The 248,549-nt window shown below is 38.8% G+C and overlaps 7 protein-coding genes and 1 long non-coding RNA gene across 13 annotated transcripts in view; 7 read left to right on the top strand and 1 right to left on the bottom strand.

The window, feature by feature from the left end:
• The first annotated feature begins 71,872 nt into the window (after positions 1 to 71,872).
• On the top strand, positions 71,873 to 130,952 carry Syt1 (Synaptotagmin 1). Of its 5 annotated transcripts, none has more exons than XM_074093147.1 (10): positions 71,873 to 71,994; positions 112,159 to 112,284; positions 114,860 to 114,988; positions 118,751 to 118,899; positions 120,214 to 120,312; positions 121,094 to 121,288; positions 121,475 to 121,651; positions 125,567 to 125,684; positions 126,236 to 126,369; positions 130,672 to 130,951. In XM_074093147.1, the coding sequence occupies exons 2-10, from the start codon at positions 112,161 to 112,163 to the stop codon at positions 130,864 to 130,866; spliced, it is 1,320 nt and encodes a 439-aa protein (XP_073949248.1). In that variant the 5' UTR covers positions 71,873 to 71,994; positions 112,159 to 112,160; the 3' UTR covers positions 130,867 to 130,951. The 5 variants fall into 5 exon arrangements, with proteins under 5 accessions (XP_073949248.1, XP_073949251.1, XP_073949249.1 ...); XM_074093150.1 differs by lacking the exon at positions 71,873 to 71,994 and adding an exon at positions 100,394 to 100,536 and having other exon boundaries at positions 120,220 to 120,312; positions 125,576 to 125,684; positions 130,672 to 130,952; XM_074093148.1 differs by lacking the exon at positions 71,873 to 71,994 and adding an exon at positions 100,394 to 100,536 and having other exon boundaries at positions 120,220 to 120,312.
• A 252-nt stretch (positions 130,953 to 131,204) lies between these two features.
• On the top strand, positions 131,205 to 135,741 carry LOC141431867 (uncharacterized). Its single transcript, XR_012451765.1, has 2 exons — positions 131,205 to 131,293; positions 132,173 to 135,741. It is a non-coding gene; the product is annotated as an uncharacterized lncRNA (long non-coding RNA).
• A 499-nt stretch (positions 135,742 to 136,240) lies between these two features.
• On the bottom strand, positions 136,241 to 137,273 carry osi (electron transfer flavoprotein regulatory factor orsai). The gene is made up of 2 exons (XM_074093144.1): positions 137,128 to 137,273; positions 136,241 to 137,012 (listed from the first exon to the last, which is right to left on the bottom strand). The coding sequence occupies exons 1-2, from the start codon at positions 137,170 to 137,172 to the stop codon at positions 136,800 to 136,802; spliced, it is 258 nt and encodes an 85-aa protein (XP_073949245.1). The 5' UTR covers positions 137,173 to 137,273; the 3' UTR covers positions 136,241 to 136,799.
• A 972-nt stretch (positions 137,274 to 138,245) lies between these two features.
• LOC141431865 (cilia- and flagella-associated protein 44-like) lies at positions 138,246 to 192,154 on the top strand. Its single transcript, XM_074093143.1, is given in 42 exon segments — positions 138,246 to 138,415; positions 139,486 to 139,642; positions 140,404 to 140,566; positions 141,647 to 141,801; positions 142,133 to 142,296; positions 143,442 to 143,572; positions 144,656 to 144,760; positions 145,545 to 145,694; positions 146,218 to 146,277; positions 146,377 to 146,619; positions 146,989 to 147,165; positions 147,446 to 147,637; positions 148,032 to 148,174; positions 148,359 to 148,486; positions 148,690 to 148,870; positions 149,616 to 149,781; positions 150,147 to 150,250; positions 150,580 to 150,685; positions 151,113 to 151,285; positions 151,611 to 151,820; positions 152,094 to 152,204; positions 152,805 to 152,973; positions 153,611 to 153,784; positions 154,306 to 154,503; positions 154,806 to 154,947; positions 155,183 to 155,282; positions 155,842 to 155,873; positions 155,876 to 156,042; positions 157,510 to 157,708; positions 177,585 to 177,744; positions 178,424 to 178,562; positions 179,076 to 179,278; positions 180,819 to 181,047; positions 181,823 to 181,927; positions 182,591 to 182,699; positions 187,707 to 187,860; positions 188,497 to 188,646; positions 189,085 to 189,226; positions 189,732 to 189,882; positions 190,202 to 190,315; positions 190,489 to 190,628; positions 191,469 to 192,154. Coding segments are annotated over 42 exon segments (6,294 nt in total). The 5' UTR covers positions 138,246 to 138,390; the 3' UTR covers positions 191,742 to 192,154.
• LOC141431864 (digestive cysteine proteinase 1-like) lies at positions 159,826 to 174,954 on the top strand. Its single transcript, XM_074093142.1, has 14 exons — positions 159,826 to 159,919; positions 161,540 to 161,627; positions 161,733 to 161,832; positions 162,288 to 162,417; positions 165,683 to 165,827; positions 166,673 to 166,782; positions 168,378 to 168,489; positions 169,201 to 169,281; positions 169,378 to 169,586; positions 171,336 to 171,468; positions 172,863 to 172,974; positions 173,270 to 173,353; positions 174,257 to 174,351; positions 174,673 to 174,954. Exons 1-14 carry the CDS (start codon positions 159,871 to 159,873, stop codon positions 174,857 to 174,859), a joined length of 1,635 nt encoding a protein of 544 aa, XP_073949243.1. The 5' UTR covers positions 159,826 to 159,870; the 3' UTR covers positions 174,860 to 174,954.
• Positions 192,155 to 194,966: 2,812 nt separating the features above from the next.
• On the top strand, positions 194,967 to 224,021 carry LOC141431863 (signal-induced proliferation-associated 1-like protein 2). 2 transcript variants are annotated; one of them, XM_074093141.1, is made up of 15 exons: positions 194,967 to 195,901; positions 199,990 to 200,223; positions 201,615 to 201,900; positions 202,475 to 203,075; positions 203,342 to 203,477; positions 204,395 to 204,507; positions 205,553 to 205,685; positions 206,343 to 206,507; positions 206,963 to 207,132; positions 208,012 to 208,174; positions 210,363 to 210,481; positions 211,459 to 211,665; positions 212,358 to 212,456; positions 212,835 to 212,963; positions 213,420 to 224,021. In XM_074093141.1, the coding sequence occupies exons 1-15, from the start codon at positions 195,304 to 195,306 to the stop codon at positions 213,528 to 213,530; spliced, it is 3,264 nt and encodes a 1,087-aa protein (XP_073949242.1). In that variant the 5' UTR covers positions 194,967 to 195,303; the 3' UTR covers positions 213,531 to 224,021. The 2 variants fall into 2 exon arrangements, with proteins under 2 accessions (XP_073949242.1, XP_073949241.1); XM_074093140.1 differs by lacking the exons at positions 210,363 to 210,481; positions 211,459 to 211,665; positions 212,358 to 212,456; positions 212,835 to 212,963; positions 213,420 to 224,021 and having other exon boundaries at positions 204,383 to 204,507; positions 208,012 to 208,592.
• A 2,228-nt stretch (positions 224,022 to 226,249) lies between these two features.
• LOC141431861 (trypsin CFT-1-like) lies at positions 226,250 to 231,306 on the top strand. Its single transcript, XM_074093138.1, has 5 exons — positions 226,250 to 226,355; positions 226,923 to 227,091; positions 228,457 to 228,712; positions 229,189 to 229,368; positions 231,107 to 231,306. Exons 1-5 carry the CDS (start codon positions 226,313 to 226,315, stop codon positions 231,248 to 231,250), a joined length of 792 nt encoding a protein of 263 aa, XP_073949239.1. The 5' UTR covers positions 226,250 to 226,312; the 3' UTR covers positions 231,251 to 231,306.
• Positions 231,307 to 232,960: 1,654 nt separating this feature from the next.
• Positions 232,961 to 248,549, top strand: part of LOC141431559 (uncharacterized) — a 21,483-nt gene continuing 5,894 nt past the window's right edge. The window contains exons 1-16 of the mRNA XM_074092732.1: positions 232,961 to 233,056; positions 233,156 to 233,295; positions 233,835 to 233,904; positions 234,703 to 234,981; positions 236,236 to 236,364; positions 237,177 to 237,305; positions 237,699 to 237,896; positions 238,292 to 238,395; positions 239,757 to 239,827; positions 241,493 to 241,579; positions 242,031 to 242,316; positions 242,687 to 242,775; positions 243,443 to 243,569; positions 243,948 to 244,007; positions 244,683 to 244,842; positions 248,087 to 248,217. Coding sequence (XP_073948833.1) covers positions 233,038 to 233,056; positions 233,156 to 233,295; positions 233,835 to 233,904; positions 234,703 to 234,981; positions 236,236 to 236,364; positions 237,177 to 237,305; positions 237,699 to 237,896; positions 238,292 to 238,395; positions 239,757 to 239,827; positions 241,493 to 241,579; positions 242,031 to 242,316; positions 242,687 to 242,775; positions 243,443 to 243,569; positions 243,948 to 244,007; positions 244,683 to 244,842; positions 248,087 to 248,217 — 2,079 coding nt within the window. The 5' untranslated portion in view covers positions 232,961 to 233,037. The remainder of the gene's footprint in view (positions 233,057 to 233,155; positions 233,296 to 233,834; positions 233,905 to 234,702; positions 234,982 to 236,235; positions 236,365 to 237,176; positions 237,306 to 237,698; positions 237,897 to 238,291; positions 238,396 to 239,756; positions 239,828 to 241,492; positions 241,580 to 242,030; positions 242,317 to 242,686; positions 242,776 to 243,442; positions 243,570 to 243,947; positions 244,008 to 244,682; positions 244,843 to 248,086; positions 248,218 to 248,549) is intronic.

The raw sequence follows: 248,549 nt of genomic DNA, 5'->3' as shown, positions 1-248,549 counted from the left end.
AAGACCGGCAGCATGTCTACTGAAAACACTGGCACATTCTGCCCGTTTTTCACTATTTCGCACACTTTTAGCTGGAAAATATGAATTCTCGTTACGTACACTATCACGACTTAATGTCCGCATGGAGTGGTGTATAAATCGGTCTTATCGCTTGAGTACAATGAGAGCCACATACATTTAAGCTGACGTCGCTCGTGTTCTCACACAGCGGTTAGCAAACCAAATCACGCGATATGAGGCCACTTATTAATTCGTCCGTACATCCAAGAATATTATGACTTTATGACTATAGCTATGTAACCGCTACTTTATGACCTTTCAATGATATTACGATCATCATCCCAGCCTATATACGTCCCACTGCTGGGCACAGCCTCCTCTCAGAACAAGAGGGCTTGGGCCATAGTTCCCACGCGGCCCAGTGCGATTGGAACTTCGCACGCACCATTGAATCGCTCGCAGGTTTGTGCAGGTTTCCTCACGATGTTTTCCTTCACCGCAAAGCTCATGGTAAATTTCAAATGTAATTCCGCACATGAATACATACTCGCATAATAATACATACTCGCATATATTTGCCAACAGGTCGTTAACCCGCGGATCTTTGTACGATATTCTTTGTGTTTGATCTTCGTAATAGCATTAAGAAAATTACATGGTGAATTAGGGCAATTTCCATTAAATTTTAGACTAAAAGTAATTTTAAATTAAATATTTGTAACGTAGAGGTTATTTTAGATATTTCTGTTCTCTCTGTATTTTAGATATGCGTGTTCATGCAGTTCCTCCGCCTCCACACTGTAAGAACACACACAAATTACACAAACCCATTTTTCACCACCACCACACTACACTGACGCGTTTCGAACTCAACCAGAGCTCATCTTCAGAGCAACACAACCGTACACCATGCTACCAGATGATACTAATAAACCACAACAAACGTTTAATTTGTCACTGTAACTCCGACACTAGTACCCACCTATATTTTTTCTCAAACAAAACTATCTACAAAATATTAATAAATTTTAATCGTCATATTAAACTACCTTGAATTTTTATTTATTTACTGTTAAGGCGTGTTTTCTTAATCCTAACTGTAATTGCTGAAATTAGACCCAAGCCGTAGTATGGGAAAAGATACTGAATTTACCTGTTCATTAATAATAGACCGCATACTGTTGTACTTAATTATTTACATGCATTGTTATTAATTCAAGGTAGTTTTATATGACAATTAAAATGTATTATTATTTTGTGGGTAGTTTTGTTTGAGAAAAAAATATAGGTGGGTACTTAGGGAGTTACAGAGAGAAATTAAAACGTTAGTGTGCTACGAAACTAACATAGTTTTAGTCTAGATGACAAAATAAACTATACCTAGCTGTGATTATTTTCTAGTTATAATTATACCTGCTTATATATACGGACCGACAGATTTACTTGCTTTATATTTTATTAGTATCTAAGGATAATAAGGATGAATTATTTGATGTAAATTTTCAAAAGTGTTTCATTTGATTATTATATTTTAATTGCAATGAGATCCAGCAGGCAGAACTTTTGAGGTTCGAATCTTACGAAGGTTGTGTTCATAATTAAAACAATTTTACTGTGAGTAAGGTCAGTCAAGGGTTGACTATTCGTCAGAGCATTGCCGCCTTGCGTTACATTACAACCAGCTACTTGGCATCGATTTAAGGCCATATGTGCGTATTACTAGGCAAATTAACAATAAATGAAAAAATAAACTAAATAAAAATAATAAAATTACCATTAATTGCCGGTGAAATTACTGGCACTTGAGGTATCCCATCTTAGGCCTCTAGGTTGGCAACGCATCTGCAATAACTCTGGTGTTGCAGATGTTTATGGGCGGTGGTAATCTCTCACCATTAGGAGACTCACTTGCTCGTTTGCGAACCAGTCGAATAAAAAAAAAGGTAATAATCTAAGCAATTATTACTAGTTCCGTCAATTGTATATATATATAATATATACACTCGCGCTGCTAAGCAAACGTGATGTTACCCCACACCACGACCACTGCAATGTAGCGTGGTTTTACATTTTATTAAAGAAAAATGCTTATTAATATATAGCATGGTTTGTAATTTCAAGACTGTAGTATTCTTACAAACAATAAATAAATATTACATACCGCCCGGATCAAATTGCCAGCTACATTTCTAGCTCAAACAACAAGACCCCGTAGGGTTTAATCGAACTAGCTCTAATGTCTACAAGTGTTCTTCGTTTTATTTCCCACAAACTTGATTAAACCGGAGACCGCTGAATTCCAACGAAACGACGGAGCCAAAGCCCATTTTTGTAACAAAATGAGCATACTTGGAGTCCGCTCCCCGTGACCGTGCTCCCAAGTGTATCAGACCGCGTGCATGGACTTGACAGCAAAGAGGTTCAATCTTTTGAAGGAAATGACGCCAGTGGATGCGAGTGCTCGATTCTGCAAGCCTTTGTTAGTTTTCGAATCGAAGCGATTCGCCCGAGAATAAATCCATCTCCCTATGGAAATTGCTTGAGTTACGAAGTGGTGAAGGGTTTGGCTTGATACTTTATTAAATATCGCAATTGCTTTGTCTTATTTGGTTTTCCGATTGAGCTTTCGTCGAGGACATGTGAATGTTTGTAATCGTGGGATATTTGTAATGTACTTTTCAGGGTCCCAGTTTGACTGACAAAAATAAAGAAATAGAAATGGAAAAGTTAATTCGCTTTTTCGCGAAATAAAAATTACACATACTTACAATTAAAAGAGAAATATATTTTTTTTTTATTCGACTAACACCAGGGGTACTGCAGATGCATTGCCAACCTAGAGGCCTAAGATGGGATAGGTACCTCAAGTGCCAGTAATTTCACCGGCTGTCTTACACTCCACGCCGAAACACAACAGTGCAAGCACTGCTGCTTCACGGCGGGATTAAGAAGTTTTTGCAAACTCGCGACTAAAGAGACTTGAATGGTTAGAAGAGACTTTAGGTAAATGTCAATCTTCAATTTCAATTACCATGTCCATCTGTATAACGGTCTTAGGTACGTATTAAGTAACTTAGTTGTTAAGTTTTAAGTGTTTTTTGGAGTTGCTTTTATTTTTTTGGCTATTCTTTTTCTTTATGTACTATTATTTGAAACTACTTCCAGCGTTTTTTTAGCGACAAGTACTTGAAACTACACCAAAAATGCCAGTATTTTGTTATTTTTAGTATAGATTTCGGCGTGCTAAAACACATTATCTTATCTCGCATAAAATCCCTTACTTCAACCGTGAAAATGTCCGAAATCAATCGATCCATCAATTTCTTTATATGATGTTTATCTCAAAACGATTATTAGCTTCATTTTAACCCCCGACGCAAAAAGAGAGGTGTTATAAGTTTGATCGCTATGTGTGTCTGTGTCTGAATATCTGTGTGTCTGTGTGTGTCTGTCTGCGGCACCGTAGCTCTTAAACGGGTGGACCGATTTGAATACGGTTTTTTTTTATTTGAAAGCTTTTCTAGCAATGGTTCTTAGATATGTTTCATTAAAATCGATTTATTGAACTTTGAAGTGACAAAGTCGGGGGTTCTCCAAGTTTTTATTTTGTTTTCTATTTACCTACAAAATTAACATGAAATATTCCTTAAATACCTAAGTGAAAAAAACAAGAGCTTCTCTTGCTTGTGTGCTAATATTTTAGTACACCCTAACACGTCAATGCTACTTCATGTTAGTTGAGACGTTATTTCAATCTGATTAAGTGACGCTAGAGGGTAAGAGCACCGAGTACCTTCAAGTTAATTTATACTTTAGTTTAAGCTGATTAGCTGACACTGGAGCGTCTAGAGTACCGCGGAGAGTCATTGAATTAAATCAGTAGCCGTAAGCATGTAAGGGGGGGTTACAACCCATAACTCAGAAGTGGAGAGCTCCTCGCGGCCCATAACATTCAATCGTCCGGACGAGGGGCGAATTTCGATGACCTCAAGGAAAAGTTTGCGTCTCGAACACTCTGTATAAATCCGGGGAGTCATGTCGGGATTTCGTAAATCGCCTTTTTTATTTATTGCGCGGCTACCACATTGGGCAGCCGTTTAGGAGTGACGTCGTGTTACTTGTACGTGATACTTTTTCCCAGGTCAGATGGAATTATTATGGCCGGGGCTATAAATCTCGCAGGAGTTGCCTCTATCTTCCTTTACAAAGGTATAGAATGAAATCCTTGCGATGTCTTTGTTTGTGCTATTGGACGATAAATTAGAAAATGTACAAAACAACGTTTTTTTTTAAACTGCCCAAATTATTCAATGTTCTTTTTATTTTATCAAATATGTGTAAATAAATATTTCTCTCTCTTTCTCACTCTCACTTTCTCAAATAGAGTTAGGGATCTCAATGGACCTCAACAAAGTCCTACTCATAGGCTATTCCTACTAATATCATAAATGTGAAAGTGTGCGTACCTATCTGCGTGCGTGTGTTTGTTACATGTTTACGTTAAAACTACTGGACGGATTTGGATGAAATTCGGTATCTAAATCGACACTGCAGTTATCTCGGCCACATTATGGGTCCGTTTCACTACTTGATTGACACAATTTATGTGCGTCGTAGGAAGCCGTGGTGGCCTAGTGGTTTGACCTATCGCCTCTCAAACAGAGCCCCTCTGAACCCTCTGGACCCTCTGGTCGTGGGTTCAAACCCCGGCTCGCACCTCTGAGTTTTTCCAAATTCATGTGCGGAATTACATTTGAAATTTACCACGAGCTTTGCGGTGAAGGAAAACATCGTGAGGAAACCTGCACAAACCTGCGAAGCAATTCAATGGTGCGTGTGAAGTTCCTAATCCGCACTGGGCCCGCGTGGGAACTATGGCCCAAGCCCTCTTGTTCTGAGAGGAGGCCTGTGCCCAGCAGTGGGACGTATATAGGCTGGGATGATGATGATGTGCGTAGTGTCTACGGAATTTGAAAATCGAAGTTCGTGTCGTTCTGTCCCTCTGACACTTATACTATTTAATACGAGTGTGAGACGGACGGTACGATACCAACTTCGATTTTCAAATTTCGGAGTAAGCCCTCTGTTAACATAAAATCACACCATTGTCCACAAACATACATTTTAAAATTGTTTTTCACGGCATTGCTGTATTTTATTTAGAAGTATCATCGAACTATGAAACCTTTTAAAACTTCACTTTGTTCACACTATTCTCCATTTGTAAGAAAACTGTATTAAACAGTAAAAACTCCAGTAAAAACTGTATTAAACATTCCCAAACCTTCAAAATGGAAACCATATTCGCTGAATATGTTTCCATTAACGCAATACGAATCCCCAGTTGCAATTTCACTAAATCATGCCCCTAACAGACGTACTCAAATATCGTGAATGAAACAGCCGAGCTATCCTTCCTGTCATCACTGTCTATTCAATCTTTATCATCTAGATTGAATAGATGTAAAATTCTGTAGGCCGGAGTAATATACTAATGCCCCTTTTAGTTCGTGGGTTTATTGAAGACTAGGCTGAATACGCACGAGTCAGATCTCTACATCGTATAAAATTTTTCCTCATCTGTCTGTCTGTATATTCGCTACGCCACGCATTGGATTTCAATGTAATTATCACTATAAATTACATTAACTATAAATAATTTGCTTTGCTCACCCGCGACCATAAACTACAAAACACATTGCACTATGCAACAAAATGAGTGTTCACGCAGCTCCGCCACCTGTACTGTTCCGCTTTAAGAACACACACACATCACATTAACCCAACTATCACCACCACGAACGCGTTTCGAACTCAATCAGAGTTTAACATCAGAGCAACAGAACTGTTCACCAATGCTACCAAATGTTAGACTACGTCTGTTTAACATCTGGTAGCGTGGTGAATGGAAAAATATCTTTCAGAAAACATCTTTCAGATGTTGTCTAATATCTGTTGTAATATTAGTAAAGCCTGATTCAATTGATTATTTATAAAATGTAATTAATTTATTGACTAAAGGATAATACATTCTTCATACAAAAAAGGAAACAAAACAAATAAAAACTACATAAATATGCCCCTCCTGCGGCATAGACCACCACACACTGGCGGCATTGCCTCTCTGTACAGTCAGAGAAATTCGCTGGCAGAGGTAAGCGCCAGCTCTGGGGTCTCCTGAGGTCTCTATCAGCCGGGACAACAAAATACATATTTTTTTCACTACAAATTTATAAGTTCAACAAATTTAAGTTATATCTTTAGCCATTCAGCGGGATAGAGCGGTAAATATTTTCTAGGTTGCATAGGTACGGGGATAGCTTTGGGGTTTAGATTTAAATAACGAAGCTTGACGAATCTTGAATTTGTTTTTTTGGCGAGCCCTGTTAATTTATTTAGATTCGACGAAACTTGTTGTGGATATATTGTTCCCCTGATGAAACCTGTGCTGTTTAGAAAGCAGAAAAAAATAATAATTTTGGAACCAAGTCGCGGAAAAATATACTTAGGTAAGTACTTAGTCTTCGTAAACTAAAACCTTAAAGAATGCTTAGATTTTTTTTATAATGTTTTAAACTTTCGTGATTCTCACTCATAATCATAACTATTACCACAACTTACTACTATGTCTCCTCTATGTCTGCCGTAGTGTTTACTCGTAAACACGACCACTGCAAAGTGGCCGAAACGTCGAGGCAATTACTCGTTTGCTAGCGAAATAAAACTTTTTTTTTTAAATCGCACTAGTTGAAGCTAGCGCGCTTCGCTAGTCCTTAATATAATTGCTGAGAGTTCGTGTAAGATTTTACTGGCGTTAAAATAATTCCCAACAGTACGGCGGATGCGACGATGGGGGCCGGCGCCGGAAGCGGGCTCCGGCATTACGTCACTTCCTTCCGGCTTCTCTGCCGGGTCCCTCGAGCCCCTTACAGCCTTTAGATACCTAGACATTTTACATAAACCACAACTTAGGCTAATTTTACGTATCGCTGCGGACACTAACTATAGCAATGGATTTAGTCTTCTTTGAAGTCTTAGGTTCCGTTTCCATCGCAGATGTGCGAGGATGTGTAGCGAGGAATGTTTTTTATTTAAATTTGTCTAGCGGCTAGACAAATAAAGTGGCTAGACTCTAGCCACTCCGCTCAGCTGTTTCCACTAGAGATGTGCTGTACGAGTATAGGTAAATGAAGCGTTCTCTTGGTTCATAGCCTTAGGGGCTGTTTCACCATCCATTGATTAGTGTTAACCGACGGTTAAATGTGATGCCGTCTCTGTCTATTCGAACAAAACTAATCAATGGATGGTGAAACAGCCCCTTAGAGTGGGTTTTTAAAAGCAGTTACTAAACGTTGAGATATTAGGTATGTGCCATGTCTTTTAGTAACGTACTTATCGTAAAATGTTCGCTATATTTAGGTACTTGGCTTTTAGGATTCCGTACCTCGATGAGAGAGGCATATGTCTGACAGTGGACGTCCTACGGCTGATATGATGAAAAAAAAATAGCAATAACCTCACCAACAAAAAGTTGGAATAAGCCCGACCTTGTCACTTTAAAGTTCAATATCTCAAAAACGGTTGAACCGATTTTGATAAAACATCTCTAAAAACCATCGCTAGAAACCCTGCTATCAAATAAAAAAATAGTTGTGTGGGCTAGAGAGTGACATAGGCTACTTTTATCCCGGAAAAATGCACAGTTCCCGAGGGAATAACTGATTCCGCGCGATAACTGAATCCCACGCGGGCGAAGTCGCGGGTAAAAGCTAGTAATTTCATTAATTAAACTGATAGACTAATCAGATTTTTTAGGTACCTAGCCCAACAAGTGAGGCAGAGTTACTTTTTATATACAAATACTAGTGTTTACCCGCGCCTTCGCACGCGTAAATCATTAGATACAGCAGTTGAATTGAAATTCCGCGATTTTACAAAATCCCCCAAAATTAGATCGTGGTTTTCATTGCATATTGCATTATAAATAACAATTCCAAATTTTATGAATGACTCTAAGCCCGACAGTGATTTTATCCCTATCCTATATGTATTTTTTTATTCTTTCCCTCTCTCTCTCTCTCTCTCTCTCTCTCTCTCTCTCTCGCTCTCTCTCTGTGGGAGTAGGTAGATTATCGAAATAAAAAGTAGCCTATTTATGTATTATTCCAGATGTTCAACTATATATATCTACATACCAAATTTCATCCAAATCTAACTGTTTTAGCGTAAAGGAGTTACAAACATACACACACAAACTTTCGCATTTATAATATTAGTAGAAAGTAGGATAAGAAAGAAGTAGGATTAGTATAGAAATTTGCCGGGCAAGAAGTGTCAAGCCAACCGGTTACCTTTACTTGCTCGAATTTCACTTGCTATACCAACGTTTGCCATAAAATATATAGAACCGTGCTATTTTCAGGATTTTTTATATGTCATCATATAGAATGCAGTAGGTTAGGTTAGGTTACTTTAATATCAACTCTGAAGAAATTACTATTTCAGAAATAAATTACTTTATGGCAAATGAAAATTCTACAAAACGATACATTCGGGCACATGAAATTCGGGCAAATGATAGAGAACCCAAGCCAACTCCTGATCTTTTACCACGAAGTTTTCGCGCGGGATAGTCAAACGAGCGTCTTTTGTTTCTTAATATTTAGAAAATTTCACAGTAATCTGCTTAACATAAAGACAATCGCCGTTTCAATTCTCTTTGATAATTGGTCATTAAGATAACCGTAGCTTACTGATAAAGCAGCGAGATATAAAGTTCGCTCAATTGAATCAGGCCATTTAGTGAATTTAAATTGGCTTTTCGACGCTGGAGTGAGAGGTTCTGATAAAAAAGCATACCTAGCGGGCCAGATGAATAATTTCTAACTAACTTCATGATTGTTTATTTCGAACCGTGGGCCGTAGCGTAACGTTGTGATTTGATGCAATCATTTCAAAAAATAAATAAGTACTTAGGTATTCTGGTTTTAGTGCGGTGTAAAGTGCAGTGCCTGTGGGAGAGAATGAGTTCGGAAACTGACCAAATTGTCCCTTGTGTGGACTCCAAGTGTATGTCTGTAAAATTTTATCTAGTAATAGCATGCCTTCAGTGCGCTTTGGCAAGCTTGTCCAAACTGAAGATTGTAGTTTACGGCAACAAGATGGATGTAGGTACATTAAATTATAAAAAATACTAAAACATATCTCTCGGCTTGCCATAGTCTGATACCCTAGGCTCGCCACTGTTTATGACGTTGACTGTACCTTGTGGTTTTACAGCCATGTACTTAACTTGACAAATGTGCCAATGCGACAGAGTAAGAAACTAATATGCTACTTTTCATCTATGTACTATGTGTAACAAACAAGTACAAACCTAACGCCGATCTAATAAGTATAAAAAATGAGATAAAATAAAGGATTTTTTCCCGCAAACATCGTAAAATCCTGAGTGTAATCGGTATAGTAAACACCTGTACAGCGATCTTCGAGATGAAGATAGAAATTTCATCAGTCCGGGTCAAATATTCAATCAATGCCGGGTAAAATACTCCGTGGGCCTTCTTACCTGGACGGCTATGAGTTTAACTACTGCCCAGTTTTATCTCTTTCCACCCAGGCTAGAAAGATAAAGACGCCTATATCGAGCAAGGCAGTCGCGGGTAGGATGCTAGGTGATCTGAACGATTGGATGACTAATTTCTCCCAGAATGTTGCAAATTGACTGCCGAGATTGAAAGCGATCGTAATTGCAGGCACCTGTTTATGCGATTATTTCTCCCCCTTTATAAAGTCTCGAAAAGGTTAAACGGTTCAGGGATCACAAAGAGCAAAGTTTTGCGTAATTTCTGTTATGAAGATGCATTGCGGTAGAGAGCGACAATGTTTCATACAATATTATTGCAACTTTCAAGCACTTAAAGTGAAAAAAATTCTTACAAAGAAAATGGTGTCCTCACTTCATTTCTTATCCTAATTTTAACCGACTTCAAAAAAAGGAGGAGGTTATCAATTCGGTTGTATTTTTTTTATGTTGTTACCTCAGAACTCCGTTATTTATGAACCGATTTGAAAATGTTTTTTTCGTTCGTCTAGGAATGCTTTCAATTAGGTCCCATAAGCACCAAATCAGGATCTGATTATTGGATCCTAAGGAAATCGAGGGAACTCTTCAAATATTGTAGAAACGCCTATGGTAATTTCGATATATTTAGGTATAACTCGTGCATTTGCTCTTGCAAATCATCATTTGGTGAAGTGGACCTGATGATGAAGACCAAATTTGACCAATGGAGCGACTACTCAATAACAAGTACTTCACGGGTTGAGTTTTAATTAGTTTAACGCAGTTGCTAAGCAATTTAAGCTCATCGTAATTCATATGGTGAAATGGAACGGGTGATGAAGCACCAGGACTCCTCAATAATGAACGTCTCTGCATCGGAAAAAGCAATTTTTCGTCAAAGGTGACGAGCAGTTGACATTAACCTATTGTATCTTAGATCTTTTCCACTAAAAAGGGTGAAAGAAACATATTTTATAACAAAAAATAGAACCGACTACAAAAAACCATGAAAATAATTTTCTACCAGTCTCAAGGCGGTGCGTCAGCACGAGCCAGCAGGAGCGATTGAAGCAATATACTCGTATAGCTTGTAGGTGAGGTAGACGATTATAGTTCCACTCCTGCTGGCTCGTTTTGAGGTACCGGCTTCAGACTGGTAGAAAATTATTTTCATGGTTTTTTATAGTCGGTTCTATTTTTTGTTATAAAATAGTTTTTTTTCGTACTCTATGATGGACGACTAATTTTTTAACTAGGGGCAAAAGTAAGTAAAAATCTTTATTTGTAAACAGGAGAATGCTACACATACAACAAATACACGACGTTGTTACACTGTACTTAGGGTATTATATACAATCTAAAGTTTAGATTGTATATGAAGTGAAGTGAAGTTTGGGGCAACCAAAACCGGTTTAGATTCTAAATCGGTTTTGGTTTTTGCCCCAAACTTCATTGACAACTGTCAAAAAAGACAAAGCACTAAAATCCCAGTGTAAAGCAAATTTAAATATGATCTATTTTCTACTTTTCTCATGTTGATATATTATTTTATCTTTATGCATTTATATGTACATCGAAATAAATTATCGGCGTCCATAAAAATGTCTCTGCATACACCTGAGTACCTACAACACTATTTCATTCTGCTCACTTCCTTTTAATGTTATGATAATATCGTCGTCGTAATATTTTACTATAACTAATAGAAAAAGATACTTACTAATATTATAAATACGAAAATTTGTGAGCATGTGTGTATGGGTGTTAGTGTGATAATAGCCGCGAATTTGAATGAAATTTGTATAGTTTAGTATAGTAGTTAGTATTAATTATTTATTTGCCAGAATTATGCTACATGTATGGTATGTCTTGGTATTTTTTTAATATCTAAATGAAGAATGTTTATTTTTGGTATGTAGTTACGTACTTAAATTTATTTCAACAAACATAATATAGTATTATTAATTTAAAATTTATGACGGTGGAAGCATTCTACACTTCCACTGAACGTAGATATAGTTTAGATATAGTTAGTGTTTAGTATTGTAACTAAGGGACCCCTTACATCCCTGTATTTCTATTATTATTATGTTTTGTATTTTTTTTTCTTTAATTCTATAATATAGTTTTAAGTATTTTATTTGTAATTATATTATTATGAAAAAATGACTTTCTGCCAAGTTTCTTGCGGCGCATTCTTCTTGGCAATGATGGTCTTTCCGAAAGCGCTGGTAGTTTAAAAAATGACGTGTAAAAGTGCCCATTTCGGCCTATTTACTGAATAAATCATTTGAATTTAAACTTATTGAATTTGAATATAAAAAGAAACGATAACAATTATATAGATAAAAAATATCTAAACCCTGTATCTCTCCTACCCGGGGCATCGTGCCTAGCATGCTTGCGGCATTCCCTCGCTGCACGCTAAGCTCAGCCTCTGGGCGAAAAAAGACCCGGCCCTGGGGTCGCCAGAGACGCCAACTAGTGTATCCGACACCTCGCGAACAAATTTTTACTCGTAGTTGAATATATGGACACATACACCTATGTAGGTACACACGGGCCATTTTTTATTCCGATATTTCCACGGAATTAGTATAAAATCTCGAAATCTCTACCACTGGTTTTAGAATCATGAAATTTGGCACGTTTGTTTTAATACAATGTAAATGAAAATCATGTTTTAATTTTTGGGAACTCTCATAACAATTTAGTTAATCCCTGAATTTTGCCATGCAGGTATTCATTACGGATTATAATAATTAAGGATTATAATAACACGATTGTGAGTAGCATAACCGCGTAAGGCCGAGAACATAAAGATGTCGCACGAAACCAATTAGTCTTGCAGTAACGACTTCATTTGTATGCATCCTACGTTTTCATAATCCAAACAAAGAATCAGATGAGTTTCACGAGAGCGTTCCACCCGCCGAAAAATCGACTTTTGTTTCCAAACTTTGGGGCACCCCTGAAAAATATTCAGAGGCTTTCGTTCAGTACCGGCGAAGCTGTTTTCGAATAATGATGAAACATTTGAGTGCACATTGCTGCGGTGACCTTTAGTCCGATTGCTTTTAACGGAGTCACTGTTTTTTGATCGGAATCGGATGAACGTTTATACCTGCTGAGCTGGCAACGTTGCATTTTTGTTAGTTTTACTCGATTATTCCATAAAAATTGAATGAAAATTAAAAATGTGGTCTGTTAGAACTGTTCTTAATATATAAGTTAATGTGTATGTATGTATGTAAACTCTTTATTGTAAAAAAGAAAATTAACAAAACACATTGACAAACTTTGACATACTTGTACAAAGGCGGACTTATACTACTCTACTGCAATAATTTTTCGAGATAGACTTTTATATTCTTTAAAAACAAACAAATGTTTATTAGTGGTTTTTAAAGAAAATAAAAGTCTATCACGATAATTATAGCAGTAGACAAATTAACATATATTAAGAACAGTTCTAACAGACCACATTGTTAGTTTTCATACAATTTTTATGGAATAATGAGAAAAACTAACAAAAATGCAACGTTGCCAGCTCAGCAGGTATAAACGCTCTTAATATTCCTTCTGATCTAAAAACAGTGACTCCGCCAAAATTGGTTTAATACTTATTTTAGACTAGTTTTGAGACAAAATAAATTGTCAAAAATTATGTTAGATTACAGTATAAATTTATACATAAATGTGTTGCGTCTCTCTCTCTTTATGCGTTCTTTACTTAGTGTTCTGCCTGTAGGTGCCGACCTTTGTTGGCAAAAACAGAACCCTGATACGGTATTTGACAACTCCTGAATTTGCCATGTCTGTACAGACAGTGTTTAGCGAAGAGTAAACTTAAATCTGTTGAAAATTGGATTTGTAGTGATTTTTTGAAAAATCGATATGCCTGTCTCTTTTTCAAACGTTTTTCTTTATGCAGCAAGTATGGCGCTACTTGCGTATGATGTCACATGCAAGTAGTCTTTCTCTGTCTAATCTTGAATTTTAAACCTTTATAACTTTGTTATTTGTAAAGGTAGCTTAAAATTGTTTCTCTATTCGATAACAGACATTGTGAAGTTTTAATTTATAAAACATAAAAAATAGTCAAATACCGTATAGGATCAATTCGTTGTCTCTCTCTCTCTGTCTGTCTGTCCGTCCGTCGGATCATCTGTCTTTTTTCTATTTCTCAGGAACGCGTGGAGATATCATGCAGAAAAAATATCAATTACTCTGATCTGCTACCCCTTGAAGATAAAAATCCCTTCGAGAAAAAAAACTTCTAAGTCCACGCAATCAAATGATATTTTCATACAAAATTGCCGTAACCGATACTTAATCCCATAGAATACAGCCAGTTGGTTCAGAAACTTGAAATCCATAGTAACATTCTAAATGCGAAAGTGTGTATGTTTGTGTGTTTATATGTTTGACCGTCTTTCACGTCGAAACGGAGCGACGGGTCGAAGTGTTTTTTGGCATAGAGATAGTTTATGGGCCAGAGAGTGACATAGGCTACTTTTTATCCCGGAAAAATGCACAGTGCTCAAGAAAACAGCGCATGGTAACCTAATCCCACGCGGGCAAAAGCTAGTTTGAAATGAAGGTGAGCTCTAATAGCACAACCAAAAGAGAGGTTTGATTATCTATATTTCTTATGTCTGTTTGTCTATGTAATGTAAATGTACTACAAACTCTTCTAGGAAATAAAACTACCGCGATCTTTTTTTAGCAAGTAGGCGAAAAATATTCCCAAACACCATAACCCACATTTGCTACAGTGGTAGAAAACATGTTAAAGAGAAGCTATAAACTCTAACTTACTAGTGATGTAAAAGTTAGCGATAAAAAAATTACTAAAAAACCAGTCAAGTGTGAGTAAGTCTTGCACTTAGGTTCCGTACAAATTTGTAGTTAATATGAATATCCAGTGGCAGAGCTTTGCTCCTATGCAACATGTACGTTGTGTGGGGTCATTTCAGATTGGTTAGTGAATAAGATAGACAAAACCAAACAGACAATACTTTTTTTAGACTTATCTTATTGTTCTATTTTATATATATTAGAGACCAAATGAGCAGAAGGGTCACAAAAGCAATCACCGCCGCCCAGGGATATCCTAGGTTACACTAGGAAAACATGGGTTGAATTACGGATACGTTGCCGGCCCTTTGAGAAAAGAATAGGGTCGTTTTTTGAAGATTTCCTAAAAGATTCCTGAGAAAAAGGGTTTTGACAGACGTACGAACAATAAAGTGATGCTATATGACGACCAGATATTAGCCGAGTAGTTAGAGAACCTGGCTACGAAGCCTGAGGTCCCGGGTTCGATCCCCGGTCGGGGCAGATATTTGTATGAATAATACGAATTTTGTTCTAGAATTTTGGGTGTTAAATATGCGTTTAATTATGTTTATTCGTTGCCCACCTACTTTACGTTACCTACCCATAGTACAAGCTTTGCTTGGTTCAGGACTAGCTCAATTGTCGATTGTCCTATGATATTTATTTATTATTTAAGGGTCTTCGCCGTCTGAGGTACAGAACCCTAAAAACAAGTAGCGTCAAACAAAGCTTCAACTTTGAAGACGGTGAAGGTGCAATGCTCCCCCGACTTGGCATCCGAAGATAAGTGTGACGCCGGATCGGAGTTAAAAGGGCGAATAAGATTGTTCGATCTTTGAAATCGCGTAATGGATGAAAACGACATCGCGAGTACAAACGCCAGTTTGTCACATCACTAATGGCGTAGAAAATCGGGAAAGTTCCGCTCCCGACAACGGTGACTCGTACCGATAGATTGCACCCGAATAACGCATATTATGCTATGGATGAGCACGTACCGTATCACCGTCTTTATGGCGATGCTGTAAAATATTTTGATAATACGTTTTAGTTGTAACCTTATCCTTAGTGTGGCCACTCTTTAGAATAACTCAGAATATTTGAGTAAAAAAAAAGTTTGTTTTATTGAAACGCTTTTTTGCCTGACTGTATATGACATATTCATATATGGTATGTTATAATGCAAGTACAGTCAGGCAAAAAGCGTTCATACGAATGAATAATAATGTCAGGTCATTGAGTTTCTTGTCAGGCGAGATATCTCTAGATGACGTTTTAGTATTGTGAGATCCATGCCGTCACAGCCTGCTTGCGATTGGCTCAATTAGTTATTTAAAAAAAATGTATGGCTCTGTCCATTGGAGAACAATTGTGCCAGTTTTTAGTGATGATACATTTTTCACACTGGATAAGTAAATAATCTGTGTCACATTTTGTGTAGAACAGAGGGGCTACTACAAAATTCCAAAATCGACCGTCCCTCACTCTCGTATTAATAAATAATATAAGTATAAGCGGGACGGCATGCTACGAAGTTCGAATTTTGCACTTCGCAGTATAGGCTCAGGCTTAGACCAAAGACAAGATATAATGAAGCAATAGAGTATAAACTCGTAAGCCAGATCTGCTCTGAACTTGGGCACAAAGAGTTAGAAGTAGCAAGATAAGGCATTCAAAACAAAACTGACGTAAGGAAATATCGCTTCAACTTGCGTTTAATCCAGCTTTTGGTACAGATAAAGACATGTATTATCTGCTTTTCTTGCCATGCCTTAACCCTGTCCACCACCATGAGTTTCATCCGCAAAATTGATGTTCCTAAGGACTAAGAACGACTTACCATTCTGCCCTCATAAGGCAAAAGCTGGTATCTCCAAATAAATCAATTTTGAGCTTTTATACCTCTGTTGCTGAATGTCTTAAGCTACACAATGGTATAAATAACTCAAAAGTGATTTTTTGAGATACTACCTTTTGCCATAAGAGGGCAGCATGAGAGGGGTAGTATGAGGCGCGGCGGGAAAAGCAAAGGGCAGTAAGCGATCAGTGAAGTAGGTAACGTGATATCTCGACACGTCTTTTTCCTATGCTCTCAATTTAGTTATAGCCATAGAACGATCAATAGAGGGATATGGATGGGGCATGTGCATTCTGCGTAGGGTTGCCAACTTTTTTTACAAGAAATAAAGTATATTTACATCTGAGAAGGGAAATAAATAGTATTTTAGAACAATTAACAGTATTTTCTTCTTTATTTAAAGGCAAATATTTGGGTGCTTCTCGCACAACTTATCAATTTAGTTTCATTTTTAAAAGCCTCATTGACCTCATCAGAATCAAAACTAAAATTAAGATAATTAAGGAAGTAAATGTTTATTAAATTCGTTCGGAACCACCACTATTGTGACTATGCCTTACTGACTTAGCGTGTGCTTAGTGATAGGCAATGTTGATGCTGAAAACAGTATTTTACATACTTTATTTCAGTTCAACAGTAAAAAGTATAATGTAGTGAAAAACAGTATAATACTGTTTTTAACAGTATAGTTGGCAACCCTAATTATGCGGTACATTAATGCATACGTCATACCCAAAAACTAATTCTGTGAGACTTCGATTTCTGGAAATGTCACCAGGGAAAAATGCTGTTTCAGAAATAAAACACTTTACAAATTATAATTATGTATGACAAGCATTCTATAACTTCTTGGAACTTAATACTGCTACTATAAAATGGCGGGGGGCGAGGGCCATGATTACGAGTCAACTTACAAAAATAAGATACACAATACGTAAGTACCCACTTACGATACCCATCGATAATGCCTGAAAGAGCTTCTGGCACATGAAGACGCCTATGAAGGGCAACCTAGCGAAGAAAGGACTGTGAGTGCAAACTCGTCGACATGTGTATTCTTCCCTTCTTAACCTACAGCGCCTAGACTTGGTCATTAACTAAAACTCAGAAGTCCAGGCTCAAGGTTTGCCAACGAAGAATGGAGCGCAGTATTCTGGGTGTTCGATGGACTGATCGAATCAGAAACACGGCGGTGCGCTCTAAAACCCATATAAATCAATGTGGGTGTCAAGACCGCCAAGCTGAAGTGGGACTGGGCTGGACATGTCTGCCGCATGCATCCGGACCGATGGTCACGAATCGTTACCGAATGGGTTACGAAGGATGGCCAAAGGAGCAGAGGCAGACCCAAGAGGAGATGCCGGGACGACCTGATCGCATTTCAGCTCGATTGGCAGGTGCATGCTCAGGATATGAATGGCGGAAGAAAGGGGAAGGCTTTGCCCAGCTGTGGGACATATAAAAAAAACCGGGCAAGTGCGAGTCAGACTCGCGCAACGAGGGTTCGGTACACATTTATAGGTGTGTAAACGGGAATCGTGTGTTGAAGATATTTCCCGCTTTTTCCGAGTGATTTAAAACATCCAGTGTAACCTGCTCCTAAGCAAAACGTACACAGTGTGGGGTCAGATTATATTGGACATTGATATTTACAGACACACATACAAAATCAAGATTTCCCGACTTTTCTAGTTGGTGTTGTTATAATAAGATTGGTTTTTTGGAATCTTTTTGTATTTTTTATTTCAATTCCAAATTTTTGCCGAAAGTTTCTCGATGAGGGCTACGGTATAGATGTCGCTAGCGTCACTGCTTAAGTGGCTAAATAAATATCACGGGACAATTCACACCAATTGACCTAGTCCCAAAGTAATTCGCCGCTAGAGGCGCTAGTGTAGCGTGAGGTCTCCGATAATATCAAATACTCATAGTTATTAAACAGCTACGCGGGTTTATTTATAATAAGATTTTTCATGCATATTTTGCATAACGAAAATAATTATGGCAATTATGCGTAACCACTAGGCCATCTGGTCGTCTATGTTATAATAAGAAACAAACAAGCTGGGATATGTGGTGCATAGGGGAAACTTTTGTCCTCCCTTTTTTTAGCGAACAAAACGGGACTACGCAACACTGTGGTTGCTGGATATTTTTATGGTACGGTTTTAAGGTGTTTTTAAATACGATTTTAATCTAAATTTTGTTTTAACGCCCTAAGTACCAGACTTTTCAAGCCACAATTTATGTACCTCACGTACAGTGCGCCAATTTAGTGAGACAAAAACGATAGCCCTCATGGACCTAGTCCAAAGTTTCAGCTTAGCACGCTTATGTTATGGGTCTAAGCAACGGATAAATATAATTATATAGATATAGATACATATTAAATACATATTAACACCCAAGACCCGAGAACAACATTCGTGTTTTTCATACAAATATCTGCCCCGACAGGTAATCGAACCGGGACTCAAGCTTCGTAGTCAGGTTCTCTAACCATAGGCCATCTGATCGTCTAAAGATATAATAAGAACACAACAGTATTTAGCGAAGAGAAAATTTAAATCGGTTGAAAATTGGATTTATAGTGATTTTTTGAAAAATCTATATACCTGTCTCATTCTCAAACGCTTTTCTCTATGCAGCAAGTATGGCGGTACTGGCGTGTGACGTCACATGCCAGTATTTCTTTCTCTGTCTAATCTTGAATTTCAAACCTTTATAACTTTGTCATTTGTAAAGGTAGCCTAAAAATTGTTTTTCTATTCGATAACAGGCATTGTGTAGTTTTAATTTATAAAACATATACAAAATAGTCAAATACCGTATTATTTATGATAAGTACGGGAACTCATCGTAAGATTAATGTTTTGTCCAAATATTTCAAAGCGTTGTTACATCCACGGTAGAATGTGTACACAAACATGAGAAATACCCAAGTATTTATTTTTGCAGAGCTTATCGTATTTCTTATTTCAAATCCATCATTTATCCCACTATGCCTACATAATAAAGCCGTGTACGCGTATTTACGCACACACCCACGCCGCAAAGCTTATATAACGCTAAGATTTTACGCCTGATTAAATATTTTCGCTCGAATGCAAATAAAGGTTGTTGGAATAAACGGTAGAGGGAAAATCCTCTCGCGAACATTTCGATTCTACTTGTATTTTTGCATCGTGTGATATATATTCGGCGAGTACGTTGCTGATTTATACCAGGGCTAACCCCTTGTTAGAATATTTTTAAAGGTTAACGTTATTTTATATGGGTAGCGAAATACGTTCCATGTATCGCACACCTAAATCGAACCTATATTTTTTCCTTGTTTCGGTCCTATATTTTTCATTTATTCTTAGAGATATAAATTAAAATAATGCATTATATTGAGTAGATACGCTCTTTATCCAGTTGAATGATATTTTCGAACTAGCATTCATCCGCGGCTCACATGAACCATTAACTCTGGCAGTTGAATTGTACTGTGTAATATTGGTACGTTATTTGAAGAAAGAGAAATTATGGAAAACGATGGGATACATACTGTCCATCTATACACGTAGTTAAATATTCCTTTGCCTGATATATTTTAACTATAAACTATTTGTACTACCTGCGGATGAGACCTATAATAATATTATGCTGAAGCCGCCTCGAGTTGAGTGGGGACGCAAGTGACGACTCGAACGTTTAGAAGCAAACATTTGTCATATTGTTTGTCGACGTCCTGTGTTGTGAGATCTTTGGCGCATTGAAGCTATTATTCGGACGGTATACCGGTCTTTGTATAAGAGGATTGTGTAGTCATGGCTATTACTCATGGTGATGATGGTTTTCACCCTCAAATGTTAATAGATTTTTCATCACACTTGCTCGTAAACAGTGTCGTAACATGCAGGCTACCTTGGTTGCAACCCCCAAATAAAATCCTCGGACTTAATGTGCCTGTCATGAAACCCGTGGTTATACAATTTTACTCGCAAATGTGATGAAAAACATTGTATGTCGCACGGGCGGTACTAGAATTACGAACATCGACTCATCAAAGCCCCTCAGTCTTCGACTACGGGCTTCTAATAGACTCTCGTTCGTAATTCCTTATTTACCGCCCTTAAGACACAATGTACTATTGTCAAATTTCTGATATCAATAATATCAATAACCAAAATGATACCAAAAACAATTAATTTGCTCACCCGCGGCCTTACGATGGCTACGTCTAATGCAACAAATGTGTGCCTTCACACTGTAAGAACACACGTCATACAATACAATACAATACAATACAAAGACTCTTTATTGTACACCAGACATAGTAAGCGATACAGAAAACAGATACACAGAAAAAAATATTACAAGGTGAGCAATAGGCGGCCTCAAACCCCTATCATACAAACTCAACTATCACTACCACCACAACATTATACATTGACGCGTTTTAAACTCAATCAGAATTTATCATCTGAGCAACACAATTCAACCGTTTCACCATGCAGATGTTGAGTCTAAAGCCCAGTTTAGACCTGCAAGAAAAATCGTGCAAGTTGCATTACATTGCGGCGCTCGATTGACCACTTCAAACTCGTTGCCTTTACGGCCTCGCAATGTATTGCTACTTGCAGGATTTTTCTTGCTAGTAAACCCGGCTTAAGAGTCTACATCGCCCAGATTCTATAAAAATTATGCAAGCAAATAAATGTTAATCAATCCCATTTTGAAACCAAATAAAAAAAACGTTGGAATAACATCGCACTGTTTGTTTACGAAATGTTAGGTTCTCGGGGATACTGAGGCCTTGCATTATGTTATTACGCAGTTTTCTTTTACCTTCGGCCTTAGCAATGCTAAAAGGTTTTGTTTTCATTATAAATGAGCTTACTTTGACCTCGATCACAACACGGTGTGAGGAATGACCGCCACGTTTTGCTTCTTCAGCTTTTAGCTTGCGTAATAGAAAATTCCTTATCCTGTGGGAATTTAACCGATTCTTATTCCTGCTTAGTTGAAGTTGTACCTAGAGGAAACTTCTATGTAAATTTTCAACTTTAGCGCGGGCAGCGCGTTGATGAGTCAGTCAGCCAGTTTGGATTTTTATTCATAGGTATCACTATTGGTATTATTTTTATAGAGATACTAGAGTTTACCCGCTGCTTCGCATGCGTAAGCTATCTGGTATAATCGAAATTACGGGATTTTATAAAATTCCCCTGGGAATTCCCAAAATTTATATCACACACTCACACATACACCTTAGGTTTTTATCTATGTCTATTGTTGCCAAAATCTATTTAAATTGTTTTGATTAAACAATTCGTTAGACACGATGTACCCATTTTTGTACAATACAATACAATTACTCTTTATTGTACACCAGAAATAGTAAGCGATACAGAAAACAGGTACACAGAGAAAATTACAAGGTAAGCAATAGGCGACCTTATCGCTAAAATAAGGAGTAAGTACTAATTGGTAACAATTTTCTTAAAATAGCTAGGTACCAGTTAATGCTGCATAGAATTGATGTGAGACTTAAATATTTTTTTGGATATGGAATGTCGACTTATCTATACGGGCACGTCCCTACTACACACAACAGGTAATTTACTAAACTTTTTCGCCTGTAGTAATAGGTACTGAAAATACACTTAATGCGAGGTCCTATGCCATTATTTTGATGTCATAACTAATACTCATAGCTGCATTGCCGGGATCTTACTGCGTCTTTTGTTTGCAATCCGCAGGAAAGTCTCCGTTAATTTATTTAACCAAAAACGAGGTGAGCACGAACAATTGTACACATTGGCAAACGAATAGCGGCCTAAATACGTACGTGACGACCGCGGCCGGCAAAAAGGGTCGCCCAGGCTTATTAATGTCACATTATTTTTGCACAAAAAACCGTTGGCGCAACTTTAGGCCCTTCCCTCTGTCTGGATGTCAAAATTAATCCATTAAACGGGAAATTTCGCATTAGTTCAAAGCAGGGTAATGCGCGCGTGAAGTAGGGTACTATTGATTAACGGGATGTACATTTTATCTAATCCATTTACTCGCGCACGTGAATATGCTACCAATTTTGTGGTATGCTGAACTTCTGGGCGCACAGCTGGCCGCATAAAAAAGAAAATTTTAAAATTCCAAATTTTTGATTCGCTTTTGTTTCTTTCCTGCGACTTGCTCTACTATTTGGCATACACAAACCGATATTATATTTCTTTTGGAAATAAATGTGTACTTCTTGATTTTAATAAGGATTGCCACTAATGCATCTTTTTCTTTTCAGCTTCATCGTTTAACTCCTCTTATGTTTCTACATCGCTCTGCTACGTGCTGCTTTAGGATAGAAGTGAAAGACTGAAACCCCTAATCAACGCTCCGAGGCTACCTTACCCTACCAGTTTATCTATTTGCCAAGTCTAAAGCCAGTTAAGTTATGGATTTTGGGTTTCATCGTTTGCTTTTCATACTAAATTGTTAGTAAAAATGCAATAATAAAACACAAAAGTGAAAGTACGTAATAATAAAAATATGATAAGGTAGTATGGTGTCATCATCATCCTCATCCCAGCTTATATAAAGTCCCGGTGTTTAATTTCAAATGTAATTTCGCACATGAATTTCAAAAAAATCAGAGATGCGAGGCGGAGTTTGAACCCACGATCCTCTGCTTGAGAGGCCACAGGTCAAACCACTAGGCCACCACGGCTTTTTATATGGTGGTTTATATTTTTGTATGGTAGGTATGGTATGGTAATATAATGGGTATGTTCTGTAGTTGCTCACATTTTAACATTTTAGCATGTTCGTTTTAAGGATGTTCTAAATTTGTGTGCTCAAAACAAATAGTTGAACAGCACTGTGCACAGGACCTCGGCCAAAATAAAACGTACTTTTTAAGCATGTTACTAATGAGCGTCTCTAAAGCATAAAAAAATAAAATGAGACGTGCTCATAGCACGGATCCTCCGATCGCAACAAAAGATAAAACTCGCTTGAAAATCACACAAAAAATATTTTTGAATGTGCGTAAATATTTCAGGCATTGTTATTTCGATTAGATATCAATACCTAGTTCATTCGTGGCGTAGGCATACTTCTGTGCTACTAATGAGCACGTTTACAGCTATCTTTACACGTTTTTTCTTATATATGTATACTTATCCAAGTAATAATAACAATTTGTAAAGCACGTTTCTTATTAGCAGATGGGGCTTCGTAGCTCAGGTGGTTAACGCGATAGACTCGAGATCTAGAGATTATGTATGTGGGCTATCCCAGTGAAGTAGGTCATTAAAAGATTTATTTTTCCTGTAACAATCTACCGCGATGGAGTTATAAATCAGTCATTGTGTTGGAAGGAGTGAACTGCGCTTTCCTCTCGGCTCTATCAAATATTTAAAACGCTGCGACTGACAATTTATTATTTGGATGTAAAATTTCAGACGTCATTATGGCGTAGGTACCTACAACGTGTAGTTTGTATTTCTGTTGGGTTTGGACTTGAGGGAATATTAAACAGGTCAAATGAAGTTAATTTCGACTAGTGGCCTAATTCTTACTGTTCAAAAGATAATCAAGAATTAAGAAATCTAATTAGATATACTCAGTAGAACAGTGTAAATGTTCTTAATAACGAATAAGTCCATCACTAAAGTGTTTTTAATTCACACATAATATATTTTAGCAAAAGAAGTTAGAAAAAAGTTCTTTATTTATGTCTTTCTTTAACGATGCGATAAATGATTAATGGTATTTTTTCTTATATTAATTAATAAATAATAATTATTATTATGTGTATAGTAAAGGAGATGAGGGAATTCAGTTTTTTATTGTACAGTAATCCCAGAACTTCTGAAGCGATTTGAAATATTCTTTCACTGATAAAATCTGCACAATCCTGATAAAGAATAAAACAGAATAAATAAATCTAAATTATTTATTCTTTATCACGGAAAGTCGTAGTGAAGTTGCGGACAACCAGTAGTAGGTATTTAATATGCGTCCGATGAAAAATAATGTTGAATGTTTATCTTTTTGAATTCCGTACGCAAATGTATCAACTTGCCTTCGAAATGCAAAAGTTTAAGGGGCTGTTTCACCATCCGTTGATTAGTGTTAACTGACGGTTACATGTGATGCCGTCTATTTATTTATTTATTTTGTTCGAATAGATGGAGACGGCATCACATTTAACTGTCAAATAATTAAAACATAGAACGTAGTCGTCAAACTGAACAACATTAGTTCAGCGACTTTTAAAAATAATGTCTTTAGATTTTCCCTTTTTCGTACTAATTAAATACTGTTATAAATGTACTCCATCCTAGAACCCAACTGACGTCGCCTGTCACGCTACAAACATCAAGCATTTTGTTTTACATTACTTCTTCGAATAAACTTTAAAATAAAAAAAAATATATTTTTGAAAGTCGCTGAAAATTAATGTGGTTCAGTTTGATGAGTGCGATATATGTTTTAATTATTTGCTCGTATTACAGGCCACACCCGGTATTAAACTTCGGAATTATGGGCTTTCGGTCAAAAATACTTTCGGTATTTTGAACTTTCGGTCAAACAAATATTCGACGTTTTAATATGCGTACTTCGGTACTTTGAACGTTGGTATTATGACGTGTACCCGTGCCTAGAGTAAGCTTAACTTTTACAATGAATAAAGCACGATAAAACAAAGAAAATGATATGGAACTATTCATAAACACACGACAGCAAACTGGCGTGATTAAAAAAAAGTGACGTCACTGCGTGTCTTCATGTCAGTGGAAATACGAGCGTGGAAAAAAAGCCCTGTTTTTGCTTCACATGTTTTAATTTAAATGTGTGTGCGTGACGTGGAGCGATTTTATTTAAATCGCAGGAAACCGCCCTAATTTGATTTGAATTTGTATACAGGAACCATATTTTGTTACTTAGACAAGATGCAAATTAAAACTAAACATATGGTAACTATTTCATTTAGAAATATTATTTAAAAATTATCCTCGCTTTACCTAGCTGTGGCAGTTTTCTTTTTAAATTTGTTTCATATAATTATTAGGTACTAGGTATTGTTTCCGATTTCATCGGGAAAGAATTAGTTTATCTCTATCCCGCGGACTTTATGCAATACAATGACAAACACTCATGACAAACTTTTTCACTAATCATTTTATTTGGATTCACAAAAAGTAAAATAGACCTCGGTAGACTTAGTGGTTTGAATTATAGCCGTATTATCTCTGAGTATTTCAGAATATATATGAGAAATTAAATAAAAAAAATTACTATGAGCTTTTCCTGAAACCTGAATACACCTGGGAAGCAGTTTAATGTCTGTGAAGCTCGCGATCTGCATTGAACCCGCATGGGAACTACTGTTACAGCCGTAGTCGTCATCTCTCATTCTGAGGATACTGTACCTACTGTGCCCACCATAGGGACGTAAACAGATGTCAATTATTCATTAGTACAGGTATATTTTTATCAATTTCGTTTGCCTTTTTATTTTTTGTCCAACATGTCCTCCTAAAGCGGCTACTAGGCGGGAATAGTTCTACGAAATACCCTATAATACTCTATATTACATCGTGTGACAGCATGAACTGAATCAAGCGCCGCCATTTCTCCGAACAGCGAACAGGATAAAAAATATAGATGAGGATCCGATTTAAGAGTAACCGTCGCCAGCCCTAGCCCTTGCTGATATTACGTCATAAATCCGACGTCGCTGTCGCCTGTCGATTATCGCGCGGCATCCGCGAGGAGCGATTCTAGTGACGAGTGGGCGTCAAACTATAAGCGGTTAGCGGTATTGAAAAAATGTTTTTTTTTTTGTATAGCAGGTGTTTATTTATTTATCGCAAGGAAAAACAATACAGCTAAAAATTCAACTGAAATAATAAAATAAAAAGAAACATGGAAAATATAACTGAGCTACGGAATGAGGAGTGAAGAAATCGGATGCTATACGAGTACGTTTTCTGACTGCAGCAGGTTTTATATCGAGACAATGAGGGTTATCGTTTTTTGTCTTACTAGATGGCGCCACTGTTGCGTGAGGTTTTTAAGTGTGGCTTTTAAAGTCTGTTATTAAGGGCGTGAAAACAAAGTTTAGATTAAAATCATATTTATTACATCTTAAAACCGTACCATAAAAACAGTCTTGCGTAGTCCCGTTTTGTTCGGAAAAAAAGGGAGGATGAAAGTTTTTGAAAGACAAAACTGTCTCAAAACACAGACATTCAATGCCCCTTATCGCATAATTGCCACAATTAATTTCAGGTAATGCAAAATATTCACAAAATTATTCTAATTATATAAATAAACCCGCGTAGCTCGCCCAAAAACTATGAGATTTGACATTTCGGAGACCTCACGCTACACTAGCGCCTCTAGCGGCGAATTCATACGCGATAGCCCTCATTGACCCCGTCTCAATTAGCAAAGGTTGTGTTATGGGTAGTAACTGAACATGAAAAATCCGCACTATTTGTCAAAAGGAATAAGATAAGGGTTGAAGTCGGGGTGAATGCGATTGCGAGTGCATGTGCGTTATGACCTCAGATTGCCATGACAAAATGATAGGTAACTGAAATGACGTTGGATAAATAGAAATCAAATAAGTAGGTACTGTACACTAAGATTGAGAAGCCGAAACGAAACTGAAGGCTGAATTGACTGAGTTTATGCGATGTTTATTTATAGTTCAATATTTATATGTGTAATGATACTCAGAATAGAGTGAGAAATTTCAAAGATCTGGCAGAAAGTATATATTTATAATGTTCTAGTGGCATGCAAAAACCGTGTACGAAACAATCAGGTTCTGCACTTTAACATCCTAACTTCACTGGTAACATCCTGGTTTTACCTTTAACTTTTTTTTACTTCTGATTGCTCATTTATAACTAAGTCATTTATAAGCAATTTAATTGAGTTAAGCTTGAGAGACCAATTTAATTGAGCCAACCTTGAGAATGACAGATGAGAAGCTGCAAACTACATGTGTACATGGTGTGTGTGTGTTGTTGTTTGCGTATGTATGTTGTGTGTATTTTGTCTCTGTTCTTTTATACAATAAAGAGTTTACATATAAATACTATAGTATTTAAAAATACACAACGAGGAAAGCATTAAATTTAATGTCATTTTATTCTAAAGATTGAAAATAAATACCTTCAAAAGCATTTGAGTTTGCTAGCCATAGAACCTTGATAGATCGTGACCTACTTTAGAATTTTTTACAAAAAATGTCTAAGCAAGTGACATCTCATCGTAACACTGTCTACGGTGGATCGAGAATGAAATAACTCGACTGAACGTCAAATCCCAAAAATATGAAACGCGTGAGCTCGTAACTTGCACCCTCGCAATACGCGTTCAGAATATATCCCGTAAGTAATCGGATACGGGCTTTCAGCGAAATTTTTGTCTCTCGACCTAAATTGATGGTGAGTTTATGAAACTCCGGTAGCGTGATGAGATTGCCTTCTTAATTTTATTTATCATAGATCGATCATCTAGCATGTAAGTTAGCGACACATAACAATTGTTTTGTAACTTGTTTGATGAGTTTTGGAAAATATCGCGGCCGTGGCTTGATTTTTGATCCTTGTTTTCCGTATTTATCTAACTAACTACTTATTTTGCTGCATTTGACAATCGGATAACCCAGTGCTTAGATAATCTGTCTACGAAGTTTAAGGTCCCTGGTTCGATTCGGTCGAAGCTGACATTTATGTAAAAAATTTGAATGTTTGGCTTAAGAGCGTCGACCTGCTGAGCTGGCAACGATGCATTTTTGTTAGCTTTTCTCGATTATTCCATAAAAATTAAATGAAAGTTAAAAATGTTTTCTGATAGAACACTTCTTAATATATAAGTTAATGTGTCTACTCCAATAATTATTCGTGATAGACTTTTATATTCCTTAAAAACAAATTAATGTTTATGACCTGTTTTTAAAGAAAACAAAAGTCTATAACGAATAATTATTGGAGTAAACACATTAACTTATATATTAAGAAGTGTTCTATTAGACACTATTATTAATTTTCATTCAATTTTTATGGAATAATCGAGAAAAACTAACAAAAATGCAACGTTGCCAGCTCAGCAGGGATAAACGCTCTTAACTGATCTTCTCGTATGTAAACATTTTCAGCGCATAATACGAGCACATTATCACTGAAATCGGGTACCAAGGCCCTGGTGTCGGAACATGGCCCAAGGGAAGCTGCTCCCCTGCACTGGAGCGAAAAAGGCTAAACCAGGAAAAGGCTATGCGCGAGTGACGGCATGGTGAGCGCTTTCCCTGTACATTGCGCGGCCAATACTCTATCTATTTCGATATTTACTTAAAGTTCTGTGCTCGCATACAATGTATAAACCGGCCAACTGCGCGTCGGACTTACGCAACGAACATATATAAATACCCCTACAGTACCTATCTTGCAGTGACTTCTTATTTCATAAAATATCTATATTTTGATGTGATACGCGTACCTATGAGTATCACTGTTACTATTTTTCTTTTTTCAGCTGTTTGAGCACCTAAGTAGGATGTTGCACTTCATAGCCCGCTGACAAACCTTGAATTTGGACTTCTGAGGTAGTAAAAAAATATATATATCTGAATAAGAATAGGAATAAGAATAATTTTATTTAGTAATAAAGTTACACTGTCCACAAAAAATTACAAAAATACACAGTTGAATAAAAACAATACATTTGACGGGTCTGTATCGCGAGTGCCAGAAGGATGTCATAAATTACAAAATTAGAACATTACAAAATACGGTAAGAGTAAATACTCTAGAAGTTACTTGAAGTGTGTGTGTGTGTGTGTGTGTGTGTGTGTGTGTGTGTGTGTGTGTGTGTGTGTGTACGCGTGTGTGTGTTCTTTTTTACAGGCGTTTAATTGCAGGCTTTAAGAAGATCTTCCGTATCTTGGTAATTCAGTTTGGCTAGATGCCCTTCTATAGCATTCTTTAGTTTGGTAGCAGATAAGTCTTTGGGGTTTTTAATTTTTTTGCATATTTTGTTGTAAGCATTTACATGGGAGTAAGGAGGCATATGTCTAGCGAAGCTAGATCTGATTGATGGCAGAGGTATGCTAAATACGCGGCGTAAGGAAAGGGTAGGAAAGTCATGTCTAGAAATTACTTTCCGATGAGTAGCCACGGCTACTTTTGAAATATATAATTGTCTTACCCTTAACACCTTACACTCCTTATACAGGCCATCAGTGGGAAACCTATAAGGCTTCCTGAGCATATCTTTCAGTACAGCACGTTGAGCGAACTCCAAACTTTTTATGTTGGATTTTACTATACCACCCCAAGCTGAAAGGCAGTATAGTAGTACCGACTGGCAGAATGCTTTGTAAACTAGTATTAAGATGTCTTTTGGTGCTGAATTTCTAAATGACTTCATTAAATATATAGTTTTTCTAATTTTTTTCGAAACACAGGAGACTTGTTCTTTAAATGAGAGGTGTCTATCAAATTGGATGCCTAAGTATTTTATAGTGTCAGTTTGATCGATTGGAGAACATTTACATGGGGTCTGCATGGGATAATCTGAAATTTTAGTCTAACATTAATGAATGGTGTGTTTGTAAGTTGTGCTGGGTCTTGTTGCGCGTGTTTTATGAAAGTTATGTATTTTGTTTTATTATTATTTAATGTTAGTAGATTTTTATATAGCCAGGTAGATATTTTAGCCATTCCTGTCTCGGCAATTTGATATACATTTTCCCAGGAGTTGCCGTGAAACAGAAAAACAGTATCATCTGCATAACAAATTAAGTCAGCTCCATATATAGGTACTTTTAGAATATCATTGATGTAAATTAAGAATAAAGTGGGGCCTAATATACTGCCCTGAGGCACTCCGTATTGCACTGGCAGATGTTCGCTTAGAAAAGATCCCACCCAGACACAATGGCGACGATTAGTTAGATAACTATGGAACCAATTGTAGGAAACACCTCTTATACCCATTTTTTCTAGCTTTTGCATTAGTAAAGGAATCGAAACGGTATCGAAGGCTTTAGCAAGATCTAAAAATACTCCGAGGCAATTTTTATTCGTATCTAAGTAGTCCACAATTAATGATGTTAGGAGAGAAACAGCATCTTCGGTTGATCTATTCTGCCTAAATCCGAATTGCGACTCAGAGATGAGATTATGATGTTCAAGGAATTTTATTAAACGATTACTAACAATTTTTTTAGAGGCCTGTAATTGGATAGCGATGACTTATCACCGTCTTTGTGGATAGGTGATATGACACCAAGTTTCCAATCGGTTGGAAATATGCCGGAAGCAAGACTTAGATTAAAAATGTGTGTTAAGGGTTCGGCAATCTGGAAACATATCTGGAAACTTTTACATATTAATGCACGAGCAGGCAATGAACAGAGAACAAGTTTTCCGCGTTGCACGTTGCCAATCGCGCGCACTCGTTGTAGGGCCTTAACTTTAACGATATAACGTCATTGATCAAATATAAATTGTAGGGAACTTTCTACGGAGAACCTGTTTTTTTTCTTTGTTGAAAGTTTGCCTGGGAGAGATCGAGCGCTATTACCTACCTTGTAGTCGATGTGTTTTTCCGTATTGTTTATTATGTGAAATCTAATAAAAAATATTGTATTTATTATATTGTACTAGCTTTTGCACGCGGCTTCGCCCGCGTGGAATTCGGTTTCGGCGTGGGAACTATGCATTTTTTCGGGATCAAAAGTAGCCTTTATCACTCTCTGGCCCATAAACTATCTCTAAGTATGCCAAAAATCACGTTGATCCGTCTCTCCGTTTCGACGTGAAAGACAAATATACAAACACACACACTTTCGCATTTATAATATGAGTATGGATTATAGTATATTTTAAACTTTTGTGATTTATTATTTTTGACTCATAATTGAATGCCGCATCCTGGACTTAGGCTACGTATGCACTATGTGGCTAACCGCGCGGTGTTAGCGCTGTCCCTCTTTGAACTATCGCTTGAGAAAGAGACGGCGCGCTAAAACCGCGCGATTAGCCGCACTATTGCGTACGTAGCCTTAATCACAACATATTGCTTAAATTACCTATCGACCACATTGCAGCGGTCGTGGTCACACAGACTAAATAATCTAGTACTGCAATATATGGGGTACCAGAACTCATGTTGTCATTTACGTCATCGTTGATAAGTTCATGAATAGGGATACACAGTCGAACTTGTGACATTGTCAGTATGTTTGTACTAGGGTGATAGATAGCACCGATCATGGACATCTTAAGCACAGTATCCATTAATGGACAACAAGCATTCAATGTCTTATAGTTTACCATTCATGAACTTTACCAGTTATGATCATCTTATTTGTATAAAAAAGTATGGTTCGTTTCTTAAAATTTAAGTTAACGGAACAAATGCCTAGGATAGGAAGGAAACATGTAAAATTTAACAGTCCCATATATCTTGACACCTACTAAACTAAGCTTAACACTACCTAAATCGTATTTTGTTTTCCCTAGCATCGGCCATAACTCTCGCTTAAAACCCCCTCATGAAATAATTCGTAGCCTGATTTGGAATACCAGCTATTTTCCAAGACGGCTAAATTAAACGGTTGAATATAACGAACGAAACGATAGCTACCTTCACCGTTTTTAAATTTTCATCAATCAAACTGTCAAAACAGAAAAATATGCAAATCCTTAGAGCCTATAAATTCTTCCAGTTGTGCTACAAATAAGGCGATTTAAATACAAAACCATACTGCTGAGACTAAAGTATGAAGATTAATTGTAATCCCAGTTCTCTGGTAGGGGACCAAAACTTAATTTTGTTTCTTCAACTTGCTTCCAGTTAAGCATGGGATTAAACCTCTAAACTCTGAGAGAGATTAAAATAATAAGCGCTAAGAACTACTTAGCTGTTTGATTAATTTATCGGGATCAAATCTTCTGTACTGAGTTGAGCAAACGTTTGTTTATTTTGTAGCTACTTTTAATTAGTTTTCTCATAAGAACTCGGACAAAATTGTGATGATATAACAGGATATCTCTGACTACAAGTTTGACGAAAACGGTACAATAGTGACAGGTTGCTAGCCTGACACCTACGGTATCCCTTAAGCTATATCCTTTGTTGCCTTTTACGACATCCACGGAAAAAATGGAGAGGTGTAATTCTACTGAATCAGGCGTTACTTTGCGGAGGTCCATATCAATGAAGTAAAAGAATTTCTTTGCTCAGTGCTCACCCGCGACCTTATGATAGCTAAGTTTATGCTAGATATGCGTGTTCATGCAGTTCTTCTACCTCCAAACTGTAAGAACACACACAAACCCATCTATCACCACCACCACAATACACTGACGCGTTTCGAACTCAATCAGAGCTCATCTTCAGAGCAACACCATACTACCAGATGTTAGACTCCAACATCATTCCATCATCATCAACATTATACCTTAATCAAGAGCTAAAGCCGGCTAAGATAGCTCTGGTCGAGCCTTTACTCTAACTTAGGTTATTTCCTAACACCTTCGCTTAGACGCGGTCGCAAATTCAAATTAAACAGACTCAAACTCAGGACATCAATCTTGTGATACGGGGTAGTTAACCACACGCCGTGGGACTTGTTTTCCCGCTGAAAATAACTGAATTTTAATTAACAGGGAATAGTTAGAGGTGTCCTAGAGTTGCGTGTTAGTTGGAATAGTTCAGTGGATTCCGCTTTATGCAAGCACGTTATGGCTCGCTAAAATGCAGCGAAAGTGTTGCCAGATCATTTTTTTATTAGACTGCATGGCAAACAAGCAAGTGGGTCTCCTGATGGTAAGAGATCACCACCGCCCATAGACACCTGAAACACCATTGCAGATGCGTTGCCAACATAGACGCCTAAGATGGGATAGCTCAAGTGCCAGTAATTTCACCTTCAGGGGCCGGGAAAATACCATAAAAATTTAATAGTATGTGTGAAGTTCCCAATTCGCACTAGGCCCGCGTGGGAACTACGGCCCAAGTATTCTCATTCTGAGAGGAGGACTGTGCCCAGCAGTGGGACGTGTATAGGCTGGGATGATGATGATAATTCCATAACAAAAAAATGACACACCTAAGATTCGGACCGATTAGAATGAGTACCCTAAATAAGAGGGCTGCAAATTTTATTCCGCCCCGGGCGGCTGGGATGATGATATTGATGGATTATATGATATGGGAAATGACAAAAAAGCTATTAAAATATATAAAACGCTTGAAAAAACTGATATAGTGCCAGAAGTCGCTACATTTGGTAATTAAGTCTTTATGTTGTGCGAAGCGGATCGTGGAAAAAAAACATTAAAAGGTAGGTATACGATCAACAAATACTGGAAAGGTAGCTGTTGTTGATTCAAATAATAACTTGCAGGACATTTACTGCACGGAAAACAGTAACTTTTTAGGGTTTCCTAGCCGAAGGGCGACTAACGGATACTAACGGAATCTTATTAATGTCACTACTTTCTCCAATATTAGTTGGTTCCAACGCGCCTTGCTTTTTGCAATCTCCTTCTAGTTTTGAGTAATTTTTTTACAATAACTTTTGTAAACAGGGATCTTGGAAACGACTCTAACAATTTAGACAAAATTTTCTATGTGAGGAGCTTTCGGGGATGAAAAATCGACCTAGCTTAGTCTTATCTCTGGGAAAACGCGTATTTTCGAATTATTATAATAATTTTTGTTTTAGAAAATTTCACGCTTGGTGGGTACATACTTATAATCGGTAATTTCGATAGCTTTACCGTCAGCGTGGTAATTCTGCGGTTTACTGTTGGACTTGTAAACTAGAAGTCTATAGCAATGCGACTTAGTATTGTTATTTTTTCTTTGATTATTATTTATATAGCTTCTTTTTATTTTTAGAACTTATTTAAATACCTAATTAATCCTTTTCTCCAAGCTAACATGATGAGTAAATCTCGGTCGCCCATATTCTTTAGTTTCAAAAGCTAGAACAAGAAAATATTTATGAGCATGCACAAAAGGCCTGTCACGTAAAATATTAAGTCAAAGAGCCACTACACTCATAAAGTTTGCCTCGTTCTACTCCACATATTTGTTACGAAAGTTAGCTGTGTCTCGTCTCAGTCTCTTTGTACTCTTGTAGTTCAAGAGCCACTCAACCAATTTGCAGTTTAATAAGTTTGTTGTCTTAACAAGTTAAAAGTTTTACTAAGAAATGCACTGGGGCACGAATGAGTTACATAATAATTTTACTTTTGAGAAATGTGTTAGTTTATTTCTCAAAGAGTCAATCCTATCCAGATGTATACTGTTCTAGGTTAATATATTGTTAATTTAAATGATTATCGTCGTTTAACTTTATAAAACTTTAAAATTGGGCTTTGGGATTGGGCTAATTGTAAACTTTCATTTGACCCGCCATATTCTTTTCGTGGACGTCATTTTGAAATATTATATACCTACCCTAAGTATGTCACTCCGACAGTTTTGACGAGTCTAATGATTCCTCATATCTTGAAAACTATCCAGCCATTCAGACCACAGAGAAGAGCAAATAAATAGATAAACATGCACACACAACATAGGTACAGGTCGATTCACAAGAGCTGGCACGAATGGAATGAACAAAAGTAATGTCACTTCATCATCATCATCAGCCCACAGCAGTTCACTGCTGGACATAGGCCTCTTCCATGGCGCGCCACAACACTCTCTCTTCAGCCCCTCGCTTTCATCCGCTGTCAGCGACTCTCTTATGGCCGTCCGTCCACCGTGCCTCAGGACGCCTTACACTACGTTTTCCCGTCCGTGGTCTCCATTCGAGGACTCGTCTGTTCCACCGTTCATCGGTCACTTAGATATAAAAAAAGAACTTTAAAAAATATTAAGTCTTGAGAAGTCGTGTACGTTGACACTCGGTAGAACCCTGTTGCAGTCAGCATTTGTCGCACTTATCATTAACATTTTTTTGTTGTGCAGATCTAAAATCTGAAAATCCAATTCTGAAAACAACAATATTTCGTGCCAACGACTTCTTGTAAGGCCTATATCTTGTTATCTCCCGAGTTTCAGAGTTGGTGAACTGTAAAATGAGCTGGTGATACGTGTTTGCCCCATAGTTCCTAAGCCCGCAGATAATACCCATGTTTGCAGCCAGTAAACAGTGTAAATTGTTTGACAACGGAACGCGTGTGATTTGTTACTCCCACCAGTGTTGCCAAAGGCATGTTGAAAATTCCGCAGAATGAAAACGCGCCGAATTCCGTTGGTGGCCTGAAGAGAAAATAAATATTCAGATCAAACCATTTTTAACTTTGTAGGTAACTGATGAAACTGATTATGTTTAGAATAACTATAAAGTATGTATAAATACCAGTCATAACTAATATCTATCGGGACTTAATTACGAACTATTAAAGGTAAACGTACGATTGCTTCTCATTATACAAATAGTTGGCATAATATTTAACCCTTTACCAGGCCCCTTAGAACTAGCGTGTCTTCATACGTACTTTATATACTGTTACAACCGTATTTAACGCCTTGTAAAAAATGTATTTACGAAAGTCGGAGATGTTCCTTTAAACCAGGAATAAAAATGTGGGTTACGGTTATCCCATCGCCTGTCTAAGTAATTAACTGTCATACTCGATTTTGTCTTATTATATTCTTGATCAGGCAAAGGGATATATTCCTCCCACATCTTATTGAATTCGCTCTAGGTTGAACAGAAAAACAGTTTTATTACTTACGCGAGTTTTTATGATACGACAACACAATTTACCGGGCCATGGGAAGAATAGCTCCCGCACAGTTAAACTCTAATAAGGCCGTGGGATAATGTCAACCCACATCCTAATTTTGGTCATACACAAAAATGCATGAATATTTAACAATGTTTAAGACTACATTACCTTTCAACACTCAAAATCTATAAAATATCAAAAAATTGTTCGATCTATGTACTTCTGTTTCATAGAAATTAAGGAGAGTGTTCCAATTTCTCCGTAGTTTACTGAAATTAAAGTTCAAGTGAATCTAAACGGCTGCCAAAGATATATTACGCGATTTAGAAGCGTGTAGTGAATGAAGATAATAAAATACTATTTTTAGGGATCGACAAAATATTTTGTAGGAGGTTTGGAGTTAAAACCTGACTACGGTAACCGATATAAGATGTGGGAGGAATATATCCCTTCGCCTGGTAAAGGGTTAATCTTATGTCATTAGCAATAGATCAGCAGGGAGTTGCCTTTTGCGCAATAGCGTGTAAAGCACTCCGACGTTTACCTTATTGCTAAAATTATCTCAACATTTCGACCACATTGTAGCGGCTGTGACCACGAGTCGACTGAAGTGTATATGAACGTTACTGCTACAGCATTCAGCGATTGAAATAAAGAAATATAGAACAATTTACCGGGATGATGGATATAAGCTCTCTTCTGCATCGAATCCGGTGATTGGAAAATATAGAAGTTGAGATATATCTTCGGATAAACCGCGGGATCCTGTGGAATATTGTGACACGTGATTTTATGTACAAGAAATTAAGTGCAGGTAGTTAGAAAAATTCGCGCGCCTAAACGAATTGGATACTGATTATTCAGTCAACTAGTGACCGCAGCCGCTACATTGTAGCCAAAAGGTAATTTTAACAATAAATAGTTCGATATTCTCGATAAATATGAGTTATGAGTAAAATAGAAAGAAAGAAATAAGACATTTATTCACATTCACAAAGACACACAAACACAACAAATTTTAAAAATAAGATAAACAACAAAAATAAAAGAACAAAAAAAACAAAGATGAAAATACATACACGATTTCGTGTGTCCCCGCAAAAGTGAAACGGCCGCTGACTCAGCATTATGCTGAGGCGATAGACGCCTGCAGCGCTGATTTTCTGTCAGAACCGTCTGTGACTTGGAATGATACACAAATATACTAAACTTATACATACGTAAATAAAATTAACAAATAAATAGAATACAATAAATAATAAGTAAAAAGAAGGAAAAAATAAGTTTTAAAAACAACAGGCTGGCGTATCCAAAGTGCTGGTTTAGTGAAAGGATTACGTAAAATTTTAAAATATTTTATCTATAAGTTCTGTAACCGGCGTAAATTATTACAAGCTTTTATTTAACTAGATTGGTTTTGTATGAATAACAGTTTAAGTAGTTACAATCAGTGAAAACATTGGTGTTAGACATTTATTTCCCATAAAAAAAAATATTTTATGTAGAATAAAATGAATTATAAATTACAGCCAAGTCAAACTTTTAAACTAACACAGGAAACCATGTAAATTTGTGACAAATTAAATCTCAGTGTCCAAAAATATTTAAAGGTCAAAACCGTGAAATAATATCTACATTTCCATTACAATGTACTTAATAGATCCCCCATTTAGGCAAATTGGTAGGTTTGTTATAGTGAAAGTGCGGCGAGCGAGCCATAACCAACTAAGGTCAATTGGGGGTTGACCTCAATTGTAAGGTTCTATACCGCTACCATCGACAACCCGTACAACCCAGCATTGATATTCGACAATTTGTGCGACTTGGAATTGATCTTCAGTAATAATAATAGACTAGTTATGTTTCTTTAAAATAATTAGCTCAAATAGTAGATTGTATAACAAGAGCATAAAACGAGCTATTTTACCCGAGACGTTCATATAGCCACCCGAGCTGGTACGGTGAGGCTGGATAGACACGTCGAGGAGAAAATGAGTTTAATGCTCTGAGTCTGTTTTTTACTTCGATGGCGAGGAAATTAAATAGCAACAGTGGAAGCAATTGTTCACCTACTATGTACCTTTATTGTTCACGCATTACTATTATAAATTGATTTTTAGTTTTATTAATTATTTTGATTGTAGCTTAATTGATTTTTGGTTTTACAAATTATTGCCTATTTAGAAAAAATATGTAGAAACTAGTAATTTTATGTCGCCTAGATCCGGCGTAAACACGAACTTTACGAGCATGAGAAGTGAAAAATATTTTTTGTTTAAATAAGTGAACCATCAAATTGAGCTAACATTGCATTGTCGCTTTATCATTTCTTTTTTTTAAGACTTATTTTTTTTAACGAACTGGGTTACTGGGGGTTGGGGTGGGTAAGCCTCCTACTCTCTCCGTTTTTTCCGGTTCTAGGCAGTGACGGTCCATTTCTATTTCCTACCAACCACTTTTGCCCGTAGAGTAGCTTCCCGCAACTTTTACGATATCATGTAGCATCTTTCCACAGCATTTAAATATGGACTTACCCGTGGCGTCTTATGGTTGCCAATCTAGTAGTGTTTGCATCAAGGGATGTGCTTTCAATGTGGCCACCTCATTCTTATTTGAGTCTTGCCACCCTAAGACTGACACTGACATTGAACTTTACTCCGTTTCCTAAACCGCTTGTTCGTCTTTCGGTCTCTCAGAGTGACACCTGCCAACTTTCTCTCCATTGCACTTTGTGCTGTCCTCTATTTCCATTACATTCTGGATGGTAGCCCAAGTTTCGGCATCATATTCAAAAACGAGGAAAATACACAGATCAAACATTTGAGCTTCCTTGTAGGCAGTCTGTTTCCTTTTGAAGACAAAATCAAGTTTTGAGAAAAATAGGTTTGGTAGTAAACTTCCTCTTCTCAGGATTTCATTACACTGATTTGCTTTTCATGGCTTCTTCTCCTGGTTTATGTAAGCACATATAGTTTAAACCCATTCATTTTATTATAAACCAATTCAAATGTACAAAATTTCCTTCAGTCTAGCAACACCACCACCCACCCACATACAAATCACACAATACGTATTTTGATTAGTTATTCAGTAAGCGGTCGAGACTTGTGCAGTCGCGCGCAAATGTAACAGTTGGCGATTCCACGAAGGGCATGCAATCAAGCCCGCTTTGGCCCATGAATGGGCCCCAACGAGCCCGCCTATGCACAACGAGCATTCTCACTATGATTTAATTTCACACTGTTTACGGCTTAGTGAATGCCCATAATACCACTGTAATTAATTACTAGAGTTTCACGCCACAAAATGCCCGCGTATTAAACGATTTGCATTTTTGACGCTTTGATTTAATAATTATTCGGATTTATTTGATTTCAGTGAAATGACGAGACTAATTATTCCTTTACTATTGTTTTGACAATTTTGGTTGCCGTCTATATTAACATTACTTTTTATGAGTTTTGTTTCATTTTTTATATTTAACTTACGATATTATCGCGAATTTTTTGTGTTTCATGTAGGTATACCTTACATAAATGTTACTTACTTGTAGACCTAGTGCTGTAGTTCACGTTTGGTAGTTCAAAATATGATTAGTTTTGACCAATCGAGCGAAACGTTTCCGCTTCAGCTTGGGCAAAAATGCTTTCGTATCTCTGCCCAGCGAATGTCCGACTGTTCTCTTCTACAGGTCGCATTTATCAACCAATTTCTTTCGTTGGTTCAGTTATTGGATTTTTTACGAGAGCCATGTTGCTGTTAAAAAACTGTTAAAAAGTTGGAAACGTAAAAGACAGGTTTACAGCTTACAGGGTCACTAGTTTATAGTGTAACTTAATTTACAAAAAAAAAGCTCTATATCTAGGCAGAATAGACTTTTTTACGTATGATATACTAGAAGTCTGTGATATAAGCAGTTTAAATCCAGTATTTCTACATCTTCTTCAGGGAAACCGACTGGCAAAATACCTCCTAGCTGCACTGGTAAGTGTACCTCTACAAGAACAAACCGATTCTAATACGATGCGCCGTGAAAACACAAATCAACTGAAGTACTAGTGCTATTGTTAGACGTCAGGTAGGATGCGGTAATTTCCGCTATTTATTAAGAACCCCGAGGCTTCTAAATGCGTACTATTCGGGAGAAACAATTTGATAAATTGCAACTCGTGAATTCGGTATCATTCCTACTAATGTTATAAATGTGAAAGTTTTGTGATTGTGTGCGTTGCGTGCGTGTTTATGTTACTCTTTCACGCTAAAACGACTGGTCGAATTTGAATCACATTTGGTGTCTAAGTAGCTGAATCTCTCGATAACCCACATGCTACTTTTTATCCGGTATTCTAACGGAATTTTAACAAAAACTCGAAATTTCAACCGCTAGATTTAGGGACATGACATTTGGCACGAGTACTTTTTATTTTATGCAACGTTAAAGAAGAGCGTGATTTTTGAGAAAAGCCGCGGGGAATTTTTGTGAAATCTTGGAAGCCGGATTTTAAAGTTAGCTGCGAGCGAAGCTACGCGTAAAGGCTAGTAGAAATATACTTAGTTACAAGGTGTTATAAAGGTAATCTGAAAAATTTATGTAGATGATTAGTTTGGGTGCAAAACACCTCTGTAAAGATTTTTCAAGGGAATTATGGATTCAGAATGTAGTCCCGCCTTTGACGTAGTATGCCTACTTTGAACATCGATCAATGTATGACAACATTTATCATCAATAATAAAAATAAAAATCTTTGTCAGGGGTATTTAGTCAAACTGAACTTACTATTCAAAATAGGTTGAAAAACACTTTATATCAAAGGTTGTATTTTTTCTGTACCTATAAATTCAGTTTGTGTAAAAAATTTTGCTCTAAATATGTCACCATGTGTCACAAATTCAATCGCGCCAGATAAATTAAACGATGCAATTGAATGATCATTTATTACGTTGGCAACGTCAAACCTCAATAAGACTTTCTTGATTCTTCATATTAATAAAAATACAGCGTGGTTTCTTTGATACTACCTCAAACTTTAAGGGCAGTTAGTAAAGGCCCTAATAATCACATTTTATTATGTTTTTGTTTAAAAATTATACTTTTTATTTTCCTTACAAAATTAATTAGCACGCAATGTATCACTACGCGATACTACTTTGTTTTTATTCAAATGTCGCACTTCTTGTTGACGTGACAGCTGTCACAGAACGCTTCTCTCTCGTATCAAATTATTGTACGCATTGCATTGCTGCTCGAAAATATTTCAAATATTAATTACGCTCTGGTAGTTAATTCTAAATTAACAATTTGTTTTGGTATCGGTTCACAGCACTTCGTCTGGTTACAGTTTGAGGTAGTATCAAAAATACACGCTGTTTATAAAATATTTCTCTCTTGAATTTATATTTGTTTGGATAAAGCTTAGATGCGCAGCTCCTAGAAATAGTAGACGTGGTCAATAATTGAATCTTGACCTGATGGTTCAGGTCTATTCCCGCGGTCGTTAATCTACTCGCTTAACTGCAAATACACGTCTTGGCACAAACCTTGGCTTCGAACCGCAGATTTAACTAACTAGGACAAGCTATAAAGCACAAGGATTGGATAAGTGAAGCCACATTATTAACCTAATTAGTAATTAGCTTTGGTCCGCTTTGCCCGTATGAAGTTTTAGTTTCGTCTGTTTTGAGATGTTGAACTCATAAGAGGTACTGTTTGAAATGCGTAAATATATTTGTCAAAACACCTAAAATCATAGTAGAGTTGACCTATTGTATACTATGTAAGACTATTACTATGCAATAAATGAATTATGAATTGTGGTAGTCTTATGGTTCCACTTATGACCTCTCAAGTAGAGGATCTTGGGTTCAAATCCGGGCTCGGACCTCTGAGTTTTTAGTATTAAAACACCCCCTTTACGTCACGCCCTTTATATTATTTTCATCAAACCATAATAGCACAAATTATTTTCATTGTAATACCATAAGCATTGAGAGCTGATTACAATTCATTACCGTAGAGAGGTAGAAAGGTCCAACGTACTTGGGATAACAACTACTTCTTTCTGTCGCACGTTATAGGACGAGCGTAGAAAGAGATAGGGAATGCGATCGCAAACGTCAGGTCGTTGGACAATACAGCCTCTGGTTCTGCTCATCGGAGCTTCCTCCAGGCTCACATTGATTTTATGGAACAATGTTGTCGTTTTCTAAGAACGTGCCGATTTTAATTTCGCTTCAGTGGTTTCATTATTATAAATTACGATGTTCACTCGTCCATACAATCTAGCCGTACAGGAAAATAACTTTTATTTGCGCATAATAACATTTTTGTTAGGCGATAATTTTCATTGTTTCATTGAATTGTTGGTTCAAATGCTCTTGAGGTCGTCATTACCATCAGCTGAAAGACTTCAACAGAGACGTTGCCGTCAAAGCGCCACATGAACAACAGCTGCATCCATCGGTTGTCTGCGATTCTCGTGATATCATTGGTCCACCAAGAGGGAGCCAACACTGCGTCTTTCCCCCTACGATTATCTGACGTTCACGTGAAATTTGCCTGTTCATTGCCACTTCAACTTATATTCTTCGAGTTATATCGATGACTATTCCTTCGGTAAATTTCTTTTTTTTCGAGGAATGGAATTATAATGAAAAACCGGCCAAGAGCGTGTCGGACTCGCCCAAAAAAGGGTCCGTAGCCATTACGAAAAAATTAAGTAATATTTTTCTAAGGATTTAGTATTTTATACGGAATCTTCCAAGTTTAGGTATATTTTATACTTTAGGCTGCTATTTAAGAGTAAAACTACTAATAATTCTCAAGCAAACTTAGTCGTTTTAGTTTTCCTTGAAATTTTGATATACTTACTACCATCCTGTTTTTTTTTTCATTTTTCCGCCTACCGGTTTAGATTTTAGAGGGGGGAGACGCTCGATTTTAATGAAAATTTGCACTTTAAAGATAAATATTTCGCAAAAAAATCAATGAATCGAAAAATCGTCTTAGCAAACCCCTACTGGTTTTAAAAAACCTATCCAACGATACCCCACACTATAAGGTTGGATGAGAAAAAAAAATCACCACCACTTTGTCTATGCGAGGTACCCTAAAAAAAAATTATTAATTAATTTATTTTTCATTTTTTTATTGTACCGTTTTGTCGGCATAGTTTACATATTTATTCGTGCAAAATTACAGCTTTCTATCATTGATAGTCCCTGAGCAAAGCCGCGAACAGACGGACAGAGACAGACAGACATAGCGAAACTATAACGGTTCCGTTTTTGCCATTTTGGCTCCGGAACCTTAATTAGATTATGAATCAGGCGTTAATTTGAAGAGGTCCATCTCAATGAACTACGAGTTTAAGCAATTACTTGCTCACCCGCGACTTAAGGTTTATAGTTCATCTAAAAAATAATATAAATTAATAAGGTAAACATGGGGGAGGTGTTGCTAGTTCGCGGGGTATTTGCCTACCCTAGAAATAACACAGTTACGAACTTTTAGGGAGCGAACAAAATCTAATTGGCAAATGCGACTGCCTAATAACCTTCAGCTTAAGCTACTTAACAAGTTAACAAGACACAATTACGTTATAATGACGGAAAGCATTGTTTTAGAAAGATAATTGTTTCTCCGTGCAGTATTTTGTAAGGAATTAAATTATTAATGAATTGCAATTATTAGAGATTAATTATAGAAAATAGAAATAGAAATAGAAATAGAAGACATTTATTCACGTTCACAAAGACACACAAATACAACCAAACTAAAAAACAACAACAGCAAACACAAATAAAACAAAAAAAAAGAAATACAAAAATTAAAATATATGATTTTGTGTGTCCTCGCAAAAGTGAAACGGCCGCTGACTCAGCATAATGCTGAGGCGTTAAACGCCTGCAGCGCTGATATTCTGTCAGAACCGTCTGTGACTCGCGGAATGATACACAAATATACTCACATATATAAAATTAAGATATATAAATATATTTTATTGTAAGTAAACAAGAAATAAAAAACTACAATAAACATATAAGTAACAAAAAACAAGGGACAAATAAGTTGTTCAAAAACATCAGGCTGGCGTACTCAAAGTGCTGGTTTAGTGAAGGGATTTTTGGAGCGTCAATAAGTATTCCTTCAGCTTGCGCTTGAAGGTGTACCCACTAGACGCCCCTTGGATAGGAGGAGGAATATCATTCCAGCACTTGGACGCCGCGAACTTAAAACTTCCGCGGAATGCCGCGGTCCGGTGTTTAGGCACAAGAGCCATTGCACTCCTGCGCTCACTCCTCGACCAAACTATTTTGTTGTGGAGGTATAATGGGGTCCTATAGCGTCTCACACCGAACAGCAGAGTGGCGAGGTGCATGCGCCTGCGTGCAGGCATGTTCAGCAGGTTAGCGGCGTTCAAATACGGAGTGATGTGGGAGCGGGAAGGGACACGGAAACAAAAACGAGCGCATGCGTTCTGCACTCGCTGTAAAAGTCTCTTAGAACGGCCAACAATGCAGCCGTCATAAACAACATCACAATAGTTTAATCTGGACAATATAAGCGATTCACAAAGGTCAACACGCAAATTGACACTAAGGTAATCGCGTATATTGTACAGAACTTTGAGGCGGTAGAAGCAGTTACTCACAACTTTTACAATGTGGTTTTCAAAGCTCAGCTTGCCATCCATAAGGAGGCCAAGGTTGTTAGCTTCTACCACCCGTTCTATTGGTTTACCCATGACGGCAACATCCCCGACCGTCAGAGCATCAGTAGTATTACGAATTTGATGTCTCGAGCCAAAAACAATGTACTTCGACTTGACAGGATTGAGAACTAAACAGTTCCTCTCCGACCACGCCGAAACACGATCGAGATCTGCGTTTATGGCGTTCACGGCGATGGATGTTTCCGATGGCGTGCAGGAGACGTACAATTGCAGATCATCCGCGTAAAGATGGTATCCACTGCTCTTTATACTGTATACAATATCAGAACTGTACAATATAAAGAGCAGAGGACCCAGTATCGAACCCTGCGGCACTCCTCGTGTCACAGGGCACAGAGAAGACCGCAGAGCACGACCACCCGGCCCCCGCAATTCCACAGTCTGCGCACGGTCAGTCAAGTAACTGCTAAACCACTTTATTGTCGTGACGTCAAACCCGTAATACGACATCTTAGATAACAGCAAGGGAATGCTAATGCAATCAAAAGCCCTGGAGAAATCTAAAAGCACTAAAATCGTACTTTTACCAGCATCCTGAGCCTGCAAAATATTATCGACTACATCAAGTAACGCAGTAACTGTCGAACGACCCTTGCGAAAACCAGATTGTAGTTCAGGTAGGATGCTGTATTTCTCCAAGTATTCCGACAGCTGGTCGCAAACCACCCTTTCTATTATCTTCGATGCACAGGGAAGAATACTAATAGGACGGAGATCGGACAGGTTAGCAGGGTTAGGTTTTTTGGGTAACGGGGTCACTTGAGCGATTTTCCAATCAGTTGGGAAAGTCATAGTTTCAATACTCCTATTAATAATGAATGTCAGTATCTTAGCGGTCACCGGAAGAGTCATAAGTAGCATGTCAATGGCAATCAAATCATGTCCCTTTGCGGTCGTTTTAATAGCGGTCATAATTTTTGTCACAGTTCCAGTAGTTGTTGGTGAAAGAGTAAATGTTTTGTCACTGTGTCTGTCAAATTCAAACCGTGTCAGATCAGATATGGATGCGGCTGGTTTACCGGGTATATTTAAGAAATGGCGGTTTATTAAGTCGGGGTCGTTAAAGTGTGTCGGGAGGTCAGTCTGCGTCTGCGAGTCTGGAAGGACAGTGCGCTTTAAGTTTTTCCAGAGAGTCTTCGAGTCGGTAACGTCATTAATGTGGTGTTCGAAGTAGGCACGTTTCTCGCAATGGATGGCTGCGATCACTAGGTGTTTCAGGTCCAGGTAGTATTGCTTATGAGCAACGGCCTTGGATCGCTTGTATTTGGCGTGGGCTTTGTCCCTGAGACGCATCATAAGCTTCACATTGCTCGTTAGCCATGGTTTGAATGCCTCCTTCACCACGATTGTTTTTAACGGGGCGTGTTTGTCGAACAGTTGGAGTATAAGTATGTTAAATTGTCTAACCATGTCATTCACGTCATTAAGTAAAAATATTTGGTCCCAATTTATAGTCTCAAGGTCATTGTCGAAGTCACTTAAGTTAATGTCCTTAAGAGGTCGGTAAGTAATACGTCTCGGCGTCGGTTTTTGTTTTTTTATGTCCAACTCGGCCGTAATGAATGCATGTCTGCCTAGGTCGGGAATGTGCTTCACATCCACATTCACAAAGTGAGCATCAGTGCAAATTAGGTCTATGGTCGTCTCGCTGTGTTCGGTAAAATGCGTCGGGTCGCGTACGTGTTGAGTCAAGTTAACTGAAGTTAAAAAATTCATCAGACATACAAACTTAGTGTCGGTTTTGTCCGTAAAATTTATGTTAAAGTCACCAAGTAAAATCAAACGGTCGTAATTAACAAAAGAAGTAATTGAGTTTGTAATGGCGTCAAAAAAAGTGTCAACGTCAAGCCAAGGAGGTCGGTAAGCGGTTCCAATTATTAATCGTTTGCAGTTTATATTTAATTTTATCCACATTTGTTCTACGAGTGCAGCCGGCGGGTGCGGAAGAGTGCGGGCGGCAAGATCACGACGTATAAAAAAACCAACGCCTCCCCCGCGCCCCGCGCGGACATCGGTCGGTCTAGCTACATTTCTTAGTCGGTATTGAGCGATGGTAGGAGCTCGTCCCTCCTCGCCGGCGCGCAACCAGGTCTCATTGATAGCAACGACGTCGGGTTTTATCTCGGTCATAATGGCAATCAACTCGTCATGTCCCGTACCAAGTGATCCAGCATTAAATAAACCAACCTTGAAGTTTTTAAAACGAGGCATGGCAAGAACAGAAATACGTTACATAAAAACAATTACAAAGAAGAGGCTGTAAGTAGGTAAATATGATAGTTATATATAGTGTAGCGAGAGCGGTGTGAAATATGTGCATATAATACGTGTTAAATAAATATATAGCTTTGTTTATAGGCAAATCACAGAACGGGACAAAAATAATCAGTTGTTTCACTTTCGCGACGACACAACACAATGAAAACAATACGTTTGAAACACACGGCAAGGCCACAAAATGAAGGTAATTTAGTTTGCATGATAATAATATATAAATAGACACTTTTAAACAAGACTTATACAAACGGAAATAATAACAAAACCCTTTTTTTTCAGGACTCCACAACAGAAAACAAACAATAAACAATGACTACACATTTGATTGGAAAACGGTGACCGGAGTAAAAATACTCAAGTCGGCCAAGCTGCGCAAGCGATGGCCCGGCTGGCCATCAGCTTTACGGGCAAAGATCCTCCCGCCCCGGGTCCACACGAAGCGCCAAGCGGCGGGGCCCGCAGCCTGTCGGGCGCGCTGGAACAGCCGGCGGTTGGCGGGCGTCAGCCGCTCGTTGGCGTAGAACCGCTGCGGTGCGGCGGCCAGGCCCAGGCCCTCGGTGGTGGCGCCGCGGCGCACGCGCGCCTGCCGCAGCAGCTCGTCGCGGACGGCGCGCCGCGCCAGGCGCACCACCAGGGGGCGCGGCCGGCTCGCCGCGTGCTCACGGCCCACGCGGTGCGCGAACACCACGTCCCGCGCGTCCAGCTCCACGCCTAACTTGGCGCAGACCCGCATGACCAGCCCAATCGGGCTCTCGCTCGGCTCCTCCGGCACGCCGGACAGCTGCACGTCGTTCGCCAGCAGCTCCTGGTCCCGCTCGTTCAGCTCCGTTTGGAGGGTCGCGATAGCCTCCTCCATCGCCTTGGTGGCTACCGACGCTGCGCTATCGACGACCGCTTTTTCTACAGCGTCGACGCGACCCTCCAGAGCATCGACCTTCGCGCTGATGTCCGCCATGCAGGCCCTGACATCCTGGAACTCTTGGCGGAACTCCCTAAGCTCGTGTCTCAGGGCCTGGAGCTCCCGCCGAAACAGATGGATCTCATCACCAAGAGACAGCGAGTCCACCATCCCTGCATCCGACGAGACCTTCATAGCGGCGGAAGCTTCAGACTCAGGAGGCGAAGCGCTGGCAGCACGCGAAGCCGTGTCCCGAGCAGTGGCGGGCTTTGCGGTCGCGCGCATAGCGGCAGCGGTGGCGGCAGCGGCGGCAGGCTGGGTGATTAAGTCCTTCTCCGGCGTGTCGGCGTGGCCGTCTCGTGGCCGGACCCGCTTGCACGTCGGGCAGCTCCACTCCCGGGGGACCACCGTACCGGCAGGAACCCCCACGCAAGCGCAGTGGTAGTGGCCGCTGCATTTTGGGCACACGACGATTCCAATACGCCCGGTAAACTTGGCACAAGCCGCACATTTTGTGGACATTATAGACTAGTTTTTTATTTTATTTTTTTACTGTGGGTACTTTTGAGCTCTAACCGGGTCAATATAATTTCTCACTGGTTTTTCTTTTTATACACTGCACTAAAAACTCCTCGAGCAATGAATGTTACTTATTAGGTTTCGACTGCAAAATATAATAAACAAACAGTGACTGAAATGCTTATTTGTTTTTTTATAATGACTTATGTATTTTGGCGCGTACTCTGTGTAACGTTCCGAGGGTAGTCGTGATTAGAAGAAATACTTCGTTTAATTAATATTTTCTTGAAAAAAGGTAGCTTAGTGGTTTGGTCTATGGCTGGTCGCACCCCGAGAGTTTTCGGCATTCAGCTTTACGGTAAATAAGGCACACGCTACGGCTAAGCAATACAATTTTGTGTGTGAAGTTTCTAATGCATAGGTACTGGGCCCACTTTAGAATAAGTAAATATTATATATATTATAGTATTGGGAGGGTGCGAAGTACTAGACGGGGGTAATGAAATCTATCGCAGCGCTCATAGTGGTCAAAAGAAGAAATAATCTAGGCTCTGTCTGTCATACTCATATGAATCTGTCATTAACAAAGCAATTTGTATAGACTTTAAACTACCTAATTTTAGTAATAGATGTTTGTGTTATGATGCGAGCTTGAATTATTGAACGCTGTCCCTGTTTTGTTCCTTATGAAAAAAATTGTGGTTGATATTCTAAATTGAGTGATATTCACAAAACCGGTCTTCAAAATGATGATGATGAATGATGATGAATGATGATGATGTGTATGATGAATAATGAATGATGAGATGATGATGATTGACAATACTCATTTTGATCTGAAAACGATATTTAATTTATTACTAGCGATATAAGAACAATTATATAATTTTAGTATTATTCAAAGAAACCAATAAGATAGCTATATCTTTTCGTACAGTAAAAGTACAACTAAACATGAAGTAAACAAACCCTGACAACGAAAATAAAACATACTTTTTGAATAAATTTTACTTACCTAAGCTCATTTAATTTTAATGACCAAAACTTAATTCACAACCTTTTGTCCACCCAAATCACGGTATCACAGTATTTTTGTATTATAAATTAATACGTTATAGGTTTGATTTTTGTCACAATGTCGCGATGAAATTTCAAAACGTCAGAGCATCAGAGCCAAAAAAGTTGCGGACGCTAGATGGCGCTGATGTCGTGCACAGAGCCAATACATTATATGTCGAGATCCCATATTTCTTTAACTTTAAATGATATTGTACCGGATAACTCTCGTCTTAAATCGAGTTTAGCTCTAGAGCTAATAAGCAATATCATTTAATATGAATGAGTCTCACGGTGGTTCATGTTTCTTTATCATTGTTTAAATTTTATTGTTACAATTTATTATGAAAATTAAAACCTTAACCCAATAAACATTATGTAAAGACATGTCTTACAAACTAGGATAATTTATTACTAGTAGTTTGCGACATACGTTGCTAACGTGATGTCAAAGTTGCACCGCCCTTCACTGGGAGCTAGTAAATAATGATAGTGCGGTACATCCCAAGTGCCAACATTATGCATTCATTATATGAAGTGAACGTATTGCAAGATAACCCGTTTCTTCTTGAGAAGACTAATAAAACTTGTCTTGAAGCGATAAGGTGTCTTTTTCCACAACTCGATTAAAAAAAAACCTATTTTTCAATCTAATCAACGTGTTATAGTATCTCTTCAAAATTTTTAACAACGGAGAAAAATTTAAGTCGGTTGGTACGCCTCGCTTAAATTTCACTTCAGCTTTGTGTTTAAATGATTCAACTTCACATATAAGTCAGTTAATGAAGATCTACTACTCATGAAACTAGCATATCTAAGAACATGTTAATAATTATCACTAATTATCACTTGATTAATTGAAACTAGTATTTGTGTCCCTTATCTAGATGAATACATCTAAAGAAACCACGTAAAAATCTGTTTAATTAATATGGGTCAATAGTGTACCTATTCCTCAAGGCACTAAAATCAAGATATTACTTACCTTATTTTATCTAAAACTATCATAATCTAAAATAAACTGAACAACTCAAAAATTGCTTCATCATCATCACCATCCCAGCCTGTATACGTCCCACTGCTGGGCTCAGCAAAAATTGCTTAAATTAGTTAAAATTATTTAGTTTATGACTCGCGTTTGTCCCTTATTTCCTGCTAATATTCATTCACAAAGGCTCCTGCGGTTATCCCCCGGGAACTTTATATTTCTCTGTAAAGCGAATTTTGTGCAAATTTTCAAACAAAACCAACATCCGACACCGACGGTGGAAGCTAAATCATTAAACCGTGAAATTAATTTATTTGTGTCGTGATAAACATATTCCTGTGCTGGTACTGTTTTTTATGGCATTATTTGCAGGTAAATTAGGTGCTGCGAGGGGTTGAAGACAGAGTGATGTGGCGCGCCATGGAAGAGGCCTATGTCCAGCAGTGGACTGCTGTAGGCTGATGATGATGATGAAATTAGGTCAAATCTTAGTTAATAATTTAAGGCACAAGGGCTGGAAAGCCATAAAAATGTGATCTCGATAAGATTGACATCATAAGGCAGCGGCATGCTTTTGTCATTACCGACTGTTTTCATCTTGCTCATTTTTTTGTTTGACTTGAATCTATTCCAAGAGTCCCATATTAAAACTTTTCACTAAAACGAGAAACTTCAAAATATTTGTAAAAAACATAAACCCCCTTGCAAAAAAAACGGGCACCTATGGTTTTTGTATTTTATGTGCATGAAAGCTTACTTTCTAAGCTTCAATGCCTAAAAATCTGAAAAACCATAGGTGCCCGTTTTTTTAGCAAGGGGGTTTAGTGCTTATTTGTCAGTGTCAATTTTATTCCATCGCCACGGGTGCAACTCTCAAATTTGATGTGAATGATTATGATGAAAAGCTCCTGCTACGTCGTGGCAGCTATGAGTATAAAAACGTACCAGCCTTTTAACTTATTTAATTCTTTAGAGTATATTGATGGCAAAAAGCGGAAACGTAGTAACCGCCAAAATGAAAACTTTACACCAGAGCTACAAAACTTTTCGATTTTAAGAAAATAAATCATAACTTCTTCATTTACCTACGGAAACACTTGAAATTTGGAATAAATACATAACTTATAGATTACTTTCAATTCCCATTCTCAAAACCTAATGAAAATCACTAGTTTTCCTTTTAGTGTCGCTTACGCCAATGGCACTTTTATTTTCGTTACGATGAAACGCTGTAAATGAAAAAGGTAATGTATGGAAATTATACGCCCAGTAAGAATTCCATAAAGCATAAATGCTGTAACCAGTTGCATACTTATTTCAACAGGGAAATTGTTATGACGTGAATACCATCACATTCGATAAAATAACTGACTGAAAAAAAATCAGTGAAATTAAAAATGTTACTTAGGTTAACATAAAGGTTTCTTATCCATTAAATACCCAGTAGGAATAGTTATAATCTAACAATTTCATCTACTGACTAGTCTTCATGTCACTCTATAAAAATATTGCAAAACGTTAGGTACTTTGAACTTCGTAGTAAAACTTTAACAGGCTTCCATATTAATAAACTGAAAACAATTAGGTATTTCGCTTACCAGCGACCTTATTATAGCTACATCTATGCAACAAATGTGTGTTCATGTAGCACCTTCACCTCTACACCACGCGATGCGTTTCGAACTCAGTCAGAGTTCATCCTCAAAGGAACACATACCTAATGTCGTGTTGAATTCACTATGCTACCTAATGTGTTAGATACAAACACATACACTCACTCACACATACACATTAGGTCAAATGGAATCACGGAGAATGTAGACCGCTTTCAACCGAAGTATATGTAGGAGGCATATGTCCAACAGTGGAAAAGTCTTAAGGCTGATATGATGATAAATAGCTTATTACCAACAATAAACAATAAAAATAACGATTAAAAATTTGCAAAAACACTTTATAACTATACCTAATACTCAGACACTGCACGCACAAAATTCGCACTACGCACGACCTATTGCTCGGCGATCACCAGCGCCCGATTCGTAGGCAGTAAGCGACCACTAAATCCCCGTGAGCGCATATTTTAATTGCGGTAAAGTGAAGTCGTGCCTAATTCACGATGTGTTTCAAATGCTGTAACTATTACTTGTTTATTAAATCACTTTCACGTTAAATGCAGTAAACATCGACCATAAATAATATATTATACGATAAAATGCAGTAAATGCCCTGATTTAATTTTTCACTATATGCATAAACGCTAAAAAGAATTTCGGCAACGCTGCAACCACCATACTCGTTGAAATATGCAAAATCAAAATTAGTGTAAGCTTACTTAGTTAAAAACTGATTTTTTGGTTATTACTTCAATTAGATATAGCAATGGTCAAAAAGTAGATTCATTTTGAATTGGTGTTCAGTTTTTTTCTAAGCGTCACGGAGCTATGAAACCCATACCATTCGACGCAGAAAAATTCGTTGATTCCGAATATGCAATAAAAAAAATTTGACCAGGTGGCGGTTACCTACTACGTTTCCGCTTTTTGCCATCGATATAAATTGTACTGAAGTGTAATCCGAAACTAATCACAATAAGAAGTACGAGTAAGAAGAGCACCTATGTTTAGATAAAAAAAAAACTCCACCGATAATTAGAAAAGTGATCAAGGTATGCTAGCATTATCTGCTTCAATATCGAACACTATCTAAAGAGCAAAGTGAGAATCAAAATCCTTTGTCTATTCCCGCCTTAAAATCAGGCCATAAAACATATTAGTAATAAAGACTTGGAAGGAACAATGTCATAAAATAATATCCATTCCCGCGAGCAGCACGAGCCGTACATTATTAACGACAGCAAAGTGGTGAAGATGTTAACGACATCATGGTAGAAGTTCATGCACGTTTTAGTCGTCGAACTCCGTTTTGGTGGGGGTTTGTACCTGTTTCCTTGACATGCAATTAAATTATGACGCCTTAGGTTAGGTTGAGGCGATGATGTTACCTAGCAAACCTACTTAGCAAAGTAAGGTTGTCGGTATAATTGGTTAGCAATGATAAGCTCCGCGCCTGCGTGGGAACTATGGCCCAAGCCTTCTTGTTCTGAGAGGCTGTTGTTGTTCAAGTGTAAAGGGCTGGGCTGTAAATCAGCGCTGTGTGCATGCGCACTTTGTGTGCGTCCACAGCATACGCTGAGCCCAATCCATTTATCACACTTAGTTAGCACTTAGTTATGTTATAAGTAGTTATAAGTTTAATGTGGAAAATATCTTCCGTTTAATGTAATGTTTATGTTGCTCTAAGTGTGTTAATAAACGCTTATTCTATTCTATTCTATTCTATTCTATTCTGTTCTCATCAGTGGGATGCATATAGACTGGGATGGAATGATAAGCTCCGAATAAAGTAAAATTTGAATGTGAGCACTCGTGTTAGTTGAATAGGTACCTTAGGCTGCGTTCAGACACGGCGGGAATCGTGCGGTTTTGAGCGCACCGTCTCTTTTCAGAGTATTGCTTGAGAAAGAGACGGTGTGCTAAAACCGCGCGATTCCCGCCGTGTCTGAACGCAGCCTAAGTAATAATAAAAATTATCTCTGTTGTGGCGTATACAAGATGCCCCTTCTATGCAAGATATTTAGTAATATTAAGAAATGAGGCTTATCTATAAGGGCTGTGGTAGCTTACTGGATTGACCATATGGGTCCCTCATGCAAGCCTCTGGTTATGCGGGATCGAGTCCAGGCTCGCTCTGGTATTAGAAGTCCGCCTTACCCTTGATTTTTTTTTATTAGGTTGTACCCATTCTCTGTTTTGCTTAATCAATTATGATCTTATTATGATCAATAAAGAATCATCATAGTAAATATTGTACCTTTACGTAATGGTAAAATAATTTCATCGATTTGCAATTTTTAACGTAGAATAAAATAACTGGCGAAAAATGTTTGTGCCATTAATGTGCCTTTACAGGAACTTATGGACCTACAATGTGAAATGCGATAAAAATTTGGACTTAAATTTAAATTCGAAAATTAGGTATGAAAAGAGCAAAAGAGGAGAGAGAGAGCCTAGAGCAAACTGCCCGTTATGAACTAACTTTTAGAAAAAAACATTGAAATAGTTATAATTAAAAACACTTGCACATTATTTATACTCTTTGAGTTTTCAAACGGCAGAATAATTTGAATCTTGCCGTTTGGTGTCTAGATAACAATGGAAATACGTTTTCCGCTACAAAGGATAACTGTTGCATAACCTCCTCCTTTTTTGAAGTCGTTTAAAAAGCCTGAAATCATTTTGTTTCGTTGAAGAGTGGAACAATAAAATTTTGTCGCGAACTTGTCTTAATTGGACCCTTTTACTCTCTTAAGACTCGGCTAAATGGTTCTCGAAGATGAAACTATCCATTGGATCACAAAGGGCAAATAAATTGGTGCCATTTCGCTAACAAATGTGGGTAGGGGATGGACCAATTTTGTATCGATAAGAATGCCTAATATGTCAAAACAAAGGCTTTGCTTTCTTCGAATTTTCGTCCTTTGGTGGAATCGTTTAGATTCATTTTAGCAATAGGTTACGATTCATCTTAAATCACAGACTCTATTCATTTTATTCGCGCGATGGCTTATCCAGGTAAATAATCACTTATTTTCCGATGTTATAAACTACATTAGCATAATGTTTTAATTACTGTCACCTTGGTCTTGCAGGTAGATATAATATATCAACTACAATATCTAATCAATACCATTTTTTTGTATGAGAATGGACGTAATGGGGACAAACTTTTCGTTTGATAGCTGACTATATTCTAGTGAAGACAATACCTTATTATTGTTTTGCCATCAAACAAAGCTAGAGATTTAAGTTAAGACGTCTTATTTGTTATTTCAAGTCAATGCAATCACAGGGACTGGCTCAAAATTCATTTACATAATTTAAAGCAAACATTAATAAACAGACAAAATAAAAATAAAACTTATTAGGTAGATAGAAAAATCGAAATCGTAATTAGATGTTGCTAAAATATTATTTGAGAAGTAAGTAAATTGTTGTTTGGGAAATCCTAATAGATTAAATTAATTTCTGAACGTGAAAAATCTGATCACAGCGATTTTTTTTTTTAAGTTATCTGTCAGTAGAATGGTTTTGGGGCGCTGAAAAAAGTAAACAAATACAGTCAAGGAAACTTAATCACGTACTAGCGTGGAACCTTTGTGCTACTGTCATGTTGACACCCATCTACCTATGAAGTCATAACGAAATTGATAATGAAAAGGTTCCACCCTGGTACGTGATTTAGTTTACTCAACTGTACAAAAAGAACCCTGTAATAAAGCAAAATAAATCACTCGATTTAGAGACCTCCTTTGTAGTTTGAATCTTTTAATACTGTCTTATTATCAATGTGCAGGTTTTAGGACCTTGTGCAAGGTCCGCCCGGATTGCTACCACCATCTTGCTCGCTAATCCTGCCGTGAAGCAGCAGTGCTTTCACTGTTGTGTTTCGGCGTGGAGAGTAAGACAGCCGGTGAAATTACTGGCACTTGAGGTATCCCATCTTAGACCTCTAGGTTGACAACGCATCTGCAATACCCCTGGTGTTGCAGATGTCTATGGGCGGTGGTGATCTCTTACCACCAGGATACCCACTTGCTCGTTTGCCATCCAGTCGAATAAAAAAAAATCACAATAACAATTTATTATAGTCGAAATCAAATCACACAGCAGTACGTGTAATGTAAGTAATATCACATTACACACTGTAATGCTCAGAGGTAATCGGAGATAGGTACGTTGGTATTTGATGATCATTATTGTTTGTTACCATGAGGCAGGATCCTCTGTGTATACTTAGTTTGTTATTGACTGACTAGATTACGCCCGAAGCTTTTCCCACGTGGTAAACTAAACAAAAAAAGCCAAGTGCGAGCCGGACTCACGCACCGAAGATTTCGTATAGGGGGTTACTACGAAATTCTAAAATCGCACCGTCCCTCTCACGCTCGTATTAAATAATATAAGCGTCAGCGGGATGGCAATATATGAAGTTCAAAATTTGCAATTCGTGTATACTTGGCCAGATTTGTAGTATGTCAAAATATACGCTATGAAAGGCCGTGTGTATAAAAATCCAGTGTTAGCAGATTCTACGTCCGCAGTATTGGAAAAATTTTATTGGTTTCCTGGAGCTATTCCATCTTGCACGCTAATCCTGCCGTGAAGCAGCAGTGCTTGCACTGTTGTGTTTCGGCGTGGAGAGTAAGACAGCCGGTGAAATTACTGGCACTTGAGGTATCCCATCTGGGCCTCTAGGTTGGCAACGCATCTGCAATACCCTTGGTGTTGCAGATGTTTATGGGCGGTGGTGATCTCTACCATCATTTAGACCCACTAGCTCGTTTGCCTTCCAGTCGAATAAAAAATAAATAAAACAACTTAATTCATTTTTAACCCCCAGCGCAAAAAGAGGGGTGTTATAAGTTTAACTGCTATTTGTGTCTGTGTATGCGTGTCTGTGTGTCTGTCTGTCTGTGGCAGCGTAGCTCTTAAACGGGTGGACCGATTTGAATGCGTTTTTTTTATTTGAAAGCAAGTTTTCTATCGATGATTTATAGGCATGTTTTATTCAAAATCGGTTTAGCTGTTTTTGAGATATTTAACTTTGAAGTGACAAAGTCGGGGTTTTCTAATTTTTGTTGGTTAGGTTGGGTTATATTATTTGTTGTTATAGTATAGTGGCAATAAAAATGCACCGATCACATTTTCGTACCAGTCAGGTACATGTTGAAAAAAAGTTTTAATAGGTATTCATCATCATCATCCCAGCCTATATACGTCCCACTGCTGGCCACAGGCCTCCTCTCAGAACAAGAGGGCTTGGGCCATAGTTCCCACGCGGGCCAAGTGCGGATTGGGAACTTCACACGCACCATTGAATTGCTTCGCAGATTTTTGCAGGTTTCCTCACGATGTTTTCCTTCACCGCAAAGCTCGTGGTAAATTTCAAATGTAATTCCGCACATGAATTTCGAAAAAGTCAGAGGTGCGAGCCGGGGTTTGAACCCACGACCCTCTGCTTGAGGGGCGATAGGTCAAACCACTAGGCCACCACGGCTTTTACAAATTGCATGCTTAGTATTAATTATATACCTAGTAAATACCAATGAACGCATGAATATAACTAATTAGATGTAAGACACAAGTGTATCAAGAATTCAAGAGAATTCGAACTGCCAACAAACTGCTACGCAGTTTGGCAGTTTAATTTACTTTGTAATAATCTATGTGTCATTATGAAATAAACGATTAATAATAATAATAATATAGATACATATCCTGTTTGATTGTGTCAAAATTGTCAATAGTAACTTGAAAAGGGAATTCTTAATTAAAATTACATTGATTTTTTATGAACTCATAAGGTATCAAATTAACCCATTGCACCAACTGATCTACAAGTTTAAGCCCTCTTAGTTTTGGTATTCACTTTGACTTTATTTTAAACAGCGTTTAAAGAGGCTAGTACTTTACTCAGGCTTTATAGTTCTCGGTTAGGCCAATTCTGGAATATTCATGTTATAGTATTTATATTATTTCTTTAGAGAAAATTCAGTCTAAGCTCCTTAAGCACATAAATTATAAACAACCTGGAATTGATACAAGCACGATGGTTTCGCTTGAGTGCCGGCGCGCATTATGAGATCAGATATTTCTGTATAAAATTGTAGGAAACTATATAGACTTCCCTTATCGGTTGAATAGAATAGGTTTTAAAGCTTCCCGTTTGAAAACACGAACTGTCAGTAAATTGTTACATGTGTTATGTTAACAGAGCCTGTAAAGCCCGTAATTCTTACTAAATTCTGTCAAGCAGACATTTTTCATTTATCCTTAGTAAGTTTAAAAGTAGCATTCTGACCGTTATGGACTAATAGCGTTATTTTTCAATTTCATCTTGAAATAGGTATTTTTTTTTTCAATTAAGCACCTTTAAAGAGTATTTGTGTTTAGCCAACTAACTGTTTCCGGTTTGTTTCCTGTTCATTTACTTTTACTTAAATGAATCAGTACGTGGTGGCAGCTTCATTGGTTAATGTAAATTGTAATTTGTTTATTTTTTAAAACCATGTACCGTTTGTGCCCAAATAAACATTAAACATTAAAACCTATCTTTGATGCTGTACTTTAATGTTTATTTTAGAGGTATACCTAAACGTGAATATACGCGTGAAGTTTTTTTAATATCACCACTCAATTTCAAGTAATTTTCTGGCGCTTGTAACTCAAAAATTGCTTCGTCGAAACTGTATCAAAGAAATCACTCAAAAACCATGTCCGCGGCAATTCACGCCTTCACAGACCAACCCGCGGCGTAATCTACCCTAAAGTTTGGGCAGTGTCCTTGCCTAATGAATAGCCCTCAAAGAAACTTTCCAGCGCTGAGCCTTATATTACGAAGTGGAAAATTTGAACTTCGTCTCTTGCCGTCCTGCTGACGCTTATTTCATTTAATACGAGAGTGAGTGGGACGGTACGATACGAACTTCGATTTTTGAGTTTCGTGGTAGCTCCCCTGATTTAGAGCATGATCCTTCCGAACCATTAATCAGACAAAATGAGGAAAAGGGTTAAAAATATTTATCAATAAAGTCAGTGCTGTGACGGCGGCTCCGTTTCTTTGTCGTCGAACCCCTGACCTAGTTAGGGTCCGAGATTTTTCACACGCGAATTTTACGTGATTTAAAAGTGGAAATAAGCTGTGATATACCGAACTTGAGACCTGCAAAACGCTCCTAAAATTAGGCAGTCTCTTGGATAAAAAAATATAATTCTACTAGCTTTTGCCTGCGGCTTCATACATACTTACAAAAAATACACACACACTTTCGCATTTATAATATTAGTATGAATTATTTCCGGTATTTATGCTGGATCGAGGCGACATAAAATTACTTTTTATGCTCTAGTGCATAAAGTAAAATCTTCGTCGAAGACCAAGGTAATCAGGTATCAACAAATAAAAAAGTTTATGTATATTTTTTAATAAATTTTATTTTATTTAAAACTATTATCAATCAAATCAATCAAAATAAATCAAACAAACTAAAAATTTATAATGATAAAGCAATTCATGAAAAATAAAAGTTACCTAGAAAGTTAACAATTGTTTGCACTGTTGCTATTTAAGTTCCTCGCAATCGAAGTAAAAATCAGAGTTTAACTCCAGCATTAAACACATTTCCCCCTCGACGTGAGTATCCACCCTCGCCGTACTGACTTGGGTGGCTATATGATCGTTTTATTTAGAAAAGCCGTGGTGGCCTTGTGGTTTGACCTATCGCCTCTCAAGCAGAGGTTCGTGGGTTCAAACCCCGGCCCGCACCTTGAATTTTTAGAAATTTATATGGCATTTGGAATTTACCACGAGCTAAACGGTGAAAGAAAACATCGTGAGGAAGCCTGCACACACTTGTGAACAAATTCAATGGTATGTGTGAAGTTCCCAATCCGCACCGGGCCCGCGTGGGAACTACGGCACAAGCCCTCTCATTCCTCTCATTCTGAGAGGAGGCCTGTTTCCAGCAGTGGGACGTAAATAAGCTGGGATGATGAAGATGATGACCCACTTTTCCGATTTTTAAAACACTAGCCTGTTACTTTGCCATCCTTGGATTCTAATCCTACTCGTAAGTAGATACTAATTAAGACCGAGGTTTTATGTTACAAAATGCTGAAAAAGAAAAAACATAACATAAAAAACATACCTGAGTGGTTAATCTACATTCCTCATGTCTGATTTTTTTTTATGTATTAGTATTATGTATAGCTTTTACGCGAATAAACTTGTATGTACAGTCAAGGAATTTAATTCACGGGCCAACATAGAACCTTCTCCAAGAAAAAGTCATTACGACTTTCCTTCTTAATTAATGCGATGTTACTATGACGTTTACTCTGTGAAATGGTCCCATGATGGCCAATGAATTAAACTCCTTGATCGTACTTTTACTGTACATTAAAAAATGGAGTTCATTGATGTGTTTTATGTACATACAAGAGTTTATAAAGAATACAACGTCTTAAGATATTGTATAACTCCTCGTCATTTCAGGGTAGGTAATAATTTTTTAATCACGGCACTCGAAAATATTATACTTCAATTAACTAAATATTTGACTAGTTAATCCAATGCGAAAGTGTGTGTGTTTGTGTGTATGTTTGTCCGTCTTTCACGTTAAAACGGAGCGACGGATCGACGTGATTTTTGGCATGGAGATAGTTTATGGGCCAGAGAGTGACAAAGGCTACTTTTTATCCCGAAAAAAAGCACAGTTCCCGAGGGAACAGCGCGCGATAACCGAATTCTACGTGGGCGAAGCCGCGAGCAAAAGCTAGTAGAGTTATAATTTTAATTCAGCCTTTTTTATCATCCATCACAGATACGGTTTAGGCCGTTCTAAGACATATTTACATATCATCGCATATTTTCGTATCTTGCCTTTAACATTCATGAGGAAATAAACAAGATAAAATAAGCCGCTGTTGCCATTTTATCGCATCACATCGTCCGCGCGGAGCAAATATCTTCAGGTGAAATTAGATCAGTGTCCTAATTCTGCGTTTGATTCCTTGACTCAATTCCATCGATGCTATATGATGCTATACAATAAACTGATACAATAATCAAACATAAGAGAAAATAGTACATTGTGTCTTAAGGGCGGTAAATAAGGAGTTACGAACGAGAGTCTATAAGAAGCCCGAAGTCGAAGACTGAGGGCTTTAATGAGTCGATGTTTGTAATTCTAGTACCGCGCGTGCGACATACAATGTTTTTCATCACATTTGCGAGTAAAATTTTATATTTCTAAAAGAAAAAATATAATTGTTCCAAATATTGGCGATAACTTAGGCTGCGCTCTTGGTAGCGCCAATCTCCCCCTCCTCCTCCTGCAGCAGGAGCGCGCGCAGCAGCTTCAGTACGGGCACTGACTCATTTACCGACCTTGGGCTTCATGACAAGAAAATTAGTACGCGCAATGACTCATTTACCGACCTTGGGCTTCATGACAAGAAAATTAGTACGCGCAATGACTCATTTACCGACCACGGGTTTCATGACAAGCACATTAAGGTCGAGGGTTTTATTTGGGGGGTTGCAACCAAGCTAGCCTGCATGTTTCGACACTGTTTACGAGCAAGTGTGATGAAAACAAATATGCGGATCGGCAAGCGCAACGTAGGACGTCCAACAACGAGATGGACGGATGACTTGGTTAATGCAGGCCGCTACCAACCAAAATTTTACTAAACGTCATTCAAATTTATTTACACTCAACATATTAATACGTACTATATAACATACTATAGGTACAAAAAATAACAAATACGTTACTTCAAAAAAGCAAAGAAAAATAAAACTAAAACTAACTTGTTCTAAGCCTAAATTGTAGATTGTACAACAAGAGCATAAAACGAGCCATTTTACCCGAGACGTTCATATAGCCGCCCGTGCCGGTACGGCGAGAGTGGATAGACACGTCGAGGGGAAAATGAGCTTGATGCTTGAGTTTTACACTCTGCTTTTCAAATTGTTTACTTGTTAGATACCTTTTCGTCATCATCAGGAGACCCATTTGATCGTTTGCCATCCAGTCGATTAAAAAAAAATCATCATCATCTCAGCCTCTACATATACGTTCCACTGCTGGGCAGAGATGAGAGGACTTGGCCCGTAGTTCCCACGCGGGCCCAGTGCGGATTGAGAACTTCACGCACACCCTTGAATTACTTCGCAGGTTTGTGAAGGTTTGCTCACGATTTTTTTCTTCACCATAAAGCTCGTGGCAAATTTCAAATGTAATTTCGCATATAAATTTCTTAAAATTCAGAGGTGCGGGCCGGGGTTTGAACCCACGAACCTCTGCTTGAGAGGCGATAGGTCAAACCACTAGGCCACCATGGTTTTTCTAAATAAAACGATCATATATAGCCACCCGAGTCAGTACGGCGAGGGTGTATACTCACGTCGAGGGGAAAATGTGTTTAATGCTGGAGTTACACTCTGATTGAATTACTTCGCAGGTTTGTGCAGGTTTCCTCACGGTGTTTTCCTTCACCGCAAAACTCGTGATAAATTTCAAATGTAAATTCGCACATGAATTTCTAAAAACTGATGTGCGAGCCGTAATTTGAATGATGATCCTCTACTTGAGAGGTCACAGGGCAAAGTATTAGGTCACCACGGCTTTTAAGATACCATTAGCCAAATAAGTGGTCTATCAATTTTTAAACAAGTTCCTATCAAGTGAATATGTCGCTAAAGTCGAACTTTCAAGTTGACAGAGTCTATTGGCATTATTATTTTATGACATGCAAACGATTATCAACTTTAGGGTGGTAGATCACATATTTGGCTGATAGTACCTACCTTTTATTTATTTATTATTTAGTTTTGTTGATTTATTAATATAAATTAGGTATTATAAAAAAAATAGTATAAACTTTTTCTCTGTGTGGCAGTTTGCATCTGATTGCCTTGGGCCTTGGGCTCGGGCATTATGTCTAGATCCAGCATAAATACGAACTTTACTTTTTACTTTACTTGTGAAAACCTAGATTTACATTTTACTTGATATTTCGGAAAATGATCCACTTGTCGTGTAACGCCATCTGGCGGAAAAGCCAACATTTTCTGTAACTTGACGCAACGCGGCACTTTGTCGTACCATATCAAACGCTACGATTGCGACATCTAACGGGTTCTGGATGCGACGCGACGTCGAGTCCTCCGTGAATTTTAGGTGGCAAATATGCTCTACGTAAAGCTTAGTGTTATTGCACACTTGCGTTAGAGGGAGCTGTGTACGTACGTTGTCCAGGCTAAGGTAATACGTATACTAGAGCATATGAAGGGTCCACGGAAAGAACATGCCTAGTCACCTTTTTTTGAAATTGAGATTTTAATCTCAAAATGTAGAGCTCACAAAGTACTATGACTTACCATTGAATTAAATAATCTGAAAACAAAAAAATCTATTTTTTGATCTTTTAAATAAATGGTAACCATATTAGGTAGGTAATTGTTCGTGATGACTAACTTTCAACCCGCTATAACTCAAAAAGTTGCTTAGGTGACTAGACACGTTCTTTCCGTGGACCCTTCATATACATATTATATGTAGCAGAACATCAATCATTCGTGGAACTCCCGAACTTAGGTCCAATTTTATAAATCACGTGTGTAGAAATACCACTCAAGAGTAGGAGAAATCTGTGAATGTCACTGATGTATTAAACTGTTTAATACATCAGTGGTAAATGTGTACAAAAATATCGCTCTAATAACATTTTGGACCATTTGTCAAAATTAGCGCCAAATCAGCTGTTATTTGCTGTTTAACCTAAGTACCTACTGGTATTTAAAATTTCGTATGAATGTATTTTCACAGATGCGATGTAAAAAATCGCTCCCCTGGACAACGTATCGTTGGTACAGCCAACGTCATAAATAAGTGATAACTTTTGTACCTTGTCATTTTAACGTCGTGTTTGAAAAGCCATACGAAATTGTGCAACGACTGAAAGTGACAAGGTACAGAAATGATCACTTATTTATGACGTTGACTGTAAATACAAAAAACTAACATTTTCGCGATCGTTCCAACGTTGTTGCAAGTGCTTGTCATTTTGGAGAAGTTTTAATTTTAACAGAAGTTTTCTTTAGTCACGCCGTAACTTGAGAAGATGTTACGGATTTCATTATTTTTTTAAAGTTTTCTAATACTTTGTAGAATGTTTTTTCAGAAATAAATAAGAAAATTGCGTTGAAAATTAGAAAATGTAAGGAAACTTAACGAAATATAGTCCATAAAAATTTTCTTATGCTACCTTAGGTCGTTTAAATTATAACAGCTAGGATTGGAGACATGAAATTTGCCACGATTTTTTATGCCACGCTATTGAAGTTCACGATGTAATTTTCGAGAATTCCCAGTGTTGGTAATTTTTGGCACATCCGAATTTGGGACAAAAGGTGTACATTATGTAGATGGACATTTTGCAGGTGGTAGGACCTTGTGCAAGGTCCGCCCGGATTGCTACCACCATCTAGCTCGCTAATCCTGCCGTGAAGCAGCAGTGCTTGTACTGTTGTGTTTCGGCGTGGAGAGTAAGACAGCCGGTGAAATTACTGGCACTTGAGGTATCCCATCTTAGGCCTCTAGGTTGACAACGCATCTGCAATCCCCTGGTGTTGCAGGTGTCTATGGGCGATGGTGATCTCTTACCATCGGGAGACCCACTTGCTCCTTTGCCATCCAGTAGAATAAAAAAAAGAGCAAGAATTCTGAAATAATCATAGTTTTTCCTAATCCCAAAATTACCACCGGATTGGGATAAAATCCCAAAGTTTCAACATCCCGAAATTCAGCGCGGGCTTTTTATGCAATCTTAACAAAGTTCACGCTGTTACTTTTAATAATTTCCACGGGACTTTTCAGGAAATGCCAGAATTACAATTCAATTCCTAGACTAGGTTTACGCGTACGAATCCGCGGGGAAGAGTAGTATCAACATAATGACGACCGGATATCTAAGTTGTTAGTGACCATGACAACGAAGCTAGCGGTTGCGCGTTCGATCCCGTAGCGGGGAAATATTTGTATGATGAATACGTATGTTTGTACTAGAGAGTTGGCTGTTTGTATGCATTTAAGTATATATTTATCTATATATAAGTATGTCTATCCGTTGTTTAGCACCCGTAGTACAAGCTTCGCTTCATTTGGGGCTAGCTCAATTGGTGTAATTTGTGTTATTATGTATGAATTTACTTGACAAAGCTTCCAATTATCTAGAATAGGTATTTAGCAGTTTGATTAGAATCGCCCTCACGTATTTCATGTGGGTGAAGGTTTGTTGTTTGCCAGCGGTCGTGAAACAGTTAAAACTGAGTCAAGTTCACTGGGCCATCCCTATTCGGTGCTAATACGAGTTGATTTGATATTCACCGTGCAACCTCATTTACTACGTTTCGAACTAAATACTCCTTCGTTCCAAATTAGTTGGAAAGGCGTGAGAAAATTAAATGATGCACCACTTCTATATTTCTAATATTATTTGTAACTTATGTTTCTCGCGACTTCGCACTCATAATTTAAGATCCAGCAATTTAATAGAAATTCCGGGATTTCATTAAATTCTTGTAGCAATTCCCAAAAACGACATCGTTGACGTTGAATTATAAACCACGACTGCACCCAGCGGGTGAGATTTGAAAAGAAGTAAAAAATAGTAAGTATGTTATCCCAGATGTTCTACATACTAAATTTCATCTAAATCCATCCAGCCGTTTTAACGTGATGGAGTATCAAACATACACACACACTCACTCACAAACTTTCGCATTTATAATAGGTATTTTAGTACGAATGTGCCTGTGCGTGTTTTTAATCCAGAATGCCACTATTGAATCTTTGAATGAATGAATGAAAAAGTATTTATTTGTCATTATTTTTTACATAGGTTTTTTGCATATAGCCCTGCAAAACTGTTTACACAGTTTGTCTGCAGGATACAGTCTCTATAAAATATAAAATAATGTAATGTATAATTTATTCTTACATAAACTATTATAATTATTGTTACAACTATGTCTTATGGAAGAGTTTCTACTAAATACTTTTTAAGGATCTTTTTAAATTTATTTTTATCAGTTTCTAGGCTAGGTTAATACGGTAGACTTTTGTTTAATGTTCTATCACCGAAGTAGTTGGTCACTCGGGGCACTTCATATTTACCTGAGGACACCGACCTAGTACTATGACTATGGTTGATCAATACTAAACTACGCTCCAGATTGCTATGATTATTTATGGCTACTAGGTATTTATGTTTTAGTCGAACAGGAAGTATTTTAAGGATTTTAAATAATTTGTAATAATCGCCATTACAGCTCTGCTTAGTTTTATTGTTTACAAGTAATTTTAAAAATCGTAATTGCAATGCCTCTAGTTTATCGATGTAGGATTTAAATGTTAGGCCATAGGAATCGAGAGCATAGCTCAATATTGAGTCTACTAAGGAAAAGTAAAGTTGTTTGAGAATGTTTTGTGGTGATTTACCGTGGTGATTATTATTTTTTAAGTTCGATTTGTGTATTTCCTTTTCTCTTAATCTCCTATTGATCTATCGGCAAAAATTTAAAAGTCATGGAAATTCAAAACGCTCAAAGCCCGAACATTATTTCCCGATCGCGGTTACACAACTTTTGGGTAAACCTCTGAATAACGTAATCAGGTTTCAGTAGCAGTTCGAGACAAGCGGTAGGCGAAGGAAATCGATGATATTTGGCTGCACGGTGGTGAACGCGATCGCACAGCGGCTGAAGCGCTTCAGAGTGAGTTCTACATAAGCCCAGTTTAGACCTGCAAGAAAAATCGTGCAAGTTGCATTACATTGCGGCGCTCGATTGACCACTTCAATAATATATAATCACGCCTCTTTCCCGTAGGGGTAGGCAGAGACCACTTCTTTCCACTTGCTACGATCCTTACATACTTGTTTCGCTTCGTCCAATTTCATTATCCCCTTCATACATGCTCTTCGGTTTAGGGTAGGTACTCTTGTCACGTCCCTGATTTGGTCTCGAAACGTCCGCCTAGGTCTACCCCTTCCAACACTTTCACTCACACTCGCCTCATACACTTTTTACAAACATAATATAAATAATACATAACAATACAATAAACAAAAAAAAAATGTTTTCAAAATTTAAGAAGGTGTGAGCCACATTTTAATCAAACCCTCCCTGAACGATCCTACGGTGCGAGATTGCCTGATGGAGGTCGGTAACCGATTCCACAGCATTGTAGATTGCACCGTGAATGATTTAGAGTAGGTTTTTGTTAGAGGTAGAAGGACAGGCTAAGAGGAGGTTGGCGGTCGACCTTAAACGATGCTGACTACCAGCAGCCAGGTAACTGAAAGCTCGGAGAGAGGTATATGGGAGCAGAAGGATTGAAAAGAGTGTTGAAAAGTAATGACAGTACATGAATATTCCTACGATCCCTGATAGGCAACTAGTTCAACTGTGCGCGGAAGTCAGACACGTGGTCATAATTACGGAAGCCAAAAATGTAACGGATACACACATTCTGTTGACGGTCAAGCTTGTCAAGCAACCCCTCACTCAGATCCAGATAACCAATATCACCATAGTCTAGAAGCGCAAGCAAAAGGCCTGACCTAGAGTAATTTTTTTTTTGAGAGGCAGAAAGTTTTGCAAGCACCTAAGCGAGTGATGCAAAAAGCAAGATAATAATTGAGAAATATAACTTGTAAATTTTGTTGCTAGTAAATCCTTAAAAATTGCTAAAATATTGTTTGAGTAAAACCTTCACTCGTCTTGCAAAATCCCGAGATTACATTTTGTTTAGTGTATCCAGGCGTCACAAATAAATCAAAAGCTACCGCACTATCAAACGAATTTTAATCGAACTTGCTTGCTTCACTTTAAAAGAAAGAAAGAAATAAAGAAAAATAGAAAACATTTATTCGTGACATGACATGACGTGACGTGACATGGATAAGAATAATAATATAGAAACGAGAAAATACTTCGTCTTCTTCAAATTCTTCATCCATAGGACATCCACTGTTAAACAAAAACCTTCCCTATACCTATAGAGCTTCAGTTGCTTCGGTTGAATACGGCATGCATCCACCGTGATCCGTTGCTTTAACACACTGCTTATTATCGAAAACACTTGGAATCGCAATCGTTTACACTACTCCTTTCTGTCACACGGTATAGGATGATGATAGAAAGAGACGGAAATGCGATCGCGAACGTCAGCCAGTTAGACAATACGGCGGCTGATCTCAGCAACTGGCGTTTAAAAATAAGGAGCATACAGAATACAATACAATACCTACGATAAATCTTTATTGAACACCAACACAGTAAGCAGTACAAAAACAGGTATACAATGTAGATATTAAATTAAGTGTGCCTATGATAATTTCTACGTAACTAGAAAAAGGCAGCTTTTTAAAACGAGGTTAAGAAGAAGCACTTGAAGCTTTCTAGCGGACGTGTGATAAAGCGTATTAAGTTCCTTTAGGTAATATGTTATTTTAAGAGATAATTTTAAAGTTAGAATTATCTTTAGCAACAATAGATCGACACCTCCTAAGTATACTGGTACAAGTGCATAATCATAAATTTACAGGAGAGCTGTTCAAAGGTTCCAAAACCTGTAACTTTCTCATTTGATGATATAATTTTTTCAAAATTTTGCATTGGTTCCAAAGAAAATATTTGCTTTCTACCTGTATTCATGGAATTTTGAATTTTTTTATAGTTTTTGAGAAAATTGCAGATACACTACTATACGCGTATTTTACATCTTGTAGTTGTGCGGTATACTGAGCTAACTACCACTTGCTCCAGTATACGGCGTAATGCGTAGATTACTGATCTAACGATATTTTTATATTGTATATGAATTTTTAGATGAAATACTTATATGGCTTGCAATGAACAATAAAACAGATGCTCTTTTACCTTCATCTATTGATTTATAAACGTTTTAATCACTTGCATCAATATACGCTAACATTAGCATGCCACTTGTACAATATACCGCTAGTAATGTTTTAAACGTGCTATACAAAATACAGAAATATACCTTTATAAAAACCTCACTTGAAATATAAATGGTTTTATTAAGAAAAGTAATTGTATTAAGTGCTTTAAATTAATGGAAGCACATTCAATGGATTCGTATTCCTGTTCAAATGTGTACTCGTATTTTATTGTGAAAGGTTCTCATGTGATACATATATCGCATCGCACCCATTTGTATCCACATAACGGTTTAGCTTTTTGTGCCTCTTCAGGGTTCCGTATCCAAAGGGTATAAACGGAAACCCTACTACTTTATACTACTTCGCTGTCCATCCGTCTGTCACCAGGCTGTATCTCATGAACCATGATAGTTAGACAGTTGAAATTTTCACAGATTATGTATAACTGTAGTCGATATAATATATATACAACAAAAAATAGATCAGAATAAATATTTAAGGGGCCCCATACAACAAATGTATTTTTTTTTTTGCAATTTTTTTGCTAATCCTAATGAAGTAGTATAGATGGTACGGAACCCTTCGTGCGCGAGTCTGATTGGCACTTTGCTTAAGACAAGCTTTGACATGGAATATTGAGTCAAAGTCAAAATATCTTTATTCAATTTAGATTGTAACAAGCACTTATGAATGTCAAAAAATTTACCACCGGTTCGTAAAAACCTCTGTTGAGAAGAGTCTGGCAATAAACCTAGGTATATTTTGTAAACAGATTTACAATCATATTTTAGTGATATCTATACATCACAAGTATTTAACACAACTACATATTTAAAACAGTTCTCAATTCGCTATTTGGAGTAAGCACTCGCCAATGCGGATCGGAATTATTTCCAAATTTCCCTATCCATGATATAATCATTAATTTTAATAATACGCCTTATATATTAATGTCTTCTTGACAATAGATTTAAATTTTGTGTCTGTTTCTGAGTCTTGGGAAACTTCTATAACTTCATACGGTTTACCCGTTTTCGCCATATACATAGCCAGGTACCATTTCTTAGGTGTGTATAAAAAATGTGTATAGGGTGTTATTAAAAACCTGTACTATACTTTAAACCACATTAGGGCTACTAATTACTAATATGATCCAAGTAGAAAAATACTGTGATTCGAAAAAAAAAGAGTTTTGTATGGAAGTGGAGTCGCAAGAAGACTTTCTAATTTCGATGTTTTCCCACTTATATCGTATTAGTAATCAGTAGCCCTAATATGGGTTACAGTATAGTACAGGATTTTTTTTATCAACCTGTAGGTATATTGAAATTTACTGTTCTCATTTTAATTAAAGCATGCATGCCTTCGCCTTCTTTTTGGGGATGCTCAACTACCAAAATGCAATGTAATACTGCAATGTTATATTTCTAGCACGAGTACATGTAGGTATAGCCGAGGAAACTGAATCACGTACTGGTACTGGGGTGGAACCGTTGTACTACCAATGTTATGTTGACATCCCATACATTTGCCAAAGAAATCATAGCGAAATAGATCACGAAAAGGTTTCACATTGGATTTAGTTTCCATGGCTGTCTATGAGAAATACGGCTATTGTGGTCTTGCCAAACCAAAACATGTTTTTTTTTATATATACTATCAAATTATGTGCTCGTAGAACAGTTTAAGCGGTCCGCACGCAGCGACGGCTAGCGCGTACACTGAGGCAACTGCCAGTTACACTCGACTTCCCCGGCCCCGCGACAATATCGGTGCCGCGTATAGTGGTGCATGTCGGTTGCCTCAGTATACGTTGTACCGATTAGCAAAACGGTGTTAGATGCATTCATATACGTCACTTTATTTCCAAAACTAATAGGAATATCCGTCCAAATTTTTTGTGGTAGGTAAATAAGGAAATATTAATCACAAAAATGCAAAAAACTAAAAATCAGAAATTTGTCACTTGTACCAGTATACGTAGGAGGTATCGAGATACGAGTTTTAGGAGTGATTAACGTTTATATATAATTGTTTTATTTCTAGTATGAATAAGTTTTTTAATCACTTTTAGTGCTAAGTTTAAGTTTAAACTGTAGGTAAGTATACCTAATATAAAAAAATCGACATCATAAGGTTTTCAGCTTTTTGCGATTTTACCTCATAATTTATACTATACTTGGGACAACGATGATGATGATGATGAACGACGATATTGCACCTATCTATTGTTAATATTTCTGCGATGTTTTGATCATTGCTTTCCTAGAGCATTTAATTCTAAACGAGTTTAAATATTGTAATTTACTTTGTGTAGACACGTTCGCAATCCATATTAGTGTAAGCCATAATGTAATGTTTCTCAAAATGATCATTTCCATAACTCTTTTTTCTCTTAATCCATAAAATTTTTAGGAAATTTAAAAGTATAACTGTAGAACTTTACAGGTTAGGTTAGGTTTATTTTATAACAATCAGGAATTATTTACAGTTTTCAAGGTAAAACGAGTTATGGCAAATGATCATTTATGTGTATGAATTCCAAGACCACATTGAGTTGATACGCATTCGATCTAGTAGTGCACTTTTCCCTCGAACTAAACGAAGATTTGAAAATACAAAGTTGATCCCTTTATTTCAGATAACCTGTCCTCAAACATGTATCCTTCAGGAATGTCTACGCGCTGAAACGGGATTAAAATGAGTTGTGGCCTTCCGCCGCGCGGCCTTGCACGGAGGGCGTAATACCGCGACTGCAGCGCTCCGCCGCCAGTTCGACTCCAACTCTCGCGACAACACACTGTGCCCACCGTGCACACTGAAAACAAAACAAACACACAACGTGATGGGATGTGAAAAGTGAATTTGGCTGTATTTAGTGCGCGAAACAAACGGTAAGAATGTTAACCTTGTTAATAAGCCTGGTTTGTAATGTGACCTTTGGTGATATCGAGCTGATTGGGGTGAAACGATTCCGTTTTACAAGTAAAATGGGTTACGGAAGTGAAAAATGGCTTTATTAACATAGTATGCAGTAGAATAATATAATACTTATTTTGACTAGTTTTATTGAATATGTAATGTTTGTTAAGGTTAAACCTTGCAAATTTAATTTTATCCCCTACCAGTATAATAGTATTGACTTGAAATTAGTTTGGATGACAATATAATTGTAATGTATAGATATCATTTAATAATATTGTAAATCTATTTAAAAAAAATCGTTGAGTTTCTTGCCGGATTCTTCTCAACAGAGGTTTTTCCGAACCGGTGGAAGATTTTTTTGACATTCATAAGTGCTTGTTATAGCCTCAATTGAATAAAGATATTTTGACTTTTACTTTGAGTCAAGAAAAAGTACAAAAGTTTGTTAGGGTTCCGTACCTCAAAAGGGAAAAAAAGAACCCTAATAGGATCCTAATAGGATAATAGGTGTTGGTCTTTTTCTCAGGTAAACAAGTGAATACCTAACTACCAAAAGTCCCAAAGTCAGCAAAGCTTGTGTTATAGGTTTATGGGTACCCTAGGCAACAGATAAATATTTTTAAATAGATACCTAAATACATATTAAACACCGAGAACACTCAAGAACAAACATCCGCATATTTCATACAAATATCTGCCCTGACCTTGGATCGAACCCGGGCAAGCTTCATAGTCAGGTCGGTTATATTGTCAATTTGTGACCCATTTTGGTAAAAACATGTGTACTTTAAATGGTTGCCAGACCATTAACCTCTTCACCGCCACAAAACAAACGAAGTGACGTGCTTTGTACGCCACAGAAAAACCAGAAGGATTCATTTCGAGTTGAATGTTAGTCATGTCTAGATGACCAAAGCATTCCATTGGCTGTCACGACTGGATGGCTGTGGCGGTTAAGAGGTTAAACATTAGGTAGGTGTATCTTATTCCCAGATTAAAGTTCGTGACATACTCAAACCTACAGTGTTGCCACACGCAGAGTAATTTGGCGGGTAAACATGTTGACAGTTTACCTACCACGTTCCCGACTAAACTTTTAATTAACCCTTTCGTACTAGCTTAAGCTCGCGGATACGCTTTCTTAAAAAAAAATAGGCGAATTATCCCTTTGGATTTATTCCTTTTTCTGCTTTCCTTTCATCATCCCAGCCTATATACGTCCCACTGTTGGGCACAGGCCTCCTCTCAGAACAAGAGGGCTTGGGCCGTAGTTCCCACGCGGGCCCAGTGCGGATTGGGATCTTCACACGCACCATTAAATTGCTTCGCAGGTTTGTGCAGGTTTTCTCACGATGTTTTCCTTCACCGCAAAGCTCGTGGTAAATTTCAAATGTAATTCCGCACATGAATTTCGAAAAACTCAGAGGTGCGAGCCGGGGTTTGAACCCACGACCCTCTGCTTGAGAGGCAATAGGTCAAACCACTAGGCCACCACGGCTTTCCTTTATTTACAAGTAATTACGAAAAAATACAGTACTTCTATTATAAGTTACAATATGTATATCTATGTATGACAACCGTGGTAGCCGAGTGGTTTGACCTACTGTCTCTCAAGCACAGGATCGCGGGTTCAAATCCAGGATCGTACCTCTGATTATTTCAAAATTCGTTTCCTAATTTATATTTGTTTAACATGAGCTCTACGTCGAAGGAAAATATAACTGCGAAGCAATTCAATAAATAAATAAATATCACGGGACAATTCACACCAATTGACCTAGTCCCAAAGTAAGCTTAGCAAAGCTTGTGTTATGGGTACTTAGCAACGGATAAATATAATTATATAGATATAGATACATAATTAAATACACATTAAACACCCAAGACCCGAGAACAAACATTCGTATTTTTCATACAAATATCTGCCCCGACACGGGAATCGAACCCGGGACCTCAAGCTTCGTAGTCAGGTTCTCTAACCACTAGGCCATCTGGTCGTCAATGGGGTGTGTGATGTTCCCAATTCGCAGTAGGTCCGCGTGATCCCGAGAGAAGGCCTGTGCCCAGCAGTGGGAAGTATATAGGCTGGGGTGGAGGATAAACTAAGCATGCTACAAGCTTAAAATATATATTAATTAGTCGGTCAACTCTCAATAAAAGCGTCGTATTAACAAATTATACGAGCAATCAAATACTTTATCAAGTACCAACTAGTACCGTAATCCGGATGCAACAGCGATATGATAACTTTATTTAGCTATTCTATAATTGAAACAAACACGAAAAATGTACTTATTATTTATAGATAATAAATATAATAAATAAAAGCAAACAAGCAAGTTGTAGTTTAGGTCTTAGATTGTAGGTTATATTATAGGTTTAGGTTGATTTTATTTTGTTTATTTTGGTTGACATGTAATTTAATTATTTGCAAATTAAACAATAGTATAAATAAAATATATAATTATTATTATTGATACAATGAACTAAAAGAATTTCCTTGCTCACCCGCGACCTTACGATAGGAAATTCTTTTAGTTCATTGATATGGACCTCCGCAAAGTAACGCCTGATTCAATAAATTATTATTGATACAGATTTCCGATTACAGGCCCATGGACACCCGAGGCCGTATTGTCTTACGTTTCTGACGCTCGCAATCGCAATCAAATGACAGATGACTAGACATGTTTTCTCCGTGGACCCTTCATTTAAAGTTGTATACCGTAAAACAGCAGACACATCGTGCACTGCATGCAATGATAGGTCAATCCCTTGGATACACGTCCAAAGCCGCTATCTCCTTTTGTTTACTTACTTTTAATTCAAGTTCACTTTATTTATAGTGTAGGCAGATAATGGTGCTTCTCAATTTATTACCATTGGATATCATATGACAGCGGATATACGACGTAAACTTGAAACCGCCGGTGACGTCATAAGCCGTATCCTCACTAACGAAGAGCTCGCCTCTGCAGTGCCCTTAGTGTAAATTTTCGGTTGCAAAATACGTCTCGATCGCGTTCGCGTTAAAACCTCAATTTGTATGCAAACACGAACAGCGCCTCTAGCGGAAAGTTTGCGATGTTCGTGTTTCCATACAAATTGAGATTTTAACGCGAACGCGATCGAGACGTATTTTGTAACCGAAAACTTACACTAAGGGTACAGGGCTACTAAGAAACTCGAAACTCGAAGTTCGTATCGTACCGTCACTCTCACTCTCGTCTTAAATAGTATAAGTGTCAGAGGGATCGCACGACACGAACTTGGAGTTTCGTAGTAGCCCTGATGTCCCCAGTATATACGCCGCTAGCTTTTCTAGTATATATTGCAGCATTACAACGCTGCATGCGAGTTGCTTGTTGCATACTTTTTGTTCATTTTCCAAGCATTTTTACTGGCCGGTTGTGTGCTGGCAGTTAACTCTTTTATATTACACATTTGGTTTCTGATTTGAAATTTGAAATTTGAATTCTTTGTTTCGTTGGTTCGACTGATGTTTTTGTTTTTGGCCTCTATTCTTTGATCACATGTTGGATAGCGCAGAGCTCTCGCCTGAGTTGGAATTTTGATTTAAAAAATATTCTGCAACCAGTTTTTCCTTTGGTGTAGTGATTGATAAAAGTCAGTACAAGTGATTTTACCAATTGTGTGTGGCCGGCTTGTGCCGCAAGATGTTAAACGGTTGACCGCTGCTTTTCTGCTGCACGCCCATGTGACTGGGCGTTTTAACGATTTCTCCGATACTGCCGATTTTCATCGGGTAAGTTTTGATTCCGTGGTTGTCTAGGGACGTGTTAGTTTGGGTCTTTTCCTTGTTGTGGGCTAATTAAAATTCTCTTTTCAGTCCTACCTATACCCCTACTAACATCCTGATCTACCACCTACTCGTGATGGGTGTCGCCATGTGGTTATTATCCGCACGTTTAATCTCGGGAGACTGGAGCGTGTGACGTCTACTGCTCCGTGGGATCCGTTAGCGTGGAGGTTCAGAAGAGCGTACCGTTTCGTGGTGAACTGTTTAAAAAGAGTTTAAATAACCTAATCACCCCTATTAAATAATGCTAATAATGTTTTGCTAATATCATATATGAAAGACAAACGTATAATAGTTTTTTTCGCTCTCATAGATTTTAGGTTGGTCACCCGGTGAATACATGCATGTAGTCATTAGTACTAGCTTACATCATTTCAGGGATTACCTAAGTTTTTAATATTGTCTTTTGTATAGGTTTTTAGGGGATGATTTCCTTTTCAAATTCAAAAAAGGTCTTTACAAAGGCGCATTTCTGTTTTGATGTTGGATTTATTTGGCTTGCGGCTGATTAACTTTTTTCCATAACCGTACCAATTATAATGTTCTTACGTACCTAATTCACTAACAGCTCTGTCTAACAACATGTGATACCAAAATCTGTTCCTTTTTTGTGTTTATTTTTTATATATATTTTTTGGTTAATTTTTTATAACAATTTGTTTATTTTTTGTGTTTTTTATAGTTATTTGTGTGTTTTTCTTTTAAAGTGCGGCTGTTTAATTTTTAAATAAAAAGTGTTTTCTGCAAAATTCTACGTGTTTTGATTTATGTCAGCTTGCTTAGGGTTCACGAGCACCTTATGAGCTCGTGGACGTTTAAGTAATGCTGCAATATATACAGCGTGTATTGGTGATATAGCCTCATACTGTAACCAGACGTAGATTAAGTGCCGGAGAAATTGTTAATTTAGAATTACCTACCAGAGCGTAACTAATTAATTTTTGATTTTTTATTCGAGCAGCAATGTAATGCGTACAGTAATTTGATACGAGAAAGAAGCTTTCTGTGACAGCTGTCACGTCATTAGTACGACGTTTTGAATAAAACAAAATAGTATCACGTAGTGATACAGTGCGTGCTAATTTATTTTATAAAGAAAATAATAAGTATTTTTTTACAAAAATATAATAAAATGTGATTATTAGGGCCTTCGCTAACTACCCTTAAAATAGGAGGTTGTATCAAAAATACACGCAGTAGTTGTATACAGTTTAGGATTTTTTTTTATTTAATACTAGTGTTTTTTACTGATCGTACTTCGAACTAAAAACTAGTAAATTGGTCACCTGCGATCTTATGATAGCTACGTCCATGGCAAGGCTGCGTAATTGTTTTTATTTCATTGATATTGGTCCTCCGCAAGGTAACGCCTGATTTAATAAATTATTTGATTGTACTTTTGCTTAACTTTTGTTACTGTATTTGTAACATTTGATGCTGGCATTCAACATTATATTTTTTGTAAGAGGTAGTTTGTAAAATATGGGGGGCATTTTTGGGGATAAATTAGAAATTAAAAAAAACTTTTTGCAAACTATATTGCATTATATTTTTTAACAGTCGCATTTGGAATTATTGTTTTTTTTTCATTCATACAATTTTAAGATAGGCCAATAGAAATAAAATTAAAATCGAAAGTAATTTCTACAAAAGGTTTTATTGTTTTACCATTCAAACATTCATTTGTTGATCCGCTTTGATGTTTTCTTTCGTTTGTTCCTACCGATTTTATAATATTTCCACTTTATTAAGACGAAAAGCCCTCTTGTTCTGAGAGGAGGCCTGTGCCCAGCAGTGGGACGTATATAGGCTGGGATGATGATGATGATGATTAAGACGAAAATTGCCTAGACACAACGTTAACCACTTTGGGCTCACAACTTATACATTCGTAGTCACAGTCACTACCCACTGGACTATCCGTTCGTCATAAATATTAAATATCGCAAGATAACGGCAATACCGCAAAGCTTGAACCGTACTGCATTAATTATGAATGGGCGAAGTCCTCTAATGGACGTCCCACCCTCGGTATCTGTTCAACCATACACGACAATGCCAATCTACCGTTTATTTCCGTCCTACGTTTAGCTCTCATGTTCCTTAGCAAGTGTATTGGCAAATATGACGTCAACGTGCCTACGTCAGAACCTGAAAGTTGCTGGGCAAAGTTGTACATAACTTAAGGAGCTCGCAACAGTATAATCGCTTTTTGAACAAATTTTTGTGACACTGAAAAGATTTGACAATAATCATAATCGCAATCCCTACTTCTCGTCCTTTTGCAAACGAGGAATAGCGTCGTTTCGTGACAATATTTGTCTGGATTTCCGTTTTCTTTTTCTTGGTTTTGTAAAATGTCAGGAATAAATGTTTTCTTTCCTTCTTTTCTTTCTTTCTCCCTTTCATTGCCTAAAGCTCGTACCTCAAATTTTCCGGATAATCTTTATGACAATTATTTCAAGGGACAATTTAACGATTTTTTTTTTTCAAAGTATAAATGATAATGATGGGATCCGAGGGATGGGCATAGGAGCAGAGGCAGACCCAAGAGGAGATGGCGGACGACCTGAGCGCTTTTCAGCTCGATTGGCGGGTGCATGCCCAGGACAGGGAAGAGTGGCGGAGAAAAAGGGGAGGCCTTTGCCCAGCAGTGGGACATAATACAGGCTACATAAAAAAAAAAAAAAAAAAAATGATAGGCAAAGTTGACACAAAAAGTATGTCGATTGAAAAGGGTAGTGTCAAATAATCTATTCTTAACTCGGAACTGCAGACCGCCCTGTTTGTTAAGGCTTTGAACAGCCTAAACATTAATTTTCCGTGACTTTATGATACAATAGCATCTGTCGCGCAGTTACTATTATTCGCCATGACATTGTGCTTATCTACGTTAGCAAATAGTGTTATCATCCAGCAAATAAATCTTTATGGCTTTATAGTGTATAGTTTGCATAGGAGATGAAAACATTGAAACCAAAAAGAACTCCGTATCGCACACATAATTTTAAGCCGAAAATCAACGTATTTAGCCATAATTTTTATGAGAAAAAACTTGTTCAAAGTTATAGTATAACTACAATAAGTAGCTTTTGCCCCCGACGTTGTCTGATAAAACTATATATCCTATGCCTTTCTAAAGGTCTCAAACTACACTCGAGAGCAAAAGTTTCGGGTCACTAACATTTACTTCAATATCTTGAAAACGAATAAAGCTATCGTATTGAAATAAATTGAACCTTATAGACAATTTAATAATCCTTCATTACACGTATAAAAACTTATTGGTTGACGTGAAGTAATGCCATTAAAGAAGTTATAAACAAAATGATCGCTTTTTTCTCAAATTAGAACTTCTAATTTTCGCAACTGTCTTTGCTTTTGTTTTTGTTCTGTCATAAAATGTGTTTATAAGAAGTGCCCCAAGTATCCAATAGTCATTATCAAAGAAGTAATTATGTCACTCACACCCGAGGAATGTACGAGAATCCTCACGCTGCTGGAAATTGGGACAAGTCAGCGAAAAACTGCAAGAATAGTCGGTGTATCGTTGTCTACAGTCCAGCGTGATCGCCAGCGGTTTCTAGAAACTGGTTTGAACCTACGTAGACCAATACCAGGCAGACCCAGGTGTACAACGGAACGGGAAGATCGATATACAGTTAACACTATGCTGCGAAATCGATTTCTTACGGGAACAGCACTGACTCAACATTTTTTAGGGCTTGGTGGAAGCAACCCTAGTACTTGGACTGTAAGACGGCGACTTGCTGAAGGTAATTTGAAACGATTTAGACCCGCGAATGGTCCGAAACTATCGTATCGTATCGTAACTATGGTATCGTATAGCAAGACAAATTTATGCACGCGAACATTCAGATTGGGCGATTGAAAATTGGTCAAATGTCATGTTCTCGGACGAATCAAAATTTATGCTGTATAAAAACGACGGAAGGGCAAAGGTATACAGAAGAACAGGAAAAAGATTAATGCAAGCCTGTATTGAAGAAAAGGTGGCATAAGGTGGTGGTTCGGTACTCGTCTGGGCTGGAATTTCTGCAGAAAGCCGAACAAAGCTAGTACTGATCGAAAACGGTACTCTTAATGGCGTAAGATACGTGGATGAAATCCTTACCGAGCACGTCGGTCCATTTATGGCAAGACTCGGTGAAAATGCTATCTTTATGCACGGTAACGCCCATCCCCAAACTGCTCGTGTAGTGCAAACCTACCTCGATGAGGTGAATATTCGTCCCATGGAGTGGCCAGCACGTAGCCCCGACCTTAACCCGATCGAGCACGCCTGGGACGAGCTCGGACGACGTGTGAGACAGCGAGATCCTCCTTCAATTACGCTTCGTGACTTGAAACATGCTTTGGTAGAGGAATGGGAGAACATTCCCCAACAGTGTTTCAGAAACTTGGTGTACAGCATGCCGAATCGCATTGCAGCAGTGCAGACAGCACGTGGGGGTAACACCAAGTACTAAACTGCGTTAAAACTACTTGTAAATATAAAATCTTAAATGTTTTCAGTTTTGGTTTTGCAAGCAAATTGACGACATTTTTAGTTTGTCGTTTTAAACAAAATAAAACAAATGATCAGTAATAAATGTTATGCATTTTATTTTAATAACATTAAATTGTCTATAAGGTTCAATTTATTTCAATACAATAGCTTTATTCGTTTTCAAGATATTGAAGTAAATGTTAGTGACACGAAACTTTTGCTCTCGAGTGTAGATAGTTTGAGACCCATTCCACACTATTCATTCCATACGATCGGTTGAGCATTTAAACGTAAAATTTTAACCAACACACAAACAATTATTATTATTCACATTTAACTGTAATAATAATTGCTATTTAAGTATAATAATAAATTATACTTAAATGTGAATGTGCTTGTTTATTTGTTAGGATTTATGAACAAACATAATGTGTGTGTGATTAAAATAAAAATCACGTACTTAAGTTGTTATGGTTATACAGATAAAGTTCAGTAATCTATCTCATAATCAGAGCCCGTACTTTTCATGATGATGATGTACTCGTATATTGACATGTATCTACACTTAGTGAAGTATTATTTAAATACAAGTGTTTACCCGCGGCTTCGCACTTTATTCGCAATTAAAATCCCGGGATTTTGTAAAATTCGCGTGGGAATTTCCGAAAATCACTTATGGGACAGGTCGATAAAGTTTTAATTATGACGAAACACTAATTGGATTCAATCAATCAATCACTATATGCAGCGTGACATCAAATTCATGTCATCGGCATCAAAAGTATGGGCTCTGCTCATAACAAATTGCCATGCTCGAAACTAGGTGTACCTAAGTATTACTCACAAAATAAGAAAATGTGATATTGGTTCACCAAATATTTCAATAGATGGCGTTCTAAGGCTGATAAGTATGTTTTTATTAGTAGCATAACATCTCGTAATAAAATAAGGTAGATACATCGAATTTTATAACTTATTGGGTAACCCGACTCAAACAGCTAAATTGGAACCCTTTTTCATTCATCATTGTCAGTCCATGCGACAGCCTAAAAATAAAAGTATGTAGCTTATTTATTTAAAGTTTTAATATGAATGCGGTCTCAATAGGGGTTAATTTTGTCCCTTTGGCATTTATAATTCAATGTTGGGTTAAGCGCGTAGGGATAAATGCTCATATCTTATAAACAGGTTACTCCTACGCAATGATGCGGTCCTAGTACCTACTTCATACCATCATTTTAGGAGTAAGTGTAATGTTATGTTCTAAACTTCATAGTAGAATGTATGCTTTGTCTGTTACTTGCAAAGGCTAATGTCAAAGCGATAGATAAAGACAAACTACTGATAAGTTAACATAAGCTTAATTATCAAACGTTTTTATGAATGAGAGAGCAAGTAAATAGAAAAAAAAAACTCATAAACAAATTCGTAAACAAATAAAAGGAAGCTTTCAAAATGAATGCGAAACGAATAAAACTAACTGAAATAAACTACGTAATACTCAGAACATCTACCTGTTTGCGAGGGAAGTAGGTACATTTTACGTAAAACATTCAGGCTTATTCCCTTATGTATTCCCTGTTGAAGATTAAACGCTTTGGTGTGGAACTGTACAGGGCTCATTTGTCTCACTGCTTTGTATTTACCTGAGAGACGAATCTACGTAATTATAATGAATAAACATTTAGCATTATGTGGTAAACGTATATAAGTATGTAAACTCTTTACTGTCCAGAAAAAATAAACAAAAACAGTCGACAAATAAACGTTGAGATACATGTACAAAAGCGGACATATCCCTATAGGGATCTCTACCGGTCAACCTTTGAGTGAATGAGTGAAGCATTCAGTTAGGAAACGACAAGTTTAAAAGTCTAAAACAGTGGAAGCTGGAACACAATGCTTTAAATAAGTAAATAATGTAAGTTTGTATGTATGTATGTTTGCATTTTATTCTGGATATGGCTGTAGAATATTGTATTTTTCAAATTTTTATTTAACCAGCAATCGTTGTTTATTCAATTTATCGTATCAGGCGTTAGGTAATTTGCGGAGATCCACATTAATGAACTATTACCAAAACTACGCGACTAATATGTGTTCATGCAGCTCCTCCACGTCCACATAGTAAAACCACACACAAATCACACAAACCCAACTATCACCACCACCCATTGACATCCACACAGCCTGTTTTTTGAGACTACCTCAAACTGTAACTAGACGAAGATTTAAGTGCTGTGAACCGATATCAAAACAAATTTTTAATTTAGAATTAACTACCAGAGCGTAATTAATTTTTGAAATATTTTCGAGCAGCAATGTAATGCGTACAATAATTTGATACGAGAGAGAAGCGTTCCGTGACAGCTGTCAAGTCAACAAGTGCGACGTTTTGAACAAAAACAAAGTATTATCACTTATATTGCGTGCTAATTATAAGGAAAATAATAAGTCTAATTTTTTTACTAAAACATAATAAAAAATGATAATTAGGGTCTTCACTAAATACCCTTAAAGTTTTAGGTAGTATCACAAATACATGCTGTATACGTATATGTACCTTACGGCACTAGACTGGCTATTTAGAACAAAAAGCGCGGCGCATCAATCATTAATATTACTTTGACACAACAAGGACACAACCACTGTCACGAACGTCAACAAACTATAGTGAAAGGTTCACAAATCGGCGCTGTGAACAAATTTCGTGCGCCGTTTTGATGTGAGAAATATGCAGTCTGTATGTACATAGATGTTGATGCCACCACCAACTACACTAACGCCAATCGAACTCAACCAGAACTCAAGCAATACACCCGTACACCGTTCTAGTTCATTCAGGTGGTGGTGTCTAACATCTGGTAGTAGGTAGTAAGTAGGTATGGTATCCCTACATTACAATATTTGAAGAGTTCCCTCGATTTCTATAGGATCCACTCATAGATCCTGCCTAAGTAACAATGGAACCTAATTGGGATAATTCTCTTACCAATAAAAAATATATCAAATCGAGAATATAAATGAAGAAGTTTTGACGTAACATTTAAAAAAAAACGAATTGACAACCTGCTCCTTTTTTGCAGTTTTTAAAAGTAGGTTTCATGACTTGTTCGAGTAAGATTTTGTTGCGCTTATTTATTATAGAAACATACTTCAGGAGATGTTTATTGAAAAAACTAGGGGATCTAGGCCCGAGGCCGTCATCTGAAGGCCAGCCGCCGTCTAATATATCGATACCTGTGGGCTCAAAGGGCGTATAGACCAAAAGTCAACTTTTCAGGAGAGGTGAAAAACTAAAAAGAAAACTAAAATTTTTTTTTAACTTTTTTGTTTTAACTGTTATAAAAAAACTTACTTAGGCAAAAGTTCTTAGAATTATTGATTACTTAATGTGGATTAATAATATTTATGAATAACCCTGTAACAAAAGAAATAGGTGCCTTATACGCCATGGAAAACAAAAACAGCATGTCGTGTACGCCCAAAAAAATTGTTATTTTACATAGAACTTAGGGCGTTAAAGTTAGTTTTTTTTTATTTTACAAAAAAAAAGGTTTTATCTAATGCTGATTCGGTTTTTCGTTAGGTATTTCACCGTAAGAAAATAAATCTCGTAATAACGCCCTAAACCTACTTTACAATGATAATGAAGTAAAGGTAGGTATAAACCAAATTGTTTCACTTTATGGGTCGTATTAAACTTTAAAAGTGTATTGTATTATTATAGAATCTATAATGTTAATAAGATTTGGGATATTTTTGTAGTTTTCTGGTAAGTACAATTTAGTACTTTTCTTCCGGCTGTAGAGGGAGGGCATAACAGGCAGTTGCTCTATAAATGATTTGACATACTGCTTTGCTGCATCTAATGTATTGGCGTAACATTTGGTTTTCGCGAGTCTTTCTTGACCATGTCTTCTCTTGCATTTTGTATTGTGTAGATTAAATACTTTTGAGTAATGTCTAATGTGTTTAACAAGAACTTTCGACAGACTGGCCTGTGGCTTTCTCCCTCATTGATGAAATATTCATAGGTAACGTTTCGTCGACTTACTGGAGAATCTGTTCGTTTCCTTTTACAAGGCACGCAACGCAAACACTAGTATCCAGTCACGTCTGCGCTGAGAATCCAAGCCCCAAAAGTGATTGAAAAGGGAGGTTCTTCTTTCTTCTGTGATTGCATAACATTTTTTTAAGCATTTGCCTTCCATACACGGATTTTCTTTCAGTGTTTTATCGTCAGTTTGTATACCTTTTTTTGGTTTCAAAAGACTTTCCGGCATCCTTTAGTTTCTTACGTTGTTTTCGCTTATTTTCACGTTGTTCTTTTTTCTTTATCATGTTTTGGGCTTCTTTGTCGTCACATTTTGTGACTCTTCACTTTTTTCTTTTGTTTTAATGATATATATTCTTCGCTCAAACTATCTGTTTCATTAGAAGACCATAAATCTGAACTTCCCACTGGAAGTCTTGCTCTTCATCCGATAAAAAATCAATATATTCTTCATCACTTTGTTAATTCGTCTTTTTCGGCTTGGAGTAATTTCATTGGTCGTGTCGGCTACAGTGTTCGTCATGTGCAGTAATTTCTGGTATATTCAAAGCGGTTGAAGATGACGTAGACGGCAGATAACTAATGTCATTACAAGCGCGTCTCGGTGTTTTATTTTCCGTGTATATCTCGGTATTGATGGAATTAAATGGCGCGCAGGCGTTTTTTTCAAATGTTTCAGGAGGATCATGCAGTTCAACATTTGTGATAACACTTATGGCAGTCAAAGGACGTTCTGGAAAGGCGACAGCATCTGAGGCAACTTGTTGCACATCGGCGTTATCGGGTTCGGACATTAAAACAGGAAAGAAGGTGGCATTATTGTTTGACTCAGAAGAGACGCAGATGTCCAGGTGATCATCGGTGTTAGTAGGTATGTATGTCGCAGCAGGTAAGCTCGTAGTGATTTCAATTATTTTAGAAGGGGACTGCATATTGACATCATCGTAAGATGTTGGCGCAAGCGAAGGTTGGGAAGTGGTGTCCGTGACTAAGTACTGTGGGTGGTTTAGTATTACATTGGCGGAGGCTGACAGTGGCGTAAATGATGAATTAGATGGGTTACAGCTACTTCGTCCATCTGCTTTAAGAGAAGTGTGCCGTTCGATATCAGTGTGTGTTAGTTCGTTCGGAGCATCTGAGCAGCCTGGTATATTATTTTTCGCAATAAACAAGGCATTTGTATCAAGATCAAAAACTGCGAACGTCGACGCAGGTTCGGCGAGTGTGGTATTTGAAATCTCTGAAGAGACGTTACATTCCAAGGCAGGATGTCGTAAAATAGTAAGTTTATCCTCTTTATTGACGGCTTTCATACCCAGTATAGCTTGCTGGCTGGTTGAATTTGTGTTTATGTAAATTCGTGTGAAGCTGAGAATTTGTAACCAGTCTTATTATTTCATTAGCAATAATCAACGGTTTTTCTGATGGCTTGTTTTCAATTGGTTTTGGAGGAGTTCGAAGACAATCATATTGATATTGTGACAGCGAAGTAGATGAAGTATTTAAATCATCAATGGTGTCGCTACTTGAGTAAATAACTAAATTTTGTGGCTTAACTTGTAGATTTGACTCTGTGTCGCTGTTATCAATAAAGTCTTTACTGTTCAAGAAATAATCACTTTCATTGCCACTCTTTGTGTCTCCTAAATTTTCAGATTCTGATGTACTCGTATCTTTCCATTTTGAAATCTCCACGTTTTTCGGGGGTGGTCTGAAAAATAATGAAGACTATTATAGTACAATTATTTATCATGAGCTTATCGGTAAAGGAAAACATTGTGAGGAAACCTACACACTCCTGCGAAGCAATTTAATGGCGTGTGTGAAGTTCCCAATCCGCACTGGGCCCGCGTGGGAACTTAAAGCCCAAAAACCCTCTCCTTGTGAGAGGAGGCCTGTGCCCAGCAGTGGGACGTAAATAGGCTGATGATGAATCATGTCATTACAATTGTACACAAAAATCGATTAATGAACGTTAAGTAGTTGATAGTGTTAGTTGAAATTTATATCAGTATTTTTTGAATGCATTACAATATTTTTAATTTATTGAACTAATGATGAGCTTCTATTCAATACAAGAGCTTTATTGAACACCACAAATACCTTAAAAATACTTTCAAAACCTTAAAATACATTGTGTTCCATTTTTGTTTCATGCATTAATAATAGTAATTAAACAAAAATACTCCTAGATTTTCAAGGAGTACAAGTCATCCGATTCACTTTTATCCAAAAAAATTGGGCGTAAACGTCAATGTACGAGCTAGATCAAAAATAAAAAAGTAGTAAGTATCGGTATCGTAGGTATTCACTGACATGTAAACCGATAAACTCATATTATTTTCCTTGGATCACTGACGAAAATTGCACCACTTAACTGTAATTATCAAATAAGTTAGCTTATTAATCTGTAATTCTAGGTCGCAATGTTATTTTTGACTTATAATAACCTACCTGACAATGTGCTTAATTTATGTAAAAAATACTGTACTTACCTCAAACTTCGGTTTTGACGCTCACGTAATTTACACAGCACCTCACGTCGTTTTAATAAGGCATTTAAGTTTTTTTGATCCATTTTAAGGACAAATCACCTTTCATGGCAATACCACTAATGTTCACTTCACAATTAGAAATACTAAAGCACAGCACAGCCGAAAATTGGGCTCTCAGAACATGTTTGTTTTGGTCGAAGCCGGCTGGCAACAATAACAAACATTTATCAGTAAGCGGGCGCGTCTCGATGCGCCCCCACTTCAGGTTTCTTCAACGACGTTGTTTTCTTTTTCTAGCTTAATAACGCTGCTCGCCTTAGAAAGAGAACAAGCAAAGACATACCAATAATAATTTTGTGTGTATGACTCGCACCAAAGTAAATCGTATTATGCAAACTGTTGATGCCTATTCGTTCAAATTGAAAGGGATTTAAAGTACAGTTTTGCTTAAAATTAACAAAGACAGTCGGTGATAAAGCAAAAAATATTCTATTTTCTTAAAAAGTAAAGGTGGTACACACCAAATTTTATCTATGTCAACCTATGTTGCCTTCATATGAAATGCTACTGCAGGTCACACAACAAACTTTATTTTGTTTTCGCAAGTAGTTATGGTCGTATCCTTTTTATTTTATTTGCGGTGGCATATACAGCCTTAAAACGAAACGTCGTTGCAGGTCATATAGCAAACTTAATTTAATTTTCAGAAATTGTCAAGGTGGTATACGCCAAATCTGATAAACGTAGTCTTATATGACCATGCTGGATTTTGAAATAACGTCTATAGCACCTTTGCAATTTTCACATTCTGAATAGCTTGCGTTTACGCCTGTTTTTTTTTGTAATTCTTGTCTAAACCACCAGAAAATAGAGGTCGTATATCTATTTTTTGTGTGATTTTCAGTATTTTAAATATACAGAAAGATAGAGGGGAAAAAACTGAGTAAGACTGCATTAAAATCTCATTTTCGTCAAAATGGTCTATACGCCCTTTGAGCCCACAGGTATCGATATGAGGCATTTGGAATGATTCCAGACATCTCGAATTTACGTAGTTACCTAATACACGAATCAATAGAAGCGTAGATAAAAACGTAATAAACGTGTGGTGGCGTGTTTTTTACTTTGAATAATGACGTTTGCCACTCTTAAATATTATTAGTTAATATTGATTTAAACCTTAGGTACGAAATACATTTGTTAGTAATAGCATAGGTAAGTTTTTGGTGTGGTAGCCGTAGCGTAGGTACTGTCACCGCTTGCTGGCTGCCTTACCACAATCCCAAAGAATACCGGCGTGAAATGGTAGTATTACCTACTGTGTTTCGTACGGTGAGTGGGAGATTTGTTTTTACAAATGGCGAATAAATGATTCTTATTCTTTATTATTTTATTCTTTATTCAACTCTTCATCAGGGCTACCAACGCAACACGGGTTGACCTAATATTTTAACGGCAATCAACGTCATGAATGTATTGTTAGGAATTAGAAGGTTAAGGTGGAACGATTTCCATACTAATTTATTTTTCCAACCATGTGCACTTGAAAGATTATTTGAAACTAAAATCACATCTCTTAACGTTTATTTCGTTCTTTAATTGCGGCATTCTTTAATTATGTAAAGAAAGCTTTTGATTAATAGCTTAATCTAGATGATAATTTTAGTTCATATTTGTCAATATGTGAGTGGACGGCGACAGTATCGTACGCCAAAGGCTCGGTAGTAGTGTGCGTTGCGGCTAATTCGCCAAGTCGCCGTCAATTCGAAGCTAGGCGCCACTGTCAGTTTTCGTTTGATTTGTCTGATCAAAATCAAATAATAATTAATAACCATTTTGAAGCACGTGCCCTTTTTTAAATATTTTTGCTGGCCATCGGTACAAATCCCTTCGATCAAAAGACTGAAGCGAAAAGAACAAATGCGTTGCCAATTTTTTTAATTTCCGTAAGAATTATTTCTTTCGAAAAGAAAAAATTGCGTTGCACGTACGGTCAAGGACTTAAATTTATGAATGAACTAAAATAATTTCCTTGCTCACCCGCGACCTTACGATAGCTAAGCTTATGAAAATATGCGTGTTCATGCAGTTCCTCCACCTCCACACTGTAAGAACACACACAAATCACAGAAACCCATCTATCACCACCACCACACTACACTGACGCGTTTCGAACTCAACCAGAACTCATCTTCAGAGTGACACAACCGTACACCATGCTACCAGTTGTTAGACTCACAACAACACCATGCGACACCATGTCACCGCCAGGAAGTATGACACTTGCGAAGTAAAGAAAGAAAGAAGAAAGAAAATAATTTATTTATAACAGCAATGACACATAAGTACATTTTGTCAAACTACATATTATGTAAATAAACAGTGGAATGATGGCCAAAATTGGGTCAAGGTACCATGGATAAACCTTCGGACCGTTAGTTGTATGACATAGGTATTGTTATTTGGCAGTCGGCTGGTAAGCTGTGTAGAGGTATGAGGCTGGCGTGAAATTGCAAGGGCCTGCAGTGGGTGGGAGTAGGCTGATTTTATTCATATACTTATAGATGTAAATAAATAAATAAAAACCTGACGTAATAATAAACTGTTTTTAATTTGTAGTTCAATAAAACCTTCAATTAAAAACATCGTGAGGAAATGTTCATACGCCTGCTGCGAAGTTTCCTAATCCGCACTAGGTCAGTGTGGAAAATAATACTCAAGTCCTCATTGTGCGAGGAAACCTGTGTGTGTCCAGCAGTGAGACGTGTGCGGATCTGGAAGATGATAATGACAAAATTTTCCGCTCGTGCTGAAAATATCACTTTCCCGAAACGCCTATTTTTTCAAAATACTTCATTAGATTTTTATTACATTCCCATTTTACCTGATGTCCAAAATAAGAAATTCCACAAAAATTACTTCCTCGAGTAATCTTCGATTTTGTAATTATTAGTATTTTGAAAAGTGTTATTCTGGTAACGTGGTATTTTAGGCACCAGCTAAATTTTCCATACACATAGTAGTTTTTGATATTATGACAGGGATAAAATTAGCTGAAAAAAAAATTTGTTTACAAATTAGGTCAGACATTTTTAGCTACATGTTTAAAAAATAATTAGGTAGTAGTTACCTCATACATTCACATCATTAATTGAGATCCCAAAAAAAAAACAAAAAGATATAAACCACACACCAGGTTTGATCCCGAAGATTCTAACCCGTACCTAGCATGAATAGACGCCAATGCAACTAGTCCAATCTGCAGTTTGAACGAGACGTCGAAATTAGCAATCACTTTTGTTGACGACAAGTTATAAGCATGTGTGCGTAAATATTTCAGTCACCGCTGCCGCGTTGTTATAAGTAAAAGTGAAACTATTTTTAAATTAAAATATATCTGAAATTTAGTAGGATACATTACAAATTTCACGCTATTGGCGGCATGTACATTATTTTTTAAAAATATCCATATTTTCATTGCTAAAAAAAATAAAATACGTGGAATTTGCACACTAACGTCATCTACTGGCGCTGTAGTGCCTAGCTGACCGTGACAAACGACCTTAAACTATCCAAGGTGGCACGAATATTGTAATCGTAGAAAATGGCGCCCCGATAGCGCATGTCCAGTATGTTTCCAATCCGTCTAAAAGGCTTTAGGTTCAAAGGCACTGTTTTTTTTTTCAACGCTTTGTAACATGCATTTTATTAAAAAGAGCCGTGGTGGCCTACTTTTGACTTATAGCCTTTCAAGCAGAGGATCGTGGGCTCAAACCCGGGCTTACATTTCCGAATTTTTCAAAATTAATGTCATCATCATCATGTCAGCCGAAAGACGTCCACTGCTGGACATGCCTCCCCCAAAACTCTCCACTCAGCCCGGAAATAAAAAAAAAATTGCGAATGCGCTCAAAATTTATCTGGCGAAGGAGGGCGAAGGTATATTACAAATTTACCACGAGCTTTATAGTGAAGGAAAACGTTGTAAGGAAACCTGCAACTTGCGAAAAAAATCAATGGTGTATGTGAAGTTCCCGCTCATGTTCCAAAGCTCATAGCCAGTTTCTATGGGCGTCTACATGAAAAACAGGGTCGGTATTTCCATGTCAGTATTATTCGGCCCGGTAAAGAGTGTCACCTGTCAAAACGATCGAGTCAAAGACACATTTTTAAATTCTTTTTTAATGTTTTTTATTCTGGACTATGGAACAACCCGTAACCGACTGGACTATCGTAATTTGGCGGTAAAGAAAACTTTCAATTTTTTTAATTAATTGACGCTACTTAATAATCTGATATTTTTTTCTGTTAATTACAAAGGTTATTCCTATTGATATAAAAAGTTTCAAGCGTTTCTAAAATCGTTCAGATCATATTGTAGTTTTTAAGTGTTGTTTTATGACAATACCCTCAATTATTACGACCTAGTCACAACTACGCATGGCCAGCGACACAAAAACCAATTCTTCGTTCATTGCGTCGTCGAGAAACTTACCATACAACGGTATGTTGGTAAAAATACAATGTATCAGGAAACTGCGGGTCGGTCGCATATGGCTATAGTCGTGTTGTTAAGGTCACTCGATAGGTATGGTCGGAGGCGTCTGCGATGCGTGGGCGGCGGCGACGTCGTGGCGAAACCTCCCGAGACACGGACACGCTTTCTGGAACCTTCTATTTATAGAATTTAGTTAATGCAACTCGAATAAGCAGGCTCGAAAGACCGCCGCTGGAAAATCTAACAACTGAACATCGCTATAACTATGGGGTTTCCATATTCATAGTAAATTATATATAGGTTGGTAGGATGGATCTCCTCAGAGATATTCTTTCATATCGCCGGTTGAAAGGCTAATTTGATCGAAGCTTCATTTTTGTAACCGTCGTTTTTGAAACATACCGTAAACTGCTTCAACTTTGCCCTCTGGCCCCAACATTGCCTGATTCGATTTAGAGTCGATGACTAGCACCCTTCTAGGTTTTTAAACTTTGACCCCCCCGTAATAATAATTCCCGTGTAGATAAAAGTTTAAAACCTATAAGAGTGCTAAGTTATCGACTCTAAATCGAATCAGGCAATGTTGGAGCTTAAAAGATAGAGAAAAATTCACTGATTCCAAACATGTAGGTATAATGTATAACTCAATATCTCAAAAATGACGCTTTATGGAATTTACAATGTTCGCAATGTACTTACCAGGACGTAGTTTAGCAAAAATGATCCAACCCTCAAATAGTAGATTGTACAACAAGAGCATAAAACGATCCATTTTACCCATGACGTTCATATAGCCACCCGAGCCGGTATGGAGAGGGTGGATAGACACGTCGAGGGGAAAATGGGTTTAATGCTCGAGTTTTACACTCTGCTTTTCACTTCGATGGCGAGGAAACGAAATAGCAACAGTGGAAACAATTGTTCACTTACTATGTACATTTTATTTTTCATGAATTACTATTTAATTATATTTTTTTAGTTTTATTGGTTCTTTTTTATTGCTTTGATTGATTTTTAATTTTATATAAATTAAAAACTACGAAAAAAAATATATGTAAACTTCTTTGTTTGTGGCTGTTGACACCTGATAACCTTGGTCTTAGACGAAGATTTTATTTTATGCACTAGTGCATAAAAAGTCATTTTATGTCACCTAGATCCAGCATAAACACGAACTTTACGAGCATGAGAAGTGTTTTTTTTTTAATTTTGGATCTACTTTCAGTAGCAATAAAATTTTAACAATAACATGACAGTGCCTTGAATCCTTTTTGCTAAACTACGTCCCAATGTAAGCTGTCTTTGAAACTTGAAAATTATATTTAGTTACTTAATCCACTAATAATATCCGAAAGTGGACCGGCATCGCTTCCGTCGAACAGCTGTTCCGGCTGGCACCTGATAGAGACGAGTACATAAAGCTAACGGCTAACCTTCAGGAATGAAGAGGCCCTGACAGAAGAAGAAGAACTAATAATCGGATCCACATGAAATTTGGTGCTAATTATAGCTTCAATGACAGTACAGTCAGAAATAAGCTTATATTAGTTAAGAAATGTGTAATTAAGTAGGTACTTAAATATACAGATGCAAGTCTAGCATAGTCTAGTCTAGCATAGCGAACGGTTGTATTGCTCGGATGATGAACTCTGGTTGATTTCGAAACGCGTCAGTGTATTGTGGTGGTGGGAATAGTTGGGTTTGTGTGATTTATGTGTGTTCTAACATTGTGGAGTCGGAGGAGCTGCATGAACTCCCATTTGTTGCATATACCTAGGTAAATAAGTTATAGATCGTAAGGTCGCGTGTGAGCAAAGTAATTGTTTATAGTTCAAAATATATTATGAGTTTTCGGTATTATGTACGACAATCAACTTACAAATAAAGGCGGACTGTCCCAGTGTAGCGTATTTTATATTTTCTCGTCAACCTGCCCTCAATTCTATTGCAGATTGTCGAACATTTCTCGAAGACATTCTGAAGATAATTTCACAAGCATTGTCTTAAACATCGTGGTGTACTTGTTTCCTTTCGCGACCGTTCCAATGTAAAACAATAAGATATTATTTTATGTTGTCTTTACGAAGAACGGAAACGAACCCTTGGCAACATGTAACGCATTCTGTGCCTTATTAAAACCTTATTTGATCTTTGAGGGACTTGAATGTGTTTGTACGAATTACGATCTATTTACTGACATAGCTTAAAGCAACTTACGATTTGTCTTTTTGTTTCGGCTCTATCCCTATGAGTACATCATAAATGGAATCTCCATGCAAAATGTTGCTTGCTAAATCCAAAGATTAGCTTGGTTTTGAAATACAAGCACATAATAGTTACAGAAGTGTTGACGCTTTATGAACTTCTCTTCAACGTGACACTAAATGTTTAATTTTGCAGCTCTGTTTACGTTACCTTTGCATTAAATAACGTTTTTATCTAGCTAAGTATGCTTTATTCACACACTGCAGAATCTGCAGCGAGAACTTACATAATAAACACACAAACGTTGATAACAGTCGAAGTGCTCTTAAGCACTTGTAATCGTATTTTTTGTTTGTTCTTAAAAACACGTGCTACCTGTACTCGTAATAATAATTGTTTTTATAATTAACTCAACAGCGTTATAATTTACTTTTACCCGTAATTAACCGAAACGTGCGGGAGCGCTATGTATCTGTCTTCCTCACTCTTTCACGTCAAAACGGGTGGACAATTTTCAATTAAATTAGAACTGTTCAGCTGCCAAAGCATTTCCCTACGCCTACTTTGTGCCCACGCGAACCGCTAATAAAAACTAAGTACTAAGTATATATATATGGTATATTTTCTTCTTTTTAAGTGAAAATTCTAATAAATATAACTCAAATAAAAAAACAAAAGAAGTACAGATTGAATAAAATAAAATAATGCTAATAAGAAGAAGACAAAGAAAACTTACCTAAGAAACCTTAACTAAATATATCTAAGATGTTACTATAAAAATAAAAATTATAAAAAGAAAACCCCGTCCAAAAGATCTGCCTGTGGCAGAGTTCCCATTCGGAAACGGCTTCAACGGCTCCAACGTTTTCGGGGATGACAAATCGATCTAGCTTGGTCTTATCTCTGGGAAAACGCTTATTATCGAGTTTTAGCCCGAGCAAAGCTCGGTCGCTCAGGTACTAAACGTACATGTCGAGCAATGATGATTTCTTGACAGGCGAAATATCACTAGATAGTGCTTGCTTGCGATTGGCTCACTTGGCTATTTAACCAACATGTCGCATGTCAAAGTTGATAAACAGACCTCACGATTCTAGTACCAACTAATCTTTGGCCAACTACTTTTCATGGAACCCTCAATAAAGTTCATCATCATCAGCTTACAGCAGTCCACAGCTGGACATAGGCCTCTTCCATGGCGCGCCACAGCACTCTGTCTTCAGCCCCTCGCATCCATCCGCTGCCAGCGACTCTCTTAAGGTCATCCGTCCACCGTGCCTAAGGACGCCCTACACTACGTTTTCCTGTCCGTCGTCTCCATTAGAGGAATTCGTCTGCTCCACGGATAAAGTTGTAGAGACGAAACTATCGGATTTGATAATATTAAGCCGGCCCAATATTATTTCTCTTTTTGCCGTGAGTCTTCGTTTTAATGATATCCGATCTATCGGATTTACTCGTATCTTGTTATCTTCAATAACAAAATCCGCTCACAAGCTCCTAGTTACTTGTTTTTCTACCAATGAAGCCAATTTACCGTAATTATACTGTAACAAAGTTGTTTTCCAATATTAATCATAATTAGTCTTTTTGTTGAGTTTCAGACTTTTAGGTAGGTATCGAATTGCTATAATGTTATTGGATCCTACTAATATTATGAATATGAAAGTTTGTATGTGTTTGTATGTTTTTGGTACTTTTTCAGACTACAAGAGCTGAACAAATTTGAACGAAGGTTGTAAATATACTCAGCTGTACCTTTGCAATTACAATTACTATTTTTTTGTTAAAATATTCCCACGGGAACATGCCAAATTGCAACAATTTAACCGCTTAGACTAGAATCGCGAAATTTTGCACGAGTGTCGTTCAGAACACGTAATAGTTATTTATGATACAAGTGCGGAAAGTAGGCAATTCCCAACGAGTGGCGGAGAACTTGAAACACGAGCGAAGCGAGTGTTTTGAGCCGGCACGAGTTGGGAATTTCCTACTTTCGACACGTATATCATACAACGTTTTACAATGCATTAAGCGAGGAAAAAAATCGAGGCAGTGACTACATCATTTATTTGCCATACTCGTTTTACTACAGTAGCAGGCAGTATATATACATACCGACATGCACGCCAAACCAAATTCGTTAACGTATACACTTTATTAAACCAACTTTCATAACAATCATTGACTCAGAAGATTAGAACAGCTACAGCTAGCTACTAATGATAGGTAAAGGAGACTTTGTTTTAGTATCGTGATTTTTTATGATTAATTATTTTCCCTTGTTGCTTGACATTTTCCACACTTATATTGGCTAGTCCTTATCTCCTGCACGCTCCTATAACGCTAAATATCAGTGCAACCCGTGAATAAATCCGAGTAATAGTTAACTATCATCAAGTATATTTTTTATATTATGTATCTAATCTACCTTAACAAAAAGTTACCGTAAATCTGAGATTGTTTAGCTTTGGAACTGTAAATAACTCAAAATTGGTTCACTAATTCTAATAGATAAAAGCAAATAAATAAGAATAAGACGTACCGGTAGATGTTATAATATCCATGTGTGTAGAAGTAAATTATTCTATCAATTTACGATGTTTATTAACTTAGGTATGTATATGTATTATAGTTCACGTATTTCAGCATTGAGTTTGTCACTGGCAATATGTGCTTCGTGGAGGACGTAAGGCGGTGTAAAGTCAGATATAAATTCATCATTTGAACTTTTCATTTCAATTTACTTATCAATTATCAAAAATTAATTCACCGGACTGAACTGATGAACATAACTTTGGCGGGGTTTCATGACAGGCGCGAACGGGTAACCATGATTGGTTCGTGCGACGTCGTGCGCGCGCACTGGAAGCTCATTGGTTAACTTTCGAGTGCGCGCGCTTGACGTCGCACGGTCCGAATTGGACTCAAGAATTTATTTCCTTTTTTTTCATAACTTTAGACGGAATTATAATACGAGTTTACGTGAAAAAAAAATTATTAATGTTCTATTTTCTGTCCCTTTTAATCTGTATTATCTTATCAGTAAATATTCAGTTGGTTGCATCAAACGTTTTATTATTTGTTCAAAGCTAACTATAACGACTATTTAGACTTATTTTTTTAACAATAGTTTGGACATAATTGGCAATTTAAAAAGTTACTTTACCGCACAAGTGCGGTAAGTTAAATCCATACAACTTTACAGCACACTTGTGGATGCGTGCAGGAATCACTAATTTTCTATGGATATGTTGACCCACGTCAAGAGGCACTTTCCGAGCACGTGCATTGTAAATGTATTTTTGGGACATCCTAAGGGATTGAGTTAAATTCCGGAGCAAGGTGACGTCATTATGACGTGAAGTCACAATATGTCTTAAAGGATGTTGCACAAAATGACAACAGTGCAATGATTCTTAATAATTTAGTGTTGGTGTAAATTTAAAATACGATGTGAATAAAATATTACTGGGTAATTTAATTGTAAAAAAAATATTATTGCTAGAGTAAATGAAACAACACAACCAATGTTTCGTTAGATGACAAAGTATGCAGAACGCTTAAGGTTGCAACATAATATCGCATTATCGTTTTTATTTACATAAATAAATTTCACATGTACACTCAGGGCAATATAACTCTCGAATCTCCCGCCAGTTACAATACTGGCCATAATCCTCATAACCGAACCTGGAGAAACATATTGTTGAAGGTCAAAACCTTTCTTCATGTAAATCAAATACATGTTGTGTAGGTACAACAAATACATTTTTGTTGACAATGACTTTAAAAATAGTTCTTATTCTTAAAACTTCTGGCAATCCCAAACCCCAAAACCATCCATGAAAATTGACGACGTCCTATCTAGCATTGATTATATCAGTAAACTTATGAGGTCTGGATAAAAACACTCTGTGTTTAGCTTGACGTCATACGTCTGGCCATCGGCACCAAAGTTACGCTCCCTGTTCCGGAGTTTTTATTCAACTACCAGACGTTAGGGATCAAGCAAGAAAAGCCGCGGATAAAAGCTAGTTGATCATAATTAATCTTTTTGTTGAGTTTCTCGAGTCTGTTGGGGACTAAATTGACGTAAAGTTATTAGATTGGAGAATAAAGCGAACATTGGTGTCCTGCGGCGAGTATTTAATTTCTCCTGTGGAGTAATTTGTTCACGTTTGTCGACACTTTACGTCGTTGAGGAAAACGTAGAAACTTTTGCGCCGTCTCTATTTGTGTGGGGTATGTTGGTATTATTTTGTTACTTACTTTTGTTCATTTTAGCAAACTATGTTTTTCAGGAGGTCATTATGCTTAGCATTTTCGTCCGCGTAGATGAGATCCTCTTCATAATTTGATAGTATATATGTTAGTTTAGTTAGCTATTAACAATTCCAAATAAAAATCCAAAGCTACTGATTGCCCTGTTTGTTTGTTTTTTTGGAACATAAAAGCTTGTACCAATGATGTTTTTTTTAACACAAACTTATTTTGCGTACATTAGGTATAAGTTAATAGGTACGAAACGAAACAAGTACTAAGACTCTCACATCAATCGATTGTAAAGGTTTATTCCGATATTGGTGACAGCAACTTTCTCTAATTTATCTGTCCTTTTTGTAACTACATTCTAAAAAAACTTAGAACTAAATTTAAACATACGGAGATCATTGTGTGGCTGTTCCGCATTCGAACGTCTTTTAATGACACGCAAATACATACCAATAACTAATAACAAGTGACGATTTAACTGAGTCAAAAATATTGTCACTAAACCTGATTAGTACCTACACGACCAATTTACGAAGTTACGAACAGTCGCAAGTGGCTGAGTTCCGCGTTGTGACTGTACATAGCCGATAATTTTGTCGCACTGTCGCAAAGCGTAGAAAATTGGGCAAGTCTGAAATAACGAGTTAGCGGGAATGCCCTGAGAGACCGTAAATTTAATAAAAACCCGTGTAACATGACCGCGGCCCTTTTGGGAGTTAGAACTTTAGCTTAAACACCCACTTAAGCGCCTACGTGCAGCTCGGAAAGGATTTTCTCTGTTGCTATGACTTACCTTCAACCTTCACGGGATTATCTCGACTTAAGAAAAAAAAAGCAGGTAAAGAACCATTAGGTATGGCAGTTGAATTAAAATTCCGAAATTTCCTCAAATACAGTATTAGACAACTTCTGAATTCACCATATCTTATAAATTACTGGCTGTTGCCCGCGTCTCCGTCCGCGTAGAATTCGTTCATCGCTATCCCGCGAGAACTGTGTAATTTTCCAGGATAAAAACTGTTTTATGTCCTTTCTGGAACTCAAACTATCTGTGTACCGAATTTCATCTAAATCAGTTCAGTGGTTAAGACGTGCAGAGGTAACAAACAAGCTTGCAAACTTTTGCATTTATAATATTAGTGGGAATAAGAAAATTTAAATATACAATGTTTAGCGAAAAAAATACCGACACCACACACACACACACACACACACACACACACACACACACACACACACACACACACACACACACACACACACACACACACACTTAAAGCGAATAAATGAATATGAATATGAAGGTTTTTAGAGTTCCGTAGCCAAAATGGCAAAAACGGAACCCTTATAGTTTCGCCATGTCTGTCTGTCTGTCTGTCTGTCCGTCCGCGGCTTTACTCAGGGACTATCAATGCTAGAAAGCTGTAATTTTGCACAAATATATATGTAAACTATGCCGACAATATGGTACAATCAAATAAAAAAAAATTAAGGTAACTCCAATAGACGTAAAGTGGGGGTAATTTTTTTTCTCATCCGACCCTATAGTGTGGGATATTGTTGGATAGGTCTTTTAAAACCATTAGGAAAATATTCAACTTTAAAGTGCAAATTTTCATTAAAATCGAGCATCCCCCCCCCTCTAAAATCTAAACCGGTGGGTAGAAAAATTTGAAAAAATTAGGATGGTAGTAAGTATATCAAACTTTCAAGGAAAACTATAACGGCTAAGTTTGTTAGAGAATTATTAGTAGTTTATGAGTAAATAGCAGCCTAAGGTATAAAATATACCTAAACTTGGAAGATTCCGTATAAAATACGAAATTCTTAGAAAAATACTACTTGATTTTTTCGTAATGGCTACGGAACCCATTTTGGGCGTGTCCGACACGCTCTTGGCTGGTTTTTTTATTGTTTGTAAATTCTGAGTGAAGATTTATTGTAAAAAGAAGGCAAATAATTCTGAGCGTTATAAGGAATCTGATGTAATGTAAGAGTAACAAGATTATAGTACCTACCTAGTGAGGGAGCGTAAGTAACTTAAAAAAACTTTCTTAATAATGAAAACATAAAAGGCGACGACTTAGTACAAAATCAAGGCCTTTTCTGTCCAGAATCTCGTTCCGTCCTAATTTCCGAGCATACACCCACCGTTCCTACATCTTTTTATTTACAAGGGCTGTACCGAAGGTTGATATTTGGCGCGTTGTTTATAAAATAAGGCTTGGATCAGCGTCGAGTCAGCGGCGAGGACCATTCAGCGGCTAACACACTCTTCAATGTACGCATTGAATGACGCAAACGTCGCGAGCGAGCTCCGGCCGCACTGGCCTATACTACAAAGTACAAAACTCGAACTTCGTATCTTACCGTTCCGCTGACGCTTATATTATTTAATACGAGAGCAAGAGGGATGGTACGATACGAACGAACTTCGATTTTCGAATTTCGTAGTAGCCTTCTGGCCGTCGTTTCGCGCAGCGCCATCGATCGCGTGCGCGCGCAACTCCGCCATTCTCCCTTCAGTACCGACCAGGGCCTCCAGTTGAATACCAAATTCGACAGAAATGTACCAAACCCGTGTTAACAGTGGCTGCTCGAGTAGGAATTGATCACTAGAAACAGGACTGAAGCGGGGATCGAAAACGAAGGTCAGTAGCCCGCAACTTTAATCGGTGTAGCCAGTTGAATTCCCCCTAGTAATGCTAATCTTCAACGGCAGTCACTTATTATGGAGATTAAATTTCCATTGACACAAAGTATTTGGTACCCTAAATTTGATCAAAGTACATACAGCTAATCTAAACAGTCTCATCACTTCTTCGAAAGCCTATTAAAATCCGAAGGATTGTGAATACCTAGTTGTACATATATGGGTTGACATAGCGTTAAATTAAATTTCGACCATTTCACACTCCGTGGCTTGTTCATTGGTGCAGAAGCTTACTGTTTATTTACTATCACATTCACATAGCGTATAACCTACTATAAAATCTTTACGATCAATGTTCGTAAAACCGTGAAGGATAAAATTAAACCATCTCGGGAATATTAGCTTTGGTGAGCTAATAATGAAATATTATAGACCCGAACAAACTCTTTGACATTTCCCGCAGCTTTTCTTGTTTTTTTTTTTACTATATTTTAAAACAAAACAGCGTTTTGTTAACATGAAAAAGCAACGACCTAAAGTGAGAACGTATCAACTTTTGCAATCTTGAATACGGGACGAATTTGGAGTTACATGCATTCAATAAATCGTATAATATAATAATGTGTAATCGTATGATTATGATTATGCATGAAAAGATTGATGAAACATGTGGGAAAGAGGCGGAGTTTTATGTATGTATTGTATTATGGAAAAAACAGTAGCTTTATCACTATCGCTCTATTAAATATATATATCCTATCAATTGATACTTTGATAACAGGGCATCCGTTTAATTAAGTTTGGAACTAAATAGAAATATTCGAACTTTGTAGCCTGTCAAAGCTTCCTTGGTAATGTAACATAATTTATTTATATTTATGTAACTAACCTATATTCTTCATAAAATACTTTCAACTTGTATCACTGCCTCCAAGCGTAATACTTACAAATGAAATACTTCACTGACTTATCAACGCGCAGCCCATGGAGCTATAAAGCTGAAAATTTACGTAGCTTTATGGTGTAGACAAAGAATTAGAATGGATTTTGTAAAGTTCCCACAGTACAGGGAATATTGTGAGAGCGATGCCTCCAGCTGATCGTTCGTTCATATCAAAGCTACCTACTAGGCTGAGGAATGTTTTTCTAATTTCTTCGCGTAAAAGTTTATCAAAAGCGGCTATTATTTTGTGGATTTTTTATCGGCTCTCGATTTATAATGATGACGCGGCTTTCTTTCCCAGACGCTTCTTATAAGACAAATCTTTAGAAAATTAAGTCTAAATTTTGGCATATACTATTGAACGCGCAATATTTGTACAGGGAGCAAAAAATTTATCCAGCCTTAGCCAGGTCCTAACGTATCTTCGGGAAACGTGATAAATCTAGGTAGGTACGTTTATTTGTAGGTGTTATTGTGTGCAATGTTTGATGCAATATTTCTTTGTACTAAATATATTTAATATCAGTTATGATCACGAAAACGCGTGGGTGTTAATACACGAAGTATGCGTGGGTACAAATAATAATGGATCACCTTTATAAATAATCTATGTATGTTTTATATCAACCGTTTTAGCCTTAGCTGAACCGTTAAAAAACCACAAGTATTGCGCGTTGAAGCCAGCCAAAGGGGTAAAGGAATCCGATACTTAGACATAAATTGGGAATTAAATGAAAATTTAACGGACGATCGACTTGACTGCGCAATGTAAAGAGAAAATGCTGACTGCGCTGCCGACAACTGGAAGAAAATTCCATGTTACGTATACAATGCAATTTCAGGGTAAATATTCAAAATTCGTTTACCAACAATTTAAGAAAAAGGAAGAATATATTTATTTGTGAAAATTCAGCACAACAGGAAAAATAACTTGCAAATTAAAACCTTACACAATGTTGGAACTTATATTACAGTAAATATAATTTAAAAATTGAATTGCCACGGTCTTTACATTAAAAATAATAGTTAGATGGAGGGACGACTTAGATGCCTATAATGTGGCATGGCGGGAGCTCGCCTTTGATAGGCAGGAGTGGAGCAAGAGAGGAGAGGCCCTTGCCCAGCAGTGGGACACAAAAATAGGCTAATAAAAAAAATGAAAAAAAAAATAGTTATCACAGGTGTACTCTTTGTCGTGTGTAACGGGCGTCAGCCGGTTATATAATCTATTTGGGTCATCTGTCTACCTTTGATGTGGGTAAGAAAATGTGTATTTATGAAGATTTGGTGTGTATAAACTGTTCAAAAACATTTTTAATATGGAAAAGGTAAATGTAAATAGATGGAAACGGGACTTAAACCCGTTAAAATTATGAATTTATTGCAGGGGTGTTTCCAAATCCTGGTTTTTGCATGAATTAAAACGAACACATATATACTAATACTGACGGCCAAAATAACAGGTCATTGTCCATACAAAAGTGTTAATTGCTCCTATTATTTGCTCGTCGGTATATAGTTGTATGACGTCACAGCTAAATCAGATATCGTTACTACTTAAAAAAAACTCGTAACTCAAAATAGATAATTTTTCCAAGTGAACTTTATGCACATTAGGTCAAGGTTCAATTTTGTTGACATGTTGATTTTAGATACGAGATTTTTTCAAAGTATTGACAAAATATCACATACGTAAGTCAAAGAGAGACATTGATATTATTATCTTCGTAAAAAAATAAAATTACAAGTAGGTACAGTCGAGTTCATAAGCTTGTGTTAACGACAGACGTAGAAGCGTGTTCAGATATTTTTGAACTCGACTGTACTTACTAGTAAAAATCAACTTACCATCGATGTTATTACTTATGGACTTACAGAGCAATTTCTAATCCGGGATTTTAGTAGTTTAACATAAGTTTGTTTGCCGAAAATGAATTTTCCAATTTTTTTATACTTCATGAACATCAGTAGTCAGCAGTACTTATACTCGCTACATTTAACTTTGTGAGTAGATTGGTAAAAGTTTCATATTACTGAAATTTAAGAGTTTTTGAAACTCTTACAAAATCGTGTTTGTTAGACAAGATCGCGCCGCCTTTACGTATTCAAACGTGACCTTTAACGTGACAAGTCACGTTGCTTAGAGCAAAAATTGGACCAAGAAACGCAAAGATAGTCCGTACTGTGACGAACTCTACTCACTACCGATTGGAAAGCGATTCATGGCTCTACATTCAAACAGCTGATCAGGCTGAGAAATGTTCTAAAATGTTACAGATCCATAACCGGTATTGTCTAGAGCCGAGTTTAGACTTGCAAGAAAAATCGTGCAAGTTGCATTACATTGTAGCGCTCGATTGACCACTACAAACTCGTTGGCTTTACGGCCTCGCAATGTATGGAACTTGCACGATTTTTCTTAATAAATTCAGCCTTAAACACACATTGATTATTATAATTGATTGCACATCGGTCTTTCGAAAGAGACTCTGCTATTTTCAGCTTCGTAGAGCGTTGTCACAGACTACTTATGTGACGTTTATCAGTCTGTGTACAGTACCACTCTACCATGAGTTTACAGTGACCGTACTCGATAGCGACGGCGTAAATTATTTGTATGGAGAATTGTACAGCGCCTCTACAAATAATTTACGCCGTCGCTATCGAGTATGGTCACTGTAAACTCATGGTAGTGGTACAGGTGCAATAGAGTACGGACGCATTTAGATGAAAATGTATAATAAAGAGTGGGTGAAACCCCCCAAAACTTTAAATTGTATGTACTTTGGCATCTTTCGGAAAAAGAGGGAACTATCCTTTTTCTAGTAGTTGCAACAACTCTCTATAGATAGCCGATGTTTACATGTCATCAATTTGACGTAAACTAATTTAATCCATAAAGCTGCAGTATTTATTTGATATAAAACGTCACTTAATAAATAGATAAGATGATTGATGGACGGTTGCCTGTGTTCGGAAATCGTCGTGAACAGCCAATTGTCTTTTTCCGAAGTCGGATGTGCAATCTTTATCGCCGGGTACTGTACAGGCGCTAACTATCGCATTCAGTATCTCTTTCTATCTTTATCCTATACCGTTTGACAGAAATAAGTGGTGAAAACGTTTACAAATCAAAGTGCATTAGACAATAAAACAAGGGTGATCGGCCGAAGACAGGGAGAAGCAAAATATTTTTACATAAATTTACTTCGCAAGGTTAAAAGAAAGATTTGTGGTAATGCCGTCAATATAAATATTATCTGTTTATATTTTTATTTGCGTTTGTTCAAAATAGTACGTAGACTACGACTTGTCTGATTATAATAAATAAAGTGTCAATCCATGCGTATTAAGGTCTGGGTGATGACTTCATTACTTATTAACCGTCTTCAAAAAAAGGAGGAGGCTATCTAATTCGGTTGTATTTTTTTTAATGTTTTTTACCTCAGAAATCCATCATTCTTGAAGAAATAATTATCAAACACAATAAACTTCGTAGATTAAAGATAGTAATAAACCATATTTCGAACAGTAAAAAAAAAAAATATGAACAGATTTCTCTGCTGAGGCTCGTGCTGAGGCACCGATTTCAGACTGGTAGAAAATTATTTTCATGGTTTTTTGTATTCGGTTCTATTTTTTGTTATATTTTTTTTCACGTTTTTTAGTGTAAAAGATACAATAGTTTAATGACAGGCTGCTTGTCACCTTTTACGAAAAATTGCTTTTTCCGATGCAGAGACGTTCATTATTGAGGAGTCCTGGTGCTTCATCACCCGTTCCATTTCACCATATGAATTACGATGAGCTTAAATACCTTAGAGACTGCGTTAAATGTTAATTAAAATTCAACCCGTGAAGTACTTTTTATTGAGTAGTCGCTCCATTGGTCAAATTTGGTCTTCATCACCAGCTGCACTTCACCAAATGATGACTTTCAAGAGCAAATGCACCAGTTACTCCTAAATATATCGAAATTACTATAGGCGTTCCTACAATATTTGAAGAGCTCCCCCGATTTCCTTAGGATCCAATTATCAGATCCTGATTTGGTGCTTATGGGCCTAATTGAAAGTATTCCTAGACGAACAAATAAAATTTTTTTTTGGTTTACTTGTACAAAGGCGGACTTATCCCTTTAAGGAATCTCTACCAGTCAACCTTTGAGTAGATGAGAGGAGTAACCAGTTAGGTTCCGACAAAGAGTGAGTTTAAGAGTAAAAAAAAACTTGGTTCCAACGTTGGCTGTAAACCCTGTAGTTCAGTACAATTAGCTGAAAATTTGGCAAAAATTAATGCAAGACTTTTATCTATCAGGATATGTAGGTTATAGAGCAAAGTTAAATTTTATCCACTCTCCCCTCCTCCGGGGTGAGCTTCACCCCCACCCCCTCGAATATGTCCCGGACCGCGGTATTTTCCATTTTAAAAGAAAACCGTACACAATACATAAAAAGTGTGTAGGAACGAAATAATCCTTGATAAATTTACTATAAACCTTTCATACATTTAAAAGCGATATTACTTATAGTTTCAGCGCAATATGATACCAAATACTAACTTTTTTTATAATTAATCGATTTTTTCTGCTAAAAGGTTAGTTTTCTCAAAAACTTCACTCTTAACTGCCAAGATATGTATGACAGAAGTAAAGAATAGAACATTTTCGTTATAAAAGGATTATTTATTTCTAAACTCTTTCATTTACCGTTGCTATGCTATTTTTTAAATTTAATTCATTTGGCCATTTAGCGAAATGTAAATATTCATACTGGTTAAACGGTGTTACTTTAAATACCATTAGATTCTCATATGTTTTCCTGTAATCTATAGTATGGACCTATTTCTGTATTTTTTTAAAATTTTTAGGCCCTACTGGGCTTTTAGGAGATAAGGGGCGAGGAAATGGTCAATTTTCACCTATTTTCTTAAATAACTTGAAAACGGATTAATTAAAAATAAATAAAAATATATATTGAGATTTTCATAATGTACCCTTTCATTTGATATGTCACACGATATAGTTTATACATAGTTTTTTTTTTTTTTTCTAATTGACCCCCAAACTGGCCCCCGTGTTTAAAATTAATTTATTTACACTACACGTCCGTGTTTGGGTCATCAATTTACATAGGTGAACCAAATTTCAATTCAATCGGTCAAGTAGTTTCGGAGCAAATTGGCTATGACATACGGACGCACAGACACAGATACACGAGTGATCCTATAATGGTTCAGTTTTTATTTTTGAGGTACGGAACCTTAAAAAAGCTCCAAAAATGTACCCCAAAATGGAACTAAGTATGATACGTGGTGAATGGTGTGTCCAAGTGTGGTCTGGAGAGTTCTTTGATGAATTTATTGTTTAGATTACTTCTTTCCTATTGAAAATTCGCTACCTACAGCTACTGGGCCTGAGAGAGATTGCCAATTGCAAATAAAACCAGCTTTTAAACTTACGTTTATTTTTTAGAAGTATTTACTAACAATATTATTATTTATTTATTAACTATTATAAAATTTACTTCAAAAAACAGCATTATTCTAATCTTCTTCAATGTCGCATTCAAATACGTCCACTCAACTCTGGCCTCTACAATTTTTGCACATCGTGGAAGATCGTAAAATCAAAAAACTCCAAAAAAATCACGTTTGTTGTATGGGAGCCTCCCTTAAATATTTTTTTATTCTATTTTAGTATTTGTTGTTAAAATAGTGGCCACAGTAATACATAATTTCTGAAAATTTTAAGTGCCTAGCTATTAAGGCTCAAGAGATAGAGCCCTGTGACAGACGGACGGACAGACAGACAGACAGACAGACAGACAGACAGACAGCGGAGTCTCAGTAATAGGGTTCCGTTGGCACTCTTTGTGTACGGAACCCTAAAATACGTAAGTACGAGTACGCGAACGTAAAAGGTGATCATCTCGCGAAGCGCACACATTTAAGCAACGCGATATACTTTTGTTCGTAGTTAACCTACTTGGTCTCTTTTACTGTGGCCGTGCAGAGCGGGCGGGGTAGGGGTGGGGAAGTGGGGAACAAGGGAACAAGCGCACTGACCGCGCGGCGGCGACCACCGCCAGCTCTTTTCAAAGTTCAAATTAATCGACGAGAGTAGCTGATGATGGTGAATTTTCAAAATAGCATAGCAGCGTCAAATGAATGAGTGTAGAAATGAATTATACCTTTTTATAAAGAGCATATCCTATTCTTTACTTTAGTCATACATATCTTGGCGGTAAAGTGTGAAATAATTGAAAAAACTATACGATTAACAAAAAAAACTGGATAAATTAATAAAAATGTTCGTATTTGGTGCCAGATTGCGCTGAAACTGTAAGTGATATCGCTTTTGTATGTATGAAAGGTTGTAGTAAATTTATCTAGGATTATTTCGTTTATACACATTTTTATGTATCGTGTACGGTTTTCTTTTAAAATAGAAAATACCGCGGTCCGGGACATATTCGAAGGGGGTGGGGGGTGAAGCTCACCCCGAGAGGGGGAGAGTGGATAAAATTTAACTTGGCTCTATAACCTACACATCCTGATAGATAAAAGTCTTGCATTAATTTTGCCAAATTTTCCATACATTTGAATTTAGTTTCTTAACTATAACGTTTCTGGCGCTCGCTATCGCAATCAAATGACAGTTTTTGCATGCGAAATCTGTCATTTGATTGCGATCACGAGCGTCAGAAACGTTAGGCAGTACGGCCTCTGGTCTAATTCTGTCGGTTCTAAAAATAACAAGTTTGTATGGAAAATCGTAAATTCCATTTTAAACACGTAAAATCTTTATGCTCGATTACCCACTGAACTAGTTTCTGCAACACTGCATTTGTAGTGTCGTAATTCTGAAGCTCAGTTTACTCCTGCACCTCACTTCAAAGTTAGGGGTTCATCGCACAACTTTGTACGTTTATGTTAAATATTTTTCAATATTTTTTGAGTTTACAATCCTAGCTGGAGTCACTGGCGTAGCTAGCATGGATGGCACCCGGGACGGATATCGTAGGTGTCACCCCAAAACTCGAATGAAAAAAACGTAGGTAGGTACTATGCAAGTAGGCACCTAAGTAGGTACTTATTATTGTTACACATATTATTTTACTAGTGGTGGTAATGCGACCCCCCCTATTGTTACGATATTATTTTACTAGTGGATGCGACACTTAGTGGCGTTTTTCTTGTTTCAATGGATGCCCAAATCATAACGCCATTCATGACTAGTGAGAGCGGAGTGTTGAGGGGGACCGCTAAGGTTAATACTTTAAAAAATACAACATAATGTACTTTAGTTTCCTGTTAACCTTAGCAGTCCCCCGACACCGACGACGCTTAGATAAAAAAATATTACTAGGTGCTTATACTAAATTAACTTAGGCTAATTTTGCGGGAAACCAGCATAGTCCCAGCGGGATAGAGATAAACGAATTGTTCGCAGATGAAGTCGCGGGCAACAGCTAGGTAGTGCATAATAATTTTTTACTTTTTAGTTCTTTTTTTGGCGGCTTTTTTTTTCGGACGTTTTTTTTTTTTTTTGCAAAAAGACGTCACGTTATGGGCCATGGTTAAAAACGGGGCGGGCGTCTGATGGCGAAGCAAACCTCACCCAAACCTCACTCAAATCATACGCTCGAAAAACATAACCCTTCTTCGGGCAGTCGGGTACAAAATCTCTATTGACAGTATTATAACTGAGGTAGGACTTTGTAAGTATGTACGACGTAGCAATAGTAGCTCGTAGCAGCCCACGACTGCTACGAACCTACGACGTAGCAGTATCGAATCAACAGACAAACTAAAGCTACGACAAAAATTAAGCGAACTATCAAATGGAACGAACAAGGACGTTCAGAGTACAAGGAAGTGTCGTCCCTCTCACACTTCTGTTTATTCAAATTTATTTTGTTTCCTAGTAGCTTGAAAGTACCTCATATTCGCACCACAATTTCGCTACGCGTCTCGCTAGTAGTAGCAGCGTTTTCCGCTTTGTAGCAAAAACTTCCTACGAATAGAAAACTCGACTGGCATGTTCTTGGCACTGATTGTGAAGAGAATCGTAGAACATGCACAATTTGAGTGCCTTTAAAACACGAGTAAAACGTTTCTTGCAAAGCCGGTAGCGCCTCAGCAGTGCCATGGATGACGATGATCTACTATCTGGTAAAACAATAGCTGTTGGGCAGTACAAAGTAAAGCTTGCGGTTGAATATTTACAATAGCGGCAAACTCTTTTAACAATTTCACCTTCATGCTTCGTTAACTCTCGTCTCAAAACTAAGCTACATCAGAGACAGGTTTCTTGGGTACATACATAAATTTTCAGTCACTTGCAGTCTGAAGGCCAACATCTGACCTGGAATCCAGCTGCCGATATTATTAGATGCACTATATTTTGCTGCAACGCCCGAGATAGGTCAATGAGATACTCATATAATTCATACACCCTCGTTAAGTTTTTGTTATTATGACTTTCTTTTGTTTTTCTATCACTTTAAGATTTGCCTTCACCGAACACAAAAGGATTATTTATTCAGTTTATTCAAGTATTTTTTTTATTTGTTACAAGCAACAGGGCCCATGGAATTTACAAATGAATACCATAATAATCGAAAGATATAGTAAAATATATATGTACTTCTCGCGGTGTCGGAAAAATTATCCCACTTCCTGCAAATGCTCAAAAATATTATTAATACGAAAGTTTGCAAGCGTGTGGAGTGTGTGTATGTATATGTAGGTATGTGTCCTTGATATTCTTTCACGTTAAAATGGCTGGACCTCTGCTTTACCTATCTGATATTATTGCACAAAACGCAGATATTTACGGCACTGTCTAAGTATAAGAACTACTTCTTACTTGTTTTGCGTAATGTAATAAGTATTACTGAATAAATTCAGTGCCAAATAGAGAATATAACGGACTTTATGTTCCCATTAAATGAAAGACAATTGGCAAACCCCCTCGCAACCCCGTTTAACCTGGCATTAGCTCGAGCTCAAAAGTGCTTATTTTAAACCAACAAAGTCCTTATAATATAGGTAGACAATAAGGTTGGTTTACAGTCTACTCAAAAATTATAATCATAATCTAATCACATTTGTCGATAATAAACGAGTTTATTTTTGTGTGCGTGTTTCGCATTTGACAGTCTTGTTTTGATATCAGTTTGTACGAAAAGCTTAAATTAAAACATTCCACGTACTAAGTCCAAAGATTGAAAAGGAGTCGATGAGTCTGTCATTTAGAACTCTTCTTTTTGTTTTCGAACTGACAAACATCTATAAGAAGAACTAAAATCAAAAATATAATCAAAATTGTTTATGCATGTCACATTACAGGCGTTAGCACAGAGTACTTTATACATATACTGAAAGGCGTTAGGATAGAAAATTATAAACTAGGTATACATGTTAACTATTGTAAGTAACGTTAGTTTATAATAACATAAATTTAAGCTTCGAAGTGAAAGATTCCAACTGGGTGCGGAGATTAAAGTAAAGTTGCGGACATTTGTCGTTTGATCCACTTTAGAACAATGCCAATCGCTGATAAAATGTTTCAACACAATCAATTACCAATAATCAATAATCTGTGCAGCCGCACAGAAGTGCCAGACACTGCCACTGTCACCAAATATCTATAAGATTATAGTCAAGTTATAGTCGTCAATATTATTATATCAAGGTTCTGGAATGGTCGCTTTATAGTGTTGACCACTGAACCTGATCACCTCGCCTCGTAAGTGATGGCGGCTTCGTATCAAAGCCTGTTGTTAGTCGGGCACATACTGTATCACACAGCTGCAAAACTCCAGAAACAAACAGGAGTATTCGTAGACAATAAAGAGTATAAACAAACAAACAAACGATATATGGCGCACACGTAGGAGTGACATTTTACTACCACTTTTTTTTCGTTGTCACTAAGTGACAATGATCGGATAAATACTGAAGAGTTCAATGATTTTTATCTCAAACCTCAGTATCACCGTATCAGCCTGGAGACGACCACTGCTGCGCATGGCTTTTCGTAAAGGATTTCCACGACAATAGGTTTTGTGAAGCTACATGATCTCAACAGATCATCTATCCACCTTGGATACCCATCTTTCGCCCTCTGATACACTTTCGTCACCCCAGAACCTCATGACCCCAATGGCTACCAGTTCTATGAGTAAATTCGCTCTACCGCTACTCTACTAGGTACTACTTTTAAGAGTGAATTTGCTGAGCTATGTCGGTAACTTCAGTTCTACGGATCTTCTCATTTCTGAGTTGATCGTGCAGGACCATGTACTCAAAGCTTGTTCTTTCCTTTCCCTTTGTGACCTTGAGCCTTTTTATAACGCCCTGTAAATGCCACGTCTTGGTGCCACGTTATCACTGGTGTGATCAAGTGCGATGTCACTGGACAAAGAATTTTGTTTTGAGACACTGCCGTAGTTCACATGAAAATAAATATCATCTTCGTAGCCTTTTTCAAGTAGTTATATTTGTAAAGGTCTTCTTCAGATTCCTCTATTTTTGTTTCCGGCGCTTCTTGCCTCCAATAAATACGTTTCTGAAACCTTGACGTCATCTTTTCACTGAATTTGTAGTTTCCCTTAGGTCTCCCCAAACCGTTTACGCTCATTATACAATTAATGACGTCCTTTGTTGCAGGAATGTCGCCTCCCCTGGAGCTAGCGCTGCGAAGGCGCCGCGAGGTACCGGCGCCGGTGGACAAAGACCCGATGGAATCCACCACGATAGGTGGCGGAGTCTCCACTGGATCACCCGAGATAACAAGTGAGTATTTTTTTTATTCTGTTACCCACTTATGAAAACGAGCAAGCATACCTACTGCATGTTAGAATACTCGTAGGGTCGACAGATATGTACTATATTATCATTGTAACTTGTTATGATCAGAAGAATGCCGTAACCATCACTGAGCGACACGTGGTGTGCAAAAGGCACACGCATGCAACACTAACTAAATCTGTAAAGAGATCTTGTAATCTTATTTGTTCGCCTTGTAGTAATACATACAATGGCTCATTTAGTCATGTAGGTACTTATATGTGAGTGTTTCTCGAAAGACTTCGAAATGTATATGTCGGCGGGCGATCGTAAAATCCGCCAAATCATGAAATTCTTAGGCATATCATGAAACACCGCCATTTCATGATTTGGCCAGTTTAGGCAGATCATGAAATTCCTAGGCACATGAAACGCCGCCATATCGGTTCTGTGGCACTTCGCCGGCCGCTGCTGCGACTGCGCTGCTGCGGCTCGTGTGTGTGGTCACAATTCTTACTAACGACTTCTCGCTTCGTTCGTCTCACCAAAATTTTTCTCTTTTTCGGCATATCACGATGTGATCGGTATAGAGCTAGGAATATCGACGAATGCGTTGCTCTAATCGATCTGCCGTATTGTTTCTCAGGCATATCGTGATCTGCCTGGACAACTTTTATGCATACTTATCATGAAATACCCAGGAATTTCGTGGTCTGGCGGATTTTACGATCGGCCGCCGACACATACAAAATAAAGATCAGCTTGTGCTGAAAGCCATTTTTTGATTCAGGGATTCGCTCGCGATTGGTATAAAATACGGTATTTGACAACTCCTGAATTTGCCATGTCTTAATATTATTATGAAAATATAAATATACAGACAGTGTTTAGCGAAGAGAAAACTTAAATCGGTTAAAAATTGGATTTACAGTGTTTTTTTGAAAAATCTATATACTTACCTGTCTCTTTCTCAAATACTTTTCTCTGTGCAGCAAGTGACGTCACACGCTAGTATGTCTTTCTCTGTCTAACCTTGAATTTCAAAGCTTTATATTAACTTTGTTATTTGTAGGTAAAGGTAGTTTAAAAATTGTTTCTCTATTCGATAACAGGCATTGTATAGTTTTAATTTATAAAACATATACAAAATGGTCAAATACCGTATTGTAATATTAGTTTGTGCTAAGTCAAGTGCAAAAATAAGTATCCATTCAAACTACTCAAAAATATGTTACTACGGCCTAATTGCGTCGGAATAGGAGTATGTCGTACATATTTTTGAAACTTTGAATAAGTACCTTCATATTTTTACACTTGACTGTACCTACCTAGGTACCAACTCCTAATATTGATCGAAACTTAATATAAAATATTTACCGCACAAAACCGAACATTGCGCGTGATCCGACACGCGCTTAGCCGATTTTTAGAGTTTGATTGTAGTGTCGTCGTTCGTGCTTCATTTCATCGAAAACTATTCCAAGAATTTCATTACCTTTTTTTTCTCATATCTTCAATTCATTACTTTTTATATGATCGAACTACTTTTCATCGTAAATCGTTTCGTATCTGTCTCAAGTCGTAGCGTAACGATTCATCGAATTTACCTGTCATAGAATTATCAGTTGTTAATAGTATCAAATTATCGAAACATGATTCACAGACTTTTAGGGCCATTATACACGAACTGCAGCCCATTTAATCAGCAACATTAATACTTTATTATGTAAATTAAATTGTAATTTGACGTAAAACGCGTCGGTAATATTTATATATTTACATATAGAATATTCATAGTCCTGTGAATTTATTTAGTAACTAATAAATGTACCATAGAAATTCAGATTATTAATTTCAAGTCGTGTATAATGGCCTTTATCGTGGATATTTCACGTTTTGCATTGAAACAAAAGACTGTTGTCTTGCAGGCCTAGGCCTGCAACAGTATATTTTGAAGCCTGTTTTATGGAACACAACATAAACATTACATAGCATGTTTAAGAAAAGATCATTTGTGAAGCAATATTATCCGGGCGGCTATAAAAAAATACCTAACATCGAAGGCTAAGGCTCAACCTTCTAAACCCAACCTATCCGAGTCGCTTCTGCACCGAACCGTCTTGCTCGCTCGCTTCGCTCGCTGGCACAAATCATTCTTTTTTTAATTTGGCACGCATGATATTATATACTTACCATGTAATATTAAATTAGAGTGTTTCGATGAAACGTATTATCTAGTGTAGTAACAATGGTAAAACGATTTTCTATGTTATAAGAATTTTAGGAACTGAAAATTACGATAAACCAAAATTATATATAGTAAAAGCGATTCGACGAATGACTATGACGATATACAAATAAAATGATGAAGTAAAATTCGATGAGCTGATTCTTGTGTAAAAGGTAATTCGAGCAATTATTTGAGCGATGAAACGAAGTTCGATAAATGATCACTAAGTGATAACAAATTTCTGCGTATAGTGTTATGTGAAACAATAATCGATGAAACAATTTTCGGTACAATGATGGATTACCACCGCTGTCAAGTAGTCATCGAACTAACATTAACTCTGTTTCACAGCATCGGGCGCTACGGGCGAGCCAACTCTGCCACCCACCACCACCACCGCGGAGACAATAGCCGCGGGAACCGCGGCTTTCGCGGGCAAGCTCAACATCCAGCCATGGCAACTGGTCGCCATTCTCGTCGGTGAGTATCTCCATAAATACAGTACTAAATAATCACTGGCACAAAAGGCATGCCTCTCGTAAGTCCTCGCGTACTTTATTAAGAAAAAATCAACAAGTCAAGTATATTGACTGTGCCGTTTCCGGTTTTAGAATAGGACGCATCCAACGCTTCCCGCGAGCATCGCAAAAGGCAAATTTCAAATTTAGAATTTCAAATCTCAAATCATTTAAATAATTTATTGAATCAGGCGTTACTCTGCGGAGGTCCATATCAATGACACAACAACAACTAACAACTGGTAGCATGGTGTACGGTTGTGTCACTCTGAAGATGAGCTCTGGTTGAGTTCGAAACGCGTCAATGTAGTGTGGTGGTGGTGATGGATGGGTTTGTGTGATTTGTGTGTGTTCTTACAGTGTGGAGGTGGAGGAACTGCATGAACACGCATATTTTGCATAAGCTTAGCTATCGTAAGGTCGCGGGTGAGCAAGGAAATTATTTTAGTTCAAATCATTTATTCAGTAAAAAGGCTGCAATGGGCACTTTTACACGTCATTTTTTTAACTATCAACGCTTTCGAAAATGAGGGGCTTGATGGTCTAAGATCCGAACTTGAAAAGATCTTCACCGGTCTGATAACAGAATTAAATGTATGGATCAGCCCCCCTTCAGTTGAAAAACTCACCAATCCAACGAGTATTCATTTTTGCTGCAGCAGAGTAACGAAGCAGCTGGTCGTTGGTTACAGTACGAAGGGATCGGATCGATTTCTGTAGCACCATTCCCTACAGAGTGTGCAATAACCATTGTTAAGTACCTAACAGGTATCTTTGCCTTTCGTTTAGCTGGTCAAAGAAAGCTCCGGCCTGTAATGTTTTCCCCCTTTGCAGTAAAATGTATTAAGGAGTAGGTACTGCAGTTTATTGACGTAGTTGTTAGGGCTTTGTACTCAAAGGGTCCAAACGAAACCCTATTTCTATCTCCCACGTGTCCGTCCGTTCCTTTGTTACACAGGATTTATAGCCAAACGGCTACAGTCTTAAAATTTTCACGGTAAGTATTGTGAAAATTATAAACATCTTGTTGACTCAAAGCCATACAAATTGATAAAAAATATTTTGAATACCTAGTTATAGTGGGGGATCCCATACATCAAAGAGGAGACACGAAAACAAATTATCAGTATTTTGGTATTACCAGCAAATACAAAAATAATGTTAAATCAGAGTTTTTGATATAACAACCAATTTAACTTTGCGTTCAAATGCGTAGCACAGAACTGCCATTTCAGTCTGACTCTTACTTAGCCAGTTTTTATGATTAGGTAAGTAAACGAAAACGTAAACTTGAAGGAACATTTTATAGTCAAAAAGATTGTTTTGGTCGTTTGAATCAAAATCTATCCACGAGTTTTCCCGAATATACATAGTTGTCTTTACAAATGAAATAAAAAAGTGTGAGGGTGACTTTCGAAAAATATGGGGCAAAATTAACATGTGGCTAGGACGGGTCAAAGGTAATGTAGACGATACAATAATAAAATACTTGGGGAAAACCGATAATATGCAAAGTATTTGTAATCAGTTTTCAGCCACTTTTACACAAGAAATTTTAGATATTAAACATAATTGCGGCCATAAGTTTTTGAAAAGAAGTTCTTATGTCGAACCGAGTAATGTATCTTTTAGATTTGTAAAAGTGAGTCCAAGTGAGGTGGAAAAAATTATTGACAAATTAAGTGACAAAAAAGCACCCGGTATTGATCAAATTAGAGTTCAAGATATTAAATTTGTAAAAACGGATTTAAGTGTTGTTTTGGCCAAGTTTGTTAATATGTGTCTATCAACAGGTTTATATCCGGATAAATTGAAAAAATCCATAATTAGACCTATATTTAAGCAGGGCTGCCATTTAAATTATACAAATTACAGGCCAATTGCTATATTGTCAGTAATAAATAAAATTGTGGAAAAGGTTGTTGTGGGACAAGTAAGCACTTTCTTGGAACATAGCAATATAATTTCGCAGTCGCAGCACGGTTTCAGGAGGGGGCGCAGCACTGCCACGGCCTTGACCCAGTTCGCTGACCACGTAAACCGGAGCCTCGGCGACGGACAGCAGGTGCTCGCCATGTTCATAGACTACAAAAAAGCATTCGACACTCTGGACCATGAACAGCTGCTGCAGGCGATGGACGAGTGTGGCATCCGCGGGCCCACGAACCGGTGGTTCCGCGAGTACCTAGCCAACCGCGCCCTGCGCACGGTCATCGACGGCACGGAGGGCGAGGAGGCGCGCGCCACTCTCGGCGTGCCGACCGGCTCCGTGTTCGGTCCGGTCGGCTACATCATGCATGTGAACAGCGTGTCGAATGTAGTCCAGAACAGCGCGGTGTACATGTACGCGGATGATATGTGCTTGCTGTTCGCCGGCGAGGACGTCGCGGACATGGTAAACAAATTGCAGTCAGACTTCGAGAATGTTACCAAGTGGGCCCATGACAATGGCATAATTTTGAATGTTAGTAAAACAAAATGTATACATATTTTTTCACCGTATAATAAAAGAGCTAAAAATGTACCTAATATTAATATCGTAGGACACTCTTATGAATGCTTACATATGTATAAAAATAATTGTAATTGTAGAAAGATAGAAGTAGTAGAGGAATTTAGGTATTTGGGATTATTGATCGATAAACATTTTAATTGGAAAAATCACGTAATTCAGGTTTGTAATAGGCTTAGGTCGGTTTTAGGACAGTTTTACCACCTTAAGCGAGCAGTCAATAAGGGCACACTGCGCATTGTTTACCATGCACTCGCTGACGCATTAATAAGCTATGGACTTAATTGTTACGGGCTTACATTCAAGACTTACTTAGACAAAATAAAAACCCTACAGATTAGATTAATTAAATATATTGTTAGCAACGAGACAAGGAGAAGGCACAAACATAACTATAATAAACTTTTTTCTACTTGTAAGATTCTCCCTGTGCATTGTAAGGTTGTATACTTAAATGTATTGCATAGCTATTACACAGATTGTTTTAAAAAAATAGTGATACGTAAACGTGTCACGAGGTCTAGTAAAATAAGAAAATTGTTCCAACCAACAGCAAATAACTACTATGGACGAAGAACAAAGCAATACTTGATTCCTAAAATTTATAATGAATACCCTCTTTTACTTGAAACACCGAAACTTGCTATAGGTAGTCTGAAAACTAAATTTAAGCAAGTACTACTGGATAAATTTGAAGAGTGTACCTAACTTCTGATTTTATTACTTGTCCAATGGTAGAAATAATGAATGAAGGTATAATGGGTTTGTTTACATTGTCTTGTCTGCAATTTCTATTGAACCAAAATATACATAAAAGTTTGTAGTTATCGTATGCCGTATTGGTATTATTTTTTGTTATGTTTATTTGTTTGTTTATACTCTTTATTGTACAAAAAGGAAAAACAAAAAGGTTACATAAATAAAATTTGTGTTAAGTACAAAGGCGGACTTATCCCTGCAGGGATCTCTGCCAGTCAACCTTGTTATCTTAGTGTAAAGTACCTAACTTGTCGTAGTTTAAGATTTGATTGAGCGCAACGCCAACAAACTGTCTCACAGTTTGGCGAACATTTAATTTAAGGCACAATGTATTTGCATTTTTTATTTAAATAAATTGAAAAAAAAAAAAAAAAAACATATAGTTACCACTAGTTAGTTGTCCTCGTGGTAAGACAATTTACAGCAAGCCTTAAATGTTAAAATATGAAACAGGAGTGGCAGTGGTGGTACTCGGAGTGTGCTTCTGCTGCATTCGACGATGCTTCCGCAAACGGCGCTCCAATAAGGACAAGACTAAGGGAATGAAGGGCGTAGTCGGCCTGAAAGACGTTCAGCTGCTTGGCTCAGCGTACAAAGAGAAGGTAAACGCCATCTGTTCTAGTTATTTATCTCGACATTACTTAGATGAAACTATTTGAAGTATTTTAAAGAGACTAAAGAGTCCCGAACCGAACAGTCAACTCGACTATGCAGTAACCCAAGGCCCTGGGGCAAAAAATAAACTAGGGCCCCAACTAAACTATTTAAAATCGAATTCAGCGACCGCACGATTCGTTACCACCGGTTATTATAATAATTTGATCTCCCATTTATTTACTGTGTATGGTGTAACTTAGTTAAAAAAATACATCTCATACTTTTTCGAGAAGAAATTTACAAAATTATAAAGATTTATACAAGTACACTTAAAAAAAAAGGTTAGACTAATGACGAAGCATTTGCGGATCTACAATTTGTTTTGCTGACGAAGCCTGTTGCTTATATTAAAAAAAAATAGTCTTTACAGTCTATAATAATTCAATAAATGTTATTCATCATATGTCGCTAAAGTCGAAGTTGACAGACACGTCTATTGGCATTATTGTGTTATGACATCCAAACTATTAGGGTGGTAGACCACATATTATTTGGCTGATGGTACTTTAATTGGTACATTTTCACGTCAACATTTTTGAAGATCTACAAAGAGATTTCAGGCTCTTCTCTTAGAATTGAAATATTTTATGCAGATTTCACACTGCCAAGGCTGAAGTTGAGTGCGCTGAACTAATAATTCATAAGGAGCTGTGAAACGGTGGGCGTGGAGCGAACTGCGTTGCAAAGTATCTTGGCATTTGGCTTTATATTATAGATTACTCTATAGTATTCAACCCCACAATACATACACTATATTGTACTGTGTTAGGGATTTTGAATTAATTGTTTTGATGATGTACTGTTCCTTACAAAATTAAGTCTATACGTGTTGTACGTTTGCTGCGAAATTACTTATATATTTTTTCTGAAATTATAAGGTTTTGCGCAGATATATTTTGAGTACCTAGTTAACTAGAAATTTACTGACCTACTAGAGAGGTAGTATTAAAACTTACCAAATATTTTAGTCATCTTCATCAAATATAATAAAGAAATGTAGATGGGTATAAAACAAAAAAAATACAGTAGGTACACCAAAATTGATTTCTGATTCAACTTAACTGGCGAACAAAGTAGAAACCAGGTTATTAACGACTGGTTACATATATGCAAGATCAAAGTTTGTGAAGTTTGTTGTTCGCACTGAATAGGTGCTCGTAATCTCCAGAACCTACGCAACGCAGCTCCTCAACAAAGGTTCATGTTATTTATAAGAAATGTGATTTTCATGTGAAATTTGCCGCGGGACGTGCATGTAGGTTCAGCCGGACATGGAGGAGCTGACCGAAAACGCCGAGGAGCCTGACGACGGGGATTCCAAGAAGGAGGAGCAGAAGCTAGGAAAACTACTCTATAAGGTGCGTGATTAGCAGGCCAGGCGCTAGGATCGAGGTCTGTCTGCAGCGTGGTATGTTGCTACCTTTATTTGATACATACCATGCCATTAGAGTAAACGTATTTAGGTTCGCGCAAGACTTAGTCTTTTAGTTTGAAAATGTTAACATCAAAGTTTGCCAGGATTCAAGATTGGTAAGAAGACAAAGATCTAATGCTTGGAAACAAATATCGCCTCTATACTTTCATTTTCTAAACTTTAAATATTTTTATGCACGCTAGCTCTAATTTTCGAGTACCAATCTATTATTTAGCTTTTCAGCATACGTTGACATTTTGTTTGATAAACATTCAACAAAGACTACGTCAACGGACTTGCCCAATTTATAAACAATTTGAGGTGCAATTATAAACATGATGTAGGTTTACATGTGTTTTTCTAATCAGTCATCTAGTGCATTAGCATCCTCACAATTGACGTTTTTCACATTTGTATAAATTATTACCCATGCTTGTATACAATGACACATTTTATTGTATCATTACAGATTTCAACCGCATCTTTTGTTACTAATTTTGACAGTAAACAGTAGGCTGTAGGTGTAGAGCCATTTATCGTTACGTTACAATATTAGCCCATTATCAAGCATATTCCACGTTTTAAATGAATATTCCATGTCATATTGTTAATACAGGTCTTTTTAAGTAGAAAAAGCATTAGTTACTCTGACTGTACCTAGTTCATTTTTTAGGAAACGCGATTATGGAAGTATAATATTCGTAACTGAGTTAACTATTTTTCAGCTGGAATACGATTTTAACAGCAACAGTCTTTCCGTGACTGTTATCAAAGCGGAAGACCTGCCAGCACTGGATATGGGAGGCACCTCTGATCCCTACGTGAAGGTGTACCTCCTACCTGACAAAAAGAAGAAATTCGAGACAAAGGTCCATCGGAAAACACTGAGCCCCGTTTTCAACGAAACATTCGTCTTTAAGGTACGATTATCAAGAAAAACATGGTAGCCTTTTTTACTGTAAAAATTTAAGGCGACATAAAAATGTAAGAGCACAATTATATCCAAGTCACGTGCGTAGGCGGCCACGGATGACAACGCCCTTAAGCCGTTGATAACGAGACCGTTCGCCTCATATTTTGCTTGTAACCATTCTATTTCTATCCAGAGCGTGCCCTATGCAGACGCGATGAACAAAACCCTAGTGTTCGCAATCTTCGACTTCGATCGGTTCTCCAAACATGACCAAATCGGCGAGGTGAAGGTACCGCTGTGTCAGGTGGACTTGGCTCAGACCATCGAGGAGTGGCGCGAGCTGCAGAGCGTGGAAGGCGAAGGGGGGCAGGTGCGAACACGACACACACACACAAAAAACATACTTATACGATATATGATCGTCCGTGACACCTGTATCAATAACACATGTCACCGACTCAGGAATGTAAACAGTCCAACAATCAGATTACTTAAAGATCAATAATAATACTGCTTGATCTAACAAATATTGTTTCATCTCTACTTTACAGATAGGTATTTTAGGTTTTTTAATACTGAGTCTTGTCATTGTGAATATTATTTCAGCATTCACCTGAACCACAGGGAAACTTGTTCTTCTTTCATTTGAGCTTTTAGAATCTATTAGATGGTTGAATAACGCAGACACGTGTGCTTTCTACTTCCTATGAGTGTTACTTTCAAAGGGCCATAAAGATATTTCTGAAGTCATGATTTCAAATGTTTTAATAGGAACATTGTTTCATTATACCTACCTAATAAGCAAAAATCGTGATTGGTCAAGTTAACGACGTTAACTGCTACACCCAGGTCACATCAACAGCCAATTCTGACGTAGGGACGTACACAAACAATAGAAACATTATATAGCACACTTAACTCAGCCAGGTTTCTACGATACATGAAATAGCAAGGTTGTCATAACAAGGTACACGAGTATACGGAAAGCTAAGGAGACTATTTTATATTTTTTTCTTAGCTTAGGCTAGGCTGCCAAAACACACTAGATCATTGCGTTTTGACAGAACGGCAATATTTTTAATTATTCCAGCCTTTTAACGTGTATGGTACCATTTTAATATTATTTATTTATTAACTTTCGTTATACAGAATAATTATTTTGATAAGGTGTGCCATAGTCGTTGATAGGCCGATTTACATTTTTTGAAATCTTACTGCACTTTTTGATAAGAGGAACCTTGACAGAGAAATCCTACTTCATCAAGTAATTCTGACTTGATTTCGATACGAAAACAAAATATTTTTGCTTAACACCATTACTGCATTGAAGAGTCAAGGCACCTCGATGTGGATTGATTCGTCATTTATTTTTCTGATAAAATTAATTTCGACAGCAGAAATGTATTTACTTGGTTTTTCTCTTTTTCTCCATATTTTCTCTGCTCTGCTTGGCTGTGTTTGATTGTGTCCTGAACAATCTTGCATGCCGCTTCAAAACCGAAATGATCATTCACGTAAGTATTATTTTGAGACACATCAAGATATATATTTGGATTTGTATTTTAAACACATTGCTACTCGGACGATATAAATACACAAGTTACTATACATTAATGTTGTACAAATTCGCTCGGTTGAAGTTGCAGCCAGTACACAGCTGGCTCTAGGGTCATGCCAGGTCGGTAGGGAGCATCGTTACCAACATTCGATCCACACCTCTAATTCTATAAGAGTCACCTTATACCTGATATCACCTGTCGTACCATTTTTATTTCAAATTTTCATTTATTTCATCCAACACTTTGTTTTGTTTTTTTCTTTTAATGCGGCTGGGGAATGCTGCATGTCCGTCATATTTGTTAAATTATTGTGCTCGTGGTTGTCTTCCTTGCCGATTTACGTGACAACATGTTGCAGTTCATTTTGTTCTTTACTTTCAAAAATAACATTATGATTATGTGAAATTTGTTTTCAAAATTTGACGCCAAACAAGTTGACACAAAATGGCAAGATATAGGTGTATTTTATGTAGATGATATAATTGGTGATATAGTGGGCACAGAATTTATTATATTGGCTAATTATTAAGTACTAACATATTGCTTTATCACATCACATCCTAAAACATCATCAGTTGTAATTAAAAATGTTAAGAGCTTAATTTTGTGGTCTGAATCTTGATAGGTAGGGGCCAGTCATTGGATTAACTTTGTTTTAAATAATCCAAGAACAAGCGCTTTGTACGCTTGTATTTGTCTTTAATTACAAAGACAAATAATGATTTGTTTTATTGTAATTTTAACGATTATGCGAATATGTTACAGGTCCATACTAACCGATGAAAGAAGAATCATGCCTAACACAATGCTACTGACTTATATAAGTACTGATATGCATGAAAACGACGAAGGGACGAATTTAAATAAAATAAACAATTGCTAGTTATTTTTCAACATATTAATAATACCCACATCGAAAATCTTGCAACGTTGTAACTGAAATTACTAACTTAACTAATACTTTTATACTTAAACCTGAAAAGTACTTAATTGCTAACAAGCCGGCAATGGTTTGTTTGGAAATTTATCAATTACTAGTTAATTGCACATTTTAACTTCGATCCTTCATCTCACGTAGTAAACAATTAAAAGCTACGCGTGTTTGAGAATACTGAATTAACAAAATTAGTAAGCGATTTTTTAAGTTCGTTACCTACTAAAAAAAAAAAAAAAGTATTACCCAAGCTGCAACCACCACGCGTAGCTAGTAGATTACACAAACACTCCTGGCTGTTATAAATCGTCTGCTTTTTAGAATAATCTACTTATTTGTACCCAGAATTCAAACCAATATGTGTGTGGCTAATATCTATTTCTACTAAAGAATGTAACATACATAACTCCTTGCGCTCTTACATCTAAAAATTTAAAACATGATAAATTTATGTGCCTATGCCGAACCGTTACATTCTTTAGTTTGAATATTGTTAGTATTGTATGTATTTATTTATGTTTTGTATAAGATAATTGCGATCTGTTTCTAAAATGACTAGTCTTTATCACAGATTAGTCGAATTGGATATGAAGTAGTCTGACATATTCTATAGGGTTTTAGTGGTTATAGGTTTAAAAGCGAGTTAGGTTATACTTTGATCTGAGCTGGGTGTTACCAAAACAACAAATTGGCTTCATTTCGGTAACAGATCGTAATACAGATCCTTACGTGTTACAAATATTATATGTATTATTCAAGCGGATACCCTGCTTCATGTACTGCTCTGAACGTTGGTGTTACTTTGTGTTTTTTCTAGAGAACCGAGTATGTTAATATATGTATCATGTTTATTTTTATATTACCTTAGATGAAGTTATATTTATGTGCCAAAACGTTATTATGTAACGCAATGAAAGTGTTCGTCAAGTACATGTCCGTATGACTAGCTGCAATCTCCACTCTGCCGAGACTACATCTCGACTCCGTAGGCGTCCCGCGCACGTCTAGTCGATACAGACTTTCAGCGCTAATATACTTACCTCTAATAACATCTTAAGATACCACATAGGCTTTGCTTTAATTCAGCGTATGAACATTACGTTACCGTAACACATGCAGCTACACTTGCCTATTCACACGTACGACAAATATTTCAAGCATACAACCTCTTTCAAATTGAATAGTGTGCGTGTATGTGACTCGAACGTAGCGCAATTATATAAACAGAAACACAATTTCCTACCTGATTTATAAAGAATTAAAGCAAGATTCATATATACTGAAAATCTGTATCGATAAACCAAAAACCATAATCAATGATATGCTTCTAGGTGATGACACGAAGCTATTGTTATGTTCCGTTTGTTTTGGTTGAGTGTAAGGCCCAGCCCCGCCCTATGCCGTGTTTTTATGGCCCGTATATTGTTGAGTTTTATCAAACAGCTTTTCAAACCCGATCTCTGGACGCTATATATCCCTAACACAACTATTCCTCCGTCTATTTTCCATACTTTCACATCCAATTTATCAAATAGTTTCGACTTAGATAATTTACAATGCAATAACTGATTATATTTAGCTATAATGCGACGTTATGGGTGAACAACCGCTCATATCTAACTTTACAATTAGGTGCATTATCATACATCGCTAACTACCTAATTATTACAGTGAACATAAATAACCTAAGTGGCTACGCGTGTTTTTGTGATATTAATTACTTTCAAATCAATAAATAATAAATGGTATGTGCTTAATCGGGACGGTCCATTACCAATGGTTAATTTTGCAGGACAACAAGTTGGGAGACATTTGTTTCTCGTTGCGATACGTGCCGACAGCCGGAAAACTGACGGTGGTTATTTTGGAAGCGAAGAACTTAAAGAAAATGGACGTCGGTGGCCTATCAGGTAATGCCTTCGTGTTGTACAAGTCAGTAATCTATATATACATAACTAAAACCTAAACAAACCAACACTGATAATATTACTATCTAATTCCACAGGAGTTTTAGGATAAAAAGTCTATACTGCGTGTATTTCAAATTCATTTTAGAATCATGTTGTGTTTACCTTGATAAGGTAGATACTTACTAAATAAATAAATTGTTTTACATCGAAGCATGTTTCATGACTTATCATAATTTATATTTAATTTATTTACATATTTGTACATGCGTTCTGTTAAGTAGATACATAGATAGTAACACTATTTATACCCACTATTTAAAACCTATTTAACGCTTCTATGTAAATTTGGTAACTAACTATGTATACCCACTAAGCATCAGCATTCATTAAACACTTATCATAACGATTTTAATTTATTCTTGTTGCCACAAAACCACTAGTACATTATTTAATATTTTAGCCATACTGTTACGCAATGAGTTGTTTAATATTTAAAATGCTAATAATAATATTTCTTTTCCATATTCTGCATCGTTGGCCGGCTGCAACAGATCCGTACGTAAAGATAGCACTCATGCAAAACGGCAAGCGTCTCAAGAAGAAGAAAACGAGCATCAAGAAATGCACACTGAATCCCTATTACAACGAGTCATTTACTTTTGAAGTACCATTCGAACAAATACAGGTGCGAGCCGAGATTGGAACAAAATTCGATGTCGTAGCGCTTATGGCTTAGACATTTTTTAATACAAGCATTTACAAGACACTACCGTCCCAGACTGCTTTATTGAAAAACTGTCTAAGTATAATGTGCGCAATTTGATGTTGTGTAATTGTTGTGAGACTATGGACACACACACCACTTGCATCCAGCCGATCCTACTCCTTACATGGACTAAACAAAATTTGCTTTCGATGTTATGTTTCGTTTCTTTGCGAAGTATTGTGACCAGTATTATCAACATTATCCACTTTACAAGCGAAAGCCAAACTAACTTGGGAAAACATTGGAAATGGGGGTGAAGTCGTCAAATTACTTTTAAATATGAATGATTCATTTCTACAAATATACCTACAGTCAGGTATATTCATTCAAACCTCGTAAGCCAGAACAAAAGATAACTGAGACAATTAATAAGATAGTTACAGCCTTTGTTTACCAACATCGCGCGAAGAGTCTCAACGCACAGTTCAAAACAAATTGAATGTATGAAGTGCATTTTTGTTTCGTTTACGTCATTGTTGTTTGTGATGCTAGCTAGATTGGAAGTAGTAACCTCTACATGTTCTGTGTCTATATCCTGTTATGCGGTCATGAATTGTCTATGGTCCTCTCTAATTTCCAGCTTTCCTTCATCCTTTATCCTTCTTTCAAAGTCAAGTTTTTTAAAATCAGTACGTGCTTAATGGCCACCTTTATCTGTAACAAATTGTCTCAGATAAAGGTATTATTGAGACTATGATTGTAATCAAATTGGCTTTGAATAGTAACCTCTATTATCTATACTGAACCTAAAAAGTGGTGTAAATAATCTCCCCTCGTAACTGCATTACAATTTGGTGACTTCAAATTGTAATTACTTATGGTTTAAGGAATCCAGTCCCTCGTTCTTCTTCTGCATCTACTTTACAGCTTTACACTTTTACCCTTTCTAATATTTAACTACCTATACTATAATAAGTTACGGTAAGTTCTCTCACGTAAATATGACCAGGTAGATAGAATTGGGCATGGCTTGCTTACCTACATTAAGTTAATCGTCTTCTTTTGTAATTTATGTATGAAATATGTACCTATTATAAGCTATCACTGGTTTCAATGTTGAATCGAAATCATTTTATACACATAGTTAAAGTTATCGGTTGGAAGAAGTAAAATATCAATAGCAAAATTAATGCGCTAGAACATAATTCTAACATAAATCATGCAACTTTAGCGCAGCATTGCGTGACCGCTTAACGAGATTTTGCTGATTTGATACTTTATTTTCGTACACGATAATGATCACTAAATACCTAAACTTCAATAGTAATTCTTTATACTTCATTTTATTTCTCACGTTACCTATAATTTCATAATAATTCGTAACGTGTTACAACAATGTCACATAGTTTCTCGCTCGAATCTCACTGCTTTGTTTTAATTCAAACAGTTTTGTTTTAAATCACTAAGGTTTTTTTTTAATATAACTCGATTAGACGGAATACGTAGAAGAGTCCGAATATATTAATTTTTAAATTGTTTTGATTTAATTTAATTAAAGGTTACGCTCAAAAATAGAAATAAACAGTTAGTAGTAAATATGGGTGAAAGAAAATTGTGTACCTACCTACTGTTTCTTTTGGATTCTTATGTCCTGTTTATTGTTGAACTATTCTGGTTACAATAATAATAATAATATCATGGGACACTAGACGCCAATTGACCTAGTCCCAAACTAAGCAAAGCTTGTACTTTGGATACTAGGCAACGGATAAACATACTTATATAGATAAATATAACACCATATTTTGCATAAGCTTAGCTATCGTAAGGTCGCGGGTGAGCAAGGAAATTATTTTAGTTCATTGATAAATACATACTTAGATACATATTAAACATCCAAGACCCGAGAACAAACATTCGTATTATTCATACAAATATCTGCCCCGACCGGGAATCGAACCCGGGACCTCAAGCTTCGTAGTCAGGTTCTCTAACCACTTGGCCATCCGGTCGTCATTAATCTTTTACTTAGCTATTTTAGTAGTTTTCCGCGCATGCTTTTAAAAAAAAAGCTTTTTTAGTAGATCCAGTCCAAGAAACTAAACTGACTGGAACATTTTAATCATAAATTTAATTCTTACCTACAAACGTCTGCCAAGAAAGTAAGTGTAAAATTAACATGAAACGTGTTTTTAAAATGAAATGTTAAGTGAGTAAGAGAGGAGTTTAAACATCATAATCTTTTGACCGGGAATGTTGCAAGCCAGATAGGTAACCAGATCTTGTTTATTTTTTTGCTATCCGTAGTTTTCCACTTTTAACTACAAATTTATATAATTCGAAAATCGGCATATTCACAAAAGTTATCATGCACTTGTAGTTATTTTGTTCCGTAGACCTACGCAGTTTGTCTTTAATTTTTCAAAGCCCATTGTTTACCAGGCGACTTGATAATAATATTATCACGACATGGACGCGACAATACCCGGCAATAGTTCCAATTTTCTTTTGATTAAAAAAAACAGTTTGTGTAACAAATGTCAAAATAATGGGTGCGGTTAGTATACGACCCCGTATTTGTTACCCTTAATCACATATTTTCACATAGAATTTAATCTTAATAGTAATAGAAAAATATTATATAATTTTGATCTACATTTTTTTTTAGAATAGGCGCAATCATTCGGTAGAGTTGGGAAAAACAGCCCGCTACTACCTACTATACCTATACTTGGTTTGAATAGGAATTTAATTAAATGTAAACAAAACAACGTCAATTGGTGTCTTAAATATTGAAATTCTCCCATTAAACTAGCTAAATATTTACATTTCTGTAGTGAAATACGCTAGTCTAGTTTCTATTACAATGATAGATAAGTAAAATGTTAAAAATCCTTGAATGTAAGTACCAAATCTGGCAGCTGAAGTTTGTTTACATTTAGTTAATCACCTAAACGTTTCAAGTACAAGCAAATACATAAGGGTCCCTAAAAAACGGAATATTGCCGCGTCCGAGATCTAGAACATACTTAAGTACCTATCTGTGGTCTCAAGCCATACTAAACAATGGACCGATTTACTATAATTTCAAAAATGAATCGTTTCACAAAAACTTCATTTAACAACCCGTTATTTGCATAAATAACCTTTTGAAAAACTTGTAAAAGTAATTTAGTCTAATACAGAGGATAGGATATATAATAGGATAGGATAGGATTTGTCTATGGTTTAGGGATTCGCAGAAAAAGTTTAGCTACAACTCCAGAACTGAATAACAATATTTTTTGTGCCGAAACGTCCTGTTTTAAAAATATTTCCCGTGATTAAGTTTCGGGAGCGGTAGTAACTGGGTAGTTTTCCGGGTAAAAAAACTATTAAGCTATTTAGTCCATCAGTTACACTATCAAACAATATTGGACAGGTACTTTTTTTCTTTTGACAATCAAACAAAAAATTACAATGAAGAAGCGCGTCAAAGTTTGGGAATGGGGGACAGCGCATAAGAACGGCGTGACGTACCGCTGAACTTACCTGGGTATATCTTCATATGTTGTTTTTAACTAGCGTTTACCCGCGGCTTCGCACGCGTAAATCATTAGATGCAGCAGTGGAATTTAAATTCCGGGATTTTATTAAAAATTACATCGTGGTTTCATTGACGTTAAATTAATACACCCACGCCAAATTTCATGACTCTAAGCCCAGCGGTTGTTATTTCGAGATTATATCCCTATCCCGTGGGAATATCGGAATAAAAAGTAGCCTTTGCGGTTATTCCAAATGTCCAGCTACCTACATACCAAATTTCATGACTCTAAGCCTAGCGGTTGGTATTTAGAGATTTTATCGCTATCCCCTGGGAATATCGGGATATAAAGTATCCTATGTCTTACGCCAGGTTATAAACTAACTTTTTGCTAAATTTCATCTAATTCCGTCTAGCCGTTTCAGCGTGAAGAAGTAACAAACATACTCACTCGCACACAAACTCACTCACTCACAAACTTTCATATTTATAATATATAATTTATAACATATATTATAGTAGGATTTTGTTAAAATAAATACGTGTCGAATATTTTCTTATATTGTCTTTAATCTAACAGCTAATTTGTTAGATTCTAACTGATATACAAATAGCACAATATTTTTTCAACCTAATTTTATTTATTAGCCTATTATGTGATAACAAAGGGTTGTCAAATGAAGTGTTTGTGAAACGATGCATTGGTCAAACGATTGTCTTTGAAATGATGTACCCTGTTATTAACGAATCTGCAGAAAGTGAATCTAGTAGTAACGGTGGTGGACTACGATCGCATCGGCACGTCGGAGCCCATCGGGAAGGTGGTGCTCGGCTACAACGCTTCGGGCACGGAGCTGCGCCACTGGTCGGACATGCTGGCCAGCCCGCGGCGCCCTATCGCGCAGTGGCACACGCTGAAGGACCCCGACGATGGAGAGAAGAAGGACTAAGGTGTCTCAGGTGAGAACTTAGTACCTAGGTACCTATAAGACACGGAGCTGCAACGTTGGTCGGAAATTCTGGCTAGCCCGCGGCTCCCTATCGCGCAGTGGCACACGCTGAAGGATCCCGACGATTTAGAGAAGAACTAAGGTGTCTCAGGTGAGAACTTAGTACCTAGGTACCTATAAGACACGGAGCTGCAACGTTGGTCGGAAATTCTGGCTAGCCCGCGGCTCCCTATCGCGCAGTGGCACACGCTGAAGGACCCCGACGATGGAGAGAAGAAGGACTAAGGTGTCTCAGGTGAGAACTTAGGTACCTACACGGAGCTGCAACGTTGGTCGGAAATTCTGGCTAGCCCGCGGCTCCCTATCGCGCAGTGGCACACGCTGAAGGACCCCGACGATGGAGAGAAGAAGGACTAAGGTGTCTCAGGTGAGAACTTAGTACATAAGACATGCAAAATTCTGTAGCCTATCGCGCAGTGGCACACGCTGAAGGATCCCGACGATTTAGAGAAGAACTAAGGTGTCTCAGGTGAGACATACATAAGTACCTAAAAGACACGGAGCGGTGCTGCTGGGCGGATATTCTGGCGGTATACGAGGTGGAGCACTAACCGCACCCTTGCAGGTGTCCATAGTTAGTCCAAAGAAATTCGATTAGAATCGAATTTGTTGCCGTCCAATCACGTGAAAATAGCAGTTCTAAGGTTGAACATGCCAAAATTTGGGCAAACAGAAATTTATAAAATATAATAATTATAACAATAAATAATTACATTATGCTCTCCATCCGTCAAATTTAATGAACATTAATATAACATTTCGTATTTTAGTTACTACACACACAGTAACACATGTATCGAACTTTCCTACGCACGCGGCACATAAGACTTTGCTTCTCATTAGGAAACCTTTTTGCAGCCCAGGTCCATATTTATATTTTCATCATTTTTTTTCTTCAAACTGTAGATTGTGGAAATTTCAATCTTTTCGCGATATCTCTGTAGCTAAGCATTTGATTTTCTACATGCTCGGGCAAGATACGTTTACCCTGTTGGTGTTGTTTGCTCGAAATTTTGCCAACGAAAATACTGTCATCTTATTATAGGCTCGTTTTTTGTGAATAAAAATAGTTAACAAAATTTGTAATATCTCCATTTTTGCATAAAAATAGCCATTTTTGTATGCCCAAGTTTTGGCGTGTTCAACCTTTAGACACTAATAAAACACATGGAACACGTCTAATTATCTAATTATTAAGTTAAAAGTTCATTGTGAAAGATAACGTGCACATTCTTTGGTATTTCAGGATTTCATCGGTTTTTCGAACCAGTGCTATGAAGAATAACTACGACTTCCGAAAGAAGACATTAACATCTTTTAAAATCGAAGAATACTTAAGTTCGTATATTACAATAAGTTCAATACTTTGATATAGTTACTCTAGGATAATCCTAAGAACTAGAAACTATATCAGAGACGGTTTATAAAATTAGATTCGTCATTGTTTCTGCAGCTTTCAAATTGGATGTTTGATAACTTCGTTCATTTGTTTGAGTGTAACAGTGGAATGGCTTAAATATTTTAATTCCGCTAACCTAGATACGGCAACTGCAACAGTTAAAAAACTAAACGTAACAGTCCTAAAGTTGCAGCTACAATCTAGTTGGTAGTAGCTAAAAGTCTACCTACGTTTAAAAATAACTAAATGTGCTCAGTCAGACCAATAAGGACAAAGGCAGAGAGTAGCTAGACGCAATAAGCTCGTGAATCCGGGAATTTCAATTAAATTAGGTACCTACACTTGAAATATTCAATAGTTGATGAGTGACTTTCGGTGTATCGTATTTCGTATTGAGATTTACTTTTAAACGTCCAATCATCAGCATTTTGAAATTGATTCATGAAGTTATTAGAAAGCAAAATAGACAAACGTATGGCTTGCACCTCTCTGATTGTTGAATGCTAGGCAAAGCCATAATAGATATAATGATAAACAACAGCGAAAGTCCGTTAAAAATAAGTGGTTAATCTAGATTTAGAAAACGATGGATAATTTTTAAATTATTGTTAAGGTCAACTTATAGCACACTAGTTACAGTATACTTGTGCAAATCAACTAAACTTGCGTAGATAAATCGCTACTTACATAATGAAGCTACTCAGGAATCGCAGAACGATACCAAAAGTAAACAAAACAAAATATTAAAATAGATACACAACACAGCACAGATCACTCACGTATGAGTTCCGTCAATCTTTTGGAAATATTCGAACACAGCACACAAATTAAACACAAATACGTGAGTGACCATATACCATATCTAATTTAATAATTATGTCTGTGTTTCGCGACACGACAGATTTCATTCGGAAAAAAAACAATATTTTCGGTATTAATTAGGTATCATTAAAATCACCCGGATTCACTCTTCTTGCAAGCCGCTAAGACCTTATCAATAATAGTTAATATCCTGTCAACTAAAATAATACTCGTACCTAAGTAAATTGTTGTGAACATGGGGAGGAAGTGTGGTGTGTAGGGTTTGTAGAAGGTAGGTTCCCCTTGCTTCCTTACAAATATAGAGAAATGTTTTCAAAACAGTTGTAATAACTGCAAACGGAGGTAAGGGCTTACGCAAGCTAGCGCGTGCACACGGAGCGGCCGCACGCCTGCAGACGCGGGTACCGACAGGTAAAATCCGTCGCACTGCACGCAACGCGTGCACCGTGCAGTTAGCGCCGCTGGTACTATTTTCCAACAGACGTCCTCCCGCTCCGTGCAAACCGCGTCAGCTAGCGTAGGCCCTAATTCTACAAGGAAGCGGAGTTCACGATTGACACGTAGTTGTAAGACGGAAAGATTCACTTGATAAGCCTACTTTGTATATTTCTTTGGTGTAATTTAAATCGTCGGGTTGGGGGACGAAGGACCATCGATTACTTTCTCTGGCTTAGTAGCAGAAATAAGCTTTTACATCCTAGTTTTTAGCTACAGAAAAGATGTCTTAAAATTAAAGATAATGAGTTAATAAACTAGCGAAATAGCCTGAATAGAGGAAATTTATACAGCAAAATTGATGCAAAAAGCCGAATATTGAGGCAAAATTAGGGCCTACATAAAAATCTGTCGGTAATTTAAAGCGACATGTTGAAAATAAATCATGAGAAGTTGCTTCGCCGTATATTTTCGAACTTTGGGATATAACTAGGTATTCTTCTTACCGCACGAACATTTGTTACTGACATGAAGTCTGTACGCACAAGATCTTGTATTTGAAAGGATGTGCCTGCAACAAATTCTAGCGCCTACGGCTACAAAAAAAAAGTTAAGGCCATTTACTAAATGCCACATCACCACATTTCCACGCAGGATGAGTGAGAGGTAAACAATGGTCACAACTGTAATATGGAAAGCTATAGAAGAGGCTTCCCATCGATATGGTCTCAGGCCCACTTCCTGGCGAAAACCTAAATCTTTATGACGTACTATGTAAATAAGTTACATCGTGTTAAATTTACAACATTCTATTTTACTATCGTAAGTGTTATAGTATTGATACCCTTTTATTGTAAAGTTCCTCTACGGACGAGAAAGTGAATCATTCCAAATTGTGACAAAATATTTTTTTTCACAGATCGACTTATTTATTTTAGTGAAATTTATTTGTAACTTTCTCTTTCAGCGAGGAACAATTAGGCCTATTGAATTATATTATAATTTTTAAGTCATGACACCATCCGGCTACAATTTGAAATTTGTGTCCATCACTTGCCTTATCAATTCATAAAATTTATTTTCTTGCAATGGCAAGTATAATCAAATTATTTATAATTCAAAAAATGTTCGAAACACATTTAAAATAATTTTGCAATTTGGTAGATATGGCAAAGGACACTTAACTCACAAATCCGTGGTATCATCGAAACTAGTCAAACTTATTATAGACCACAATAATAAACGTATAATGTATTGTTAAATAGTTAGAATATTATATATTGACTCCTTACGATAATTATAAACGCGATTAGACTGGATTATCTTATCAGAAGTTCATTTCAATTCATTTCAACCCTGAAATTTGCGTTATTTATTCAATTTTGGACTTAATTTAAGATAATATCCTCTCTGATTTTTAAGTGAATCAAAAATATACTATACTTAGCTAAAGCTTGACTGTTGTTGATCTCAAACCTATGTGTTATCGTGTATATAATGTAATCACATGTTAAATTTCACAATCACTTTATATCTATGTATAGGAGTAATGAGACGGGCTTCAAGTACATTAGCGATGCACCAACACGAAACAAGTAGGGATAGACTCGAGGTTCCGAAGCGAACAATAAATTTAACTATTGTTAATATAGATTATACAGTTGGCTACAACAGATCCACAGTCCACGCACTGCAAGACAAGCCTCCTTATTGACACTTGTCCCTGCAGTTCATGTGTCACTTTTATTTTTGTTAAATTTGAAAGCAAAAATGCAGCAGTGAAGTGTGGATCTGTCGGAGCCATTCTTATTTAAATATCAAGCCCAGTCCAGCAGTGGGCCTCAGTAGTATTGACAATATGGACATTCCGCGCTATTTAATAATGAAATTTTGTAATCATATGGCAAATTGCCACACAATATGTGAATAATCGCTAGAATACGTAAAATGACACTTTGAAACTATAGAGACAAGACTAAGTATTTTCATGCTGTTTATGTCCGTGGTATCTTCTAATATAAATGGAGACAATTATATCTGTCTGCATAATTTCGAGTAGGTGTACTATTCTCAATACCTTTAAATTAAATATTGTACACGTTGGTATTGGTGTGTTGGGCAGTTGTAATAATTAATTGCTGTTTGTTACAAAATTAAAATTTTGCTGAACTAGAATTGTATAAATGTAACCAAAAATTAAGAATATTGATTTACTTTGATGTTTAGTTGGATCTAAATTAAAGCAGGGTTTACCTTATATTCATTAACAAGTCATCTTTGCACTGCACATAAAAATATATTTTTTTTCTAATATGTTGTCATCTCATCAGTATTGTTATCGTAGCTCTAATGAGATATATATATATAGAAATTGATAAACTTGTCATATCACTTGCCACTTATATGAAAATCATAATTTATTGATTTAAGTTGCATTTGGTTACTGTTATGTAGAAATAATAGTTTTGTTTAAAAACAGATTATAATTTAAATTAGAGTTTATATTAGTAATGAATTATGTAAGCTACAAAGAATGTCTATAATACATAATTACATAGAGTTGTAGTTTTATTTAAAAAAAATATAAATCATACAAAATGTGTTTATATACATTACCTACTGGTGTTATTCTAAGGAGAAAATAATGAAACTTTAAAATCAATAACATTGACTTTAATTAAGTAACTGAAAATCAATCATTTCCACTGTTTGCAGATATTGGAGTTGCCAGAATGAATGATTAGTTGCCTACACTAGCTTAATTGTATCTTTACATAACTACATCCCCATTAAAAAAAAAATGTCGCAATTTTATTTCATATATAGTACTATACAAACATAGTCTTTAAATCTTATTTTTCATAGATCCCAAATATTAGCTTTACTTAATTATATCATGAAACATATGGGTATAGGCAAGACAGTTCAGAATACAAGAATGTTTCAGCTAAACAACAACTTTGTAACTTTATAACATGATGAAGGAATTTTGTAAAAAAAATATTTCTGTATCTACAAAGGAATGGTCCCTAGAAACTTACATACAACAATACAATACAAAATTACATTTATGTTATATAAAAATATACTTATCTGTATCTACGAACATTGAGTATAGGTAGGTAATATATACAAGATATCATCAACAGTGTACTTACTAAAACATGATTCATTTTTATAAGAAAGTATAATACTAACTAAGTAGCTTACCACAATATTATTTGTTGTCATCATAATATCTTCGCTTCATCGTTCGATACTTTTTTAGTTTATATAGGGCTTCTATTTCTTTTACAACATACCCTCCGTGCTTGAGCATCGTCGCTATTTTCTCTGGATCTGTTTCCCCACTATTCTTAGTGAATACTTTGTGCAGGCGTTTTCTAAATAGATCATAACCTTGAGGCCATTCGCGCCCTAGGAATAACAGCTGCAACAAAACACCATTTAAAGTGCAAATATTTGTTATCTAATCAAAACACTAATAAAGTTCTAAAAAACTAACTTCCATTTGTAATAAAAACTAGATCGTAACAATGGCATACCGTTTTATAAAGATTTAACACAGCTGCTCTATGCGGTTGAGACATTTCTTGGTAATTTTAAATGATACAAACAAACAGTGAAAAATACTAGCAAAAGTTCATAGTCCACAACTTACGCGTATGACGCAAATTGTTATTATATCACTGTCACATGTCATGTCAAGTGTCAAATCGACGTGTTGAGTTTGACAGTTCAAGAACCAAGGAATGAAGACCCACAGGAGGCGGCACATCGTTGTATATTCAATTACTTAATTACACAAAAAATAACATCTACCTACCACCTACCCTTGAGTAGGTACCTTTGTGCTTTTCTCCAGTTTATTTAATCATAGACTATTTTTTGCAAAAAATATGGAATACACTGTCTCCATCCGTAATTATTTTGATCGCTATACTTAATCATATTTTTTTTTCTATGCCAGGAAAACAAAAACAACAAAAATTGTTTAAAATTTATTTTTTAATACAAGGTACTTTTAGGTACTTGTTTTTAACTGTGTTTGCATTGTAAACTTTAACTACATTTCCATACTTACCAAATTTCAAGTCGATGCCATTAACCATTGAGGAATTCCGAATTGCAGAGACGGTCCTGGCTGGGCTATCAAAATGTCTTAGCCAGATTATTGTATTGTCATTACACAAATATGTAAAATTTTAATTAAATCTGGCCACAACATTTGACCCGTACATATAAACATACAAACATAGCAAGTTAAATAAAAGCTTATAAAAATACCCGCTATTTCATTTAATCTCTCAACGAGCTTCACAGTTTTAAGTTAAATACCTCCTTGGGTTTCTTTACTCTTTGAAACAAAATGACAGACATACAATGGTGCCAAAACGACGCAATGAGACGTATTTTCCTACCAAAAAAGTGTTTTTCTAAACCAACACTTTTTAAGATTATACACTATATTTTTTATATTTATTACGATAGCGTGATTTATGTCAACCAAAATAAATATTAGATAAAATTACGTGATCAGCCGTGTTGTAACTATACTTAGATACAGAATGAATTGAATTTCAAAGGCAACACTCGAAATTGAGCGCCAAAATTAAAATTCACCACAAAGAATCCATATCCATACCACGGTAACCAAGCAACAGTAGGTTCATGTTAATTTGATGTTAATATGGAATGAATATTGCGTTGTATTGTATTGTATCGTATGATGTATTGTATCCAAAGAGTATTAGTACCTATAAAGAAAGATTAATCTTTGAAGTCTCACAATAAGCAAATAGATAACCATGGATGATGAACTTTCTGCATTCGGTAAGTACCTACCTAAATAGAAAGAATACCTACTTACCTGTTTTTAATTAACCCCCGACGCAAAAAGAGGGGTGTTATAAGTTTGACCGCTATGTGTGTCTGTGTGTCTGTGTCTGTATGTCTGTGTGTCGGTCTGTGGCACCGCGTAGCTCGTAAAAGGGGGGACCGATTTGAATGCGGTTTTCTTATTGAAAGCAGGTTTTCTAGCGATGGTTCTTAGACATGTTTTATCAAAATCGGTTCAGCCGTTTCAAGATCATCAGCTCTTTTGTTCGCTGCGGTAGGAATCTAAGACGCATAATGGGTATTTACTTTACTTTCAAACATATTTGGGACCTAAAATTTGAAACACCCATGTATGCTATATAGCTATGCAAGATTATGAAATTCTCGACCTGATGCTGCAGCCAAGATATTCAGAACACTAGTAGGTACACTTTTGATAAAAGCATAGCAGATATATCGTGTTTGGATTCGTTTCGATTAGTATTTGATTGTACATACAATGCAATGGTGGCAACACGATGAGCTGATGCTGCAGCCAGGATATCCAACACACTAGTACACTTTAAAAAATAATATACCAAAGTTTAAAAAAACATGAAATAAAAAAACTTAAATTAAAATTTAAAAAAACCCCCGACAAAAAAACGCCAGCAAAAATAAAAAAAAACGCCCGATAAAAAGCCGCCAAAAAAATAACTAAAAAGTAAAAAATAATTATGCACTACCTAGCTGTTGCCCGCGACTTCATCTGCGAAGAATTCGTTTATCCCTATCCCGCGGGGACTATGCTGATTTCCCGCAAAATTAGCCTAAGTTAATTTAGTATAAGCCTAGTAATATTTTTTTATTTAAGCGTCGTCGGTGTCGGGGCTAAGGTTAACAGGAAACTAAAGTACATATGTTGTATTTTTTAAAGTATTAACCTTAGCGGTCCCCCGACACCCACACACGGCTAGATTCTTTATAAATAACACTAATTAATTTTTTTGGTAATTCAAGTAGGTCCTATCAACGCTAAACACGTGAGGTAAAAATTACTCGTCACATTCAATTGTTCATTTTAGAAGGAGAAGAAGAACAGGAAATAGAGCCGGAGCTCTTGCCAGAAGAGGAGCACGTAGAAGAAGAGTCCATACTAACAGAATACGACCCTGATGAGTTTCTCTCGGGTGCCGTCAATACCTTAGACTCTACCCTACCTTTAGACTTATTTGAATTCGAGTATCCTTTAACAATTCAAAGCTTGATTGTTAATTATTTATTACAAAATCTCAGACCAAAAAAATGACGTAGGAGATCTGCGAAAGGGAAAATGAAGCCAATAATTTTGTATGAATGCAATTGCTACGTGCAAGGTGCAACTAAACTTCACCAATTATAAAGTGGTTGAGGAGGCACTAAACATTCAAGTTGGATTATCTACTTTGCTAAGACCCGTGTGGTGTCGAGTTAGAATTACACCTCTCCATTTCTTCCGTGGCGTAAGAGGCGACTGAGGATATAGGTTAAGGTATAACTTAGGCGACAGGCTAGCAAACTGTCACTATTGTACCATTTTTGTCAAACTTAAAACCTGAAATTGCTAAAAGTGGCTCCGAAGCAGTAACGTTTCGAGTGCTCTGCCTACCCCATTTGGGAATACAGGCGTGATGTTTGTGTGTGTGCGAGGCCCTAAGAGCTTGTGCACACTAGCGATTTTGCCGGCGCCGCATATGGCGTGCACGCGACGAGCACGCTGCGGTATCTCTTATAACCGCCGCGTCCACGTGACGGCTCGCATGCGGCACGCTCGCGGCATATAATCGCGGAGATGCCGCAGCGTGCGCGCCGTGTTCCTGCTCCGCCGAGAAACCGCTAGTGTTTACAAGCTCTTAATTGAATGAAAGTGATTAGTATGGTCCATCACGCGACGCAATGCACCTAATGCCACTTGTAAACCATTAGTCCTAAAAATAAGCCAGTATCTCTTAACTCTAACCCAGACACTCGTATGGCTATAACTGCCAGAAATACTTCAATCTGTGCGCGTGCGACGATACTGTGGTGTGCTGGGCATCGGGCAGCATTATCACGTTCATGGACGTCAACACCAAGCAGACTTGGTTCCGTAGGAGCACCACGGGAGGCTCTGTTGGACATATTACTGTGAGGCCGATCCACAATATGTCTTGGCCCCTTAGGGGATATCTCTAGCTTTTAGGACCGCCTCATACAGTCGGAATTCCGTTTCGGAATTTCGATTCATCACACAAATACCTACTTCGTTTATTTCAATTCTGTACGCACAGGCCACCGTACGGAATTCCGAATCAGAAAAAACTTCGGACGGAAAACTACTGTTTCTATGTGGTAGGTCCATAGATTGGTATGGATTTACTGCATTCTGGATTCCGATTCGAAATTTCGAATGTATGTGGCGGCGCCCTTAATCTCTAACAGATAAATGCAAGTGCTACCGGCGCGTGTATTTTATTGCAGACACTTGAGACAGATGTTCAATAAGTACTCCGGTCTACATTGACGTAGGACGTCCACCGACGAGATAGATGTGAGGGGGGTGGCTCCAATAGAGATGCTCTCTCCAGGCAGGTGTTATGCCTGGGGACCGAAGTCCGAAGGATGAGCATCGGTAGTTGTATATATGCGTCCGAGTTGTGAAACTTCGATAGCGCGATGTAGAATATGGTTGGAGTTTCTATATGTGCTCACTAGATGGCGCTAGGAGTCGCTACAGACGGACCTGGTTAAAGCCGCGGGATCACGGTGGATACAGCTCGCTTCCAACCGAAGCAACTGGACTATGGGGGAGGCCTATGTCAACTGTGGACGGCCTACGGCTGATATGATGACGATGATGATTGATTGCTACTTACACTTCCCAGCCACTTGCTGAAATATTCCTCTTTCATTTTCAAATATTTTGTATAATATGAAATTCGCCACCATTTTAGATACTACTTGCTTTTAACCTTTTTTGTAATAGGTACGGTCAAGGACTTCAATTCATGAGCCAACATGGAACCATTTCACAGTAAACGTCATAGTAACATCGCATTAATTAACAATGAAAATTGTGATGACTTTTCCTTTGAAAAGCTACCTTGGAGGCACATGGATTAAAATCCTTGACCGTACCTATTACAAAAAAGATTAAAAGCAAGTAGTGCCAAAGGTTATAAGGGTACTTATACCTACTTACCAATTAAATCTTCGTAAACATGCCAGTCTTACAGACAAGATCCAAACTACCGCATTGCGATTGCTGAAGGTAGAGAAGGATACAGAGATCCGGTGATAATTCTCTACACTTGGCCCCAAATGGAAATGGACGCTGTCCTTCGAGACGGCACTACCAATGCCTACTCCATTCTTGATTTCAGGTATCTTGAAAACAACTTAGCTTTTCATATAGTACTTTTAGGGTATCGTTCAGCAAAAGGAAAAACGGAACCCTTATTATAATGATCACTTGGGTGTCTGCCAGGCATTTTTCTCCGAAAGTACTGAAGTAATTGTAAAAAATAAAAAGACCACTACCTAGACTTGTTTTCTTATTTTTAGTTTTTTTTAAAAGGAGTTGGGTTTTTGATTTTTTTAATTTTAACGTTTAACTGTGCAAGCGCCTCTTATATGACTTAATGACTCCGAAGCTAGGTAAGTATTAAGGATATTTGTAATTTCCCATCCCTATAATACTTATTCGCTCAACAGTCCAGATGGGGAGCTGCTAGCATCGGTGGGGAAAGAGCCAGATTACAATCTCACCATCTGGACTTGGAAACGTCACAAGATTCTACTTCGTACGAGTGCCTTCACCTTTGACGTCAACGCAGTTATGTTCTCACCTTATTGCCCTGGACAGCTAACAACAGCTGGTGAGTACAAAGCCTTGCGTACGTCTCTAGCAGCGGAGCGGAGCGGACATGTACAGTCAAGGAAAAAAGTTAAAAAAAAACAAGCGAATTGATAGCCTCCTCGTTTTTTTTGAAGTTGGTTAAAAGGAAAGAAGAAAGGACAAATTTATTTATGTGGAAGTGGAAGGGTTTCTGAATGAAAATATGTGTCGCATAGATGTAACTGGGTTAATTAAACATGTGTTTGCTCAGAGACTATGTAAAACAAAAACAAAATCAAAACGCTTATTACAAGCTTTTATTTAGTTTCACCTGCCCCGTTGTCTGTCTGTCTGTAATCAAATCTTGTAAGTTAAATTTGACCAACTTCCAGTAGTCAGATTGACTTGAAATATGGAATATGTAAATCGCGTGACAGTACAATAATTAAGTAGTGACATTCCGGTAGTCCAGCCAGGATCGTCTCCGCAGGACTGAACTCTTCAACCGTTAATAGCATCGACTTGATATTTGATATGCAAATGTTTATTGTAGTTTAGGTGACAATGCAATTACAGTCAACAAAAAGTACAGTCAGCAAAAAAAGCTTGTATTAAAAACGATTTTTTTATGGATAGGTTATTCTCTAAGTAGGGTAGTAGGGAGTAAATAGGTCTTCATATACATGGAGTATCTCATATCTTGGAGTATGGGGTATCTCTACATATATACATGTGTTTTCTGTACTGCTTACTATACATGTGTTGATGTTCATGTTGGTGTTCAATAAAGATTTATTGTATTGTAGACCGCAAAGGACTCTTTTTACCCCACTTCTTTTTCGAGCGTATGTTCCTAGCTTAAAAAACTTTAAAAAATATTTTAATTGGCAAAAGAAATAAAAACCGGCCAAGAGCGTGACTGATATGTATATTCATGTCAAATTATAACTCTCTAGTACTAATGGTATCTGAGCTTACCCGCGGACAGACAGACAGACAGACGGACAGACATGGCGAAACTATAAGGGTTAAATTCCTAGTTGACTACGGAACCCTAATACGGTCCAAAAGTTTCTAATAGGTAATCTGTTTCACGGACTTATTAGATTTTTTTAAGGACACTATAGCCTTATCCTAGCGTCTTGGTCAAATGAAGTTATAAAATACGTATAATCATTTTATTAGGTGCCGCTCACATAAAGTTTTGGAAAATGGCCCAAACCTTCACTGGTCTCAAGCTGAAGGGAGAACTGGGCAGGTTTGGCAAGACGGAGATCTGCGATGTTCTCGGCGTTTACCCGATGCCTGATGAAAAGGTACGTTAAACAATTTTATGATTTACTAGCTGTTGCCGGTGACTCCGTCCGCGTAGAATTTCTTTATCACTATCCCGCGGGAATTATGAAATTTTCCGGGATAAAAACTATACTATGTCCTTCCCCGGGACTTAAACTACCTCATCATCATCATCATCATCAGCCGGAAGACGTCCACTGCTGGACAAAGGCCCTCCCTTACTGGTCACAATGAAGGGACAACTGGGCACTTGGCATCCACCGGTTTCCCGCAACTCTCACGATGTCGTCAACCTGGTGGGTGCCCGCTTCGTCTTCCGGTTCGTGGTCGCCACTCGAGGACTTTTCTTTTAAACTACCTATATACCGAATTTCAACTGAGTAAATCGGTTTAGAGGTTTAGATGTAAATGAGGTAACAAAAAAGAAAAAGTTGTAAGTGTGTTTCTTTGTTTGTTAGCTCATATATACCTTCATATATAATAATTAGTGGGAAGTGAAAATTTTAATCACAGTGGTCTGGGTCTGCAGCGTTTCAACCGCTATTTCTTATAAGTAGGTATATTAGGAAAATCTAAGGAATAAATGAACTAAAACTATAATTATCAAATTAAACACGGGTCACTTGCCTATTATTAAAGCGTACAGTCGAGTTCATAAACTTGTGAGCAAAATTTTGATCAAAAATATCTAAACACGACTCTATTGACAATAGATAAGTACATAAAATATCTGATAACACTCTGTTTTAGGGGCGGTAGAACGTGTCAGATATTTTTGCACGCTCTGCTGTGGCAGTTAAATGCAAGTTTGTTTGTTTATACTTATACTCTTTATTGTACAAAAAGGAAATACAAAAAATGATAGAAAAAATATTGCCAAGTACAAAGGCGGACTTATCCCTGAAGCGATAGTAAAACATTGTGTAGAGAAGAGCAATCAAAAATAACAAGTCACCAGCACCAATATCTGAGACAACAATCGTGCATAAATATCTGATACGACTCTATTTCTAGGGCCGGAAGGACGTGTCAGATATTTTTGCACGCTCCGCTGTGGCAGATAATAATGCTGGTGACTGTACTTTATAGGTTGTCAATTGCAGGTTCTCACAGGTTGTGAGTGGGGCAACGTGCTGGTGTGGGAAGCAGGGCTGGTCAAGATCGAAGTGACGCAACGCGGCAGGAAGACTTGCCACAAGGCGCCAGTGGTGAGTGGCTGATTTAGCTAAATTTCTGCCTTCTTAGCCCATGTGAAATGACCAGGGTTTTGTAAAATGCGAGCAAAATACATTGAAGTACCTATCAATAGATTTTGCTCGCATTTTACGATCCCTGGAAATGACCTCCTTGATTTGATTTTATCAAAAATTTCAAAATTTCAGTCTGGTTATAATTATGTACAGTCAGCGTCATATGTCGGCTTGAACGTTACCAAGTATTTTGCGATACACGATGGATGCCTCGAAAAATTTGACCGCTTTGACTGGGTCACTGTTAGTGACTATTTTGTATGTTTCCAAGTATTTGATGATCTTGACTGCTATGTATTATAATGATGCTGACTGTAGTATATGAGCGAGATTTTTTATACATAACTATGTACCATGTTTAAACCGTGAATAACATAACTTTCTTACTAGAAATAGATACCAAGTAAATATTTACTAGACATGTTTCGTGATATACAAGTAGCTTCATCACTTGTTATAACGCCCTAGCCTTTAATAGTTATTTCATTAGAATAGTCTAGTAAGATAGGTAAATGTTACTGAATAATGTTCATATCATCATATCTTTATACGATACAGAAGTAGTACTTAACTAGGTTATATCCCCCTAGCGTACAAGTATAACATATATAACAGCTTCAACGAACAGTAGTTAAGTTCATGCTTAAATACATGCGACAGTCAAAGATTTCACCCAAATCGTTAATCCAATGAAGCGAAACAACCAACTGTTTACATAAATAATTAATATAAATAACTTCAGATCCAATTCATGCTAAGCGAAGCAGGCGACGAGGTGACGACGATAGCGCGGGACGGTTGCATTCGCGCCTGGTACTGGGACACCGTGGAGCAGGCTGATCCACCGGAAGATGATCCCTATGTCGAACTGAATCCTGTGGCGGAGACTTGTGTAAGTACTGTTCACTCCACAATGCTTAGATGGACGCGTACGTGTGTATGCGTACCCACACTGAGATCTAAGTGTGCGTAACACAAACGCGTCCTTAGTCGCTCTCGGTACCATCAGTCACGCACACTGATACATTTTGATTTATACCAAGGATTTTTTCAAATTACTCGTACTTTTGACCTATGAACTTGACCTTTGGTGACGTATATTTCACTAACAAATACCAATATTATTGATAAATCAGAAGTATTTCTTGAAATCCCCTAATTTTTTCCTATAATAACCTACTCTATTTTGCTGTCAAATGCGTAGCACAAAACTGCCATTCGATCGGACGGGTTATATTCTACATTTGATACGAAATCCTACATGTGCTAAGTCCACGTTGCACTTGGCCGATTTTTTTTGTCAGGAAGAACATCATCCATTTAACTGGTATTTAACTTTTTGTGGACCTTTTAGTAACCACAAAAATATTTATATAATTTGTTTCATGGTTAACAAATAACGTATCATGTTACAGATACCGGGCTGTCAAATAATGTGCCTAAAACATCAGAAGGATTTATATTGGTACGCTCAAGTAAGTTACTAATTTATTATTTTAAAAAAAATGCACCAATCAAAGTCATTTTTTCCTGGTCAGCCACTTTAACCTCGCCACTTCTTTTATCTTTCGCAGGACGGCAACGGTGGTCTCTGGTGTGCAGATATAGAGATCGACAAGCTCGAGTGTGCCCACCGCAAAGTGTTTACCTGTCACTCGGGCGGCATCGTGTCTATGGCGATGCTTCGGACCCATCCTATCCTGGTCACGGCTGGAAAGGATGGCGCATTGCACGCATATAGCACGGAGACACACGTGCTATTGGCTAGATATGTGTTTCCGACCGCTGTTTCGTGCATGCTGTATCCTCCAGTTGATGTAAGTCTGTTCAGAGTACTTTGGTTAGAGCGTTGCAATGTGGTTACATGACATGCTTGATTCTGCACGTAACTGCGAAGATGCGGGTGGTACTCTTGTAGGATCACTTGATTGTCCATACGTCTTAGGTATATTGTTTTTTTGTTTTGACTAGATCTTGACCTCTTTTTCCAAAAATGCTTTGAGATATCACTGAATCGCAAAAAAAAGCCTTTGTTTTTCAGAGAAATACTATGGAGTACCAGTACGAACTTATTTTGGCGGAATTTAAATTGAAACTCAACTTGTGGTCATCTTAATTTTCCCTGATCTGGAGTACCTTAGCCACTGAACAATAACTTCTGTCTGACCATCTTTTCTTAATTTCAGGTCGATCAAACATCCCGAATAATAATGGTCGGTTTCGGGGATGGTATAATGCGAACTTTACTCCTGCACCCGGAGCGTCTGCAGAAGGAGGGGAGTCTGATCGACATCCGTGTGCACTCGGCTCTGACCATACACAGCGACGATTCAGAACACCCCGATGTTATTGACATGATATCGGTAAAGAATGTTTATTTGTCTCGAGTTCTTCAATCCGACTACTTAAATCACCGAACATTTCAGGCGTCAGGTTACTTCGCAGAAGTCCATAACAATGAACCTTGCAACTTGGTCCTCCTGGTTAGTTGGATCAAAATCTGCCTTAACTGGACAGATCTCTCTGAACTCTCAGCTAGCTTTAACCTCGATATTGGAAGATAAATTGAATTAAGTCTCATTCGCTCCCATCTCAATATCTCACCGCAAAAGTTCTCATATACATGTATTTTACTTATTACAGCTGCTGAAACCACATTCAAAATCACTTACTCAAATAACTATCAACGAACAGAGAACGCTCCTTGTGACATGCGGTCATGACTGCACTATTTTTATGTATAAGCTGATTTTGGGAACTCCGTTTACTTTGGAACGACTGGGTTTTATAGATACGCCGAACAACATTGCGTTTATGACGTGGAAGCCTGAAGAGGTAGGTATTATATTTGAAAATTACAGTACTTATTTCATGATTCTTTGCTAATTACCTACTCTCACAACCATTGGACGGATTCTCACGTCGCTCGATACAAACACACAATCTTCATCGTGTCAATCCGCGCATTGAAAGCCGATCCAGGGCGAGATTTACTTACATAGAGAAATCACTGGATTTCAGACATTGGGCAATCTCAATTCTGGTAGGTACGTCGAAGTATCGGAACCCTGATGAATGATTATCCATAGAAATTATGTCTGATTGAAAATACTATAAGTAAAATTAACTTACTTCAAAAAATCCAGTGGTTCTGCTATGCATTAGGTTGTAGTTATGTGCTTATGTGTGAACTATAAAGTACCAATTGCAACCCCCTTTGTATTTTTAGGAGCATGTGCTACTGCTATGTGGCAGAGTAGGCTTCGTAATGGAAGCGGTACTGCCCGAAGTTGATGTACGGGATTATTCTGAAATCACAACCTTTAAATTGGATTTTGTCTCATTCAAAGAAGTTCTGGTCAGAAAACATTTGTAAGTACAAAGCATTTGTTTAAATTAAACTCATCTCTTTTCAACCTTCGTTCATTTTAAGTATAAACAGTGTATAACACTGACCTGACCATTACACCCCTTCTTAACCTCGATGTCACCATGTAACTAACACTATTAACTGAAAGTTAAATTGGAACAATCTAATTAATAAATCATCCGACAGTATGAGAAACCGTCCTTTTCCCACGGAGGAAGATCTTGCCAGCATTGACGAAGAGGCACTAAAAGCAAAAGACGATGCTGGTAAAGACGACGACGAAGAAGATGAATACCTTGGAGAAATACAACTAAGTAAATGTTTAATTACGTCGTCTTTAGAACTTTATTCATCATCATCATATCAGCCGTAGGACACGCACTGTTGAACATAGGCCTCCCCCATAATAATATAGTAGGAAATTAATATAAATTAAAATAAGAGATAGAATTAATACAATTGAGGTCCAATTTCCACATGCACGGAAACCCTGCTTAAATAATTCTTAATTTTACAGTGGAAAGTGAAAGCATGTTGGGAACAACGATCACTTGGGCGGAGTACTGCGAACAAGGCATCTGGGTTGTCCAGCAAGGAACAGGAGCTCTGTTGCTGGTCAAGCCTGGCTTCACCAAGATATTGAAGTACGGACCTTTCCCCGGCGCGTGGACTGATGATATCACGGTTTTGAAGTTTATGTTAGTACTTGTAAAAATAAGGTCCATATAGATAAGGTGACGGCACCAATCACAGATATTTATGTTATTATCAAATGTGATTATCAAATCACAGTAGTACTCCGTAATGGACAGCAAAGATTCAATGCCCTTTTCTATGTATTTTGTGTAATAATAATGACACGAATACATTTATCTTTCTTTCTTTTCCTTTCAATGAGAAATACATTGTTTTATGAACCCTTAATAAGGTAGAAGCGATTTAGCGACCACATGCATTGATTTGGAAATTCTACCTTATTCTTTTAGTAATAAGTATATATTTATTTTGGACGTATATTATATGTACGATATAATTATGTATGTATTCGTAGATGTTTTGCTGTTACGTTTAAATTTTCTGATCTACTTTTGATGCACCACCTGTTGTAAACTAGTCCTTACTTCTTTCTGTAAAAAAGGTTGCCTGGAAGAGATCGCTCTTAAGCGATAAGGCCGCCTATTGCTCACCTTGTAATTTTAATAATTTGTTTTCTGTATCGCTTACTATGTCTGGTGTACAATAAAGAGTCTTTGTATTGTATTGTATTGTATAAGTTACAATATTCATTGTAATTATTGAAAATACTGCTAGCTTTAAAACATCCTTTGCTAGGTATGTATTCGACAGCTGCTCTTGATTATGTGATAGTATGTTCCAATAAATGGGGCCTTATAAAGGGATAACTAGCTCAGCAATAGCATTTATTAATCTTTATTATTTCAGTTGCGAAGGCCGCTACCTAGCCATAGGGACTAACACAGGGTACGTTCGTGTGGTGCGGATGCCAACCGAGGAGGAAGATTCAGATGAACATCATTACGTTACGTGGATGAACGCCACACAGAAGCTACTTAAAAAACTCAAAGGCAGACGGCTGGCTAAGGAGGAGGTAGAGTCGATGAGCTTTCACCATCAATTTAGGAAATTGTATTTTCCTATTTTGTTTTATTTTTGCGGCTTTCTACTTATTTTTCTTTTGTAAATGGCATCGAGAATATAATGTAGAAAGGTCGGAAAAGTTTAGCGATCTGGAAATCGAACCCCACATCCCGTCATTTCGTGATTCGTGCTTCATACTAGCCGAAGAAACTTTCTATAGCATACACAGGCATACACGGCCAATTCTTGTATTTGTATTCGAAAAACCGTTACTCTCAAATTAACTTTTAATATTTTTGTCTCTAAACGCTGTCGTTTGCAACCATAACTACTTTATGCAAGACAAACATAAATAACATTTGTTTTTTATTCCAGAAACAACCCATCCCACGGATTGATTTCCTAGACAATTATTATCTGCCCATGCATGATCGATATACTGGGGCCGTCACTTGCCTGGAATTCAGTTCTGATGGAAAGTTAGTCAAGTCTCACATTACATTCTTTCTTAAATAAACGTCTTGTTGCTAAGTTTTAGGAAGCCCACAAATGTGCATTAGCTATTATCACGTATTCTACCAGCTTCTTCTGCCAGCAGCAGACATTGCATGCAGATCATCATTCTACCTGACTAGAGGGCGTCCTACGCTACGTTTGCGGAGGACAGGGTCAGGGTCTAACGGCGCTCATTGGGGGAGGCCTATGATGTCCAGAAGCTATGAGAATAATGATGATTACGTACCATAATGAACTTGTATTTTTACTCTCATTTACAACTATTAAAGTACTTACTTAATTTTGATTCTAGGCGCTTGTTCACTAGCGGGGCAGATGGCAACATTTTCTCTTACCTCATCAACTTTCCGGAGCCTCTCATAGAAACTGCAAAGTTGCCACCACCGCCTGAATTACCGGTATGCTGTAAATGTATCCCATGTTTTCACCATCATGCGGTCTAAGTAGTCTTTCGGCTTTATTTTGAACTGGAATGAACTTGAGTGTTACTAAGATACAAAATTTAAAAACATAGGCCGACCTTGAATGCCTGTAGCACCATTCTTTAAATACTCCATCGCCCACTGTTATTGTGGTGATACCAGTACCAGTGCAGTCCATCATCGCTAGTGGTGAGAGTGGGGTATTGGCAATACCACGAACCCGAGACCTCTGGGGCTACACATACACAGATACTCCGATACAATTACACCCACCCCGCTTATAGTTACAACTTAGGTGGCCGCTGACAGTAGTAGTACCAAAGGCCTCTTCATGTTGCCTTCTTTCCCATAAATGCCTTTATAATAATTGAAGATGAGTAAACATCTTTTTTAATAACAATAGAAATTGGAGAAAGTGAAGGAGCCCAGTACAGTTGACGATGAGCTGATGTCCCACGAGCAACTGAAGCAGAAGGAGGAGTACGACAAAATGATGGCCATCGCCAACGCGCACAAGAAACGCGTACGCGACCAGTTGTCCGAACTCACATTTGAGTATAGCAAGCTCATCAAAGCGTACGTACCGACTACTTAAGAGAGTAAAATAGACTTTAGAAATCTCAGTAGCGGTAGTTTAAAAAATGACGTGTAAAAGTGCCCATTGCGGCCTATTTACTAAATAAATTAGTTGAAATTTGAATTTGAAATTCAGTGTGTTTCCTGTCTGTAAGCTTTGAATAAACAAATAAATATACCAAGCGAAGGCACATAGGAACTCTTAATCACTGAAAATAATTACTTCTACTTTACAGCAACAAGTATCTGCCGGTGTCCCAACAAACTGACGTTAGTCTCACGTAGAAACTCGTGATAACTGAAAATGATTCCTTTTACTTTACAGCAACAAATATCTGCCAGTGTCCCAACAAATTGACGTCACTCTGGACCCTAGACCGTTGGTAGTGCAAGAAAATGAACTTGATGAAGCTAAAGCATTGACAATAAGAAAACTTGCACATCAACTAGAGGCTTCCGACTTGGCGCTACATAAAATGTACTCGCGAAATATTATTCAGTTGGATGTCTTCCCATTTATTCTTAAAGCAATCAGGTGTGTGGCGCATCATGACGTTTGATATCCCAATACTCTCTTCGTAAGTATTTTTATTTTCTAAGGCGAAAACCCAACTGACAATAGCACGATTAGCGACGAGCATTTTAATATCTCTTTGGATAATAATTATTCAGTAGGGCACAAATAAATTTAGTGGCAACCTTCGGCGCTTGGGACATTTGCGGAGAAAGTGCAGTATCTAATTTTACTCTTTGTGTGCCATTTAGTTTTTCGTTTAAGATGATTTTATGTTTTTTATTGTTTTTAAAGAGATCCTGAGGTGATTATAAGGCCATTACGACAGAAAAATTTGTCCAAAGACTTTGTTGATCAGCTTGGAGAAGTACATCAAAAAATGGCTGAAGCTGCCTTACGTGGGAGGTAAGCAAATGTATTTTCCAATCTTGATATGAATATACTTTGCAATATAAAGGCATTCAAGAAATACACAGTGGTAAGAACTAATATGATTTCAAAGATGGTCTTTCTCAAATTACACGCTTACAAAAAGGAATTTAAACATCTTGGAATTAGCTGCAACTGAACCAAAGTAAGTGTAAGACTATGAAAATATGTGGTTTGTTTTTTATCAAATAATTTACTAAGTTTTCTGATTTTCCAACTTGAATTATCATAGCACCAACAGCAACAGTAACTTTGTTTTATCATAGCACTTTATTTTATGACCATGATGCTGGGTGTTTCATCATAATAGAGATAACATCCACATTTGACTAAGGTCTTTTAATTTTTGGCACCGAACTGAAGTTCGGCTTGAAAGTCTGCCTCTTCACTGTATACGCTAGCTTCCCTTCACCCAGATTCCTCTAGTATTTTCCACGTTATCTATCCATTTTTTTCCTCTTCCTCCCACGCTTTTGTAATCATCTTTAGCCTAATAGTATTTTGTTGTCTATCTTCTTCTCTTAGTTCATTTTTTAATCTTTTTTTATATCTTCGTTTTATTTATTTTTATCATAGACGTGCGGAGTCAACGACACGCCGGGCTGCCATTCGTAAGCAGTCTTGGGGTCCACCGAAAGTTGCATCATTTCTGCTAGGCCTGCCTCCGCGTCCACCGCATCCGCTGAAAAAGGCTCTACGGAACTACTATCAGCGTTTGAATAGACATCACTTGCAGTTTATTGAGGTATGATTACGTAGAACTAATGAGTATATTTGCATAGTCAGTTCAATGAGTGTTAATAAAATCTTTACTCATTAGAAATGTGGCCCGCTTATTATTTTTACATTATGCTTATTATTTAACCGTATAAAACAGAAAACAACACGCGAACACCTAAATGACTTACTTGAAGCGCATTCCAGAACTAAATGCCAATAAACCGCCGCGTCTGTTCGTCCGCACGGCTTACGCTTGACAATAACTGCGTGTCTATACCACGAAAACTCAGTGGGTGCGATGATAAGCGACGATCGTCATATACAGTCGTTATTCCGAGACCTTATCATAAAAATTATAAGTATTCCTCAAATCTCTACGAATTAACGTCAGTGTCGGTTTAGCATTGTGAGTGCCTTTAAAAAACCTAAATATACTATCTGTAACGTCAAGAGTGAATAATGCTTATTAATTTTCAACTAGACTAAGGAACCTCCGGATAACCGCAGATGTGATTCTCTAAATAAAACTAGTACGAGCTCAAACGATCCTTGACCCAGCGAAAATCTGTTGCTGTCTAGCGAGTTTAGTACCTGCAAAGGTAGAGATAATAATTGGTTTCCATCCAATCAGCAAATAGTACTTTTAATCTCCTTATTCCCAGTGGCAAGAGCACCTGGCCCACAAGCCAGACCCAGCCGCCATGCCGCCCGGCGCTGCTGAGGCACTGAAGGAGGCCGAGTCCTCCATAGGGAATCGTGTCCTCAAGACGCATCCTGACTACGTAGCCCCTCCGGGACACAATACGCAGCTGCGAGTGTGTGCGATTAGAAAAGAGGTAGCGTAAAGCATTAATTAGATGTAGAGCGAGAAATATCATGCTAGTTGTGATGTAGTTGACCAAGTAATTCCTTATAAGGTTTAACATCCATAACATAAGTTGAAATACGGACGCATTGCCGGCCCTTTGAGAAAACAGTAGGTAAGCTCGTTTTTTGAGAAAATCCCTAAGTTGTAGATATCGGTTCGGAAATATGACTAAGTTTTGCCATCCGTGACAAAAAGTTCCACAAGAAATGAACTGCAGTTGACCACCAGCTATTGAGGTGATGAGAGTATTAAGCTGTTTCTCCATCGCACCATTCATTACCGACTTTCTTTCCACATGGAAAGATGGAGAAACAGCTTAAAACTTCAAAGACTGTAATTTTAATGACATAGACATAACTTTATTCAATATCAAAAAGTATAGTGACTCTTAAAATAATACACAAATTACAAAATCGTTTAATGATGTCGAACAGCAACTTAACTTACTTATATTACTCACTTGGCTTTGAATATCCAATCCGTACACAGATTTACGACAACAAGCGCGTGTTCAACGAGAAGGTGCTTCAGTTACGCGATCACAAAGTGCACCTAGTGACCCAAATGAAGCAGATCGGGGAACGTCTGGCGGAGATCCGCGGGGAGATACCGGCTAAGATGGTGCGCCCGCCGCCCGCCGTGCCGACAATAGACGACGAACTCGAGTTCCCGGAGAAGAACCTGGAGGTATGATGGTGGCATTCTGTAGCAAAGATGGGCTAGCAGTTAGGAACTAAAGTAGACAAAACTAGCGCTCCCTACCCTCATTACACGCCTCAGCCCAAAACAAGGGTCGATCAAGACAGCACGGCACCACTCCATTGTAGCTGGAAGAGATACAGTGCTGAGGGCCCTGCGGATAAGGTAATTCAAAGTAGAATGGTTAAAATTAATTTAAATTTGTAACCACTTTGTTATATTAAATTAGAATGTATCTATGTAAAGAAATATTAATATACTATGCTAATATATACTCTTCACCTGACCAGATAAAACCAGAAGTAAAGCCTGCCACCGGTCGGCAAGCAATGTCCAGTAAGAAGATGGCGGATCGACGCGAGACATCCACTGCCACTTATCCGCAACCCAGAGTACGACAACCAAGAGTCACCAGATTCGTGCCTCTTTCTGGTAATGATCTAGATAAGCAATACACACTATTCATTTTGACTGTATTGTGCGTATATTTTTGTTCAGTCCTATTTTTTCTTCAACCTATCATCATCATCCCTTGAGAGACTTCCAGTTGCTTCGATTGGAAGCGGCCTGCATACACAGTGAGCCCGCGGTTTTGACCACAATCGCGCCTTGAACATGTATAGTCCATCAATTTCGCAATGTAACCTAACTTCAAACTTCATTCCAGAAACGCGCCCCCTCGCTGCATCTTGGGTATTGTTGAAAGCTGCACCAGATCTTGAATCAACACCTGAAGAAATTGAAATACGAGAGAGGCGTATTGAAAGGTGTCTTATTTTATTACATTAGTTAAAATAAATTTATGTACCTATATACTAGGCGTTATCCGCGGCTCCGTCTGCTTAGAATTCGGTTATCGCTATCCCGGGGGGAACTATGCAATTTTCCTGGATAAATCTATCCTATCCCCGGGACTCAAACTATCTGTACACCGTATTTCATCTAAATCGGTTCAGCGGTTTAGATGTGATCAAGTAACAAACAAACAATCGCACAGACTTACAAACTTTCACATTTATCATATTAGTAAAATAGATTTTATTGCGCATGATAACAAAATAATTTATACTGGTTAATAACGCTGAAATTGCCGTGAAGCAAGTATTGTGTTTAATACATAACTTCGGCTAATGAAGATCGCCATGTGCTGCTTACGCTAATCTAACGAAAATGGCTGTGAATATTTGTGGCGTGTAGGTTGGTAACATATGTAATAAATCCTGGCCCAACTTGTCGTTGCCATCCAGTCGATCGAGTTAAAATACGCATCTACTACCCCTGGGAAATGAGTTTGATTTTGCAGTATGCAACTATCTATCTTTTTAGACATCTGTATGAGCAAGACATGCTGCTAGCGGATTGGCAGTGCAACAGTTCGACGCTCGTCTGCGGCAGCTGCAACGCGAGCGAATCAGAGTTCAGGAGAACAACCAACTGTTGGACTGAAGCTGGCAGTTGCACGCGAGGAACGTTCTAGTTTGAAGCGCAAGGACAGGCTTGTGAAAGGGTCTATTTAAGTTGATGCAGGTATTGATAGATGTGAAGCATCAAACTTCACTCTGACATGAACTAGCCATCTTCGCAACCTGATTGCAACATGGCAGCAAGCTAAAATAAAAAATAATAGACAAAGAACTGTGAATTTCCTTACGTAACAAGTTTGCAAATATGTATAATTCCCAGACATTCAGGAGCACTCCAGCAAATGATTCCTTGCGATTGACAGGCAACTATCTATCACTTTCTTGACATTTAGGATGAGCAACACATGCTCTCTAGAAGGATGACCGAAAAAAGGCACATGCAACAGTTCGAAGCTCTTCAGCGTAAGATGCATCGCCATTCGAGTCAGAGTTCAGGGGAAAAACCAACTTATTGGCAGCTGAAGCTGTGTTAGTTGCATTACGCGAGAAACGTCAACGTTCTCCAACCAATGTTTGATGAGCGTAAGCAGGACAAGTTTGCACAAGTAAGGCGTTAGTACTAACTAATCGTATTTATTTAGGTAGCTAAATAATAGTTATCACCAGTTTGCTTAACTTGTGCTAACTTATTCTCATTGAAATCTACATCTTTTACAATTGTTAATAACCCTAACCTCACCTACACCAATCTGTCCGAAAATTATGTTATATCAAATGAACGTCATTTATTTGTTTGGACACGTTTAATAGTTATTTGTGCAACAAGAGAGCAAAGTTGTTTTTTGTTGCGAGCGTTGATGAATCCCAGTAAGCGAAGGATTCTATAATTGAATCCAGCGTTAGCGAGTGATTCTAGGTTAGAATCCTTCAGCGATTGACACGGATGCAGGGCTCCTCGGGATTTGCACTTTGTTCAGCAGCGAGAACATTTAGAACATACGAGCTCAAACACAAACACAGCAAAACAACTGTTTTTAGAAGTTAGAAGACCGACATTATCAAATATACATATAATTACATAAAACGTAACGAGTCCAGTAGCTACTACAAATCGCAGCTTAAGATAGCATCGCCCTTCCAGTGGGAAGTACCCTCATTTTTTAATACTGCAAAAATATCATCTACCCTTATTTGGCAAGAATCGAACAAATAAACCATTAAATTGTTACTTATTAAGCTTTCTATTACATAAACATAAATACGTTACAAAATCATTCAACCAACAATTAATTTAGCTGTAGCAGTATAGCACAGAATAAGTAATAGTACAAGTAAGGCGTTAGTACGAACTAATCGTATTTAGGTAGCTAAAATATTATAGTTATCACCAGTTTGCTTAACTTGTGCTAACTTATTCTCATCGAAAATTTACATCTTTTACATGAAGTGTTATTTTATTTGGAACCCTAACCTAACCTACACCAACTCAGTATTTAAAAAAATAATTATGTTATATCAAATGAACGTCATTTATTTGGTCCATTATTCTTTTTAAACTACATTTGTTTTGACACGTTCCCAAACAATGTTTCTATAAATTATGCCGCGGTCTAAGTATATATTTCTTTAGGTGCGCGGTGTCCAAGACCAAATAGTGGATTGTGAGCATCGCATCGAGGAACACTATGTCGAAAAGGAGTCTCTTAACGAGCACTGTGAGGAGCTGCAGAGGGCATTCAAGAAGTTAGTGCAAGACAACAAGTTCGCTGACTTCCTTCGGCGGATCTTCAAGAAGAAATACCGCCCACCACGGGACAGGGACTCTGATGGTAAGTACGCGCTAAACCGTGTAACGAATTTTGATGATAAATCAAAGGCCTTATTGTTAAGTCTAATCTAACAACACTTGTAATTACAATCGTTTTCACAAAACCTTTCTGTAATTTATCGAATCAGGCATTAGGTACTTTGCGGAGGTCCATATCAATGAACTAAAACTATTACTTTGCTCACCCGCGACCTTATGATAGCTACGTTTATGCAAGATATGCGTGTCCATGCAGTTCCTCCACCTCCGCACTGTAAGAACACGCACAAATCACAGAAACCCATCTATCACCACCACCACACTACACTGACGCGTTTCGAACTCAACTAGAGCTTATCTTCAGAGCAACACAACCGTACACCATGATATCAGATGTTAAACTTAAATTTTTAATTTGTCACTGTAACTCTTGTTGTTCGTATCTGTACTTAGGTAAGGAATGTCGCGGGTGAGCATAGTATTTTGTTTAGTTCATTAAATCTTTCTGTCACACGGCGAAAGATGAGGGTAGAAACAGATGGTGAATACGGTCGGGAACGTTCTGACGTTAGGCAATACGGTCACAAGCCAGGGTGGGTTACTGTTCTCTGCTGACATGAGCATAAAGCCGAGTTTAGACTTGCAAGAAAAATCCTTTTTTAGCAGGAATCCAACTTTCTCATAAATCCAACTTTTTATGTCGTTATACAAAAATTTGCATATCTTAACTGTACTACGGGCAAAGAGGGCTAAAGAAGTAAATTCAACTGGCCCGTAATATATTTATCATTAAGCTTTATGTGCCCAATCATACCATTCGGTTGGAATAATGCGAATACAAGTTCATAGAATAAATAAGTTGGAATCAGGCGAAGACACGTAATAAAGGGTTTAAAAGTTGGATTTATGAGAAAGTTGGATTCCTGCTAAAAAAGAGAAAAATCGTGCAAGTTGCATTACATTTCGAGACCGTAAAGCCAACGAGTTTGTAGTGGTCAATCGAGCGCGTTTAACCATATCGTCGATGTATAGATACATATATTTAAAGCTATGACTGTATATTTTATATTTATGCCCTTGACTGTATACCTAATCTCAATAGGGAATATTACTGCATTTTTATCTCGTCAGAGTGCAGCACTAGCATATACTATATGTTTATGGTTTTGAGTATCTTAAATTTCCGTAGGATGCCGTAATATCATGTTATTTCAATTAAATTTTTGAAAATATAGCTCTATCACTTCTATCGATGTAAATATCATTTATTTTGTTACTTATAAATATGTCATGATTTCTATAGGTATTAATAATACTCTTTGGTCATGATCCGTCATGGCGACATAATATAAAGAGAACTGACGTTGTCATGGCGATTTCTATACGGTTTGTGCTAGTGTCGCCCCCTGCGCAGAGCTTTACCTAATATGCCCTATTCTTAAATTTAATTGAAATGGTTTAATTCCATTACGAGGTAAATGAACTTGCTAATGAAAGTTATTTAAAATAACCTATTAATTAGTTACAAAATAATTACTTAGTTACAATTTAATGATACCTTCATTAGCCAATGACCTAAATATTGAAAGTTGATAAAAATAATGAACTAAATTTTAGACTGAAACACTGAATTCATGAACTTGAAAGTTCACGAATTCAATGGTTTTTAGGGTTGCGTAGCTTTAATCACAACACGAAAACCTATATAACCTATATCATCAAATTACTAAACAACTACGATCGTCTGAAAACAAAAAAAAAATCACAAAAGACAAAAGTTTATCTGGTGGATAATTAAAAAGTAAATCGAGTTAGTAAACTTGTAACATGTTGCCGCTTGTTATTAAAGGCTTCTTTGGTGCCTTTGAGTGTTTCTTATATTTATATGACTTTTATTTGTAACTGGTCTAACAATTTTCATTTTAGTAAAATTATTTTCGAATTAAAGCCCATTTTGTGAAAGCCGAAGCCAATCCCGTGCTGTTTCAGTTATTTTGTTGTTACGAAACCTATTGCCGCATAAATCGATTTTCACTTCACCTCTTCTCAATTAAGTTTATCATAATTTATATTTTTAACATAACGAAGCTTATCACTAACTAATCAGAACTTTTTACGATAGAACTCCCTATAAAACGGTACATTTTGAATTGTGTTTTTTATTTAAGTTTCGTAACCCGCAGTATGAGTTATTCAAGAGTTGTACTGTGTCTGTTTGGAGTTCACTACGCTGGTAAGTGAAAATAAAATATTTATCAAATTAAAGGCCTGTTTCACTTCTCATTGATAACTTTTATAAGATTTATGTGACAGATATCAGTGATGATATCTCTGTTTGTTCTGACCGAATAAACAAGAACAACATCACATATCTGTTACAAATTTATTAATGAGCGGTGAAACGTATGAATGACTTGTTTTTCTACGGCATACGCAATTAAATTCAAGTATCTCTTGATCATGATGTACCTAATGTACCTTATGTATGGGTTCGTCTAAATGCTCAATGAGGGCTATCGCGTATGAATTCGCCGCTAGAGGCGCTAGTGTAGCGTGAGGTCTCCGAAATGTCAAATCTCATAGTTTTTGGGTGAGCTACACGGGTTTATTTATAATTTTGTGAATATTTTGCATTACCTGAAATTAATTATGGCAATTATGCGTTACGGGGCGTGCATCGATCCGAAAATAGGAGCGTCACATGACAGGATGTGGATGTCGAGCTGGACCCTGTATATATTTATAAAGGAATTTTATTTTTACTGTGTTCTTTTTAATAGCAGACTTTGAAAGCCACACTAAAAACCTCACGCAACAGTAGTGCCATCTAGAAAGACAAAAAACGATAGCCCTCATTATACTTGCGCAAATTCCAATTTTTACAAGCAAGTATGTGAATTAAGACGGCAAACACATCATATTTTCGACGGGGTTGTAGACTGCGAATACTTATTCTACCTTTTGAGCTCCAATTTAAACGCTTGTTCTATCGTCATGGTCACGGGTAGACAAATAAAAATGTAAAATAAACAAAAAGTCAAAGGTCAGCCAGTCTAGAACATCACTCATAGAAAACTGTCTATGTCCTGTAGAAAAATAGTAACAACAACAAACAACAAGAGCATAAAACGAGCCATTTTACCCAAGACGTTCATATAGCCATGGATAGACACGTCGAGGGGAAAATGGATTTAATGCTCGAGTTTTACACTCTGCTTTTCACTTCGATGGCGAGGAAATGAAATAGCAACAGTGAAAACAATTGTTCACTCACTATGTAAATTTTATTTTTCATGCATTACTATATAATTATATTTTTTTTAGTTTTAGTGATTTATTTTGATTGATTTTTAGTTTAATATAAATAAAAAATGTATTAAAAAATATAAAGAAACTTCTTTGTTTGTGGCTGTTGACACCTAATTACCTTGGTTTTAGAAGAAGATTTTATTTTATTCACTAGTGCATAAAAAGTCATTTTATGTCGCCTAGATCCAGCATAAACACCAACTTTACGAGCATGAGAAGTGAAAAATATATAATTACTGTGTAGTATGTCGTATGTATGTAGTATGGCTTAAAGCTTGTGACCCATATCGTGCAAAGAGCAGAAATGGAATTAAGGTGCCATTTCCTTTGTAACTGTCACATTTTTGTCGTCAACATGGCAACAATTTTGTATTAGAAATTGAGAAATTTCAGTCCGTTTTTCATCCGCATAATAATTACCTACTTTTTCGTTCCGCTTTCTAATTACTTTAAGTGTAAGTAGTTTAAATATTTATTTAACTTGTTATCGTGAAATTGTGGCGAATCGTACTTAACAGCATTTAACAGTGTTTGATTTTTTTAGGAGCCACACTATTGTGGCCTGAAACTTATCACTTCAGGGCCGTACTGAAAATACCATCGGCTAATATAACAGAACCGTACGAAGTTTGGTATGTATTTATGAAAATTTCGCTGTTTTCTGAGCGTAATTTATAAAATTATAATATTGAAAGTACTACTTTCTAATATTTTTAAATTTAATTGTTAACTTTCAGGGCCGATGGTGAAACTGAAAATTACAGATTTGATTTTTATAATGGCATGACAAAAATATTTAGAAAACAGAGCGTTAATAATGAAACTACGTATTACTCGGTAGGTGAGACGTTGTTTAATCTCGCTGTTTAGTTTATTGTAAAAATAATATTGTATCTTGATTCGACCGTTTAATTATCTTCTTCTTAGTGTAAATTAAAACTACTCAAATAATTAAACTTCTGACAAACTATAAGGGCCAGCTGAAGCCCATGGACGTAGAAAGCTGAAATTTAGCATAGAGTCCCTTTACGTGTAAAATGCAGACAAGACATTAGACGAATTGCGAGCTTTTTTAACAGAAGGAAAGCCACAGATGCAAGCTATAGTCTGCATATTTTTTGTAGTTCATTGACTTATTGCAAAAGTGAACTAACAGACAGTTTACATCTATAAAATTGCTACCCGAAGAGGACAGATAGAAATTTGCCTAACTATTATCAATAACGGTTTTTTTTCAATCGCAGAAATTTTAAGGTTAGGCCATTTTATACAGGCTATTATTACTTTTACAGATAAACCCTGAATCGACGGGTTCGTACCTGAATAAAGAGGTCTGTCATGAGCTGCAAGCTGACTCCCGCTTGGTAAGCTCCGTGCTACGCAAGACCTATTTACCCCTATCTGGACGTTTATCATTTGTGGGTGAGTTATTATAGTTTTTATATCTGGACGGAAGTTATAGGTCGAATCACAAGATTTAGTAGGTACGAATGTATTGAAGGAAAGTAATACCTAACACTTGTTTGTCAATGTGGACAAGTGGTAATACTTTGTGGACTCTATACATGGACCTGGGCCTCCTACCTAATGTATACGAGTTGGTTAATAAAAATGGTGATTTATTAATATTTCTGGAATAATAAAAAAACCCCATACTTACTTACACACACAAACATCACTCCTGGATTCCCAAATGGGGTAGGCAGAGCACACGAAACGTTACCGCTTCGGAGCCACTTTTAGCAGTTTTAGGTTTTAAGTTTGACAAAAAACGGTACAATAGTGACAGTATACAGATACTCAATTAAACAAAAGAAAATCTTTCCGTAATTATAACGAAATCACTCATTCTATAAATGTGACTAATGTGCAATTTAAGGAAAGTTTCAAAGAAGTTGGAAAAGTTCTCGGAAATTTCTGAAAATTTTCACTAGGAAAATTTATGTTAGTGAAACGGAGTTTTAACCGCCATACGAAATTGGGAAGTTTCCAAAATTTTCCTACTAGAAAAATTCCGCAAGTTTGGAAAGTTTTGTTTGGCACATCAGTACATGCGTCATTCATGTCAGCTCTGGTGAAACCATCTATAATGTCAAAATTAATGGTAATCAAATCGTTCATAGAAAGTATTCCTACAAACTATTATCAAAACAAAACCACCACTTAATTGCGGACCCTTCGGCCGCATACGTAACCAGAGTTTCCTAACCAGTTGCAGAAGAAAACTTTTTCGGTCTTGTTCGAAACCGGTTGCGAACGAAAACTATTTGGTTCTTATACGAAACCAGTTACGAACGAATACTTTTTGTTCTTGCATGAAACTAGGACCAGTGATCGACTTCTGGTTTTTTATTGAAGCTTATTTTGACAGTAGCGTTTTTTCCAGTCAGAATTGACACAGACAGTGTTGACGGAGCTCCGCGTGAGCTACTTTTGTGTAGTTTTGGCCCTTCGGGCCGATGTAAACTTAACATAACCTATACCTACCTATATGTTTCTGTGTCGATTAAAATTGGGAAATTGAAATTTGTGAATGAGTTTCATAATAAAGTTCTGTATTCTGTATGGGAAACCAGTTTAGAAAACAGAATTATTTTTTTTCATTTGAAACCAGGTTTCCGAAAAAGAAAAATAATTCTGTTTTCTAAACTGGTTTCGAACCTTTAGTTTCCAAAGTGGCCAAAGGGATTGCGTCACATAATTAACATTTTGCAAAAGTATAAGCTAACGTTGCTTACTCCCGATATTATTCAATAACTAGCTTTTGCCCGCGACTTCGTCCGCGTGGAATAGTAACTTTGGAAAGTATATAATTTATTTAGGGTACCTATTCTGCCAATACCTAATAGCACATATAAACTTCTATGGTTTACCGAAAATAACCTATTTTAATACATTGCTTTATATCTAAACTAATTTTTGTTTGGTCTTCCATTCTTTGTTAAAACATAAATTTTTTGCGGGTAGCCACATTTTAGCAATACGACGTGTATTCTACCCCGCCAACACAAAAGGACTAATTCTTCATAGTGAACTCTTACGTCTTTTATTGTAGTTAGGGGGGGTAGGATTATAATTAAGACGGTATTCTTACTAAGCATAGCTACATATATTTCCGATGAATATAGGTACCTAGTAAATTTGTTTGGAATTCCTTACGAACTTTCATCCCCATATTTTCAAGTATGTAAAATGTCGAAATGTGAAAAGAGCCAGAACAAATGTTTTTTAGGGTTCCGTACCTCAAAAGGAAAAAACTTGAAACCCTTATAGGACCACTTTGCTGTCAGTCCGCCCATCTGTCTCTCAAGACCCTTTATCCCGTAAACGCGCGGAGTATGTATCGAGTTAAAATTAAAACCCTAAACTCAGGTCAGGTCAATAGTCCGGGAAGATGTGAAAAAATCGAACTTCTAAGTCAACGCAATCAAAAGCTACAGTCATTAAAAAGGTGTTTCCATGTACAAATCGCCACAGAAAAAGTTATAGGGTACTACCGGCTGTCCTAGAAATTTGGAATTTTGTATAAAGGTAGCTCTTATAGCAATTTTTTTGCCCTTTTAGCAAAATAAATAAGAAAAGACTGAAAATCATTATTTTTCATGTCCGACTGTCTATGTCAATAAGCCATCTAAAATGACCCCACATTGTGTACATTTTGCTTATGAGCTTAGAATAGGCTCTACTAACACTGGCTATTCATAAATACCTACGTACGGAACCCTTGATGCGCGTCGAATTTAATCGGTTTTTTTTTAGTTCTTATCGAATACCTAAACAAAGATTCATCGCTTTATCTGTGATAATGACGACGTTACATATAAATTTTCATCCCCTATTTCATCCTCTCGCAGGTAAAATTTTCAAAAACGCTTGAACAAATACCTATTTATTTTTTATAAGTGCCCAAATGCCACGTTTCATAAAGAACCATCGATTTATCTTTGACAATGCACGACCTTCATATAAGCTTTCATCCCCTATTTCACCCCCACACAGGAAGAATTTTTAAAAACGCGCGAACAAATATCTATTTATCTCTTATCAAGTGCCTAAATGCCAAGTTTCATAAAGAACCATCGATTTATCTTCGACAATGACGATCTTCCATATATAAATTTTCATCCCCTATTTCACCCCCCTCACAGGAAGAATTTTAAAAATCGCGCGAACAAATATCTATTTATCTCTAATCACGTGCCCAAATGCCAAGTTTCATAAAGAACCATCGATTTATCTTCGACAATGACGATCTTCCATATAAAATTCCATCCCCTATTTCATTCCCTCAATTTTCGATAAAGCTCAAACAAATACCGAATTATTTCTTATTAAGTGCTTAAATGGCAAGTTTCATGGTTTTATCTTCGACAGTGACGAACTTCCACCATATAAACTTTCACCCCCTATTTCAACCCCTTAAAGCCTCTTTTTCGCGATAAAAGATAGCCTTTGTTCTTTCCCAAGGTCTATTCTATCTCTGTACCAAATTTCATCAAAATCGGTTCAGCGGTTTTGGCGTGAAAGCGTAACAGACAGACAGAGTTACTTTCGCATTTATAATATTAGTATGGATTTATTGCTAGTATACATAGTACAAGCAAGCTTTGCTTAGTTTGGGACTAGGTCAATTGGTGTCATAGTGTCCCATGATATTTATTTATTTATCGTATAATTATTCCGACAGGCAAAGAATCACTGAACAATGTCAAGACTAATAAATGGGTATACAGAGCTAAGAGCACGGAGTATGATGTGACAGTCGACCACAGAGTCTGGACCCTCACCAAAAGCATTATAAGCGGTAACAGTAAAGTGTGGATACCTATAAGGTGAGTAAATGAAGCAAATTGATTTACTTAAGCATTCTAACGCTTTAACTGTCCGTGCATTACATGTAATGCACCATCAAATTAGTTCTGCCACGTCAACGTGACGTCAGAACTGGATGTTTCTGTACATTTGTGCATTACCTGTAATGCACGGACTTATCAACCTATGACTATAGCGAAAGGATGGGACTGTGAAGGTTTTAATAAATTTAAACGGGCTTAGTGTGAGTCGTACCTACTCGCGCACTGAGGGTATTACAAAAGGTTGACAAAACACAGTACGATTTCGGTGATATATATAAGTAGATATCCACTGTTAACAAAGCCCAGATTTTAAGCAAAATATACGAAACGTGGAATCATATTAATCGACTTTAAAAAAATGAAAAATTTGAAAGGGAAAATCCAATTTATTATTGTAATATTGGTAACTATAGTTGTAACTAGGTGTATAAGTAGTAATAAATATTATAAGATTATCAACAAATTTCAAAATCACAGGTCAATGGAAAGTCAAAACATTGTCTTTTTATTTGTTAAAGTTTTTTTGCTGACTATATCTGTTTATTGTCAAATATTTTCTTTCTCACAAACTTAGATACTCTTTTATGTACTACTCTATTCAAATATCTTTCTTTTGCTGTCGTAAAGGTCACCTTACGTAATTTTCGTAACTGCAATTATACCTATTGCCATTCACGAAGACGCGTGATTTTGTCAAAATTAGACATTTATGACATTGTAATAAGAACCACGGCACGCGTCATCGTAAATGACTCTACCTATAACAATAATTATGCACGTTTATGCCAAAATATTTTACCATCTGTGTATTCGTTTTTAAGACACGAGTATCGGCTGCTACAAGGAGACAGAGAGCTTGATTTTATGCAACATGACTACGCCAACTTTACTCTGGACCAACCTGACTCTACAGTATTTAATTTACCAACCGGTAAGCTTGATGGCATCAATGCCAACTCACCATTAACCGCCATTAACACGAAATAAAAAAAAAACAAGAGGAAATGGCATGTTTACGAGACACGTTGATCATAAATAATGTTCAACTCAGCGTAGTTATATGACAATTTCTGCGTGTCTAATTTAAATTTGATATTTTAAGTAGCATTCGGGATTCACGCTGTCATTGTTCATCCACTATTACTTCTCATAATAATATTTCGTTTTATAGAATTTACTAGACACTGACAAAATTTTCCTCCGATGGACAAAGCCACATTTTTTCAAAAAAACTAATTAACTAAGTAGCATCCGGTAGGTAGTTCTATAGCCATGTATTCTGTTGTGTTGAATCTAAATGCTTTTGCATAGAGTTCAATGAATGAGTCGTTTATTCACGGAACATCATCATCCCAGCCTATATACGTCCCACTGCAGGGCACAGGCCTCCTCACGGAATGAGAGGGCTTGGGCAGTACCTAGTTCCCACGCGGGCCCAGTGCGGATTGGGAACTTCACACACACCGTTGAATTGCTTCGCAGTTTTGTTGTGCAGGTTTCATCACGATGTTTTCCTTCACCGTAAAGCTCGGAACACATGGTACAAAAATATAGTTGATTAAGTGCATTATTATTAGTGATCCACAATAATGTTCAGCGATCAGGCATGCCAAAGCTTTAAACAAAAACCATGCTTAAATTTGCAAGATACATAATTACAAACAAAAAAAGACAAATAAATTAAAATGTAAAAAAATGCATAGAATTTACGCCGATATTTAAATTAACCAATAGTAGGTAATCAAATCATACATGTCAATTATATTCGAATTTAGGTACCGGGTCTCATTTCGTTTCCTCTTGTGTTTTCTATTCCGATACTTATTATGTTAGCTTGTGGTGTAAACTCACTTATTAGTAACATAAAAGGAACACAGATTTCACGCTAGTCACAAAAGAGCCCGCACGTAATACCCTCGTATGCTTATTTAGTTATTTTCCAGCTCCAGCATTTAACTGCTTAACCATAAAACCATAAATTTAATTATTAATAAAAGCTTTTTTTGCTGTTTGTTGGCTGTACTTGTATTGTCACCCCAAACTACATTTGCATACCAAATTTCACGTTGCCATTAACCGTTGAAGAGTTCCGTCCTGCGGAGACGATCCTGGCTGGACTACCAGGATGCCACTACCAGATTATTGTATTGTCACGCAATTTACATAAGTATTCCAAATTTCAAGTTAACTGACTACTGGAAGTTGGTCAAATTTAACTTGCAAGATTTGATTACAGACAGACAGACAAACAGACAGACAACGGGACAGGTGAAACTAAATAAAAGCTTGTAAAATGGGTTATTTCAGAGAATGATTAAAAAAAAAGATTGATAACTCGAAAAAATTGTGTGCTTATTGACTCCGGAAGAGGCGGAACAGTGGGGTCTTCGATTTTGGAAAGAAATATAAACGAGAACATTTAATTTCCTTTTATATTATTTGTTCTGTGTGTAAAATGGAAAAAAAAACTTGTACCAAAAACAAATTGATTATAACGTGTGACTGATAGAGATGCTATCTTTTCAGATTTAAAATGCCCATTATATGAAAGTGAACTTCGTTATGAAGCTGTCGATCCAATTTTGGAACTTGTAAACCCTGATCTAGAGCATGCTAGAACTAGTAAAGCTTTTGAAATGTAAGTATTACAATAGGTTTTAAAAAAAAAAAATAAATAGTGACTGTTTTTTTGTGGAATGTACTTTAATTGTCATAAAAACCACGTAATATCTGTTCCAAATTTCAAACCCAGCCGATCACTAACCGTTAATGAATTTCGCATTAAAGGTTTTTCTTCGGATATTTTCGAGTTCAATGTTTATTTAATTGTGACTTTTCTAGAAATAATTGTATCTAATTATCTAATCTATCAATCTAATACCTTTAAACGAGCAATTGTTATATAGAATCAGAATCTCGGATGCGGCTCCAACGATTTCGATGAAATTTAGTATGTGGGGGTTTTCGGGTATGACGTTATGAAAAATCGATCTAGCTTGGTCTTATTTCTGGGAAAACGCGTTGTAAAGTTGGGTGCCCGAAATGAGAGACCGGTTGGTTTTTTGGACTTTTTACTCCGAAGCCGATTGCAATGGAACAGTGACAAACAAACTTAAAAACCTTATTTATATTGATGCGCGATACTAGCGCCACCACATTTTGTGTTTTATTTTGTAACTGCTGAGGTACATGAATGTCAACGGGCATCGATCATTTTGATTAATTAGCAAGCTATCTAGTTCAGCAGATGAACTATAGATGGCGCTGTATCGAACACGCGTATTATCGAGTATCAGCCCCAGCAAAGCTTCCCAGGTACTAAAAATATAATGTGTGAAAATGCTTTCAGATATAAACTCAAACATAACAAAGAATACAAAACCAAAGACGAACATTTCATGAGACTGCAAGTTTTCAAAAACAATTTGAGGTAAGCGAGTTACTTTTTAGTTCTACCTGTTGATATGTTTTTCAATAGCAAGATATTTGTAGAGACTAATCATTTTTGAATAATATATATTTTCAGATATATTCAATCTATAAATCGTCAACAAAATTCATACAAGCTTGCTGTCAATCACTTAGCTGATGCGACCGAAGATGAGTTGTCTGTTTTTCTAGGCACAGAAATAAGCTCAGAACTTTATGATTCAGATAGCGAATTTGTGGACGACGACATTAACGCAAAAGGCTATTTAGATTGGAGGATCACAGGTGCTGTCACGTCTGTAAAAGGTAAATGTCAGACATCATTACAAAGAAAACTGTAGGGAGAGGCCACAATAGTGGTAGTAGGGTAGTCTCCAGGCAGATGTTATAAAGAAGTCATATATATGTCGGCGGCCGATCGTAAAATCCGCCAGATCACGAAATCCCTAGGCATATCGTGAAATGGCGCTATTTCATGAATTGGCTAAGGGACATCCGCCATATCGTTCAAAACTCCCCGTTTAACGATTGCCTAGTGACGTTTAGGCAGATCATGAAATTCCTAGGCATATCATAAAACGCCGCCATATCGTTTCTGGCACTTCGCGGTCGCTGCCGTGGCACGCTCGCTTCGCTCGCTCGGCTCGTGCCTAGTGGTCACAATTCATACTAACCACTCCTCGCTTCGCTCGTCGTACCTAAATTTTTCGTTTTTTCAGCATATTGCAATGTATTAAATGATATTGTAACGGATAACTCACGTCTTAAACCGAGTTTAGCTTGACATGTTTCGGGCTATTTCGTAGCCCTTCTTCTCAGGAGCACGCCGCAACACGCACACTACGCGCCACCGCTCTGCTCGCGCGACTGCCCGACGAAGCTAACACCGGCGCACAACTACCCGCATTGATTCCGTGTTCGTGTGGCAAGAGCTATATCGGTGAGACTGGTCGTAAAGGTAGGCGTCCACATATCCGCATCGTACGCTTCGAACGTATCGGATTTGTTGCTTTGTATAGAAATGTGCGATGCTTACGATGCGGACAGGTGGACGCACTTATATGAATTTCTATACAAAGAATACTACGATCCGTTGCGTGCGATGCGTCCGATGCGTACGATACCGACAAGTGGACGTTTACCTTAACGTGTCTACTAGGGTATCGGAGCACATACGTAGTATGAGGAAACAGGACGACAGGGGCTCTGCTCTCGAGCATTCAATGGACTCGGATTTGACGCATTACATCAGGTTTGATAAGGTGTCCAGGTACTTGCGAGAGAAAAGTTTTTCATTCCGCGGAAAGTGCGTGAAGCCATTGAGATTAGTCGTCATCCGAATTTTAACCGGGATTGCGGTTGGTCGGTACCTACTCCCGAGTTAGAAAACAGTTATTATACAGTTATATACTCGTGCTGCGTCATCGGTTGGTGTGTGCCTTTACGGAGCGATGTTGTTAGTGTTGTGTGCTACCCTACATTAGACATTGACAATAAAAATGACGATAAAAATGCGGGTAGTTGTGCGCCGGTGTTAGCTTCGTCGGGCAGTCGCGCGAGCAGAGCGGTGGCGCGTAGTGTGCGTGTTGCGGCAGCCGCCGAGTCGCGTTCGCGTGCTCCTAAGAAGAAGGGCTACGAAATAGCACGAAACATGTCGAGCTAAACTCGGTTTAAGACGTGAGTTATCCGTTACAATATCATTTAATATGAGTCAGTCTCACGGTAGTTTCATGTTCAAAATATCACGATGTGCCCGGTATAAAGCTAGGAATATCGACGAATGCGTTGCTCTAATCGATCTGCCGTATTGTTTCTCAGGCACATCGTGATATGCCTGACCAACTTTTAGGCATATCATGAAATGGCGCCATTTCACGATAAATTAATCATACATTTGTATGGATAATTTTTGTGTCACAATGGAAAAAACAAAAACGGGAAAATGAAAAACTGGAGGTCTACAGTGGCTATAATGAATGGAAAAAAAATTGTACCTATCAACACGAATACAAAAGACAGAGTTATAAAATTTTGCATACTTTTTTTGATTGACAGATCAAACAACTCTCTGTGGAAGCTGCTACGCCTTTGCAGTAGCTTCAGCGGTAGAATCTGCCGCCTACATAAGGAACGGGTTCCAACATCTCGAAGAATTAAGCGAGCAAGCGATCATTGATTGCACATGGGGGTAAGAACAACAAAATACGTGTCTAGTACAATTCGAATGTTAATCTCGCTCAGGGCTCGTCGGTTTTCTTCTTTTATTGAAGGTTCAATTCAGAAAGAAAAAGAAAACCGATCTTTTGTTTCGAATTCCGGACGTCATTCATTAACAAACTAATGTACGCCAGTGGCAATTAAAAGCTTCTACGTAATTGGGTCGTGCTTACAAAGCATTCCAATGTGCTTTCCAAGTTCAAAATTATCAAATACCGATAGCAATAAATTAACGTCAGTAAGTAAAGTTACTAAGACCACAAAAATTTGATGCATCGCATGGTATCATTACTTTCTAGCGGTGACATGGTGTCGTATGGAATTCAAACTCCCATCAAAAAAATGTACGAAAAATGTACTAAATTGAATGCTAATTAAAAAAAGGTGGTACTACACGTAGTTACGACAAAACAATGATCAATCTGTCACCGACCGGAGGGATAGTTCCTATCTATTTCACTATAATAATAATAATAATATAGGCATATTATCTCCGGTTGTTCTCATCTTGCTAACGGTGAGTATTTGCACAGACATAACTTAGTAGCCAGGATTATCCACCAGCAACTTGCTCTTCGATACGGCCTTGTAGACTCTGAGGTGCCGTATTATAGGTATGTCCCTGCGCCAGTTCTCGAAAATGGTCGTGCCACGCTCTATTGGGATCGATCTGTCATCACGGACAGGACTATTGTAGCCAATAAACCTGATATCGTGCTGACAGATCGATCAAACCGCCAGGCAGTGCTCGTCGACATCACCATCCCACATGACGAGAACCTCGTGAAGGCCGAGAAGGACAAACTCAGCAAGTACCTTGACTTGGCTCACGAGGTGACTGCTATGTGGGATGTTGACTCGACGGGCATTGTCCCGATAGTCGTTTAGGCAAACGGCCTAATAGCGAAGAGTCTCGACCAACATCTCAAAAGACTCTCGCTAGATGGCTGGATCAAGGGCTAGAAACAGAAGGCGGTACTTCTGGACACGGCACGCATCGTCCGGAGGTTCCTCACTCTGCGGCTCTGACCACCGGTAGCTTGGGCCCTGCCCCGTTACCGGCGGCAAACTAGTTTAGGTTTTTATAATATTTTTATTTTGTATGTACTTTTCTGTATTTTACTTCTTATAAGTATTATAAAAACCTAATCCTAAGAATAAAAAAATAAATAAAGGTAATAATAATATTTATTTCAAAACTCAAGGCTTCATATAAACACAACAAGTACAAAAATGTACGAAAAATGTTATAAATTGTTACGCTAATTAATGAAATTTTATAGTGCAGTAGACGCTCTTTCTGATTATATAAAAATGTTGCCTCTATCATTATCATCATAATAACGAACTGAAATCTTGTTCCAGTGGATCATTTGCGAATCATGGCTGTGACGGTGGGAAGCCTGATTATTCTTTGAACTGGATTAGAGAATACGGAATATTTTACAAAAAAGATTATGGTCCTTATTTGGCTATGGTAAGTACAAGCTCGTTATTATCAACACCATTATCAGCCAGAAGACAATAAGGTACCGCATACATATTATCGACTTGAACATCCTTCAAAAAATGCCGCGATATACTGCAGCAATCAGCCACCAGCAATTTGGTTTCGTTCAATCCATTTAAAACAATAAGTACGTGAAAATTGAAATTAAAATGAAAGTAGTACTAATCGTTGATCGGAGGTATCCACCGCCGAATTTGTGCCTTATTTTTCGTTTAGTAATATTTGAGTATTTCTTAGAGTGATAAGTTTTGAAATTTTTCAGGCGGGTTATTGCGACAAAGATCAGCCACGACTCTTAACTATTTCGGGATTCGAACAGGCTCCGAGAAATGTCAGCATTGTAAAAGTAAGTACCTACTAAATAATGTAGGTATTCTAACTAATGAATTATCGGATACATCGAACCATTATCGCTGTGGGTCGACGCAGGATCATGCTGGGTGTGACTTTTATTTTATGCTTTTCGGCACTACTTGAGCGTTCTGTATTTCTTCTTCGTTATAATTATTGTGAAATCTAACATTATCTTAGAAAAGTTCTCGAGTGGATACCGCGGATCGGCAAGCGCAGCGTAGGACGTCCACCAGCGAAATGGACGGATGATCTGAAATGGAGTGTTAGACTCTGAGAAGGACATAGGTAGCATAGTTTATATGTCGGAAATTTTAAAAAATTGTCCCGGGTGAGCGGTAAACGAATTTGTCATGGAACTCGCGGGCAACAGCTTTTTGGTATGGACTTATAGAGATAGTTTGAGATCTTGAAAAGGACGTAGGATAGTTTTAACCTGGAAAATCGTAAAGTTCCCCCGGACATGCGATATAGGTACCTACTAATTATTCGTAGGTGAAGTTGCGAGCAACATCTTTTTTGTATGAAGATAGTTTGAGATCCTTAAAAGCAGTGCCGGTTTTAGCACTTCCAATTCCAAGTGCGCTCTGGGCAAGAATTCCACGGCACCCCCAACTTCTGGAAATTTTCTAGAAGGTATAGGTTAAGTAGGCTTCGCTCTATGAGCGAGAGGATACCCTGAGGAGCGGCTGGCGCCCCTTTAAGTCCGGCGCCCTGGGCGGTCGCCCCACCGCACCCTGCCCTAACGCCGCTACTGCTTAAAAGGACAAAGGATAGTTTTTATCCAGGAAAATTGTAAAGATCTCGCGGGCGCTAAAAACGAATCCTTCGCAGACGAAGTTCCGGGCAACAACTATTTTTTTGTAAAACCTTTTAAAAACAGTTTGTTTTATTTCAGAGAATGTTACGAAGGAAAGGACCTATGATAGCCGCTATTAGCTTAACCAGATCCTTACATTTTTACTCTAGCGGAATATACAATGATTCGAATTGGTAAGTTTAAATATCTTTTAACGTCCTTATTCTTATAAGTGTTACAATAAAGAAAGAAAGAAAAAAAAAACATTTATTCACAATACAAGACACAACAATATTAATTTATTTATTTACTTTTTTTATTAATACCTACAACTCTTATTCATTTTTACGGAATACAACATCACAAATATATGAATACGAAAAATATACTTTGTATCTAAGCTTTCCCTCGAATGGGGATTAATTTCAAACAAACTTCCCCATTTCCCAGAACTCTAAGGAATTTGGATCTAAAATTTTCCTTACTTTTCTCATATAATATGTGATTATTTTCAGCTCGTCCAATCCTGACAAGCGTGTACATTCCGTGGTAATAATAGGGTACGGCAAAGAGAACGGCCAAAAGTTCTGGATCGTCAAAAACTCTTATGGCAAGCAATGGGGAGAAAAGGGATATCTGAGGCTCGACATGAAGGATAATGTCTGTGGTATTGCTAATTACGCTCTAGCGGTGAGGATGTAATCATAAGCGGTTGTTCTATTAAAATAGAACCTTTTTTTTAGCTTCTACTTTTTTATTTGGACAAAATAAAATGCGAAAATTAAATTAAGTGAATACTTTTGTGTTTTATTTCGTAACATAAGATATTGGTCTTCAGTATCATCCATTGTCCCTATCCTTAAATTGCCTTCCCCAGTCTGACCGGTATGAATTATTGGTTTACCGGTCAAGAGCATGTCGGACCACGCGCAGTGTAGGGTTTCGTAGTAAGGCACTTGTCTCACCGCCGGCGAGGAAACGATTGGCTATCGACTATTTTCTCGCTCAAGAAACGAACAAAAGATTAAAGATCCTGTGTGAGTGAAAGAGACACATATATTAATAGTTGATCGCTGGCGGTTCACACTGCCGGCGAGAACGCGCTCTTACATCATTTGTCGCAGCGACAAGAGCTGAGCGACTCGCTGAGCGACAAGAGCGACTCGCTGAGCTATAAAACTAGCTCAGCGATACTCTCTCAGCGCTGTTAGCTTGGCGGCCGCCCGGCTCGAGCGAGTAGAGCGAGTAATCGCCCGTCGTGCTCGAACACTCGCTTTTCACTGCTCGCCCACTCGTTTCTAGTTACTCGCTCTGCTCGCTTCTCGCTCATCGTCGGCACTTGTCGAGATGTAAGAGCGAGTTCTCGCCGGCAGTGTGAACCGCCAGCGATCAACTATTAATATATATATCTCTTTTACTCACACAGGATCTTATATCTTTTGTTCGTTTCTTGAGCGAGAAAATAGTCGATAGCCAATCGTTTCCTCGCCGGCGGTGAGACAACTGCCTAAGATGCAGTAAATACCCAATATTATTAACGGTAGTTTAGCTTGTAGAATAGGTGGATAGGTATATAAGAAGAAATTGCACTTAATGCTAAATAGATTAACAAGACTTAAGATAGTTAATTATGCGCATTAAAACAGCGTAAAAGATCATAAACGTACCTTCGGTAAAACAAGTGCATATTTCCTTTTTTATTTTCTTATTTTTCTATTTTTAGACAATTATTGCCCTTGTTCTACCAAAGGTACGATAATTTATGACGTTTTTGGAAAGATCTATCCAACAATATCCCACAGTATGGGTTTTAGACGAGAAAAATAAATCATCCCCACTACGTATAGGGAGATAGGTACCCTAAAGAAAATATTTTTGCAAGATTTTATTTTACCATTTTGTTCGGGTGCTTAGTATATAATATTATTTCCATGCACAAATACAACTCCTGGCACTAACAGTCTCTAAGCTAAGCCTCAGACAGACGTACGGACAGCCAGGATGAAAATTAGGAAGTAATCTAAAAATCGGGTCGGGTAGGGTCAAGTGTCCACCAATGAAACACATAAAATTCAAAATCTCATAAATCTTTTGTCTTGACAAATAGAAGTCTGAATTTTTTACTTTACATAGATAATTTTATTGGGTATCACGTCACATATACAGTATTCTTTAAAAATGTGTAGTTGGTCATCAAAAAAATAAAAAGTAAAAAAATGGGAAATTTTTAACTGTGTCCACAGTGGTGTACAGAATGAAACACTACATATTTAACATTGAAACGTGAAAAATAATACAATCTGTTTCATAATTTTGGGACGTATTTATGTAATAGGTTAATGAAAAAAATGAACGAATATAATCAAAAACTTTTAATTACTTTAACATTAATCAGTTTTATTAGGTGTGTCCCATGCATACATGTTTCATTGTTGATTACCTAAGGTATTTTATATCAACCTCGAATTTTCGTCTACTAAATTGAGCCACTTGTCACATCACAAAGCCTTAGGCAGCCCGGTGTTTATATTAGTAGGCTGGAAGTGTCTACAGGATTGTCAGATTCTATTGAATTGGAGTTTACTTTCTGAAGCTTAAAGGAAATTTGTACAGAATTGAGTTTGTGGCATTTGTACCTACTTGTTCACGTAAAATAATTACAAATGTTATAAATGTTTTCTTTTTTTCTTTCTTAAAATGTTTATTTTTATTAGTTTTATGTAGTTACCTACTTAACTACTAAGTTACATTACCTATGTATACATACTGCATACGAGCAAAACAGGGATCCATCAACTTTTTTAACAAACCAAGAAAAACTGTTTTTAGGGTTCCATACCTCGAAAGGAAAAAACGGAAACCCTTATAGGATCACTTAGATGTCCGTCCGTTTGTCTGTCAAGACCCTTTTCTCAGGAACGCGTGGACGTATCAAGCTGAAATTGATATCGAATACTCAAATCTGCGGTCCCTTGAAGCCCTGAAAAAATCAAACTTTTAAGTCAACGCAGTCAAAGTTACAGTCATTAAGCAACGTGTTTCCATACAAAATAAATAGCAGTGCACTGAAAATCTATAGGGCACTTCCAGTTGCCCTAGAAACTTGCAATTTGGTATGAAGGTAGCTATTATAACACAACCAACTAGAAAACTCTGAAAATCTTGATTTTTGGTCTGTCTGCAAATATTAATAACCAATTTAATCTGACCCCACACCGCGTACATTTTTCTTAAGAGTAGGGCTCTGCATACACTGGATGTATTAAATCACTCGGGAAAAATCGAGAAATATCTTCAAGACACAATACCCGTTTACATACCTATAAATGTGCACGGAACCCTCGTGCGCGAGTCCGACTCGCGCTTGCCCGGTTTTTTCGCCTTATTTACTGCATATTAATTAACGCCCGCCTTGTAACGCGTGCAGAGTCATCAGAAGAGTCTGAATCGTCGTCATCCAGCGAAGAGGACGACGGAGCCAGCGTGGACAGCCGTGACATCGGGCCCATACGGCTGGACCCTAACATATGCCCTGAGGGCTGCGAGCCGGACGTGTTTAATAAGACATACGATCTGAGGAACACCAGGTTAATGTTACTACTTGCCCAGTACCCGCACTGAGACGTCTTCTCCATGTCTCCATTTATTTTAGGTATACATAAAAGATTGTTCTTCTATCTGTCATTACAAGGAACTATAGTCTCATTTGCGATTCTCGCGAGTTCTAATTTCATCCTGTAGAACTCTATAGGTTAGGTTAGGTATGTTTTATAACAATTCTGAAAAATAAATGGTTTCAGACAAAAAAGAGTTATGTCAAACATTACAATACGGTTTAGACAAACATTACATTATTACTATCAATTTTCGAACAGTCGATATAGACCCATGTACTATGTTTTCTATAATTTATTGAATCAGGCGTTACTTTGCCGAGGTTCATATCAAATATCAATGATCTGAAACAATTACTTTGCTCACCCGCGTCCTCATGTAAGCTACGTTCCCATCTATCACCACCACACTACCACACTACACTGACGCGTTTCGAAATCAACCAGTACCACTACCATGAGTTTACAGTGACCGTACTCGATAGCGACGGCGTAAATTATTTGTATGGAGAATTGTACAGCGCCTCTACAAATAATTTACGCCGTCGCTAACGAGTACGGTCACGTAAACTCATGGTAGTGGTACTGAGTTCTTCAGAACAACACAATCATTCACCATGCTACCAGATGTTAGTCTATGTTTTCTGTGCAGACACAAGCACGAGCAAGATATGATAGAGCAGGATCGGCTGGTGGATCTCCTCCGCAAGGACATTGAAGCGCACAATAAAGTGAAGAGGAAGCTGGCGGTGCAATTGGACAAGAGGAAGAACGAACTGAGGGAGTTCATGGTAAAGTAAACGCCCCCGCTGAATAATTTGGGGAGTGTCTTTTCAGAAGTGCCAATTTGTTATTCTGAGAAATTTTAAATATTAATTAACATAAAATATACAGTCAAGTGCAAAAATATGTTACTACTAACGGTCTTATTGCGTCGGAATAAGAGCCTGTGGTACTTATTTTTGAAACTTTGAATAAGTTCATATTTTTACACTTGACTGTACCTATCTACATCAGTGATGGATTATTATTCGAGTATTTTTTTTATAATTGGGGCGTAGAATTTGATGACGTTTTCGATTTCTTTTTAGTGATCCTGTACTTCTACTAGATAACCTAGGAAATGTAACAGAATCTTCTACCATGTCAACAAAAATGTGCCCACGAAAATTATGTGGAATAAACGCTCGAATAATGACCCTGATACAGAACATGATAAAATAACGCTATGCGTATGCGTATTTATGCTTACATTTAAATTTTGAAAAAAAAAACCCTAACATTGAGTCGAGACAAATTTTCAGCTGGAAAAACAAAGCTGCATGAATGAAGTGGACCAAGTGATAATACTCCGCTACGACCAGATCAGGGCTTCGTCGTTCCGCGGCTGCACGGGGCCGGACGGGTTGTCCAAAACCGTTGTGTTTCCAGAGGCCCTACTGAAGAGGCTGAGGAAACGGGTGCTGGAGTTGCAGGATGAGATAAAGCAGCAGAAGCAGAGGCAGAAGTGAGTGATGTGCTGGTGTCTCATTTGTGAGCTGATCATGGTATAAGCGCAAATGTGTTAGAAACTACATCAGTAGTTAAGTGCTCGTATTAAAAGGGTCTTTAAACCGTCATTGGACAACAATCCATGGTAATTTATTCGAATCAGTGCAATAGTACATTGTGCATTAAGGGGCGTAAGAAGGGGATTACTAACGAGAGTATATTAGAAGCCCGACGCCGGAGGCGGAGGGCTTTTAATGACTCTAGTTTTTAATCCCCTTACGGCCCGAGACACACACTATGATTTTCATCATATTGCGAGGAAAAAAAAATGTAAAAAAAAAAATTTTGTGTCTAAAGCTCGGCAAAAGAAAGACGCTAAGAAAACAACTGAATAAAATACTGGCTACCCGCCAATACTGGGGGCTACAACAAAATTTGAAAATCGAAGTTCGTGCCGATCGTACCGTGCGTCCCTCTCACTCTCGTATTAAATAATATTTGCGTCAGCAAAACGATAAGAACTTTTATTTTCGAATTGCGTAGTAGCCCCCTGATTGACACTTTTTTCGAGTCTTCTACCATAGATAATGCTATGCTAAGCTAATTAAAAATATTTATTAAAATTTACTAAAAACATTTTGTTAAAAAATTTAAATATAAAAATAACAAAGTTTCATGATTGCGTGAAAATTATTATGGTGCAAAATTCGGTTATAGCTAAGTTTTAAAGATGTAAATAAAACGTTGGCTGACTTGAAACCTCTTTAGTCTGAAATGGCGTACTTATCTACTTACATTTTAAAACTAAATTCATAACTCCCTTGAGAAGAAAAACTATAATTAATTATGTAAATCCATAACTCCCTCCGGAAACAATTAAGGCCATTGTCCTGTTCTGTAGTATACAGGCATGGCATAACATCATTGGCGAGCAGGTGTGATGAAAAAATAATATTTTTCTCTTTTCATGCTCGTAACTTTCGTATTTATAATGGATCTAGGCGACAAAAAAAAGGAATTTTATGCTCTAGTGCAAAAGGTCAAAATTTGATCTAAGACCAAGACACCCAGGACGTATCACGCTAACAAAACGACTAATAATTACCTCGGCGTTTCAGTTACATTGCAGTGAGCGTGATCACGAATTAATGGCCACTGTGACTGCAATGTGGCTGAAAATCGAGGTAATTATTACTCGTTTTAAAAACAAAATTAATAATACCAAAACATAACTATTATTGCATGGGCCAGCTAGCCAAATTTGGGGGTACTTTACAGTAGTTAGACAAGTTTATTACGATGTGAAAACACCATGATTGCCATCTAAAAGTAGTAGCTAATAGAAATGGCGGCCAATCCAAGATGGCTACAGTGGCTTGAGTATTTATGGGCTGGGATGTTTAGCCCTTACGTGGCTGACTTACCCAATCTTTGCAAAAAGAAATTGTTGCAAGCAACGCATGTCAGAGTACCATTTACATAAATTATTCTTGTGTTTAGCATGATAAGTCCCGGGTGTTGTAATCTTAGTAATACGTGTTTCGTGTTCATTTCAGAGTGAATCGAACCCATCTGTTCCGCATGAACGTGGACCTCCGCGCAATGGAGGCGCAGGCGGAAGAGCTGAGAGCGCAGATGCGGGACGTGCTCACGCGCAAGCTGGGCAAGCCGCGCCGCGTCGACAAGACGCTCGACGATCTGCTGCGGCAGATGGCGCGGCGACACAAGTTCAGCACCACGCTGGGTACCATCCCGCAGGTTATGAAGCAGATTCGAGGATGGCGGGTGAGTGTACACTGGACAATGTGATAGTCGCGCAGACAAGACGCTGGATGGTCTATCTTTTGCCAATGGGGAATGGATGAAAAATTTAGAAACTATTGAAGTTTTTTATATCAATAGTAATAACCTTGCTAATGAACAGAAAAAAATATCAGATTTTTAAATAAGCATCAATTAATTAAAAAAAATGAAAGAGTTCTCTTTACCGCCAAATTACGACAGTCCGGTGGGTTACGAGTTGTTCCATCCATTCCAGTTCCAGCATAAAAAACATTAAAAAAGAATTTGTCTCTTTGACTCGATCGTTTTGACAGGTGACACTCTTTACCTGGCCGAATAATACTGACATGGAAATACCGACCCTGTTTTTAATGCATACGCCCATAGAAACTGACATGAGCTTCTATTGGGTGTGTAGATGAAAAACAGGGTCGGTATTTCAATGTTGGTATTATCCGAGCCGATAAAGAGTGTCACCTGTAAAAATAATCAAGTCAAAGACACCTAAAATTATTTTTTAATGTTTTTTATTCTGGACTATGGCACAACCCGTAACCGACCGGACTGTCCTAATTTGGCGGTACCTAAAAAAAACTCTTTCATTTTTTTTAATTAATTGATGCTACTTTAAAATCTGTCATTTTTTCTGATTTTTTGCAGGGTTAATTAGAAAGGTTATTCCTATCTATAAAAAAAGTATCAAGCGTTTCTAAAATTTTCATCCATTCCCATTATCCATCCATACAATTTCTTCAGATTAATTTACCCATTGTTACAGGACCGGTACAGCGAATTGGAGCAGAAATATTTAGCTGTCTTAAATCGCCACTCCGAACGTCTCCGAACAGCGGCGGCTTTGCAAGCTGATGTCTTACCACAAAAGGTAATTGATACAGAATGTCGGTAAACTCCTTGAGAGCTGGGCGACCGACGTTGTTGGTGTACGTCATACACAATACAATAAATCATTTTGTAAGACTAAAATAATAGACTTTACGATTATGGTGCGGTTAAAAGGCATTTTTAATCCCCGACGCAAAAAGAGGGGTGTTAGAAGTTTGACCGCTATGTGTGTCTTTGTGTCTGTCTGTGGCACCGTAGCTCTTAACCCTTTATTTGACAAAAATAAAAAAGTTTTTGATTCAAGCCTCGTCGTAATTTTGGAGTTCCAAAAATTCTATGTATAAAAAAAACAATAAGTAAGCCTTAAATTTTGTCAAATTTACGTATTGTACACTGCCAAATTAAGGGTTAAACGGGTGGACCGATTTTAATACGGTTTTTTATTTGAAATCAGATTTTTTAGAGATCGTTCTTAGACATGTTTTATTAAAATCGGTTTAGCCGTTTTTGAGATATTGAACTTTGAAGTGACAAAGTCGGGGATTTTCCAACTTTTTGAGGTTAGGTTATTAAACGTTTCACGACAAAAGTACGTAACATTACATGCATTCTCTGGAACATATTGTATCATATCAACGAGTGAGTCGAAAATTTCTGTTTTGCCTATACTTTAATTAATGTGTAATTAATCACTATCCCACAGCCTTTGAAGTCCGTTGATGATATGGCCGGCACGTACGACGCTGAAGTATACCTGCGCGACGTGGTGCGTCTGCGCATAGTGCGATCCCAGCAGATGAATCAAATGAAGGAACGTATTGTATTGTATAGTATTTTAGGGATGTTTGGTAGCAGGTAAACAAAACACCTAATTGATTGCGTATAGAAGAAGAAGAAGAGAGTTTATTTACAAAAATGATCTAATATATACAATATAAACAAAGCGCAACTAGTGCGAGGTTCCCGGAGGACAGAAACGTTCGCCGCGTTCGTTCAGTTCGCCGCGCTCTCGCTCTAAATGAGCGAGAGGATGCGTGAGCTATGCAACGCTCGGATCTCTCGCTCGCGTCTCTACAAAACTCCGCGCGGCATCGTCTTCGCTCTTTTCTGCGCGCGGCCGTCGAGGAGTGAACACGTCGTCGTAGCTCCGATGTACTTCGAGTGAAGCGTGTCTCCGCTCTCCGGAGTACGACGAAGATTCCTCGAGGCTTGAAGATGAAGATGTAGAAATACTGCGATGATCTTGCACGAGGAAAACAAACAAACTGTTCTTCTGAGAACATAACAAACTGTCCTTCTGAGGACACACTCGATCTTATGATCGTGGTCTCTTGACAACAACGTCTCTTCATAAACGACGTCAATCACCTACAGGGTTCCCCTTCAAGCGAAGCGTACCGGCAGGCGGATAGTGCGGCCTCGGCGAGTGGTTCTGCTTGCGGTTGTTGTAGGTGTTGGGTTGTCGTTTCCTGGGTTTTGTTGTTGCAGGTTCTGGTTTTGTTGTTTCAGGTCGTTTGTTAGTTTTGTTGTTTGTTTTTCGCTCGTGCTCGATGTATTTTGCTTGTTGCAGATAGTCGGTGTTGTAGCTGTAGGTATATCTTGCTCGGCGATAGTGTAGGCAGGTTTGAGTCGGTCTATTGATATGTTAGTTTGCCGGTTAGGTAGTTGCAGGGTGAATATCTTGTTGTCTCGTTTCAGCACGCGGTAGGGTCCGTCGTAAGGTGCTTGTAGCGGCTTCTTTACGGCGTCTATGCGTACGTATACGTATTCACACGTTTGCAGGTCACGGTGTACGAATATCGGTTTCGTGTTGCTGTGTGGTTGTTTCGGCATCGGTCTTAGGTTGCGTATTGAGTCGCGCAGCTGATCGACGTAGGCGGAGTCTAGTGTGACGTCATCGCGGGTCGGTGATAAGAAATCACCGGGTAAGCGTACGTTGCATCCGTAGGTGAGTTGGGCTGCGCTTACACCGGTGTCACTTCGCATCGCGGCGCGTACTCCGAGTAGGACTGTAGGTAGCTCGTCGATCCAGCTTCTTGCGGTCTGCAGTCTTGCTTTTAACGCGGCTTTCAAAAATCGGTGCCAGCGTTCAATGATGCCGTTACACTGCGCATGGTATGGCGTTGTGCGCGTTTTTTCGATGCCGAGTAAGCGAGAGAGAGATGCGAATACTCGGCTTTCGAATTGGCGTCCTTGGTCGGTTGTTATTGTTGCTGGGCAGCCGAAGCGGGAAATCCAGCCTTCGTAGACGGCTTTGGCGACGTCTTCAGCTGAGATTTCGCACAGTGGGTATGCTTCGGGCCATCTTGTTGCACGATCGATCATTGTCACGAGGTAGCGATGACCGCTGGCCGCGGTAGGTAGCGGGCCAACGATATCGACGTGTACGTGCTCGAATCGCTCGGTTGGCGGGAAAATCGATGGTCGACTCGTTGTATGGCGCTGCACTTTAGCGCGTTGGCACTGTACGCATACTTTTGCCCACTTGCCGATGTCCGCGTTCATTGAGGGCCAAAAGTAGCGTTGCGCAATTAATTTTCGTGTAGTGTTGATTCCGGGATGACTGATGTTATGTACTGCGTTGAATGCGATGCGACGGTGTTCTTCAGGTAGGTATGGACGTATATGTGGAGTTGAGGTTTCGCAATATATTTTGATGTTCGACGCGGGCAGGGTGACTTGCTTGATGGATAGGTTGCTCTGTAGAGTGAGTGCTTGTATGGTATCGCTGTCTCGCTCTTGAGCTTCTGCAAGTTGCTTGTAGTCGATTGGTGATGGACAAGTGATTGCTTCGACGCGTGATAAGGCGTCCGCGGCAGCGTTTTGCGACCCACTAACGTGACGAATGTCAGTGGTAAATTCGCTAATGAAAAGTAGCTGGCGGGTGCGTCTCGGTGATTCGCTGTTTGTACTTGTCTTTGTGTAGGCGAATGTTATCGGCTTGTGGTCGGTGAAAATGATTATTTCGCGTCCCTCGAACATCTTGCGGAAATGCTTGACAGCCATGTAGATAGCGAGTAGCTCTCGGTCGTAGGTACTGTAGCGTGTCTGAGCGTCGGTAAATTTCTTCGAAAAATATCCGAGTGGTTGCCACGAGTTGTTTACGTACTGATTGAGAGCGGCTCCGGCTGTTTTGTCGCTGGCATCGCAGAATATGGCAAGTGTCGCATGGTGAGACGGATGAGCGAGTAAAGCGGCGGTTTTTATGCTGTCTTTACACGCTTCATACGCTTGCGTTGCTTCGGCGGTCCAGTCGATCTGCGTTTTGTCGCGTTTCTTGACATTGTGTAGATATTTATTTAGCGGCGCTTGAATGGTGGCGGCGTCTTTGATGTTTTCGCGGTAAAAGTTAATCATGCCGAGAAAACGTCGCAGCTCTTCCACTGTTTGCGGCTTCGGAAAATCGGTGATCGCTTGTACCTTGTCTTGAGGTGGTTGTATTCCTTCCGCCGAGACTTGATGACCGAGGAATTTAACGGTAGGCTGGCCGAAAACACACTTGGACGGGTTGATGGTAATGCCGTATTCTTCAAGTCGCTGTAGTACGGTGCGTAGGTGTTTTCGGTGCTCTTCCTCGTTGTTTGATGCCACAAGTAGGTCGTCGACGAAAGGGAATACGAAGTCAAGTTCGCGCAGTACTTCGTGAATAAAGCGTTGGAACGTCTGGCCGGCGTTCTTGAGACCTGGGCACATGCGCGGAAATTCGAAGAGTCCGAATGGGGTGATGATTGCAGTCTTCTCCACGTCTTGTTCGCTGACTGGCAGTTGCTGATATGCGCGATTGAGGTCGAGAGTGGAGAAAATTTGCTTCCCGGCGAGTTGGTAGGTGAAATCGCGTATGCGCGGTATGGGATACCGATCAGGCTTGGTAATGGCGTTGAGCCTTCGGTAATCGCCACACACGCGTAAGTCACCATTTCTCTTCGGCACGACGTGAAGAGGTGATGCCCAAGGGCTTTTGCTTGGTCTGCATAGGCCTTGTTGCATCATGTTCTGGAATTCTTTTTTCACGAGTTCGTAACGATGCGGTGCAATGGGGCGTGGCCTACAGTGAAGGGGCGGGCCAGTGGTTTCGATGAAATGTTCGACTGGATGTTTCGGCGATAATTTCATCGATGTCAGTCGAGTGGCTCCAGGAAATTCGGCGAGGATGTTGTGGTACGCATCTTGCACGTCTATGCTGCGAACGGTAGGTATTTGCGCAGCGCAGATCTGTGCGTTTGTTGCGAGGTGCGTCTTGCCGTCGATGAGTCTGCGGTGTTTAATGTCGACTATTAATTCGTGGAATTTTAGGAAATCGGCACCCAAAATCGGCTTCGACACGTCGGCGATGATAAATTTCCATCGGAACGATCTACGGAGGCTGAGGTCGAGATCGAGTGTCTTCTCACCATATGTAGGTATGACGGTGTTGTTGGCGGCGTAAAGTTGAAATGGCAGCGGTTGTTCACGTGAGCCTTTTCTTTTAGGTAGCACGGAGATGTTGGCTCCAGTGTCGACCAAAAAGGTGAGCTTCGTTTTCCTGTCGGTCACGAAGAGGCGGTGTGATGAGTCAAAAACGGCGGATTCCGCTGCAGCCAACGTTGCTGTTAGGTTTTCCGACGGCTTTGGTATGGGCTTGAAGCTGCAAGGTGGTGTGCAGTTCTTCGCGGACATGCCATCGCGATGGTGATGTTGGCAGTATGGCATGGGCGAGGTCTTGCTTCTTCGGTTTCTCGTCCGGAAACGGCGGCGAGGGCGACTGCTATGGCTGCTGTCTGTTTCGGAGCGTAGCTCGACGATTTCTTGCTGGATTCTTCTTAACTCGTCGATGAGAAATTGCGTGTCGACGGTTGATGGATGTGGATGAGCTGGTGGCGGAGCTTGAGGCTTCAGTACGCCGGCTTCAGCTGCGGTGTGAGTCATCTTCAGAAAGTCGATGTTCTTCACGGGGTCACCACTTTAGGGATGTTTGGTGGCAGGTAAGTGAAACACCCTAATTGATTGCGTGTAGAAGAAGAAGAAGAAGAGGATTTATTTACAAAAATGATCTAATATATACAATATAAACAAAGCGCAACTAGTGCGAGGTTCCCGGAGGACAAAAACGTTCGCCGCGCTCGTTCAGTTCGCCGCGCTCTCGCTCTAAATGAGCGAGAGGATGCGTGAGCTATGCAACGCTCGGATCTCTCGCTCGCGTCTCTACAAAACTCCGCGCGGCATCGTCTTCGCTCTTTTCTGCGCGCGGCCGTCGAGGAGTGAACATGTCGTAGCTCCGATGTACTTCGAGTGAAGCGAGTCTCCGCTCTCCGGAGTACGACGAAGATTCCTCGAGGCTTGAAGATGAAGATGTAGAAATACTGCGATGATCTTGCACGAGGAAAACAAACAACTGTTCTTCTGAGAACATAAACAAACTGTCCTTCTGAGGACACACTCGATCTTATGATCGTGGTCTCTTGACAACAACGTCTCTTCATAAACGACGTCAATCACCTACAGTAATGAATTAACAGATAACTAACTTATCTAACTTATCCGATATTCCTTGAGGTCCACGATTTAAATTAAAGTGTAAATTACATATTTATCAATTTATTCAGTTTAAGAGGTAATACTTAAGTAACTTTACTTAATTATATTGATCAATTAGTTATATTGATTTATATCGGGGATCTTGGAGACGATGATTTTAACGAAATTTAGGTACTGTGTGAGGAATTTCGGGGGCTATTAATCGATCTAGCTTAGTCCTATCTGTAGGAAAACGCGTGTCTTCGAAATCATAATAATAATTTATTTAAGTAGTTAAATTTCTAACCGGAACTGTTCATCGCAGGCTCTCCGTGAAGAGATTAAGTTGCTTCGGCTGAAGCCACTCTCGCCCCGGCCGCCGCTACCGCCGGCGGAGCCCCCGTGGACGCAGCGCGACGACATATACCTGTCCATGGGGCCGCGCAGCACCTGGCGGCCCAGGAAGAAATACTTCCCCATGTCAGTTCCATAGTTACGGTCTCTTGTAGTAGTTTTACCACCCTCCTTTTTTTGAAATTTTGGAAAAAATATGGTTTTTCCTACTCAGAAAAAATGTCCCAAAAAAAATGACAGTTTTGCGACGTTTTTTTCATACACTCAGTATGGGTGTGACAAAAATGACTCATAAAACTTTGTATGAAAAAATGGGGACATTTTTTTAACGATCGGAATCGATTGTGCTCTTGATTCTGAGAAGGAAAAACCATATTTTAAAAAAAAAGAAAGGGTACACTTTTTTTGAAAACGCTCACTTACGTATCGTCTATATAGGAGATTGTCATAAAACGACTCTACCCTAAGCCACAAATCTGTAACGTAATTTATAGTAATCACTTACCATCAGGAGACCACTTGCTCGTTTTCCATCCAGTCAAATAAAAAAAAATAAAAAAAATAAAAAAACTACTCTGGTTCCTCGAAGTCATCGAGTGGCGCTGGCGACCACGAACCGGAAGACGAAGCGGTGGATGCAAGTGGCGCGTTGTCGTTCATTGTGGCATTCTAACGGGAGGCCATTGTTCAGCAGTGGACCTCCAACGGCTGATTATGATGATGATGATGAGTTACTGGACTTACCACGAGCTTCCATTTCAGAACTCCACTGGGTTCCCAAGTGAAACTGGTGTACGACGTGAATATCATGAAGCTTCTCTACGACTGCTTAGACGCGATGCGGGTGACTCGCGACGACGCCGAGGAACTGCTCCAGGAGCTCACAGCGTTGCTGCCTGATGTCTTGTCCGGGTAGGTATACATACTAAAGAAAGAAAGACTAATTTAGTTATAACAGCAGTGACAAATACACAATTTTACAAGTCTACAAGACACAAAGCAACAAGAAGGTTTTACTACAACTTTATTATCATCACACTTGCTCTTCTGCTGTCGTAGCATCAGGCTAACTTTGAACCTGAAATGACCTACCATGAGACTCGCTCGTGTTTAATGAAATTAACCTGGATAACCCGTGGATAACTCACGTCTCAAATCGAGTTTAGCTCGACATGCTTCGGGCTGATTTGTATAGCCTCCTCTAGGAACCACGACTCGATGGCTTTTGGAAAACCCGCTCTGCTCGCCCGACTGACAGTCGCGTGGCTTTCCCTAAATAAAACTTTTTTGCGCACGCCAATGGTACAACTTACTAAAATTCTGCTTACATAATACTTAAATAATCACCAGAGCAAAATCCCGATACGAAGTTGTGGACATGCTGGTGAAGAAATGGTTGCTAAAGTATGGTGGTGACCCGAGCCAGTACAAGAAGCAGACCCGTGCTTTTGATGCGCTCGCGGCTTTGGCTGACCGGCTGATAAGAGAGCATGTAAGTACCATTAGTACCATTACCTTCCGAACAGTATTATAAAACTAGGCTAGGCAGCTAACCACGGCTCCACATTAATAGATCAAGGGGCTGTTTCACCATCCATTGATTAGTGTTAACTGACGGTTAAAATGTGATGCCGTCTCTATTTGTTTTGTTCGAATAGACGGAGACGGCATCACATTTAACCGTCAGTTAACACTAATAAATGGATGGTGAAACAGCCCCCAAATCTCTTATAGTTAAGCACCTAAACCTTCGGGATATTAGTAATAAAGGTACCTACCTACTGACTTTACATGAGGGTTTACAAAGAATATATGGGAATCCCCGACAATTACATCGTCCTCTTCTAATTTGTATGAAAAACACCCTTCGAAATTCTATATTTGGGAATTTAACAAACGCATACCCACGACTTTATATTATTAGACCATCAGTGTACCTTCTCTGCGCTATAGACTACACTTTAGAATATCCAGATGATAATAAAACTACTCTTCAGATGGAGACGTTGGAAGGGACAGGGTCTCACGAGGTAATGCAGCAACTTGAGGGTGCACTCAAAGCCGTGGCCGGCACCAAGGAGCCGCTCAACGCTAGACTGGGACCTGCGCTAGCCGCGCTGTTCCACACCGCTCAGACTGCTGATCTGGGTAGGCTTACTTAAAATTAAGTCTCTTTCTAACCAAGCGCCATACCAATTTGATCGCAAATCCTTGTCAAAATCTCAAGACGTCTTGTCTTATACAGTCAATCAATCATTATCAGCCAGAAGACTAACTTCTTTGAACAAAGACATTCTCCTTACATAAAACCCTCTCCCTTATAATCCGAGTATGCAGGTACTTTTGGCTAGTTTTAAGCCCCACTAAAAATGAACAAATAAAACCTCCTCTGAGCCCAATTTCACATGTAATTGGACAAGTCCTAACCAAAGACCCACGATTTTTAATTGGTTACTTTTTTCCACAGAATCAGTTGAAACAATGGCTTCGCTTGTCAAGTCACTGGTGGACGATGACCACCCGCTAACCGCTGAATCGCTAGAGCGTATTGATATTTTCGATGTCATTGAGGATATCAGAGGTAACCATCACAATTTTGCTCCAATTTTGACACGAAATCTTAATTGTATATTACATGCTTAAAGTCAACATTGAACTTATCTTTTTCATCACCAGAGGCTACAATATCGAACTAGGTGCAGGCCCAAAAATCTGCGCAGTTATTTACCATTAGCTTTTTGCCTACGTTTTTAGAATGTGGCGTGACAGCTTCTCAGGAAGACATTGGTGAGATAGTGGTGGCGGCTATAGAGTGTTTGAGGGCCCAACTTCCTACAACAGAGGAAATTAAGCAGATGGAGGATGAAGTCGAAAAAGCTTTGGCTACGGAACGGGTCTGTATTAAATTATGCATATAACGAACACCACTCCTGCTAGTTCCTGCTGATGCACCGACTTTAAACTGATAGAAAATTATTTTCATGTTTTTTTGGTTACAGTAGATTAATTTCTGCTTGACATCTTTTACAAAAGATTGCTTCTTCCGATTCAGAGACGTTAATTATTGTTGAAAAATCTTCCTTGTGCTCTGAAATATATTTTACTTAACCATATTGCAGGTGCCCGGATTGCTACCACCATTTTGCTCGCTAATCCTGCCGTGAAGCAGCAGTGCTTGCACTGTTGTGTTTCGGCGTGGAGAGTAAGACAGCTGATGAAATTACTGGCACTTGAGGTATCCCATCTTAGGCCTCTAGGTTGGCAACGCATCTGCAATACCCCTGATGTTGCAGGTGTTTATGGGCGGTGGTGATCTCTTACCATCAGGAGACCCACTTGCTCGTTTGCTAACCAGTCGAATAAAAAATAAAAATTGCATTGCGACAAGCACGAATTGCTGAAAACTGTGTTAAATTAATCGAATATCAACCCGTGAAAACCTATTATTGATTAATTCGGTCGTAAATGACGGGGTTCTGAGAAAACGAACAAAAAACATGCAACTGGACTGGTAACGTCCTCCTTTTTTGAAGTCGGAAAAAAGCATATAAACTAGGCCTTACAGCTCGAAACAGGAATAATCATTCTGAGAGGAAGCCTGTGTGTTGTGATTACTAGCGCAACATTTTATTTAGTTGAGCACTAGTTTGCTGTTTGCCAAGTCCCCGAGCTACATACTTTCAAAACTACAGTAATACAGTAGGTACGTTTTAACTATGTGTTTCTTTACACAGAAATCGAGATCTGCGGCATTTTCCAAGGCTTCATCGCGAGTCGTGAGTATCGCACCCAGCGCGCACAGCACCGACCAGAGCGCCAAGCGTTCTGCGAGCACCAGCCGCAGCATCAGGAGCTCCTTCAGGGCAGACACGGCCGAGCTCGGCAGGACCAAGAGCACCACTGATACCGGGGGACGGACTAGCAGTGTCCGAACTGACACTGGCGGTAGAAGCACCCACTCCTCGGACACTGGTGATAAAAGTGATGCGGAGACCACTGACGAGTAGTCCCCTCAGATGCGGCAAATAAATCTTCTATCTTCTTCTACACTGACTTACCTACTGACGTAGTTCCATGCACGTAGGCTCTAGATTCGTAGATTAAGGTACTTAATACTTACTTATACTTAGCACGCTATGGCTGCATTTATGTAAGAAATAAGTTCACCTAGAATATGCAGCATTTCGGTGGATATTGTGGATTAACCCATTATATTGATTTAACATTGTTTTGTTTCTGTTACATTTACTTCTTGCGATAAAAAGATTGTCACTTTGTATTATTAAGGGCGTCGTTGTTATTATTTCTAAGTCTCGATTAGTACGCGCGTTTACTAATTATTAGGTACATATTAAATTAATTTAGGTTTGAGTTTTATTGTTATGAACTTATGATTACCTATGATCTTGAAGAATTGAAATGTGAGTAAGAATTTATTAACTTTTATTGTAGATTAAAACAATTATATAATGATTGCTCGTTTAATTGTCCTTAAAAATGAGAAATACGTAGGAGGTAGTATCTAGGGATATTAAACCTGGCCTGGTGGAAATTTAAATCCCTGACATTCTCCTGTCCTTCATTTGCCTTCATCAGTCTGATCTGTTATAAATATAGATATAGTTTGGGACCCGTTTTTCCATATGTAGGTAGGTACCTGCCTACATTTTATCTTACTTTTTGTAGGTTGACGAAAATGGTCTATGGACTTGAAGTCGTTAGGCGGAAAACACCTGCGGCTCTTATTACTACTACCTATACTTCATTAGAAAAATCTAAATCTCGATAATAGTAGATTATTGTCGTGGCATGAAAGTAGGCAATTGCTGGCTGAGTATGAGTATTACGGACGAGCTTGCGATAATATGAAGCCAGCAATTGCTATTCCAGCCGAGAGTAATATAAAGCTTATCTCAAAAATGGTGAAGGAAAATACTAAATTAGATTAAACATTTTCTCAAATGCATTTTTTTTTAATTAGTTTTATGCTTCCCCGCCTTTTTTCATGACAAAACCTGCAGGTCTGTATAGTTTTCCATGACTTTTCCACTGAAAATACCACAAGCTGTTTCAGACCCAATAAAAAAGGTCCTGAGTTCCGACAAAATAACTGATACCGGACATTTGAGTTTGCTGTACGTGCCTATACGACAAGCAGGGCTACTACGAAACGAGAAACTCGAAGTTCGTATCGTACCGTCCCTCTCGCTCTCGTATTAAATAGTATAAGTGTCAGAGGGACCGCTCGACACGAACTTCGAGTTTCGTAGTAGCGCTGCTGTGCCAACCGATGGCCAACCGTTTTAACCTAAGTTTTAACTTTTTTTAAAGTTTGAGACTCAACATGGAATTTGTATCCGACACGGGTATCCGACATTACTATTGTTGAGCTAGCGAGAGCGAGCGAGCCAGAGCTATATTTTTTTTTTACTTTTAAATGTTTCGCTGAGCATTTTCGCCCGCACATAAAATCAAAATGTCCTTACTCTACATTTTGGGGATTTTGAGTTAAGTTTATAGAAAAATCGAGAAAAAAATGCTCGATTATTTTGAATACTTAACACAAAAGCCTCAAATTTTTGAGTTACGACCGTTTTTGATTTTATGTAGGTACTATACTATAAAGAATAATGTCAACTTTTATGGAAATTATTGAGAAAAAAAATATTATTAATTAGATACTCATACCACAAAGATACAAAATAAATTAGCATAAGTAAAATACACCTAAACCTACGTATAATTTGATTTGTGGAAGCTGTGCGTTTTGTTGCTAATTTATTCCACGAGGCACAGTGTACCGTGAGGTGAGGTGTTTGGTATGAATGTATTTTATATCATAAATAATGATCCCACAATACTAATACTATCTGGCAATATTACACCTGGCAGAAAACCTTTGAAGACTAGCTAAGTTACCTACTTATTTTTTGTTCAACCTGGGCCTGAGACCTGTGCCCTATTTCACGAAGCTACGAGTTACAATTTACAGGCGGTAGTCTTTGTTTATCAGTATGCATTGAAAAGAGACTAGCGCTTTTAAATTGTAACTTGTAGCTTCGTGAAATGGGCCACTGGGCTGAATCATTTTGACAGTATCGAAAGTAACAAATTTAAAAAAATACATACATTTCTCCTTTTTTGAATTCTAACCGAAGAGATTTACTTACAGCTGTCACAAAGGTCATAAAACGACCAAAACCGATGACCTTAAGCAACTTCAAAAAAGGAGGTTCTATGTTCAACTGTATGTATTTTTTTTATTTGTCTCCTTTGGTACTGTCAATGATTTACACAAAAAGAAGTAAGCTAAGCCTCAAAATAAGCTGAGAGATAGGGAAAGAAAAAATTATAAAATGTGTACTTATACCTACTGAGCCGCTTTGTAAAGAATTTTCTGACTTTCGGTGCAGTGCAGTGTGAAATATTCTGATAATGTGCGGTTTCTCTATTGGTAATAATACTCTTTTCACTTCTCATGCTCGTAAAGTTCGTGTTTATGCTGGATCTAGGCGACATAAATGACTTTTTATGCACTAGTGCATAAAATAAAATCTTCGTCTAAGACCAAGGTAATCAGGTGTCAACAGCCACAAACAAAGAAGTTTATATACTTATATATTTTTCATTATTTTTAATTTATTTAAAATAAAAAATCAATAAAACTAAAAAAATATAATTATATAGTAATGCATGAAAAATAAAATATACATAGTAAGTGAACAATTTGTTTCCACTGTTGCTATTTCGTTTCCTCGCCATCGAAGTGAAAAGCAGAGTGTAAAACTTGAGCAGTAAACCCATTTTCCCCTCGACGTGTCTATCCACCCTCGCCATACCGGCTCGGGTGGCTATATGAACGTCTTGGGTAAAATGACTCGTTTTATGCTCTTGTTGTACAATCTACTATTGATGATCGACGCTCGATATCTGACTGTTTTAAATTATTTACATACAAAGCGTCTTGCAATGTTGAAATTTTTGTGAAATTCGATTGATAAAATAATTATAAACTGGCAATGTAACGTTTCCTTCCTGAAGGGCTACTACAAAAATCGAAAATCGAAGTCCGTATCGTACCGTCTCGCCGACACTTATCATTTCATACGAGAGTGAGAGGGACGGTACGGTACGAACTTCGATTTTAGAATTTCATAGTAGCCCTGCTGCCATCGTAGTAAGTAAGCTCCATTATTTTAAACTGGCAACATTATTGTTGTACTCACTCGCGATCGCGAATAATATTTTTTTCTTTCATAAATTTCGTTTCATTCATTCGTTTTAGTTTTTACGTTATAAGACGTGTGTCAGCATAGAACAGAAAATTGCAAAATACTTACTCCATTACTAATTAAGTGCACAGTTCTGTTCGTGATTATGTGAAACCAAGTGGATGCTTGGCTGTTTAACATGTTGTGAAGTTACTGTGTACGTCTCAGCGCCTCAGTAATTCGTGGTATTTTAGAATGTGTTACAATTAACGTGCGGCCAGTGTGTGCTTCAATGTTCTAATATTTACTCGTTAGTGGTCGAAAGCGAAGTCGGCATAGGCACTCGTCGAAATATGCCATGTTCGCTCCGGATCATCTCAGACGGAAGGAAGCCCGAGATGTTATGTACCGCAGTAACTCGAGTCTCGACTTGATATACGGCGAACATCCGTCCGGGAACGGATTGCGGCGCGAGTATGGGAGCCACGGATCGATCGACGTGATTGGGGGCGCGAGCGAGAGGATTCCCGCGATGGTGCATAACTATAACGTGACGGAGAAGTCGCGGGAGGCGCTGAACGCCGACCACGCAGACGGGCCGCCACCGCGCGCCGGCAGCAGCCCCAAGCCGCGCCTCAAGCTCAACAAGCTCTGGGGTGGCGCCGCGCCCGCCCTCGCGCGCCCACCCGCCGACGACACCCTCTCAGTCTCAGAAGGAGTCAAAAGACAGCAGTTCGCTCACTATGACTGCCAGTCCCTTATGGCCAACTTGAGCTATGCTGCGGAGATCAGAGGCGCCCTGCTGAGCCGTCGCCGTAACACAACGACAGGAGCATCAGCAGCATCTCTTTCCACCCGTGGCCCACCGCTGGGTGAAGACACAGTACCTGACACGGGGGATGGAAGGTCTAATGAACTACTTGAGTGCTGTCCCTTCTTTAGGAATGAATTGGGAGGTGAGATTCTTGCTCTATTATTTGTACTAGATTTGCCTATTCATGCCAAGTTCACAAGCTAAATGCTTAACTTAAATTGTGTCTATTAGTTATTTGTTTTAAATGATTGCTATACCATGCGCCATATAAATACTCAGTTTTGACACATTTTTGAGATACATTTTTTATGCAACATCTTTATGTTACTCCCGGATTGTGTTCGAATTGCTTTACGGTATAGTGCCTATTCAACTATTGGAATTATACCTTTATAGTTTTTGTGGTACAGTCACCAGCACCAATATCTGATATGACTCCATTTCTAGGGCCGTAAGAAACTGTCAGATATTTTTGCACTCTCGGCTATGGCAGATATTAATGCTGGTGACTGTACTAGTCGTTGCAATGAACTTTTAGGCAAAGTTAGGCGGCGGAAGGTATATCAATCCTTATTTGCGAATTAAAATTCATAATACTTCATATCATTCTTTACCACAACCATCCTCCAAACCCAGCAGTCAAGGGAATGTCACTTCATGCCAAAATCTAAATAAGACTAATGAAACATACATTATACTAACTAATTTGTCTTTATACCCATATAAAAATAATAATTGCGAAACATCACAACATTGAGGATAAAATATACATGAGTCAAGGATTTGAAATATCATTCACTGGTCAATACAGACTAGTCAATGGTTTTCCTTATCACTCCAACATTCCCAAACAATAATAAGGAACACCGTATAAGCTTAGATAATTATAGCATTTCTGCAGCGGCAAGCATTACAACTTACTACGGAATGACCATTGTGTGTCTGTGAATCAGGTGACACAAATTCTGCTCTCACATCTGACATTGTTCTCCCAGAAACCATTACTCATGACTAGGCAATATTGTGCTGTTGTGTACTTAAATGATGCCAAGTTGGATGAGTACATGTTCTTATGAAAAACAAGCTCATGCAATATCCCTCGCGAGTTAACCTACTTGACTGCCTTAAGACACATCAGTCAACTTTAATGGATGTTATCTGTTATGTTTTTTTTATGTAGATAAAATTGATTATGATTAAATATAAGTTTTTATTTTTGAATATCACTGTTATTTTGTGTTTATAATGACTAATTTTCAGAAGGCTTTTAGCTATCAAAAGATTAATCACAAGTTTATCTTTTTTTATTATTTATTTTGCCTACTTTGTCTTTGCTACTAATAGAAAAATAAATAAAATAAAAATTGATAAATTAATTTGCAAATACATGAAATAAGCATGAATAAACAATGAAAAAGTACATTATAAAAGCAATTTGCTAAATTACAACATTAAAGTCACACAAGAGCATGATGCTTCCATTGGATGACTGCTTAATTATAAAACAATTACTATCTGCCCAGTCAAGCAGTGATTTCTGCGTAATTTTTTTTCTTTAGCATTCTTTCATTCTTAGGTGAATGCCTCATGGTAGAAATCAAGATTCTTCTCAATACTTGGTTCACATTAAAATAATGTTTTTAACTTACTTAATCATACAATCACACTGATACACTAAAGATGTAAACTTTGTAAAGGGTAATTCTCTGAAACTACTTAACCCGTCATGCATCCAAGACTACATTAGTCCCTAACTTTTTTGTGCGGAAAATGTCCTAGAGACTACCAGAAGTCTTTTTTTTCTCTTTTTTTGAGGCTTTGAACACTCCAGGTGATCATGTCAACCTCATGGGTGCTCGATCATTTTTCCTACGCAAGGGACATATTAAAAAATTCGTAAATGCAAATGGTTTTGTCAGATGTTGGCTCTTCTACCAGTAGTATCTAGGACATTTCCCGCAAAAAAAAGTTAGGGACTAATGTCTCTAGGACGCGTGACTGGTTAACTAATTTATAATAAGCTACACTATCCGTGACTACTTTTTAGGGAATTTTTAAATCCAGCCCTAGCCTTTGCTTAGGGTAGAGCCAAGTTGTTGTTTAGTGCCCTTAGATTTACACTAAAAGAATTGGAACTGAAATATGCTGCTCTACTCAATGGCCGTGTCCAAGCACTTAATGTGTGCAGTCAAGTTCATGTTTATGACTGAGTTTTACGCCACAAACAATAGAGTTGTGTTCAGATATTTTTGATCAAATATTTGCTCACAAGTTTATGAACTCAACTGTATAACAGCCTTGACAGCTAAAACAGAAAGATTGCTGATTGCTATTTGTAAATTAGTGGTAGTATAGTTTTGATAGGTTCCATGAAATAATGATCAGTCATTATTTGTTCCTGTGTGAATGAAATGATTACTATTAATCTTGAATTCATTGATAATGTTGTAGCCTTCACATTGTTTATCTTTTGATAAATAAATAAGTATGCAAATTATATCTTTTATCAAGATAATTTTAAATCCCTTTGTTTTTGCGTATTTCTTGTTTTGCCATGCATGTAATATTTTTAAACATTCAAAAAAGGAAATGATTTATATTCGGAAAGGCTTTGTCTTGTTGCAATACAAATAAACAATTATTTATTCGTAGTACAAGTTCTAAATTTGCTTGTCTACATATAATATTGTGCCAGAAAATCAGACCAGAATAAAAAAATATTTTTATGGTTTGCTAATTACCTGACTAGCTTTTAGCCATTTTGAATCACTGGTTCTACCATTTAACACTACAGAATGCGGTAAAAAGTCATTTCCTATTTTTTTCCTCTATATCATTCCTCATTTGTCATGATTAGTTTTCAGGTCTGTTATAATTAATATAATTATAAACCATTTTTTTATGTTATTATCTTAAGTAATGCAATGCTGCTTTGCCATACTTCCTTGACACTGATACACCGTAGAAAAGATTTTATAGAGTATCATCTAATCAGGTAGATTCCTGGATAAAAAACATTATATTCTATTTGATCTGACAGGAGTATCAGATAATATTGGAGACATATTTTTACTTTTTCAAACAAAAAAAAAACTTAGACTTTAACCAGCTATCCATACTCATATTATAAATGCGAAAGTTTGTGTGTTTGTATGTTTGTCCATCTTTCACGTCGAAATGGAGCGACGAATCGACGTGATTTTTGGCATAGAGATAGTTTAGGCTAATATTAGGCTACTTTTTATCCCAGAAAAATGCAGTTCCCGAGGGAACAGCGCACGATAACCAAATTCCAAGCGGACGAAGCTGCGGGGCAAAGCTAGTATATCCATATTTTTTTTAATTTAACTGACAAAGGGTAGAAATTGTGTCCGATTTTATTTTTTAATGTAACTGACAGACTAATTATATGTATATTTTTAGGAATCTGGCCTATTGATAATGAATTCATATTCCATTCTTGTCAACAAATTATAAACTTATTACAATATGTAACATCCTATATGTTATGTTTGAGCAAGTTCAAGTTGTCTGTGTCCTGTTAGTTATGCCTAAAGTACATTTTATGTGCATGAGTCATTAAACAGGTTTTTAGTTCATTTCAATGCAGTGTTCTCGACCTCTGATGATCACTCGCATTTCTATGAAAGAGAATGCTGTTGCATAAGTTACTTAGTCATTTGAAGTAGGGATTTTGATGCACAATTATTTCAAGGAAAAGTTTTGTAAGTTCTATGTATGCTTTGACTGAGGTAAAATTGTGGATGTTTAGTCATTTAATGAGCTTATTAGGTATTTCAGTAATGAGCTGTTAACACCTAGGTTGTAATTAAAAATACTTGATAGGTATATATTGTACAGCAATACAAATTAATCCAGGGATAGCCAATGAATGGCATGCATACCCAGCATACCAGTTGTGGCACGGGACCAAATAATTTGGGCACATAACTAAACATTGATTGTGTGTTATTTTTGCCCATGCAAAGACTAAGTCGCAGTAAGGCGTAGTGTAGGGCGTCCTGAGGCACGGTGGATGGACGACCTCATGGATGCGAGGGGCTGAAGACAGAGTGTTGTGGCGCGACATGGAAGAGGCCTATGTCCAGCAGTGGACTGCTGTAGGCTGATGATGATGAAAGACTAGAAACTGTTTTTATATGTCATGTTTGCTCTGTCAGAATCTATATTCGCAAACAAAAGTCCATAATGTTCTGGAACATTCGACAGGCGAGGAAGAGCGCTGCGTCTCCCTTTGCTGGCGGACGGCTCGCGGCGCCATCCCGGGCCACCACGGCAGCTGGCACCGGCCGCGCGCCGCCTACGGCATCTCCGTGCTCGAGTTCCCGCCGGGACACACGCACTGGCGGCACGGCTGCCCCTTCGCCAAGACTCTTAACCCGCTCCCGGTCGAAAGCCAGGACCAGGGAGCGTTGTATTATAGGAACTACTTCTATACTCAACGTAAGTAATTCTCGATGTCGACGTAAGCATCTCGTGGAAGGCTCACCTTCCACGCTTCCACCCAGGGTGAGTCATGCATCTTCGTGCTCGAGTTTCCTCCCGGGACACATTCTGGTGGCACAGCTGTCCCTTCGCCAACCACTCAACCCACTCCCTGTCTAAAGCCAGGACCAGGGTGCGCGGTATTATAGGAACTACTTCTATACTCAACGTAAGTCATTGTCGATGTCGACGTAAGTACCTTGCGAAAGCTGCGCGGCGGAGCTGGACCTTTGGCTGACTTCATCCAGTTGCTGCTAGACGCACTTGCATCGTCGCACCCAGAGTACATCAGTCAGGCATCTTCGTGCTCGAGTTCCCGCCAGGACACACGCACTGGCGGTACGGCTGTCCCTTCGCCAGGACTCTCAACCCACTCCCAGTCGAAAGTCAGGACCAAAGCGCGCTGTATTATAGAAATTACTGTTATACTCAACGTAAGTCATTGTCGATGCTATTCGACGAAGCACCTTGCTTTCTGAGGATGAACTCTGGTTAAGTACGAAACGCGTTAGTGTAGTGTGCTGTCGGTGATAGTTGGGTTTGTGTGATTTATGTGTGTTCATACAGTGTGGAAGTGATGGAGCTGCATGAAGACATATTTTGTTGCATAGAAGGGGGTGAGCAAAGTAATGGTAGGTATATAGTTCATTGAATATGGATCTTCTTGAATTATCACAAACTTCATCAAGAATGTTTCAGCCAGTGACTGGTTAACGTAAACTATCAGCACCATCGACATCTATGTATAGAATAGATTGCATGTTTCTTACATCAAAACGGCGCACAAAATTTGTTCACAGCGCGGATTTGTGAAGCTTTCACTGTGGTTTGTTGACGTCCGTGACAGGGGTTGTGTCAAAGTAATATTGATGATTGATGCGCCGCGCGTTTTGTTCCAAACAGCCTGTCTAGTGCCTGGTACATAAATGTCAATGATCAGCACCAATATCTGACATAACACAGCGTGCGTAAATATCTGATACGACTCTATTACTAGGGCCAGTAGGATGTGTCCGATATTTTTGTACGCTCCGCTGTGGCAGATATTAATACAGGTGACTGTACCGCCATTTAAGCGGTCAAGTTTTTCCTGTATAAATAATAGTGATGATGTTAATGTCACTTTATTTGGAAAACTATTACTTTTCACGTCAACAATTAAAACCACAAGCCACACAACACACACAAGCCAAGTATAGCGTCACTACTTTGAAAAATCTCGTATCTAAAATCAATATGTCAACAAAATTGAACCTTGACGTAATGTTCATAAGGTCCACTCAGAAAAATTATCTACTTTGAGATACGAGTTTTTTTTAAAGTAGTGACACATATTTTGTTGTCAACAGCCCATCAGAACTGGTTCGGTATGGATGAGACACTGGGTCCCGTGGCGATATCGATAAAGAAGGAGCGAGTGGAACTGCGGCGGGGCGGCGGCGACGCGTCCGCGCCGGCGTCCCAGCTCGCCTGGCAGTACCGTCTGATCGTGCGCACCTCTGAGCTGCTCACGCTACGCGGGTCGCTGTTAGAGGACGCTCTGCCAATAGCCAAGCCGAGCAACAATACAGCTACTTATAACACTAAGGAAGTGCTGGAATATGTCGCGCCGGAGTTACAGCTCAACTGTCTTAGGTATGTGTGTGTATCATCATGTCAGCCAAAAGACGTCCACTGCTGGACATAGGCCTCCCCCAAGGCTCTCCACTCAGACCGGTCTTGTGCTTTCCGCATCCACCGCGATCCTGCGTTCTTAACCAGGTCGTCGCTCCATCTTGTTGGAGGCCTACCGACAGCTTGTCTCCCGGTCCGCGGACGCCATTCGAGAATCTTTCTGACCCCATCGGCCAATTTATCAGAGTAGTTTACTTTATTGAGGCTGTTTAATTATACAGTCATTCTGTCTACCAAAAAGATATTTAATGACTTTATCAAATGTTAAATCGATCAAATCATTGTTCCATTAAATGATCCGTTCGCTCATTTGCCTGCTCCGTTTCATAAAAATAAAAAAAACTGCAATACAAACGCATATTGTCATTTTTTTTATTTCCATATATTGAAAAACATAATCATCTTAGGTTTTAAAGATTGTCTAATTACTCGCACGCTAATGCGCCAGTTTTCTCTCGACTCGATTTCGCGTTAGCGTATCTCTGATTGCTGAACCGATAATCGGTTAAAACGTTTCACCAACTTGTAATTACAGGCTCGGCACCAACAGCAGCGGCGCCGAGGAACAACTGTTGCGGCTGGACGAGCAATGCGTGACGCGGCACTACAAAGTAGGCGTCATGTACTGCAAGAGCGGCCAGTCCACTGAAGAAGAGATGTACAACAACCAAGAAGCGGGCCCGGCCTTCGTCGAGTTCCTACAGATGCTTGGCCACACGGTCCGGTTAAAAGACTTCGATAAATACAAAGCGGGACTTGACAACCGCACGGACTCCACCGGTCTCTACTCCGTCTATACGACCTATCAAGGCTGCGAGATCATGTTCCACGTGTCCACTATGCTTCCCTACACGCCCAACAATAGACAACAGCTGCTCAGAAAACGACATATAGGCAATGATATTGTAACTATAGTATTCCAAGAGCCGGGCGCTGCGCCGTTTACGCCGCGCAACATTCGCTCGCAGTTTCAACATGTGTTTGTGGTGGTGAGGGCGATTGACCCCTGTACAGACAACACCCATTACAGTATCGCCGTGAGTCGAGCCAAAGAAGTGCCTCTGTTCGGCCCGCCGATCAGAGATGGCGCTGTTTATCCTAAGGGGGAAGCTTTCACGGACTTGCTTTTGAGTAAGGTATGGTATACTTCTTGCATATATTTTTTTTCATTTCTAAATCAACTTAATTGTATCAAGGGGCTACGATTTAAAAAATGCTGTGAATTGTTATGGACCTCCGAAAAGTAACGCCTGAATCAATCGATTATTTACTATCAACATGTACCGTGTAATAATAAATAGTTGTTAAATATTTTCCATATCAATTCTTCATCACTTATACTAAGATATAAGAAATTATTTCAAACATGGTTCCATAATGAATTCTTACTTTATTGTTTTAGGTAATTAACGGCGAGAACGCTGCGATCCAGTCTCCAAAATTCAGTACGATGGCGACGCGGACACGACAGGAGTACTTGAAGGACTTGGCGAAAAACCACGTGACGGCCACGACGCTCGAAACTGGACAAAAGTTTTGTATGTATTGACTTCTTACTAATATTACTAAAAGGAGATTTGTGTGTTCGTTTGATTGCGACTGTAAGGGCTTGCTATCTGGTGCGAATGCGCCTGTGTTCCTGCGGAAAGGTTCCACCCTGGTACATGATTTAGTTTATTCGACTGTACATTGCCTTAGATGATTGGATCACTTATGAATTCATTTCTAAATGGAAGTTGATATACTCAGCGGCACAAAATTTGGCCCACCCTTCATACAAAATTACCGATTCTGCATACATTTGAGGGGTCAGTATATTATGTGGTTATTGTTACTACACTATGCAACGTACAACCTATGAAACCTTAGGCAGTTGTCTCACCGCCGGCGAGGAAACGATTGGCTATCGACTATTTTCTCGCTCAAGAAACGAACAAAAGATATAAGATCCCGTGTGAGTAAAAGAGACATATATATTAATAGTTGATCGCTGGCGGTTCACACTGCCGGCGAGAACGCGCTCTTACATCTTTTGTCGCAGCGACAAGAGCTATAAAACTCGCTGAGCTATAAAACTAGCTCAGCGATACTCGCTCAGCGCTGTTAGCTTGGCGGCCGCCCGGCTCGAGCGAGTGGAGCGAGTAATCGCCAGTCGTGCTCGAACACTCGCTTTTCACTGCTCGCCCACTCGTGTCTAGTTACTCGCTCTGCTCGCTTCTCTCTCATCGTCGGCGGTGAGACAAGTGCCTTACGTTGAATGTTAATAATTATCATGAAAAGAGAGTAATAGAGAGTTATCGAGTGAGCAGAAAGCTTTGTCAAATTTAAATCCTTGTTTCCACACCACTTTGCCACTTACTTTTTATAAGTATATGACTCTAATGACTCATATTTACTTTGATAACAGATTCCATGACTCAAATACTTTCGTTTGAATTTGTAGACTTTGTTGCAGCGATATTCTCTTCCCTCCTGATGAAGAGTGGCAGCAACTCGGGCGGCGCCGTGCTGCCGCGCCACTATACTTCCGCCAACGACGTACAAGTCGGCGGCGCTATGTGCTTCCATGTAAGTCGTATTCAAAAAGCTATAGACATTTTTCCATTGAAAATTTTTCTTAAACAGCAGGTGGTAGGACCTTGTGCATGGTCCGCCCGGATTGCTACCACCATCTTGCTCGCCAATCCTGCCGTGAAGCTGCAGTGCTTGCACTGTTGTGTTTCGGCGTGGAGAGTAAATTACTGGCACTTGAGGTATCACATCTTAGGCCTCTAGGTTGGCAACGCATCTGCAATACCCATGGTGTTGCAAATGTTTATGGGCGGTGGTGATCTCTTACCATCAGGAGACCCACTTGCTCGTTTACCATCCAGTCAAATTAAAAAAAAAAAAATCGCCAAAGAAGAGATGATGAAAGAGGCAAAAATTTGTAAAATTTTGCTTATGTAATACTTAAAAGGTATCTTGGTAAGGCGATCTAATAGTTGAAAAACAACCCAGAATACTATTTTAATAAAGATATAAGCTAACGCTTTTTGAACCTCCGATTCCCGCATGTTACGAAAATTGAATATCTCTAAAATCTCAATCAGTGTGGTCGCAGAATTGCAATTGGTTTAAGTTTGTGGACATTATTCTTAGATTTTCTTAAAACACAGGAATGGATTATGCTTCAACCCCGCCCGTAAATGTGGTAGTTTATCGCTTAGCGTATCACGTTTATGGCTTATTTTGTTTTTGCTAACACGAAAATAATTGTTTTTTGCTGTCAATGACATTCACGTTTTTTACGTTTCAACCGAACCCCATATTTAATTAGTGGCCTGCCTGCATGCCCCAAAACGGCTGTAGTAAAATGTTTAAAATTTACCTGCCTTTTAAATTGCCCTATCCTACGTCAGACCGATTGCACTGATATCAACGCTCTGAGAATAAGACAACACGGCTGAAAGCCGGATTTTCACAATACGAGTAAATTCATTCGAATAACTATAGACTGCGGGGCTACAAAACTAGCTACGATGTGTTGGTTTATTCAAGGCCGGCAATGTATTGCTACTCTGTAATTTTTTTATCGTAACGTGAAAGCTAAGGTTTGTTTGTTTCATTGCAGGTCCAAGTGCAGGACGAAGGCGCGGGCGGCGCGGTGCTGGAATGCATGCTGGGCATATCCCCCGACACCATCGTGCTGGTTGAAGACACCACGCGGCAGATCATACTCGTGCTGCCTACCAGCTCGTTACTTGGTGAGTCGACCACCTGTGCTGAACTTCAGTGTTTAGGGTTTCGTACCTCAAGAAAAAACGGAACCCTCAGGCCGCTTGTAGACGTCCGTTGGTTTCACCGGACATCGGACCGTTTTTTTGTCGGACTTGCGGTGTTGTATGGCGGCGCGACGGACACCGGTCCGGCGTAAGAAAGGCGGTCATCAACGCCAGTGTATTGGTGTAGTAGACGCTACCGGAAGTATCGCCCGTTTTCTGTTAACTAGCCAGCCGCCATCTACTTGCTGACATCCATCCGGTAATATAGTTATTTGTGATACGAGGTTGGCAAGTAAGGTGTTACAAATGAGTTGACGAGTGATAAACCCGAGCCGTAAGGCGAGGGTTTTCATCGTTACGATTTTGTAAAACCTTGCCAACCGTGTATCATACGACGCTTTTCAATATAGCACGGAGAACGGATGGTCGTTGGGGCCGATAAGTTCGCGAGTGAGACCACGGATCGGCAAGCTCAGCGTAGGACGTCCACCAACGAGATGGACGGATGACTTGGTTATAGCCGCGGGTTCGCGGTGGAAGCAACTAGAAGTCTATGGGGGAGGCCTATGTCCAACAGTGGACGTCCTACGGCTGAGATGATAATGATGATATTATTTTAAACTGTGATGCTGTTTGCAGGTTGGGTGGTGAGCGGCGGGTGGACGCGCGTGTTCTATCACCGCGGCGAGTCGGTGCGGCTGCGGCACGCGGCGGGCGCGCTGCGGCGGCTCGCGGGCGTCGCGCCGCCGCTCGCGCACGCGCTGCCCGAGGTCACGCTGGAGCGCGGCGCCGCCAGTCAGCTCGGTACACTACCTCACTTTTTAGGGATCCGTATCCAAAATGGCAAAAACTGAACCCTTATAGTTTCGTCATGTCTATCTGTCCGTCCGTCCCGTGGCTTTGCTCAAAGACTATCAGTGTTAGAAAACTGCAACTTTAGTAGACAAAATAGTAGGATTTTTTGTACAGTTTTTTAAGACAGTCGGATTTTTGTTTAAACTATAATTCTCTGTTTGATCGTAGGGGTTATAACATCTCAGTGTACTCGGGGGTTTGACATTAAATAATAAAGTTCCTTATTAATGGATATGAAAATGTCACTCATTTAATACAATAATTGATTGATACTTCGGGTGCCGTCATATTCCTTTTGAGTCCCTTTGGAGATTCGACTTTTCCCGATGGAAATACATTGCGCTTTATATCTGTAAACCTACGGAAGTGCCGGCTGCATTAATGAACACCATCAACGTGGCCAGGTTTCCACGTGCAGCCGGACGGTCTGGTGGTGGCGGTGGAGGGCGGCGGGTGCGCGGCCGGCGCCGGCATCCGGTCCGGCGCGCGGCTGCTCGAGGTGTGCCGCGCCGCCGTCGTCGCGCTGCCACACGACCAGCTCGTCGATCTGCTCAAGACCTCCGATCCGGTCACGGTTAGTCTCCCTATCACGGTTATATTTCAACCCCCGACGCAAAAAGAGGGGTGTTATAAGTTTGACCGCTATGTGTGTCTGTCTGTGGCACCGTAGCTCTTAAACGGGTTGACCGATTTTTTTTATTTGAAAGCGGATTTTTTAGCGATGATGATTATTTTTTCATCAAAATCGGTTCAGCCATTTTTGAGATATTGAACTTTGAATTGACAATGTCGGGGGTTTTCCAACTTTTTGTTGGTTAGGTTAGTGCCCGTATGCGTGTGATCACTAATACATGTAATTTTATTTAATGTATTAGTCGAAAATCGTTCATTCATATCAGATCGTAAATCTCGTGTTCGGATTTCTTATTACGATTGCGCTATTGAAGATCGACCAATATTATGAGATAAACCAATAGATTATTTATTATTATTTAGATGTTTATAAAAATAAAATTGCAACGCAAAACGCATTGAGGGAAACTTAATTGGTATCGAGGTAATCAGGATTTCGAGACTTGAGATGAGAAACGCTATGTGAACTTCGGTACCGTAGACAGTATGACCGCATACGTGAATCGAACGGCCGCTGTGTGAACACACCCTAAGGCTCAGTACGCACTGCGATTCGACGCAAGCGGCTTCGGCACGGCTTGACGCGGGCGCAGCGTGCTCGTTTCAGCGCTGCGCGAGACGGGTCACTGCTATGTTGAAACAGCACGCCGCTGGTGGCGGCCCTTAGAAATAAAGTAGAACTGATCGATTATCAGAATTAATTGGGACTGAATTTTTATGTATCCTTCCTGGTTTGAATAATCGAGGTTTTACTATAGCTTTTTTAACGTAGCTTAATTAACTTTTTTCGCTTCTGAAATGTGGATTGTTTATATGCCAGGTGACAGTGACGTTCGCGTCAAGCTACAAGTGCAGTTGCGAGACGGCGGGCGAGGAGCTGGCGCCGCCGGCACGCGGCGACGGGCAGCGCCCCGGCCGCCCGCGGCGCGCCTACGAGCGGGGGCACTCCCCGCCGCGCTCTGACAGCTCCGGATACGGCACCGGTACACACACTTACAGTGCAGCTGCCAGACGGCGCGCGGCGACGGGCAGCGCCCCGGCCGCCCGCGGCGCGCCTACGAGCGGGGGCACTCCCCGCCGCGCTCTGACAGCTCCGGATACGGCACCGGTACACACACTTACAGTGCAGCTGCCAGACGGCGCGCGGCGACGGGCAGCGCCCCGGCCGCCCGCGGCGCGCCTACGAGCGGGGGCACTCCCCGCCGCGCTCTGACAGCTCCGGATACGGCACCGGTACACACACTTACAGTGCAGCTGCCAGACGGCGCGCGGCGACGGGCAGCGCCCCGGCCGCCCGCGGCGCGCCTACGAGCGGGGGCACTCCCCGCCGCGCTCTGACAGCTCCGGATACGGCACCGGTACACACACTAACAGTGCAGCTGCCAGACGGCGCGCGGCGACGGGCAGCGCCCCGGCCGCCCGCGGCGCGCCTACGAGCGGGGGCACTCCCCGCCGCGCTCTGACAGCTCCGGATACGGCACCGGTACACACACTAACAGTGCAGCTGCCAGACGGCGCGCGGCGACGGGCAGCGCCCCGGCCGCCCGCGGCGCGCCTACGAGCGGGGGCACTCCCCGCCGCGCTCTGACAGCTCCGGATACGGCACCGGTACACACACTAACAGTGCAGCTGCCAGACGGCGCGCGGCGACGGGCAGCGCCCCGGCCGCCCGCGGCGCGCCTACGAGCGGGGGCACTCCCCGCCGCGCTCTGACAGCTCCGGATACGGCACCGGTACACACACTTACAGTGCAGCTGCCAGACGGCGCGCGGCGACGGGCAGCGCCCCGGCCGCCCGCGGCGCGCCTACGAGCGGGGGCACTCCCCGCCGCGCTCTGACAGCTCCGGATACGGCACCGGTACACACACTAACAGTGCAGCTGCCAGACGGCGCGCGGCGACGGGCAGCGCCCCGGCCGCCCGCGGCGCGCCTACGAGCGGGGGCACTCCCCGCCGCGCTCTGACAGCTCCGGATACGGCACCGGTACACACACTAACAGTGCAGCTGCCAGACGGCGCGCGGCGACGGGCAGCGCCCCGGCCGCCCGCGGCGCGCCTACGAGCGGGGGCACTCCCCGCCGCGCTCTGACAGCTCCGGATACGGCACCGGTACACACACTTTACAGCCTGCAGCTGCCAGACGGCGCGCGGCGACGGGCAGCGCCCGGCCGTTTATTTAGGCTTGCAAGAAAAATCGTGCAAGTCGTAATACATTGCGGCGCTCGATTGATCGCTTCAATCTCGTTCGCTTTACGGCCTCGCAATGTAATACAGCTTGCACGATTTTTCTTGCACATCTAAATTGGATTTTACAGTATTGTATCTACTACTTGCTCGCTGGTGACTTATGGCAGCGAGTGTTTGTATACTAAGTGGTAGTGGCTACCAGCGCAGGCACTCGCCGCCGCACTCCGACAGCTCCGGATACAGCACCGGTCCACACACAGCATTGTTTGATACTTGCGCACTAGTAACTTATATGCCATCGCGGGCAACGAGTGCTTATCCAACCTCACGTCACTGGTCAGACACTCTTTAATTTTTCCAAAATTGCTACAGAATTATGCATGCATGCAATGCATTATGATGAGTGGGAACCTATTTAACGTCATGTATGTCTTGTCTTTGTTCTATTGTTGTGATAATGAGGGCTATCGCGAATGAATTCGCCGCTAGAGGCGCTAGTGTAGCGTGAGGTCTCCGAAATGTCAAATCTCATAGTTTTTGGGTGAGCTACGCTGGTTAATTTATAATAAGAAGATTTTGTGAATATTTTGCATAACCAGAAATTAATTATGGCAATTATGCGTTACGGGGCAATGAATGTTTGTGTTTTGAGACAGTTTTGTCTTTCGGAAACTTTTGTCCTCCGTTTTTTTCCGAACAAAACGGGACTAAGCAACACTGTGGTTGCTGGATATTTTTATGGTACGGTTTTAAGGTGTTTTAAATATGATTTTAATCTAAACTTTGTTTTAACGCCCGTAATAACAAACTCTGAAAGCCACACTTAAAAACCTCACGCAACAGTGCGCCATCTAGTGAGACAAAAAACGATAGCCCTCATTGTGATGTTTTTATGAGGTTATTTTTTTTTTCTTCCTGTTTGTAATAGTTCTCGCGAGCTAAGCTAGGTAAAGTGTAGTGTTACATGGACGGTATGTTGTTGCAGGCGGGTCGGGTCGCAGCGCGCGGCGCTCGCCGCCGGCGTCCCCGCCGGACGCGCGGCGCCGCTCGCACGACGCCTCGCCACGGCACCCGCGACACAAGCGGCACACCAGCTCGCTCACGGTCAGATATACTAATAGAAATGCTGAACTTTGTATACCATTTAAGAGCGTTTATACCTGCTGAGCTGGCAACGTTCCATTTTGTCAGTTTTTTTCTGCTGGAACTGTTCTTAATATATAAGTTAATGTGTATAATGCAATAATTATTTGTGATAGACTTTTATTGAAAATACAAACTGAAATATAGATGCACAGAAAAAACAGAAAAATAAGACCATCACTGGGAATCGAACCCAGGTCCTCGGTAATCCGTACCGCGTGCTATACCGCTACATGTCGCTAGCGTCTCTGCTTAAGTGACTAAGTAAGAAACACAAGCTGAGATATGAGGTGCATAGGGAAATTCGTGTCGGTACCGTTGACCATCAGTGGTGTAGCGGTATAGCACGCGGTACGGATTACCGAGGACCTGGGTTCGATTCCCAGTGATGGTCTTATTTTTCTGTTTTTTCTGTGCATCTATATTTCAGTTTGTATTTTCAATTTCGGTTTTACGGGATGACCGTAAAAGTAAAAATTTGGAATTGAAATAGAAATACAAAAAGATTCCAAAAAACCAATCTTAATAGACTTTTATATTCTTTAAAAACGAGCAAATGTTTATTAACGGTACGAATGTATATATATCGGGGATCTCGGAAACGGCTCTAACGGTTTCGATGAAATTTGGTATGTAAGTGTTTTCGGGGATGACAAATCGATCTAGCTTTTTCTTATCTCTGGGAAAACGCTTATTATGGAGTTTTATTTAGCTCGAACAAAGCTCGGTCGCCCAGGTACTAATAATAATAAATGCATAACAGGGGGCACACATGTTATTCGTGACAGCTCTTGTGAATCGACCTGACTTAAGACCGTAAAGTTGCTTCTCCAGTTTCTGAAACGGCAGTACTATCTCCAAGATGAACTGGATCCTACTCTAGATACTTGACGACCGTAATCTAGATTCGCCAAACTGTAACGGTGGTGATTCTCCAGGATGAGCTGATGCGCCTGATGGACGCGGAGCTGGGCGAGGGCTCGCGGTCCGGCGCGGCGGGGCCGGTGGCGGGGCCGGGGCCGGTGCCGGGGCCGGGGCCGCCCGCGCCGCCCGGGCCCGCCGCGCCCGGCCCGCTGCCGCTGCCCGACGCCTCCGCGCTCGATTGGGCCACGCTGGTACACACCGCCACTAGGGCCATGCTACAGGTATACCTGGCATTCTTTAAATGGATTTTTATAGAGCCTAAAGTGAAGCTGAGTGACGATTTACTGTTTAGGCATTTTGCCGCATAGATATTTTTTTTATAATTTTGCTTTGTAGTCGAATTGACAATTAAACACCCTGATCGGATTCGAGCATTTTGACTGGTCGGTAGGTCATTTACGTCATTGCCATCCCACGTTAATAAGCACAACGGAAGGAAAAGTCAAGGTTTTTGATCAAGCTAGATTTACCATCGGTACTGTCTTCTTGAAGAATTGCGAAACTGAAGTTTCTCGCAGGACTGATGGCCGATGGGGTCAAAAGGTTCTCGAATGGCGTCCGCAGACCGGGAGACGAGCTGTCAGTAGGCCTCCAACAAGATGGAGCGACGACCTGGTTAAGATCGCTGGATCGCGGTGGATCCGAAAAGCACAAGACCGGTCTGAGTGGAGAGCCTTGGGGGAGGCCTATGTCCAGCAGTGGATGTGACATGATGATTATGACTGTCTTCAGTCTTCATTTTTTTGAGTAGTACCGAATTATTTTATTTGCCAGAATACTTATAAACGTAATAAGTTTTATACACTTTAGTACGTGCTACATACCAGAGAGCCACCGGCCGTGTCGCAGGCTCTTGCTCTATAATGAAAATATGTAATCCACACAGCTGTGATGTATGCTTGTCTTGATTCAGATTTGCGAGGAGCACCAATACCCCAGCATCGAGGCGGGCGAGCCGGCGCCCGAGCCGCCGCCCGAGCCGCCCGCCTACGAGTCCTGGACGGAGCCGCCGGTCAGTCACCCACTAACTTTACCCAACACTATCCCCACAGCCCACTATTGGCTTTCACTTTCTGTACTAGAGTTATTGCACCCGTAAATTGTGGCCGGGAAAGTACTCGCCTGACATTCGGAAATATTCGAGTACCTCGCACGCTATAGGCAGTGCCACGAGAGTTTGAAGTGAATGATTAGATTACACACACACCTACATGTAGAACTGATTGCATAAAAAGAGAATGAATGAAATGAATGAGTGAATGTCAAAGTCTCGCTGTCATTACATGACATGTTCTTGTGTACTTGACCGCAACTCTGGTGGCACTACCTACACGATTTGCGACTAGTATTCAGTGCTTAAAAACAATCTTCAAATAAGTTTGTTGTGCAGACATCAGAGGCGGCTCCGGCTATGGCAGGCGCGGCGCCGGCGTGCGGCTGCGGGCTGGCGGCGCGCGTGGCCGCGCTCGAGGCTGAACGGAACACCGCGCAGCGGACCCAGCACCAGCTCGAGGAGGAGGTAAGGGGGGCGTTCCAAGTGTTACGTAACATTTTTGACCCTCCCTCCCCCTCATGTAACGCGCCAAAACGTTTTTCTGTACCCCCCCTCTCCACCCTACTAAAACGTTACGTAACACCAAAACTATTTTTACCTAAAAGACTTAGTTTTTCTTTAGCCGTTTACCAAGTTTAGTTGGCATTTATTTGGCACAGTTGCGCTGGCAAGGACAACTGAAGATGCAAATCTCCCTCTTTTGCCAATTTGGGAGATTTTAATGGCATAGTTTTTTCATAAAAAAATAATGTTGCGTTGTGTCAACTCCGACAAATAGAGTGACCTCCGCAAAGTAACGCCTGATGCCCGATTCAAAAAAGTATTAATAATGAATGGAGTATGAAACGTGCCACGTTGCGTCTCGGTGTGTACGATACGCATAATACTACCAGCATGTTAAAACGCGACAAACTCCAACAGGTGCGTCGTCTGCGGCGACACAACGCGCGCCTGCGCGAGGAGAGCGCGCGCGCCGTGTGGCAGCTGCGGCACTTCACGCAGTGGCTCAAACGCACCGTCGACAAACAGTGACCTGCCTGGTATTACATATACACCACCTGACACCGTCCTACTGCGAAATATACTTACAGCGACGAGTACGGGGTATATTGTGAACTGCTCCATTTTATGCAGTGGCTCAAACGCACCGTCGACAAACAGTGACCTGCCTGGTGTTACAGTTACACACCACCTGACACCGTCCTATTGCGAAATATACTTACAGTGCCGAGTGGTTTAGCACTGAGTGGAAGCTGTGGAGGTAATGACATCAGCTTTAATGAAAAAATATCTACTTATGCCGGTGGCATGAGGGTTATAAAACAGTGCGTGACTTCAAGCAATGTCGACATTTGGTCAATTTCATTGAACATGTTTACGACCGCTATTATAATTTCTTCTTTCGAAAACTTCGAAAAGTAACGCGTTATAAGTTTTACTATTGCACAAAAGTTGACCTTTAGCATATTGCTACTACCCATGTAAGGTCTTGTTTCATAACTATCTAATAATTTCTCGATATTAAATGTGATAGAAATCTGCGATGAGATCTCTGTTTATTCGAACGAAATGAACAGGACGGCATCACAGATATCAGTCTCGTAAAATATCAAGAACTTATCAGACAGTGTTAAAAAGGCCACTGTCAGCGTTGACTTTAATAAGTGTGCATGCTGTTCGACAACATATTTATCGGGAATAAAGTTAATAAGAATAGCTTATAGCTCCACATCGGTGCCTGTAAAAGTGTAGGGAATATGGTGCTCACGGTATTCCAACATAGTCTAGCAAGTGTTGTTATCGTTGCTGTAAAAAAAAAACCAATTCAATTGAATGTTAAATACTGCAAAATCGTTTTCGAAAAAGCGTATTGATTGTTTTGTGAAGAAATCACACATAACAATGTGTGTTGCTGGAACTCATGCCCTATTAGCCCCAAAGTTCTGCATCTATTTATTATTTGATCGTTTAAAATCATACAACGCTGCAGAGTTTACTGACAAATGCCTTGTGACTTTTTATAATTTATTTTCGATAACTTTTTTAACAAATGTTTGGATAAATCTTGGCTTTATTACCGTAAAGTGCCCAAGGGCCCTTGATAGTTTAAAGACTGCCTTGATTTCGGACTCGATAGTCTACACAACATCACGAGCCTAAAGCCATTGTTTGCTGTCGTGCACAGGCGTGTAATACACGTTTTAAGGGCCTAATAGTCATCCATCAGACATTTAACATTGTACAATATTCTTTAGCAATATATGATTATTTGAATGTATTTACATACAATACTAAGTGCTGACGGTGCATCGACTCGTAACTTGATAGAAGGTACATAAACGATCGGTACATAATTGTACCTAATATTTAACAAAAAGGACAAGCTTTTTGGGTGCTTCAGTATATTAGACACAGATTTATTGATTCGTATACAACGCAAAGTAAATATTTAGAATTAATATTTTTATAATACCCAATTAAACACACGGCACGTCAGTGGAGCGCCTTCATTCGGCTTGAGGACATTGACGGAATTCGGTATTTGTCTAATTTTTAATGAATAGTGAATCAAAGCTTGTCAATGCGTGTTACGGAACGAAAAAACAATTATTAAACTACCTTTACTCATGTGACATCACATATATGCATGTTGCGCCACACAAACTGCATAGAGAAAAGCGTTTTAGAAAGAGACAAATATGTAGATTTTTCGAAAAATTACTAAATTGAAAGAAAACAAAAATTCGTGACAATTTTTTTTCTCTAATCATTGACTGTATACTATATCGTGTTTTTTTTTGAGAGGTTAGGTCGATTGCTCTCAATTCTCCCATGATATTTCTTTATGTAGGTATAGTTCGGCTCTTGCATTGGGTAAATGAAACATGCAATTGACGCAGAGCCGCGTGGCTATCGAGTAATCGATGATGGATCAACCACGGCAATGCAAGGCAACTCACTCTCAATTAGTTTCTTGAACATTCTCGTCTGACCAAAGTTGCAAAGGAAGTGCGGCGACAGTAATCTATTTAATTATGTACTTAGTATGTTGCCTAATTGGTTATCTGTTTCGTATCTGATTATAGTTTAACCGGATTCAACTAAAATAATTAAGTACACTTTTACATTGATGTCAACATTAAAAGCGATTCTTTTTGGAGCGCGTAGAACTGAAAACGAATGCTGGCCGTGTCATACATTCCAATAAATTAAAAAATAAGATTGAATTGTGTCCCAAAATTTAGAAAGTGCCGTTAATTTGGGTGCTGTAGTACTTTTTACTTTACCTTTTAAAATAAATCAAGAATTTAACAAATAAAACGTAAATGTAGTAAGACACGATTATTAGAAAAAAGTAGTATTAGACAACACAATGGGTAACGCTCGCTCAACGACTAATCAATCGCCCTGTCGCAAGTGAATCACATCCTAACACATAATAGAATAGAATAGAATAGAAGACATTTATTCACATTCACAAAGACACACAAATACAACCAAACTAAAAAACAACAACAGCAAACACAAATAAAACAAAAAAAAAAAAAAGAAATACAAAAATTAAAATATATGATTTTGTGTGTCCTCGCAAAAGTGAAACGGCCGCTGACTCAGCATTATGCTGAGGTGTTAAACGCCTGCAGCGCTGATATAAGACTTAGGTGCTTACCTATATCGCGATAAGCAATTTACTCGTCCAAGTAGATGACGTCAGTTAATACCTTCGTTCGTGACGCGGTCTAATTCCAGATCAATCAAATGTATCAAATAACCACGGATTATCGTTATTTGTGTTTGAGAACACTTTATCTGAGTATGTAATCCAATAGAAATAAGACGGCTAAATAAAGGCGCAGTTTTATTATAGGTACGCTTTTTCTAGAAGTGATAAGCTCTTCTGAACGTCGAGACTTTGTTACGAAATATAGTGTCATTTAGACATAGCGAGGAATATCATACGTGATGCAATATGGTCTGTTCTCTAACATAATCCACTTTTCCATACTATTGCATTGAAGAGTGGATACTTATGTAAAGGAAGGGAACCGACTGTACGATGATTTATATGATTGAACGCTAATACATCAATAGCTGAGCATTCTAACGCAATTTGCGCGATATTTCCTATACCGTGTGGTGTAGACAGGCTTAAATGAATGGATAGATATGCCCAATGAACTGGACAGTTCAAAAGATCACGAATTCGTAATTTGACTAGTTATGAGTAAAAAAAGTAAAATTTAAAGTTTAAACCGTTACAAAATTGTTGGTTAGAGAGTTCTAAACATAAAAAGAATTTAGTGTATGGCTCGTCCATCACAATCAGAGGACAATTTTACCAGTGTCTGGAGGGTTTTGTTTTGCCGTTGTTCGGTAAAAAAAAATCTAGAAAACGGAATATCGTCACTACTTTGAAAAAATCTCGTAGCTAAAATCAATATGTCAACAAAATTGAACCGTGATGTAATGTCTATAAAGTTCACTCAGAAAAATTATCTATTTTGAGCTACGAGTTTTTTTTTAAGTAGTGACGATATGAGGGGTTATGGCGGTTTTAAGTCATTAAAAACCATCTCACAATATTTACTAAAAAAGACTAATATACGCTCATTTTGTAAATATAAGGAGAACGTTAAAATGGACATGATATCGCCTAGTGACAGGTCTGCTATGATAACGAGTTACTCATTAGGCTTAAATATAATGCGGTACCTATATAGAACGCTATATCTTATGAATTTCGTGCCTTTTTTGTGCTTCCGACGAAGCGTTTGTTTTCGCGCTCCGAACGGCTAGCATCGCGCTCTGTATGCGTGTAAACGTTCCGAATAAGTCTACGCATAAAGTCGAGCAAACCTCTTTACTTCTCATGCAAAATTGCCTCTCATGTGATCTTTACAACTATGGTTGCCGTTAAAACATATTTTGGCAATTCATTTCATAAAACTATCGATTGTCAATAAATTTCAATAACGCAATATAAATAACTACGTGGTTAGGGATCCGCCCATGATTAAACACGACTCTAAACCAGTTCAGTTCAGTTCAAAACAGCGAGCGTCATTTGCTTTAATATCAATATTTCTCTTATTAAAGTAACTACGCTACTGGTGGATTCCATATCGTATGTGCAGACTTTTTGGGACATCAAATTCGTCAAAGCATTGATCTCTTGTTTATATTAACGAGTGCAAGCGAGGCATTCATTGTCTCGGCTCACGAGGCCTATGTTTAGTAAAGAGGTTTTAATGTGCTAGTCGTTCTGATAGCTGGATAGTTGTGATGGCGTTAATTATTATCGGAGGGAGTAACTTGCGGGATCTGTTTTTGCTTGTCACTGGCTTCCTTTTCTGATTGACTCGGTTAGAAAATGACGATCTTTGACAAGCGGGAATATGGCGCACGTTCGATCTGTTGACAAATGAAGATTTTACTTTAATAGTTTATTCGGTGTTGCTGTTGTGAAGGATTTATGTTATAAAGCTGCAGTTATTTGGCAGAAAAGTCCCACCCACCAATTCCTATAAAAATGTATGCGCTGTGTTGTGTGTTTGGATTCTAAATAGTAAATAAATGAATATAATAATATATTTCATTCAATGAAGCCCCCACACTGAAATTATGTGTGCCTGCTTGAGATAATAGCGCTCCTAAGATACTGTTGAATAAAAGATTACCTTCATTAATTAAATCCGATGAATTGAAATTACTTGCATTATTCACATAGTAAAAAACTAACCTTATGGTGGGATTCAGAGCAAAGTGACTCCGGCGTCTGTGACCCCTTGTCAGTGACGCCATAGCATTAGCAATAGCACAAGGTTCTGTATACACATAACAGACAGCTTGAACAAACAAAGCGATGCAGTAATTCAACAATGCCGCGGCAGTATCAGTTTGTTCCTACAATAGTACATTGTGTCTTAAGGGCGGTAAATAAGGAATTACGAACGAGAGTCTATTAGAAGCCCGAAGTCGAAGACTGAGGGCTTTAATGAGTCGATGTTCGTAATTCTAGTACCGCCCGTGCGACATACAATGTTTTTCATCACATTTGCGAGTAAAATTGTATATTTGTAAAAGAAAAACTAATATTTTTTCAAAAATTGCCGATACCGCTGACTGCGCTCTTGGCCCCCAACACCATGTGCCCGACGTGCGCGCGCCGCGCTCCTGCAGGCGCTGCAGCACACCGTGCAGTAACAAACTCATTTACCGACCTTGGGCTTCATTACAAGAAAATTAATACGGGCAATGACTCATTTACCGACCACGGGTTTCATGACAAGCACATTAAGGTCGAGGGTTTTATTTGGGGGGGTTGCAACCAAGGTAGCCTGCATGTAACGACACTGTTTACGAGCAAGTGTGATGAAATAACCTTTTCACACCTCTCCTTCAGAAAAGTAACTTTTCCTCCCTGACGAGAGGGAGCAAAGTGCAACTTTTCTGTTCAAGGCTTTTCTAAGTGTTTTATTTATTTTTTGAAGTTGATAATTGTAAAACCACGCCATTTTCTATGCTGGTTGTTCTTTAATGATATTTAGATTTTTTTTTCAAGTTTCTTAATGCTCGGTGTGAAAAGTTGTATGAGCCACTCGGGAGCAAAATTATTTTCATCTTGGGCGTTAACACTTGAATCCCTCATTACGCTCAGGATTCTACTGTAGAATCCCTTGCTACGCTCAGGATTCTATTGTAGAATCCTTCGCTATATTCTGGATTCAATGTACGCCCTCGCCGTAAATACACCATTTTGCTCCCTTGTGACACAAATAACTATTTACCGCTCTTTTGCAGCCCCATTTACGCTTAAAGCCCTTTGCTCTGAATTCCACCTGTTATTTAAAAAAATAGTAAATATCGTCTTTGATTTCCGTCATGCGTTTCAAAGACATCTCAATAAAACCGTTTATAAACGCTCGATTATTTTATTATTATGCCACTACATAAAGCAAATTGTTTAACCCTGTAATCAAAATAAATACGTTACTGTTCTTATAGTGATAGCTTTTATGAATTTACCAGAACGATTGATTACTTTATCTATAGATGATACGATTAGTTTTAAGGATATCCAAAATTGTAAGGTGAACACCAATTAATGTAAGGTTAGATGCCGGTCGTGCCTCAACATTGTGATGCGGCATTGTTTTAGTGTCCTGAGATTATTTATTTTTTATTTATCGTAATTATTGTGACACTGCATCGCAATTCGTCCATGACCGGCGGGTCTTGGAGTTGTTTGTGGCCAGTTATTGGTGGCGAGTGATGTTTCATCACTTTCCGTCACCCTAAGAATGTTATGGATGTCAACCTCCGTTTGCGCTGACTAGCAAGAGTTTGGGCCACTTTGTTTGCTAAACATTGTCATCGGGAGGCGACTGCTTTGGCAATGTTGTTGTGCCATCGTTCCATAGGTACTATCTAAACATAACATCATCAGGCTTGAATTTAGGCTCTTTATCTCTAAGCTAATCCAAGTGCAGCGAGTGATTGTCTCAAATAGAGAACTTTCATCTTTCTCTTGACATGCAAAGAGAAATAAATGGATTAACATACATAAATACTTACAGAAAATCTTGATTGAACTAGAGACAGATCAGGCATATTATGACTTACTCTCACCAATATCTAGTTCACAAATCAACCCCGGCCCAAACTAGAATAAGATTTAATATAAACCTGCCAAATATATTGTAAGAATCAATACACTTGCACAATACAGTAGCCCCGCCATTGCACTCAAAATAAAAGACGTAGCTAACAATATTTACGCGACTTAAAGGAGATATAAAAACAATGATCTGATAAATAATAATCGTATCGTAAGTTACAATACTTAAATATACTTTTCACACCTCTCCTTCAGAAAAGTAACTTTTCCTCCCTGACGAGAGGGAGCAAAGTGCAACTTTTCTGTTCAAGGCTTTTCTAAGTGTTTTATTGCAAATGCCATTTCTTGAAGTTGATAATAGGAAAGCCACGCCATTTTCTATGCTGGTTGTTCTTTAATAATATATAGAATTTATTTTTTTCAAGTTTCTTAATGCTCGGTGTGAAAAGTTGTATGAGCGACTCGGGAGCAAAATTATTTTCATCTTGGGCGTTAACACTTGAATCCCTCATTACGCTCAGGATTCTACTTTAGAATCCCTCGCTACGCTCAGGATTCTATTGTAGAATCCTTCGCTACATTCTGGATTCAATGTACGCCCTCGCCGTAAATACACCATTTTGCTCCCTTGTGACACAAATAACTATTTCCTCTTGTTTGTTTCTGCCCGTTTTATGTTTTTTTTTTTACTGATTGCTCCGACAAAGACGTAAGATTTGAGAATTGATTGCAAAGAGCTCTGTAGTTTAATCCTTGCTCTGGCGAAATAAAGAAGCGTTTAGTATCATTTGAATACCATACCAATTATGGGTTTCTAGTTGATTATGCAACCGTACTGCTGCGTAATGTACCGACCGAATAACTCTTAACTTTTGGTAATAATATACTACCTAAAGTGGATTTAGTTGTGCGACGTTATCATCAAATCATCACATTGACTAAACTTGTGTTATTGTTACACCATATGTCTGTTACCTTGATTTCGGGCGTATTATCTCAATTATTAGTTGTTTACGGTATTTTATTGATATGTAAATAAATATAAAATTAGGTTTAATCATCATACAATGAAAGCTTTATTAGTATAGGCCTTCTAGACGCATTATGTAGTTGTTAAAGAAGTTGACAGGTATAATATTCTATTGGATAAGTCTCTTAATCAGTGCCTAGGATATATTCTTTCAGTTGATTTATTTTTTTATTTATTTTTTCGTATTAGTTTTGTGAATTTGATTTTGTTGTGAATTTTACATTGGTTACTGAAGTTATATAATTATGCAAATAGCTTCAGAGTTTTATAAATCAGTTATAACCCATGTTTATGTCCCTGTTGCGTATAACTTTATATAGTTAAAGTGAGCAAAGTTTTTCCGGTGTCGGTCTTTATGACATTGACATAAAGATTAATAAAAATTTTACTTGGTCTGTGTAAAAACTTTTTTCACTACATCTATACCGTGATACATGTTATATTCAAAATTCCTCATTCATTGAATTGCTCAGTTAGACTCGTAAGGCCCACATAAAATATTGACCATTAGAATTTGAAAATAAATGTCAATCAGTCGACTTTGACGGATGTCCTAAATGTAGGACGTTGGGCCTTACGAGGTTAAAACTGACTGTACGCAAGTCTTACATCGTTCATCTCCCTGACGGTTCCTGTAAAGTTAACCTTTTCAACCAGTTAAAGGAAAATCTAAATAAAAAGGCAAAACTTTTGTTTTACATCGTATCTGAATACAGTTCATAATAATTTTACCCTTAAAACCTAATTCTAACAAGGTATAGGTACTCGTTCTTTGTGTTGAAAAGGTTAAAGTACACGTACCAACGTACAAACATACAGTATATGTACAATTAACATTAAAATCCACCGCAGGTTAACCCTGTTCTATTTTTATTCCTATTAAAACAATTTCTGGAAAAGTTTTATATAAGCAAGTTTTTAATGTTTTTGATACATAATTTTTTAATTAGATAATTTTACAAAACGTTTAGTAACTTAATCGTAAGATACAATATTGACTTACTCCGTTTGTACAATGTAATGGATTATGAGAATCCTTCCCACCACTCGTGTAAGCGTAATTTATTCTAATTCAATTCTTGCTTTACTTATGTTTAAGATTCTTTGTATTAATTACCAAAGTAACTCAGCCATAGTTTTGAGCTATATTGTATCGCACTAGCGCCGATTCGAGCAAACTGGTATAGTGGACCTAGTGTAAGCATCGTTCAGAGATTATGGGCCCGTTTTACGACTGTCTGATAAGATCCTATTATATTATGTGATAAATATCCGTAATGTCGTCTTTGGTTTTTTTTTCGGATACACAGAGATGGCGTCGCAGATATCCTACTAATATTATAAATGCTAAAGTTTGTAAGTCCGTTTGTTTGTTACTTCATCACGCCTAAACCACTAAACCGATTTAAATGAAATTCGGCTTACAGATAGTTCGAATCCCGGAGAAGGACAAAGGAAACTTTTTATCCCTGAAAATTGCATAGCTCCCGCGGAGTCGCGGGTAACGGCTAGTCTAAAGTACTTGAACTTCATCATAAAGTCGTGAAACAGGCCCGAGATTGCCACTATTGTAAGATCCAAAAAAGCATTATAAGAGCTAATGGTTTTATCATGAAGTCATGATACTTGTGTGTGTGTATGTTACATTTTGTTGGAAATATCAACCAGATATTAGAAATTACGTTGCATACGTTTTGATCCTACCAAGTGGCTCTAACAATCCATAATCCAGAGACCTTATTGTCCAACGCACTTGAAATAACAATCGTTTTCTCCACATCTTGCTATCACACGATACAAGGCGAGAGAAAGAGATAGCAAATGCGATCGCGAACGTCAGCGCGTTAGACGATACGGCATCTGCGGGGTTGCTACTACCGTCCCTTTCACTCTCGTATTAAGAAATATTACCGTTAGCGGGACGGCAAGATACGAAGTTAAAAGTTTGCACTTCGTAGTACAGTCCCCATCAGATATTTCGTAGCGGCCTAAGTGGTCAAAAATATCGGCACATGCACTATATTATTAACAGTGGGCGGACGACGGATGCAATTTACGTCAAAATCATGTCGAACAATATACGTAATGTGGATATGACTACAATTGGTTTAAAAAAGAGAACATGGTTGAAAAATAGTTGGAAAATTTTATTTTTAAAGTAAATAATCGTATTTTTTTTCTATACTGCATAATTTCAGTGCATTCCTTTTATAGTTCACTATCCACTTGTGTAGGGGAAAATTATCTCTTTACATCTACAGATACAAGTGGTACGTATTTGTAAAGTGATACTTCACCATTATTAGGAAGATTAAGTATCAACTCAAATTTCTATAAATTTTTACACAAAAATATTAATCGAAGTTTAATGAAAGTCTTATCCATCTTATGCTTTCGTCGCCATATTGCATCCATCGTCCGCCCTTTAATTATTTAAGTATCATAATAGTTCATGTTTCGGTATTTTTGATCACCTTGGCCACTCCGAAATATCTGATGGTGACTGTACAGGGCCTGCAGGGCTACTACGAAACTCGAAGTTAGTATCTGACCGTCCCTCTCGCTCTCGTATTAAATAGTGTAAGTGTCAGAGGGACCGCACGACACGAACTTCGAGTTTCGTAGTAGCCCAGCTGTTCCAGTAGTGTATTTCTATCTCACAACGGCTCGACCAGTTTGATCGGCATCGGCCTTAGTGCAGCTGTCTACGGACTGTAGAAACCTGGCGATCTGTCTAACCGTCACATTCCAATTTAATTAAGGTACCAAAGGACTGTATTGTACTCGTATGTATAATCGTAAATTTTTTCTTACCTCAGTCGTGTGCTCTTTCTTGTGCATAAAATTCAAGAAATACATCATTATTTTCATGTGACTATAGACTTTTATTACAATAAGCCCTTTATATTCTTCATACCAGCCTATTTACGTCCCACTGCTGGGCACAGGCCTCCTCTCAGAATGAGAGGGCTTGGGCCGTGGTTCCCACGCGGGCCCAGCGCGGATTGGGAACTTCACACGTACCATTGAATTACTTCGCAGGTGTGTGCAGGTTTCCTCACGATGTTTTCCTTCACCGTAAAGCTCGTGGTAAATTTCAAATGTAATTTCGCACATGCCCTTTAAATTATACGGAATAAAAAATGGAACGTATAAGGTATACGTCCGAGAGCTCGACAGGCTGATGCCCATTGCCCAATGGACTATAATAGACTACACCCTGCTGTCATCTCATCTCTATTGCTAATGACATACGATTAAAGGTGCCAACTATTGGGACAGTGACGAGCACACGTACGTTTACCTTGCGCCGTGTTTTTCTTGAATTCTGTTAACTTCGACAGACGGCTCTGTTAATTTATAGAAACTATTTCCGACTTAACTTTTTAAACTATTTCCAAGGACCAGAGTTCGAACTTTAATGACCATTTATTTTATGATGCCAAAATTATTTTTAACCGACTTCAAAAAAGGAGGAGGTTCTATGTTCCAATGTTTGTATTTTTTTTTAGCGTTATATTCTACCAATCTAATCATTGAACCGTGAAACGAGATTTAGTGTATTTGTTATTTATTTATGTTTACTTTGAAATAGGTAACTTCTCGGAAATGAACTTAATTTATTTACAAACATGATGCTAGATAACTTATAAAATAATTGAATACGACTGAAGCCTAATTTCAATTAAATACGTTACAGTTTGACTATTATCTTATCTGTGGGTTTTTCCAAGTAGACGATTTTGTTCAGTCTATCGATTACTATTATGATAAGTTTTCTCCTGCTTCCGATTATTCTTATTTAGTTTTAATTTGATGTTATAAATTATTTTTTACGTCTACACTAAAAATAAATCATACAACTGGCTTATTTCTCTTATATTTACTTACAGTGTATTAGCAAGAGCTTTTTGAAAGGTCGAGTATTTCTTCCATCTCCTTCTTAAGAAGAGAAGAAGTCTAGAAGGGATTAGTTCGCCTTTGTACATGTATCTCACTGTTTGTTAAATGTTTGTTTGTTTTTTTATGTTTGCACAATAAATAATTTACATTACGTTACATTAAAATCTTTGTCAAGCTCAGGAGCGGTCCGAAGGCGGGTCACAGGGGACACATGACCCCCCCTAACTCCCAACACTATACTGTCAGCAAAAAGAATGCTTTAAAGTTGATTGTACAACAAGAGCATAAAACAAGCCATTTTACGCGAGACGTTCATATAGCCACCGGCCGAGCCGGTACGGCGAGGGTGGTTAGACGCGTCGCGAGGAAAATGGCTTTAATGCTCGAGTTTTACACTCTGCTTTTCACTTCGATGGCGAGGAAATGAAATATCAACAGTGGAAACATGTTCACTTACTATGTACCTTTTATTGTTCATGCATTATTATATTTATAAATTAGTTTTATATAAATTAAAATATAAATGTAGAAAATTCTTTATTTGTGACTCTTTACATCTGATTGCCTTGGTCTTGGACGAAGATTTTACTTTATGCACTAGAGCATAAAAAGTAATTTTATGTCGTCTAGATCCAGCATAAATACGAACTTTACGAGCATGAGAAGTGAAAAACAAATTTCAATTCATTCAATCTTCGTCTAAGACCGAGGAAACCAGGTGTAAATAGCCACAAACAAAGAAGTTTCTATGTATTTAAATAAATATTTTTTTATTTATATAAAAATAAATCAAATCAATCAAAATACGTCCCACGTACACGTTTACGTACGTAAATTGATCAATAAAACTAAAAATTTATAATTATAACAGTAATGCGTGAACAATAAAAGGTACATAGTAAGTGAACAATTATTTCCACTATTGCTATTTAATTTCCTCACCATCGAAGTGAAAAGCAGAGTGTAAAACTCGAGCATTAAATTCATTTTCCCCTCGACGTGTCTATCCACCCTCGTCTTGGGTAAAATGGCTCGTTTTATGCTCTTGTTGTACAATCTGCTATTGACCTCAACGTAATCGAAAAAAACGTAATCAGAACATCGTCCTTTATCCTCGCCGTGATTAAGAATTAAATTTTTTAATTGAAGCTATCGGATTTGGTTATCTCGTCGATCGATTAACTTGTTAATTACGCGATACGGGATTATATAAACGTGTGTCGCATCCATTCATGCTTTATGTCGGAGGTGACAAGCTGAACCATGCGTTTCCTCATCCTCTTCGCCCTCGTGGGAGCCGCTCTTGGTAAGTCATTCATTATAAATAACATAATTACAACGCAAAGAAAACTTCTCGGAAAGTTTTGTTTTTAAACTTTATGTTTAATAAGACCGGCAAACGGACGCTGATAGTAAGTAAGGTACTTAAGTAATCAGCGCCGCCAAAATGATACTACAGTGTGGCGTGCTTTGAAGATATAACGCCATAGCAAGACACGGGTTCACTAAGGGTCCATCCTCCGCAAAAGTTCGTCGTGTAATTTAGTCTTAGAGTAGGTACAAACAAACGATGGCCTTGCACAGACTCTTCTCTAACTATAATTATCACGACTGTGCCAATGGGTTCTTACTCTGGAAGTTCAGAGGGACTACTCCGAAGTTCGTATCGTGCAGTCCCTCTCGCTCTCGTATTAAATAGTATAAGTGTTAGAGGGACCGCACGACACGAACTTCGAGTTTCGTAGTAGCTCTGCAGGCGTGTTAACTCTCTAAACAATCCTCATCTACAGGTCCAGCACTGCGCTCAACAGACAACCATAATTTGATTAATTTGCTTCATTCAGAGAATAACACGTTACTTCCACCATTACAGCGGCCCCGAAGAATGGCCAGCGCATCGTGGGTGGGTCCTCGACCACTGTGGACCAGTATCCGTACATGAGCAACATGCAGTACGGCTGGTTCGGCGTCTGGTGGTTCCAGGCTTGCGGGGGATCGCTACTCACCTCCACCTCTGTTATCTCGGCTGCTCACTGCTACATGTAAGTTTAACTTGTCCTAAAAATAAATGCAATGCTGGAATGGGCTAGTGATACCCTGGTCCCCAACAAGGTGGACTGAAGATCTGGTAAAGGTCACAGGAACGAGTTGGATGTGAGCAGCACATGACCGATTGTTGTGAAACTCTGGAAGAGGCCCTTGTCCAGCACTGGCTTTCGGCTTATATTATGATCATACTATATACGAACTACCACAGTAAATAGTAGGCATTAAATAAATATTTATATGTAGAATTATGAGTATGGTCCTTGTATGGTCATTACTATGTGTGGTTTATTAAGGATTGGCATTATAGCACTTACAAAACGCCAGTGTTGCCATGCGTGGCGCGCTTGACAGAGCCTGAGATCTGGACGCGGGAAAAGCGATCGTCAATTGTCAGTTTGTAAAAGAAGTTTGGCCCGAGTCGACAGTCTCAGGAACTGTTACGCGTTTCTTTATTATTTAACTAGGCTTTTCCTTAAGTTATTGTGAATTGTTATGATATCTGCATTTCTAAGATTTCAGTGAACGAGTGTCGTATTGTTTTGGTTTTATCTTGACCACAATTAGTGGACTTTTGTTAGTTCTTCAAAATAGTTTCATTCTCTGCCCGAATCCCACTTGTTATGCCCACATTGATCATGTTACGGTCGGATCCCGGCTCTCTAAGTCCTATCTTACGACATATAAATATAAACATATCATTGGGCACTTGACACCAATTGACCTTGTACCAAACTAAGCAAAGCTTGTAGGTACTATGGATATTAGGCAACGGATGAACATACTTATATAGATAAATACATACTTAAATACATATTAAACATTCAAGACTCAAGAACAAACATTTATATTATTCGGGAATCGAACCCGGGACCTCAAGCTTCGTAGTCATGTTCTCTTACCACTTGGCCATCCGGTCGCCTCGTCCGGTCGTCACTTTATACAGCAACTTTTTTGCATAGAAAAGTTTGGTCCTCTTTGGTATTCTGTGTTATGGGACCCTTCCCATATCTTCGTACCGTTGTTAAATTGTGCCAATTCCAGGTTAGGCAGTGCCTTGAGCTGCCTACAATACAACACAATGTCTCTTTATTGTAAACTATAAATCGTCACTACTTTAAAAAAACTCTTATCTCAAAGTAGATAATTTTTCCGATCGGACCTTATCAATATTACGTCAAGGTTCAATCTTGTTGACATATTGATTTTAGACACGAGATTTTTTCAAAGTAGTGACGAAATATTACCGTACCTACCGTGCTGAGGGGCGTGCCTACCCTACAATTGAGCCAATACACAGTACTGGGTGTTACTGGGTGCCAATAAAACAATAGTTAAACAATACTTTTGTCATCCGGCAGCGGTGACTCGCCTTCGGAATGGCGCGTGCGCCTGGGCACGTCCATGGCTTCCAGCGGCGGCACCGAGCACGCCGTATCCCAGCTGGTCCTGCACCCTCAGTATAACGACGTAACCCTCGATAACGACGTCGCCATCGTGCGCCTTTCCACCCCGGCAACCTTCAGCAACAACGTTGGTGTTGTCAGCATTGCCGGCTCCAACTACAATCTCGCTGACGGAACCATCGTGACTGCCATCGGATGGGGCACTTTATCTGTGAGTTGATAACTTAAGGTTACGGGTGGTTACTCTAATTTATATAATGTTTTAAAGCGTCAGTGTAATAACTTAGTATTGATAGTTTAGGTGGTAGCCCCGGTGGCCCGGTCGACTGATATACCTAATGATTAGGTCGGTAAAAAACTAGTATATCAGTCTACCAGATATGGTTCACCGAATACGGTTTATTAAGGTGTTATTTAAGCTGTCCATAGACAGGATGAGTTTTAGAAAGCTGACAGCCAACCTTCAATGATGAAGTGGCACTATAAGAAGATATCTCCAGCCCCACAACTCTGAAGCGAACCCAGAGCTGGATTTAGGGAAAACGGAGCCTCCGCAAGGAAGGGGGTTTTAAAAATATCCAAAAAGCAACTTTCCCATTTTTATCTTTACAGTTTTTTTGTCTTCCTGGCCCAAGGTCCCCAGACCTCTAAATACAGTCTTGAGCTAACCAGATGTTATTTTTTCAGCCGGGCGGTGCCTCACCCGAGCAGCTCCAGCACGTTGACATCAACATCATCAACCAGGAGTGGTGCGCGTCCCAGTACGCTTGGCTGAAGACCCAGCCCGGCTTCGGCAGCTGGCCCGATGTCACCGCTAACATGCTGTGCGCTGGCATCCAACATGTCGGCGGCAAGGACGCCTGCCAGGTAACGTCTCATCAAGAATACAATCATGCTCAAATGTGTCCACACTAGTTGGTTACTGACTGCGGTGGTAACTTACGTCTTTGAAACCCATGCCTATAACGGGCGTGTCCCTTGTTTTACCGACAAACTTTACATCGAATATCATTTCATCGAAAACGTTTCATGGAAAATTTAGTTCTAGTATTAACGTTTGAAGTTTCGTGAACAGTTCATTCCAATTTTTATTTTTTCGTAGAAAAACTGTTGTTAATGTTATTTGGCTTTGAACTTTGGTCCCTCGCACAATCGAACTGATACGAGAAAATTTTATAACAAAAAATTTAACCGACTACAAAAAACCATCGTGCAACGTGCCTCAGCACGAGCCAGCAGGAGTGGACCTATAGTCATCTTCCTCACTTATGCACTTTTTATTGGGCTTGAATCACTCCTGCTGGCTCGCGCTGAGGCACCGACCGACTTCAGACTGGTAGAAAATTATTTTCATGGTTTTTTGTAGTCGGTTCAATTTTTTCTTATTACATTTTTTTTCATGCTTTTTAATGTAAATAATCTAAGATACAATAGTTTAATATCAACTGCTCGTCACCTTTTGCGAAAGATTGCTTTTTCCAATGCTGAGACGTTCATTATTGAGGAGTCCTGGTCCTTTATTACCCGTTTTACCATATGCATTACGAGGAGCATAAGTTGCTTAGCAACTGTGTCAATTTGTATTGAGTATAGTAACTCCGATGGTCAACTGTGGTCTACATCATCAGTTCAGAATTTACTATAGTTGTCCCCACAACATTTGAAGAGTTCCCTCGATTTCCTTAAGATCCAATCATCAGTCCATCATAAGGGACTTAATTGAAGACATTCCTAGACGAACGCATTTTTTTTAAATCGGTTCATAAATGACCGAGTAAACATAAAAAAAAATTAAATACAACCGAATTGATAACCTCCTCCTTTTTTGAATACATTTAAAAAGTAGGTTAGGTTAAGTTAGACCTGCGACCCTTGCAGAATCACACTGTTACCAAAAAAGTAGGTTAGGTTAGGTTAGATAGAACTGTGACCCTCGCACAATCGAACTGATCTGATACCAGAAAAGCAGGTTAGGTTAATTGCAAAATAACTCGTATTCAAGTGATTTTACGTAAAGTAAGTATGTATGTATGTAAACTCATTATTGTACAAAATAAGTAAACAAACACAATTGACAAACAATGAGATATATGTACAAAGGCGAACTTATCTCTACTAGTCAACCTTTGAGTTAAGTTTTATCTTATTAAAAAAAAAGAAACAATAAATTACGAAACGTTTTCCGTGAAATAATACAACCATACAATGAATCATTGGACAATTAAAAATATATGAATTGAAATTACTTGTAATGACAATTCCACGAATTGAATTGTCGATGAAATGAAAATACTCGAAACGTTGACTTTGAAATAAAATTCGATTATTTAAATGTCGGTAATTTGATGATAAAACCTATACGCCATCGGTTCACATCGAACTGTCACGTGCAATAGCGACCTAAACGTGGGTTCACAAAGTTTGAATGCGCTTTTGGCATCAAGTCATGACACATACATAGGTGACGGACTTTTGTATGCTAGTTACACCGGCATTTGAAGGGTATAGTCCGATATATAGGTCCGATAGGGTAGGGTCCGATAGTTTTGAAGCCATTTCATTTTCTGTCATGCGGCCCTTTTAAAATATGTTTGTTGTTGTACAGGGTGACTCCGGCGGTCCTCTTGCCCACAACCGCAACGTCCTGGTCGGCATCACCTCCTGGGGCTACCGCTGCGCCGAGGCTGAATTCCCCGGCATCAACGCCCGCGTCTCACGCTACACCGACTGGATCGTCGCCAACGCTTAAACGAAATGTTACCTATTTAATTTAGAATAAAGATAATTTATCTATACAATAACAAACTTTTTTTCTTTATGCATACATACTATGCAAATTTAAAATCCTAGGAACCAACGGTAGAGGCCCCTCGCGCCATCTAGTCGTCACGTAGAACAACTGCTACTGCTGCTAAATACTGCATCACGTTGTCGAAGTTTCTAAACTCGGATGCAATAGATACAACGTCCACCTCTCTTTCTTTGGACTTCGGTCCCTCCCCAGGCATAACATCTGCCTGGAGTGAGATCTTTATTGTGGCGTTCCCCCACACGTCAAATGAAGGAAGTGAAAAGCCAACTTCAGTTTACGGACGATTTCCTAATGCGGTAAAAAAACGTATTTTAATACTAACAAAAAAGATGGAAATGATAGAAATTTTCTAATACCTATTTACTAGGATACTTTTACCCGTAGTACTCTTAAACTGTCAATTTCTCCAAGTTCCGTGTAGTTGGTACGCTCAACAAGTAGACGACAACAACAAGTAAGGCAAGAGTTGTATGTGTATACGACCAAACCAGTGCTTTAATTTTTGTTGTGATAGTTCCTACATGAAACCAGTAGTCCTTTAGTATAAAAACAATAAGGCTGATAAAACCTTTGGTGTTTCAAAACATATATTAGTTAGTTATTTAGCCATTATATGTCACACTGATGGGCAAAGGCCTCTTCCTCGGATTTCCATAAGCCATACAACTGACATATATTTTTTTACTACTGTATTGTTTTGTATTGCTATTTAGATGTACTTTAAATTAGTCAGTAATGCACCGGTGACTCCCACGGGGTTACGAGTGTCCATAAGTGGCTGATATATCACTCATCATCGGGTAACAGTGTTTGATAAAAGGTAATTTTTAATGTATCCAGCAGTGCTTGCACTGTTGTGTTTCGGCGTGGAGAGTAAGACAGCCGGTGAAATTACTGGCACTTGAAATATCCCATCTTAGGCCTCTATGTTGGCAACGCAACTGCAATACACCTGGTGTTGCAGATGTTTACGGGCGGTGGTGATCTCTTACCATCAGGAGACCCACTTGCTCGTTTGCCATCCAGTCGAATAAAAAAAAAGTATAAATTTAGATATTACAAGCTTAGTTGCTAATTCGACTCCCAAGATTTGACCCATATTTTAATCTGATCATAAAACAACGCCATGAAATTCTCAAAGTAAACTTGTCGAAATATAGGTCTCATTACCAATGTCCTAAACTTCAAAAAAAAATACGTAATGTCAACTTGACAGATCATCTTGAACTTGAGGTGCTGCCACATGCACATCGCTCGACGCTCGTTTCCAGTGTCAAATCTGGTCACGTGACATATAGCGATAAAGCTGAAAATGTTGAGCTTTACCGCGGGAAAAAAAACCTTCAATTTCGGCTAAACCACTATTTTTTTTCATTCACTCCAATTTATTTTGTTTGTACCACTACCACTGCCACGACTGCTACTAAATGAGATTAAGAAATCAGCTTCCATGACCAAGATCATTCCTGCAAGCAGCCATCTTGTCGCTGCTGCTCGACGCGGCGACTTGACGCTACTTTTTGAGTCGCGCGCGGGAAATTCAAAATGAGGTCACGTGACCAGATTTATCGCTGCAAACGAGCGACTGCATGTGGCCGCACCCTAGTTGAACTGTCAATGTCACTTCATTCATTCATTGGTGGACGGTGGGTGATAATTTGCGGTTGTTTGGTAAACTACCTGTTTACTATTCATTTACAAAAAATAATACTAAAACATTAAAAATGGATAACAGAATTCAAAGTAAGTGTTACTTGTAAAACACGGCTCCTCTATCTTGCCTCTATTTTTTTTATCGCAGTCGTTTGCCGAATAAAATAATTTCTTTATTCTCCTTTCTAGACAACCCCGGTATTCTGGCCCCGGTGGCTTCCACTGCTGTGGAAAATCGTACTAACAATATGTATATTCTCCAAGTTAAACCAAATGATGCAGAAGGGCCGTTAGAAGCAGAAGCTATTCCACTACACATGCTGATAAATGTAAGAATTTAAATTGAAATGTAAATTATTAAATTAACTTGTAAAGCTTACAAGGCTGTTATAGTTTTCTTTATAAATACATTAGTATACTGCAATAAACAATAGTCTCAGTAAGCTTATGATGTTATTGAGAGTCTTATCCATCCATACCCCACAAGAAATGTGTGTAAGGGAGGTACTTGAAGCTTTTTATTTTAACACTGGGTGTAGGGAACATATTTATTTGATTGTAACTCATGTATATTATAATACACTGACCTCCTTAACCCCCTGCAGGCCTGCAAGGACACACAACATGCTCAAAACTAAATTTAACACTACCTATTTTATATGTATATCTCATGGAAAATTACAGCTTTCTAGCTACTCTGTCTAAACTAATCTGCGGATGGACGGACAGACATGGCAAAACTATAAAGGTTCTTTGTAGGACTATAGAACAATAAAAATGACCTATCATCGCGAAGCTAGTATTTTTAGTCTGAAAATTATTGTATATTCTTTAATTTTTTTTATTGAAAAGGTACACTTTATTTTAGGAGCAGGATGCTGAAAATGAGCAGTATTTAATTTCAGTTCTACAAGCCAAGCCGTTGCAATTATTTATAGGTAAAATAAATTTTTTACTCTTTTATTTTTACTTCTGAACAAGTGATACAAATTAGGTTTTTAATAACTTATTCACATTAAATAACCAGGGGTTCACTACTGATTGGAAAAGTAGCTAATAATATAATGGGTTTTTATTATTTTTCTCCTTAATACCTTTGTAAATAAATTTGTATTTTAAAATGATTACATACTATTTACTTCTTTCTGTTGAAAAATGTTGCCTGGTTGAGATTTCTCTGAAGTGATAAGGCCACTTACTGCTTCAGAGCAATCTTTTCAATACTTACCTTGTAATTTTTTCTCTATATGCCTGTTTTCTTTATCGCTTACTATTATAGTGTTCAATAAAAAGTCTCTTGTTCTTGTGTGGGCTTTTCGTGTGCGGTCTGGTCACATTCCACTAAACTGTTTTTTGAATTTGATAAGTGTTGTACAATCACCTTTGTGTATAGGTTGTAATAAGACTGAAGACCTTATTCATTTTCTTTTGGAATGTGATCAGAATAAGGATATCAGAGACAGGTATTTGGATGGTATGGGCTTGTTCAATGGCGGTGTAAATGTAATTCTAAGTCAACCGCTGAGAACAAGCAATGCTGATTTACAGATTCATTGGACAGGTATTGCATCCAGAGACGTGGTTTCTGTGCAAGGGAGAGTGTATCTGTAGTGTGGTGTTAATGACTGAGGCTCCCCATGAGGCTGTCATAGTCACATTTGGTGTACAAAAGCCTCGTTAACATACTAGATAAAAAAAAATAAAGAGTCAGTGTAAGTCATCATCTATTATTTCAGATCAGCGAGGACAAGTTGTGACAAACACAAATGGCCAGTATTATGAAATACCCACCCCAGAGTCTCAAAATAGCAGTGATTTCACCAATTCTCTTCGGATACTTAACACGTTTGGCACTGCACCCGAACCGCTGAAGAGAGATGTTGATCAAACCAATGATGTGGTTCCAGAGAACTCTCTAGCAGATGTTACAATGCAATCTAGTGATCAAGATATAGTGTACAAAAATGCTGACAAGAAAGCATATACGAGTGACAGAAAAGTTATGCAGAGATTTGGTAAGTTAAATAAAGTAAATAATATGGATTTTATTATCTGAAAATAAATGATTTTTATTTTATTTAATTATTTAAATATCCTCCTAAGTCCTCGCATACTTTATAAAGGACTAATTAACACTTAGAATAACGGCCGAATGTACTTTATAAAGTACAAATTGTTAATTGAATAAAGAATTCTAAGAATTTTGAAATAAAATCCAAAATAACAAAGCAGGCAACCATGTCTAGGTCTTAAACGCTAAGTTTGTTAAAAAATGTCAGGGCTCAGGAGGTCAAAGGTAAAAAACTAGAAGGTATAGTATGTAGTAGTGCACAGAATTGATATGGGACTCAAGTGATTTTTCGAATATGGAACATCGACTTATCGATACGGACACGTTAGTACAGACAGCATCAAAAGGAGCGCATCACTTTTTACGCATTGCCACATTGACAATCTTGCATGGCGTTTAGTACGTGGCTGTAAAACGACAAAATACGAAAGTGTATAGCTACTTTTGATGCTGACTGTACTACCAGGCGCGGCTCACTCCGCGATTTTATTCTCCGCTACAAGTAGATGTCTGGGGCCCCCTAGAGTGTGCTAGTCAGTGGTTGCCGTGCACTGCCTCGGATCGCCAGCGTGACGCGCTCGCGCTTTATTTTATGTACGTCGCTAGCGAAACGAATGCGTTTTTTATTTGTATAATATTATTATGAAGCTAATTGAGAAGCCAGATAAATACGAACTTATCCGACAAAAGACGATCGAAAAACATTATTCAATGGATCTGTAGGTAGATAGATGTTTTTTGAATGAAAAGTTAGTTGCGAAACATTAGTGAACCCGTATCAGATATACGCAAGCTTTGTAGTTGAAAATACAAACTGAAATATAGATGCACAGAAAAAACAGAAAAATAAGACCATCACTGGGAATCGAACCCAGGTCCTCGGTAATCCGTACCGCGTGCTATACCGCTACACCACTGATGGTCACCATCAGTGGTGTAGCGGTATAGCACGCGGTACGGATTACCGAGGACCTGGGTTCGATTCCCAGTGATGGTCTTATTTTTCTGTTTTTTCTGTGCATCTATATTTCAGTTTGTATTTTCAATTTCGGTTTTACGGGATGACCGTAAAAGTAAAAATTTGGAATTGAAATAAAAAATACAAAAAGATTCCAAAAAACCAATCTTAAGCTTTGTAATGTCAGATGTTGGTGGTAGTGACAGTACTTGTATTGTATTATCTGTGGTGTGTTGTCAGTGCACATAAAAGACCGCGTGGTGCCGCCGCGCGCCGTGGCGGTGCTGCCGCCGGCGCTGCAGCTGCGGCGGGGGGTCGTCTCGCCGCGGCGCCCGCTGCCCGCCAGGGCGCGCTTTGGACCTCTCGAAGGTAAGGCTAGGGCCCTAAACAAATATAATAGGGTATACTACTGTAATGTTCTGCCGTCAGAATGCAGCATTAGCACAAACTGTAAACAGTTATTTTAATGTCTTAAATGTCTTTTAAATGTCCGTAGATGCCGTAATATCATATTATTTCAATTTTTTTTTTGGAAATATAGCTCTATCGCTACTACAATGTAAATATCATGTTATTTTGTTGCTAATAAATATAAATAAATGTGTCATGATCCAAATATGGAATTTGCAGGCGAAGAGTCCATAAACCCAATTAGATGGAGTTAATGATGTGCATTACATTTGAAATTTACCATTTTTAGGTACTGAAAACTGACTCTGCCTGTTGATTAGCAGGTTGATGCGGCGCCTAAGCTGCGATGTGCAATTGACTGACTCGCGGAGGTTCATGTTCGGCGCTGCTGTACGGTACGTGGTCCCTCCATTGACGCATAATAAGCACGAACCATAGTCAACGGCCATTCAGGAGTAAATCCTGACATATTGCAAAGCTATGAAGTTTCTGAATATTAACAATATGAATCATAGACAAAAATGCAATGCTTACTTGTTGCGTGCGACAAAGTACTAAGTATATAATTTTTTTATGTCAACCACATTAAATTCATAGTTGTGCTGTGTCTGGAATGACTTCTTGGCGGCCGGGCACTATAGGGATAGAATATGGTTTGGACGTCAGTCAAGTATAGCCAATCAAATGTACAGTCAGCAGAAAAAGCTTGTATTAAAAATTCAATTTTTACGAAAACTTATTTTAATGAAATTCTTCTTTGGTTGTTTTAGGAATTAGCCGAACAGTATCTCCTGCTGAACTACAGGACCTACATTTGGAGTCGACCAGATCAAATCTGCCATTATTCCTTTTAAAAACGGATGATGATCAAACTGTATATATAGATGTATCAGACAAAGGTACGTTTTTCTTTTACTTTTATTTGTATGAAGTATAAATCTGAGTATGTCACTAAGTTTTTATTCTAAGATGATATTAGCTCGAACATAAAAAAAATTTCGTTTATATGTTAGTTTATTTATTGATATATGAAAGAGACGCGTGTATCGCGAAATTGAGCGACGAATGAAAAAGAAGGTCGATGCCAGACTTGAAATTTGGTATGCGAATGTAGTTTGGGTGACAATACAAGTACAGTCATTAAAAAGTACAGTCAGCAAAGAAAAGCTTAATAAATCAAAAATTAAATTTTTATCAAAAACTCTTCTATGAAAGTGTATCACTGTCTCCTGGGTAACGGGACCGAATAACATACACTAATAAATTGATTGACCCTTCTATGATCCCCTCAGACAAATCCAACTGGCTGAGTCTCCTCCCGCTGTCGCACACCGCGGCTAATCTGTGGCTGTACCAAGATGGCGGCGGTCTGTATGCGGCGGCGGCGCGGCCGCTGCCGGCGCGCGCGCCGCTAGCGCTCGGCTACAGTCAAGAGTACGCTGCCGCGCACGGCCTGCCGCCGGGCGAGCCCGGGTTCAGTATCCTCGCAGGTAAGAGCCAGACTCTTTTGTCACTGTCGAACCAACTGATTCATGTAACAATACTAAAAGATTGATAATCGTTTTGGCTTTAGCTGTTAAGGTACAGATTTGTAATGGTTAAATAAATAAATAAATGTACCATCAGCCAAATATATGGTGATGTCGTTTGCATCAACTTGAAAGTTCGACTTTAGCAACATATTCATTTGATAGGAACTGGTTTAAAAATTGATAGGCCACTTATTTGGCTGGTGGTATGGATGACGTATCAGACAAAGAAAATCTTTCTCGTCTCGTTGGCTTTGCTTTCAAAAATCATGGCTTTAAAGAGTTGTCCAGGGGACAAAAAAAGTTGATCGACCCTTTTAACGTAAAGTTATCAGGTGGTGTTGATTTGTCCGCAGAGCTGGCGGCGCCGCATCGCCAGCGCCAGTGGTGGTGCCACGAGTGCCAGCGCTCGATGTCCACGGCCGCCTTGCTGCAGCGACACATCGACGTCCACCACACGGTACGAGTATGCCTCGTGCTGTTTAACATTTTATTGCATTGATATTTTAAATATTTTATTGTTTATTTGATTGATTGTTCCTGTGTCCCAAATTTAGGACATTTATAATGTATTTTTTCAGAACGTAATAAACAAATCTAATTTCATGTAAAAAAAAATAACGATCATATTCACAACTTTGGTGGACGTCCTACGCTGCGCTTGCCGATCCGCTTTCTCCATTCAAAAATCGGCCCCAACGGCCATCTGTTTCTTCGTGCTAGCCAATTCTATCTAACTAACTATTAAGGAATTTATGTTCACGCATCACTTGAGGACGGCTGCGCCAATTTGGTTAATTATTTTTTGTAATTGTGTCAATCATATTTTCAGTGTAGATTGTTTCCATGGTAACGTCTCCTGAGTTACCTATTAAAAGTATAATTTTATGGGGTACAAAATATCCACTTAAATTTAGGAGTTGCGACAGTTTTAAGGCAATTCCTTCATAGCTCGTCTCCTAAGCGTGCTAATAATATAAACTACAAACATTTTTCTAACAAAGTGTATCATTGATGTCTCCTGAGCTACGGGACAGAATGACAACACTTAAAAGTTTATTGAATCAACTGTCAGGAGAGGGTTTGTGTGAAAGTAAATGATTTTTCATCTCTCCTGTTCTTGAATTAGCCACGTAGTCGAAGATTATTGAGTTACGTCAATGAAACTTTTTTTTCACGTTTCGGCATGGCCATCTACACTACATCAGATACACGTCGTGACCAAGGAGCTTGCTTATACATCCGTTTGAAAAAAGAAATTTGATCTTTATTAGCGGACAGAACATTTCAAATCTCTTTCTTTAGTTAGGTAGAAAGAGATAGAAGTCATTTGTGAAATGGAAACTGCAGAGATGGAATATATAAATAAGTAATAAAGGTCAAACTTCTCCGTTCGGCGTTCAACCTCCAGTTTTGTAGGTACTACCTATATAAGCTCCTCGGTCGTGACCAACTCGATTTTTTTTTACAGTCGGCCGTGGCAAGTTGCCAGGTCGAAAAGGTACCGTTGGAGGTTGGATATAAGTAAATTCAATTTACTGAATACTGAAATTCAATTTATTATTATTCTCATTTTTTTTTTATTGTTTTACTATCCTCACAGTCGAAATGAAAAGTAGAGTGTCTAACTCGGGTGAAATACCCATTTCCCCTCGAAGATTGAAGCTCTCAGTTCGTTACGGGACAGAATAACATACACTAAAAAGTTGATTAAACCAACTGTCAGGAGAGGTTTTGTGTGAAATTAAATGAATTTATTTGAATTGAAAGATGTTTTGACTTTGATTTATACTTTGATTTAATTTGAAATGTGGTTCCCAGGAGGAGAGACAGCGGAGACAACAGAGGTACCGCTGCCAGCACTGCACGCGCACTTTCTGCAGAATGTTCACGTGAGTTCACTTAAAAACGTCACTCAGGTTTCAAAGCTGTCGCCCAGTGGTTTGCCCTTTGTCCTCTCAAGCAGAGTCGTGATTTCAAGCGTGGGCTCGCACTTCTGAGTTTTTCAGAATTTATGTGCGATATTACTAATTATTAATTACATTGCGTCAGAACGAGAGTTGTGGAGGTCAAGAGGGCAGGCTTTTGCCCAGCAGTGGGACACTACACAGTCTTCTTAATGAATGAAATACTAATTATTATTATTTACGGTGAAGGAAAATTTCGTGAAATAATCTGTACACATCTGCGAAAATATTCAGTGGTGTGTGAAGTTCTGGGCCCACGTGCGAACGACGGGACAAGCCCTACAGTGAGGAACTTAAAGGTCGAGATGAACTCGTTTCTCAAATAATAAACAACATCTGATTATTGCTCGAATGCATTACGATTTAACCTTCACATATAAAAAAATTATGCATGTGACACGACAAGACACGACAAGCAAGCACTCATATAGTTTATTTTATACTGGCTGTTATTCTGTCAGTTTTAGTTTTCTTTTAAAAACAGCGAAGCAACTGACAACTACAAATTTTGTGTGAAGAATTAGGAATCAAGTAGAATTCATTTTTTTACGAATACTTTTGCACGTTGTAGCTTTTGCCCGCGGCTCCGCCCGCTTGGTATTCGGTTATTGCGCGGTGTTTCCTCGGGAACTGTGCATTTTTCCGGGATAAAAAGTAGCCTATGTCACTCTCGGGCCCATAAGCTATCTCTATGCCAAAAAACACGTCCGCTATGGCGTGAAAGACGGACAAACACACAAACATACAAACACACTTTCGCATTTATAATATTAGTATGGATGTGCTACTAATATCATTATGACATCTCATACTTTTGTCAAGGAAATCATAGTGAAACTGATTATTAAAAGGATCCACCCTGGGTCATGATTCAATTTGTTCGACTGTACATATTACACATACATACATACATTCATTACACATACAATACAATACAATACAAAGACTCTTTATTGTACACCAGACATACAGAAAACAGATACACAGAGAAAAAAAAATTACAAGGTGAGCAATAGGCGGCCTTATCGCTTAAGAGCGATCTCTACACACATACATTACACATTTGACTGTACATACTGTACATACTATACTGTACTGTACTGTACTGTACATACTAACTTGAAAGGAAGAAATACCAGTTGGGGCGTCTGAAGTTTTCAGTTATTTAAATAAATAATAATAAATATCACGGGACATTTCACACCAATTGACCTAGTCCCAAAGTAAGCTTAGCAAAGCTTGTGTTATGGGAACTAAGCAACGGATAAATATAATTATATAGATAAAGATACATACTTAAATACTTATAACACCCAAGACCCGAGAACAAATATTCGTATTTTTCACACAAATATCTGCCCCGACACGGGAATCGAACCCGGGACCTCAAGCTTCGTAGTCAGGTTCTCTAACCACTATGCCATTTGGTCGTCAAATTACACATTTGACTGTACATACTGTACATACTATACTGTACTGTACTGTACTGTACTGTACTGTACTGTACATACTAACTTGAAAGGAAGAAATACCAGTTGGGGCGTCTGAAGTTTTCAGTTATTTAATTGCATCTATTTTATTGCATTGCAGTCTAAGGCGGCACATAGCGCGACACTGCACAAAGAAGGTTAAAGAAGAAGTAGCAAATGAAGCTTCGGAGTCTGTAACTGAAATATTGTAAGTATAACTAATAGTGTACGCGTCCCAATGCCTCGTGTAAAGACTTGTGTTAAATAATATTTAGTACATTTTATTTAAATCTTTTATTGAATCAGGAGTTACGTTGCGGAGATCCATATCAATGAACTAAAACATTATTAAATACTGTACCGCATGTTTAGAATTTGTTTTGTGTGCCAAAGTTAATAAATAAATAAATAAATTACTTTGCTCACCCGCGACCTTACCTGATTTTTTTAAGGTCGCGGGTGTGCGATGTAATTGTTTCAGTTCATTCGATTTTATTTAGTTTAATTTAACGTATTGTATTTACGAGACCTATAGACTAAATTCAATTTTATGTTGTTATTTATGGCTGATTTGTGTCGCATATTTTTCCAATTGTTATAAAAGAACACGTTTAGTGAGTACTCATTGACCTAACTTTCCAACTTTCAATTGTTCCCAGGAATTCCTCGAAATCAGATGAGTTGCCAGAGTTGACCTTGAACTCTGCGCACGCAGATGACAGCCGCCTGCCCTCGGACGAGAGCCTCCAAACCAGCCTCCTAACCAACAACCTGGACTTCTCCACCAACTTGTTCGACGACCGGATGCCAAATCTGGACATTTCCGGCAGCTCTAAATCGGACAATGAGTTCAATCCATACTCTTTAGGATTCAAAGATGATATTGGATTGGTGAATGCAAGCATTGACTTTGAAATTGAAGCGGATGCCTGCAACAGCAAAGAGGTATGTGTAGTTGCTACTATAGATAAAAAAATAAGCAATTTTCTTTTTTTTTCTCAAACAAGTAATATACTTTCTATACTTATGTTTGCTATTAAAAATTAAAGTAATAATTTTAATTAACCGTCTTGCCTAGACAGTCGTATAAGAATGTGACTTACCAGGGAAGACGGTTATAGTAAGATACGGTGTCGTGAGCAAAATCCGAAATCTCCGTGAGAAAAAAACGATTGTAGGTTGAGGCATTTAATAAAGTCGTAATAGTAATAGTCCAATTATGTCTCAAGATTCATATAATATGTCCTAGAAATGCGTCAAATGCAGTTTTACTAAACTTGTCAATTGCGTTTTAATTAATTATATTAATTTTCAGAATAAGACAGAAAACGAAGATTCATTGCTACTGACTTGTCGTTATTGCAACCAGACCGTCATTAGAGGCAGGCAACGCCAGCACGTCAGGTTAGTACATTTTATATATTGACAGTGGAGTGTGACAGTGGAGACGGTTTTGCTAACACGTTTCCATAGTAAATAATTGCAAGTTGTATGGAGCAAAATGTCAAATCAAAAAACAATAAATAAACATTTTTGTATTTCCTTTTTGTACAATAAAGAGTATAAACAAACAAACAAAATTGATTGAAAATAACGCAATGCCTAACCTAACCTATATTCACATTTTGAGTACATCCTTAGTCCATCCTCTATACCTACACGGATTATTCACAAATTACCTAACACCCTGTATTTAAATTTAACCTATTACGAACAAACTCCAATTTCCTTACAAATTATATTTCCTCATAATTATGAGCATAAACAGGCTTTTTCTAGAAGCGTTCACTTTCGACGATACATCCTGAACAACATCGAAATCAAAACCGAATCAAAGTCAAAGTCAAAATATCTTTATCCAATTTAGGCCATAACAAGCACTTATGAATGTCAAAAAAAAACTACCACCGGTTCGGAAAAACCTCTGCTGAGAAGAATCCGGCAACGAGGTATATTTTTTTTTAAACAGATTTACAATATTATTAAATGATATGTATACATCCCAAGTACTTAACGCAACTTTATTTTTAATTTTAATGAATAAACGAACTTTTCTTGCTTCTCTGAACAGGAATTGTGAAGGAAGAAAATTCCAATGCGGATGCGGACGAGCCTTCTTGTACAAAGAAAAATTAGCCCTACACATACGCTTTGATCACGCAGGCGTCGAGTACGGAGATACCCAGCAGAGACTAGACGTAAGCAGCTATCGCTCCATATATGTAGTATGTAGACGACCAGCTGGCCTAGTGGCTAGAGAACCTGACTACGAAGCTTGAGGTCCCGGGTTCGATTCCCGTGTCGGGGCAGATATTTGTATGAAAAATACGCATGTTTGTTCTCGGGTCTTGGGTGTTTAATATGTATTTATGTATGTATCTATATTTATATAATTATATTTATCCGTTGCTTAGTACCCATAACACAAGCTTTGCTAAGCTTACTTTGGGACTAGGTCAATTGGTGTGAATTGTCCCGTGATATTTATTTATTTATTTCTAGTCCTACCACTAACATTGACACAGACTATCATTGATTCTACTTATTCTCTTTTATTATATATTTATCTGCTACAGGGCACCAAGGAATCAGACGACTTGCAGTACAAATGTGAAACATGCGAACATACATTCAAGGTAATAAATCGATATGTTTTACTTAAAGTTCACGCTCTATTAAATTTGCAATGTATACATTTAGCCTCATTTGGCCACGAGACATGGAAAAACTGGCCAAGCGTGTGTCGGGCAACATGAGGCAAATATTTAACATTAAGGCTTCATTTACACCAAAGATGTGCGATGATGTGTTGCGAGAAATGTGTTTTTCATAAAACAATAGAAACACTTCCTTTGCCTGTACACCTTTGCCCACACCACAGCATATCTCTGGTGGAAGCAGCTGAGCGGAGCGAGGCGAGGTAAATATAAAGGGTTTTTATTGGTTCATGAAAAAAAAACATTCCTTGACCATTCTTCGTTAAATTGTAAAGCCCTACATAGCGCGATAGTTTTCCTTTTAAAGTCGTCACGCCATGGAATAATTTTTAATATAAGGTACACGGGTCACACTTATATGAATAAACACCCATGCCCAATCACAGTTGTTTTGTACTAAAATTATCTGAGTTAAGTTGCGGACTGACAGGCAGACATCACAAAGCCTCGGGTTCTTTTCTTGCTATTGTGAGTACGCAACCCTAAAAACGCTAATCGCTGAATTTTTAGTCAATGAACAATATCCGTTCGACATAGTTTTATGCCAAATTCGGGAGCTTTAAAGTGGTAATTTTTGGCGATTGTTTTATGCAGCGTCGCGGCATGCTGGTGAACCATTTGTGGCGCGTGCACAAGAACGTGTCGACGGCCGTGCCGCTGGAGCGGCGCGTGCGGCACTACCCGTGCGGCGCCTGCCCCAAGATGTACCGCGCCGCCGCCAAGCGCGACCGCCACGTGCGCACCCACCACCCCGGTCAGTAGCACTGCCCGCCCTAGTGCGGCCCCGGCACTACCCGTGCGGCGCCTGCCCCAAGATGTACCGCGCCGCCGCCAAGCGCGACCGCCACGTGCGCACCCACCACCCCGGTCAGTAGCACTGCCCGCCCTAGTGCGGCCCCGGCACTACCCGTGCGGCGCCTGCCCCAAGATGTACCGCGCCGCCGCCAAGCGCGACCGCCACGTGCGCACCCACCACCCCGGTCAGTAGCACTGCCCGCCCTAGTGCGGCCCCGGCACTACCCGTGCGGCGCCTGCCCCAAGATGTACCGCGCCGCCGCCAAGCGCGACCGCCACGTGCGCACCCACCACCCGGTCAGTAGCACTGCCCGCCCTAGTGCGCCCCGGCACTACCCGTGCGGCGCCTGCCCCAAGATGTACCGCGCCGCCGCCAAGCGCGACCGCCACGTGCGCACCCACCACCCCGGTCAGTAGCACTGCCCGCCCTAGTGCGGCCCCGGCACTACCCGTGCGGCGCCTGCCCCAAGATGTACCGCGCCGCCGCCAAGCGCGACCGCCACGTGCGCACCCACCACCCCGGTCAGTAGCACTGCCCGCCCTAGTGCGGCCCCGGCACTACCCGTGCGGCGCCTGCCCCAAGATGTACCGCGCCGCCGCCAAGCGCGACCGCCACGTGCGCACCCACCACCCCGATCAGTAGCACTGCCCGCCCTAGTGCGGCCCCGGCACTACCCGTGCGGCTCCTGCCCCAAGATGTACCGCGCCGCCGCCAAGCGCGACCGCCACGTGCGCACCCACCACCCCGGTCAGTAGCACTGCCCGCCCTAGTGCGGCCCCGGCACTACCCGTGCGGCGCCTGCCCCAAGATGTACCGCGCCGCCGCCAAGCGCGACCGCCACGTGCGCACCACCACCCCGGTCAGTAGCACTGCCCGCCCTAGTGCGGCCCCGGCACTACCCGTGCGGCGCCTGCCCCAAGATGTACGCGCCGCGCGCCAAGCGCGACCGCCACGTGCGCACCCACCACCCCATCAGTAGCACTGCCCGCCCTAGTGCGGCCCCGGCACTACCCGTGCGGCGCCTGCCCCAAGATGTACCGCGCCGCCGCCAAGCGCGACCGCCACGTGCGCACCCACCACCCCGGTCAGTAGCACTGCCCGCCCTAGTGCGGCCCCGGCACTACCCGTGCGGCGCCTGCCCCAAGATGTACCGCGCCGCCCGCCAAGCGCGACCGCCACGTGCGCACCACCACCCCGGTCAGTAGCACTGCCCGCCCTAGTGCGGCCCCGGCACTACCCGTGCGGCGCCTGCCCCAAGATGTACCGCGCCGCCGCCAAGCGCGACCGCCACGTGCGCACCCACCACCCCGATCAGTAGCACTGCCGCCCTAGTGCGGCCCCGGCACTACCCGTGCGGCTCCTGCCCCAAGATGTACCGCGCCGCCGCCAAGCGCGACCGCCACGTGCGCACCCACCACCCCGGTCAGTAGCACTGCCCGCCCTAGTGCGGCCCCGGCACTACCCGTGCGGCGCCTGCCCCAAGATGTACCGCGCCGCCGCCAAGCGCGACCGCCACGTGCGCACCCACCACCCGGTCAGTAGCATTGCCCGCCCTAGTGCGGCCCCGGCACTACCCGTGCGGCTCCTGCCCCAAGATGTACGCGCCGCCGCCAAGCGCGACCGCCACGTGCGCACCCACCACCCCGGTCAGTAGCACTGCCCGCCCTAGTGCGGCCCCGGCACTACCCGTGCGGCGCCTGCCCCAAGATGTACCGCGCCGCCGCCAAGCGCGACCGCCACGTGCGCACCCACCACCCCGGTCAGTAGCACTGCCCGCCCTAGTGCGGCCCCGGCACTACCCGTGCGGCGCCTGCCCCAAGATGTACCGCGCCGCCGCCAAGCGCGACCGCCACGTGCGCACCCACCACCCGGTCAGTAGCACTGCCCGCCCTAGTGCGGCCCCGGCACTACCCGTGCGGCGCCTGCCCCAAGATGTACCGCGCCGCCGCCAAGCGCGACCGCCACGTGCGCACCCACCACCCCGGTCAGTAGCACTGCCCGCCCTAGTGCGGCCCCGGCACTACCCGTGCGGCGCCTGCCCCAAGATGTACCGCGCCGCCGCCAAGCGCGACCGCCACGTGCGCACCCACCACCCCGATCAGTAGCACTGCCCGCCCTAGTGCGGCCCCGGCACTACCCGTGCGGCTCCTGCCCCAAGATGTACGCGCCGCCGCAAGCGCGACCGCCACGTGCGCACCCACCACCCCGGTCAGTAGCACTGCCCGCCCTAGTGCGGCCCCGGCACTACCCGTGCGGCGCCTGCCCCAAGATGTACGCGCCGCCGCAAGCGCGACCGCCACGTGCGCACCCACCACCCCGGTCAGTAGCACTGCCCGCCCTAGTGCGGCCCCGGCACTACCCGTGCGGCGCCTGCCCCAAGATGTACCGCGCCGCCGCCAAGCGCGACCGCCACGTGCGCACCCACCACCCCGGTCAGTAGCACTGCCCGCCACTACCCGTGCCGAGACTATAGCGACACTATCCGTGCCTGGTGGCACTTTCTGTATGTAGTAATACAAATGTGATGCTACCCATGGTGAGTCCTACTACAGGTTAACTGGATGAGATCAATTATTTAAGGTAAGTGTGCCTTTGTACTTCTGTTGACCTGTATTTTATTTCCAAAATTTTATGAGCAATAAAGCGTTTACATATGTTCGGTACTTTCCGTGTCTACACTATGTGTCACCTATGACAAACCGTCACTACTTTTAAAAAGCTCGTACCTCAAAATCTATTATTTTCTGAGTGAATTTTATGAATATTATTACGAGACTAAATTCTGTTGACGTATTGATTTGACGAGATTTTTGTCTAGTGCGGCACTGATGGGTGACACTATTTACCGGCCCGGATAATACCGAAATGGAAGTATTTCCTGTGCACCCCCACACAAACTTGTGTCAGTTTGATAAGAGTTTGTATGGGCGTGTACAGTCCCCATCAGATATTTCGGAAAAATATCGGCACATGCACTCTATTATTAAGGTATTAGAGTTCATGTATCGATATTTTTGACCACCTTGACCGCTCCGAAATATCTAATGGCGACTGTACACGAAATATCGGGTCGATATTTCCATGTCGGTATTATCCGGACCGGTATAAGTGCAGCAGTACTCCTGCCTACTGCGGCATGTTCTTTGACCTGCGGCACTACCCATGCCTGGTCGCATGTCCTAAGCTGAGCTATGGTGTGCAGGCGCGGTGGGGGGCGGCGCGATCGAGGGCGGGCGGCGCGCGTGCCCGCCGGCGGCGTGCCCGGCGTGCCCGCGCCAGTACGCCACGCGCGCCAAACTGCTGCAGCACGTGCGGGCGCACCACCCCGCGCTGGTCAGTACTAACGCCTATAACTTGATTGGATACGTATTTAACTAAATGTAAACAAACTTATAATTATATATATAATAGTAATATATATAATCAATTTCACTATTCAACCTTGGAACCGACGTACGACTTAGTGCCATTTGCGGTCGAGACGGCTGGCCCTCGGGGGGTGGACGCCAAGTCGTTGGTTTGGGAGTTGGGGCAGGAGCATGAGGGACAGAGGAGGTGACCCCCGTTCCGGGTCGTACTTGGTCCAGCGGGTCTCGTTGGACATACAACGGGGGCAATGCCGCTGGGTAGTTGGGTACGTTTGGGCCAAGTTACGATGCGGACGG

The sequence above is a fragment of the Choristoneura fumiferana genome, chromosome 10 (assembly GCF_025370935.1).
Source record: "Choristoneura fumiferana chromosome 10, NRCan_CFum_1, whole genome shotgun sequence".
Lineage (NCBI taxonomy): Eukaryota > Metazoa > Arthropoda > Insecta > Lepidoptera > Tortricidae > Choristoneura > Choristoneura fumiferana.
This window is presented reverse-complemented; position numbering and strand designations above follow the sequence as displayed.

What these genes read in the sequence shown, in the direction of transcription:
- Syt1 (XM_074093147.1), top strand. Translation starts at nt 112,161, where the DNA reads ATGTCGCCTCCCCTGGAGCTAGCGCTGCGAAGGCGCCGCGAGGTACCG. An exon ending in ACGAAACATTCGTCTTTAAG is followed by an intron (nt 121,289 to 121,474) that starts GTACGATTATCA and finishes ATTTCTATCCAG; the next exon opens with AGCGTGCCCTATGCAGACGC. An exon ending in TGGAAGGCGAAGGGGGGCAG is followed by an intron (nt 121,652 to 125,566) that starts GTGCGAACACGA and finishes TTAATTTTGCAG; the next exon opens with GACAACAAGTTGGGAGACAT.
- osi (XM_074093144.1), bottom strand. Translation starts at nt 137,172, where the DNA reads ATGTCTCAACCGCATAGAGCAGCTGTGTTAAATCTTTATAAAACG. An exon ending in TGTTAAATCTTTATAAAACG is followed by an intron (nt 137,013 to 137,127) that starts GTATGCCATTGT and finishes GTTTTGTTGCAG; the next exon opens with CTGTTATTCCTAGGGCGCGA.
- LOC141431863 (XM_074093141.1), top strand. Translation starts at nt 195,304, where the DNA reads ATGTTCGCTCCGGATCATCTCAGACGGAAGGAAGCCCGAGATGTTATG. An exon ending in GCCTACCAGCTCGTTACTTG is followed by an intron (nt 205,686 to 206,342) that starts GTGAGTCGACCA and finishes TGCTGTTTGCAG; the next exon opens with GTTGGGTGGTGAGCGGCGGG. An exon ending in AGACCTCCGATCCGGTCACG is followed by an intron (nt 207,133 to 208,011) that starts GTTAGTCTCCCT and finishes TTTATATGCCAG; the next exon opens with GTGACAGTGACGTTCGCGTC.
- LOC141431864 (XM_074093142.1), top strand. Translation starts at nt 159,871, where the DNA reads ATGAGTTATTCAAGAGTTGTACTGTGTCTGTTTGGAGTTCACTACGCT. An exon ending in ACTAGTAAAGCTTTTGAAAT is followed by an intron (nt 168,490 to 169,200) that starts GTAAGTATTACA and finishes AAATGCTTTCAG; the next exon opens with ATATAAACTCAAACATAACA. An exon ending in GTTTTCAAAAACAATTTGAG is followed by an intron (nt 169,282 to 169,377) that starts GTAAGCGAGTTA and finishes ATATATTTTCAG; the next exon opens with ATATATTCAATCTATAAATC.
- LOC141431861 (XM_074093138.1), top strand. Translation starts at nt 226,313, where the DNA reads ATGCGTTTCCTCATCCTCTTCGCCCTCGTGGGAGCCGCTCTTG. An exon ending in CCTCGTGGGAGCCGCTCTTG is followed by an intron (nt 226,356 to 226,922) that starts GTAAGTCATTCA and finishes CCACCATTACAG; the next exon opens with CGGCCCCGAAGAATGGCCAG. An exon ending in TCGGATGGGGCACTTTATCT is followed by an intron (nt 228,713 to 229,188) that starts GTGAGTTGATAA and finishes TTATTTTTTCAG; the next exon opens with CCGGGCGGTGCCTCACCCGA.